At 43.0% G+C, this 288,358-nt stretch overlaps 1 protein-coding gene and 1 pseudogene across 1 annotated transcript; one reads left to right on the plus strand and one right to left on the minus strand.

The window, feature by feature from the left end:
• The first annotated feature begins 25,639 nt into the window (after positions 1-25,639).
• Positions 25,640-25,757, plus strand: LOC126089631 (5S ribosomal RNA; annotated as a pseudogene).
• A 44,445-nt stretch (positions 25,758-70,202) lies between these two features.
• Positions 70,203-187,369, minus strand: LOC126088161 (G-protein coupled receptor dmsr-1-like). Its single transcript, XM_049906284.1, has 4 exons — positions 187,281-187,369; positions 154,581-155,000; positions 83,880-84,111; positions 70,203-70,619 (listed from the first exon to the last, which is right to left on the minus strand). The coding sequence occupies exons 1-4, from the start codon at positions 187,367-187,369 to the stop codon at positions 70,203-70,205; spliced, it is 1,158 nt and encodes a 385-aa protein (XP_049762241.1).
• Positions 187,370-288,358: the final 100,989 nt, after the last annotated feature.

Genomic DNA, 288,358 nt, shown 5'->3' on the forward strand with positions numbered 1-288,358 from the left:
TTTTCTTGTTTGCTGCACAGTGCCTTATATTAGTTGTAATATTGCAATTGCTTTGCCAATGTGAATTTTTTTTTGTCATTGCTGTTTGTGTTAATTTGTTATGTGCTGCTGCATTGCCTCGTCTGCCTCATCCCTTGATATATATATCTGAGCTCAGTAGATTTAAGTTACCTTAAGAGGAGGTAGCCTATAAGAGAATGAATTGCGATGAATTTGAAGAAATGCACTGAGAGGTTATACGAGACAAGTACAGAAAGCAGGTATAGATAGGACTTTTTGGAAATAATGAAGAATGAAGGGAGATCTCCAAGAAGTAAAGAAAGTTTTGTTTGCAAAATACTGCAGTAAAACAAACCCTGTCCTTTCCTTGTGTTATCCCACTATGTGTTTGTGTACCCTTGTGTATTTATGTTCTTCCTGTCTTTATATCTTTATCTGATAAGACTTTTGTTGTAGAATTTATCTAATACTCAGCTACATGAACTATGAGGAATACTGTTATCCTCAAATATAATTTGCATTAATAATTTGTTATTTACTTTGTAAAGATGTTAGACATTATTAATTCTGTTCTGTTTTAATGCTCATGTGTGAAGTTGATGTTTCGGAAGTTATTCTTATCTTTTATGTATGTACTTATCTCATAATTCCTGTAATACTGATGTATATGTTTATTTCTATTCTTTTGTAAATCCTGTGTTACTACAAATCTTATCTGTACTGTTATGTTCTTTAATGATGTATTTTGTACCTTTGTAATTGTATTCTTATGTTATAAAATTGTAATTGACACCAGTTCATCAAATTAAGTAACTTGTAAGTTACATTTCACTGCACATGTTTCTGTTGGTCATAGTATATGGACAATATGTGAGAAGTAGGGACTGCTAGTGTTTGCACGTGTGTTGATAATTCTGCAAGGGACTGGATAACAGCATTGCTGGTTCTAAGGACAATTCCAAAATCTTAGTGAGTGCACAAGTGGTGGTTTATGGACTTGCTATATTGTCCGCAAGACACTTTGATGGTGATTGCACCTGAGCAGTCGCAGCAGATGGCTGCTGGCCATCACTACAGGGACTACAGTGGGTCTACACCTCTGGTGGCCCACCAATGCCATTAATTCTACAAGGACTGCAGTGGGTCTGCACCTCTGGTGGCCCACAAGTACCATAGTCTTTACCAGGACTACAGTGGGTCTGCGCTGTGATGACCTACCTACCAATATTCTTCAAAACTTCGACTGACTCTGCTGTGGGTTTGCTCTGTTGTGGCCCATTACCTGTCAGCATGTCCAGAGTCAGCACTGTCTTTCCGTTGGAAGGACAACACTACTTCTTCTAGACTGCATGGAAATCCACTACTTCCGTGTGCATTTTCTTTTACTGCTCAGACTTTGAGAAAAAAAAAAACACTGTAATTTTACTGTGATGAATGATCAGGACTGTCTTTATGGACTGTGAGAAAATTTTAGCCTCTGACCAACATTGTTGACCAACATTGTATCGATACCTTATCAACAAGGTAGAGGTTACGGATATGAAAGTAGCTAGGATGATTGCAGGTACTAGTAGATGGGAACAATGGCAGGAGGGTGTCCACAATGAGGAAATCAAAGAAAAATTGGGAATGAACTCTATAGATGTAGCAGTAAGGGCGAACAGGCTTAGATGGTGGGGTCATGTTACACGCATGGGAGAAGCAAGGTTACTCAAGAGACTCATGGGTTCAGCAGTAGAGGGTAGGAGGAGTCGGGGCAGACCAAGGAGAAGGTACCTGGATTTGGTTAAGAATTACTTAGAAGTAATAGGTTTAACATCAGAAGACGCACCAATGTTAGCACTGAATAGGGGATCATGGAGGAATTGTATAAGGGGGGGCTATGCTCCAGACTGAACGCTGAAAGACATAATCAGTCTTAAATGATGATGTTGATGATTTTTCTTCTTCTGCCATACGTTTTCCCACCTTCTCCGATAATATCCCGTTGCAATTTCATGTCATTCTGACCAGTGGTGCTATTTCTACAGCGTTTTGAAAGTTTGATTGTAATCACCCTGTACTTTCTGTTACAACTGTCAATTCTTTTATTCACTCTGTTTATGCACAATCATCGTCTTCAAATTATTCCTCAGTATTAGAGTTTTATATTCATTAGTATTCCGTGCCTCAATTGGTAAAAACAGAACACCTAAAATATCACTCTGTTGTCTAGCTGTCTGCCTGTCAGTCCGACTGTTAAAGACCCATTTTGTCAGATTCAAATGGCTCTGAGCACTATGGGACTTAAATTATGAGGTCGTCAGTCTCCTAGGACTTAGAACTATTTAAACCTAACTAACCTAAGGACATCACGCACATCCATGCTCGAGGCACGATTCGAACCTCCGACCGTAGCGGTCGCCGGGTCCAGACTGTAACGCCTAGAACCTCTCGGCCACCCACCCATTTTGTGAGGAATGAGTGGATGTATCCAGTCGAAATTTATGTCATATCCTGAGGCCTATGATCCCTTAGTGGTGTAAGGAATTGAAGCTTGTCAGTGACTGCAGTCAAAAAATACGGCGATTTATGTTACATAATTTAATACTCGCATACCCACTCGACAAAACCTGTAGGTTACATTCTGATGGCCTATTATCAAGAAACTTGGTAGAAAGGAACATTTCACTGCTCAACGAAAGGAAAAAGTCCTAAAACTGTAAATTTGTAATTGTATCACAAAATTTTTTTTTTTGTCATTTCTTCTCTGATACTTTGTTCGTCCGTCTGTTAAGAACCCTTTTCCTTAGGAACGGTAGACATATCAAGTTGAAATTTATGTCACATACTAAGGTCTATAGGCCCAAGACGGTGTAATAAACATAAGCTTCTAAGTCAGTGAAATCAAAAGCTACGGCCATTTGGGTCACATATTTTGATACTCGCAAACACATTAATCAGAACCTATAGGCTACGTTTCTTTGGCGTAAAATCATGAACGTTTGCAAGAGGTAAGGTCTCACAGAACAACCAAAGAAAAAATCCTAAAACTGTAAATTTGCAGGTATACCACCAAAACAAAAAAGAAAATGTTTGACATTTCTTATTTCACTGTCTGTCCGTCCTTCCGTCTGTTAAGACCCGTTTTTTAAGAACGGGTAGGAGTATCGAGTTGAAATATATGTCACATACGAAGATCTATGGTCCCATGGTGGTATAATAAACGTTAGCGCCGAAGGCAATGCAATCAAAAGGTACTTCCATTTACATTACATATTTTGACACCCGCAGCCTCAGCCATCAGAACCTATGGGGCACTTCCCGGTGATATACCATGATGAAATTTGGCAAGAAGTAAGATTTCACAGTATAAGTAAAGTAAAAAAATCCGAAAATGGTTAATTTCTAATTATATGAGGTGAAAAAAAACGTTTCTTTTGCCATTTATTATTCACATGTCCACAATGGAATTAAAGCAATCAGTAATTCTGCATTCAGGCCGTTTAAGTCGCAATGGAAAAAGTCAGCTATCAGTCAAGAAATGACTCTGTTGCTCATATGACGTGTTTCGGAATTAATCCACCATCGGACATGCAGCAGCGATTACTGCACGTAGATATGACATTTCAAGTTGTATATGAAACAAATATTCGTAGACAGAATGGAGTACACTTAAGGCCTGTCTCATGACGCCATAAATGAAGAAACGGAACTATTTATGTAAGATATAGACGACAGAGTCAGAATTTGACAGGGCTTTGGAAAACCTGATATCAAATAGGGCGGAAGTCATATATCACGTTTCCTCAGACTTTCTAAAATCATTTGGGGCAGTGGTAAGCAAACGACTACTCAAATGAATTTATAGAACGCTTGAGTCAAGAAACAAATGATTAGACTTTAGGAAAAGTATTATCCAAGTATTTCGATGACACGAGATATGTCCTAATGAAAAGAAGACCTTCGATGTAGCGGTGTTCTATGTAATCCCAGTATGTGAATCTGTTGCTGAGAGATGGCGAGGTGGTATTCCCAGTTCTACAAGCAGACGTAATAGCTTTGCAGCAGTTTTGTCACTTCTGGAGAGTTGTTTCAGCAGCTCAGGATTCCTCCCGATCAGCACGAGGTGTGGGTACCAATTCCTTGTCGCAGAAGGAGAGCACGCTTCAGAAATGTATCACAGGGTGAAGGAGGTGTGCGGAGAGCAGTGTCTCGCACTATGCACAGTAATATGGTGGTGTCAGTGCTATGAAGCGGACACACTAGATCCTAGAGCGCCTTCAAAAAAGTCGATGGGACGTCTTGCAACACGTTCCTTATAGCCCAAATGTTGTCAAAAGTATCCGGGCACACACAACAACATACGTTTTTCATATAAGGTGCATTGTGCTGTCACTTACTGCCAGGTACTCCATTTCAGCGACCTCAGTAGTCATTAAACAGTGCGAGAGAAAAGAATAGGGTGCTCCACGGAACTCACGGACTACGAACATGGGCAGGTGATTGGGTGTCACTTGTGTCACACGTCTGTACGCGAGATATCCACACACTCCCAATCATTCCTAGGTCCGCTGTTTCCGATGTGATAGTGAAATGGAAACGTGAAGAGACACGTACTGCACAAAAGCATACAGGCCGACCTCGTCTGTTGACCGACAGAGACAGCCGACAGTAGAAGAGGGACGTAACGTATAATAGGCAGACATCTATCCAGACAATCACACAGGAATTCCAAACTGCATCAGGATCCACTGCAGGAACTATGACAGTTATGCGGGAGGTGAGAAAATTAGGATCTCATGCTCGAGCGGCTGCTCATAAGCCATACATCACGCCGCTAAATGCCAAACGACGTCTCGCTTGGTGTAATGAGCGTAAACATTGGACGATTGAACAGTAGAAAAGCGTTGTGAGGATTTACGAAGGGTACACAGTATGGCCATCTGATGGCAGGGTGTGGGTATGGCGAATGCCCGGTGGACGTCATCTACCAGCGTGTGTAGCACCGACAGTAAAATTCGGAAGTGGTGGTATTATTGTGTGGTCGTGTTTTACATGGAGGGGGCTTGCAGCCCCTGTTGTTTTGCGTGACACTATCACAGCACAGGCCTGCATTGATGTTTTAACCACCTTCTTGCTTACCACTGTTGAAGAGCAATTTGGGGATGGCGATTGCATCTTTCAACACGATCGAGCACCTGTTCATGATGCACGGCCTGTGGCGAAGTGGTTACACGACAGTGACATCGCTTTAATGGACTGTCCTGCACAGAGTCCACACCTGAATCCTATAGAACACCTTTCGGATGTTTTGGAACGCCGACTCTGTGCCAGGTCTCAACGACCGATATCGAAACGTCTCCTCAGCGCAGCAATCAGTAGAGAATGAGCTGCCATTCCCCAAAAAATTCCAGCACATGGCTGAACGTAAGACTGCAAGTGGAAGCTGTCATGAAGGCTAAGGGTGGGCCATCACCATATTGAATTACAGCAAGGATGGAGGGCGCCAAGAACTTGTAAGTCATTTTCAGCCAGGTGTCAGGATATTTTTGATCACATAGTGCACATAATCTTGTGGGTGCATCGCACCCACAATTTTTTAAATTTGATATAAACAAAATCAAAAAGTAATGAACTATTAAATCAATAAAATTTCTGACCTCTATAACACATCTGCCTGTTTCAGATCTCTTAATGCAAAGGCAACCAAGCAGCACACTCCCCCTTTCCTTGCGTTCCTCTGGCCAGTCTAAGGCTCTCTCCAGAAAACCAGTCACACTATACTGTGAATGCAATCCCGTCTTTTGAGCCTGCTTTCAAGTTTCGTTTTAAGTGAGACGCTAGAATGCGCCTACTCCATTCGTCACCAATTGTTTTAAAATATCTTTTTGTCAGTATTGAGCAGTAATAAAGAAACATTCGACATACTGGGAAACCAACTGTTACAGACTACCTCAACAGTCTTCTTTTTTTGACGTAACAGTGGTGTGGGTATGCTTAAGCTCTCAGTGAAACTGAATGTGGACTGTTATCGTTTTGTTTGTTGACACAATAGCTTTGAAACACGCATGAACTTATGTTGTAGACTGAGGGGGAGTTAACACATTAATACGTATTAAAAAAAAGAGGGTGTACTGATGGGATGCGTGGAACAACAGCTCTTAGCCTGGCAAAAATTTTGGCAGCTTTCAAACGATCCGCGGTTTCTGTACGCACTTGGGAAGCTCAAACACAACACTGAGTATTGCTTCTATACATACATTCGATTCTGAACAGTTACCTAGTCACCATGGATAAATTCGTCATATGCTTGTCTTCATCATCACATGTGGATATCAGTACCACCGATGTATGATGTTTCAGATATGTCGACAAAAAGCTTCTAGTTGAAGAAGTTTTTATAGGCTTCAATGAAGTAGCTTCAACAAGTTCTAGAACTTGAAGTCACTCAGGATGTCATAAGAAGTTCATCCCTCGACATAAAATACTGTCGTGGTCAACGTTATGACGGCGAGAGCAATTTCAGTGGATATTTAGCAAGATTTCAAATGAAGATTACTCAGTTATAGCCGAGAGCTGTATTTGTTCATTGTTCGATGCATAATTTGAATTTGATAGTACAAAATGGAATGCAAGGTATTATGTTTGTGCGAGACCTTCTGGTGATTCTTCGCGAACTAATATCATTTGTAAGACATTCGCCAAAGTGGCTAACAGTGTTTCAATCTCAATAAGAAGACACCGAAAATGATGTTGTAAGAAACGTTTACAGACTGACTGAGGGACCATTTTGTCCCACGAGGTGGTGCGTCAGGGTACAATCACTAAAATCAATGGATAATAATTATGAAGTTCTCTTGAAATTACTGGAAGATCTGTCAGCAGAAAAAAGTTAAGTCGGTGGGAAAGGTAGTGCATATTTTTCAAATCTATGTCAACTTGGGTTTTTTATTGCCCTGAAAAAGTTAATTTAAGTTCTCGCCAGGATTGAGCAACTTCATTCTTCTTTTCAGAGAAATCATTGTCATACCGAGAAATCAAAACAGTTGTGGGAATATTATCTGCAAGTTCAGCTTCACAAAGGGGTGTGTTTTTTGACTCGTCGAATGAAACCATTAGAAAAGCGAAGGAACATAGCACAGATGAACCAGTTTTTCGTAGCAAAAGGAAGACGCGAAACCGCCACAACGAAGGTAGCGATTCTCATACGTATCAAATGCCGGAGGAAAAGTGCTGGAAAATATGTTATCTTACAACTTGACGCTTTTGCTATCTGTCAAATTGGTGCTGATCGAGTTTTGCAGTTCTATGGGACAGATTTTGAGAAAGACAAGCTAACATTGCATAGGCACATGTTATTAGATTTGTGCAGAGTGAGGAAAGAGAAAGGGGCCAAGTTGTCCGATATCACAATACTTTACTTAGAGGGAACAGTGGTCCCATGAGTGGAATGTTCACAGAATTTGTGAAGCTTTACCGGAAGACTGTAACTATACCTGTTACTTCTCGTACCTCAGAGCGATCGTTTGTAGCACTTAGACGACTGAAAACATTTTTAAAGTCAACAATAACACTAAAAATATTGAATGCTTTGGCTTTTTTGCATGCCCATAAAGAAATTACTGAAGATATTGGTATTACCGAAATTTCAAACAAATTCATATGTGCAAATTACCTAAGAAGGAAAGTGTATTATACTGAAAGTTAACATGTAACGATTATTTTTTTGGTACGTAAAGTGTGTTATTTTTTAGTTCTGTTCACAAATAAATCTTTGCTTATTGTTATTTATCCAATAAATTAAAACTATCTGTTTTATGATTTTTTTTTTCATTTTCTTATTCATGAATGTGTAATTTTCATTTAGTAAAGTGTTGATCACATCGTTCCCTCTTGCAATCACTGTGTATGTGAGTTGTTTAAAGTATACGGTGCCTTATACAGATTTAACTAGCATTTTGTTAGTGAATTAAACGTTGAATCAAGATAAATAATTTAATATCTAAAAAACGAATAATGTTACGATTACGCATTTTCGGGCTATTCGTTACAGTAACTCACTTTATAATACAAACCCACTAGCGTGACAGCCCTTGCGGACCAGGACCTGTCACAGAGACCTTCGTGCGGGCGGACACGTGGGCAGTGAGTCGCTTTGATTCCAGGGTTATCCCCAATACTCATTTCAGGCTGAATAGACTTCGGAAACGTACTGCCTGTGCAGGTATGCAGGTGTATAACATTAGAGCCTGCTATGCAGGCCGTCCTCCTACTTTAGAGGCCCGCAAAAAGTGAAAGATTATGTTAATTTATTAAGAATTAGAATTACAATAAAAATTAAAATATATACAGATATAAACACAGAAATATGTAGATGATAAACAGTAAAGTGAAACGCACAAAAACAGTCAGATCAACACGGTTTCGTAGAATCTGTCAGTGCTACATAGAGTTTAGCACAGAGTATGTGAATAATGCTTGTCATAGCCGCCTCTGGTACCACTTTGATTACAGAATGTACCTCGAACCCCACATACGTGTGGCACAGATTAGTTATTACAAAACAATGGCAAAAATGAAACTGTATAAGAAAATATCACAATAGCTACAACATTATCCATTCTTGATGTTTAGGTTACCAGAGACAGCATAATCATCATTTTTTCTGAATATTTAACTTTTGCCATACCTTTATTCAGCAACATTGCCAATTATCCAATAAGACGTAATGGTGCAATAATGGGCAGTCCGCTCAGTTACCACAACAGTTACAGAAGTTACAAGTGAGTGCTGTTTTGAAGTGAAAACTTATAACAGCACTTATCAAGACGAAAAAGAAAATGGTAAGAAAATCGTCATAAATATAATAAGGCCTCTTGACATCGTAGACTATATTCAAATTTTCGTGCAGATTATCAGTTGGAAATAAATGATGAAAGTAAAAGGTTGTTTGCTTGACAAAATCCTTCAGCTTGGAGGGAAGTGGTTGGAGATGGGAGGTTGCTAACCAAAATTATAGTGTGTCACGAAACTGCACGTCTGAAGGTATGCATTGGATTCAGTTCGTGGTGTAAGAAAAACACAGTTGACGCCAGTATTTATTCATAACTAAGGAAAAATGAGAACGGGTGAAAATAGGTGCTTGAATTTATTCGGAATATGACGATAACACTGCAATTCAATAATACAGCTTAAACGATAAATTTGGTTAGGCACAGAGAAACAAATACTAAGAGCAGTAGATGAAAAGTGAGTTTTTTACTAAATGTCAGGGTTATGAAGGTTGTGCCAATACGTCAGACATATACAAAGCAATCAGCACGAGAATTCAACAAAGACAAAAGACTGCAAAATTTGTGTGTTGTGAAGCGCGCATTTCAAGTCTGGCACTTAACAATGCTACATATGGAATTCAAGATGTCAGTAAAAACGTTGTGTCTTATGTCAGTCACAGAATTAAGGGGCTCCGGAACGCCCTATACTTGCAATGTTAAAATAACGCTTATACATTACAACTTTCCTCACAAAGTATTTGAGGTAGGAAGTTGAACTTTTTACAGATTATTTATTGGAATATGGGCTACAACTTAACACAGGGATTTTACAAAATGTTAGTTCAGTTATTAAAGATGATTTTTTTTTTCAATTGTAATGAAAATTCACAACATTTTTTGCAATTTTTTATTTATATATTCAAAAATATACAGTTTTTTGGAAAAATGCTGTGTTAAATTGTGCAGAATGTACTGTGTAACATTTACTGAAAGTTTGAAACAAATATGTTTGGAAGATCCTTAGAAAACATGTAATTAGTATGAGAAAATAAAAGTTTTGGGAATCGAGCGACAAAGATTGGATTAACTTTTTAGTGCATTCCAGGTCCATAGGATGGATTATCTTCATCCTCTGCAAACTCCTCCTTCAGCTTCCTCTTGTTCCTCCTCCTGTTTACTCTTGCTTGTATTTCTAGACTCTTTACAGCCCTGTCTGCGGCCCGAAGGCGTTCCTTGTCTAAAGCAAGCTCGTACCATGTTAGAAAGTTATTATTTACAGTAATAACACATACCTTTGGCTTTCCAACATTTCTCCTTTTCTTAAAAGCCTTCAGAGGATTTCTAATAACTTTACTTTTACTCATTATTATACTTCAACAAAACAAAGACTCAAGAAACAGAATTAATTACGAATATTTTCGAGATAACGACAGAGTAAATAAACATGAAACAATCGACAATCACACCAGCGATATATATTGAACCATCACAGGTTAGCCACAACATATACTTTATCTCACATCACTAAAATGTACCTGATGAACACGGACGTTAATAATAACACCATTTGACAGCAGTTTAACAGCGCCACAGTGGGTCACGCCCATGTAGAACACATTTCAAAAAAAATTTAAAAATAGTTGTAGTCTTCGGAATTGAATAAATTATATATCTATTAAAAGGTAATAGTCAGCAGATTCAGAAAACGCAAAAAAGTAAAAATTGAACTTTTCATGATTTTGAGCCTTTCCGGAGCCCCTTAAAAGATCGGAGGTTTTAGTATCTACTTGTACCTTAGAAAAGCTTGGCCCAACACGTTCGTCTTTTTTTATGGTAGGTATAAAGTACGCACCCTCCTCCCACTATTTGTCTGCAATATGCGCCAAGGAAAAATCCTTGGCATTGCTAGGCTTAACATTGCTTAATGTGCACTAATATACAATGAAGAGCCAAAGAAACTGGTACACCTGAATAACATCGTGTAGGGCCCCTGCAACCACGCAGAAGTGCCGCAACACTACGTGACATGGACGCGACTAATGTCTGAAGTAGTGCTGGAGGGAACTGACACTATGAATCCTGTGGGGTTGTCCATATATCCGTAAGAGTGCGAGAAGGTGGAGATCTCTTCTGAACAACACGCTGCAAGGCATCTCAGATGTGCTCAATAATGTCCATATGTGGGTAGTCTGGTGGCCAGCGGAAGTGTTTATACTAAAGAAGAGTGTTCCTGCAGCCATTCTGGAGCAATTCTCGACGTACGGGGTGAGGAATTGTTTTCCTGAAATTGCCCCTGTCCATCTGAATGCACATTGGACCTGAATGGATGCAGGTGATCAGAGGGGATGCTTACGTGTCACCTGTCAGAGTCGTATCTAGACGTACCAAGGGTCCCACATCACTTCAATGGCCCCACATCATTACAAAGCGTCCACCAGTTTGAACAGTCCCCTGCTGACATGCACGGTCCATGGATTCATGAGGTTATTTTCAAACCAATACACGTCCATACCCTCGATACATTTTGAAATGAGACTCGCCGGACCAGGCATGTCACCTAGGGTACACGAGTGGTCCTCCGACTCCGACAGCCAATATCGAAGATGTTTCGTTGAATGGTGTGCACGCTGACTCTTGCTGATGGTCCAGCATTGAAATCTGCAGCAGTTTTGCGGAAGGGCTGTACTTCTTTCAACTTGAACGACACTCTTCAGTCATCGTTGGTCCCGTTCTTCCAGGATCTTTCTCCGGCCGCAGCGATGTCGGACATTTGATGTTTTACCGCATTCCTGATATTCACGGTACACTGGTTAAATGGTCGTACGGGAAAATCCTCACTTGATGATAGATGCTGTGTCCCATTGCTCGTGCACCGACTATAATACCACGTTCAAACTCACTTAAATCTTAATGACCTGCCATTGTAGCAGCAGTAACCGACCTAACAACTGCGCCAGACTTTGTTGTCTTGTATAGGCATTGCCGACTGCAGCGCCGTGTTCTGCCTGTTTACATGTCTCTGTGTTTAAATACGCATGCCTATACCAGTATCTTTGGCGCTTCATTGTATGTACCCAGACCAGAGGAAAATGCTCCTACCAGAGCACATAAAAGGTGAACATGTTCATGTTTGAAAGACTGAATGTAAAGTGGGGTACCTGCTGCCTCATTCTACCTTTATCAGCAGGTTTCAAAATTTTCCGGGGAATTCTGGCATGCGAACATATTCTTGCTCACTTTAACGTGCAGCTCTCGTCTCACTGCCACAAGATTGCCTGTCTAACTCGCGTACACCCACTAATTCATCGGCGTAAGTCGCTTAGTCACGTTCACTCCCACTCATCCATTCTCACGCACTCATTCACTCCAGCTCATTGTGATCGGCTGTTTGAGTTTCTCTAATTGTCGCTGTCTACTGTCGGACAGCGACAGTTTTCTTCGTTCTGTCCCGCAACAACTGTCTCCTCCCACTGTGACCATCTCCATTCCTTCCTTCCAACTCTCGCCCTCACAACCTCTCTCTTCCTCACTGTCAGTTTCATAGATTCTGTCTCTCATTATTACTGTCTGTCATCCACATCCACTTTCTCTATCTCTTTATTCCCCTCCTACTGACAATGTCTCTTCGCTCTGTTCCTAGCGCTGCTCTGTCATTGTCCACTATGCTCTGTAGCCACTGTGTCCCTCTATTTCTCCCACACTCCCATTACCTCTGCGCCTGTGGGAACGTTTTGATATCGGCGGTTCCCGTTCTTTATTAGCCTCTCTGGCCGCTATAGCTTCTCGAGCTTCGTCGACTGCAGAGGGAAGGTCTGTGGGACAGCATTTAAGCGCCATCGTGGCTAGGAGGCGCTCTCCAGGTGATGGGAGATTGAGTGGCGTGTTTGACAGCAGCTGGAGAAAACGCCGTGACCTCGTGGCCGATGGTATTTTTGGTCCGCTGGTAGAAGTTGTGTTTTCTGTCACAGAGGGTTCGGTGACATTGAGTATTGGCTGGGGCCTTGTTGATTGCTCGTTGAAAAGGCTACCTCTGCACGATGCATGGAACCCGATTTGTTCTCGACATTTGAATTTGAGAGATTCCTGCGTCCTCTGTAGTGCCAGTTTGGGTTCCTATCCGTCAGAATCAAGAACAGAGTGCATGGGCATCTGATGAATACAGTCCGTTGGTCCCTCATTCTTAACACACTCGTCATAACACCTACTTCATGGCAGCTCTTGGTCGAGTGGTTCTCAGTTTATGCTTCGATCCCCAAGAAATTATGGTGAGCGTCTGATTACTGTGTGCATGACTACGTTGTGTTGCGCAGTGGCTGTTCTAATTCGCCATCCCGATTATTAATTGTGACTTGTAAACATCTTCATTCACGAATACTTTCCATGATCCTACTGAGGCTACATTTCTGTGAATTTGTGTGACTAAACTACTGGTGCTCGATGTGTCTGACTAAGTTTGCCCGCACCTATAATTAAAATCTGTTGTATATTTTGTAATTAGGTGTTTCATGCGCAACGTTCGCCTTTTTCAAGTGTATTCACCGTGTCTATTTGTGTTGTTGATACAAATTGTTAATTAGTGGTTCGTATGTTACGGGATAGCTTGTTGTAGCTGTTATTTATATTGTGGGTCCAGCTAAAGAGGCCTGAGTACGATGCATGCCTTTACTGAGAGTATCTGTCTCTCTAGTAGCGATCGCCATCCGTACATAAGTGAAGAAGGAGGAATTGTTTGGTTCTGAAATTTCCATATCATAGTTTGAATTTAATGTTGTCAGGTTATTCTGCTTGTTCGGAACCAGTTATCTTCTTAATAATTATCTGCAGACTGTGACGTGATAGTAGATGGCTGGTGTTAATGAGCTGCCAGCTGTTTTCAATATGTTTTTGAAACCTGTAATGTGAATTACGCAGGTGATCTGATGAGACCTCTGTGCTAAGCATTTATCACTTTTTTTTAACTTAATGTCGTTCTCAAAAAAAAAATATTTTTAATTTCATTCAGTCATTTCTGAAAGTTATGTAATATCTGCTATCAGTTGTGTAGTTGAAAATTAATTTAATGGAGTCTGGGGGTAGCTGCTCAGATTGCCTTGCATCATTTTCTGTGTTTTAATAAACTGGTTTGTGCTTTTCATAAATATGTTAATTCATTTGTGGTGTAGTATCCTTCCAGTCAACACCATCTCCCTACCACATTGCAGTTTCCCTCTGCCTCTCTATAATATAACCACTGTCTACTATCTTCCAGTATTTATGACTTTTCCTTCTCTTTCCCTTTGCCATTGTTCCCTTCTCTCTCAGTGAAAAAAGCGCGAATATGTTCGCATTCCAACTTTTTGGGAAGAATCTGTTGAAAAAGGTAGTATGAAGCAGCGGGTACCACATTTTTCAGTCTATGATGTTTCAACATATTCGAATTTTTTGTGATCCAATAGCAGCATATTTTCACTGATGCCCTCCATTCCCTACCACAGCAAGGCATGTCACTCACGTAAAAAGATCTTTATGGGTGAGTTATTTTCCTTATGTGAAACTGAAATATCGAAAAACTAATTTTACGTCTCAGGCCAGATTTTACATGCACAAAAATTCTTCGTGTGCTTCAGTACGTAGCGTTTCTTTCTCTCTCGCTCTCTCTCTCTCTCTCTCTTACTTAAAGGCTGAAAAGATTTAAATAAAAGTTGTTTCTTTAGTCACGCAAGAAGCGAGTGTCAATCCTATAATCTTTTAAGTAACTTTAACGTCGGAACTAGACAGTGACATGAACCAGATTTAAATATCTAGATAAAAAATAAATTCAGATAACATTCCTGCTAACTATACATCGGTGTATAATTTCTTTTCGCAGTCTGAATTATTTTGGGAGATATCAAGCCAATGAAGCGACTGAAGATGTTATTCTTCAGTGGGAAATGACCGAACAACCTAACAAAATTCATAAGTAAAAAATTTACATAAAAACGGAAGGAAATGATTGATAAATCGATCTCAGTTGATTTCCGCTTAGCGATGATGAGCAAAAAATGAAATAACACGTAATGTGTCCGGTCGTTATGTCACCGAAGAAACTGCCCACAAATCTTTTCTTTACGACATATGAAAAAATGAGGAGATACAAAAAAACTGCCTTTTTCAACAAGGGAATAAAACAGGTCAAGTATTCAGAAATAAGAATAATACCTTAGACACTACAATGTAGACTATTTGAGTCCGGTATCAGCGAAAAGGAACTTTCATGCTTACGGCGCAAGAAAAGTTTCGAATGAATAAATGATGTACAGTTCTACCTCTGTTGAAACAAAAAGCTATTCGGAGTTCTTTCTGCTTATAGAATCCTCGCATGGCAAAAGAGCCTTGAGCAATAAAACTATGCATGACTTAATACCTTGAATTGTTTTATACATGAAGCGAAAAAGAATTTACATAGCATACCAATAATTACAAAGTAATATAGGTATACAAAGATTTTTCCTTTATGTGTTTTTATTAAGTATTTTTCGTGATTAACACAGGTAGCGTTACAAGTATTACAAGGTAAGATTTCCGGAGCCATTCTGATGATGACGAAAACACTTTACAGCCTATTTCTCCATGCTACGTCAGATGATAAACTACGTTTGCATCTCACGCCGGACCCTACGTGCGTGTTTCACGTGTACGAGTAGTATAACGGTGAACCTCTGTATCCGGTAAACGGAAAAACACATCAAGAAAATTTTCAAGGTTGTTGGAGTTCTGGACCTTAGAAATCATCGTAAAAATTTTATATATCTACTGTAGATGGGAGTTTTGGAATCCGCGTCGTGTTGGTACGGAAAAATGGTAAATATCCGATTTTTGTGGTTTTCTAAGGAATCGCTCACGAACTAATAGTGCCTCCTTAAGCCCCTTAATGGTTGCTGGAGACAACATCAAATGTGAAAAGAACCAACCTATTTGCCTAATCAGGAGGAAGTGTGTAATATTCATACTTTGGTCCTGTACTATAGTATAATGAGACTAAGACGATCCTTCTGTTTCATATACAAATGGCCTCTAGCCCAAGGACTATCCACAACCCCTGACAACGTCTTTCTATCAACAATAGAACCTGATGTATGAGCCCAGGAAGAATCCAGTTTTTATGTACAGTGCTTTTGAACGTATTAGGCAGCACATGCAGTCACATGTGTATCGAAGCACAGCACAATTTTATACTTACCATCCTATAGTCATCAATGTCATTATCGACAGTATGTAATGATTTTCCGATGAATGTTAGGTACATTATGCACTTTATGTCTTTGTTGAGGGATATTCTCAATATACCACATACAGATTTAAATCAGGGTTAACATTAAGAGATAGTCTTTAATACAAACAGGGTTGGCCATTGATAGTGACCGGGCCAAATATCTCACGAAATAAACAACAAACGAAAAAACTACAAAGAACGAAACTTGTCTGGCTTGAAGGGGGAAACCAGATGGCGTTATGGTTGGCCCGCTAGATGGCGCTGCCATAGGTCAAACGGATATCAACTGCATTTATAAAAATAGGAACCCCCATCCTTATTACATATTCACGCATTACGCAAAGATATATGAATGTTTTAGTTGGACCACTTTTTTCGCTTTGTGATATATGGCGCTGTAATAGTCACAAACATATAAGAACGTGGTATCACGTAACATTCCGCCAGTGTGGACGGTATTTGCTTCGTGATACATTACCTGTGTTAAAATGGACCGTTCACCAATTGCGGAAAAGGTCGATATCGTGTTGATGTACGGCTATTGTCCTGGACGACATCATCCAAGTGTCCGGACCGTTCGCCGGATAGTTGCGTTATTTAAGAAAACAGGATGTGTTCAGCCACACCTGAAATGTAAACCACGACATGCAACAAATGACGATGCCCATGTAGGAGTTTTAGCTGCTGTCGCGGCTAATCCGCGCATCAGTAGCAGACAAATTTCTCGAGAATCAGGAATAGCAAAAACTTCGGTGTTGAGGAATGTCTTTACACGTATTGCCAAATGCATTGAGGTAGACGGACATCATTTTGAGCATTTATTGCTTTAATGTGGTATGCTGTAACAGCATGCGTTCTCAGAAATGGTATGTTCACAAAGGTACATGTATCACATTGGAACAACAGAAATAAAATGTTCAAACATACGTAAGTCCTGTATTTTAATTTAAAAAACCTACCTGTTACCAACTGTTCGTATAAAACTGTGAGCCTATATTTGTGATTATTACAGCGCCATCTGCCACAAAGCGAAAAAAGTGGTCCAACTAAAACATTCATATTTCTTTACGTACTACACGAGTATGTAATAAAAAATTGGGGTCCCTATTTAAAAAAACGCAGTTGATGTCCGTTTGACCTATGGCAGCGTCATCCAGCGGCCAACCATAGCGCCATCTGGTTTCCCCCTTCAAGCTAGACAAGTTTCGTTCTTTCTAGTTTTTTCGCTTGACGCTTATTTCGTGAGATATTTGGCTCGGTCACGATCAATGGACCACCCTGTATAATACTGGTCCACATGATAACTGACTTATCAGTTGATTTACAAGTGATAAATTCAACGAGCCAGTAGTGCAATTGGTGGTGGAATCTCAAAATTAATTAAATGTACCTTCAGCACCATGTTATACTCCTAACCTGACAAAAACTACATTAAATTTAACACGTAGAAGATAAGCACATGAGGATAGTCCATATTAAAATACTGTTTCTTTGAGCTTGGGGCAGACCGACAGTAGACGATTCACATATTAAGTCTGTCATTAATTAAACAGTCATCCGTTCCTAGGCTTAGAACTTTACAAAATGCACCTTCACACAATAAAACAAAAAATGTATGGTGCACAAGGGAAAACGTTCTACTTTTATTCAAATAACCAAATGTAATAATTTCCTGTATCCTACAGAAATATGTGCAAAATATCAAAGAAACACTCAAATATTTTACATGGTATGTACTATTGTCTAAGTGCCTAACAAAGATCTCCATACTCAATGTTTCTGAAAAAAACCACACGAAATTGATCATGAAATTACCACAGCTAAAACAGCAAAAAGAAATGTTGATACACACAACACACGCGTAGTACTGATTTTTTTTCGAGAACCTGTGCTGCACTCTGACTACACACTCACAGAAAACCAGATTACTATCGTGGCAACGTTGCCATGTGTAAGCTGTGTATAAAAAACTTTTCTCTGTATGCAAATAATGAATATTTGTTTCCCAAAATTTTCTCCTCATGCAATGTATGCATTAGATATCGTACTCAACTGCAGAGCGATACTGACTATTATTTGGCGCTATGGTGTACAAGTGAACAGTGTCATAAAACAAATCTTTTAACTTAATGAATTCAAGAATTAGAAATATTGACAATGAACCAAATTGACTGTTCTCAATGAAAACTATACAACTGAAACTCAACAGCGAAGTCCATTACGAAAACTGTGTAACGTGAAGTGCGATGTTTGAGTTGGAATAACAAGAAAAATAAATTACTACTCTTCTCAGAAAAAGATAGCTGTATGACATTACCAACACTGTTCACAGAAAACTAGTCTGCTTATATAGAACAACACCTGATAATTCTGGCTATGTACTGTTTCCTAAAAAGAATGCAAAGTGATATCCATATTGACATAAAAGTGACTTCCTCTCGCTCAGCAGATTCAAATTCCCAGTTGAAGTTCACTTATCTTCATACTCAGTACTATTATTTCCTTTAAGTGTGAGCTAAAATTAATTAAATCCATGCCAACTTCATTGAATTTGTGATTTTAGAATTCATTAAAAATCTGAACTGAACATGCAGTATTGTCTGTCTAAGAAAAGACCTTATTCCTAGCAAATATGTGAAATAGTACAAGAGCATTAGAAGAAATTGTAAGATGAAGCTTATGTACAAAACATGAGTATTCGTATATTTGCAGTAATGTGAACAGAAAACATCTACATACGCAAAACATTATGCAGTATTCTGTGCAAGATACAGAAGGAGAAACTGGCAAAACAACTTTATCTTGTAATGGTGACAACTACCCATGAAAATATACAAGAAAATCTAGTAGATTTAATATTACCTAATCAGTCACAAAATATCTGGTTACAGAGAACTGACAACTAACATGTAACACATGGGAAAGGTGGTAACAGAAATACATAAATGAAAAACGTACACACAACGTTAGGGGAGGAAAGTATACAAACAGATGTATCATGGTTCATGTAAAGGAAAAGAAAAGGGAATTATGCGCACTTCAGATCAAAGTCACATTCATTTGCAGTGATATTTTATCTGGTGTCATGTACTACTTTTGTGTACTGATCACCTTTCTAACTTCTGTAGCGGACACATAATATAATTTCACTGGAAACTCATACATTTCTCACACTACCTTTTATCTCAGTTTACTTGCCAAAAACATCGTATTCACATAATAATACGTTTAATGTCAGTTTACCTCCCAAAAACATAATACCAATGTATCTGCCAAATTCGTCATATTCAAATTTCCTTCAAATATTTCGTTGTCATATCATCGTAATTGAATAATATAATTATTATTCAATCTAATATATCCATAACACAATCGACATCTCTTTTCATTACTGCAAAAATCCAAGTCAATTCGACCTACCTAATCATACATTTTAATGCATCCTTCTTTTAGTGCTTATTTCTTTCTCATTTGTTGGTGCACATACTATATTGATAACTGAACGTTCTCGTACACCCAGTTATCATAATTCTGTTTTTATTAATGATATTTACCTTCTTTATAATCTCTAACAGTAAATGCTTATCCTAAGTTACCTCTCACAGAGGTACAGGTGCTGTGATGAACATAAGTTAAAAAAAATAGTCCATCAGAAACGTAATTCTACCTAACTGATGATCATATGTAGTGTGAAAAGAGCTATGCGAGAGGCGTTCAATGAATTCGAAAGTAAAGTTCTATGTACTGACTTGGCAGAAAATCCTAAGAAATTTTGGTCTTATGTCAAAGCGGTAGGTGGATCAAAACAAAATGTCCAGGCACTCTGTGACCAAAATGGTACTGAAACAGAGGATGACAGACTAAAGGCCGAAATACTAAATGTCTTTTTCCAAAGTTGTTTCACAGAGGAAGATTGCACTGTAGTTCCTTCTCTAGATTGTCGCACAGATGACAAAATGGTAGATATCGAAATAGACGACAGAGGGATAGAGAAACAATTAAAATCGCTCAAAAGAGGAATGGCCTCTGGACCTGATGGGATACCAGTTCAATTTTACACAGAGTACGCGAAGGAACTTGCCCCCCTTCTTGCAGCGGTGTACCGTAGGTCTCTAGAAGAGCGTAGCGTTCCAAAGGATTGGAAAAGGGCACAGATCATCCCCGTTTTCAAGAAGGGATGTCGAACAGATGTGCAGAACTATAGACCTATATCTCTAACGTCGATCAGTTGTAGAATTTTGGAACACGTATTGTGTTCGAGTATAATGACTTTTCTGGAGACTAGAAATCTACTCTGTAGGAATCAGCATGGATTTCGAAAAAGACGGTCATGTGAAACCCAGCTCGCGCTATTCGTCCACGAGACTCAGAGGGCCATAGACACGGGTTCACAGGTAGATGCCGTGTTTCTTGACTTCCGCAAGGCGTTCGATACAGTTCCCCACAGTCGTTTATTGAACAAAGTAAGAGCATATGGACTATCAGACCAATTGTGTGATTGGATTGAGGAGTTCCTAGATAACAGGGCGCAGCATGTTATTCTCAATGGAAAGAAGTCTTCCGAAGTAAGAGTAATTTCAGGTGTGCCGCAGGGGAGTGTCATAGGACCGTTGCTATTCACAATATACATAAATGACCTGGTGGATGACATCGGAAGTTCACTGAGGCTTTTTGCAGATGATGCTGTGGTGTATCGAGAGGTTGTAACAATGGAAAATTGTACTGAAATGCAGGAGGATCTGCAGCGAATTGACGCATGGTGCAGGGAATGGCAACTGAATCTCAATGTAGACAAGTGTAATGTGCTGCGAATACACAGAAAGATAGATCCTTTATCATTTGGCTACAAAATAGCAGGTCAGCAACTGGAAGCAGTTAATACCATAAATTATCTGGGAGTACGCATTAGGAGTGATTTAAAATGGAATGATCATATAATGTTGATTGTCGGTAAAGCAGATGCCAGACTGAGATTCATTGGAAGAATCCTAAGGAAATGCAATCCGAAAACAAAGGAAGTAGGTTACAGTACGCTTGTTCGCCCACTGCTTGAATACTGCTCAGCAGTGTGGGATCCATACCAGATAGGGTTGATACAAGACATAGAGAAGATCCAACGGAGAGCAGTGCGCTTCGTTACAGGATCATTTAGTAATCGCGAAAGCGTTACGGAGTTGATAGATAAACTCCAGTGGAAGACTCTGCAGGAGAGACGCTCAGTAGCTCGGTACGGGCTTTTGTCAAAGTTTCGAGAACATACCTTCACCGAAGAGTCAAGCAGTATATTGGTCCCTCCTACGTATATCTCGCGAAGAGACCATGAGGATAAAATCAGAGAGATTAGAGCCCAGACAGAGGCATACCGACAATCCTTCTTTCCACGAACAAATGGCTCTGAGCACTATGGGACTCAACTGCTGAGGTCATTAGTCCCCTAGAACTTAGAACTAGTTAAACCTAACTAACCTAAGGACATCACAAACATCCATGCCCGAGGCAGGATTCGAACCTGCGACCGTAGCGGTCTTGCGGTTCCAGGCTGCAGCGCCTTTAACCGCACGGCCACTTCGGCCGGCCTTTCCACGAACAATACGAGACTGGAATAGAAGGGAGAACCGATAGAGGTACTGAAGGTACCCTCCGCCACACACCGTCAGGTGGCTTGCGGAGTATGGATGTAGATGTAGATGTAGATATACATATGAACATGACAAATAATTCATTAAAAATACCAATGCAGCAAAGTATCGTATCGTAAGCAAAAGCGGCAAAATAATCACAATGGAAAACCAGTAAACAAAATGAAGCACACATTGGTCGGCTGAGACAAGCAATAAACATAAGTTTCATCATAAAGGCAATGCAGTACCTAAAGCAAAGGTTGCATCAGAAAAATGCAGTATACCAATGTCCTCATAAAATGATAATCAGACATCAGGGTCAAAAGTTTGTTGAGCACCAATAATTGTGCAGTAGATGAGTTCACAGAACGCAATAGCTATTTAAATAAAGAGTCATACTATGAACAAAATTATATACAACCCAAGCCATGGCAAGAAAATTAATTAAGAAGTTATAAAATGCAAAAAGGAGAAAAGCATTATGAAACAGTAGTACATTCTTCGATAAGATAGGCTCATTTTACCATGAAATACACTTATATTTTAATCAGTAGTCTTCTCATTAACCTTTTCCATTTCTACCTAGCGTGATCATAAAAACTAGTCATTGAACAAAATATCCTTCTAAAAGCTACATCTCATAAATGTCGAATATATGTAAAACAGACAAATTCGTTTTAGGATATGTGTATAACATCATATTTATCATAATCTGACCTGAACACAGAAGATATCTAATTACTTACAAAAGAAGAACTACATACTTCAACAGGATAATGTTCTTGTACGCCATGTGCAGAAGAAAAAGATCACAAAACATCATAAAAGACATAAGTATGTCAGAAATTCATAATAAAGCAGTTATACTTGATGACCCAAAAAACTTCACATAAAAGTAATTGTGTTGTCGTTTAACATATTGGTGTTACTTACCATTTCATCTTTCTGTCGTGCTACGAAACATATGACAGTTCATAACTTTCCATTTATTACATACAAGCTAATGAAATATATCCATTCAATGAAAAACCAACTTCAACAAAAACAGTGTTCCTAATAATGCATCATAATTCCTAATCACTGCATCTTCCTGTCACATTATTATCATTATCCTCATAATCATCGTCATCAATAATTATTAATACCTACAATATATTTCACCCTGCTCTATCACCATCATAACAACCTCATACCTCATTACATCCCCATATCTCGTAAATAATGAATAGTACACACTCTCTGCTCTGTTTCTATCCTTACTATCCTTACAAGAGAAACACTGCACAGTCACACTTCATAATAACACTACTGAGCAAACAAACCTCCATTCCTGGACATCTGTAAAGGAACCTCCACAAAATTGAGTACTACGTTGGATGCTGATAACTTCCTTCAGACGACACAATCTTACCTTTAATAACTTGTAATTATTTCTTGAATGGGTAGAAAATCCTTCGTATACTTGTAATTCATCAACACCACCAGTACTTGTAAAACCAACTTCCCATTTAGACAACACAACTATAATGTCAATAATCTTTACATGTCATAGAACAGGTATTAAAGCTTTTATTTTTATAGCTCATGAGTGCCACTGCTAGATGTAGAAAATGATGCTTTTCAATGCTGCATACTTGCTTGAGCAATGTCTGTTTCACTTCCAAGGATTTCATACTAAAAAGAAAAAACGTTTACGAACACTATACTTCCTGTTTTTGTAGGAGGTGGGCAGCTGAAGCCATGTTTAGGGCAATCAGTAAGATGTTACACATATTTCTTTAATTGAACAAAGTTTAGTGTTGTAGCATCGGTATATTCTGTGTGATGTGATTCGTTGTTTACAACCTGAATTGCAAGTCAAAGTTTTCTATTGCATTGCTCCTGTCACGTATTGTTAAGGATGTGCCGCGGTCGAACATCAGTGAAATGCTGCTTGTTTTTCTTTACGTCTTTTCCTAACAAGATCAAATATTTATATAACCCGAGTAATTTTTTATTTTAGTATTTTTCAAACGAGTCAAATTTTGTTAGACTCACGAAATGCCTGTAATCGAAGTTTTCAGTTTGCTAGTATCAGAATGTAGTGTTTAGCCAATATGACACAGGCTTAATGATAGCTCACAAGTCACTAAAATTACTTTCAACATATTTACGTTGGGACAGCAGAAGAAAATTCCTTGTACTTAAAAGATGGTAGAAGGTGGAGGCAAGTGTCCCAGAAAACTGAAATATTATTAACACCGTGCTTGAGGAGGCATCGTTCGCCAACCGCTATATCTAAAAGCGTGTAATGAATTCCCCATCTACTTTTAAACGTTACACTCGCATTTGTTGTAAATATTTAGCGGTGCGCCTTCACGCCCACTCTTGCGTGTCACCAATTCAAAATATGTCACCTATTATTTGGTTAGTATCTAAATTCCGCCTAAAATGCAGCCATTTATTTTCGCCTCGTTTTAACCATTTCTAGCTTTCAGAGAAGTATCACCAGTGGAGATTTTTGGGTAAAACCGATAGATATCCCATGTGGGCATGTTAAAATTTGCTTTCTTTGCCAAAACTCAGCAGAGTTTACACAGTCTCGTCTTACTAATATGTGTAGATGCAGCTGCGAGAAAATTCTGGAACAGAGGTTTATTACGTTTATGAAGTGAGTAGCCGAGGAAAAGCTCAGCATCTTACGAAAAAGCACCTCCTCTGTACAAAATAAACGTGTAATGGTTCAAAAATTGGTTCAAATGGCTCTGAGCACTATGGGACTTAACATCTATGGTCATCAGTCCCCTAGAACTTAGAACTACTTAAACCTAACTAACCTAAGGACATCACACAACACCCAGCCATCACGAGGCAGAAAAAATCTCTGACCCCGCCGGGAATCGAACCCGGGAACCCGGGCGTGGGAAGCGAGAACGCTACCGCACGACCACGAGATGCGGGCAAACGTGTAATGACTTCACTTATGTTGTTCCAAAACAAATAGTATTTCTCATTTCACCAGCTATCGATGACGCTTAAAAAATAAATTCTTTCATCGGAAAAGGCTGTAGTTCGTGGAATAACACGGTAGATAATGTAGTTATGCGTAATAACCATACGGAAAAATAATCTGCTCTTTGGTTATTATCATTTGCTAAATTCTCGTTTCGATATCGCAAACCATTTATGAAATATGAGGAATGTTGTGGATATTTCACTCTGGCCTTATCGCTGGCGCCGTGCCATCGCAAATGAGTGCGCTACCTCAGATCAGTTTTCTCGAGATGGAGACCGATCGAGACATCCGCACAATTGTAAAGAAAAATTCATGTTACCCAAATTTCATACGCAGCAACGTATTATGTAACATGCACCAAACGCTAAATCATAGCGACTGCTATTTTTCATTGCAAACTTTTTTGAATTTCGCGCAGTGTCTTATTTCCTCGTAATGGTCACAGTTATGACCATTAACGAAATCATGGGCACACCACAATGAACTTCACATTTAAGGCTACAAGTAAACGGGAAATGAAATTATTTTACCGAATATTTTCTGTAAAATAGTTTGAGGAAGATTGCAGGGCGTGCGCATCGATTCTGCCATAGCCGACTGACCGAAAGGTGGCAACGCTTGTCGGCCTCCCCTTCTGAACAAAAGAAATGAACTCGCCCAGCACTCTGGACGAAAGCTGGTCACTGGGCATCAGCCACCATATCCTGCGTGACAATGTTCAACTGCTATAGAGAGCTCAGTAGACTATTATAGTACATATTTGTAACTTAACAATAACAGCAGTGAAATTGATTTTCCTCTGCTTTCCTGTTACGATCGTACCTTCAATCAGAAACTATCGCAACAGCACTCAGAACAAAAACAATAAACGGCAGCACTTATATTACACCCAACTGTAAAGAGAGCCGAGCTGATTAACTAAACAAAATCACTGCGCTTAAGTATGGCCAACAACGTGCAGCAGTTGGTCTTGTAAAAGGTAGGAGAGAGATTCTAGTTCTATCGATATATTGGTAATTTAAATTTATTTATAGCCAACGGCCTTGCCGCAGTGATAACACCGGTTCCCGTCAGATTACCGAAGTTAAGCGCTGTCGGGCTGTGCTAGTACTTGGATGGGTGACCATCCGGTCTGCCGAGCGCTGTTGGCAAGCGGGGTGCACTCAGCCCTTGTGAGGCAAAGTGAGGAGCTAGTTGATTGAAAAGCAGCGGCTCCGGTCTCGAAAACTGACCTACGGCCGGGAGAGCGGTGTGCTGACCTCACGCCCCTCCATATCCGCTTCCAGTGACGGCTGTGGGCTGAGGATGACACGGCGGCCAGTCGGTACCATCGGGCCTTCATGGCCTGTGCGGGAGGAGTTTTACTTTGTTGGTTTTCTTCAGGTCGTATCCCTTTTTCGTTATATGAGTGAAAATGAAATACCTTTCAATTTCATTGTACGTCAGTTAGGTCGTGTGTAATCATGTTGGCTACATGTTGAGTGGGTGAGGGGGTGGGGGGGGGGCTGGGCTTCTGACCCTCTAGACTCCACCTCTGTCTGTGTCCTTGGCAGGAGTACTTTAAGTGGGAGTTCTCAGCCTAGAGAAACCAATTGAGGAACATCTTGAACAACAAACTTGAACTGGAGACCCAGCAACGTCCGGGAGAGCGGTATGCGGACCCTCTAGACTCCACCTCTGTCTATGTCCTTGGCAGGAGTACATTAAGTGGGAGTTCTCAGCCTAGAGAAACCAATTCAGAAACATCTTGAACAACAAACTTGAACTGGAGACCTAGCAACGTCCGGGAGAGCGGTATGCCGACTGCATTCCCCTCACCATCGCACCCAAATCACCCCATATGGCAGCGGACGGCACGCTGGCCTACGGAGGTGGTATTTTATGTTCGCGTAAGAGTGACCTACTGTACCTTATCGTAGCACGGTTTATAATTTCAACTACAAAGAGACGATAGCTCACCGGCCTGTGCGCTTATTGGCACATTCTTTAATAGGACTGTAACGAAATCTTACCGGTCGTTACCTCCGCAAAATGTTTACTTTACTTTCGACGGCAGTTCCTTGTGTATTTTCCTAATCTGATAATGCACGTCATAGTAGCGAACTGTATAATCTAAAGTCAGCGTTGTTCGGATGGTGCGATACACGATAGAACAAAGGTTTGAGCGTCACACGAAATAAATTACTGCCAACCTTAGGCACTACTTCAGTGCGCCGTGGTTCCAACAGTAGGTGGCCTCTGTGAGACTTGACGAGAACGATGGTCGCTTACCATGAGAAAACCCCTGAAAATATCTAAATGAAACTACGATGACTGGTCGCCAGCTCTAAAGCAGCAAATGGTATACAACGTTTCTAAAGGGATCATCAATATAACTAAATTTTAAACTTCATTTTATTTGAGTTGTTTGTGTTAAACAAAATCGCTTACTGAATGTTTACATCTTTTTACGTCAACTTAGAGCAAACTCAGACACAAGATGGATAAGCTGACTGTAATTGAGTTGTATCACTGTGGGTAGTAATGCAAAATTTCTAGTGTGCAATGTGACCAAAAAAAGCTGTCATAATCACGATCTCTTTAAAATAACCAGTTATGAAAATTTACTTTAACTGAAAGATATTGGCAGTAAATTTAAATTAGAAACGCGACTACTGAATTTGTTCATTGCTCTTTAGTTTGAGGCAGCGTTGAGTGTCGTATTCGTACGACGTTTGCAAGACCAAGAGTTCGTTGTGATTGTAAACTTCAAACAAAGCACATTTATTTACTCAAATTATTAAGTGAAGTCATTTGAATTGTGAAAACAGGAAATCGTTTATGTAACTACAACCATTAGTTTGTATTACTCTACTTTTCAAATTTGCATCACGTGTTTAACAGTACTGACTAAGGCGCCTACACTTATCATAATGTGAATAAATGTAAGACCTTCCTTACCTTGAACGTGTAAATGGTGATGTGCTGGTGTTGAGGTAATGTGGCAGTTGAATGATGTCTTCACTTCTGAGTACGGGTACCCACTGCTGCAACATACCATTATGCTCGTCTGTGCCATTACGCCCTTAGTAGCCGCGGTCATTGTTGCCTCTAATATAAGTTTGGAAATTCTTGCATTGCGCAACTAATACAGAGGCATTTATACAGAGGCGTTTTCCCATCACCTGATACTGCCACATCAGAATATTATCACTATCTCAGAATATCCAGCATTGCTGAAAATATGGAACACATCTTGCGTCCACACCGTAAACCTGACTGTCAGCAACAGTCTTTTCTCTCGTTCAAATGGCTCTGAGCACCATGGGACTTAATTTCTGAGGTCATCAGTCCCGTAGAACATAGAACTACTTAAACCTAACTAACCTAAGAACATCACACACATACATGCCCGAGGCAGGATTCGAACCTGCGACCGTAGTGGTCGCGCGGTTCCAGACTGTAGCACCTAGAACCGCTCGGCCACTCCGGCCGGCCGTGTTTTCTCCCGTTTTGCACATGGTCTGGCGGCGCAAGGCTACCTCGTTCGCCGAAAAGAAAACCCCGAGCGGATCCCCTCCATAACTGCATTTATTTTATTCTATTGATTGAAAACTGTTAAATCTGAGAGCCCTCCAGTCAGATGCTTTTACAAAATGAGAATTAATGATCTATTTAAAACTACTGACAATTACCGCACAGGATGTTCCTCTAAATATGTTGCATGATGTCACTTTCTCGGCATCACTGCTACCCTGATATAAACGATTCATTGAGTATGAGAAACTTCTCTCGCAAAATTATGAAAAATTAAGAGAATACGGCCCGTACATTTAAGTTACGTTATAGATTAATCGCTTACTTACCCATCCATGGTGTGTATATGTACGAAGTTACGTTGACATCCCACTGTGTCTGCTAGGTGCTTCGCTTTTTTCGTCAGGTAGTGTATTAGTTTAAAATATTCATTTATTACTTTTTAATGAAAATAAGATCATTTCGTTTTTAATTACCGGTCTTATGAAATGAATTAAAATTTATTACAAGTATGTAAAATGTATTTTTATTATATGACAAAATTACGTATATTACTAATACTGTTCAATCTCTAGTTACAGAAATGTATTTTATTTTCTGTTCGATGTTTCATACTTTTGTATCAAATTTTAATTTATTCTTAATACCTCATTTGTATTCAAATACCAATTAAAATTAAAAAGTATTTATTTTTGTTAAAAATTATGATTCTATGTTTCTTACATAACATTTGAATTTGTTAATTGATGTGAACTTCCAATTAAAGCAAAAAATTGATTTGATTCAAACAAGCAGCTCTAAGATTAAAATTTTATTACGTTACGCACTCACCAACTGGCGAAAGCTTTAATCAACAAACAAATGTGCTGTTGTATGCAAATTGAAGGTGGTGAGAGGAACAGAGGAAACGGAAGGGTCGCTGCTGTCAGCTGCATTTGGACATTACGCGGAATCGGCGCAACGAGTGAAAATATGTGCTCCAACGGCATCCGAAACCGAGATCTCCTAGTTAACATGCAGGTGCGGTAACCACTGCGCCATGCACGGTACAGTGTTACCGCAGCTGCACGAACTGCCTTTGCTCCCCTCACGACCGATCCACACTAGAGAGCCTGTATAGGGAGAGAGTGGCCAACCGGACGATACGGCGACCATTTTTCTGCAAAACTGCGGGCGGGACTTTTCAATGGCCAGTAGTGGAGTAGTGGAGTACACATTCACCGAATCAAAAGCACAAGACAATACGGCGAAATCATTCGTTAAATACCTCTGTTTATAAGAATAATGTGTTATAATAATCTTCACACAGCCAATTTACAGGTCTGTTTCAGATTTAACTATGTATATTGCAAGTTGTTTTATATGTAGTAAAAGGCAAAAACGACTTACTTCGCATAGATAAGAGTACGTAGTTGGTTTATGTCAGCCCGGTTGACTGCGACTGCCCACTGCTTTCGTCTTTCTTCATTGCGTGGAAATGCTAACTTGAGAAATCCACCTTCGCCTCTATTGGAACAATCAAGTGCAGCACAACCTGGCATCGTTTACGAACGCCTGCAGAACGAATTACAGATGTCAAAAACAATATTGTACAATTACTAACGTGTTTACTTCAAACATGTAGGCCTACCGACTTCTTCACAAAACGCTTCATTATTTCGTATTTAAGATAGCACACGCTGATTACGTACTAAAAACGATATACAACTAAATCGAACATGCATGCACAACGTATAACAAGTCCCTCAATAATTGAAATACCTTTTAATCGTTTCCAAAAGTCCTCTGAACTCCAATTCACCTCAAAAACACGGCGAACATAGGAAGCGCGAGAGACGTTTGTCGCCATTCTTCTGCCAAAGCTAATCAACCAATCACGGGCAACTTCACCTTCGGCCACGCTCTCTGCATACAGGCCCCCTAATCCACACTCCCATCGAGCGCCACCTATCCGCTTCCCATGCCCATTTCCTCCATATTCGCTCTTCCGAGATTCCCACATGAGGTCGGGCGTATTTGTACATCCGCACTGAAGAAGGTGGATTCATTGCCATGCTAGGCCTCTCAGATTATATGCATGTGTGGTACCTGTTCTTTCGGACATGTCAGAAAGAACAGACACCCCACATTCGTAGTATAAATGTGTTGTTCTTGACCGAGCTCAGGATTCTACTCTTCAAATGCAGGTTTCTTCCGGGATTTTTGAGAACTGAATGACAGTGCTGTAGGAAACCGATTTCCAGACACTGACCTTCAATTTTTATAGGTCTGAAGAAAATAGTGTATGTCCAGTCTCCAAGGTCTGATGTCAGATAATACATACTAAATCCAATGAAGGCGCTGCACGGAGTAGCCACGCGGTTGTAAGGTGTCAGGCAAATCCAACACCTTCCTTGAAAACGCTGACATGATTAGCAAATGCAGCAGTATGTCACATAGCTCCGAATAAATCGTGACATTAAACTGACCAAACTAATACGATTAACGAGTGAGCAAATGGAATACCACAGACTAACCCAAGAATCCCTAAATCCATGTCATACCTTCCCACCGTGAAACAGACGCAGTTCCGAGGGGATAAACGAGAACAGAAGCCGATAGCAGAACCGTATTAAGCTAGAAGGCCCTACGAGAAGGGACGGGCACCCACGTCGCCAGCCAACTGCCAGGACCACCCCCTAGCCCATGCTAAAAGATAGAGCCCACCAGAAGAACAGTATAGATCTTACGATAACTCTAAAAGGGCAACATCTGCTGCAAGTTTTAACGTTAGACTTTTTCGCGTCTCTGTCACGTTGCAAACGTTAAAAACATTGCCCCACCACGAAAAGTATAACGTTTCTCATTGGATGGCCAAAATTTTTGTAGGCGGAGCTTAAGGTTAACATTGAGACCCTGATTGGTCAGATGAAAACACAGCCAGATAGTTGTTTTTAAACCAACTTCGGTAAATTGTATTAAGGAGAAGTTAGGAGAGTTGCTTCCGAGACGGCGAGCTGTATGGAGCTGCGCCACCCGCCACCCCCTGACTGCCTAACCAACGACAAGGTAATGAACGCACGCGATGCCGCATAAGAGCGCATGAAGCTTCACTCAGAACTGCAGAAGTCTCATCTGTTACACCCCCTTTTTATGTAATACTAGTGTCGATCGTCAATTAAATCTCATGGTGTTCACATTTGCTACTTGAAGTAAAAATCTGAAGCCCGATGATTTTTCTGTTATATAATTGTTGAGAAGCCACATCAGCCACTGTAATTTACGACAAGTTAGATAAGTAATTAAAGATAATTGAGGGCCACTGTAGACCATTTTCATAGTATTCTCTTTTGTGAAACTTAATTTAAACCTAGATTATACATGTGATATGGCATAGGTCATCCTTCGATCCATTGTAGAACCTGGAAACCCATTCATGGAATATTCGTTCACATTTTTGTTGAACGCAGTTTGTTTTCATCATCCTGTATTAAAACATTTCCTTTTATCAATAGTGCAATTTATAAACAATGTTTTGTGAGTAGAATAAAATTTCCAGTGGTAAATTTAACTGCATTTTCGACGTTGTTTTACCAGCTAACTAAAATTAGGAAAGACTTAAACCCCTTCCACTAAATGTAGTTAGTTTAAGATTCTTTTACGGGGAGTGCAGTGGAGCTGACGCTGAAATTATTAAGTATTGGGTTATATCATCGCTAGTCTCACTGAATTCTGAACTCTGCATGTCATGTGTGGTCTGACGTCTCCTTACCAGGAACGGGTCCCAGGTTCAAACTAGTCAATTCCCTAAAAAAACATGCTCAGAGCGTCGTTGCGCGAAAGTGGTAGGGAGACACGACTTAGAACAGACAGACACCACGCAGAATGTTAGACGGTCTATGACGCCTTGTCACGGTTCGCACGACTCCTCCCGTCAGAGGTTCGAGTCCTCCCTCGGACATGGGTGTGTGTGTGTGTGTGTGTGTGTTGTCCCTATCGTGACTTAGTTTAAGTTAGATTAAGTAGTGCGTAAGCCTAGGGGCCGATGAATTCACCAGTTTGGTTCCATAGTACTTACCACAAATTTCCAATTTCCAGTGACATCTTGTAACAAAAATGAGCAATTATCTTACTTGATTGCGGACACATGCTTGGTACAACGTTTTTGCCTCTATTACCCTGTACTATAAACTGTGTTAGTTTTACTTATGAGTAATGGTAGACTCTGTAATAGTTGACATGCCAACCTGTTAGCTCCAACTCTGGCGTAACAAGCAAGCGAGTGAAGTAACGCCGGTACTAAGTTACACTGATGGACTTCGAACCTGTCAGCAGCAGCGTTCGAGACGTCGGGTCGTGAGAGGTTAAACAGGCCAACCGGACGGTAAGGCGCACCATACAGCCTCTCAAGGCCCGCGCTGACAGCAGCAGCTGCTACGCTTCAGCTACTTGGCGAGACCCCACGGACTTTCAGGCATCCTGCCGGCTCCGCCACGCCAACACCTCGCCGTCCTGCACTGAGCAATCGCAGGCTGATAGCTGATGACTCACAGACGGCATTTAGTGTTATTTCGCGGTACAGGGAAAAAATGGTTCAAGTGGCTCTGAGCACTATGGGACTTAACATCTGAGGTCTTCAGTCCGCTAGAACTTTAGAACTACTTAAACTAAGGACATCACACACATCCATGGCCGAGGCAGGATTCGAACCTGCGACCGTATCGGTCGCGCGGTTCCAGACTGAAGCGCCTAGAACCGCTCGGCCACTCCTGCCGGCCTACAGGGGAACAACGTTTGACAGTCTCTGGAATATCTGATAGAAAAAGATATAAGACAAGGAGAGGGAAATGTTAATCACAACTTGAAAAGTAGTCTGACTTCAATTAAAATAGTCGAAGTACGTGAAAGGGCGGGAGTAGTCGAGTTTGCACGCTTTTATTCGATCTGTACATTGAACAACTGTGAAGCGACCTAAGAGAAGCTTAGAAAGGAATTTAAAACGCTAGGAAAAGAAATAAATCTTTGAAATTAGCTGTTGACATTGTAATTCAGACAGAGACGGCAAAGGACTTGTAAAAAAAGCCGAACGCAATGCTCAGTGTCGTGGGAAGGTGAACGTTAAGAAATGTAAAAACAACTATAGTGGAATATGGTCGGAAAAAATCAGTTGATGCTGAAGAAATCAGATTACGAAATGAGACACTAGAAGTAGTAGACGTATTTTGCTATTTGGACAAGCAGAATATGACACACACACCTTCAGTAGCACGAAAAGTATTTTTGGAAAACATATATTGGCTAACGTCACTATAAATCTCTGAATATCATAAATTAAAGCCCCTCTCCTCGTTTTTCTATCTGTATGTGATGGTTACTCTCAGGAACTGCTGTAGGGATTTTGATCCTTTTTTCGATAACTCACAGACTTTTTCGCGACGAATGTAATTTTTTTAAAAAATCGTGCAAATCGTTTGAACCACGATGATGTATGTCAGTTCAGTTGTGCCACCTGAGAACTTGCCTACAGTGCGTTGTTGAAAACGCCATGTGTTCTACTACGAGGGGCGATCAATAACTAATGCTACACTTTCTTCTCTCGGAAAATATCTGTTGAAAAAACGCGGAATCTGTTGTGGAACATCGTGAAATATTAGAGTTTCAGTTCCTGTAATTCTGTGAAGTTTCGGTGGGTGGTGGCGTAACACGCAGCTTTCAAAATTAACGGTGGTGAGTTCAAGCAGAGAGCTGCTATTCAGTTTGTAATGGTGGAAAAACAAACCAGCTCAGATATTCGTAGGTGCTTGTAGTATATCTATGGAGGCCAGCCAGGGAACTAAAGCATGGTGAGCCATTGCGCGAGGCGTCTGTCATCATCGCATCCAGGACGCGCATACCTGTCCGAACCCTGCCTGTCGGCTGGGCGCACACAGCTGTGAGTCACCCGCAGAAGAAATTCCGAGCCGCACTCTCAGCGGGTAAAGTCATGGAGACGGTCTGCTGGAACTGTGAAGGAGTTACTCTGCTTCATCTCCTGCAACGATCAACTGTGAAGTGTGTTGTGCTATCCCCAGGAAACTCATGAAACGACTTTAGTACGACTTCTTCGTCACGACATCGCGCAAGGCCTCATGCGAGTCTTCCCATCAGATAGTAGCTCAGATCGCTTCATTGGGCTGTTCTACCTCATATACCCTACAGCCTGGATCTCACACCTTCCGAATTCCATCTGTTTGGCGCAATGAAGGACGCACTCCCGTGAAACAGTGCGTGGATGATGGTGAGGTTATAGGTGCAGCAAAACTCTGTTTCCGACGTCGACCAGCAGAGTGGTAACATGCAGTCATCAAGACTTCCCCGTAATGTGGCGGAAGGTTGTCGTACTGAAAGGAGACCGTTTTGTAGCCAGAAGAGTGGGATATACACTCCTGGAAATGGAAAAAAGAACACATTGACACCGGTGTGTCAGACCCACCATACTTGCTCCGGACACTGCGAGAGGGCTGTACAAGCAATGGTCACACGCACGGCACAGCGGACACACCAGGAACAGCGGTGTTGGCCGTCGAATGGCGCTAGCTGCGCAGCATTTGTGCACCGCCGCCGTCAGTGTCAGCCAGTTTGCCGTGGCATACGGAGCTCCATCGCAGTCTTTAACACTGGTAGCATGCCGCGACAGCGTGGACGTGAACGGTATGTGCAGTTGACGGACTTTGAGCGAGGGCGTATAGTGGGCATGCGGGAGGCCGGGTGGACGTACCGCCGAATTGCTTAACACGTGGGGCGTGAGGTCTCCACAGTACATCGATGTTGTCGCCAGTGGTCGGCGGAAGGTGCACGTGCCCGTCGACCTGGGACCGGACCGCAGCGACGCACGGATGCACGCCAAGACCGTAGGATCCTACGCAGTGCCGTAGGGGACCGCACCGCCACTTCCCAGCAAATTAGGGACACTGTTGCTCCTGGGGTATCGGCGAGGACCATTCGCAACCGTCTCCACGAAGCTGGGCTACGGTCCCGCACACCGTTAGGCCGTCTTCCGCTCACGCCCCAACATCGTGCAGCCCGCCTCCAGTGGTGTCGCGACAGGCGTGAATGGAGGGACGAATGGAGACGTGTCGTCTTCAGCGATGAGAGTCGCTTCTGCCTTGGTGCCAATGATGGTCGTATGCGTGTTTGGCGCCGTGCAGGTGAGCGCCACAATCAGGACTGCATACGACCGAGGCACACAGGGCCAACACCCGGCATCATGGTGTGGGGAGCGATCTCCTACACTGGCCGTACACCACTGGTGATCGTCGAGGGGACACTGAATAGTGCACGGTACATCCAAACCGTCATCGAACCCATCGTTCTACCATTCCTAGACCGGCAAGGGAACTTGCTGTTCCAACAGGACAATGCACGTCCGCATGTATCCCGTGCTACCCAACGTGCTCTAGAAGGTGTATGTCAACTACCCTGGCCAGCAAGATCTCCGGATCTGTCCCCCACTGAGCATGTTTGGGACTGGATGAAGCGTCGTCTGACGCGGTCTGCACGTCCAGCACGAACGCTGGTCCAACTGAGGCGCCAGGTGGAAATGGCATGGCAAGCCGTTCCACAGGACTACATCCAGCATCTCTACGATCGTCTCCATGGGAGAATAGCAGCCTGCATTGCTGCGAATGGTGGATATACACTGTACTAGTGCCGACATTGTGCATGCTCTGTTGCCTGTGTCTATGTGCCTGTGGTTCTGTCAGTGTGATCATGTGATGTATCTGACCCCAGGAATGTGTCAATAAAGCTTCCCCTTTCTGGGACAATGAATTCACGGTGTTCTTATTTCAATTTCCAGGAGTTTAGTATGATGTATTGGAATCCTGAATAGAACCAACCTGTTTTCGGAAAAACAGTGTTGCGTTACTTGTTAAACGACTCTCGTAGAATTTGTAGTTTTTGGTACGTTACCTAACGTTGCTGTCTCAGTTTTAGTCACAGCTGAACGCAGTGACCAGTAAACAAAATTATTATTACAGTAGAAAATTTGCCCGGCTGTAGATACTTAGTGCTACGAGAGCGAAAGCGAATGAGTCCCTACTTGAAAACAAATTTAAATATTAGGTACTCTTTTCTGAAGATATTTGCCTGGAGTGAAACGTCAACGATAAACTGTTCAGACAAGAACAGCATAAAAGCTTCCCTAATTTGTGCTGTGGAATGATGCTAGATATTAAATGGGTAGACCGAATAACGTCGGAGGACGTACTAATTCACATTACGGTGAAAAGAAATCTGTGGCAGAGGTTGACCAAATGAAAGTATTAGTCAATAAGATACATTCTGACAGATAAAGGAATCGTCAGTCTGGGGATAGATGACTGTGGTGTCACCGCCAGACACCACACTAGCTAGGTGGTAGCTTTAAATCGGCCGCGGTCCATTAGTACATGTCGGACCCGCGTGTCGCCACTGTCAGTGATCGCAGACCGAGCGCCACCACACGGCAGGTCTAGAGAGACGTACTAGCACTCGCCCCAGTTGTACGACGACTTTGCTAGCGACTACACTGACGAAGCCTTTCTCTCATTTGCCGAGAGATAGTTAGAATAGCCTTCAGCTAAGTCCATGGCTACGACCTAGCAAGACGCCATTAACCATTTCTAGAGAAAGTCTCACTTGTATCATCCAGAATGCTGTATACAAATGATGGATTAAAGTTAAGTATTCCAGTAGCTACGTACTTCTCTTTATAGCATTCATTACGTATCCTGTTTCAGACCTAACGCCAGCCGGCGTGTGTAAACGCGTGCCTTTCGGTTACCCGTCACTGTGGACTGGCTGTCTTGTCAGTCCACTACAATGACAGAGTGGAACGTAAAAGTTTTCTCACTAAGCGTGTTCAAACTGACGCAGTGCACTGTAGTTAAGCAGAGGAGAAGGGACTTGCACGGGTAGCTACACGAAACCACTCATCGCACGGTTGACCACAACAACTGTAACAGCAACAAAAACAGAAATAAACAAATGCGATACCGGCATCAAAGATAATGTCACTTACTTGTCCACTATGCTTCTCTGACGAGGGACTGCACATGTTAGTCAGTATTTAGCCAAATTTGTAATTATTCCTTTAGGAATGATCAGTTTCCTGAGAGATTAAAGTACTCAGTAGTAAAGCCGTTTTATAAAAAGGGAGAAAGGGAGACTGTAGATAATTTTAGACCTGTTTCTATGCCATCAGTGTTTGCTACAGCTCTTGAAAAGGCTGTGTATGTGAGGATAATTGATCAATTTATATCACACTACTTGCTCTCAAATGTACAGTTCGACTTTAGAAGTCGTTTAACAAATGAAAATGCTATATTCTCTTTCCTCTGTGAGGTACTGGATGGGTTAAATAAAAGGTTTCAAACGCTAGGCATATTTTTTGATTTAACTAAGGCATGTGATTATGTTGATCACAAAATATTGCTCCAGAAGTTGGACCATTACGGAATACGGGAGTAACTCACAATTGGTTCATCTCTTACTTTAGCAACAGACAGCAGAAGGTTATTATTCGCAATGTTCAGAATGGCTGTGATGTGGGAGTCAAATGAGGAGTGTCCCAGGAATCAGTGTTGGGGCCACTCCTGTTCCTTATTTATATGAATGATATGCCCTCTAATATTAGAAGTAACACTAAAACATTTCTGTCTGCTGATGACACTAACTTGGTAGTAAGGTTTGTTGCGTGCAACATTGGCTCCGTTTCAAATAGCGCATGATCTAAGTTCGTGTCTTGTAGAAAATAAACTAACACTACATCACAGTAAGACTCCGTTTTTACAGTTTCTAACACACAATTCCACAAAACCTGACTTTTTAATTTCACAGAATAGGCATACGATTAGCGAAACTGAACAGTTCAAATTTCTAGGTTATATGGGTAGATAGTAACCTGTCGTGGAAAGCGCACGTTTGGGATCTTGTTCAAAGACTTAATGCTGCCATTTTTACTATTCGAACGGTATCTATAATGAGCGATCATTCGACACGAAAATTAGTCTACTTTACTTATTTTCTCTCGCTTATGTCGTATCGTATTTTTATTTGGTGTAACTATTTCCGTTCTAAAAGGATATTTTTGGCCCAGAAACGGGCGGTTCGGGCAATAAGTGGTGTAAGTCGACCCCTGTTCACGATAATGGGTATTCTGATATTGGCCCCTCAATATATATTTATATATTCCTTACTGTCATTTCTTGTTAACAATATTAGCTGATTTCCAAGAATAAGTACCTTTTACTCAGTTAATACTCGGTAGAAATCGAACCTGCATTTGGTTCGGACGTCCTTAACTCTTGCGCTTTAAGGTGTGCAGTATACTGCTGCATCAGTTTTCAATAACATGCCGCTCGAATTCAAAAGTCTTAGCAGTAATCCATGCGCTTTCAAATCGAAACTCTGAAGAGCTTCCTTTTGTGTCACTCCTTCTATTCTGTTGAGGAGTTCCTTGAAAAATTGAGCTTATTCTTGTTGTATTGTTGATTGCGTTTACTTAAACTTATGGACTGACATTTTTCGTTTTCATAAAGATTTATTTTTATCTATTATTATCTTTATGGCGTAATTTCATGTACTGGCACGTTTCATGACCTTGGAGATTTGCTCCTCAATTTGGTCCTACGGCACTTGACGTGTAAATAAATAAAAAAAGTAAGAACTCCTAATCAAATTTCAGACGTCTAAAGAAGTTCAGAACAGAAGACAGTAGTATTAATCCATGAGTAAGTTTCTGCTTTCTTGAAGCACCTGTTATTTGAAAGTACTGTTATTTTTCTTTCTAAGTCTTATTGTTTCATTCAGTATCGTCAATGTAATTGACTCCTAATATGCTATACGTTCAAACGTATCCCATCACCGCTACGTAGTGCGGAATTGTCGACTACGTGTCTCAAGAGCGGGCTCCGCCTTAAGGGTGTCTATGAGTACTATGTTGTCAATAGAGGAGCAGTAATAACACAATGGGTCGCTCAGAATCACTCACTGACTTCGAACGTGTACTAGCCACTGGATATCACTTAGTTACATATCCATTAGGGACATTTCAAATCTTCTAAACCTGCCTAGTTAAGCCGGCCTGAGTGGCCGTGCGGTTCTAGGCGCTACAGTCTGGAAACGAGCGACCGCTACGGTTGCAGGTTCGAATCCTGACCGAGCGAGGTGACGCAGTGGTTAGCACACTGGACTCGCATTCGGGAGGACGACGGTTCAATACCGTCTCCGGCCATCCTGATTTAGGTTTTCCGTGGTTTCCCTAAATCGCTTCAGGCACATGCCGGGATGGTTCCTTTGAAAGGGCACGGCCGATTTCCTTCCCCTTCCTTCCCTCACCCGAGCTTGCGCTCCGTCTCTAATGACCTCGTTGTCGACGGGACGTTAAACACTAATCTCCTCCTCCTCCTCCTCCTCCCCTCCTCGAATCCTGCCTCGGGCATGGATGTGTGTGACGTCTTTAGGTTAGTTAGGTTTAATTAGTTCTAAGTTCTAGGCGACTGATGACCTCAAAAGTTAAGTCGCATAGTGCTCAGAGCCACTTTTTGAACCGGCCTAGTTCGCCGTTGGTCATGCGACTGTGAAGAGGAAATGGGAAGGAACAGTCCCACCTAAACCAACACCAAGCAGAGCTCATCGACTAAGGTACAAGGATCGTAAACTACTGTGCAGGGTGGTTGTAAAAAGTTGCATGAAATCAGCGGTAGGAATCACTCGTCAGTTCCTAAGTTCTGCCAGCAGTCCAGTCAGCTGTGCGTAGGTACAACTGTCTAGCAGATCTTCAGAAGCCACACGTTTCTATAATCAGTTCTAAGCGACGATTGAGATGGTCCAAAAAAAGTGACCTCTAGACACTGGATGAATGCGAATGACTGATTCGGAGCTAGAAATTACGCTACATCCAGCGGTAAGCTAAGGGAAGGGTTTGGGAAAGGCGATTGGCTGGATCCCATTAACTGCCATGTGTAGTACCAACATGTAGTACCGGTGCAGAGGAAGTGGTGTTGTGGTGCGGCGCTGTTTTTCGTGCTGAGTACCGTCTCATTGTTGTTCTTTAACAAAACGCTCAAGGCAGAAGGATATGAATACATTTTATAGTATTGTGCACTGCATACAGTAGAGAAACATTTCAAAGACCATCATTGTCTGTATCACCCTACCATAAAGCAGCGTCTGTGAGGCAGGGGTTTGTGCACACTCCAGCGTTCCTAAAACGGACTGACCTGTCCATAAACCCCAGAATCCCTACTCTTGCCGTAGCAGATGACATCCCACGCGTGCTATGATTGTTTATTATGAGGGTAAATATTTTTAAAGTAAGTTACGACACCTTAATACTGCCGGCCACGAGGCGTGGTCTAAGCCTCACGGAAGTAAGACAAAAATGAATATCTCTCTTGATCACAACATGCGCAAGAAGGGAACCGTAGTACAGGGTGCAGGGCTTAAATTCGGACCAATTTCAATTTGAATTGCCCGCCATGTCGTAGTCCCTCCGGAGGTCGCGATTGGCGTTCTTGAAAGCCTTGGGCATCTTGTAAACAGTCAGTACCTCAAAATGTTCGAGATGTAACTGACAAGTGCAGAGTACAACGGAAGATTTGCGATTGTCGAAAGTTTCCGCGGTGGTCGTTCGCCCACTGAAATAGTTCGATTCTTGGGATAGCCGAGATCAACTGTTTACGATATTGTGACCAAGTAAAATGCTTCGGAGAAGTCTGGGGAACGTACCGCGCCCGCCGCTGTGGCAGACCGGTTCTAGGCGCTTCAGTCCGGAATCGCGCTGCTGCTACGGTCGTAGGTTCGAATCCTGCCTCGGGCATGGATGTGTGTGATGTCCTTAGGTTAGTTATGTTTAAGTAGTTCTAAGTCTAGGGGACTGATGACCTCTGGTGTTAAGTCCCATAGTGCTCAGAACCATTTGAACCATTTGAACGTTCCGCTAACCCGGCGAGGAAACCTCATTCGAGAAATCGTCTGTTACGAACCGCCGCAGTCATCGAAAAGGGTAAGGCGCTCATTTCGGAGGACTCGGGGCAATCGCCGAGTAAACTCGCGTCAGTATTGAAATGTCAGTGAGCGAATAATTCGTCGGATACTAGTGGAGGACCTCATACGAGCCATTTAGTCCAAAACCGGCTGTCGGACAACGTTGACGTGTTCTGGTCGAAGACGTTCTGGTTCTCGAATAACCCGGATTTGAGCCCTCTCGACTACTACGTTCGGAGCGTAGCCGATAGAGTTTCCAATAAGACGAGGCACTCTAATGCCGCATCTCTTCACACCGCTCTCGAAGCAGCATTCGTGAATATCGACAGAACTGTTCTGAAGAGAGAGTGCGATCGCTTCAGAGCAATACTGGAAGCGGTCATTGCGGCTGAAGGGGACTACATCGAGTATTGTTACTCTTGAAAGATACCACTACTTACCTGAAAAACATTTTCTCTTTACTTTGTATTTTGTTTTAATAAATTTGCTTTGAAAAAAAATCTTCATTTGTCCAGATTCAAGCGCGGCACCCTGTGTTACAGATATTCTAATTGTCAGATGGGAACAAGTAAACATGGAGCCATCGGTCGACATAACAAAGATACCAAGAACCTTAACACATGAAACATCTTGGCAGATTAAAGCTGTGTACCAGACTGAGACTCGAACTCGAGACCTTTCCCTTTCGCGGGTAGTTGCTCTATTGACTGAGCTCCCCAAACACGACTCACAATCGCTCCTTACAGCTTTACTTACGACAGTAACACGTCTCCTACCTTCTAAACTTAAACAGATGCTCTCCTGCGAAACATCAGTACTTCTGGAAGAAAGGATGCTGCAGATGTGTGTCTTAGCCACAGCCTGGGGGTGTTTTTATAATTAAAAGAGCACTTTCCCGCGAAAGGCAATGATGCCAAGTTCCGAGCTCGCTCCGGCACACAGTTTTAATCTACTATGATGTTTTATACCAGATCACTCTCAACTGCAAAGAGAAAGTGTCACGGTGGGATCCTTTGTACATATAGAATCATAGTTTCTCGAGTTCAGCTACGTACAAAAGAACCGTAATCCGCGGTATATCTTAACAGTCAGGAAGGTCTGTGATTTTTTAACGAAGAACAGCAAGAAAAATCTCGTGGAGGAAATCCACCTTCAGGTACAGTGGAATGCTATCTGGGATAATTTACATAAAAAATTTCTACCATCCACTGTTAAAGCCATGTGCTACACAATCGTCAACGGAAAAAAAGCAACCAACGAAATATTGTATGACGTTCACACGTAGAACATGTCGTCTCGTTGATGGATTAACTCCGACGAAGCTCCGAAACCGCATCTGAGATCTGGTCTTACATCGGAAGGAGATTTGTAATCATAGATTTCACAACTCCAAATGACGCTGACATAATGGAAATGATAAGGCTGCAAAAAGCTGTGATACCGGAGGTCCAAAAACAACGAAACAATTAGGCTTTTTCCATCCGATCTGAGTTAAAACCCCCAGACGTTTTTGTCTTCTGTAAAATAAGTATGCGGTTCGAAATCCTCTATTGATCCACTCAGCGACCATACTGGCACCGAAATGGAACATGACAGGGAGAATACCGAAGTACTGAATTCAGTTTTCTAAAATCTTTCATAACAGAAGATCGTAACGTGACCTCTCCTTTATATCATTGTACGAACGCAGAAATGCAAGACATTAAGATAACCGATCACGGAACATAAAAGCAGCTATAACCGTTTAGTAGTGAAAAGTCACCAATACCAGATGAGATACCTAGAAGTTTCTACAAAGATCATGCGAAAGAAGTTGCTCCTCTTCTAGCAGAAGTTTATCGTAGTTCGCTGGAGTAACAGAGGGTCAAGCGACTGGAAAATAGTGCAAGTCATTGCGATTTCCAAGAAGGGACGTAGGGCAGAATCACAGAGTTATAGAGCTATATAGGTGTCACTCTGTAGCAGAATTATGTAACATGTTTTATGCTCAAGAATTACGTTTTTGAAGAATGAAAATCTCAGCTCCGGTATAAAAAACAACATGTATTCCGCAACCAGTGAAAATCAGCTCGCTCTCTTCCTCCATGGGATCCATATCGCTGTAGACAATAGCGCTCAGGTTGATGCCATGTTCCCTGACTTCAGAAAGGCATTTGATACCGTCTCGCACTGACGTTTAGTGAAAAAACTCGAGCTTATCGAGTATTGGACCAGATTTACAAGTAGCTGCAAGACTTCCTTGTAAATATAACTCAACAAGTCACTCTTAACGGAACAAAATCGGCAGATGCAAATGTACAGGGCTATTACAAATGATTGAAGCGATTTCATAAATTCACCGTAGCTCCATTCATTGACATTTGGTCACGGCACGCTACAGATACGTAGAAAAACTCATAAAGATTTGTTCGGCTGAAGCCGCACTTCCGGTTTCTGCCGTCAGAGCGCTCGAGAGCGCAGTGAGACAAAATGGCGACAGGAGCCGAGATAGCGTATGTCGTGCTTGAAATGCACTCACATCATCAGTCATAACAGTGCAACGACACTTCAGGACGAAGTTCAACAAAGATCCACCAACTGCCAACTCCATTCGGCGATGGTATGCGCAGTTTAAAGCTTCTGGATACCTCTGTAAGAGGAAATCAACGGGTCGGCCTGCAGTGAGCGAAGAAACGGTTGAACGCGTGCGGGCAAGTTTCACGCGTAGCCCGCGGAAAATTGGCTCATGCCAGAACTGGAGACCGACAGCGCCGACTTCATCTTTCAACAGGATGGTGCTCCACCGCACTTCCATCATGGTGTTCGGCATTTCTTAAACAGGAGATTGGAAAACCGATGGATCGGTCGTGGTGGAGATCATGATCAGCAATTCATGTCATGGCCTCCACGCTCTCCCAACTTAACCCCATGCGATTTCTTTCTGTGGGGTTATGTGAAAGATTCAGTGTTTAAACCTCCTCTACCAAGAAACGTGCCAGAACTGCGAGCTCGCATCAACGATGCTTTCGAACTCATTCATGGGGACATGCTGCGCCGAGTGTATTTGTGAATGCCTAAAAAAACTTTTTGAGTTTTTGTATGTGTGTGCAAAGCATTGTGAAAATATCTCAAATAATAAAGTTATTGTAGAGCTGTGAAATCGCTTCAATCATTTGTAATAACCCTGTAATTCATGACACGGCTCACTTTAAGGAAGTAATAACGCCAAAAGACAGTATGCATGTGCAGAATTACCTGCAGAGTGTTGACTAATGGGGCAGGCTCTGACGGTTGACCCTGAACGTAAATAAATGTAACACGTTGCCCTTACAGAGAAAAAGAAATCCACAAGGGGACAACTAAACTACTGACAACAAATTGCTGGAAACCGTATCTACTGTAAAATATCTTGGAGTAACTATCCAGCGCTGAAATGAAATGATCGTATGACATCGTTAGGTGGGAGGCCCCATCCAGAGAAGTTAGGCCGCTAAGCGCAATTCTTATTTCAGTCGACGACCCACTGGGCGACTTACGCGCCGGTGATGTAGTGATGATGAGAACAGAACAACACCCAGTCCTCGAGCGGAGAAAATCTCCAACCCCGCTGGGAATCGAACCCGGACCCGTGTGCATGGGAGGCGCCCATGTTACCACCCAGCTGAACAGGCGCACTATCCAGCGCTACCGTAAGAGAAATGACGACATAAAACAAATAGTAGAAAAGAGGGTGCGAGACTGAGATTCATAGGAGGAATCTTAAGGAAACGTAACTCAACCACGAAGGAAGTGATATACAAGGTGCTTGTTCGACAGATTCTTGAGCACTTTTCATTCACTTGAGATCCTAGAAGAGATACAGAATATGCAAGATACAGAAGATACGACGAAGAGTGGAACGTTTCGTTACAGGATCGTTTAGTAGGGGCAACAGCATTACATAGATGCTCAACCAACTCCAATGGCAGACGTTACAAGAGAGTCGTTGTGCATCACACAGTGTACTATTGAAATTTAGAGGCAGAACTTACATAGACGAGACGGACAACGCAGTACATCCTCCCACATACATCTCGCTAAATGACCACGACGAGAAAATGGAGGAGGGAGTGGGATATTAGTTAATCGTATCAGAAGTAGCCTCCGCCACACACCACTACAGGGCTTGCACAGTATGATGTAGACGTTGACTGGACACGCTACTATTCACTTAATTCACAACCTGTCAGCCGTTTTCAACGATTGGTGCTCATACATAAAATTAGAACGTCAAACACTAAGACTCCGTAAAATCTATGTAGAACTACACTCATGCTCATAAATTAAGGATAATGCTGATACATGGTGAAACAACGCTCTGGTGGGCGAATTGAGGGTTTAAATCACCTCGGGGTATGACAATGCGGTGCATTTTACCTGCGGTCGTCGCACGGCGGCGCAGGCAGCAGTCCACATAAGCACAGGTGTGTTGGCGCATGTCAGAGAACGGTGCAGCAAGTGTGGAGACGTTTCCAGACGTGCTAATGGCGACTGTGTGTTGAAAATGGCTCTAAGAACGCATATTGATGATATTATGAGAGAATACTAGGGCGACTGGATGCTGGTCCAACACAGCAGGTCATAGCATGGGCCCTCCTGTGCCACAGAGTGTGCTCTCAAGATTATGGCAACGATTCCAGCAAACAGGAAACGTGTCCAGGCGCTACAGTACGGGATGTCCAAAGTGTACAACACCACAAGAGGACCGATATTTCACCATCAGTGCCCGGAGAATGTCACGGAGTACAGCAGGTAGCCTTTCTCGGGACCTTACCGCAGCCACTGGAACAGTTGTCTCCAAACACACAGTCTAGAGATGACTGAACAGACATGGTTTATTCTGTTGGAGACCTGAAAGGTGCATTCCACTGACCCCTGGTCACACCAGAGCACATAAAGCCTGGTTTCAAGAACACAGTACGTGGTCATTGGAACAGTGGTCCCAGGTTATGTTCACGGACGAGTCCAGGTGTAGTCTGAACAGTGATTCTCGCCGGGTTTCCATCTGGCGTGAACCAGGAACCAGATACCAACTTTTTAATGTCCTTGAAAGGGACCTGTATGGAGGTCATGGTTTGATGGTATGGGGTGCGATTATGATTGGTGCACGTACACCCCTGCATGTCTTTGACAGAGGAACTGTTACAAGTCAGGTGTATCGCGACATCATTTTGCACTAGTATGTCCGCCGTTTCGGGGAGTGAAGTGGGACCAACCTTCCTCCTGCTGGATGCTAACGCACGGCTCCGCCGAGCTGCCATCGTGGAGGAGTACATTGAAACAGAAGATATCAGGCAAAAGGAGAGGCCTGCCTGTTCTCCGGACCTAAAACCCATCGAGCACGTCTGGGATGCTTTCAATCGACGTATCGCTGCACGCCTTCAAACCCCTAGGACGCTTCAGGAGCTCCGACAGGCACTGGTGCAAGAATGGGAGGCTATACCCCAGCAGCTGCTCGACCACTTGATCCAATGTATGCAACCGTTGTGCGGCCTGTGTACGTGTGCATGGTGATCATATCCCATATTGATGTCGGGGTACATGCGCAGGAAACAGTAGCGTTTTGTAGCACATTTGTTTGGGGTGATTTTCTCAAGTTATTACCAATACGTCGTGTGGCATAACATTCTGCAGTTAACATTAATTTAGGAGCATGAGTATATCTAGCGACTGACTAAACAGAATAACCACACCACAATAACTAAGAAAAAGAGAAAGAGAAAGAAGAAGAAGAAGAAGAAGGGTAAGTAATGGAGAAGAAGGAAAAATAAGGAGGTTGTAACATGGGTCGGTTATGAATGAAGTATTCCAAAGTGTCGAGCTTTCATTTATTTCATGAAAGAAAGCCCAAATACCTCAGAAGGCAAGATTTGTATTATTCTTCCAAATGTTAATTTTTTGTTGTAACAGCAATATGCACAATAGTTAGTAAGTTTATTGTTAGTAAATTTCGTTAGGAAAAAGATGAGTTAAAACGTCGCCTTCGCTCCAGATGCCATCGTCCGTCATACCTACCTCCTCCACTATTGGCTCTTGAAAAAAACCGTGCTGCCAGTCCTCCACAGACCGGCAGATACTTAAGTTAAGGACATCACACACATCCATGCCCGAGGCAGGATTCGAACCTGCGACCGTAGCAGTCTCGCAGTTCCGGACTGAAGCGCCTAGAACCGCTCGGTCACAACGGCCGGCCTGCAAGTGGTCTCCAAGTAGCCGAACATAACGATTTCCTGTCAATGATCGGTTCAGTTGGACGAGAGGACCCAGTCTATGCCATGTAAACGCAACCCACACCATTATGGGACTACCATCACCGTATGTGATATGTATGTTACAGTAGAATCGCAGACCAGAGAGCAGTGTTGGCTGCAGTACGAGCAGTGTCAGCTGCAACAGCAGTAGCAGCTGGCAGTCGGACGATTGTGCCGGTCGTGGACAGCGATGTAGCATAAGGTAAAAGGAGCCGCGCGCATATGTAATTTGTAGCAACTGATTTTGTATTATTGTTATATCAAGTCCCATGTAAATGTTTTAAAAAATCTTCTAATAATAATAATTCTTATAAAGATAACTTTTAACAATCATTCATTTGAGTTTAAAGATTTTACTAATTTCTCCTATCCATGGTCATCCCTGTTATCGTAAAGAAGAATAAGTTGTTTCTTTTTATTCATAACAAATCTAGTGGTCAGCATTGCACTGGGCTGTAACAGCAAAATTTCTTATAAGAGCAGATGAAGATGAAATGGGAGATACGATACTGCGTGTAGAGTTTGACAGAGCACTGAAAGCCTTGAGTCGAAACATGGCCCCCGGAGTAGACAACATTCCATTGGAACTACTGACGGCCTTGGGAGAGCCAGTCCTGACAAAACTCTACCATCTGGTGAGCAAGATGTAAGAAACAGGCGAAATACCCTCATACTTCAAGAAGAATTTAATAATTCCAATCCCAAAGAAAGCAGGTGTTGACAGATGTGAAAATTATCGAACAATCAGTTTAATAACCCACAGCTGCCAAATACTAATACGAATTCTTTACAGACGAATGGAAAAACTAGTAGAAGCCGACCTCGGGGAAGATCAGTTTGGATTCCGTAGAAATACTGGAACACGTGAGGCAATACGACTAATCTTAGAAGAAAGATTAAGGAAAGGCAAACCTGCGTTTCTAGCATTTGTAGACTTAGATAAAGCTTTTGACAATGTTGACTGGAATACTCTCTTTCAAATTCTAAAGGTGGCAGGGGTAAAATGCAGGGAGCGAAAGGCTATTTACAATTTGTACAGAAACCAGATGGCAGTTATAATAGTCGCGGGACATGAAAGGGAAACAGTGGTTGGGAAGGGAGTAAGACAGGATTGTAGCCTCTCCCCGATGTTATTCAATCTGTATATTGAGCAAGCAGTAAAGGAAACAAAAGAAAAATTCGGGGTAGGTATTAGAATCCATGGAGAAGAAATAAAACTTTGAGGTTCGCCGATGACATTGTAATTCTGTCAGAGACAGCAAAGGAATTCCAAGAGCAGTTGAACGGAATGGATGGTGTCTTGAAGGGAGGATATAAATGAACATCAACAAAAACAAAACGAGAATAATGGAATGTAGTCGAATTAAGTTGGGTGATGTTGAGGGTATTAGATTAGGAAATGAGACACTTAAAGTAGTAAAGGAGTTTTGCTATTTGGGGAGCAAAATAACTGATGATGGTCGAAGTAGAGAGGATATTAAATGTAGACTGGCAATGGCAAGGAAAGCGTTTCTGAAGAAGAGAAATTTGTTAACATCGAGTATAGATTTAAGTGTCAGGAAGTCATTTCTGAAAGTATTTGTATGGAGTGTAGCCATGTATGGAAGTGAAACATGGACGGTAAATAGTTTGGACAAGAAGAGAATAGAAGCTTTCGAAATTTGGTGCTACAGAAGAATGCTGAAGGTTAAATGGGTAGATCACATAACTAATGAGGAATTATTGAATAGGATTGGAGAGAAGAGAAGTTTGTGGCACAACTTGACCAGAAGAAGGGATCGGTTGGTAGGACATGTTCTGAGGCATCAAGGGATCACCAATTTAGTATTGGAGGGCAGCGTGGAGGGTAAAATTCGTAGGGGGAGACCAAGAGATGAATACACTAAGCAGATTGAGAAGGATGTAGGTTGCAGTAGATACTGGGAGATGAAGAAGCTTGCACAGGATAGAGTAGCATGGAGAGCTGCATCAAACCAGTCTCAGGACTGAAGACCACAACAACAACATACGCGATATCCGGCGACTTCATTGTGGTAAGAATTTTTAATTTGTTCAGAATGATTTTTCAGGGCAATGACGCAGCACTGCTGACGTCCTAAATTTACCAGTTTAAATTCGCTGTCATTTAATTATTGAAAGGTTGTATGTGAGCCAGAATTTTATTAATAGGTTAGTCACTTTTTTATTCCGAGGTTACGGAAGTAAACTGTTGGGAGGTTACACCGTTTAATACATCGTGTACGCGATACAACCGCCGTCTGTATACGTGCGTATCGCCATCACACGATTTTTGTCGCCGCAGGGTAAATGAAGGCGAGGTAAACGTACAATTACGTCATAATGCAGCGCTGATCCCACGCGGAAGGCAGTGCAGAGCTCGGAGCGCCCGACTGGCGGTGTTCGCAAGGCCTGGGATACGCAGACATTTGTCGCCGGGCCGTAAATACCTCGCTTGCCGCACCGTGCCGCTCCGGGAGCTCGCCTGACGTGACGCGGCTGTAAACGAGTTATAAACGCTGTTTGGACACACGGGCAGCCGCCCGCCTCAAAATAGTTCCCGCAGTCTAAATTATGAGTCCGTTCTCGAAGCTATCAAAATCCAAGCGCGCGTGCGTGATGCGCCTTTGGGGAAAAGTGATGCCTTTACATCCTTTCTGCAGCACTCGCGTTTATTTGGTTCACTCTTTTGTTACTTCTGATGCGGCATGAATGCCCGGAGGCCTAAGGAAATGGTTACACAGTTCGCAAGGATGTAGCTCTTCGTGAGGCGCGCAAAGTGGCCTGCACATACTCACTATCACTATTAAGCCATACTGTTGTCTCCTGCTGCGTGAGGTGTTTTGAAATGAGAGTAATGGTAATAGCACGCGCTGAAAGTTTGTATTCAATAACCTGCCTCCATAACAGACCTTGCTGATGAACACCTGTGTGATGGTGCTTGTCTTGGAGGGGTACATGGTTCGAATCTTGTGATGGCTGACGTTTTCAAGTCCATTATTTCCCCAGCAAGAGCGTGCAATTATTTGTTACGCCAATATTCTATAGCAACTCCCAATTTGGCCGGCCGCTGTGGCCGAGCGGTTCTAGGCGCTTCAGTCCGGAACCGCGCTGCTGCTGTGGTCGTAGGTTCGAATCCTGTCTCGGGCATGGATATGTGTGATATCCTCAGGTTAGTTAGGTTTAAGTTGTTGTAAGTTTAGGGGACTGATGACCTCAGACGTTAAGTCCCATACTGCTTAGAGCCATTTGAACCCAATTTGCAGTATCTTGTGCTGTCAGGTTATATGACACTGCTGATAGGCATTCAGCTGTCGAATGCAAACGGTAACCTCTTAGCTTTGCAGCTATTCGAAAGCCGTAAATATGAGAAGATACCGGCTTTCACCCTCTTCCTCCAACTTCATTGTCAACTGATACATGAAACTACTTGCACTCCTCATTGTGTGAGCTAAAATCGACAAACAAGAGTTAACGCCCACCCATCGCATACCCCAGAGGACAAGCACCACTGAACATGAGGAAACAAAACCTTCACAATTAGAGGGCTAAACACAGAACCCCCGGTCTCCAAGCCAACAACTCGATACAATGCTGTATCAGTACTGTATTACATCCACTTCAAGGTGAGTGAGCAAGAGAAGTGCATCGGACACGTTATCAATTAGTATGACAGAAGAGGGTGCTAAAGCATGACGTACGAGATGCATTACCACCGTTTAGGAGGAACCTATGCGTACTGTAACTGTGGCTGCATGGTAAAGCGTGTGTTAGACCTCAGTCTCTGTAACAACGTATGACTCAATAAATGGTCACTGTCATGGAAACCATGCATTTCCGGACATCATTAGACCTTTTTTGTTCTGTATCCTCTCATTGATCAACCCACTGAGTTTGTACATGGTGTAAAAAGAACACTCTGTATACAGTATCAGATAAAAAATATTCGGATACCCCTAATAAATCCAGAATTAATTACTGAATGTCACAAGAAGCGCTACACATAATGTAAAACGTTGTGCAGAGTACTGTGTTGTCATTAGGAAAGTCGTAATACTAGGATAGGTCGCTCAGAAGAGGTCAGTGTCTCCTAGTCTTTGAATATCGTCTCAGACAAAGATCTATCAGGGACATTTCAGTCCTTGTAAGGCCACCCAAGCCCATTGATTGTGAAATAATTGTGAAATGCAAACGCAAAGGAACAATCACAACAAAACCAAATGGCTCTGAGCATTATGGGACTTAACATCTATGGTCATCAGTCCCCTAGAACTTAGAACTACTGAAACCTAACTAACCTAAGGACAGCACACAACACCCAGTCATCACGAGGCAGAGAAAATCCCTGACCCCGCCGGGAATCGAACCCGGGAACCCGGGCGTGGGAAGCGAGAACTCTACCGCACGACCACGAGCTGCGGACACAACAAAACCAACGCCGGGCATATCTGACGTACTGAAAAACAGTGACCGCTGAACAGTGCGGACGGTGGTTGTACAAAATCGTAAGAAACCTGCTGGAGGAATCTACTCGTGAATTCCAAAGTGCTACCAGCTTTCCAGATAGCACAGAGACTGTGCGTATCGGCTTAAGAACAGCAGAGTGCAACGGTCGAGAAGCTCCTCATAAGCTGCCCATTTATTGAGTCAAGCAGCACTTGAAATGGTGTAAGGACCGACGCAGCTGGAGGGTGGATGATGGGAAACGTGTGACCTGCACTGATGAATCACGCTATACCTGGTTATAGTGCAATAGAAAGGTTAGGATCTGACGACTGTCTAGAGATAATTACCTACCATCATGTGCATTGCCAACCGAGGGGGTGATATTACGTACGGTATGGGAGTGTTTTTCATCGTTAGACTGTGATCTCCATCTTGGACTTAAGAAAACGCTAAACACGGCACAATATGAACACGTTTTACAGCAACGTGTCATCCTCACAGTATAGCAACACTTAGGAGGCGATTGTTGTTTGCGTCAGCATGATAATGCACTCTGTCACGAAGGAGCATCTGTGTGGCGATGGCTTGCGGGCAATAACATTACTGAAAAGGACTGACCCGCCCTGAGTCCCAACTACAATAGAATGGAACACCTTTGGATGAGTGAGAACGTCGATCTAGCTGCAATTCCCAGCGTCCAACATGACTACCTTCTCTGGTCTTCGGCTCTTGAGGAAGAATATGTTCCCGTTCCTCCATAGACTCTCTGACGACTTATTGGGTTTTTACGTAGCGGAATTGAAGCCGTCTAAAAAGCGAAGAGTGGACCCATCCCATATAAATGTCCACTAACAGGTGTTTTGATACTTTTGAACACTCAGCGTAACCACAATCTTAAGATGCGCTGCAGACCAACAGGGAGGAGGGAAGACCTAACGAAAGAGTCATTAGTGAGAAATTTTTTGGAGGCCTGCCCCACCCGAACTGAGTTAGGCCCTGGTAAGTGTGTCATGGCACACAGAGATATTATTCGCATACCGAAGTAGGAAAGCTTGTATAGGTACCATCGTTTCTCAAGTGCTTTTGATGACTATTTTGATTTAGGAGCACTGGATTTATCCAAATATTGTGTGATATAGTGAGCTGATACAGGATGATAATTTTTTTGTTCCTTATGATTCTGAGACTTTAACATGAGATCATAAGTGGTAATTATCTATGCAGTGAGATTCAGTAAATGACACGAGTGATGGGTAGAAATACTTGTACCAGATATGTTTATCCATACTTGGTATTTCATTTCATGATGTTTTTCTGTGAATAAATAATAGTATTTTACAACAGGGACCAGCCTTTATATAAGATATCTGCATGCCTGTCTGACAAGTTGTGGATTTTTACATTTTCTTAAATACTGTATTCTGACAGCACTCTAATTTATTTGTCTGGATGAAGTTATGCACCTGTCCTTTTATGTACACAAATGATGACGCTAGTGGTGGTCTCAGGATCTATATAACATGAGTAAATCATGTGAAAGACGCTTTCTTTGCTCTACTATTGAGCCAGATTGGATAAACAGTGAGGACAAATATGAAAATGATATGAAGTTAAGATACCATCAGGGTCATATACTGACTGTATATAATGTACATGGCGAGTACAAAGTCAGTTCGTATGTCACAATACATATTTTCCCTCCTTTTTCCTTGCTGTTTCCTACCATTGATCTATCCTATGCGTGTGTGAGTGTACGTCTTTTGCAATCAGTGTACTTGATTTTGTTCTTGAGATTAGGTTTAGTGGTTGCCAGTGTGTGAAAGAATAACACCATGCCCAGTTGGACTGACCGTTACGTTGCATAACTGCCGGTGCGTGAAGGAATAAGACCATGTCTAGAGTGATTATGTTGATGTATTTTGGTGCTGTCAGGAGCATTGCAGCTAATTTGTTGTTTGAAGTGAATTAAAGTGAGCACTGTTTGCCGATCAATGATGAAGCATCCACCTTTTTCCACCCGTGCTACAATAGGATTAATGGCACCAGCATTCAAACCTTTTTGCACAAGAGCTAATACTAACATCGTTAGGCGGCACCTTGGACCACATATTTGCTGGTATTATCATCAATTGGTAACCACATAGATTAGTGTGTTACGTGCCCGCAATTGTTTAGCAGCAGTGAAAGAGCAATAATTTGGTCGACGGCCTCCAAGTACTGAGAGTTATTGGCAAAACTTCATGTCGACTTTTCTCTGTTTCAGAATGCTGCCACCCTTAGCCATTCCAAATTTATGACACTGTATTTGCCTGGCGAAGTGGTGTTGTGTCACCTAAGTACCAAGATTAATTGTGCTTAGGGCTATATTTAAATGCATTAAGCAATATGAGGCACGATCACAAATTTTACTAAATGTTTAAATTTTCTTCTACTCGATGCGTTGTATTACAACAGCTTAAAATTAATTTCATGTTTCGTGCTACAAGCAGGTACCGCATTTGATGATGATCGTCTGTGTGATGCACATTCATCAATCCATGTTAGTTCCATGTCAAAACATACACCATAGCAGCTAATCTGTACGACTCGTGAGTGCCCATGTGTTGCCGGTACTCGAGGACAAACTAGAAAGCAATGAGCTTCTCATATCCTCTTACCCCACAATGGCTGCGCCATTTAGTCCATTTGCCTCTGTGGTTAGTGGCCACCGTTATTCAGTTTGTGGGCGAATTCACCATCATCAATTTAAATTGAGCACATCTTAAAATATTACTGTCTTTGTAAGTACTTATGTTTCTTACTAAGAAGGGCAAGTACACTCTCGAGAAATTCCTTTCTTTAGTTGACCTTTTCGGATTCTGCTGGTAGCTGCTAGATGCATGTTACTATAAAATAAGTTCGAGAACTGCGGGCTGCACCAGTGTTTGGTCTGGGCGGCAGTATAGTGATCGCTGATATAAAGCCTCTGTATCACTCTAAGTTTGGGAGGAGACTAATGGATACTTATTTTACATGGTGTGAGAGCCCACATTGCGTTTGTCACTTGTATATGTGCAAAGGAGCTGATGGAAAAAAGAAGTTTAACCACAAGAGTAATAGTAACACAAGAGTTTTACTTAGAGGCAACTGTTAGTAAAGAACTTGGACATGGATGTGAGTGTAATAATACTGTTTCTTTCTTTCTTTCTTTCTTTCTTACTCCCTGTAAGTTTGCTGGCGAACGTATCCTTTTCAAAGGTACAGAGATTGGTAATAAAAGATATGACATATTCACCTGCATAATTTGAAGATGACATTTTCAATTTTCTACACTGGTAAAATAGAAGCAAGTTGTGAAGTAACTGACGAGAAGTATCTTACATGTTTTGAGTGTTTTCTATCTGTTTCTCCTCAAAGTGATACAAGTGTGATCTGATATAAGCTATGTAATGAATAAAATTTTCAGTTCACAAATTTCTGATTTTTAGCTGTATAATGAATGTTTCCATGTACTAGAATTAACATGATGGTGCTTTGATAGTGTTTCTTCCTTTATAATAGACCTGCCCTGGTGGCTCGTATACTACTACTTCTGCATACTGTCTTTGGCCATGTATCTGTTCATTCCTTTTTGTTTGGTCTGTTCCCAAGAATATTTTGTTTTGTTTTCCTATTTTTAATTACAACTGGTCAGAGCTTGCAACATCTTTTTATGTGTTATTTTAGTTATGTGCTGAAATTATGGACAGAAACATGTTGTATCTTCTCATATTGTTTGCGTTATGTTAGTTATAGTTCCTGCAGCTGTGGGTATTTCATCTTTCACTGTATTGTCCTTGTTTATAGGTAATGAGGATGAGTATGTCCTACAAGGGTGCTTAAGATTGTGCGATTATGTTAATAACCTTATTTGTGAAATTTGTTTTGTGTGAATTCTGTACACTGAGTGTAAGCTGAACAAAACATAAGGCACACCATTTGTTACAAAGCAAATGATATTTCATATTGTCCTGACATAATTTTCATTTTTAGTTACAGTGAAGGAGAAGCACTCATTTTAAATGTAAGAGTATGGTGTGTGAGAACATAATGACAAGATTTTCAGACTTATGTTGAGTGATGGAGCTTTTCCCAATGAAGAACATATACCACTGTGTGATACTTAATTCTACACTAGATGAAGCTGATTTACTTACATATGAATTTCTATCTATGTGTATCTGGTCAGTAGGTTGAATTAAAAACAATGAGGACGAAATGGTACTGCAAAATCAAGAGACCACTTAAGACATTAAGTATGTTGTATGTACGTTAATGTAACCAAACCACATAAATTTAATTCTGCTGAAGTGTTTGTTTCGCTTTTGTAAGACATTCATCATCAAAACACACACACACACATACACACATACGAGGTGCAACAATAAAGTAATGAGAATGATTTTCTTTGCAAGATAAGGCAACCCTGCAGGCTTGCATAGGCTCAATATCTTTGACCTTGGTCTACAAGCTGCTTCTAGTCCAAGCAGCACATCAAAGCAACTGCTCAGTCGTGAGTTGTGCTGTAATAAGTTAACAAGTGTTTGTGTGTCTCGTCACGGAAATGGGACTCCATAATATTGCGCAAAGAAATGCCATGTCTTTTTGCGATAAATTGGGTGAAAAGGCGACGGCAACTTACGGTAAGCTACAGAGGTTTTGGAGAGGAGGTTATGTCAAGAGCTCGAGTTTTTCATTGGCATAAAAGTTTAGTGAAGGCAGAATGCATGTTGCAGATGAAAACCACAGTGGATGAGCATCAATTTCGTTGATGGATGTCAACTTGGACAGGGTGCGTGAACTCGTACGATCTGATCGAAGACTGTCAGTGAAGAACTGAACATCAGTCGAGATATGGTTCATCAAATAATGACTGAAGATCTTGGTATGAAGTACTGGGAGATGAGGAAGCTTGCACAGAATAGAGTATCATGGAGAGCTGCATCAAACCAGTCTCAGGACTGAAGACCACAGCAACAACATCTTGGTATGAGAAAGATTTGTGCAAAAATGGCCCCAAAAACCTCACACCACAACAGTGAGAAAAGGAAAAATATGGCAGCCGATCTGTTAGAGCAAACGGAAATCAATCCAGAATTTTGGAGCCATGTTATCACTGGTGATGAAATTTGTTTTCTTTTTTTTTTCAGTACGATCCAGAGGCAAAACGCCAGAGTTCGCAATTGGGCTCAAAGGGATCACCCAGACCAAAAAAGCTCACATGTCAAATTCAAAAGTGAAATGCATTCTTGTGTGCTTCTTTCATTCCAAGGAAATTGTTCATAAAGAGTGGTTGCCTCCTGGACAAACAGTTAACAAATATTACTACAAAGGAATTTTAGAAAGATTTCATAAAAGAGTTCTTCGTGTCCATGCCAACATACCTGATAATTGGATTCTGCATCACTATGATGCGCCATCCCATACTGCTCTGCCAGTACAGCAAGTTTTAACCTCAAAACAAATATCACTACTACCATAGCCACCTTATTCACCAGATATCGCTCCGTGCGACTTTTTTCTATTTCCAAGAGTCAAAACGGCGGTCAAGGGACACCATTTTCAAACAACACAAGATATCCTGAATGCTGCGACGGGGGTCTTGGAGGATATTACAGAAGATGAGTTTCAAAAATGTTACCATCAATGGCAGAAGCGCTGGGACAAGTGTGTGCAGTCAGAAGCAAACCACTTTGAAGGAGACAACACTAAACTTGACTAAAACGGTAAGCAACATTTTTTTCACATCAGTCTCATTACTTTAATGTCTCACCATAAGCCAGAACGACATACAGCACTATAACCATATAACCATAGCCATGACTGTTTGTGATGTTTGCCACTGAGGATCCTCATCAAGGACAATAAAGTTCTGTTCTGCATACAATACTGCCATGTGACAACCTCACATTACCACGGCCACAGATCCAGTTCTTCAAGGAACATCCTCTGAAGCCCCTTCTATTTGTCAGTGGCTGTGCAGATATGTCTGTAAATCATATGATGAACATAATGATTTCCTCTAATTCGATAACAAACTACTACCCAACAGTTAACAGATTAGATGATCATGTGTGTAAATAACACATTGAGGAAGAAAAATGCAGAAATTTCTGCTATCGGCTGGATCAGTTTCAAGGAAGAGCATTTGTTTTCTCTTCAAGAGGAGAAACTATAATTGCTGTTGTTTTTATGTACCCTTTCACAATCTCAGGACTGTAACTTGTACTGTACACGAGTTTCTTCTTTCTATATGACCATGGGATCAATGGATGTATTTCAATAACTTTACCCATATCTGTTTTGAATAAAATTTAATCCATATAAAAATCTATAGAACTTACACAATTTTTAATCATTTATAGGAGTGTGTTCAGTGTTTACCCAATAAATTATCTATGGGGAAGAGGCCATGTCATTTTACTCTGTTTAGCATATTGTTTTTAATAAATCAAGTAGCTATTCGAAATAATACTTGGAAATTCATATGAATTCATAATTGATTATTTGGATATTAGACAACCAATCCATTACTGGATACAATAGATGATACCTAAATATTCTGTCTGTTATTTGTATACATGGAAGGTTAGACAATGAGTTGGGAATGTCTTATGCTGGCCACACGTCAAGGAACGCTCCAAATCAGGTCTAACTCCAGGAGGAACGTAATGAAAGTAGTTCGTTAAAAGGTTAACTTCCAGATGAATCGTTCTTCCACAAGTTCGGATTTTCAAGAGTGTTACAGTGATATTCTATACCAGATGATCGATTACTTATGGTGTTGCAGTCGCTGAGAAGTCTCATTAAGGCATTTCCGCTAGGATATACTTCGGAGGCAGTCAATTCATACCGATTAAAGACTAGGTAATTTGTTTGTCAGACCTATTGAATGAGGAGCATTGTGGTTATGCATTCTGATTTTGTCAGGCTTTCCGTTTGCTGTTCACGTTCTGATCATACTCTTGGATTCCCAACAGTTACTGTGGACGATTGGTGTGATGACTGGCTTTAAGGTTATTTTCTGAGGTTCAGTCACAAGTAGCGAGCTGCATGAATCATGGAGAGCCTGCAACATACATTTTACAGATTGTCATAATATTTATAATATCTTACCTTCAGTTGTACTCACACTTATCTTCCACCGCTAAGACAGGTAGACAACTGTCGATGTAAGTGCAACAATATCAGTTTTTCACTTATTGTTTAATGGTTTCAGAGCTTTCTGATGTATATAGAAAATTTCTTTTTTAATGCTTTCATAAACGTTGGGCCAGTATGCTGCATGTTCACTTACCAGAAGTGTAAGCCTAATGTTTCATGTGTTACTGCTTTTGAAATCTTTAATTACCATAAATTTAATTAAAGTCTCTTAAGATTTATCTACATTACCGAATCACTTATGAATGCTATGTTCAAAATACTATTTCATACTTGCTTTTATATTCCATTTCCAACCTGAATTTAATTCTAATATGAACTTGTCACTGATTTCTGTCTCCAACAATGAACATTGCTCTATCTGAAGCAAAACTGGAATCAGCAGAAGCTTTTTCAAAACACCAAGCTACCTTTTCTTTTCTTTGTATGTTTTACAGCTCAGAATATAGGTTTTGAGATTGCTTATCAGGTTATGTTGCAGTGATTGCTATTTATATTTGTATTTTCGGTAATGTGTGGATAGGTGTTAGGCAATCGGTTGTGTCATGCTGCTCATTACACATTCACCAAATCAGATCATGAAATTTATAGAACTAAGTGAGATCTTAAATTTTACTAAATTATTCATTTAATCCCCATTTGTTTTCCTTGTGCAACACTTTTTAGTCTTGAATACGTTTTTGAAATGTGGTCAGATGGTGATCGAAAATGTTTTGGGGCCAAAAGCTGCTGTCGGAAGAGACATATTTAGTGGACATTTTTCTGACGATCTGCTTCATCAATCAGGTCACATAAAAAAGTCTAGGCCGTTTACAAGCCCAGTAGAGTTTTCGGACAACTGTCACCTACGTCTGATCTTTTTCGCAGTGCACTGCAAGTGGGAACAGAAGGCTGAAAGAGAACGATGCCATGTCATTAACTAGTAACCGAGCAATAGACAAACTTTCGCATCTTTTACTGCAAGTCAACTCGTACTAACTCTTTCAACGTAACAGCATAACCTTCAGAAGGGATTTCTGTTTTAACAAAAAAAAAAAAAAATAGAATTAAAGCTTCGGGTACAGTCGACGCGTAACGAGCAAATGCGGAACGGAATATTGGATACAAGCCAACACAACAAGAGGAGGAAAATATGAGTGCATTATTCGCACACAGGAAAATGTAAACGCAAGAAACTTTTGTCTGAAGGTGGGCGTATTCATCATATCTCACACATTGTTCGCCCCAGAAGAAAATATCAAATAAAAGGGAAACCTCTAAGCAAATCTATTGTTCTCATTTGGTTTGTGTATTTAAAAGAAAATCTAGTCATCAACAGAAATTACACTGCGCCTAATATACAGATTATGCTGTAGAGTGACTCTACACACTGTTATGTTGTACAGCCATTCGATTGGAACGCCTCGATTTCAAACAATTAGCAAAATAAGAACGTCCTGACGCCTACTCAGATAACCATAACTTCCAGCACCGCATGAGGCAGCATACTTACCTTGTAAAAGCCATACTGTTTCTGGCCTCATTAATCACCATCCAAGAAGAGAAAGAACCTCTGCACTCACTAGTCACCACGTTGTACGCAAAATCTAGAAATACGCGGCTATGAAGAGACCACTGTAACAGAGGTAACAAAGGAATATGACAAGGTCACTCCAACTAGATCCTTGGCATGTTAATTAACGAAGCATTACGTGCATTGAAATACATGATAATAAAACATTTCGAGGCAAAGCATGAAGGTAATAAACGATTGAAATATAAGTAAGTATGACTAATAGATGAAGGACTCGAGCTGGGTTCCCACGGGGCGTGAGCGCGAATGTGTGCCACGCTTTCGTGCTTGATTTCGTGCCATGACAGGAGTGAAACCATCAGTCGTGGGGCGTGGACAGTTCACACGGAGTGGAGTGTCAACGAAAGTGTGATTCAGTTGATCGCACGAAGCCGGCCGTGAACGAGCTCCTTATCGAGAGTGCTGTGGTGAGTTCGGTTTTTGCTACTGCTTTGGCGCAGAGAATGAATCGGTTGGTGGAACCTCAAGAAAAACGGAAGAAAAGACGGTGGTGAGTCAGGAAGCGTATACTTCAAAGAACATCGAGGGCACATAATTTGGTTGACATGGAACTAAAAATCCATTACAATGAAGATTTAAAAAACTTATTACGAATGTCTGAGGCGCAGTTTGACCACTTTTTGGAACGCGTTTCAACTCTGATTTCAAAATCAGATACTAATATGAGACTAGTAGTAAAGGCAGAAATTAAACTTCAAGTAACTTTACTTATTTAGCCGCAGGGGACTCTTTTAATAGTCTGGAATATTTATTTCGTGTTCCAAAGAACACAATTAGTAAATTTATACCTGAAATATGCGAAACGGTCCACAAGGCACTTATGGAATACATAGAGTATACAACTTTTTCGTTAATTATTTTATTTGAATTTTCAACATAGTTGTTGTTGTTGTGGTCTTCAGTCCTGAGACTGGTTTGATGCAGCTCTCCATGCTACTCTATCCTGTGCAAGCTTCTTCATCTCCCAGTACCTACCGCAACCTACATCCTTCTGAATCTGCTTAATGTATTCATCTCTTGGTCTCCCTCTACGATTTTTACCCTCCACGCTGCCCTCCAATACTAAATTGGTGATCCCTTGATGCCTCAGAACATGTCCTACCAACCGATCCCTTCTTCTAGTCAAGTTATGCCACAAACTACTCTTCTCCCCAACCCTATTCAATACTTCCTCATTAGTTATGTGATCTACCCATCTAATCTTCAGCATTCTTCTGTAGCACCACATTTCAAAAAGTTCTATTCTCTTCTTGTCCAAACTATTTATCGTCCATGTTTCACTTCCATACATGGCTACACTCCATACAAATACTTTCAAAAATGACTTCCTGACACTTAAATCTATGCTCGATGTTAACAAATTTCTCTTCTTCAGAAACGCTTTCCTTACCATTGCCAGTCTACATTTTATATCCTCTCTACTTCGACCATCATCAGTTGTTTTGCTCACCAAATAGCAAAACTCCTTTACTACTTTAAGTGTCTCATTTCCTAATCTAAATCCCTCAGCATCACCGGACTTAAATCGACTACATTCCATTATCCTCGTTTAGCTTTTGTTGATGTTCATCTTATTAACTCCTTTCAAGACACTATCCATTCCGTTCAACTGCTCTTCCAAGTCCTTTGCTGTCTCTGACAGAATTACAATGTCATCGGTGAACCTCAAAGTTTTTATTTCTCCTCCATGGATTCTAATACCTACTCCGAATTTTTCTTTTGTTTCCTTCACTGCTTGCTCAATATACAGATTGAATAACATTGGGGAGAGTCTACAACTCTGTCTCACTCGCTTCCCAACCACTGCTTCCCTTTCATGTCCCTAGACTCTTACAACTGCCATCTGCTTTCTGTACAAAGTGTAAGTAGCCTTTCGCTCCCTGTATTTTACCCCTGCCACCTTCAGAATTTGAAAGAGAGTATTCCAGTCAACATTGTCAAAAGCTTTCTCTAAGTCTACAAACACTAGAAACGTAGGTTTGCCCTTCCTTAATCTAGCTTCTAAGATAATTCGTAGGGTCAGTATTGCCTCACATGTTCCAACATTTCTACGGAATTCAAACTGATCTTCCCCGAGGTCGGCTTCTACTAGTTTTTCCATTCGTCTGTAAAGAATTCGCGTTAGTATTTTGCAGCTGTGACTTATTAATTTATCACATATGTCAACTCCTGCTTTCTTTGGGATTGGAATTATTATATTCTTCTTGAAGTCTGATGGTATTTCGCCTGTTTCATACATCTTGCTCCCCAGATGGTAGAGTTTTGTCAGGACTGGCTCTCCCAAGGCCGTCAGTAGTTGTAATGGAATATTGTCTGCTCCGGGGGCCTTGATTCGACTCAGGTCTTTCAGTGCTCTGTCAAACTCTTCAAGCAGTATCGTATCTCCCATTTCGTCTTCATCTACATCCTCTTCCATTTCCATAATATTGTCCTCAAGTACATCGCCCTTGTATAGACCCTCTATATACGCCTTCCACCTTTCTGCTTCCCCTTATTTAATTTCAACATAGTAATGTATGAGTATTTTAGGTCTAAGTATCTAAGGAATAGAAAGAAACAATAATACGGAAATGGTTGATCAGCATAATAATATTAATCATTAAAAATGTTACCAGCATAGAAAGAAAGTATTAGTTTGAGTAATAAAATAAGATCGACCTATAAATTTGTAAATAAATAGTCATCTGAGAAATCAGCACTCATATTTGATTCTCTCTCACTTGATAGTGTTGACTGGTTGGAGGGAGTTGGCGGTGGGCACATCGCATTTGTTATTTGTGACGTTAATTGACTCTTGAAGCCTCATGGCAATTGGAGGCCCAATACCGCGTAGCATTGACGCAACATACTTTCCTCAATTGTCGTAGGAATCCTCTTGGTTCATTACTGCAGCGCGATTTGAAATAGCTTGTAATTTTTCAATCGCACAGGAAGAAAAAAAAACGATTTGGGAGTCGTGCAGAACTTTTTCGCCGATTTTTCATGATGTAGGCTGCGATGGAGTTGAAGACACTTTTCGTTTTAGTACTGCCCTGAGTGTCTCAGTTTCTGCTGGAATCTGTGATGTGCTTGGCATGGTCTCGTTGAGATCGTCAACAGCAGTTCAGTCTACAGATAGGGATTGTGGCTTCTCCAGTTGTGATTGTTCATTTGTGTTTATTGGTGACAGCTGCAATCAAAACATTAATTTTGTTTCAGGCGCCGGCAACTTCAGATGAATGGAAAAATATAGAATATGGGTTTATAGAGCGATGGAACTTTCCAGGCTGTGCAGGAGCTCTGCACGGAAAACACTTTGTCATTCGTGCCCCTCCCGCTTCAGGATCAGATTATTACAATTACAAAAGTAGTTTCAGTATTGTGTTGCTAGCTTTAGCTGATTCCGATTATTGGTTACTGTATATTGATGTAGGAGCTAAAGGAAGACACTCTGATGGTGGTATATTTCAAAACAGCTCATTGTACAACGCTTTGGAGACAAATTCCCTTGCAATGCCAAGTGATTTTGTTATTGTAGGGGATGACGCGTTTCCGCTAAAGAGTTATCTGATGAAACCTTACAGTCGGGGTAACATCTCTCGACAGGAAAGAATCTACAACTATCGAGTTTCAAGAGCTCGAAGAGTTGTAGAAAATACCTTCGGCATACTTGTGAGTAAATTTAGAGTATTTGAAAAACCAATATCTTTAAAAATACAGTCGGTGGATGAAGTAGTGCTAGCCTGCTGCTCGTTGCACAACTGGCTGCGGGAAACGAATTTCGCCAACATCTCACGAGGTTTAATTGACTTCGAGGACGAAAACCATCGTATTTTCCCTGGATGCTGGCGTCAAGTGGAAATTACTGGCCTATAGAACCTTCCGCAAACTGCTAACAGACATCCACATCGACAGGCGCAACAAATTCGGAAGAAGTACCATGATTACTTTAATAATGGAGGTGCTGTGCCCTGGTAAAATGTACTACTCGGCGACGTTCCAAGTACAGAACCGTAGAGCACATCAGTTTCAGTATTGTGCTCAGTTATTTTGTTCATGGTTGTCTTCAATTAGTAAGTGTCACAAAGTAAATGCATTGCTAGATATATTTTATCATAAGAATGTATTGTTACAGTGCTAGATACTGTTGTATTAAAAGAACCTGATACAGTTCCTATGATATACCTACTATTCTGTATAATCATTATAAAAACTGTTGTGATAATGTAAATGCAAGGAACAATTCTGAATTGTATAAAATTTCAAATATGGAAACAAACTTTTATTTCACTTACCAGTTTTGATAGTGTGGGTCGTTGCTGAACAAATGGGCGAATGAAAGAATTCATCTTGTCAAACCAGAAGAATTTTGGTTTATAAATCTCGTCAGTGCCAGCTCCAGACCATTCGCTTTTGATTCTTTAGTTCCTGACAATACGAACTCCTCAAGTTTTTAAATTTCGCAATTACTTCTTTCGTTGACACTCCACTCCGTGTGAACTGCCCATTCCCCACGAATGATGGTTTCACTCCTGTCATGGCACGAAATCAAGCACGAAAGTGTGGCACACATACCTGCTCACGCCCCGTGTGAACCCAGCTTAACTGAGAATAAGATACCCCACGTGACCCATAGTCACAGATTGTGCTCAACTGGACAGTCGTTCGTCTTACTGCACACAGCTAAGGTGGTATCTTTGGCCGAGAACTTTAACAAACAGGAAAGCCAGACAGCGTACGAGAAATAAGTGACTAGCCCCCTCTCTCTGCTCACACATTCAAACAATACATGCGACTTGTATTAAAATAGATACAAAACCTGAAATGTCTCGTGAAATTTTGATTTTACACTGTTACGACTCAGCCTCATGTAACATGAACAATGCAATATGTTTTTTTTAAGAAGAAAGACAGTCTGGTTTCAGCTTGGGTGCATTTTGGCAGAAATAAATTAATAGACACCTGTTTATGGGATTTAAAATAGATAAATAATTTTATTGTATTTTTGGGGGTTGGGGAGAACAATATTTACATGTTATTCACCATAAGTTAAAAATTGGTAATTTCCAGAAAAGCAAGGGATTTTAGTTTGAATGACAAAATTTCACGTTCGTCAGGGTTTCAGTTAACGAATCTGGACATAACAGTTACTTATTATTATGTTTCAGATTTACATTAAACCTTGCATCATATATTTTGAATCTTTGCGAAAAAGAATTTGCGTTGATTTTTTATCTATTTCATAAAATTTCATAGAAACTACATTTACAAAAACTTGCTTATACTTCTACACATGTGTTACATAAAAAAACAGAATTTGGTTCTGACTTAAACGTGCACAACAGTATCAGATACTTCTTAATTCACCTTAAAGACAGCAATTTGCATTGAAACGTGAAAGGATGATAATGACAATATGGGTTCAATGTGGATACATTTTAGTAAATCTGTCTACACCCTGTCTTTTGTCGTCATTTACAATCCTAACCTATGGCCCATTTTGAAAACTCTCAGTTAATAATATACAAAATAAATATTTATTCTTATTGTACACGAAAATATATACATTATGTTGTACCTCTTGTATATTTACATGTAAAATAATGTTAAAACTTTCATTTCGTAATTATAAACATGTCGACATATGACCAGTACAAGTAACTAAACGGTTATGTACAACATGAGCCATTGTAGAACGGTAACACTGCTCACGCTTTCAAACTTGGGCTCTAAGCTGGAAGCGTCAGAGGTTACATACTATGGCTAGCTACAAATCTGATCAACTTATTAAAATGTTGATGCTGCACGAACCTGTCAAATATTGTTCACATTTTGATTTTGATTTTACTCTAGGCTACTGACCAGTCCTTGTTCTAACTATGAAATATTTACTGAAGTAGTTGCAGGTGAGATACAAAAAGCAAAGGCATAAGGTTGGGCGAAACCAGTAATACAGAGAACGTCGTTATCTATATTTGATTTTAGAGATGTTGTTATACATATGCTGAAGGAGGAAACAAACATGTACGCAATGCAAGCCACTTGATTATACAAAAATTTCTGTTTCCTTGAGTCAGAAAAATTTTCCTAAGCCAATGTTAAACTTATGAATGAAGTTCCACATTGATAGAGTTACAATATTCACTGAAAGTATTGAGCTTCCTGAGAAAATAGAATTTATTCTTACAGACTGCTTTACTGTTATGGGAGTTTTTTGGAAACGCTAGAATACATCTATAAAAAGATGGGAGGAATTCTGACGATGCATTGTACTCATTGTCTTTAATAGGTGTACTGTATGCCATAACATTCTTGGACATCAAACTACCATGTTTTGACAGGAAAGGAATGGGTACTGTTAAATCTACTCGGACCGCTCTAATACTGCATAGACAACACACATAGATCTGCTTATAAAGTACCATACAGAGAATGACAACATAACTACGAGAATCAGTCAACATTTTAAGAGTATGTACATGCTCTATCTGATATTGCATTGCTGTAAAATAGTTCAAAATTCTGTAGCCGCTAAGTTTTATTTATTCTACAGAAATTTCAACTGGGGGAAGAAAGTGACGCCGGCCGAGGTGGCCGAGCGGTTCTAGGCGCTACAGTCTGGAACCGCGCGACCGCTACGGTCGCAGGTTCGAATCCTGCCTCGGACATGGATGTGTGTCATGTCCTTAGGTTAGTTAGGTTTAAGTAGTTCTAACTCCTAGGGGACTGATGACCTTAGAAGTGAAGTCCCATAGTGCTCAGAACCATTTGCACCAAGAAAGTAACACTGGAAAGAAATCAGGAAAACGTTATAACTCGTGTGGTACAGAATAAGAGTCATAACAACAATGATGAAAATCTGCACACAGAAATTAAGATGCAGAATGTAAAGATGGTGAAAGTGATTGCAGAAAGCAAAATATAAATAAAAAAATGGTTTAAATGGCTCTGAGCACTATGGGAGTTAATATCGATGGTCATCAGTCCCCTAGAACTTAGAACTACTTAAGCCTAACTAACCTAAGGACATCACACAACACCCAGTCATCAGGAGATAGAGAGAATCCGTGACCCCGCCGGGAATCCGGGTGCGGGAAGCGAGAACGCTACCACACGACCACGAGCTGCGGTATATATATATATATATATAAAGGGAAAAGGTATACAATGGAAGTGAAATAATTGCAAAAGTAAAACCGAACAGTGAATAAGAAGTATGAATTACTTACACAGAATGCACTATAGTTAAATTCCAAAAAAAGAAATATATTTGTTAACAAAGATGATGATGATTGTTTGAACTATGATGGAACGTTAGAAGCCATATTGACAACACCAATAAGTAGCAGTAGTATAACAGCATACAGAGACTAATACGAGTTAAAGAGGGGAAAAAGTGAATTGGGTAGCACATATAAGTTTAGTACGGCTTCACAGTATGCTGGAGTCCTTTAATGTCCGTTTCTCATAAAAGATTTTAGGGCTGGTCTTAAGGGAAATGTGTGTCCTGTCACACACGTTGAAACAGTATAATCTAATGCCACGGCTTAGTTCCAGAACAGTGACTGGTTGTCGATATTTGGAGATTTAACATAAAATTATATTTTAACTATAGTCCAGTCTTGATCACAACACTTATGTCTCAATAACATAGGTGACCGGTTTCGGTTATTTTTACATAACCATCTTCAGACCTGTGAATTAATTTTAGAAAATACTAGAAACCAATCTTTAAATAAAATGAAAGTGTCTAATGACGACAAAATTTTTAACAAGATGAAATAAAATTAATGATACCCATGGCTTCCTTGGAGGATGGTAGACGGAGCTCTCCTCAGCTGTTACGAAGTCAATTTTCGCGAAAAATATTTTTACGACCTTTTTGACGAAATTTTATAATAAAAAGCACCTACTCTTTTGTTTTAAAATATAAGATTAGTTACACCCATGGCAAAAGGTATGTATGAAAATTATGGTATACAACATATAAAAATTTTATTAAATTGACATTGATTATTATAAAAACTATTAGTTCGATGAGTTCTAAATATTTAATCAGCGGTCTCATCAGTTATTCAGACATACATAATGCGGAACGTACTCTTGCCTGCTACCCTACTGCTATACATATTGTTGCTATGAAAACTACAGTTGAAGTAAGACGATTCTGCAACATCCGACAAAGATGCAATTGTGATGTAGCCGACGCCATATAATCGATATATACCACAACTCCAAGGACTTTCACATCTTTGATGTAACTGACACTATAATAGTATTAAGATTGCCCATAGAGGGCACAGCTATTACACATCGTAGTTTACCGTTTGTATCTAAAATATAAATAAGTTTTACACATAGTAATTATCTGTTAATCAGACATTCTAAATGAACCAATTTTATGTTACTAGTGTATTTCATATTTTTATACTTTGACGATAGCGTCATATTATGAACGCTGATTGGCAGTTGTGAAGTAGTGTGACACGAAGTAGGCGGAGCCTCTGCATATTTAAGCTCATGCTCAGCACTCATAACCATCAGTTGACTTCGTAAGAGCTGAGGAGAGCTCCGTCTACCACCCTCCAAGGAAGCCATGGGTATCATTAATTTTGTTTCATCTTGTTAAAAATTTTTGTCGTCATTAGACACTTTCATTTTAGTATTTTAAACATAGCTGCGCAACAGCAACGGTTCCACGTAATAAGACTAGAAACAGCCGACCAGTTGCAATGGATAAAGAAATCTTTACCTAGGTTTCGACAGATTTAAATCTGTCTTCTTCAGAAGGCGGCAATTTTACATTAATATGGAATGATGTATCATCGTCGTTTTTACAAATATCTGCATAGATCCATTAGTCCAAATTAAAATATAGGCCTGAAAATAGGGTTTGTCATGTAAATAAAAATTAGTACATGACAAACCCTATTTTCAGGGCTATATTTTAATTTGGACTAATGGATCTATGCAGATATTTGTAAAAACGACGATGATACATCATTCCATGTTAATGTAAAATTGCTGCCTTCTGAAGAAGACAGATTTAAATCTGTCGAAACCTAGGTAAAGATTTCTTTATCCATTGCAACTAGTCGGCTGTTTTTAGTCTTATTACTTCCATTTTATTTAAAGATTGGTTTCTAGTATTTTCTAAAACTAATTCACAGGTCTGAAGATGGTTATGTATAAATAACCGAAAACGGTCACCTATGTTATTGAGACATAAGTGTTGTGATCAAGACTGAACTTAAGTTGAAATATAATAATCTATTGGTCACTGTATTCCAAAAATCTTCACTGAGAAGTGTCAAAAGCAGTAGTGTCACTCTTACATCGAAAGCATTTGTACTTGTGCTTGAAAACTGTTAATAATTACAGTCACATAGTAACATATGTACATTATTTTTATGATAGAAAATATCAGTCTTTTGACGTTCTTATGGAAATCGCTGAACTGTCATCCACACAAACATCCCCGGCTGCGGACTGTCCCGACGAGACGCAGCGCGCGGGTGCTTCGGACGAGCGAGCCGCGTCTCGCTTCAGAGGGCGTGCTCGGCGCAGGTGGCCCTGCTGGTGGGGGCGTACTGGCTGTCGGAGGAGTCGGCGGCGGCGAGCGCGAGCGCGGCCGCGGCCGCCCCGCGCCATCATACGCACGTGGACTGCGTCAGCGAGGCGGGCGGCGCCTTGCGCTTGCTGAGCAGCAGCGCGGGGCAGAACAGCTGCGAGAAGGTGGTGCGGAACTGCCGGCTCATGGCGCAGTACAGCACGAAGTTGACGGCGCCGTTGGTGAGCGCCAGCATGTCCATCACCTCGCCGAACAGCTTGTAGCAGCCGAGGAAGAAGCACGGCCGCAGCAGCACGCTGAGCAGCCCGAGCACGCCGCTGGGCACCTCGGTGGCCAGGAACAGCAGCAGCACCGCGACCAGCATGCGCGTGGTGCGGTGCGCGCGCCGCGAGCGGCCCGTCAGCGCGGCGTGCTGCCGGCCGTTGCGCAGCAGCGTGCGCACCAGCCACGCGATCAGCAGCGACAGCGCCGCGCACGGGATCAGCCGCAGCACCACCTGCGGCAGGAGAGAGGCGCCGGCGTCAGCTGCTGAGCCCCACCACACCGCCGTGGCGGTCCACCGACACGTGTCCGGCATTCTGTACTTACAGGGCTCCGGAAAGGCTCAAAATCATGAAAAGTTCAATTTTTACTTTTTTGCGTTTTCTGAATCTGCAGACTATTACCTTTTAATAGATATATAATTTATTCAATTCCGAAGACTACTACTATTTTTAAATTTTTTTTGAAATGTGTTCTACATGGGCGTGACCCACTGTGGCGCTGTTAAACTGCTGTCAAATGGTGTTATTATTAACGTCCGTGTTCATCAGGTACATTTTAGTGATGTGAGATAAAATATGTGTTGTGGCTAACCTATTTTCAGAGACTTAGCAGCACCTGAACTGTTGAAAAAGTGTATTCACGGAAAAACTCAAAACCCCAATAAAAGTGTAAATAGTGTTATATGGTCGAGAATCCCCAAGACTGTATTTGTAGGAATAGAAACACTTCACTTTGGTGTGTATGATGCTGTTGCCACTTTCAATGATGGCAACATTGTAAGGTGCAAGGTATTTAGAAATATGGGAATGAAGATAGGTTCTAACATGATACGAGCGATGCTTGCTTTAGAGAAGGAACGCCTTCGGGCTGCAGACAGGGCTGTAAAGAGTCTAGAAATACAAGCAAGAGTAAACAGAAGGAGGAACAAGAGGAAGCTGGAGTAGGAGTTTGCAGAGGATGAAGATAATCCATCCTATGGACCTGGAATGCACTAAAAAGTTAATCCAATCTTTGTCGCTCGATTCCCGAAACTTTTATTTTCTCATACTAATTACATGTTTTCTAAGGATCTTCCAAACATATTTGTTTCAAACTTTCAGTAAATGTTACACAGTACCTTCTGCATAATTTAACACAGCCTTTTTCCAAAAAAAGGTATATTTTTGAATATATAAATAAAAAATTGCAAAAAAATGTTGTGAATTTTCATTACAATTGAAAAAAATCATCTTTAATAACTGAACTAAAATTTTGTAAAATCCCTGTGTTAAGTTGTAGCCCATATTCCAATAAATAATCTGTAAAAAGTTCAACTTCCTACCTCAAATACTCTGTGAGGAAAGATGTAATTTATAAGCGTTATTTTAACATTGCAAGTATAGGGCGTACCTGAGCCCCTTAAGTCGGCGAAAGAAGATCCCCGACAGTTACACTGTGTGATCAAAAGTATCCGGACACCACAAAAAACATACGTTTTACATATCAGGTGCATTCTGTACAGTGTGCGTACTGTAAGACCTTCAGTACACACACCATCACGTTATTTGTCTTGTCGCTCTATCGAAGTAGGCGAGTGTCAGCAATATGTCTCGTCGTCTTATCGTGGCGTGTTTGTCTTCTGCCGTTAGGTCAGACGTTAGAAACGCCACTTGCACCCCTAGAGTAGCAGATTGACGGTGACCAAATTTAAACAGAACTTGAATGAGATTTTCACTCTGCAGCGCTGATATGAAACTTACTGGCAGATTAAAACTGTGTGCCCGACCGAGACACGAACTCGGGACCTTTGCCTTTTGGGGGCAAGTGCTCTACCACCTGAGCTACCGAATCACGACTCACGCCCGATCCTCACAGCTTTACTTCTGCCAGTATCTCGTCTCCTACCTTCCAAACTTTACAGAAGCTCTCCTGCGAACCTTGCAGAACTAGCACACAGTTTTAATCTGCTAGGAAGTTTCATATCAGCGCACACTCCGCTGCAGAGTGAAAATCTCATTCTGGAAACATACACCAGGCTGTGGCTAAGTCATATCTTCGCAGTAACCTTTATTTCAGAAGTGCTAGTTCTGCAAGGTTAGCAGGACACCTTCTGTAAAGTTTGCAAGGTAGCAGACGAGATACTCGCTGAAGTAAAGCTGTGAGGACCGGACGTGAGTCGTACTTCGTTAGCTGAGATTGTAGAGCACTTGCCCGCGAAAGGCAAAGGTCCCGAGTTCGAGTTTCGGTCGTGCACACAGTTTAAATCTGCCAGGAAGTTTCAAATTTAAACAGAACTTGATTAATTCTCACACACATTTATTAAAATAATAACAAGCACAAAAATTACCTAATTTGGTTCAGGATGCTATTTACAATTGACAATCTGAAGTTCCTTTAGTACTGGTACGTCAATCTTATTCTCACATATATCTCTGATACTTGACAAAAGTGTCTCTATATTTATCTTCATGGTGATTTACAGGAATATGGTAATCTTCTTAGGCGCAGACTGAAACTTGACTATAGACTGGTACAGACAAATTTAGAACTCGTACAGACTGGTACAGACTAATGCAGACCAGTACAGATTGGTCCTGACAAATGCAGACTAACTAATCGGAGGTCTGTACACTCGTTACAATACCTCGCGCGTTCTTGTATCACTGCATGAGTGTGATCCGCGAGGAAAAAAAGGTTCTACGTAAGCAGCAATCTCATTGGCTGCGTTACATATTAATACGCGGATCGGCGGAAGCAGAATTTGGTCCGTCTCTATGGCAGCGCCATCTCGTAGTGCGGAGACGGACGAGCGCTGCGCCTACATTGTTGTGCTTAGCGACGCGCGCTCTAGTGGGACAGTTGTGTACGCGCTGACTACGCGCAACTATGTACACAACAATTCTGCTACCACCTACTGTCACGTACTCCGTATCAGCGACCTCAATAGTCATTAGACATCGTGAGACAGCAGAATGGGCTGCTGTGCTGAACTCATGGTCAGGTGATTGGGTATAACTTGTGTCAAACGTCTGTACGCGAGATTTACACATCCCTAGGTGCATTGCTTCCGATGTGATGGTGAACTGGTAACGCGAAGGGACACGTACAGCACAAAAGCGTACAGGCCTACCTCGTCTGTTGACAGAGTTCAAATCAAATAGCTCTGAGAGCTATGTGACAAAGTCCCCTAGAACTTAGAACTACTTAAACCTAACCAACCTAAGGACATCACACACATCCATGCCCGAAGCAGGATTCGATCCTGCCACCGTAGCGGTCGCGCGGTTCCAGACTGTAGCGCCTAGAACCGCTCGGCCAGACTGACAGAGTCTGCTGACAGTTAAAGAGGGCTGTAATGTGCTATAGTTAGACACTATCCAGACCATCACACAGGAATTCCAAACTGCATCAGGATCCACTGCAAGTATTATGACAGTTAGGTGGGAGTTTGCTCGCGTATCATGTCATTTCTGGAAACCCAGAATCTACTCTGTAGCAATCAACATGGATGCCGGAAACAGCGATCGTGTGAGGACTCAACGCGCTTTATTTGTTCATGAGACCCAGAAAATATTAGATACATGCTCCGAGGTACATGCCATTTTACTTGACTTCCGGAAGGCGTGCGATACAGTTCCGCACTGTCGTCTGATAAACAAAGTAAGAGCCTACGGAACATCAGACCAGCTGTGTGGCTGGATTGAAGAGATTTTAGCAAACAGAACCCAGCAAGTTGTACTCAATGAAGAGACGTCTACAGATGTCAAAGTAACCTCTGGCGTGCCACAGGGGAAGGTTATGGGACCATTGCTTTACACAATATATATAACTGACTTAGTAGATAGTGTCGGAAGTTCCATGCGGCTTTTCGCGGATGATGCTGTAGTAGAGAGGGAAGTTGCAGCATTAGAAAATTGTAGCAAAATGCAGGAAGATCTGCAGCGGATAGGCACTTGGTGCAGGGAGTGGCAACTTATCCTTAACATAGACACATGTAATGTATTGCGAATACATAGAAAGAAGGATCCTTTATTGTATGGTTATATGATAGCGGAACAAACACTGGTAGCAGTTACTTCTGTAAAATATCTGGGAGTATGCGTGCGGAACGATTTGAAGTGGAATGATCATATAAAATTAATTGTTGGTAAGGCGGGTACCAGGTTGAGATTCATTGGGGGAGTCCTTAGAAAATGTAGTGCATCAACAAAAGAGGTGGCTTACAAAACACTCGTTCAACCTATACTTGAGTATTGCTCATCAGTGTGGGATCCCTACCAGATCGGGTTGACGGAGGAGATAGAGAAGATCCGAAGAAGAGCGGCGCGTTTCGTCACAGGGTTATTTGGTAACCGTGGTAGCGTTACGGAGATGTTTAGGAAACTCAAGTGGCAGACTCTGCAAGAGAGGCGCTCTGCATCGCGGTGTAGCTTGCTGTCCAGGTTTCGAGAGGGTGCGTTTCTGGATGAGGTACCGAATACATTGCTTCCCACTACTTATACCTCAATCTCATGTAACGAATGTAAAATTAGAGAGATTGGAGCGCACGGAGGCTTTCCGGCAATCGTTCTTCCCACGAACCAAACGCGGCTGGAACAGGAAAGGGAGATAATGACAGTGGTACGTAAAGTGCCCTCCGCCCCACACCGTTGAGTGGCTTGCGGAGTATTAATGTAGATTAGACAGATGTAGAGGTGAGAAAACTTGGATTTCATGGTCGAGCGGCTGCTCATAAACCACACATGACGCCAAATGAAGCCTAGTTTGGTGTAAGAAGCGTAAACATTGGACGATTGAACAGTGGATAAACTTTGTGTGGAGCTACGAATCACTGTACACAATGTGGAGATCCGATGGCAGGGTGCGGGTAAGGCGAATGCCGGGTGAAAGTCATCTGCCAGCATGTGTAGTGCCAACAGTAAAATTCGGAGGCGATGGTGTTATGGTGGTGCTGTGATTTTCATGGAGGCGGCTTGCACCCCTTGTTGTTTTGCGTGGCACTATCACAGCACAGGCCTGCTTTGATGTTCTAAGCACTTTCTTGCTTCCCACTGTCGAAGAGCAATTCAGGGATGGCGATTGCATCTTTCAACACGATCGACCTCCTGTTGATAATCCATGGTGTGTGTCGGAGTGGGTACACAACAATAACATACCTGTACTGGACTGGCCTGCACAGAGTTCTGACCTGAACCCTATAGAACACCTTTGAGATGTTTTGGAACGTCGAATTCGTGCCAGGCCTCACCGACCAGCATCGATACCTCTCCTCAGTGCAGCACCCCGCGAAAAATGGTCTGCCATTCCTCAAGAAACTTTCCAGCACGTGATTGAACCTATGCCTGCTAAACTGGAAGCTGCGATCGAGGCTAAGTGTGGGCCAACACCTTATTGATTTCCAGCATTACTATGGAGGGCGCCTGGAACTCATGCCATTTTCAGCCAGATGTTCAGAAACTTTTGATCACATGGTGTACATACTAACAGGTGCAGTTACTTCACGGATTACGTCAACCAATCACATTACACAGTTTTGCCCATCTCTGTAGACCACTATTGTTTTCCCTGCAAAATAAGTAGAAGTTTTGCAGTTGGGAATTGGTAACAGCTGGAGAGGATCTTTCACTGACTATACTACAGGAATCGTCATCGACAGCAGCATGTACAGTATCAGTTGCATAGCAACCCACGACAGTTGTTATGTCTCAACCACTGAACTGCAGTGCAGTGACTGCAACAGCATGTGCTGTTCGGTCCACGCACAGTAATCAGCCAGAGGATTATGACCAGCATACTACTATCGATGTAAGCATGTCAAGGTGATAGCAATCTAAACATTGATATTGAACTTGGGTGCACTGGCAGAGTACTGCCTGTTCTGATGAATCCTGATACACTGTTCATCATGACAACTGGAGCGCGCCAGTGCATCGTCTTGCATGGGAACAGCTCCTTGACATGTGTATTGTGGGCTGGAGACGAACTGGCAGTGACTCCATTATGCTCTGGGGAACACACACATGGGTATCCATGAGTCCAGTGGAGCTCGTGCAAGACACCACATAGGCCAAGAAGTATCGTACACTGGTTTTAGGCCATGTAAACTCCTTTATGTCGATCATGTTCCCTGATAGCAGTGGCATTTTTCAACAAGATAATGCACCATGTCATAAGGCGAGGAATGTTATCGAGTGGTTCGAGGAGCACTGTGACAAGTTCCAATTGATGAGCTGGCCTCCCAATTCACCACATATGAACCAGATCGAACACATATGGCATGTGACTGAATGTGGCATCAGAGCTCATTGCCCACCTCCCCAGAATTTATGGGAGTTTGGTGACTTGTGTCTGAAGATGTAATGCCAACTTACGCCAGAAATCCATCAGGAATTCATTGCTTCCATGCCATGCCGTATCACCAGTGTTATCCATGCCACAGGTGTACATACAGCTATTAGTTAGGTAGCCATAATGCTCTGGCAGATCAGTGTATGAGTGTTGTGTGCTAATTCTTGTGGTTCAGTGATTTGCACAGTAGGTGTGTATTCAGCATCAACAGTAGCACACACAGTATCAACGGCAACATGATTTGCATTGACTGTGATGTCATTATCAAACACTGGTTCTGATTTTTCGAAACATTGTCCCTAACTGGCTGATCTGTAAAACAAATATCACACAAGATATTCGCGGGAGAAAAAACAGATAAACCATATTGCTGGAATTTATCCCGATCAGTTGCTCACAGCAGAGATTTCTATACAGGCGAGTCACTAACTATTGCCATTTAGAATAACCCCAAAAGTATGATAGCAGCTGAAAAATTTGAGGGACAAATGTTGTATGGGACACTGGGGGCCATAATATGACGTTGGCTTTTGTTTCTAGGTGGGGCCATGTCAGAGGTATAAAGGTCAACTTTTTTTTTTTTTTAAATGGGGTGCTATAGTTTGGTACTTAATTTCTGATAGCAGCTATCGAGACGAACCCCATGATGTGCAACAGTAAGGTCTGTGAAGGTCAACGAAGATCGCAAAGGTGGCATGAACGTCCATTTACACAATGATGAGGGATGACCATTGGTATCACTGCAGTGCTGCGATCTTATCATGGATTGAGTGGTACTCCGTATCACTTCGTCACTTATTAAAGCATATGGTCTGTCAATTCTCTCCCATATGTCGTGCAAATAGTAAATAATCGCTGAATACGGCGTATCCGTCTAACGTGACATTGACATGTAAACACAATTCGATGGTTTCGCAATACAACACTAATAAATCCATGTTGACTGCGGGAAGTTGTACACCAAAAACCGTGGTCGGTGAATGTATTGTGTGGGATTCTGGAGGACAGAATTGTAGGCCCCTATCTCATCGAAGGAAGTCTTAATGGTAGGAAGTACACCACATTGCTACAAGGAACATTAGGTCGGTTATCGGAAGAAATACCTTTAGGAACAAGGAATAGAATGTGGTATCACACGATGGGTGTCCGGCACATTTTTCGCTGATGGCTTGAAATGAGTTGCAGAGACAATTCCCAAATCGTTGGGTGGACGCGGAGGAGATGTATTGTGGCCAGCATGTTCGCCAGACTTGACGCCTCTGGATTCTTTCTTGTGGGAATTCGTAAAACACGTTGTTTATAAATATGTTCCAACTACGCCTGAAGAAATGTGAAAGACAATTGTCAGAGCATGTGCTTCGATAAATGACGAAGCGATACGGAATACCACTCAAGAAGATTGCAGCACTGCACTGATACCAATGGTCATCACTTCGAACACCTTCTGTAAATGGACGTTCATGCCACCTTTGAGATCTTCGTTGACCTTCAAAGACCTTCGGCCTTTGTGAACTGAAATTTTCTTGTTTCCACCAGTGTTCAGCATACGTCTACATGGGGTGTCTTCAATTCTTAGTGAGCATCCTGTTCGTTTAGTCATCACCATCGTCATCATCATCATCATTTAAGACTGATTATGCCTTTCAGCGTTCAGTCTAGAGCATAGCCCCCCTTATACAGTTCCTCCATGATCCCCTATTCAGTGATAACATTGGTGTCTCTTCTGATGTTAAACATATTACTTCAAAATCATTCTTAACCGAATCCAGGTATCTTCTCCTCGGTCTGCCCCGACTCCTCCTACCCTCTACTGCTGAATCCATGAGTCTCTTGGGTAACCTTGCTTCTCCCATGCGTGTAACATGACCCCACCATCTAATCCTGTTCGCCCTGACTGCTACATCTATAGAGTTCATTGCCAGTTTTTCTTTGATTTCCTCATTGTGGACACCCTCCTGCCATTGTTCCCATCTACTAGTACCTGCAATCATCCTAGCTACTTTCATATCCGTAACCTCAACCTTGTTGATAAGGTAACCTGAATCCACCCAGCTTTTGCTTCCATACAACAAAGTTGGTCGAAAGATTGAACGGTGCACAGATAACTTAGTCTTGGTACTGACTTCCTTCTTGCAGAAGAGAGTAGATCGTAGCTGAGCGCTCACTGCATGAGCTTTGCTACACCTCGCTTCCAGTTCTTTCACTATGTTGCCATCCTGTGAGAATATGCATCCTAAGTACTTGAAACCGTCCACCTCTTCTATCTTTGTTCCTCCTATTTGACACTCAATCCGTTTATATTTCTTTCCCACTGACATTACTTTCGTTTTGGAGATGCTGATCTTCATACCATAGTAATTGCATTTCTGATCTAGCTCTGAAATATTACTTTGCAAACTTTCAATCGAATTTGCCATCACAACTAAGTCATCCGCATATGCAAGACTGCTTATTTTGTGTTCACATATCTTAATCGTTTAGTTCTACTAGAAAAAGAAATAAAAGAAAAACATCGATGTTTATTGCTACTTCCATCACAGATTTTTTTATTCACCGAGATGTGTACGTTAGGGATACTTGTGTGTTATTTATGGAGCTAAAGCTCCCCTCTCAGGTCACTACGGGAAAGTGTGAATTTGGATTCGAAGCTCATATAATTTTACAAGTTCATATAAAGAAATTGCTAATCCTGAGTAGTATAAATTTTTTACCTTTTCCTTACTCTTTTTACATCAGTGTGAACAATATATTTATTTAAGTGGATGCTCAAATTCACTCAGTAGCAAAATATACAGCTGTCCCTCATTTTTATTATGTTCATGCTACGTATTTATTACGAATAAGTTTATTTTTAAATGTGCAGTATTTTAGTTTCCTGTATGTATGTAATATATATATATATATAATGATACACGAGGGGGAGAGAGCGGATAGTAAATCGTTAATCATGGAGTCGAACAGAGTGTGTGAGAAAATTTTCAAATGGGTGTGAATCCCTAAGCGACCAAACTGCTGAGATCATCGGTCACTAGACTTCCACACTACTTAAACTAACTTAAACTAATTAATTCTTAGAACAACACACACCCATGCCCGAAGAAGGACTCAATCCCATGGCGGGAAGGGCCATGCAATGCGTGACATGGCGCCTCGAACCGCGCGACCACTCTGCGCGGCAGAGTGTGAGGGAGTTCGATGCAAAGGTACTCGTGCTAGCGGAAGAGTGCAACGTCACGTCGAGACGCAAGCTAATCCAAGTACTGCCGAATACTTAAATTAAAAATACTGTGAACACATGATATTGCCATGAACACCGGAAATGTGTTTATTTGACTGTTTCAAATAATGTGACTCTCCAGAAATGCTACAGGTAAACTAACAATGCTCACCGAGGTTAGTCGGATTGTTGCTTGGTTAGAATGAATTCTCTGATGGGACGTAGAGGCAAACGTGACGCGTTCCAAATTATTTATTTGCCTGTTAATACGGTTTCGTGCGAGTTAAGACAAGAAAAGTGATTGAAATGCGTACACTGTTTTTTATTCCACGTGCTTTTACAGTATGTAGTATTTTGTGAAATGTGTGTCCTCCACCATCATGGTTGTTGCTCTGAACACTCGGAATAAAAAGGGTTATTTCTCATTTGTGCAAGGTCTAAGTAAAATGAGAATTTTAGAACTGACAGCAGTACGACGACGTTCTTGAACTCGTCATATTGTGGCTTTCCCCGAGCCTTGACTGAACTTACTTCTTTTGATGGATAATATTAGGATTGGATTGCTTATTTTACAAAACTGTAAACGTGAATTTTATATTAACATTGATACCTAAACAAGATTTTCCATCCCTCAAGGGATTAAATGTTACTTCGTTGAGGTTCATCCACTGTCAAAATACTATAATGTATTTAGCATACAGAGCCATTGTGACAGAATAGCACGAGGAGTATTGTTTATTATGCAAAATAAGAAAAAAACACTTTTCGCGAGATGGGCTCTGTGGTAACAGAGCTTCAAGTTTAACCTCTATCGAGCCAGTTTCGTTACACCAGTAACATCAGTTCAGCTTTCGTGGGTGTTCCTCTGTAGAATGACATAGATTTCACACATTTCCCTTGAACGTCTCTGAGAAGCCGCTACTCTGTTTGATTTCTGAGTCACGTGTCGCGCTGTGGCGTTGGGAAGAGTACCTCACGCATCCGTACAGTAAATAATGACGGTCGTGGCCAAGACCTCCTTCTTGAACTCGTCTTAAACAGTATTACAGTATGAAACAAATTTATTTACAACAACAACTTTGTGTAATGTAATGAAGACTGATGGTGAAAATGTGGAGCCACATATTGCCTTGAAGAGGCTGGCAGCCGGTTGACAACCAAGTGATTTGCGGAATAGTAAGGTTCCAGTATCACTGCTTAAAACATTTATTGAATATTACGACAAAAGATTTCCATTTGCAAGTACGTGTGCATACAAAGTGTGACAATTACGGTGTGCTATAGTTCTACAGGAATTTTAGACTGAATTCTTGTAAGTGAAGAATATCATGAGTTATTGAGGTATAACAGAAACTGCAGTCGTAATTTTCACTATCACGAATTATCTCAAACAACTATGTTGTAATTAACATTTATATTTCTAAATTATCTGAGTAAGAAGGACACTTGCGTCTACGTTGTGCTGGCGTATATATAACATCTGGTGTGACCTATCTGGTGACTGTTTTACTTAAATTTCACGTGAAATTCTGAAATATTGATTTTACGTAGATTTTGTACTGTGTTATACAGTGTGGCGAAATATTTTTATATAATATTTCCTGTAATTTTTGACTTTTGTATTTACATAACAACAGATTACGGTCAGAGGTGATTCTATCTTTAGGTATTGCAAGTCTGCGTCTCCTGTGTGTGGTTTTGTATTGATGTCAACATTTTTCTGACATATAAATAATATCCGGTGTGACTGTTCTTGCTACACTTCATGTGAAATTTGAGAAATTTCGGTGTCACGTTGATTTTATGGTGTTAGGTTTCATACAGCAGGGTGTGACATATTAGTGTAAGTCGCAAATAATTAGCGTAATTTATGACAGTTGACACCACAGGTGCTTTACATTTATGTGAGAACAGACTTTGGTCAGAGATGTTGATGTCCTGAGGTATCTCTGGCATGTTTATAATATCCACGGTTCCGCTTCCAACCTTTATCGATTAAGTCAGTTAAGCTATTTAAATCATTTCTTTGTCTGAAACCGGTGTGTTGATTAATAACCTCCTTCGGATAGTTGTGTGTGTATATATATCTCAAGTTGTTACAAAATATTCACGTCTAATCCTTTCGGCGTTTTATCTAAATCTGTTTCGATGTTTTGTGGTGAGGTGTTTTCGGTTTTAAGACGTAGATAGAAACTTTATTGGTTGTTTTCACTGACTCTTGCGTGTTCACGGAATCGTGTGACGAAATTACGTCCCGTCTGCCCGCCGTAGAACCTATTGCAGTTATTTTTGTAAATTCCTGGTTCAGATTAGTGGGAATTTCTGATTGTTGCGAAGTGTGGTTTCGTTCTGAAATTGTTCTTAACGCGAAAAGCTAATTTAATTAACGAAATAGCTAACGCTTTGCTAACGACTACACAGTGATCTATTGTCATGTGATGCGCGAACGGTGTTACAGCCACTGATTATGTTCTGGTCTGTTACATAAAGCACGTTGTTCAGCATTCTTCAGCAGTACATGGAAAGGCTCATATAGTAACTCACGCAACGTAAAATATGTCGTATAGATTACAACAGATGGCACCTGGCCCTATTATTCACCAGATAAGAGCACTACAAGACATACAGGGTTATTACAAATGATTGAAGCGATTTCACAGCTCTACAATAACTTTATTATTTGAGATATTTTCAAAATGCTTTGCACACACATACAAAACCTCAAAAAGTTTTTTTAGGCATTCACAAATGTTCGATATGTGCCCCTTTAGTGATTCGGTAGACATCAAGCCGATAATCAAGTTGCTCCCACACTCGGCGCAGCATGTCCCCATCAGTGAGTTCGAAAGCATCGTTGATGCGAGCTTGCTGTTCCGGCACGTTTATTGGTAGAGGAGGTTTAAACACTGAATCTTTCACATAACCCCACAGAAAGAAATCGCATGGGGTTAAGTCGGGAGAGCGTGGAGCCCATGACATGAATTGCTGATCATGATCTCCACCACGACCGATCCATCGGTTTTCCAATCTCCTGTCTAAGAAATGGCGAACATCATGATGGAAGTGCGGTGGAGCACCATCCTGTTGAAAGGTGAAGTCAGTGCTGTCGGTCTCCAGTTGTGGCATGAGCCAATTTTCCGCGGGCTACGCGTGAAACTCGCCCGCACGCGTTCAACCGTTTCTTCGCTCACTGCAGGCCGACCCGTTGATTTCCCCTTAGAGAGGCATCCAGAAGCTTTAAACTGCGCATACCATCGCCGAATGGAGTTAGCAGTTGGTGGATCTTTGTTGAACTTCGTCCTGAAGTGTCGTTGCACTGTTATTACTGACTGATGTGAGTGCATTTCAAGCACGACATACGCTTTCTCGGCTCCTGTCGCCGTTTTGTCTCACTGCGCTCTCGAGTGCTCTGACGGCAGAAACCTGAAGTGCGGCTTCAGCCGAACAAAACGTTATGAGATTTTCTACGTATCTGTAGTGTGTCGTGACCATATGTCAATGAATGGACCTACTGTGAATTTATGAAATCGCTTCAATCATTTGTAATAGCCCTGTATATCTAGAATCAACACAGTTACAACACGTAAAGAAATGGTTCGAATGGTTCTGAGCACTTTGGGACTGAGGTCATCAGTCCCCTAGAACTTAGAACAACTTGAACCTAACTAACCTAAGGACACCACACACATCAATGCCCGAGGCAAGTTTCGAACCTGCAACCGCAGTGGTCGCGCGGTTCCAGACTGGGGCGCCTACAACCGCTCGGCCCTGCAGCACGTAAAGAAAGAGCTCACAGGCTGAATCCAAATAGCGTGAAAAGCCAAAATTTTCCCTTAAAATGATGATTTTTCACTTGATAATGACCGAGACAAATCAGCCGCTTGACGGTGATGATGCAAAAGTTTACTGAAAATTTCTGGGCGGCTAGGTAGCTAGAGGCGTGCTCACCGAGTAGAGCCAGAAGCTGGCGTGGTAGAGCAGCTTGTCGTCCTTCTGGGCGGCGTCGCTGAGCCCCACGTGGTAAAGCGTGAGGTTGCCCGAGTGCTGGCGCACCCTGGTCTCGCGGATCTCGAAGACCGCGATGGGCGGGCTGCACGCCAGCACCGGCAGCGTGTAGCACAGCGCGATGGCCACGTGGCAGCGCTGCAGCGTACAAAGCTTGCGGGCCTGCTCCGGGTACCTGCGGCACACAGTGGATGTCCAACCTCAGCGTATGGTATATCTAAACGTCAGAGTGAGGGGCGTGGACTCTGCAACTGAGGGACGAATCCCGCCCTGACATCCTGTACAACAGCGAGTGGCCGCATGGCCGCACGACAGTGTGCACAGTTTGCATGCACGCTTCATGTATCTGAGGGTCAAAGCTGGTGTCAGACTTCATCATACGAGGTGTGGCTAGAAAAAAACCGGACTAGTACTGGTGAAACAATAAAACGAATTCAATAAGGCTGAAAGTCGCGTGGCCCGTCACGTGACTCTCGCTCCGCCTACTGCTCGAGTTTCATCTGCGTCCTGCACTCAGTCTGCCCGTGGCGTCTGTTTTAAGTAGTTGACGTTTTGTCTGTGCGTCGGAAAATGTTGAGTGTACAGAAAGAACAGCGTGCTAACATCAAATTTTGTTTCAAACTAGGAAAATCTGCAAGTGAATCGTTTGTAATGTTACAACAAGTGTACGGCGATGATTGTTTATCGCGAACACAAGTGTTTGAGTGGTTTAAACGATTTAAAGACGGCCGCGAAGACACCAGTGATGACACTCGCATACTTTGTTCATGTTGAAACTTTCATCAATAATCTGCCTAACACTTTCCTTGTCAACTCCTGTTAACTCAGACACTGCTCTGATTGTTAAACGGCGGTCTTGTCGAACAAGTTTACCGATTGTTTCAATGTTTGCATCAGTTTTTGCTGACAATGGTCTGCCAGTGCGAGTGTCATCACTGGTGTCTTCGCGGCCATCTTTAAATCGTTTAAACCACTCAAACACTTGTGTTCGCGATAAACAATCATCGGCGTACACTTCTTGCAACAATACAAACATTTTACTTGCAGATTTTCCTAGTTTGAAACAAAATTTGATGTTAACACGCTGTTCTTTCTGTACACTCAACATTTTCCGACCCACAGACAAAACGTCAACTACTTAAAACAGACGCTACGGGCAGACTGAGTGCAGGAGACAGATGAAACTCGAGCAGTAGGCGGAGCGAGAGTCACGTGACAGGCCACGCGACTTTCAGCCTTATTGCATTCGTTTTATTGTTTCACCAGTACTAGTCCGTTTTTTTTCTAGCCACACCTCGTATGGCAGATCTCAACCCCAGAGCAAGGGATACGTACATGAAACATGTGGCACCTGACCACCAGCATTAAGCTGAAATTGTGCCTGTGATACACAACTTCCACTCTTACAATGGGCTTTAATCCCCTCAATAGCTACTCAGTCCAGACGTTAAACATCAGTGGTCGCCTTACCTCTTTCCTGCTTTTGGCCTCTTTTATGTTTTGGTCTGTGCTGACTGCTCCCCTCCGCTTCGCTTAAAGAGAATGAATCAGATTTGTAATTCTGTCGCTGATATCCCAGTTCAATAGAATGTCAAGCAGTTACTGAATTACACATTACCAATTGACTGTTACAGGGTATGTCATATCTCTACATCTACATCGACACTCTGCAAATCACATTTAAGTGCCTGTCAGAGGGTTCATCGAACCACCTTCACAATTCTGTATTATTCCAATCTCGTACAGGGCGCGGAAAGAACGAACACCTATATTTCTCCGTACGACCACTGGTTTGCCTTATTTTATCATGGCGATCTCTTCACCCCGTGTAGGTCGGTGTCAACAAAATATTCTCTTATTCGAAGGAGAAAGTTGGTGATTGGAATTTCGTGAGAAGATTCCGCAGCAACGAAAAACGCCTTTGTTTTTATGAAATCTACCCCAAATCCTGTATCACTTCAGTGACACTCTCTCCTCTATTTCGCGGTAATACAAAACGTGCTGCCCATATTTGAACTTTTTTCGATGTACTCCGTCAGTCCTATCTGGTAGAGATCCCACAGCGCACAGCAGCATTCTAAAAGAGGACGGACAAGCCTAGTGTAGGCAGTCTCCTTAGCAGATTTGTTACGTTTTCTAAATGCACTGCCAATAAAACGCAGTCTTTGGTTAGCCGTCCCCACAACATTCTCTATGTGTCCCATCCAACTTAATTTGTCAGTAATTGTAATCTCTAGATATTTAGTTGAATTTTCGGCCTTTAGATTTGACTGATTTATCGTGTAACCGAAGTTTAGCGGATTCCTTTTAGCACTCAACGGATTCCTTTTAGCACTCAAGTGGACGACCTCACACTTATTTAGGGTAAATTGCCAGTTTTCGCACGATACAGATATCTTTTCTAAATCATTTTGAAATTTGTTTTGATCTTTCATGACTTTATTAGTCGATAAACGACAGCGTCATCTGTAACCAATCTAATAGAGCTGTTCAGACCGTCTCCCAAATCGTTTATATACGAGGGTTGGAACTTTAATAGTGACAACTATTTATTTGCAGCTCGTACAAAATAGACACGTGCTTCAAAGTCTTACTGACCGTCAGAGTAGTCACCATCGTTGTGTATAACCCGTTGCCAGCGATTTGGAAGTCGTAGGATACTCTTAGCAGTGCCAGTTGTGTTGACAGTTCGAGCGGCGCGGTGTAACGTCCGACGAATTTGTAGCAGTTGTGAAGAGAACTTTTTATTCAGTTTAAAAATCGTGTTGAACTGACGATGACTTAAGTCAGGGGTGTGCAGTTGGTGGTATAGCACTTAGCAGCCCCATCAGTCGCCGGCCGCGGTGGTCGTGCGGTTCTAGGCGCTCCAGTCCGGAGCCGCGCTGCTGCTACGGTCGCAGGTTTGAATCCTGCCTCCGGCACGGGTGTGTGTGTGTATTGTCCTTAGGTTAGTTAGGTTTAAGTAGTTCTAAGTTTAGGGGACTGATGACCTCAGCTGTTAAGTCCCATAGTGCTTAGTGTCATTTGAACCATTTTGAAGCCCCATCAGTCAAACAAATCAGTAACAGCTTGCACTGTATGTGCTTGAGTATTGTTGTGCAAAATGATGGACAGGTCCTGCAGAAAGTGTCATCACTTCTGTCTCTATGCTGTTAACTTTTGGAATACAACTTACGACCAATTCTGTCACAGATTTGCTTGTATAACTTCAGCGCAAAGGAGAAGTTGTTATATGTTAGGATAAAGACAGTGAGGTGGATGACGTGGGAGGTGGTGGGTGTGGATTTTGAAGGACACTGGGAGAGCTGGTGTTCAGTTGCTGCAAGACCATAGGCATAAGGGATATTAGTGCATAGGTAAGTGGCATCAGCAGTGACCAGTAGAGAAACCAGAGGTAAAGGTTTGGGGATGGTAGAAAGTAAGTGAAGGAAGTGGTTCATATCTCTGACATCGGAGGCTAGCTTATGGGCCATTGATTGGAGGTGTTGGTCAACTTTTTCCCCACGCATCACATCCTGATGCTGTGCCTGACAGTCTCTAGTCCCTGCACACATTAGCAGACTGCTCTCTACTCTCCCCTCACATGTATCCTACTATTCCTTCCTTCCCCATCCCACTCCAGATTGTTATTCATATGACAGTTCCATTCCAGCTGGAGCTGCCAGTGGTGGCGGCTGAGTGTGTGTGAGGTATTCTTCCTTGTGTGAATGTGTGTATGTTTTCTTTGCTAAGGAAGGCTTTGGCCATTAGCTGCATGTGTATCAGTTTTTGGTTGTGCCTGTCTGCAACTCTGTCATCTTTATGGTGAGTAGCAACCGATCCTATTCTTTATATTGCTGTACAACATGAGATTTTGATATAAGTGGAAATGTTTTGAAGGAACAAGCTATAGTTACATGACTGTATTCGTAGTTGAAAAAAGTGTCCAAAGTTCCCCGATGCAGGCCTGAACCCGGAGCTACAATATCGAAATCTTTCATTCACGTCTAGATCATTCCGAAATTCTTGACACGTACTGACAAGTCTCTGCTCCAAACTGTGTTAATAGAAGCGGCGTACACTACAACTTGAAGGTTGCCTCAAACAGAGGAATCCATGGGGTTCAGATCAGATGAAGCAAAGGCTAATTCAGAATGACACTGAAGAATTCAAATCCTTGATAAATGAGAATGATATTTTGGACATTAAAAAATGACCATATGACTTGTGAGCCGATGAGTGCAAGGGGAAGAAAAACTAAGGAAAGTGCATGATCATTTTCGTCTTTCTTCTTCAAATGTAGCAGAGGGTTTCAGAGATTTTATAGACAACAGCGAAACAAACTATTCCGAAAAACTGAAATTAGTTTTTGGTTTTGTAGATACACTGCCCACGGTCACATTGGACTGTGAAAGTGCCTTTAGCACAATGGACGTAGTAATGGCAACACTGCGGAATTCGCTTTTTGTTTCGTGTCTCGCACTTTTTAATTCTTATTTCAACTGTGTGACCTCCGGTACATACACTCCTGGAAATGGAAAAAAGAACACATTGACACCGATCTGTCAGACCCACCATACTTGCTCCGGACACTGCGAGAGGGCTGTACAAGCAATGATCACACGCACGGCACAGCGGACACACCAGGAACCGCGGTGTTGGCCGTCGAATGGCGCTAGCTGCGCAGCATTTGTGCACCGCCGCCGTCAGTTTCAGCCAGTTTGCCGTGTCATACGGAGCTCCATCGCAGTCTTTAACACTGGTAGCATGCCGCGACAGCGTGGACGTGAACCGTATGTGCAGTTGACGGACTTTGAGCGAGGGCGTATAGTGGGCATGCGGGAGGCCGGGTGGACGTACCGCCGAATTGCTCAACACGTGGGGCGTGAGGTCTCCACAGTACATCGATGTTGTCGCCAGTGGTCGGCGGAAGGTGCACGTGCCCGTCGACCTGGGACCGGACCGCAGCGACGCACGGATGCACACCAAGACCGTAGGATCCTACGCAGTGCCGTAGGGGACCGCACCGCCACTTCCCAGAAAATTAGGGACACTGCTGCTCCTGGGGTATCGGCGAGGATCATTCGCAACCGTCTCCATGAAGCTGGACTACGGTCCCGCACACCGTTAGGCCGTCTTCCGCTCACGCCCCAACATCGTGCAGCCCGCCTCCAGTGGTGTCGCGACAGGCATGAATCGAGGGACGAATGGAGACGTGTCGTCTTCAGCGATGAGAGTCGCTTCTGCCTTGGTGCCAATGATGGTCGTATGCGTGTTTGGCGCCGTGCAGGTGAACGCCACAATCAGGACTGCATACGACCGAGGCACACAGGGCCAACACCCGGCATCATGGTGTGGGGAGCGATCTCCTACACTGGCCGTACACCACTGGTGATCGTCGAGGGGACACTGAATAGTGCACGGTACATCCAAACCGTCATCGAACCCATCGTTCTACCATTCCTAGACCGGCAAGGGAAATTGCTGTTCCAACAGGACAATGCACGTCCGCATGTATCCCGTGCCACCCAACGTGCTCTAGAAGGTGTAAGTCAACTACCCTGGCCAGCAAGATGTCCGGATCTCTCCCCCATTGAGCATGTTTGGGACTGTATGAAGCGTCGTCTCACGCGGTCTGCACGTCCAGCACGAACGCTGGTCCAACTGAGGCGCCAGGTGGAAATGGCATGGCAAGCCGTTCCACAGGACTACATCCAGCATCTCTACGATCGTCTCCATGGGAGAATAGCAGCCTGCATTGCTGCGAAAGGTGGATTTACACTGTACTAGTGCCGACATTGTGCATGCTCTGTTGCCTGTGTCTATGTGCCTGTGGTTCTGTCAGTGTGATCATGTGATGTATCTGACCCCAGGAATGTGTCAATAAAGTTTCCCCTTCCTGGGACAATGAATTCACGGTGTTCTTATCTCAATTTCCAGGAGTGTATGTGGAACACCGATGATTACATCAAACTATAGATCAAAATACATAGGCGTGCCAAGGATAACCAATGAAGGCAAGCTATGCTGCCTGTCAAGCTTTAGGTCAGTCCCCTCCAGTATTTATGCTTTTAACAGTTTCCACAACGAAACTTTGTCTCGAAACCAGGCAGAAAACCCAAAGAGATTCTGGTCGTATGTGAAGTATGTTAGCGGCAAGAAACAATCAATGCCTTCTCTGCGTGACAGCAATGGAAATACTATCGAAGACAGTGCTGCCAAGCAGAGTTACTAAAACAGCCTTCCGAAATGCCTTCACAAAAGAATACGAAGTAAATAATCCAGAATTCTAATCGAGAATAGCTGCCAACATTAGCAACGTAGAAGTAAATATCCTCGGAGTAGTGAAGCAACATAAATCACTTAATAAAAGCAAATATTCTGGTCCAGACTTTATACCAATTAGATTCCTTTCGGAGTATGCTGATGCATTAACTCCGTACTTAACAATGATATACAATCGTTCGCTCGACGAGAGATCCGTACCCAAAGACTGGAAGGTAGCACAGGTCACACCAATATTCAAGAAAGGTAGTAGGAGTAGTCCACTAAATTACAGGCCCGTATCGTTAACGTCGATATGCAGCAGGATTTTTGGAACATACATTGCGCTCGAACATTTTGAATTACCTCGAAGAATACAGTCTATTGACACACAGTCAACAGGGGTTACAAAACATCGTTCCTGTGAAACACAACTAGCTCTTTATTCACATGAAGTGTTGACTGCCACTGACAAAGGATTTCAGATCGATTCCGTATTTCTGGATTTCCGGAAGGCTTTTGACACCGTACTACACAAGCGGCTCGTAGTGAAATAGTGTGATTATGGAATATCGTCTCAGTTATGTTACTGGATTTGTGATTTCCTGGCAGAGAGGTAACAGTTCGTAGTAATTGACGGAAAGACATCGAGTAAAACAGAAGTGATTTCTCGCATTCCCCTAGGAAGTGTTATAGGCTCTTTGCTGTTCCTTATCTATATAAACGATTTGGGAGACAATCTGAGCAGCCGTCTTCGGTTGTTGGCAGATGTCACTGTCGTTTATCGACTAATAAAGAAAACAGAAGATCAAAAATAAGTGATAAACGATTTAGGAAAATATATCCGAATGGTGCGAAAAGAGGCAGTTGACGCTAAATAACGAAAATTGTTAGGTCATTCACATGAGTGCTAAAAGTAACTCGTTAAACTTCGGTATCACGATAAATCAGTCTAATCTAAAAGCCGTAAATTCAACTAAATACCTATGTATTACAATTACGAACAACTTAAATTGCATCGAACATATAGAAAATGTTGCGGGGAAGGCTAAATAAAGACTGCGTTTTAATGGCAGGACACTTAGAAAATGTAACAGAGCTACTAAGGAGAGTGACTCCACTACGCTTGTCCGTCCTCTATTAGAATACTGCTGCGCAGTGTGGGATCCTTACCATATAGGGATTACGGAGCACATCGAAAAAGTTCAAAGAAAGACAGCACGTTTTGTATTATCGCAAAATATGGTAGAGAATGTGATAGAAATCATACGGGATTTGGGCTGGACTTCATTAAAAGAAAGGCGTTTTTCGTTGCGACGGAATTTTCTCACGACATTCCGATCACCAACTTTCTCGTCCGAGTGCGAAAATATTTTGTTGACACCGACCTACATAGGGAGGAACGATCACCACGATAAAATAAGGGAAATCAGAGCTCGTACGGAAAAATACAGGTTTTCATTCTTTCCGCTCGCTATACGAAATTGGAATAATAGAGAATTGTGAAGGTGGTTCGATGAACCCTCAGCCAGGCACTTAAATGTGATTTGCAGAGTATCCATGTAGATGTAGATGTACACAGCACTGAGCAGGACGCTGAGGCTCGTCGTTGCCAAGAGCTCAACAGTAATTAAAACAAAATGAGTTCGAACACCGCCTATAATGGATGAACAGTTAACTTAGAATCATAAGCTACATTTCAAGACCGACGAAAACCAGCAACGCCAGCCATTGCTGACGCATTTCCTTAGAATCCAGTCAAGAGGTAAAACGCAGCCAACACAGAGAGTTTTGAGATGAACTGATACGGAAAGGCAGCTCTCTCATCCACAAAATTGTGTACTAATCATTCTCTATGTAAAGCTAAATGTTAATTATTTTCTAATGCATCAGAAACTGAATAAGAAACGAGAAATAGAATAACTAGAGAAGAAAGACAGAAAAATTCTAAGAATTGTCCTCGGACCGCTCAAAAGAGACGATGGTAGATGGAAGAAGAGAGATCTCTGTTAACAGGTGGAGCAAATAACTGACATTATATGCATGAGAAGACTGCGGTTTTATGGTCATCTCGTCATATTGAGTGAACGCAGATTGACAAAGAAAGATTTCATCTATATTGTCAAACTACAGACAATCACAAAAGGTGTCGAGGGAATGAGAAATGGCATGTTGGAAGTTAGGATCAATTAGAAAGATCTGTGATGAAGAGATATTTCGAGTAATGGCTGATAACCTCAAGTGGTTCTAGTAAAAGCAAAGAACAGAAACCAAGTCGATAGGGACAGAGGAAAGATAGGGTTACCTCAGAGAAAGAATGGACAGATTATGGGTGCAGGAGAAAAAACTAATTAGCAAACCAATTGTTGCTCGTCGTCCAGAACAGACAGAGATCGAATTACAAAGGATCTAAAGCAATATGTATAATAATTGTTGTTTGTGCTGCTATCAGTGCCTATTTACCGGATTAAGATTCTTTGTCTGTCAGTCATTTCAACCTGCTTGCATATTTTTTTAATAATAATTTTGATTTCGGTTATTTCAACCTTGCTCATACATTTTAGTTATAATGCTCACAACTATTCTTTGTTATTTAAACCAGTTTCCAAAATAATAATTTTATAATTTTCGGCGTAGTAGTTATTTCCAAATCTGAAGTGATGAAATCTTATGTCCGCTACTAGTCAGGGCTGGAGCGATCCACTACAGTCTCTGCAATATTTCTCGCTGGCCGTCAGCTGCTGCGAGCGTGGTAAACAAACTTTACTTTTATTGTTCACATTTATGTTTTACTATTTGTTTATGCTATAATAGGGTCATGCTGACCTTTTAGGTCGTTGCTATCATTTTATCTTGTAGTAGAGGATTGAATAATCAGTGGTTAATTTAATGTAACCGAAGTATAGTCTCGTAACTATTTTTCGCAGTTAGCCAAGTGTTATGGCTTTGCGGCATGCAGAGGGTAGGTATAGGAATCGAACAGTAATATAAACCCGCTCTATTGGTGATGTTACGTTAGAAACTAAAATATTTAGATGATTTAAGTAATAACAACACATGCAAGGAAAGCTTAGGTCAACAACTATAGGGATGGTCAATTTGTACCTTTAAAAACTTTGTCGATCTATCTGTCTTGTTACACGTCAGCACCCCTGCTTATTTCTGTGTGTAATAAGAGAAAGGACTGATAGGAATGTTATATAGGAACAAAACGTAGTTGGTGTAGATTTCATTTACAGCTAACAATTTTGTGTACGTCTCAATCGTATTACCCATAAACGACGGATAAGGAAGAATATTTTCCTCACGAAAAATGAGATTCTCTGAAGGGTCTGCGTCAGTCACTTCCGTGAACAGAGTGCCCTCTTTATCTTGACCACCCCAAATAACGTTTTGTGCAGAAACCAAATAGAAAATGTATAAAGCAAATGTTGTACAGTTACCAGTGGGACATTAACCAGCATTATATCTTTCCGTGGGATCTCGATCTTTACGAAGATACGGGGAGAAGTACGTCTTATTTAACTCTGCAACGCTGCTTATTTTGCACATACGCTTAAGATATTCGGGTCAAGAAACTCACACTTTTTTGTTTCCTGTAGATATACATTTACACATTTGTGTATTGAAATCATATATAAGGTTACAGTTTAGATATGTTAATTTATTAATCGTTAAAACTGCATAATACAATAGTACAACAATAGAATAACATATTATAATTCTGAGGTTTTTGATTTTACTACACTATACTTAACTTTTAGTAAGTGTTTTTACATGTTTATGTAAGATGTTTCTTGCAAGTGAGGTTTTTCCACTTACCACATTTCACTGGACTCTTGTTGTCAGTTTTTCCATATAGATGACATAATCTTCTCTTCTTGATCATAAGATCATTATCTTCCGATGTGGAGAGTGCTGATTCAAACGAAGTTCTTCTATCTGCAGCTTCTCTCGCAGCTTTTCGTCTTGGAAGATATCCTCGTCTCTTCATATTGACTGCTGGCTAAGAGTTTCTAGGAACGGTGTTATTTGTTGTAGGTGTGTACTTTCCATTGGAGGTTATGTTGCCTTGTATACCACATAATAATTATGTGCAGATATGTCGATGATATTTGAGAACGCTATAACAGGCTATCTGTTTCTCTTCCTCTTTACCCTATAATTCTCCACTATTTTGTCTACTTTTTCCACACCTCCTTTCGTAGGTTTATAGTCTAAAATATTTTTAGGTTCTGTCTTGACTTCTGCTCCGTGGTGCAAGGTGCTTTACACGATATCGCATTTGTTTAACATCGGGATGTGTGATACAAGCGTTGTGTCCTTTCAGAAAGCAAATGTTGCTGTATAATTAGGAATCCTCAGGTCTGCAGTAGACTGGGTGGGACGGATGATTTGTTTTTGCTCGCATTTCCAACCCTTGTGATATATCTCCTTATCGGAATTTGTCCTGAAAAAGTTCTCGCAGGTAATACAAATCAGTTACAACCCTGAGACCGTGGCTCTTTTCAGGGGCACTACCTGGTCGTTTCTCACTATGTGGCTCAATAAGCCATATATAACTTTTTTCATTGTCGAAAAATACCCAAAACGTGATGTCATACTTTGCCTATTTACTTGGCATATACTAGCGGAAAGGACAGCTTTTCCTCAACGCAACAAGTTGTTGGTCTACTGTAACAGACGTATTGGGATTGTATGATATCTCTACCCATTTCTCCCACAAATCCCGTATAGGCGAAAACTTTTTTCTTTTTAGTCTGGAGTCACTGTCATCAAATAGAATAACCATTGGTTTTCTTTTTGAACGTTTCTAATGACACTGTAGCCCTGAAAACTGGGCGTTCTTCACACCAAAACCATAAAGTTTCAGTAGACTCATTATGTTAGATGTAAACTCCCGAAAATAACAAGATATTTATGTAAATAGCTATGTCATCAACATCCAATTATTTCCCACTTATCTCAATACAAATACATTCCTTCAGCGTTAGAATGGGTGAGTCCAATGTTTTCAGTTGATGGAGGAAGGAACAATTTAAAAGCTGAGCATTCAATTGTAATGTGAGAAGTGGCATACTTCGTTGGTCCTAGAGCCAGGCGATCTATATTACACGCTGCATGCCGTCCCAGTGGAGGTAGGGGTTCTGTCTTCCATAGTGTGATTATGAAATATCGTCTCAGTTATGGTACTGGATTTGTGATTTCCTGGCAGAGAGGTAACAGTTCGTAGTAACTGACGGAAAGACATCGAGTAAAACAGAAGTGATTTCTCGCATTCCCCTAGGAAGTGTTATAGGCTCTTTGCTGTTCCTTATCTATATAAACGATTTGGGAGACAATCTGAGCAGCCGTCTTCGGTTGTTTGCAGATGTCACTGTCGTTTATCGACTGAAAAGATATCAGAAGATCAAAACTAACTGCAAAACGATTTAGGAAAATATATCCGAATGGTACGAAAAGAGGCAGTTGACGCTAAATAACGAAAATTGTTAGGTGATTTAAATGAGTGCTAAAAGTAACTCGTTAAACTTCCGTATCACGATAAATCAGTCTAATCGAAAAGCCGTAAATTCAACTAAATACCTATGTATTACAATAACGAACAACTTAAATAGGAACGAACATACAGAAAATGTTGCGGGGAAGGCTAAATAAAGACTGCGTTTTATTGGCAGGACACTTAGAAAATGTAACAGAGCTACTAAGGAGAGTGCCTCCACTCCTCTTGTCCGTCCTATATTAGAATACTGCTGCGCAGTGTGGGATCCTTACCATATAGGGATTACGGAGCACATCGAAAAAGTTCAAAGAAAGACAGCACGTTTTGTATTATCGCGAAATACGGTACAGAATGTGATAGAAATGATACAGGATTTGGGTTGGACTACATTAGAAGAAAGGCGTTTTTCGTTGCGACGGAATTTTCTCACTACATTCCGATCACCAACTTTCTCGTCCGAGTGCGAAAATATTTTGTTGACACCGACCTACATAAAGAGGAACGATCACCACGATAAAATAAGGGAAATCAGAGCTCGTACGGAAAAATACAGGTTTTCATTCTTTCCGCTCGCTATACGAAATTGGAATAATAGAGAATTGTGAAGGTGGTTCGATGAACCCTCAGCCAGGCACTTAAATGTGATTTGCAGAGTATCCATGTAGATGTAGATGTACACAGCACTGAGCAGGACGCTGAGGCTCGTCGATGCCAAAAGTTCAACAGTAATTAAAACAAAATGAGTTTGAACACCGCCTATAATGGATGAACAGTTAACTTAGAATCATCAGCTACATTTCAAGACCGACGAAAACCAGCAACGCTAGCCACTGCTGCCGCATTTCCTTAGAATCCAGTCAAGAGGTAAAACGCAGCCGACACAGAGAGTTTTGAGAGGAACTGATACGGAAAGGCAGCTCTCTCATCCACAAAATTGTGTATTAATCATTCTCTATGTAAAGCTAAATGTTAATTTTTTTCTAATGCACCAGAAACTGAATAAGAAACGAGAAATAGAATAACTAGAGAAGAAAGACAGAAAAATTCTAAGAATTGTCCTCGGACCGCTCAAAAGAGACGATAGTAGATGGAAGAAGAGAGATCTCTGTTAACAGGTGAAGCAAATAACTGACATTATATGCATGAGAAGACTGCGGTTTTATGGTCATCTCTTCATATTAAGTGAACGCAGATTGGCAAAGAAAGTTTTCATCTATATTGTCAAACTACAGGCAATCACAAAAGGTGTCGAGGGAATGAGAAATGGCATTTTGGAAGTTAGGATCAATTAGAAAGATCTGTGATGAAGAGATATTTCGAATAATGGCTGATAACCTCAAGTGGTTCTAGTAAAAGCAAAGAACAGAAACCAAGTCGATAGGGACAGAGGAAAGATAGGGTTACCTCAGAGAAAGAATGGACAGATTATGGGTGCAGGAGAAACAAAGTAATTAGCAAACCAATTGTTGCTCGTCGTCCAGAACAGACAGAGATCGAATTACAAAGGATCTAAAGCAATATGTATAATAATTGTTGTTTGTGCTGCTATCAGTGCCTATTTACCGGATTAAGATTCTTTGTCTGTCAGTCATTTCAACCTGCTTGCATATTTTTTTTAATAATAATTTTGATTTCGGTTATTTCAACCTTGCTCATACATTTTTGTTATAATGCTCACAACTATTCTTTGTTATTTAAACCAGTTTTCAAAATAATAATTTTATAATTTTCGGCGTAGTAGTTATTTCCAAATCTGAAGTGATGAAATCTTACGTCCGCTACTAGTCAGGGCTGGAGCGATCCACTACAGTCTCTGCCGTATTTCTCGCTGGCCATCAGCTGCTGCGAGTGTGGTAAACAAACTTTACTTTTATTGTTCACATTTATGTTTTACTATTTGTTTATGCTATAATAGGGTCATGCTGACCTTTTAGGTCGTTGCTATCATTTTATCTTGTAGTAGAGGATTGAATAATCAGTGGTTAATTTAATGTAACCGAAGTATAGTCTCGTAACTATTTTTCGCAGTTAGCCAAGTGTTATGGCTTTGCGGCATGCAGAGGGTAGGTATAGGAATCGAACAGTAATATAAACCCGCTCTATTGGTGATGTTACGTTAGAAACTAAAATATTTAGATGATTTAAGTAATAACAACACATGCAAGGAAAGCTTAGGTCAACAACTATAGGGATGGTCAATTTGTACCTTTAAAAACTTTGTCGATCTATCTGTCTTGTTACACGTCAGCACCCCTGCTTATTTCTGTGTGTAATAAGAGAATGGACTGATAGGAATGTTATATAGGAACAAAACGTAGTTGGTGTAGATTTCATTTACAGCTAACAATTTTGTGTACGTCTCAATCGTATTACCCATAAACGACGGATAAGGAAGAATATTTTCTTCACGAAAAATGATATTCTCTGAAGGGTCTGCGTCAGTCACTTCCGTGAACAGAGTGCCCTCTTTATCTTGACCACCCCAAATAACGTTTTGTGCAGAAACCAAATAGAAAATGTATAAAGCAAATGTTGTACAGTTACCAGTGGGACATTAACCAGCATTATATCTTTCCGTGGGATCTCGATCTTTACGAAGATACGGGGAGAAGTACGTCTTATTTAACTCTGCAACGCTGCTTATTTTGCACATACGCTTAAGATATTCGGGTCAAGAAACTCACACTTTTTTGTTTCCTGTAGATGTACATTTACACATTTGTGTATTGAAATCATATATAAGGTTACAGTTTAGATATGTTAATTTATTAATCGTTAAAACTGCATAATACAATAGTACAACAATAGAATAACATATTATAATTCTGAGGTTTTTGATTTTACTACACTATACTTAACTTTTAGTAAGTGTTTTTACATGTTTATGTAAGATGTTTCTTGCAAGTGAGGTTTTTCCACTTACCACATTTCACTGGACTCTTGTTGTCAGTTTTTCCATATAGATGACATAATCTTCTCTTCTTGATCATAAGATCATTATCTTCCGATGTGGAGAGTGCTGATTCAAACGAAGTTCTTCTATCTGCAGCTTCTCTCGCAGCTTTTCGTCTTGGAAGATATCCTCGTCTCTTCATATTGACTGCTGGCTAAGAGTTTCTAGGAACGGTGTTATTTGTTGTAGGTGTGTACTTTCCATTGGAGGTTATGTTGCCTTGTATACCACATAATAATTATGTGCAGATATGTCGATGATATTTGAGAACGCTATAACAGGCTATCTGTTTCTCTTCCTCTTTACCCTATAATTCTCCACTATTTTGTCTACTTTTTCCACACCTCCTTTCGTAGGTTTATAGTCTAAAATATTTTTAGGTTCTGTCTTGACTTCTGCTCCGTGGTGCAAGGCGCTTTACACGATATCGCATTTGTTTAACATCGGGATGTGTGATACAAGCGTTGTGTCCTTTCAGAAAGCAAATGTTGCTGTATAATTAGGAATCCTCAGGTCTGCAGTAGACTGGGTGGGACGGATGATTTGTTTTTGCTCGCATTTCCAACCCTTGTGATATATCTCCTTATCGGAATTTGTCCTGAAAAAGTTCTCGCAGGTAATACAAATCAGTTACAACCCTGAGACCGTGGCTCTTTTCAGGGGCACTACCTGGTCGTTTCTCACTATGTGGCTCAATAAGCCATATATAACTTTTTTCATTGTCGAAAAATACCCAAAACGTGATGTCATACTTTGCCTATTTACTTGGCATATACTAGCGGAAAGGACAGCTTTTCCTCAACGCAACAAGTTGTTGGTCTACTGTAACAGACGTATTGGGATTGTATGATATCTCTACCCATTTCTCCCACAAATCCCGTATAGGCGAAAACTTTTTTCTTTTTAGTCTGGAGTCACTGTCATCAAATAGAATAACCATTGGTTTTCTTTTTGAACGTTTCTAATGACACTGTAGCCCTGAAAACTGGGCGTTCTTCACACCAAAACCATAAAGTTTCAGTAGACTCATTATGTTAGATGTAAACTCCCGAAAATAACAAGATATTTATGTAAATAGCTATGTCATCAACATCCAATTATTTCCCACTTATCTCAATACAAATACATTCCTTCAGCATTAGAATGGGTGAGTCCAATGTTTTCAGTTGATGGAGGAAGGAACAATTTAAAAGCTGAGCATTCAATTGTAATGTGAGAAGTGGCATACTTCGTTGGTCCTAGAGCCAGGCGATCTATATTACACGCTGCATGCCGTCCCAGTGGAGGTAGGGGTTCTGTCTTCCATTCAAATGATTTATCGTTTGACATCATAATTGCACTGGATACTATTTGCTGTTCTGGTGTATCATCTGCGCCTTTTCGTGAATATGGAAAGCTCTGTTCCTAAACTTGATCTCCAATCTCCGAAGCTACTTCATCAATATGTCTGCTATTTCATTATCTTTCAAAGAAGCCATTATCTTTAGTAAAAAAATTACAAAATATATGATTTGTAAAGATAGAAACCTAGTGACGCGAGTAGAAGTGAGAAACTTTACAAACTGATTTGGTTACAGGAAAAAAGACATGCACTCCCCCTTCCCTGCTTTCCACGGAAAACGACATTCCATTGTTCAAAACAACGGTGATATCACTTCTTTATACCCATCTCACTCCACCCTAACGCGCTCCATTGCTGGAAAACTGAATATTGTCAGAATTTGCTCTAATCGTCATCATCATCATCATCATCATCAGCCAGTTCAATCATTAAATGATGTGGCCTCTTCGAGTAGTGGTTTCAGGTAGGCTTTCAGAAGTCTTCTCCAAGTGGGACGGTCTTGGGCAGTTCTCTGCCAGGTGTTACCAGCGATCTTCTTGATGTCTTTGTCCCATCTGTCTGGTGGTCTTCCTCTAGGCCTCCGGTGCTCTCTCGGACTCCACTCCAGTACTAGCTTCGTCCATCTGTTGTCTTTTCTTCTTGCGACGTGGGCAGCCTAATGCCATTTCAAGGAACCTACTGTCTCTAAGATGTCAGTAACCTTCGCCACAGACCGGATGTCATCTGCCATTTTCCTGTCCTTTCTTGTATAGCCCAGCATTGATCTCTTCATGGCTCTCTGTGCTGTCCTAAGTTTCCCTTTTGTGAATGAGTTCAGTGTCCATGTCTCGCAGCCATACGTCATCACAGGAAGAATGCTTGATCAAATACTGCTTTCTTCAAATTTACTGGCATTTTTGATCTGAATACTTTTGAATTCTCCCCAAATGCTTGCCAGCCAAGCTTGATGCGTCGATAGATTTCTGGCCTTAAGTCTCCCTTCACATTTATAATCTGGCCAAGGTAGACATATTCACTGATCTCTTCTAGTAGACTGTCCTTGACTTTCACGTCTCCAGCTGGGACCCATTTGTTGGACATTATTTTGTTTTGGAAATGAAGCTTAAAATACATAGGATCTAAAAAAACTCGAACAGCTTGTGAAGTACTGTTACTGTGTATGCCAGACTAAAGCTCGAAAATAATTTTTTTATTAGAATATACGTCACTAAGGGACAAACAAATTCAATGAAGGAAATTTATTAAAACCACATATTTTCAAAATTATAGCCCATCAAAAAATCTGGCGAGTCAAAATAGACCCGAACATCTAACGAGAATTAATTAGCACTCTTCCTCTCCGCAAGGCTGTTTAGAAAAGTCTCACGGTATACCATTCACAAAACATGGCGTTATTAAAAACGTAACACGTAAGTGTCTCTGAATATCTAGTACTGGGGTAACGAGACTTGTCCATATGCTGTAATTGATAGTAAACAAACGGCAACAGAACGAAAATGCGCAACCGCCATCAGTGAACTGTCTTCAGTTTAATGTTTGTTGCCGCGCGGGATTCGCCGAGCGGTCTGAGGCGCTGCAGTCATGGACTGTGCGGTTGGTCCCGGCGGAGGTTCGAGTCCTCCATCCGTCATGGGTGTGTGTGTTTGTCCTTAGGACAAGTTTGGGGACTAATGACCATTGCAGTTAAGTCCCATAAGATTTCACACACATTTTAAACATTTAATGTTTCTTTGAATATAACGTACACCAACAAAGATAAGATAGACTTAATGATCACTACTATTTTTCCTTGTGTTTTCATTTGTTTACTGTCATCTCTAGCAGGTGGACGAGTTACACCACATCTGGTACCTGCTAGTTCAGGACAGTGAAAGTCGATATTTGTTTCGTTTTTAATAACCGCTCATCTACATCTACATCCAGATGGATACGCTGCAAATAACATTTACGTGCCTGGCAGAGGGTTCATCGAACACATGTGTGGTAGTCTGTGATATGTTACTGAAGAGATAACGAATTGTATTACAGAATAAAATATATCGGATGCTATTTTGAAAAGACGCACTGATGTTCACATCTTCGTACTGAACAAAGACAAAACCAGTTTGTCACACTAGGACAGCTGTTGGCTGAAAATTAATGAATTGGACGCTGATCTGTAAGTACTCTTTTGTTCATTTCAAAAATCTCACTTCACTGTTTCAAATCTGTAGCCTATATGTGCAAACAATAACCTATATGTACAGACCAAAAAATCGTGTAATATTTGAGGACACTCACTGAAGATGCCTTGTGACTAAGGCGAAACACGTCCGAGTGCGACAGTTAAAAGAAACACATAATGCATAGCAAGAAAAGAGCGTTTTCTTCTGAACTACTGCAATTAATAAAAGAAGTCTTTCTAGTTCACGTCACCAAGAAAGCTAACGAACATTTGATTAATACACTATTTTTTTGCTTCTGTGCAAAACGTTTTTCTGGGCTAATGAAGAGAAATGGGACGTGCTGAGTACACCGCAACACGCTATACTGTGTGTGACATGGTGTTGGGTTGGGTTGTTTGGGGGAAGAGACCAAACAGCGAGGTCACCGGTCTCATCAGATAAGGGAAGGATGGGGAAGGAAGTCGGCCGCGCCCTTTCAAAGGAACCATCCCAGCATTTGCCTGGAGCGATTTAGGGAAATCACGGAAAACCTAAATCAGGATGACCGGACGCGGGATTGAACCGTCGTCCTCCCGAATGCGAGTCCAGTGTGCTACCACTGCGCCACCTTGCTCGGTGTTGTGACATGGTGTACTTCGTATCAATTTTAGTGAATTTCTGAACCGTTCCATTCGCGTGTTAAACGGGAGGAAGGTATGTGTCCACCTTCCTCTGTCCAAGCCTGACCTAATCTACCTTATATTACTATCACGATCTTTATGCGAAATATATCATTTTGGTAGCAGAGTATCACACAGGCTTCCTCAAATACAGGCTCCTTAAATACAACGAATGACACGATAACGAAAGTTGCCTCTCTTCCTAATGTTCCCATTCAAGTACCCGGAACAACTCTGTTACATGTTACCATCAATTACCATCCTAGCAACACGCCCCTGATCCCTGAAGTCCTTCTATTTCTACAGCCGCTACTACTTGCCAGAGTCACAGAACACTGGACCAGTACTGGAGTAACGCACGTTAATTCCTTTATCAACGTAGCTCAGATTCCAAGAATGCTTTCAGTATATCTAAATCTTAAATTCGCCTTCCACACTATAATTCTGCACGTTCGCCTCATTACGTATCGTTTGTTTTAATTTATCCCTAAATACACTCCTGGAAATGGAAAAAAAAAACACATTGACACCGGTGTGTCAGACCCACCATACTTGCTCCGGACACTGCGAGAGGGCTGTACAAGCAATGATCACACGCACGGCACAGCGGACACACCAGGAACCGCGGTGTTGGCCGTCGAATGGCGCTAGCTGCGCAGCATTTGTGCACCGCCGCCGTCAGTGTCAGCCAGTTTGCCGTGGCATACGGAGCTCCATCGCAGTCTTTAACACTGGTAGCATGCCGCGACAGCGTGGACGTGAACCGTATGTGCAGTTGACGGACTTTGAGCGAGGGCGTATAGTGGGCATGCGGGAAGCCGGGTGGACGTACCGCCGAATTGCTCAACACGTGGGGCGTGAGGTCTCCACAGTACATCGATGTTGTCGCCAGTGGTCGGCGGAAGGTGCACGTGCCCGTCGACCTGGGACCGGACCGCAGCGACGCACGGATGCACGCCAAGACCGTAGGATCCTACGCAGTGCCGTAGGGGACCGCACCGCCACTTCCCAGCAAATTAGGGACACTGTTGCTCCTGGGGTATCGGCGAGGACCATTCGCAACCGTCTCCATGAAGCTGGGATACGGGCCCGCACACCGTTAGGCCGTCTTCCGCTCACGCCCCAACATCGTGCAGCCCGCCTCCAGTGGTGTCACGACAGGCGTGAATGGAGGGACGAATGGAGACGTGTCGTCTTCAGCGATGAGAGTCGCTTCTGCCTTGGTGCCAATGATGGTCGTATGCGTGTTTGGCGCCGTGCAGGTGAGCGCCACAATCAGGACTGCATACGACCGAGGCACACAGGGCCAACACCCGGCATCATGGTGTGGGGAGCGATCTCCTACACTGGCCGTACACCACTGGTGATCGTCGAGGGGACACTGAATAGTGCACGGTACATCCAAACCGTCATCGAACCCATCGTTCTACCATTCCTAGACCGGCAAGGGAACTTGCTGTTCCAACAGGACAATGCACGTCCGCATGTATCCCGTGCCACCCAACGTGCTCTAGAAGGTGTAAGTCAGCTACCCTGGGCAGCAAGATCTCCGGATCTGTCCCCCATTGAGCATGTTTGGGACTGGATGAAGCGTCGTCTCACGCGGTCTGCACGTCCAGCACGAACGCTGGTCCAACTGAGGCGCCAGGTGGAAATGGCATGGCAAGCCGTTCCACAGGACTACATCCAGCATCTCTACGATCGTCTCCATGGGAGAATAGCAGCCTGCATTGCTGCGAAAGGTGGATATACACTGTACTAGTGCCGACATTGTGCATGCTCTGTTGCCTGTGTCTATGTGCCTGTGGTTCTGTCAGTGTGATCATGTGATGTATCTGACCCCAGGAATGCGTCAATAAAGTTTTCCCTTCCAGGGACAATGAATTCACGGTGTTCTTATTTCAATTTCCAGGAGTGTATGAATAGTGTTGCCAAGTTTCACTGATGTTATACTCGGATACAACTGGGTTCATTCACTTTTGTAATGGGCACTTCCGTACGTCCCCACGGCCGTTCATTACATGCGAAGTCTTTCTGCACTTCCTCAGGACCGTTAAACTATACCAAGATCAGAGTAACAACGTCACTGAGAGTTGATTGTTTACACAACAATTGCCATAGGAACCACCAACCACACAACGACCTTGATCGCACCTTCTGTCTGGTTCGCCGTTGACCTATCGCTCAGCCGCCGACAAGTGCAATCTCTGTGTAACTGTTGTGAATCGTTTTAATCATAGGCTTTCTCGCCTGGAGGCCCTGAGAGGGGCCAGTCAAATTCGCGGTAGTGACAGGCATCATACGCTACCATGTGCTTAAGCCAGGATATCCGAAGACTGTCGGCAATTGCTACCTCTGTGTAACAATTGTGATTTCTTTCCATCATATGCTTTCTTGTCTGGAGGTCCCGAGAAGATGGTGGTGGTTGGTGGTTAGTGTTTAACGTCCCGTCGACAACGAGGTCATTAGAGACGGAGCGCAAGCTCGGGTTAGGGAAGGATTGGGAAGGAAATCGGCCGTGCCCTTTCAAAGGAACCATCCCGGCATTTGCCTGAAACGATTTAGGGAAATCACGGAAAACCTAAATCAGGATGGCTGGAGACGGGATTGAACCGTCGTCCTCCCGAATGCGAGTCCAGTGTGCTAACCACTGCGCCACCTCGCTCGGTTCCCGAGAAGAGGCGTGTTATCGTTGCAAGGTACCCACAGAATATATCAACTTCCCACACATTACACATCGATCAGTTCTAATCAGAATAGGAATAAGCGTCCCTCTGATCAGGTTCTGTCCTCATCGAAAATTGATTTATAAGAAGTTGGAGTGGAACAAGTTCTCCAACCATTTTCACAAATGCATAGGCTGGATTCCACCCACCATCGAAAGCTACCAATGGTTCACAAGAGCAGTGACTGTAACAGCAGAACAGGAGAGAAGACCATGCCTAGAGAATTCGGCAAGGACTAGTTACCAGGATGGAAGGTTCCGTGTGAAGAAATATTCAAGGTGTTCCACCAAAGAAGGGACGGAGAGGTAGCTGATGATCTGCTACGCACACAGGACATGTCTCGACGTGATAAACGGACATAACTTCAGAAGGTAGCAGAGAAGCCTGGTTACTTTTAAAGAAACGAGACGGAAGTCGTAGGGATGCATGGTGTGAAGCCGTATTGCACCCAGACAGGACTGCGAAGCACGTTGTGACTAGTTCAAGAATCCCATGGGACAATGAACGCATAGCCCATATCAAACAAGAATTCATGGATTTGTAGACATCTAACTTCGACCGTACCGTAATTGCCTAATCATTTAGTATCGAGGAAATAACAATGGCTCTCGAAGAAGTTAAATTGGTAAAATCATCAAAGCCTGATGGACTTTCCTCCTGAATTGTGGTAAATATACCAAAAACAATCAAAATGAGTGGCAGAGTTCTTTACTGATATCATGATGATAGGGAGAATCCCGAACGTAATGAAAACATGTAACATCGTCGCTATCCTTAAGTCATGAAAGATAAGAAACTACCCGATAAGCTACCGCTCAATAGCGTTTCTTAGTTCAATATACAAGCTTATTTGAAGAGTCATGTCCGAAAAATCTCGGTTATAATACTTTAGAAAAGTCCGAATGAACAAGCTGGTTTTGCGCCCTCAAAGAAACTATACAGACCAGATAATGTCACTCACGACCTACATAGAAACAGACTTTCGAAAGAAATTAAAAACATCAACTGCATTTACATAGTCTTTCAGCAGCTTATAATACAGTACGGAGACAAGTTAGTCTCTATAAATTCATTCAGATAATCCCATATAGAAAAACAATGCATCTTATTAATAGCGCACTTGCTGAAGTTCATTCCTGGTCATACTGGGGAACAGGAAAAGCTCTTTAAAGACGCTAAATTATGGACTATTTGAGGTGCCTGTCCTCGACTAACTTCTGTTTAATTTGTAATTCTTCGATATGCCTGAAATTAGATCTCGTAATTCTGGATACATCAATGCTTGGGTGCTGTCAGTGGGACATCGAAATTCTGAAAAAGACGGAAGTCATCTTGACATACGATCTAGCCATAATGGGAACATACATTCGGAGATGGAGACCCCACCAAGACAGATAGCTTTCATTAGTACAATACAGCGGACAATAGACAGCTCCAGGTCTATTGTGGTGACAGACTACTTGAACACCATGAGCACCCAAATTATCTAGGGGTCGAAGTGGACAGTGCACTTTCTTACGAGGAGTGTCTGGGAAGCAGTACTGCGGTGATACCACCTAGGAAAAACATCATTCATAAAGTGTGAAGAACTACCTGCGACTTTGACGCCCAAAATCTGCGCACTTAAGCAATTGGGCTATTCTACTCTGCTGCGGAATATGGTGGGCCTGTATGTGTCAGTAGCACAGCAACACAAACTCTCGACGCAGAACTGAACAGCACAATGAGAACTGTCTGTAGTAGACTAAGATCAATCCCCGTGCAACGGCTGTCCATATCGCTCCACAGTCCCTCTTGGACTTCGGAGGAAAGCAACGTTACGCCGTGAGTTTTAACGCATACACCCCGCAATCCCTGTCCAACAAGATGCGATTATACTAGAAACAAACCAGCTTCGATTAAAAAAAAACCCATGGATATAACCATGGAAAAATAAATGTCTCAGTTCAACTCAAGACTCATAAAAACTGGACAGAAGGTTGCCCTCCATACTGACTGAACATGCACTGCATTGGAACTACATTATCTACCGTGTTATTTCACTAACTACAGACTTTTCCGATGAAAGAATGTAGTATTTAAGAGCCTTCGATAGATGGTAAAACGAGAAACGCTATGGGTTTTGGAGCAACATAAGTAAAGTCATGACACGTTTATATTGTGCCGAGGATGTGTTCTTTCATAAGATGCTGAGCTTACTTTTCCTCAGATCCTCATTTAATAAACTTAATAAACCACTTTTTCAGAATTCTCTCGTAATTGCGTCTGCACAACATGTTAGCGAGGCGAGACTGCGTAAACTCCACTGAGTTATGGCAAAGGAAGCAAATTTCAACATTTCGACAAGAGAAATGTGTAGATTTTACTCAAAATTCCCCACTCGCAACACCTCGCTGTAGGCTAAAAATGATTAACGAACCAGGCGAAAATAAATCGCTGCATTTTCGGCGGAAATGTTTTTAAATACTAACCAAAGAAGAGGTGACAGATCTCTTTGAATGGTCACCATGCAAGTGTGGGCGTGGAGGGTCCCGCTTAATATTTACCAAAAATGTGAGTGTAGGCTTCAGTTTTGAACGGAATTTCCCCTATAGCGCTCTGAGCGACCCCCCACCACTATCGCTCTCTCCACACTTCCCCAGCCAATTGCATCTAGTGGCCAAGACATTTTGCGCGCATTGTACTGGCGGTGTTGTACAGCACCCACTTAGTAACCTCGGCTATCAGGACTAGGATGCAGCCACGGTATCTTGACAGCTAGTCTTCCACAACACACCGAGCGAGGTGGCGCAGTGGTTAGACACTGGACTCGCATTCGGGCGGACGACGGTTGAATCCCGCGTCCGGCCATCCTGATTTAGGTTTTCCGTTATTTCCCTAAATCGCTCCAGGCAAATGCCGGGATGGTTCCTTTGAAAGGACACGGCTGACTTCCTTCCCCGTCCTTCCATAATCCGATGAGACCTATGAACTCGCTGTCTGGTCTCCTTCCCCAAACAGCCCAACCAACCCCTCTTCCACAACAGTACAGTCAAAGAGCGCACGTCACAATGGTAATAATTCACCGGTGCGCAAACGTGAACAACTGGACTAACACGCCGAGCCTGACGAATATAATACTTCTCTTCTATGACATCAGCTTAATACAGATGCGGATCAGGACTAAATGAGTCCACGCTCTACGTACTGCAGATCATCCCATGCCTGAAGATCGTAATTTTATTCTGCACTGTATTCCTGCAGAAAAATCCTTCGATGATGGATGAGACTTTGTTACTTAATTACAAGTTTTTGTTAGAGTAATTACTGCTCGTCAGAGTAATTACTTCTCAGTTCATTATAGAAATTGCTTCTGGGATAATGAGCGGTTTCTGTCCGCGCAAAACTCGAACGGCTACAAAAATTTACTACTTGTACCGCTTGCAAACAGATTAATCATTACGGTAATGAATAATACTATCTGTACTCTTGTGAACACTGTAATGACAGCTCATGAGAGATTGAAGCAGTATTTGATAACCGGTGTTGACCCCGAAATCTTCTGTGTGGCGAACACTGGTGTTATCATAATTTATTTATTTTTTTTAAAGAAAAGAAAATCTTCTACGAACTTGATGAGCAAATATCATTCACCATCGAACTGGGAAACGACGCTCGCCAGTTAAACTTTCTTGACTAGACGCTTACAATAGAAGAAAATGAAATCTCATTCAATATTTTTCGTAAAGAAACATATACTGATCAGATGGTTCCTGCATCTTCTGTGCATGCACAGTCTCATAAAAACAACTTCTTTCACTCTGCTATTCACCGAGCTACTTCCATTCCACTTTCGAAAGAAAAGTTCAACGATGAAATCAATATACTCAAAACGATAGCAGTTAATAACGAAGATAAATCTGTCATAGTAGATGACATCCTCAGAAAGAAAACTCTTAAAAGAATTACTACCCTTGGCAACTCTATCATTGAATCCAACCCAAAAAAATATGTTTCTATTCCTTTCTTACGGCCCATCTCCTAACAGATCCGAAGTCTTCTGCGTAATAAATATCACTGCAACGTTGCCTTTTCTACCAAGAATAATTTGAAAAGAAAACTTCATTCATAATTTAAAACTGCTTCGTTCTCCTTCAGGAAGTTCTGGTGTCTATAAGATATTCTGCGATACCTGCACTTCTTACTACATAGGACAAACCGGACGTGCCTTTACAACCAGATATAAAGAACACCTTTTAAGAAAAAATGGCACTAGCCCCCAAAATTCGTCTTTTGCCGAACATCATCTGATTGCAGATCGCGCGCCTAAAGCTATTTCCGATATCAACATCCTACACACCGAGAAGAAAGGGCGTAGACCAGATATTGTTGAAGAATTAGAGATTTTTTAACACATTTCTCGAAATGATAGCCTCATTCTCAATGAGCAGCTGCAGTTGCGTAAAAAAATTTCTTCAACGGTGTAAAATCGTTGCTTGACATTTAATTTCGGGTCTCCTCGTGCAGTTCACCGAAATGTTTTTTGCCATCTAAGTCATCTTATAATTTTTCATTTATTAAAAGGTTTATTGGCTGTATTTCATGGTATATCGTTTTCTACAGGCTGTGTCATTCAGCCCTTTCTGTATTTTCTGTAATGACGTTTTTATGCTTCAACCTGTACTTCTAAGATCTGATGTGGACAAAATGTTACTTTATCTGTCACTGTTAAACAAAATATTGCCTTTTACATTATGTACTACACAATATTCATTATAATTTGGCCTGTCTACATTTAAATGTTAAGAAGCCCAGTTGTGCCTGCAGCTACTATATGGCGCTCTCGCTGCAGTGTCACGTTCACCTGCCGCACCTGTTAACGCTGGCGCCTCAGTCCGTTGCAAAATGTGGCCCTTCACACATTCCTTTTAAATATTTTGTGACTAAAGCCCTTCTGGCCTGTTATTTATTTTATACTTGACATGTAAGTACTGTCTCTGTCTTGTATCGTTAGTCAGTAATTACACTTTTCTTATATATAAAATTTTTTTCTTCCCACAAATTTGTAATTATGTTATAGACCACTTTAGATGTGTAATTTCTGATGAAGGCACTCTTAGAAGTGTTTAAACCTGGTTAATAAGACTAAAAAATTGTGTACTATAGAGTACAACTGCATACAGAGTTCCTTGATAAACAGTAAAGGGAGCTTTAGCTTGCTAAAACCCTAGTACTATACAATGGTTTGTGCCTAGGAATTTAACAAATTGTTTTACATTTCACACCAAACATGAACTCTTCTCAAAAGTATTTCACATTTTATTAGTGAGAGATTATGGTGATACGTAAATTTCATTTATGAAACTCTTCGAAATTAGAAGCAGGAAAATTATATTAGTGTAAATATGTGGCGAAACAGTACAGCTTCGCCTTTAAGGTTGTGTAAACTCTGGATACCTAGGACTAAATTGGACTAAACAGACAGGATTCGAATACACGTGTATAGCACACGTCGGTTTTACCATTTACGGTGCAAAACTTTATCTGCTGTACGAAAGTTTGCTTTTGTCCTTGATGTATTACGCAGCACGAGTTCTTCTGTTTTAAAATCCAATTGTTGTTTCAGTACACATCCTAGAGCAAATTATTCGATACATGTTTGATATTGGTTACCCGACTCTTATTCCGATGCGACAGACGCAGCGTTGCATCTCACAGCGCCGCAATTAACACATCAGGCATGTACGCTGGGGTCAGACCAACAGATCTTCTGTGGCGGAACATACTATTGACGAGAAGCACACCTTCGATATCGAGGACACAAGGAAAATATACAGTACAAACGGATTTTGGGACTCAGTAATCAAAGAGCCCGTGGAAATATGATTACACGACAACCTAATCAACCACAACAGTGGCTACCACCTCAGCACAGCCTGGGAGCCTGCAATCAGGAAAATCAGAGAAGAACGTTACGTTCCACCAAGGGCTACGGACAGAGCAGACAGAGACGGACGCCGGGACTCGAACCCCGCACACGCGTCGAGCCCACCACCGGCCGCTCCAGGCGCTACGGGCGATTCCGCGGGCGCGTGATTGGTCGGCGGCGGGAAGCGGAGCTGTCCAGCAGAGACATCAGCCGGCGACCGACGATATCGCGACACTTCGCCTGAAGATGATGGATACGTATTCCTTCGAAGCGTTGCTACGAGACAACAACGATTCACGGATGACAACCTGTGAAGACTTCGTATATGAAATTCGCCGAGAAACCTCAGGATCGTTCGTTCTGTTAGAGTTACTTTCTTCATAACGATGTATGCAGAGTTTGAACTGGCACATATGCACTCCATGTATGGCCTAGCATCTGGGACAGCGGTCGCAGCAAGTCAACGTTACGCTGCATGTTACCCTGGCAGACAGATTCCGAACAGGTGAAATGGTCCAGGCGATCCATTGAAAGGCCAGCCCATAGCCAGACTTCATTCCAATGGAATTTTAGTTATAGGGCATTTAAAATCGTTGATGTATTCAATTACAGTATGATAGAGTACAGTTATGACAGAGTACAATCAAAATGGATTCGGTCAAATACGGAACATACCAGGAGTTTTCCACATCGCACTGCAAAGTGTGGAACAAGTATGGAATGCGGATTCACAGGATACATGGAACCAGTTAGAAACCAATAAAAGCAATTTTTGTAAGTGCGAATGTGTTTGGTACATGCATCGTTTTTATGCATGGATTAATAACGGCTTTGGTACCTCCCCAACGAAGGATTTTAGGAATCGTGCTCGGATGACCTGTTCATAATGTTTTTTATATCTAGAATAAGTCAATGAAGTTCCCGACAAACGTTGTTATACTTCCTCTATTTATGTACAATGTGCCTCTAGAGATAGTACATATAGTAGGACGGCATTTTCCTTTATAAACTGGTCACATGAGAATTTCTTGACAATCTTTAGGAATTTATTTATGGTTTCAGATTTTAAGTATTTGTTGAACAGAAAGATTAAGATTATCCATATCATTAATATACTGCTGTAGAACAATGGATGAAAAACAGAAACCTGCGGTATGCTGCCCTTTACAGCAGTACAGGACAACATTTTTCCTTTCACCTGACACCGTGAGGTACCTTTTGTGGTAGATCAAGTGTCACAGCAGCTACTAGGCGTGATTTGTGACTCCGACACTAAGACATGAACTGCCAACATTGGCCCTCTTACCACACTAATAATGAGATGACGGATGTTTGTCGCTAAGGTTTGGCTACTCGTGTTGCATTTGCGTAAAAGGCGTGAAAGGTGGCTACACTGAGCCACAGCGCCAAAGATCGCGCCAGAGAGTATTGTTCCGCCGCCTCCACTGGCAGTGCTTATTGAGACGTAGCGGCAGGCAGTTCTGGCCGAGAAGTTGTGCTGTACACTGCTTGACGTGAAGTCAGAGTGAGATGTGGTAGTGGAGAGTGTTGTTCCATGTTTTATGCAGTGGTTTGATGGGAGAGATAGCAGATGTTGTTCTAATGGAGATATTGTAATGGTCAGAGTGCATTTCGTCAATATATATGGAGGTGTTCAGTCAACAAAGCATCTGGCGTGTGTTCTTGTATTAGAGTGTAATTCTGGTTTTCTTGCGCAATTATAGTATTTCTAATTTTCTTTTATCACGTCAGTATAAATGGTATTTAAAATTTCTTGTCTTGTTGAAGAAGAACCGTGCCAGATGTGTACGTTGAGTCATACTTCCACACACAGAACAGCTACACTTGTGCTATGTTGGCTTCGTAGATTTTATAGTTGCTGGGGACTTAATTAAGAAACTGTGTTAACGAAAATTTTCTTACATTCTTTGTTGTCATTCTAAGCAGTCAGATTGCGTAGTAATACTAGTCAGGGCCAGCCGTTTACGAGACAGCGTAATCGGACTAACAGCTACTAAAAAACATTTGCATTTTATTTTAAAATTAAGCCCCCATGCACGTGGCGACCCTGCCAGGATCGTCCCTTGGAATCTTCTGATTGTAAAAATAGTAGACAGTAGTATTGTTGTAGTAATTGTAGTCTATATTGCATGTGTAGGTTTGGTAATTGTCATTCTTCTGATGGTATTTTTCAAAATTTATTTTTTTGTTGTCTTGTATACGCATTTGACAATTTAGTGTAATTATTTCAATTGTTCGTTAATCGTGTTTGAGGAAAACATTTCGTGTGAGTGATATTGTTGATGATAAAGTGTCATTGTGTGTAATTTTCATATAGTGACGAGTTTTGTATATTTTGTAAATGATTACGCGATCAATGAAAAAGGCAAAAATGATGAATAGTGAGAATAACGAAATTGTTAACATGGCGAACTCGCCAACAGAGGAAAACAGTATGATGGATAATGAAGTGGAAAACAATGTAATAAGTCGGGATAATAGTCCGGAACCATTTCAAAATTTTTCTCAATCAGAAAATTCACAGAATACGAGATTAACGACAGAAGATATGGAGCAGTTGATGAGTGCAATATTAAATTTGGGATCTCAGTTTGAATCACTACTAGGAACAATTGGAACTGAGATGAAACCAATGACAACACGGTTATGCTCAAAAATAGGAACAATTGAAACAGAAATAGGAACAATTAAAACCGAGATGAAAGCAGTGGGATCGCAGTTACGATCTGAATTAGAAACTGATATGGGAACAATGGAAACACAGTTAGGCTCACGAACAGGGACATGTTTCAAATACATGAAAGATGAATCAAAGAAAGAAATTAGAGAAGAAGTACAACCGATTTTGAATGCTCACAATCATAGTTTAATTTCAACAGAAATCAGACAAGAGGAACAGGACAGAGAACGGGAAGAAAAAGATCGCGTGATAGTACAAAAATTTTCAGAGTTAAATTTACAATGTGCACACGATAAGGAAGAAATAATTGAAAGAATCGAGGAATTCGTACCAAATGACAGAATAAATAACTTAACGCAACAGTGTGAACAGTTAACTACTAAATGTTACAACACCGAAACCCGAGTCGCGACATTTACAGAAGACGTAAATAAACAGAAAGAACAATTAAGTGACTCATCGGAAAGAGCTGAGGAGATCTCAGATAAATTGACAAGTGTTAGTTTAGCAGAAGGGTTTGAAGAAAATAATTTGTTTCATTTACGGGATGCAACAAGAGAGCGCCAGGCGCGCGAACTTGACAATAATCGACATTCGGACTGGGACAGACGCGGTAGGTCTTTGTCGCCACGAGGCGAAAACTTTGACTATAAACATTTTTTGACTGTTCGGAAATATAAGATCTTCCGCAATTCTAAGAATGACATACATCCATGTTCATGGTTAGCTCAATTTCTGTACGCACTTCCGCTAAATTTGCCACTAAGTCACAAACTGAAAATTATGTGCAGCTATTAAAGTCCTCAGGGGATTCAACACTCTAAGTGAATATGTGCCGTAGCGAGCATAGGGCCCCGAGCTGTAGTGGTGCTATTTCCCTTTTCGTTTTCTGTACTGCTGCCTACTGTTTAACTATTCTTTGCATCTATCGAAACAACTCTTCGGCTATCAATCTATCTAGAGAGCGTGTAAAAAATAACCGGATATGACTATTTTACCCAAAGGTGACTTCAGAAATTACCGTTTGGACTTACTGTATATTCAGCAGCATTCATTCGTAGTTTAAACGAAATTTTACCTGTTTATCTTCGTGACAATGTTGCTTCATATGTTGACGATATTCTTATTGCTGAGCGTTCTTGGAGTGAGCACGGCAAAATTTTGGATTCATTATTACGTATTTTGCAAGAGTTGGCATTACAGAGAACTTGAAAAGGTCTGAATTTGGTCGTTCTCAGGTGAGGTTTCTCGGTCACATTATTTCTACAGAAGGTATTCTTCCTGATCCAGGGAAACTAGATACTATTCAGTTCGCAATGACATTCTTTTTAAACGAAAATCGGTCGACAACTCTGTTTGGTTAGTTTGTATTCCTGATGAGTGGGTTAATAAGCTGATTTGGTATACGCATTTCAGTTATGCACACTTTGGTCCCAGAAAATCATTTCATAAATTACGGGAAAATTTCTACTTCAATAATATGGAAAAACGTATTCGATCTGTTCTGGCCAAATGCAAATTATGTCAAACGCTAAGCCGCCAACAATATCTCATAGAGCACCGTTGTTTCCTATCATTCCAGCGAAATTAAAGGACATGGCTGCAGTTGATTTGTTCGGTCCAGTGGTTCGATCTACTAATGGTTTTGCGTACATTTTCGTAGCAGTGGAGTTGACATCAAAATATGTGTGTTTTACACCGTTACGCAAAGCAACAGCTCGTTCAGTATCTAACGCTTTCATCAAACATTTTCTTAAAGAAGTGGGTCATGTTGATAAGGTTATATCAGATAATGGATCACAGTTTCGTTCTAAAATTTGGCTTCGTACTCTACAGCGTCGTAAAATTAAACCAATTTTCATTTCACTTTTTCACCCTCAATCTAACGCTTCAGAGAGATGGATGAAGGAAATCAATAAATTGTGTCGTCTTTATTGTCATCAGAATCACAGAACTTGGGATCAGTATCTTCATATTTTTCAAAACATTCTGAATGAACTTCCTAATGACTCAACTTCTTTACCACCTATACTGATATTAAAAAACAAAGCACCGACAAATCGCATTTCTGAAATCGTTCCTTTTCAGCCTACGCGGAAACTGCGGCATTCTGAAATTGTCAACCTGGCTCTACGAAATATTACATCTGCGGCTGCTAGAAGAGAGAAATCAGCTAAACATCCTGGTCGTTTAAAAATTTTGTCAGTTGGTCAGAAAGTGTTAATTAAGTCTCATCGTTTGTCTCACAAAGGAAAAGGCTTGTGTCGGAAATTTTTTCTGCTTTATAACGGTCCATATAGAATTCGCAAAATTATTCATGATAACACTGTCGAAGTAGAAACTCTTAAATCACGACGCTCTAAGGGAATACATCATATATCTAACGTTAATATTTTTGTGGAATGATATACTTTTGAAAATTTTTTGTAGAATGACATACTTGTGAGAAACTAACAGCTAGATGTAAACATGCGGAGAGTACAAAGGATACCGCGCTGTGTTTTGGCGGCAGCATAAAGTCAAAGCAACAGTCAAGTCTGCGCGCCGCACAGGGCAGTCGTTGACCGCAAACAATTGCTTTCTACGTCACGCGCCTACAGCTGATCGAGCGCTCGGTGCGAATGCACTGACAGCGGTAAACAAATACACAGTCTTTCTCCGAATAAAATCAGTATAAAGCTATAGTGACTTGATGAATTATGTTATTAACATTCAGTATTTTTCAGGATACGGTTCTATAAAATATTTAAGAACTTCAGGTAAATTCTGTGCGTGTCCAACGTTAAGACGACTTGCTATCGAGAAGTTTTCAGGAAGAATGTAATTTCCAAGAAGAAACTAATAAACTAAAAAAAAAGGTAACTGTTAATTGAGTTCATTTTCAGGTAACATATTTCCACTTAGGTACGTACTTTAGACGTAATTTGCTGCTCGCGATTACGTGATTCATACTTTGTGCTAAATTTCATGTTCTATGAATTTACTTGTGAAGTGACGTGCTTGCGTACGTTAACTGATTTTGACAATGATTATTAATGAACTGAGTTGTAACTTGTGTATATTATGCATCGCTTGGCTGCTATGCTTTTTCACTGATGTCATATTTTTTAATTATGTGCCTGCTGTGCTTATTTATTTAAATTATAATTGTCACCTGATTAATTGTGCTGATGTGGTTAGGTATGTAAGTTATATTTTGTGATTTATCTGCTTGCGCCTTCATGTTTACTTATTAAGAACATTTATTTGCTTATGATGATATGATGCTAGTGACCTGTTTAGTACGTAAGATATATGTTTGCTGCTATGCGTATGGATTGCATATTTATACATCTCTGTTTGTCGTCACAACTACTCTTTAATTTGGTATGTAGAAATGCTGATATACTGTGAATGAACATAGAGTTTAGGTTACACTATGGTATTAGTTACAGATTGTTCGCTTGGCAGAGCCTCGTTGTAAGAATTGTGCTGCATCCACTTGTTGACATTCTGTTCACTACTGGTATATTGACTCGCTGTTGCTTGTTTTGCTTACGCTCACTGCTTTATATTTTAACATAAGAAAATGAACTGCAGTAATTCGACGAGCGACTTTAGTACAAGAAACGTCATAGAAGTCACATGAGCTGGAGGTTTTATGGAAGGTGTATAAATTTATGCTAATAGGAAGGAAGCTAACGACATTACATACCAACACAATTATTACACTGCATTTTTCGTGAGCAATTGAAATAGGAAGTGACACTTGACACAAGAAATACTCCACATGTTTGCTTCTGTTTGCCATAATTCTTGAAGTGGTGTACACACTGTGAAATAATAGGATCATTCACACTCCGTAATCGTACTTAATTACTGAGAGTTATTCGAACTAAGTCTGTTAGAGGTCATGTATGCATTCTTTGTTTATAATTCATAATGAGTGGAAGATTTGAGTCAGATGGATTACACAGAGGTTGTGTGTTGACAGTGTGTCTTCCGATTATATGGGATGTGGAGGTTTGCATTAGGATTTCATCTGTACTTGTTCGAGGAGACTGACTAGAGGAAAGAGTTGTTATGGAAGTTAAATGATACTGGCAATAAGGTTTATATGTATCGACGTATTGAAGAGGTATTATTGAGGTATTGAGATTATATGAAGTTGATTGGAGTTTTGGTGTATGAGAGGTAAAATAAGTGAGGTGCATTTTTTTTTTGGTCTATATGGAACAAGGAGGATGAAGATAGGAGACTAGAACACTAAAATGGAAGGAAGATTGTCTACACACACTTTGTTAAATCACTAAGCAGTATGTACTTCTTTTTTTTGGAGAGAGGAAGTTGCATATCTTGGCACACTGACAGTTGTTCAGCAACCGTACATTTTGATCTGGCTTGGCAAACATTGGTCTTGACATGATGACTATGATGTTGACTTAACTATTATTGACTGTTATACATTGCTGCCACTACCACTTGATGCACATGATGAACATCAAATTTTGACAGAATTGCAATTACACAGTTAACACTATTCAATTACACAGTAGTACTTAATGTGGATGAAAGATGAGTGAGTGTGTTTTGTGTGTTTTCCTTTCCTAATCCTACCCACCTATCTCCTAAATATTATTTTATTTGTTTGTAGTGGCTTGCACTGACACCCATAAATATTATAGGTTTACTGATATTTGAGTATTTGCAATAGTAATATGACAATTACCTGACATCATTTGTGTGTTTATTAGAATTTGAATGTTTAGTGTAAGAGCATTGTAAAAGCATTTGTATGTGTATTCAAACTATTGTTCATGCTTGAACTGTCTGAATAGTGATGGTGAATATTATGAACTGTTACCTGCACTTTTCAACATGATGTGTGACACTTAGAAATGTTTAATTTCTGCTGATGATCTGTGTGATCAGTGATAGTAAATATTATGGACTGTTACTTGTACTTTTTCTACATGATTGGTGCCACTAGGACATGTTTAATTTCTGCTGATGAACAGTGTGATCAGTGATAGTGAATATTATGGACTGTTACTTGTACTTTTTCTACATGATTGGTGCCACTAGGACATGTTTACTTTCTGCTAATAAACGCTGATGAACAGTGTGATCAGTGATAGTGAATATTATGGACTGCTGTCTGCACCTACTCAACATTGCTGGGTGCCACTGATGGACTGCTTCTACTGAAATGATGTCACCTGATGGAGTCTGCACCTGTTCCACAATGCTGGGTGCCACTGATGAACTGCTTCTACTGAAATGATGTCACCTGATGGTGTCTGCACCTACTCAACATTGCTGGGTGCCACTGATGGACTGCTTCTACTGAAATGATGTCACCTGTTGGAGTCTGCACCTGTTCCACAATGCTGGGTGCCACTGATGGATTGCTTCTACTGAAATGATGTCACATGTTGGAGTCTGCACTTACTCAACATTGCTGGGTGCCACTGATGGACTGCTTCTACTGAAATGATGTCACCTGTTGGAGTCTGCACCTGTTCCACAATGCTGGGTGCCACTGATGGACTGCTTCTACTGAAATGATGTCACCTGATGGTGTCTGCACCTACTCAACATTGCTGGGTGCTACTGCTGGAACTGTCAACCACTGGTTGTGAAAACATTTTATGTGAATAATTGTATAATCTGATTTTTTGTGTATTACTGTTTGTGAAAAGTTATGAGACTCTTACCTGTACATACTCGTCATTGCTGACGCTATTGATTGAACTGTTTAACCACATGATATTTGTGTAAACTATTATGTAAAGTCACATGTATGAGAGAATTTGTATTGCTTAGTGTATTTGATATATTAGGCTATTGAAAGGTCAGTGCAAAGCCAAAATTTTATCTAGTTATATGGTATTTACGTATTAATATTATCTTTTATTTTTGTCTGTATTTTTTTGACGAATTTGGTGGTATTTTCACCACCAATGCTGGCAAAAATACCATCAAATTCTAGCCCGTGGAGGAAGGGCATATGAAAGGTGGCTACACTGAGCCACAGCGCCAAAGATCGCGCCAGAGAGTATTGTTCCGCCGCCTCCACTGGCAGTGCTTATTGAGACGTAGCGGCAGGCAGTTCTGGCCGAGAAGTTGTGGTGTACACTGCTTGACGTGAAGTCAGAGTGAGATGTGGTAGTGGAGAGTGTTGTTCCATGTTTTATGCAGTGGTTTGATGGGAGAGATAGCAGATGTTGTTCTAATGGAGGTATTGTAATGGTCAGAGTGCATTTCGTCAATATATATGGAGGTATTTTCTTTTATTCTTTTATTCTTTCAGTGACCTGAATAATGTGTCATTACAGGTTCAGTCAACAAAGCATCTGGCGTGTGTTCTTATATTTGAGTGTAATTCTGGTTTTCTTGCGCAATTATAGTATTTCTAATTTTCTTTTATCACGTCAGTATAAATGGTATTTAAAATTTCTTGTCTTGTTGAAGAAGAACCGTGCCAGATGTGTACGTTGAGTCATACTTCCACACACAGAACAGCTACACTTGTGCTATGTTGGCTTCGTAGATTTTATAGTTGCTGGGGACTTAATTAAGTAACTGTGTTAACGAAAATTTTCTTACATTCTTTGTTGTCATTCTAAGCAGTCAGATTGCGTAGTAATACTAGTCAGGGCCAGCCGTTTACGAGACAGCGTAATCGGACTAACAGCTACTAAAAATATTTGCATTTTATTTTAAAATTAAGCCCCCATGCAGGCGTTTTCCTCTTGCCGTATCCCTCACACCTCTGACAGCGGATATCTCATGCCCAGCGTTGCCAGCTTGGAGGGATAAGTACTTGAAGGCGAAACGTAGGAAGCAGTATGCTTCGGAAGGAAGCTGAGTTCATCAGTCCCCTAGAACTTAGAACTACTGAAACCTAACTAACCTAAGGACATCACACACATCCATGCCCGAGGCAGGATTCGAACCTGTGACCGTAGCGGTCGCGCTGGTCCAGACTGTAGCGCCTAGAACCGCTCGGTCACTCCGGCCGGCTCTCTAGTATAAGTAATGCATATCAATTAATAGTCATTTAGTCCTAACTACCACTGAAATATTTCATTCTTCATTTTTCGGTGTCAGCCCTTCATAATAAGGAACAGTGCAGTGAAGCTTGTGAACTGAAGTCTGAAAACGTTTTGTGCGTAAGTGTGTATATGTTAAGAGAATATTGCATACAAAGGCAAGGAGTATTTCCAGAGATACATAAAAACGTAGGAATCCGATAACTTGCTGAAAGGTAGGGTTATCTCCAAATAGTTTGACTTTTACTTGCACAGCCGAACAGTGACGATGTTTACATAGCTTGTTCTGTAGCCCACATCCTTCGTTTTAAATCATGTGGAAATTAATACTTACATTTTAGTAAACACTAAACCCTACAACATTAAAAATTAGCATTTTCCTGCAGTGGGATTTTGGAACGAATGTATGAATACGTCACTTGACATGAAGAGGTTTAAATGGAAATTTTATCATTCAAAATAAATGCTAATTACCTCTTTCAGTTTGGTTAATGCAGGTTGTAGATGGATTACTATTAATTACTGTAGTTACTGACGCCTCGTCCCCGTTCCTTTTAAGTTTCGTTAGCCTCCTACCAGTCTCGTCAAGAATGTAGTGCCTTGTGTAAATATTGCCATTCTACTCTTACAGAAAGTAAAAAGGATCTCCTAGTTCACGAAAAAATTGAAAAGCACGAAGAAAAACGTAAAATGGAAGAAATAACAAAATCATGCCAAAAAAAAATGAACACCATAGAATTCAACAACCTTGTTAAAATGGCAGAATTAAAAGTTGCTATTTATATACTCCAACATAACTGATAGTATAAATCACCTAGGAGAAATGTTGCCACCGGTTCAAACATTCAGCACACAAAATGTACCATGACCATTCAGAGTGTAATCAGTGCTACTGTGAAGGAGGATTTAATCATAGAGATAGTAAATTCTCTGTATTCTTCAGTTATTTATGAGAATACAAATATTGATTCTGAAATTAACTGATTTTGATGCTCACATCACTTACATGTCCTAAATTCCCAAACTGAGAAGTAAGGGTTAAGGTTGAAAATCTGATAGGATTTTGGATGGATGGTGCATTTGTAATGGTAGGAGTCCATAGCCCTGTAACTGCATTACTGAAAGAAACAGTTACTTACTTAATTCTTGTTAGTTACGTATGTCATTCTTTCATCTCTGTGCGGAAAAAGCTGCATCACGTTTTTCACGCCCATTGGAATTCCTTATTAGACAACACACAGTTGGATTTCTTATACTCCTAAGAGACTGGGTCAATATAAACAGTTGTATAAAACCATGAATAATAACTGCAAACCTAAGAAAAATTGAAGGACTCTACAGCAAACGTTGGCTTGTAGTAGGTGGTATTTAGTATTTCAGTTGTTACTTTCTCTCGCTAAAAGCAACTATAAATGCCACATGACTGAAAAATTTTACAACGAACTGGATTGTCGAACATACAAAATCCTATTGATGCTGCTCAGGAATAAATTAAAATCTACATGACGAATTAAATTCCTTTTTCAAAGTGAGACTACCGAGCTGGAGAGGGTCTTGGAAGAAGTCTTCCTGTGTTTCAGATCTCTATCGAGAAAGGTTGTTGTTCCATTGAGTTACAAAAAGTAAAGGGTGACGAACTCTCAAATTCTGAAAATCCGCTAATGCGTACTTCGGTCTCTTACTTGGGTTATGAAATTCAAACTTTGTCACAAGTTCTTAATTCAGATCATGTCCGCGACATATGCAGGAAGTTTCTAGTAGAATTTTGTAGGAACTTTAAAAGCAATTGCCAGAAAATATAGAAGTTTTGCTAAAGATGAGTGTACTTCCACTGCAGCTTCCCAGCAGAGACAAAATATTCTTCCACTTGTCTTCAGATTTAGAATATACGAAGACAACTGATAAAATAGATGACCTCGCCAAATAAAGGGTGAAAAAGCATTTCAGACAGTGTAGCTCTGCAAGAGACGGATTCTGCTGGTAATGTCCCATTTTTGAGTGCAATATTAGCAATTTTTTAGCTGCGTTACTAACATTGCCCATATCAAATACTATATTTGAACGTGCATTTTCAATGCTTTCTTGCATAAAAAATGAACTCAAGTACAGGCTCAGTGTATTGTTTTATAGTAAAAGCTTTGCTAAACAAGGGAAACTCGTTTTGAACCATCCTACAAAAAGCAGAGGAAGTGCAACCTATCCCTGAACGACCACAAACAAACAGAATTAAGCGAAGGGGACTTACAAATACTAGAAGACCTGGGAGAGTGTTGGAGACTACCACCTTCTATTGTGAACTATGCAGAGAGAAAATGCTTCGTAAGTAGTTTGATATATTATTAAAATCCTTGTTGCATGAATAATACATGACTGGAATTTTGTGCGTACTCTTGGAATACTCGGAAATGACACCCGAAACACCGTACATCTTTCAGAAAGAATACCAACTAGCAATTCTATTGAGATGTTCACCACAGTGTAATACATTATAATTCCTTGATTGAATTAACGCATTAGTGGTGTAGTTGCTATCATAGTCTCCTTTCTCGCCGCTCCAATACGATTGTGCTCTCTGAGACAGCCACTGAGTTACAGTTTGCATATGTGTTATATCCTTGGGTATTATCACAGGTATTATTCCATATCGCCGGAGCGACCGTATGTCCTACTCTAAACCGTTAAATTGCATTACCTTGATTGAATACTGGGAACTTCAAAATTTGCGAGTGGAACCTTACTTATTCTATATGGTTCGCATCTAAAATCTAACACAAACACGGTTGAAGATGCTCGTAAACACTGTAAAATCACTTGCAAGAATATCATCCAACTGCAGAGTAATATATGTTTTTGAATGGGGTCCGCCTCTAGCAAAACACGATTTGCTTTTGGTCCCATACATATTTCACTGTAGTTGCAGTATCGTCAGTGTTTTTTTTATTGTTATGGCTGTTAAAAATAAAGAACGTTCTTTACTGTTTAAATACATACAAATATTGTTTCTAAATCGTCATTACAGATTTTTGAGAAGCACATAAAAGTGGGTATTCATACTTTCTTACCACATGGTGTGGTTTTCCTGCTGAATTACGTTTCTATAGTGTCTGTTTTTCTTTTCAGTTTTTCCTTAGTGTTTGTCACCTGCAACTACACTCCTGGAAATTGAAATAAGAACACCGTGAATTCATTGTCCCAGGAAGGGGAAACTTTATTGACACATTCCTGGGGTCAGATACATCACATGATCACACTGACAGAACCACAGGCACATAGACACAGGCAACAGAGCATGCACAATGTCGGCACTAGTACAGTGTATATCCACCTTTCGCAGCAATGCAGGCTGCTATTCTCCCATGGAGACGATCGTAGAGATGCTGGATGTAGTCCTGTGGAACGGCTTGCCATGCTATTTCCACCTGGCGCCTCAGTTGGACCAGCGTTCGTGCTGGACGTGCAGACCGCGTGAGACGACGCTTCATCCAGTCCCAAACATGCTCAATGGGGGACAGATCCGGAGATCTTGCTGGCCAGGGTAGTTGACTTACCTTCTAGAGCACGTTGGGTGGCACGGGATACATGCGGACGTGCATTGTCCTGTTGGAACAGCAAGTTCCCTTGCCGGTCTAGGAATGGTAGAACGATGGGTTCGATGACGGTTTGGATGTACCGTGCACTATTCAGTGTCCCCTCGACGATCACCAGTGGTGTACGGCCAGTGTAGGAGATCGCTCCCCACACCATGATGCCGGGTGTTGGCCCTGTGTGCCTCGGTCGTATGCAGTCCTGATTGTGGCGCTCACCTGCACGGCGCCAAACACGCATACGACCATCATTGGCACCAAGGCAGAAGCGACTCTCATCGCTGAAGACGACACGTCTCCATTCGTCCCTCCATTCACGCCTGTCGCGACACCACTGGAGGCGGGCTGCACGATGTTGGGGCGTGAGCGGAAGACGGCCTAACGGTGTGCGGGACCGTAGCCCAGCTTCATGGAGACGGTTGCGAATGGTCCTCGCCGATACCCCAGGAGCAACAGTGTCCCTAATTTGCTGGGAAGTGGCGGTGCGGTCCCCTACGGCACTGCGTAGGATCCTATGGTCTTGGCGTGCATCCGTGCGTCGCTGCGGTCCGGTCCCAGGTCGACGGGCACGTGCACCTTCCGCCTACCACTGGCGACAATATCGATGAACTGTGGAGACCTCACGCCCCACGTGTTGATCAATTCGGCGGTACGTCCACCCGGCCTCCCGCATGCCCACTATACGCCCTCGCTCAAAGTCCGTCAACTGCACATACGGTTCACGTCCACGCTGTCGCGGCATGCTACCAGCGTTAAAGACTGCGATGGAGCTCCGTATGCCACGGCAAACTGGCTGACACTGACGGCGGCGGTGCACAAATGCTGCGCAGCTAGCGCCATTCGATGGCCAACACCGCGGTTCCTGGTGTGTCCGCTGTGCCGTGCGTGTGATCATTGCTTGTACAGCCCTCTCGCAGTGTCCGGAGCAAGTATGGTGGGTCTGACACACCGGTGTCAATGTGTTCTTATTTCCATTTCCAGAGTGTATATACATCTTAATGTAGGCTAAACATTTAGGCAAAAATTTCGATTTCCAAACCATTGTGGCTGTGCCTGAGATTAATAATTTATGTGAAAGGATGTGTGTGTGTGTGTGTGTGTGTGTGTGTGTGTGTGTGTGTGTGTATCTGTTTACATTATGTTTCACCTCCCGTTTCTTTTTTCGTCATTTTCTTCATTGTCAAGTTCAGTGTTTTGAGTTGTCACTGTCACTGTCACTATCACTGTCTATCAGCTGTGATAACAAGATGTCGGACAGTGGAACAGTACAGGTGTGAAAACAAGACAGTGGAACACTTGAAGATGTCATTGGCGGTTGTTTTGCATTTCTCAAAGAGAGAGAGAGAGAGAGGACGGAAGAGAGTAGGTTTGAGGATTAATCATTATAATTATAATTGCATATATTTATTTATTTTTAGTTTTATGTGTGTGTATAGATGTATGTGTCTGTGTGTGCATGTGGCAGGGGGTGGGGGGGGTGGGGGGAAGGTCTATAGCTGTCTATAACTTGGTATAATTCTTTGAGGAACAGAGTTCCATTGCACAGAGCTGTGTATTCATTTATTACTTGCTTTTCTTCAACTGTGGCTTTTTGTATTTAATAATTTTCTTCAATTATTAGTTTTGGTGGAGGTCTGATGCTGCATTTTCAAATCAGTGTTGTTGTCTGTTGGGATCCCAACTCACAGCTGCGCCGCCTAAACTGTTAAAAGCTATTTAAATGACACCGAACACCCTCCCCATGCGGTCCCTCCTCCCCATTCCACCCCCCTCCCTCCCCTCCGCCGCACCACCACCACCAGAAAAAAGATACAAATACTGCCAGAATAGCCATTTAGTTTGGTAAACTATGTAAGGAATTTTGGCCCGCTTTAGGGAGATTTTAAATACGCTATAGAGGGAAATTTTGCTTCAGAGTTGGTCACACTGCTTGTGATGCGACCAAAGTTGCTACTCACAGAGCATTTGCTATGGGCTGAGCATCAGGATGGGCAGACAGAGAATCCTCACAGCAGAACAGCAAAATGTCCTGCAGCTCCAATCAGTGATTTTGGGGCAGCTCTTTTTAGCCCTTATTTTGAGTGTTATTACTTCCCTGATATACACGGATCACCTTCAGAACTACCGTGAAACTGTATATGTGATTTACAGACATCTTAGCAATTTGACACGACGTTAGCTGAAAGATTTCAAATTAAAGAAGTGAGGAGCAACGGTCATATGTTTTTCCGCCACAGTATCATTGCTCAGGTACCTCTTTATTAATGTTTGTTTCGGTTAAGGGAAGATGTGTCATCCAAAAATACATTTTTGCGTTTTTATAGCACATTTTCATGGTGTCAAATCTTTGTTCCTAATTAGTTACGTTACATTGACTCTGTATATGTGCTGAAGTGCACGACAAAGCAAGGCATTTGGAACTATGAAACTGTTAATGTAAATAAGCTAATCAGAGCACCAGTTTATCCACTATTATCTTCAGTTTTTGAGTCTTTCTTCATCTCTGAGGAAACTCGAATGCAAAAACCAAAGCATGTAAGGAAACTGTCTCATCCACAAGTACTTAGATGCATACAATGGTTTGAGAAGCTGCATAATTGGGAGGAAATTAATCAATTTCGTATTAATTTTATCATCATATGAACGTAGCACGACTATGTAGACGTTCATTGGCTGTTTACACAGACACACTTGCAAATTTATCTAGCACTTGTCTCCTAAGCATACGTCCAAAAAGCCGCAGAAATTATCTCTCCAATACAAGAATTTATTACGCCGTGTTTCGATATTCTTCCGACATTAAAGTGCCTTATATCAATATGACATTTACTATAATGCATTTGTTGCACATACCTATGAAAAATAAGTGGTCCTCCTATCACATAGTTCTTTTTACATCTGTAGCAACAACAAGGCACCATAGCTGTTACTAATACACCAACGTGCAGAAATGTGTATAAAACATGTGCTATTACGACAAAATGTAGCCAAGCAGCTTCAACAGCTACATTTGCATCTACATCTACATAGATACGCAGCAAATCACCATGCGGTGCGTGGCGGAGGGTACCCTGTATCGCTACTGGTCATTTCCTTTACTGTTCCACTCACAAATAGGGCGAGGGAAAAACCACTGTCTGTATGCCTCCGTATGAGACCTAATTTCTCGTTTCTTATCTTCGTGGCCCTTACGGGCAATGTATGTCAGCGGCAAAGAGTCGTCCGGCAATCAGCTTCAGATGCCGATTGTCTAAATTATCTGAATATTGTTTTTCAGTAAAGAACGTCGCCTTGTCTTCAAGGATTCCCATGTGAGTTCCCGAAGCAACTAGGAAACAGTTACGCGTTGTTCGAATCTACCAGTACCAAAGCTAACAGCCCGCCTCTGACTTGCTTCGATGTCTTCTTTTAATCCGACGTGGTACGAATCCCAAACACTCGAGCAGCAATCAAGAATAGATCGTACCATCGTCCTATATGCGGTCTCTTTTACAGATTATTCACACTTTCCTAAAATTCTCCCAATACACAGAAGTCGACCATTGGCCTTCCCTACCACAGTTCTCATATGCCCGTTCCACCTCACACGGCTTTGCAACGTTATGCCCAGATATCCACTTGACTGTGTCAAGCAAGACACTAGTAATTCTGTATCCCAACATTACAGGTTTGATCTTCCTACTGGTCCGTATTAACCTACATTTTCCCATATTTAGGGCTGGCTGCCATTCATGACACCAGCTGGAAATTTTGATAAAGTCGTCTTGTATCTTACTACAGTCAGTCAACGTCGACACCTTACGGTATACCACGGCATTATCAGCAAACTGCTGTCCGCCCTCTCCGCCAAGTCATTTATGTACATAGGGAACAACAGCGGTCCTATCATACTTCCCTGGGGCACCCCTGACGATACCCTTGTGGCCACTCAACGTCGGGAAAAGCATACTGTGTTCTATTACTTAAGAAGTCTTCGAGCCACTCACATGTCTGTAAACTTATTCCCTATGCTTGTACATCCGTTACCAAACTGCAATAGGGCACCATGTCAAATGCTTTCCGGAAATCTAGAAATATGGAAACAGCCTGTTGCCCTTCATCCACAGTTCTCAGTATATTGTGTAAGAAAAGGGCAAGCTGAGGTTCGCATGAACGATGCTTTCTAAAACCATGCTGATTTGTGCACATAAGCTTCTCAGTCTCCTGGAAGTTTATTATTCGTCAAGGATTCCGCAGCAAAAACAAGTTAGGGATATGGCTCTGCAATTTTGCAGTTCTGTTCTTTTACATTTCTTATACACTGGACTCAACTGCGCTTTCTTACAGTTGCTTGGGACTTCGCCCTGGGTGAGAGATTCAAGATAAATGCAAGCTAGGTAAGAGTCAAATGGCTCTAAGCACTATGTTACTTAACGTCTGATGTCATCAGTCCCCTAGACTTAGAACTACTTAGATCTAACTAACCTAAGGACGTCACACACATCCATGCCCGAGGCAGGATTCGAAGCTGCAACCGCAGCAGCCGCGTGGTTCCGGACTGAAGCGCCTAGAACCACTCGGTCACAGAGGCCGGCTGGATAAGGGACCAATGCCTTAGAATGCTCTTTGCAAAATCGAACTGGGATTCCACCCGGACCAGGTGATTTATTTGCTTTCAAATCCATCAGTTGTTTTTCTACACCAGGTATGCTTATTACTGTGTCGTCCGTACGAGAGTCTACCCTACGGTCAGCTGATGGTATGTATGTACGGTCCTCCTGTGTGAAAGATTTTTTTGAATGTGAAATTTAAAACTTCGGGTTCCGTTTGCTATCTTCAACTGCCGCATCAGTCTGGTCAACAGGGGACTGAATGGAAGCCTTATACCCGCTTAGTATCGTCCAGAAGCCACGTGACTTACATAGTTTTATGCTGAGAACACACGAAGTAAGCTACGCTCGCTCCATAGACATGTATACCCTATGCTGCTTCCAGAGCACTCCACATCGTGTGAGAGACTGCTATAGGACTGCGGACAGCGATTTTGCCAGTGTCGGCGTTGGTTCTAGTCAAACGTACCGCAGCTTAAAATACGTCGCCACCGTCGCCGCTGGCGTGTCAACAGCGTCGCCGCCCGAGGAGCTCAGTTTGGCCGTAGTTTATCGGCCAGATGGAAATCAGAGTACGGCTTGGTAAACACGGGCCCAGAGTGGCGGGCGGCGGGGCAGGGCAAACTGTGGGGCCTCCGCTCTGGAGTTGGCGGAAACCTCGTAGCGAGGTTAACAGGCGCTAGGTTAAGTTGCACCTGAGTTTCCGTTCCGTGGGTATTCCGTCCTTGGCTTTTTACGCGCGGCGACACGGCGCTACAGAAGAAGTTGGCCGTGCTATTTCGAGCGAGGATGTTAACAAGCAGAGGCGATCTGAATACTGCCGGGGGATACACAGGGGAGAAATTACGCCTAGAGCGACACTGCCGCCAGCATAAATGTCGTCTAGCGGCGACGTTAACGAGAGATTAGAGGTAGCGCTGCTGCTGCTAAGAATTTCACCTTGCAATAATTTCGTGTGCTAACGACCTAGTGTGGCATTCAGCAGGCGAACAACGAGAAAACAAACAGTAGCGCCGGGCCCAGATATAGCTCCCGTGGCGCAACCAGCGGCAGCTGAAGAAAGACCGCAGGAGGTGCGGCGCGAATTTCCTGCGAAAATGTGGAGGCTGTAGAATGTCAGAGTCAAGTTCCCTTATCACTGTCATTGCCACGTCCTTCTCAGAAGCGTCACGAGCAAGGAAAGTGCGTCAGCTCCAAGAGACATAACCGAAACGGAAATGATTTTAAAATTCAGACACGTGTGTGTTGTACCGCTCGGCACAGTTGTTAAAATGTTAAAATGTGTGTGAATTCTTATGGGACTTAACTGCGAAGGTAATCAGTCCCTAAGATTACACACTACGTAACCTAAATTATCCTAAGGACAAACACACACACCCTTGCCCGAGGGAGGACTCGAACCTCCATCAGGACCAGCCGCACAGTCCATGACTGCAGCCTTGGCCTACGGTCGCAGGTTCGAATCCTGCCTCGGGCATGGATGTATGTGATGTCCTTACGTTAGTTAGGTTTAAGTAGTTCTAAGTTCTAGGGGACTGATGGCCTCAGACGTTAAGTCCCATATTGCTCAGAGCCATTTGAAACTTTTTTTTTTTTTTTTTTTTTTTTTTGCAGCCTCGGCACGGTCATTTATGTTTTGAACTCTGCATATGTACAGTCTGGTGTTTGCAGGTTAACGACTCTAAAAACTGCAGAATCGTAAATAATTGAGGGAAAAACATCATGTAGCAGACAATTATGACCAGGAAATACACTGCTATCATAAGACAGATGTTATTCAACAAAAATTTCAACGTTTGTTTGAAACAATGGTACCACATGCAGTACTTACAACGCCATAATTAACACAGCAGAAGATGCTGTGTGATCGTACTTTCTTCCTTTATTCGTCACGAAAATTTAAGCGTGAAGTTTCAAGAAAGTGCCGAAAACACAGTGGATTAGTACACATTCGAAAAGGGCAATACGTGGACATGATGTATCGTGGCAATTCTATGGGGAAATATGGACAACCATGCGACACTGCCCTGTCTTCGTCTGTCCAAATTGCGCCAGTCAAACATTATGGCGGAGATCAGACTTTAATAGCTTTCCTAATGCTCGGAAAGCTACAAATCCCGTTTTAAAAGACACACTAGAAAATATATTTCTACTTATATTTATTATTGTTAAAAATGTACTGAAACGTTATTCCATGTAAGTATAAACAAAAAAAAAACATCAAAATTCAATAAAAATAAATTTTTAGTGCAACTATAAGACTGTCATTTACAAGAATTCGGCTCCTCTGCCGTTTATTTTTGTTATCATCTGCTACGCTGTATCACGGTAGGTATAAGTGTGTATGTATGTGTGTGTGGGTGTGGAGGCACTTTATCACGGGATAATTATATATTTTTATTTTTATAATTATATTTTATGATTTTGGTTGGGGTGGCTTTAAATATTGTGGGCTAGCATGAGACTTTTTTTGTTAAGTTATACCGCGATAACACTCGTACGGACATCGGCTGCCCCGAACTACGTACGATACAATATTTTTTAAACACAACGCTTGACTCACCGCCTTCTAATAAATAGTTTGCGTGAGCGCTGGTATTTGGAAAAGAAAATTTGCGTATACTTACACAAACTGTAATTATTAATATGGGTCTCAGGGGCTACTCATTATTTATGTACCAAACTACACAAAGATTAACTGAGATATTGCGGAATGTAATGATTTTCAATATTTCTTATTCATTATTTGCAAGACAAGACTCTATAGAATCTCATCTGCCGTTAGGCGGCCAAAATGAAATCTACAGAACTCATTCAGTGCTGTGAATTTTGGTAATTGAAATCTGTCACTAATGTCTTTAACTTCGAAATTAATGAAAGATCAAAATTGAGAAGTCTGTCGCATTTACATTTAATAACATGAGTCGTCAGTGTAATGGCCGACTAAATCCTGCTAGGGGAGATGAGTTCCCAGCACTACGAAGTTCTGTAAAAACTTTGTTAATAATAATTAATGGTTGCGATCATGAGAGGTGACAACTAAGTCAGTAATACACACTTTCTAATAACAATTTCTATTATATTTTTCCAAAATACAGATACAACTTACGTTAATTATTAGACAGCACTACAATGGGGGCCTACTGCTAGACGAAACAAAACAGGATAGCTTTCAATAAAGCAATCGTCTCTGGTCATGTTCATTTTCATTACACAGATAAAAAGAATATTCTTTTACTTTTATATCACATTGATGTTCATGATTTTTGGTGGTATAATTTAACTTTTTTAATCTTTCTTATACATAGCGCTACCATATACAGTTTTGAAAGTCGCACAACAAAAACTTCCTTTCCCTTTGTGACTACGTAGGCTTTCCCGGCGTAATAAGTCTTGAAAGTCTCTTCGGGTTTGCTGCCGGATCCTATAATGAACTTTACTCGATATTTCGGCGATCTAACTGTTCGCCATCTTCAGGCAATGCTGCTTCTGCTGATGAGTCCCGCTGAGAACTGACGCAAGATTGCAATTCGACGTCCTATATACGCCACCGTTCAGTACACGGCGCATGCGCCGCCCGTCACGGTTTCTGGCTTCCAAAACAGGGAGGTGGCGCCGCCCTTAGTGAAACACTGCTGGCAACGATATATCGCAATCAAGGCCGCATCGAAGAACGTTCAGTTTTGATGTGAGATAATACAGGATTCCACGTTTTGCTAAGAGGAAACCCATTGTCCCTGTTGATTAAATTATCAGCCAACCTAATTTCAATCGCCTCTTTATACACACTATTCCAAAAACCGTAAATGTTGGCAATTACAACAGTTTCCTCAAATTTCATTTTGTGTCCCTCATTTAGGCAGTGTTCTGCTACGGCCGATTTTTCCAGCTGTTGTAGCCTCGTGTGACGGCGATGTTCCACACACCTGTCATTCACTGTGCGAACAGAACGGCCAACGTAAGCTTTCCCACATTGACACGCGATTTTGTGCACCCCGGGTTTCCTAAGTCCCAAATCATCGTTCACAGAGCCGAGCAGAGCCCTAATCTTAGAGGGTGGACGGAAAACACTCTTGATTTTAAAACTCCTTAAAATTCGTCCAATCTTAAACGATAAGCCTCCAGCATAAGGAAGAAAGGCCACAGATCTATGTTCTTCTTCGAACACCTCCGGAGACGGTCCAAATTCCATAGCCCGACGAATCTGTTTCTCGGTGTATCCATTTTCCTTAAAAACAGTCATCAAATGCTCAAGTTCTTGGGTTAAGCTGTCTGCGTCGGAAATGGCATATGCTCTCCGTAGCAAGGTCCTAAGGACGCCACTACGTTGGTGTGGTGGATGACAACTCTGAGGCTGCAGGTACAAATCTGTGTGTGTCGGCTTTCGGTGAACACTGTGTCCCAAAGTTCCATCTGGTTTTTTATAAACCATTACGTCTAAAAATGGAAGCATCCCATCATTTTCAACCTCCATAGTAAATTTGATACGGGGATGAAGACAGTTGAAGTGGTCCAAAAACCTGTTAAGAGCATCACGTCCATGCGGCGATACGAAGAAGGTATCGTCCACGTATCTCCAGAAACACGTTGGTTGCAAAGCTGAAGTCCTCAGTGCCGTAGCCTCGAAGTCTTCCATAAATAAATTGGCGACTATGGGTGACAAAGGACTACCCATAGCGACTCCGTCATTCTGTTCAAAATTGTTACCGTTAAATAAAAAATACGTGGAGGTCAGCACATGACGACAAAGCTTCACCAGCTCTTCGTCCAGTTTTTCACTGATCAAACTAAGGGACTCTTCCAGAGGAACTCGTGTAAATAGGGATACCACGTCGAAACTCACTAACAGATCTCCAAATTTCCATTTATGTGACTTACCGTCACAGCTGCAGGGTTGACTGTAAAGCATCTCAACAGAGAAATCATCGGAGGCGGTATGGCCTGGCACGTCGTTATTCCCCTGATCTCCGCTACGTGCCTCAACTTCTCCTCCGTTCTGTTTCTATTATTATACGCAACGTCGGAAATGACCCTCCGGTGTATTTATCGTCCCGAAAATAAAATTCTTCGTCGTTTGACCGGTCTTCACATATCTTTCAGTAACCTGTCCATCGTCGTGTAGTTGGCCGACAATCAAGATTTTCCCCTTGAAAGAGTTAAATGACCCGGGCGTAACAGAGGAACAGAGAGCCGTTGGCTGTGTTAATTACCTCGCGCTCGCGGTGAGCACAGGCAAACGCGGGAGAGGAGCGGGGGCGGGGGGGTGGGAGGTGGGGTGGCTTGTTTGGTACACATTATTACGGGGCTCGTTATCGCCTACTGTGGGCGGTACTTAAGTGATAGTGCAAGTCGGCTCGCGAGCTGATAGCGGGTATCCGCCGCTACCGGATCAACACGCGCAAACAGTTTGTGCAACACCGCGCGCCTAAATCACCGTGCGGCGAGCTGGTTAACGCTGTACTTAGCGCCGGCAGCTTATCAACGCGTGCATAGAACGTGTGACAATGCGCAGGGCGTGGGAAACGCGGCGACCGAGGCCTATGTCAAACAGAGCAGCCAGGCCGTTAACACCTTGTGATGTAGCCAGGGCTTTGCGAGTGTGTGTGTGTGTGTGTGTGTGTGTGAAAGAGAGAGAGAGAACTTTGTTATTTAAAGGAATCTGAGCTAAGGCCTTGCGGAACAGACCGCGGAACGAAAAAAACATTCGTGCCTCACACACTGTTTCATACAATAACTGAAATTCTACCCAAACATGTAAACAACCATGCATGACCAGCAGCTACTACAGGGTGTTTCAAAAATGACCGGTATATTGGAAACGGCAATAAAAACTAAACGAGCAGCGATAGAAATACACCGTTTGTTGCAATATGCTTGGGTCAACAGTACATTTTCAGGCAGACAAACTTTCGAAATTACAGTAGTTACAATTTTCAACAACAGATGGCGCTGCGGTCTGGGAAACTCTATAGTACGATATTTTCCACATATCCACCATGCCTAGCAATAATATGGCGTAGTCTCTGAATGAAATTACCCGAAACCTTTGACAACGTGTCTGGCGGAATGGCTTCACATGCAGATGAGATGTACTGCTTCAGCTGTTCAATTGTTTCTGGATTCTGGCGGTGTACCTGGTCTTTCAAGTGTCCCCACAGAAAGAAGTCACAGGGGTTCATGTCTGGCGAATAGGGAGGCCAATCCACGCCGCCTCCTGTATGTTTCGGATAGCCCAAAGCAATCACACGGTCATAGAAATATTCATTCAGCAAATTAAAGACGTCGGCCGTGCGATGTGGCCGGGCACCATCTTGCATAAACCACGAGGTGTTCGCAGTGTCGTCTAAGGCAGTTTGTACCGCCACAAATTCACGAAGAATGTCCAGATAGCGTGATGCAGTAATCGTTTCGGATCTGAAAAATGGGCCAATGATTCCTTTGGAAGAAATGGCGGCCCAGACCAGTACTTTTTGAGGATGCAGGGACGATGGGACTGCAACATGGGGCTTTTCGATTCCCCATATGCGCCAGTTCTGTTTATTGACGAAGCCGTCCAGGTAAAAATAAGCTTCGTCAGTAAACCAAATGCTGCCCACATGCATAGCGCCGTCATCAATCCTGTGCACTATATCGTTAACGAATGTCTCTCGTGCAGCAATGGTAGCGGCGCTGAGGGGTTGCCGCGGTTGAATTTTGTATGGATAGAGGTGTAAACTCTGGCGCATGAGACGATACGTGGACGTTGGCGTCATTTGGACCGCAGCTGCAACACGGCGAACGGAAACCCGAGGCCACTGTTGGATCACCTGCTGCACTAGCTGCGCGTTGCCCTCTGTGGTTGCCGTACGCGGTCGCCCTACCTTTCCAGCTCATTCATCCGTCACGTTCCCAGTCCGTTGAAATTTTTCAAACACATCCTTTATTGTATCGCTTTTTGGTCCTTTGGGTACATTAAACCTCCGTTGAAAACTTCGTCTTGTCGTAACAATACTGTGTTCTAGGCGGTGGAATTCCAACACCAGAAAAATCCTCTGTTCTAAGGAATAAACGATGTTGTCTACAGCACACTTGCACGTTGTGAACAGCACACGCTTACAGCAGAGAGACGACGTACAGAATGGCGCACTCACAGACTGCGTTGTCTTCTATATCTTTCACATCACTTGCAGCGCCACCTGTTGTTGAAAATTGTAACTACTGTAATTTCGAAAGTTTGTCCGACTGAAAATGTACTGTTGTCCCAAGCATATTGCAACAAACGGTCTATTTCTATTGCTGCTCGTTTAGTTTTTATTGCCGTTTCAAATATACCAGTCAGTTTTGAAACACCCTGTAGAACGAGGGGGTCCGAGAACCAATCAGTTCCATTCTTTCCACCAGAAAGGAGGGACAAGGCTCGTGTTGTTTGTAGTTCAACCATGCCTAGATGGTCAGTACAACGGTTCGATCGCGTGCGCATTGCTACTTTATGCCAGGAGGGCTCTCAGCAAGGGTAGTGTCCAGACCAAAGCAATGTATTTCGGGAAATGGAGGAGATACGGAGAGACAGGAGCATTCCATTATATGCGTCGCTCAGGCCGCCCGAGGGGTACTATTGCGGTGGATGATTGCTAACTACGAATTATGCCTCGGAGAAACCCTGACAGCTACGCCACCATGTTAAATAATGCTTTTCGTGAGCCACAGGACGTCGTGTTACGACTCAAACAGTGCGCAATAGGCTTCATGATGCGCAACTTCACTCCCGACGTCAATGGTGAGGTCCATCTTTGCAGCCACGACACCATGCAGCGCGGTACAGGTTGGTCCAACAACATGCCGAATGGACCGCTCAGGATGGGCATCGCTTTCTCTTCACTGACGAGTGTCGCAAATGCCTTCAACCAGACAATCGTCGGAGACGTGTTTGGAGGCAACCCGGTCAGGCTGAACGCCTTAGACACACTGTCCAGCGATTGCAGCAAGGTGGAAGTTCCCTGCTGTTTTGGGGTGGCATTATGTGGGGCCGACGTACACCGCCAGTTGTCATGGAAGGAGCTGTAACGGCTGTACTATGCGTGAATGCCATCCTCAGACCGATAGTGCAACCATATCGGCAGCATATTGGCGAGGCACTCATCTTCATGGACGACAATTCGCGTCCCCATTGTGCACATCTTGTGAATGACTTCCTTCAGGATAACGACATCGCTCCACTAGAGTGGCCTGCATGTTCTCCAGACATGGACCATATCGAACACGCCTGGGATGGATTGAAAAGGGCTGTTTATGGACGATGTGATCCACTAACCACTCTGAGGGATCTACGCCTAATCGTCGTTGAGGAGTGGGACAATCTGGATCAAAAGTGCCTTGATGAACTTGTAAATAATGTGCCTAGACGAATACAGGCATGCATCAGTGCAAGAGGACGTGCTACTGGGTATTAGAGGTACCGGTGTATACAGCAATCTGGACCACCACCTCTGAAGGGCTCGCTGTATGGTGGTGCAATGTGCGATGTGTGGCTTTCATGAGCAATAAAAACGGTGGAAACGATGTTTATGTTGATCTGTATTCCAATGTTCTATAAGGTTCTGGAACTCTTGGAACCGAGATGATGCAAAACTTTTATTGATGTGTGTAGTTTATCATCCACACAGACCCGAAAATAGAAGACAGATAAGCCCGAGAATTATCGTACTATCAGCATCACATCTCAGGCATCTGAGTTTTTGGTCTCAATACTATAAGAAAGACTACTAAATAACGTCGAGGATCTACTAGATCACGATCCATTTGGTCGTAAGAAAATGCGAGGGCACCAGAGAGGCACTTCCCCAGTTCAGCATGATAATATCAGTAACAAATTATAAAAATGAAGATCCTTTGATACCTCTGTCGGCGTATAAAGAAAGTGTCCGTAAGCGAGAAGTTGTGTCATGAGGAAAAGAAATATTCGCTCTAGATACACACCGTGTACAGGAACAAAGGGTAAACAGCAAGATTGCTCGTAATAATATAGTCGTAAGACACGGATGCAGTAATTTCTCTCTACTGTTCGACTTATACGTTGCAGAGGTTATGAAGTAAGTGATAGACGAGGGGGGGAGTTAAAACTTACGGCAAAATGATATGAGTAAAGCAAATCTCGTATAACGTTGTTACCCCTACTTAATGTGAGGAAGATTCACAGGAACTTTTGTATGGGACGAATTGTCTATTGAAACGGATAGCTGTTGAGAGTAAACCAAAGAGAGAAAGAAGTATGGAAGAACAGCGAAAATGAAATTTTTTACTGATTAACTTAACATAAAAATAGGGGAACCGCGTAGTACAAGAAGTTAAGGAATTCAGCCATCTTAGAAAATAAAATATTACGGTGGTGACAAGAGAATATAAGACTAGGGAAAACGTAAGACTCCTCGTCAATACCACTCTACTATTATTAAACATAGGTCTTTATTATCGAAAGACGTTTCCAGGAGTCCGCAGCTCGTGGTCGTGCGGTAGCGTTCTCGCTTCCCGCGCCCGGGTTCCCGGGTTCCCGGGTTCGATTCCCGGCGGGGTCAGGGATTTTCTCTGCCTCGTGACGACTGGGTGTTGTGTCATGTCCTTAGGTTAGTTAGGTTTAAGTAGTTCTAAGTTCTAGGGAACTGATGACCATAGATATTAAGTCCCATAGTGCTCAGAGCCATTTGAGCCATTTCGTTTCCGAGAATGTTTGTCTGCAGCACAGAATTGTACGGATGTGAATCAAAAGCAGTAGAAAAACTGGAAAAGAAGAGATTGATGCGCTTGAGATACGCTGCGGAAAGGTATTGAAATTTCTGTGATTAATAACGTTAGTCGACTAGTAAGCGCGAAAGCATCACTTCGAAAAGAAGCTCATCGCATTCGGATTATCATCGCGTTGAGGTTTTCTGTTATTATTCCGAGAGCGTACGATCCAACCCCATTTAATTACCAATACACCTCCTCATAAATAAATCTCACTGACTAAACCGTGCATGTAACATGAGAGATGTTCTCCCTGCTCACAGCTCGCGGACTGTAACAGGAATCTGGGGAAGTAACAGCTGTACACGAAGAATACTGCATTAGGAAAAAGAAAAACTTATCAGCGAATGATTTAATATACTCTGAAGCGCGAAAGAAACTGGTATAGGCATGCATATTTAAATACAGAGATACGTAAACAGGCAGAATACGGCGCTGCGCTTGTTACATCGCTGCTGTTGTTAGATCGGTCACTGCTACTACAATGGCAGGTTATCCAGATTTAAGTGAGTATGAACTTGGTGTTATACTCGGCGCACGAGCGGTGGGTTACAGCATCTCCGAGGAGGCGATGGAGATTTTCCCGTACGAGCATTTCAGGAGTGTACCGTCAATATCAGGAATCTGGTGAAACGTCAGATCTCCGACATCGCTGCGGCATGTATAAGATCCTGCAAGAACGAAACCAACGATGACTGTAGAGAATCCTTCAACGTGGTAAAAGTACAACCTTTCGGCAAATCGCTGCAGATTTCAATGATGGGCCCTCAACAAGTGTCAGCGTGCGAACCATTCAACTAAACACCATCGATACAGCCTTTCGGATCCAAAGGCCCATTTGTGTACTCTTGACGACTGCACGACACACGACACAAAGATTTACGCCTGGCCTGAGCCCGCCAACACCGACATCGGACTGTTGATGACCAGAAACAGGTTACCTCTTTTGGTGAGTCTTGTTTCAAATTGTATAGAGCAGATGGATGTGTACGGATATGGAGACAACCGCACGAATCCATTCGCCCTGCATGTCAGTGGAGGCTCTGTGATGGTGTGGGGCGTGTCCAATTGGAGTGATATGGGACTCCTGATACGTCTAGATACGACTCCGACAGGTGACACGTAGGTAAGTAGTCTTTGTGATCACCTGAATCCATTCACTTCCACTGTGCATTCCGAGGGACTTGGGCAATTGCAACAGGCAATGGGACACCCCAGACGTCAACAATTACTACATAGTGGCTCCAGGAACACTCTTCTGAGTTTAAACATTTCTGCTGGGCGCCAAACTCCCCGGTTGTGAACATTATTGAGCATATTTGGGATGCCTTGCAACGTGCTGTTCAGAAGAGATCTCCACCCCTTCGTAGTCTTACGGATTTACGGACAGCCCTGAAGAATTCATGGTGTCACTTCCCTCCAGAAGCCGGCCGTTGTGGCCTAGTGGTCCTTTGCGCCTCAGTCCGGAACTGCGCTGCTGCTGCGGTCGCAGGTTCGAATCCTGCCTACAGCGTAGATGTGTGTGATGTCCTTAGGTTAGTTAAGTTTAAGTAGTTCTAAGTATAGGGGACTGATGACCTCAGAAGTTAAGTCCCGTAGTGCTCAGACCCATTTGAACCATTTTGAATCCCTCCAGTACTACTGTAAGTAGGCTGTTTATGTTTTCTTTATGTAAGTAGGCTGTTTATGTTTTCTTTATGTAAGTAGGCTGTTTATGTTTTCTTTATGTAAGTAGGCTGTTTATGTTTTATTATTGGCAACGTTACGTAGCGCTCTATATGAAAATCACTGGCTGTGCTGTGTGCAGTCTGTGGCTAGTTTGCATTGTTGTCTGACATTGTAGTGTTGGGCAGCGGCAGCTGGATGTGAACAGCGCGTAGCGTTGCGCAGTTGGAGGTGAGCCGCCAGCAGTGGTGGATGTGGGGAGACAGATGGCGGAGTTTTGTAATTTGTCGTGAACTGCTATATATATTATGACTATTAAGGTAAATACATTGTTTGTTCTCTATTAATATCTTTCATTTGCTAACTATCCCTATCAGTAGTTAGTGCCTTCCGTAGTTTGAATCTTTTATTTAGCTGGCAGTAGTGGCGCTCGCTGTATTGCAGTAGTTCCAGTAACGAAGATTTTTGTGAGGTAAGTGATTTGTGAAAGGTATAGGTTAATGTTAGTCAGGGCCATTCTTTTGTAGGGATTTTTGAAAGTCAGATTGCGTTGCGCTAAAAATATTCTGTCAGTTTAAGCACAGTCGTGTACAATTGTTCTAAGGGGACGTTACACTACTTCAGACATTAGTCGAGTCCATGCCACGTCGTGTTGCGGCATTTCTGCGTACTCATGGGGCCCCTAAACGATATTAGGCAGGTGTACCAGTTCCTTCGGATCTTAGGTGTAATTCTCCGCAGAACTCAAGTTCCTCTGATGAAACTGATCTACCAATTAATTCCAAGATAACAGCCCTACCTAATAGTAAAAAGGTTTATTTTGCAAATGTGACAAAAGAAACAGCACCTGAACACAGTCGCTTCCTAATTAATTGTACAAATATATTTATTAAGTGGCGATCATACCACATCTCTCCACTATGACACCTGTCTTACACAATGTAATCCGTACCGGCCATGTTGACCGGACGAGTGAGCCAGATGAGCCTCAACGGATGTAGTCGACTTCAGAGCGCATACAAATGAACGCTACGTGTAGCGAGGATTTGCAGCTAAGAAACTACAGTGGGTACCCGAAAACAATACACTGCATTGTGCAGACACGTGTGCTGCTGTCGCTACGTGCGACTCGCCATTTGCCGGCTGCACCTCGGCCTCCAGCTGGCCGTACTCATTAGCGCAACAGGCACCAGACAGAGCAGCTGCAACCAGGAATGGCGGGGCGTTCGCCCATTCCGGAGAGATATGTTACACCTTCCGTGCACGCCATGATTACATTCCCGGCATTCGGCACACAGAAGGTCAGTGTGGTGTTCCGGGCGCAGATGCACCGCGAATGTCAATGCCACGACCTGAGGATTGATCAAGTAAATGAGTTCCCTGTGATTTACTGCCACATAGCGTGGGACAGCACGGTGGATTACACCTACTTTCGTTTAGCTTTTCTAGTGTACGTATACTGAAAGCTAGTGAAACTGCAAGCCATCGAGGCAGCATATTGAAAGCTTCAAACTGCCTTTAAGTTTAGTAAAGGTTTGAATATGCAAATAGTCAGCATTTCAGGGCGAGTACAAAAGAGCAGGTGGGATTAAAGCCATCTAGATTATATACAGCGTGATTCAGCTGCCACTATCGATATCTGGTTTTCATAAACCACGCGCAAGGTGTTCATATTCTCTTGCTCGCTACGCGCAAACTATTCGTCCTACAGAAAAAAATGAACAGGACCTAACCGTAGGAAATTTCATGTAGTTAAATTTTGTACTGTGATACGTTTCTCTAGTGGCCACGGTTGTTTGTTTATTTACAACGTGCTCCATTACACTACTTACAACTTCCCAGGTCCGGAGTCGCAAAGCACCTACTGCACACCGACCATCCCAGAACCTCGAAACGGCATCAAGAAGGCGCTGACCAGAGCACCGAACTAAATCACGGCCAGCGCTACACCTCCAGAAAGACAGAGATCAGGGCCCCCTCTCAACGCTGACTTAACCAGCCGTCCATCGCAGGGGCGCTTAGTTCGACAGCAGAGAGCATCATTTCTGAGTTACTCAGGAAGGCGTTACTCAGCCTGCGTTCTGCGAGCAGTAATAGCCAATACATATAGGAGGCAAAGGAATTTACGTGTTGCTTAATACCTTAATGGAAAGAAGGGTTTCTCCCGATCAGCCCCCGTGGACTCCGGGTAGCGTCTTTGATTTGTAAGCAAAACATCGGTGGCGGGTTCGAAAGACGCCATCCTTCACATTTTCGATTAATAATCAGCATTTGCAGCCGAGGGCTTCCCGCATAAGAAGTCACCCTTATTCGGCCAACGCCCTTCTCAAAGAGGGCGGAGGAGCGGTCAGGGGTTCAGGACATTCTCTTGTACTTGGGATGGGAAACTGACCCTAAACGCGGAAGAATCAACAATCATCAACGGCATGAGGATGCAGAAAGCAATGGAAACCACTGCATTACAGACACATAAAGTTATCCACAGCACATGTGGCCTGGATTTGAAAATGTGTCATTAAGATTTCTACATTGGCAGAAGATTCCCGAATAGTCCCCTATTCGGATCTCCGGGAAGGAACTACCAAGGGGGAGTTGACCATGAGAAAAAAATTTAATAACTAACAGAAGGATGACGTTCTATGAGTCGGGGCGTGGAATCTCAAAACTTGAAAATGTGAAAAGGGAATTGCATAGGCTCAATGTAAATATAGTACGACTCATCGGCCTTGCCTCAATGTATACACCGGTTCCCGTCTGATCACCGAAGTTAAGCGTTGTCGTGCGTGGCCAGCGCTTGGATGGGTGACCATCCGGGCCGCCATGCGCTTTTGCCGTTTTTCAGGGTGCACTCAGCCTCGTGATGCCAACTGAGCAGCTACTCGACCGAATAGTAGCGGCTCCGGTCAAAGAAAACCATCATAACGACCGGGAGTGCGGTGTGCTGACCACACGCCCCTCCTATCCGCATCCTTTGCTGAGGATGACAAGGCGGTCGGATTGTCCCGATGGGCTACTTATGGCCTGAAGACGGAGTGCATTGAGGAGAAATGGAAAGAAGAAAAGGATTTCTCATCAGATGAGATAGGGTAATATCAACAGAAGCAGAAAATGGCGTAACAGGAATAGGATTCGTTATGAATAGGAAGGTAGGGCAGAAAGTGTGTTATTGTGAACAGTCCAGTGGTAGGGTAGGGGTAGTTTTTACCAGAATCGGCAGGAAACCATCATCGATAACGATACTTCAGGTATATATGCCGACATCCCAAACTGAAGACGAAGAATCAGAGAAAGTATATGAGGATATTGAATGGGTAACACAGTACCTAAACTGAGATGAAACTCTAATAGTCATGGAGGCTGGAATGCAGTTGTAGGAGAAAGAATAGATGACAAGGTTCAAGGAAAATATGGACTTGGGACAAGGGATGAGAGATAAGAAAGACTAATTGAATTCTGTAATAAATTTCATCTAGTAATAGCGAATACTCTGCTCAAAAATCACAAGACGAGGAATATACTTGGAAAATGTCGGGTGATACGGAAAGATGTCATCTAGATTACATCATGGTCAGACAGAGATTCCGAAATCGGATACTGGATTGTAAGGCGTACCAAGGAGCAGATATATACTTAGGTCACAATGTAATAGTGATAAAGAGTAGGATGAGGTTGACGAGATTAGTCAAGAAGAATCAATATGTAAGGAAGCGAGGTACAGAAGTACTAAGGAATGACGAGATACGCTTGAAGTTCTCTAAAACTATAGATACAGTAATAAGGATTATCTCAGTAAGCAGTACAGTTGAAGAGGGATGGGCATCTGTAAAAAGAGCAATCAAAGAAGTTGGAAAGAAAAACATTGGTACAAAGAAGGTAAACTGCAAAGAAACCGTGGGTAACACAAGAAATACTTCAGCTGATCGATGAAAGAAGGAAGTACAAAAAAGTTCACGGAAATTCTGGAATACAGAAATACAAGCCGATGAGGAATGAAATGATTAGGAAGTGCAGGGAAGCTAAGACGAAATGGCTGCGTGAAAAATATGAAGAGATCGAAAAAGAAATGATTATCGGAAGGACTGAGTCAGCATGTATAAAAGTCAAAACAACTTTCGGTGAAATTAAAAGCAAGTCTGGTAACATTAAAAGAGCAACGGGAATTCAACTGTTAAATGCAGAGGACAGAGCAGATATTTGTAAAGAGTACATTGAAGGGCTCTTTGAGGGGAAGATTAGACTCATGTGACAGAAGAAGAAACATGTCTCTATTTAGAAAAGATGGGGGATGCAGTACTACAACCATAATTTAAGAGAGCTTTGGAGGACTTAGTATCAAGTAAGACAGAAGAGATAGATAATATTCCATCAAAATATCTGAGGTCATGGGGGGAAGTGGCAACAAAAAGACTATTGACGATGATGTGTAGAATGTATGAATCTGCCGACATACCATCTGACTTTCGGAAAAATACCAGCCACACAATTCCGAAAATTGCAAAAGCTAACAGGTGCGAGAATTATCGCACAATCAGCTTAACAGCTCAAGCATCCAAGTTGCTGAGAAGAATAAGATACAGAGGAATGGAAAAGAGAGGATGTGTTAGCGCCCTGAAAATTGCTGCAGATTTAAATGTTGGGGCATAAACAAGTGTCAGCGTGAGGACCATTCAACGAAACATCATCGATATAGGCTTTGGGATCCAAGGTCCATTTGTGTACCCTTGATAACTGCACGACACAAAGCTTTACACCTCGCCTGGACCCGTCAACACCGACATTGGACTGCTGATGACTGGAAACATGCTGGCTGGTCAGACGTGTCTCGTTTCTAATTGTATTGAGCGAATGGAGACAACCACATGAACCCCTATGACCTGCATGTCAGCAGGGGCCTGTTTAAGCTGGTGGAGGCTCTGTAATGATGTGGGGTGTGTGCAATTGGAGTGATATGGGACCCCTGATACATCCAGATACGACTCTGACAGGTGACACTTAGGTAAGTATCCTGTCTGATCTCCTGGATCCATTAATGTCCATTGTGCATTCCGAGGCACTTGGACAATTCCAACAGGACACTGCGACACCCCTAACGTACAGGATAGCTACAGAGCGGCTCCAGGAACACCCGTTTGAGATTAAACACCTCCGCTGGCCACCAAACTCCCAAGACATGAAAATTATTGTGCATATTTGCGATGCCTTGCAACGTGCTGTTCAGAAGAGGTGTGTGTGTGTGTATGTGTGTACGTTTGTGTGTGTGTGTGTGTGTGTGTGTGTGTGTGTGTTGGGGCTTATAGGCACTCAACGTCGAGGTCATCAGCACCCTGACACATATTAAAAGAAACGAAAGTGGACAGACCTAGCAAAATCTAAGCATACACGCGAAGAAAACATTAAAAGAATGAAAATGCTGTATACGAAAGTAAGATGTAAGGGAAACTAAAACGGAGCATCAAGAATGCCGCAGAAAATTGTCACTTTCTGGCCACTTACATAAGTTATGGGAGAGCTTGTCACCCTGTGAACAAAATAAAACCCCCTCCCTAAAATCTTGGGAAAAACTTTGGACACGTCACCGAACTTTAAAACTTTAACCACAGTATTTCCTAAAAGAGAAGGCAGATCCGCCGGCAAGTCAGCCGTGGCTCGCTGGTTAGAACATAAAACGCAATCCAACAAAACGTGGCGCACAGTGACCTGGATGCCACAAGCACCACACATTGGAGGGTCCTGTTGCCGGAGCTTGAAGCCGTCAGAGGACTGTGGCCTATCCGAAGGAGACTGAGAAGAACCTCGTCCCGTCGACAGGGCTGGAAGAAAATACACCACACACGCGTTGTGTGCTTCACTAAACGGAGCTTATTGTCAGTCTTTTCCAGCCACTCATCCTTCCACCAACGCATGTCTCGGGAGCTCAACAGCGAGGTAAGTGGGTGCAGAGGGATGGCACACTGAAATACTTGCGGATCGAGACACGCCTCCTTGGCTGCCCTTTCGTTCCCAGCAATGCCGACGTGCCCTGGAACCCAGCAGGAAGCCACCACCTTCCCCAGTCGTTGTAGTTGGAGAAGGATATCCTGGGTGGTCTAGACTACCTTATCTCCTGGATGCAAACATTGCAATGAGTGAAGGGCACTTAGTAATAGAAACAGACAAGAAATTTAGGACGAGAAGAAAGTCTCATCTGCTCCAGTGCCCGCAAGATCGCAGACAATTCCGCATTAAAGGCAGTAAATGCCAGAGGCAGTCGGACCTTGATGACACGATCCGGAAAAACAACAGAGCAACCAACGGAATCCCCCTGTTTTGACTCATCCGATGAAACAGCGACATAGTCGTGGTGCTCAGATAAAATGGCAGAAAACGTTGCATTAAAAATGGTGGCAAGGGTGCAATCTCTCTTGTACCAAACCAAATCTAAAATCACTCTGGGCCTATCCATTAACCAGGGTGGCAGGCGATTAAAACCCTGGATTTGGGGTCAGACAGACTCCACACCGAGGGACTGCAGCACACGGTTCCCAAACGGCCTCGTGGCCCAGTGACGATGCGTAAAAAGACGGTCCAGAGGCGGATGAGCAACAATATGATGAGCAGGTGAGATTGGAGCTGCAAGAAACTGAATCCATTCATGTTTCACTGTGAGATGGGAGCCATCTATCACGGGGGTAATACTTTCATCTGGACCTTCTGACGGGGAGAGGAGCCCACAATGGGTGGAGGTTCTGTTGTGGAACGAGATGGTTGCTCCAATCCGGTATCAAGCTCCATAACCTCTACAGAAGAATCGACAGAGACATCAGAGAGGTCGATGTCGACATCATCAGGATGTTTTCTGCCCGATTCCACCAGTGGTTGAGGTTTAGCCTTCGATTTTTCTCTGGGTAAACTTTGCAGCCACAATTCTGGTTGCGGGTGTGGCAACATTGGACGCTGTACCAGACAGCACCTTTGGAGGGGCAGGGAGCTCTACAATGTCAGCAACCACAGCTTTTTCTGAAGCTGTTGGGGGAGAGACAGGCTTAGAAACGACTGCAGCAGCACAAGTGCATGGACGTACGCAGGTATTAGTGCCAGCACTAGCACCCTCCGTTTGTGTAGCAGCATCAGCTTTCCGTGTAGGCTGTTAAACAATTGAAGTGAAGGAGGTAGCAAAGCACAGGTTTAGCATGGCCTTAAAGAGCTTTTTTGCCTCAGTGTCTCTTCCATTCTTCCTGACTCCAGATGGGGTGAGGCCCAGAGCAATTCACACACTTCATTGGAGACAAACAATGGACAACTTCATGGTCTACCTTACCACACTTGCCACAAGTAGCTTCTCCACGATACCCGAGAGTAGTATGGCCAAAGCGTTGGCATTTGAAACATCGCTTTGGGGTGGGTACATAAGGCCGTACACTTACGCGAAGGAAACCTGCCATAATATGCTCAGGGAGTTTTGTGCTATTAAATGTCAGGATAAAGGAGTCGGACTTCACAAGAACCCCATCCACCCTCTTCATGATATTTTGCACGTCAACTACTCCTGCTGGAATCCACTCATCTTTCAGTTCCTCTTGGGGAATGTCCACCAGATCCCTGCACGTCACAACACCATTGCTGTAATTCAAGGTGGTGTGCAGCTCAGTTTCAATGGCATATTCCCCAAGGGAGTGTGCGTTCTGGAGATTCTTAGCTTGCTGGGAACTAGTGGTTTCCACCAACAGCGTCCCATTGCGCAATCGCTTCATGATTTCAAACAGCTAGCAATACCCTCGAGCCCTTTTTGAATATACACTCCTGGAAATTGAAATAAGAACACCGTGAATTCATTGTCCCAGGAAGGGGAAAATTTATTGACACATTCCTGGGGACAGATACATCACATGATCACACTGACAGAACCACAGGCACATAGACACAGGCAACAGAGCATGCACAATGTCGGCACTAGTACAGTGTATATCCACCTTTCGCAGCAATGCAGGCTGCTATTCTCCCATGGAGACGATCGTAGAGATACTGGATGTAGTCCTGTGGAACGGCTTGCCATGCCATTTCCACCTGGCGCCTCAGTTGGACCAGCGTTCGTGCTGGACGTGCAGACCGCGTGAGACGACGCTTCATCCAGTCCCAAACATGCTCAATGGGGGACAGATCCGGAGATCTTGCTGGCCAGGGTAGTTGACTTACACCTTCTAGAGCACGTTGGGTGGCACGGGATACATGCGGACGTGCATTGTCCTGTTGGAACAGCAAGTTCCCTTGCCGGTCTAGGAATGGTAGAACGATGGGTTCGATGACGGTTTGGATGTACCGTGCACTATTCAGTGTCCCCTCGACGATCACCAGTGGTGTACGGCCAGTGTAGGAGATCGCTCCCCACACCATGATGCCGGGTGTTGTCCCTGTGTGCCTCGGTCGTATGCTGTCCTGATTGTGGCGCTCACCTGCACGGCGCCAAACACGCATACGACCATCATTGGCACCAAGGCAGAAGCGACTCTCATCGCTGAAGACGACACGTCTCCATTCGTGCCTCCATTCACGCCTTTCGCGACACCACTGGAGGCGGGCTGCACGATGTTGGGGCTTGGCGTCTTGGCGTCTTGGCGTGCATCCGTGCGTCGCTGCGGTCCGGTCCCAGGTCGACGGGCACGTGCACCTTCCGCCAACCACTGGCGACAACATCGATGTACTGTGGAGACCTCACGCCCCATGTGTTGAGCAATTCGGCGGTACGTCCACCCGGCCTCCCGCATGCCCACTATACGCCCTCGCTCAAAGTCCGTCAACTGCACATACGGTTCACGTCCACGCTGTCGCGGCATGCTACCAGTGTTAAAGACTGCGATGGAGCTCCGTATTCCACCGCAAACTGGGTGACACTGACGGCGGCGGTGCACAAATGCTGCGCAGCTAGCGCCATTCGACGGCCAACACCGCGGTTCCTGGTGTGTCCGCTGTGCCGTGCGTGTGATCATTGCTTGTACAGCCCTCTCGCAGTGTCCGGAGCAAGTATGGTGGGTCTGAGACACCGGTGTCAATGTGTTCTTTTTTCCATTTCCAGGAGTGTAGAAAGGGAAAACCTTCTCGAAGCTGCCCTCTTTCATTTAACCATTAAAAACACATTCTGACCGTCGGCATGTGTTCTGTTACTTGTCATGATACTCTTCGCTCCAGAGTCAAGACGACTGGTTACACGTGCCTTCTTGCTGGGTTGGCTGTTGGAACCTATCAGCGGCCCATCCTTTCCGCTAGGAGGAGGCAAAGAAGATATCCATCGCGGACCCACGAGCAGTTAGAGAACTAGAAGTCCACGTAGACAGAGCCCCGCATGCCTAGGTAAGCCTTATACAACTGAGGCGCGGCAGGTTGCCCATAGATTGCCCGCTAAGGACTGTTCCACCTCAACAGCCATGCATGTGATCAGCGGGCAGCACAAGTTGAGATAGAGTTTTTTTTTTATTTTTTATTTTATAGAAGTTTATTCCATCTTCGCGATCCGGGCGGTCAAGCCAAGATCCCTTTTCCCTGAGACACGTCCCACCGCCGCGCCGCACGGTGGTCGCTGAAGCATGCCCAGAGCTCACAGTGACTGGGGACTGGCGGCGCTTACCAGTCCTCGGCTCAGGAAACCAGGGTTCGCCAAACCCGTACCCATCACATGAATGCTTGGCTCCTGGGGGCGCTCTTCAGATCTCCACCCCCGCATACTTTTACTGATTTGCCAACAGCACTGCAGGATTCATAGTGTCAGTTCCCTCCAGCACTGCTGTAGGCATTATTCGAGTCCATGAAACGATGTATTGCGGCACTTCTGCGTGCTCGTAGGCACCGCACGCGATATTAGGCAATTGCACCAGTTTCTTTGCCACGTCAGTGCAGTTTTTTCTATGCTGGCTACTGTTACCAGTAATGACCAAATTCAGAATGTGCCTTCACCCCGCGGAGGTGTTGTACACCGACAGTCCGTCAAACTTTTTGTTAACTTAGTGATTGCTGGACGGTGTGTGCCACTTCAGTTACACACTGGCGCTTCCGTATGTACTGATGGATTCACCACAGTTGACAAAACTGATCTTGCTGCGTGTAACAGTCAGAACATGCCAGTGCTTGTTACATGTAGTTTGCCTGCCACATTCCAGTCTCACAGCAGAACAGTGACATTTACAATTTTGCGCTCGCGAGATCGTGAAAATATTTTTGGGTTAAATTCTTTTGATTTGTTTGGTCTTCGTATTCAGGACAGCGTGTTTTCCGTTTATGCTTTCAATCCAAAAGTCAGCGTTACCCAGTTGAACGTGGAGTTTCCTGATTTATTGTCTAACAGATTTCGAGAGCACATAACGTTGTAGCGTGCGTTACAAAGAAGGACAATGTGCAACATTAGTTTTTTCGGGTGTCTCCCGTCCCTCATGCGTTTAGAGACGATGTTGCAAGTGAACTTAAGGAACGACAAGACAGTGGAGTTGTTACTCCCATCCGGGGTAGTCAGTGGGTTTCTCTCTTACTCATCTTACCAGAGACTTCTGGTCAGTTTCGTCTTTGCGATGACTTTAAATCCAGTGTGAATCTACAAACCATAAGCGATACATATCCGTAGCCTCACCGTGAGTAAATAATGGACTGACTTGGTGCAGGCCGCTTTTTTTCCAACAACTGACTGAAGAGATGCGTATCTGCAATTCTGCTAGATGAGGAGTGTCTAAATTTGTTTATGGTCAACTTACATTTAAGGTTGTTCACATTTTTGCGCTCACCCTTCGGCAGCGTTGCCGCGTCTGCCATTTTTCAACGCTACATAGAACAACTTACTGCGAAAGTTCTCTTCTGTTCAAATTAGTTGGACGATTTTGTGGAGTGAGAACGTACACCGAAGAAACATATTACTAACCTTCGTACGCTTTTTCAAGGGTTCTGAGGTGCAGAATTCTAGTTTCGCCTGCACAAATATGCCTTTTTTCAGACTGAAATTGGGTACATGTTCTTAATAGTGAAGGTGTTCATCCTCTTCAGTCATATTTTCTGGCCATCGGGGACCTCTCTGCCCTCGAAACGTGACGTAATTGCAGTCGATTCTCGGGAAATTAACATATTATATCCAGTTTATACTCAAGGCAGCCCAGATCGAGGCTCTGTAACATCGTTTGCGCCGGAAGAATGTGTTTTTTGGGTCTAAAGAGTGTCAATATCGATTCTAGAAACATATAAATACCTTGTTGAGTGAAACTTTCTGGCAGATTAAAACTGTGTGCCGGACCGAGACTCGAACTCGGGACCTTTGCCTTTCGCGGGCAAGTGCTCTACCATCTGAGCTACCCAAGCACGGCTCACGCCCCGTCCTCTCAGCTTTACTTCTGCCAGTACCTCGCCTCCTACCTTCCAAACTTTACAGAAGCTCTCCTGGTAGCTTAGTTGGTAGAGCACTTGCCCTCGAAAAGCAAAGGTCCCGAGTTCGAGTCTCGGTCCGGCACACAGTTTTAATCTGCCAGGAAGTTTCATATCAGCGCACACTCCGCTGCAGAGTGAAAATCTCATTCTGGAATCATACCCCAGGCTGTGGCTAAGCCATGTCTCCGCAATATCCTTTCTTTCAGGAGTGTTAGTTCTGCAAAGTTCGCAGGAGAGCTTCTGTAAAGTTTGGAAGGTAGGAGACGAGGTACTGGCAGAAGTGTGTTAAGCGAAAAATTTGAATTTGGCGTAGTTCCAAAAATTTCTTCTCCAACCCACTGCACTAGTAACTTTTTGTATCTACAGATGCCAGTATTGCAGTCACCTGCAAATGGGTGACATCGATGTGTGCGTACTACTAGATAGTCTTCTGCGATATAATTCTGGAAAGCACAAAGTGAACGCCCTTTTCCATTCATGAAAGACTGGTAAACGCGCACGTTGATGCTGCAGTGGGTATCAGCACGGTTAGATGTATTGATCGCTGTAACGAAGCTGAAGGTCAAATACACAATAAAACATGTTTAGTACGTCAGAAACATCAAACAGCGTAAAGCACGCCTTCAACGAGTTCGTCGGGGGGAAAAAAGACCACATAATAGACGTCACACCAATGAACAGATAGTGAAAATTGAAGATATTGCCTCATCCCCCATATAACGCTGACCTGGCCCCATTAGACTTCCATCTGCTAAAAGAATCTCATCGTGGAATTTACTTTGAGGAGTCCACGAAAACATCCGTGTGTCAACGGCTTTGGAAGTAGGACTATGTGTTCTACAACTAAGAAATCCATGCCCTTGTTAAGAAATTGACCTACAATTTGGAAATGTATGGAGATTATACTGAAAAGTCATAAATTAACCATGATTGTTGTAGCTTACAAACTAAATAGTTACATTTTAAATTCTTTAAAAATAAAAATACAATAATGAGAGTCATAACTTTTTGAATGATCCTCACAGGTTGTCGTGACCAGTGATCTGCAGTGTAGCTCCAGGTATAGGTCAGATTGTTTTATACTGAGTTGTTGAAAGCAACGAATGTGAGTGCGTAATGTTAGATGTTTGTACTCTTGTCTGAAGTCTAATTACACTGATGAGCCAAAAGAGTATGACCACCAGCTTAATAGCTTGTTTGTCTATCTCTATGGAGATGTGTGGCATTAGGTGTCCACGTGCAGGTCACGTAATTCGCCTAAATAACGAGTAGCGACTCAGATGACTGTAGCACACGTCCAGCTCTGAGACACGGACAATTACACTGGTGAAAGAGGAGATCGCCTTCAGGCTAGGCATCAAGCGTGAAGGGATGTAGGTGGTTCGCAGCTGCCAGTGTGTCTTTGATTATTGCCGCAGGTCCCATGCAAGCACAGCAGGATATCTCCCATAGCATAAGACTGCTCCCCCCAGCCTGCTTCCATCGTGCGCTGCACATCTCGGGCCTCTGTCCACCTCGATGACGGCGTTTGACGCGGCGACCACTGACTTAGCGTAGCAATAATGTGATTCACCAAAAGGGCCGATACGTGTCCATTCATCGACGGTCCAATCCCGATGGTCCAGAGCACACTGCAGTTGTAATTGTCGTTGGCGTTGGGTCAACATGTGAACACTTAGAGATGGTCTGCTGGTTAGCTCCATATTCAACAATGTACAACGAACGATGTGCTCTGGAACACTTGGGTGTGGACCAGCGCTGTGCTCGTTTGGCAGGGATGCCAGAAATCACTGTCCGTACTACTTCAGACAAACCTCTGAACCTCGTGATCTGTAAAGATTCGTGGACGTTCAAGCATATAGCGCCTGGTCGTAGTTTCACTGTCCTTCTACCAAACGCTCAAGACTGAAGTGTGTGAACATTCAACCAGTTTCACCGTTTTCGAGGTACTCGTTCACAGGCTCTGCATAACAATAATAATCTGTCGTTTGACAAAGTGGCTTAGTGGATTTCCCCATTTGCAGCCCATGTCTTCACTACGGTAGGCCCCAGACATGGCCAAAGAAAATCTGGCAACAAAACCCATCCATCTGTGCGCTCCTTGAAATATACTCGCGGGCGGCTACTAGTTTTAACTTGAAGCCGCCCGCTGAGAATCAAGTTTGCTGACGTCATAGGGGCGTGGCGGGGTATAAATAGCTTGCGAGCGCCTTATGACTGTCTCCACTTGCATACTTTTCTTACAGCATCACGTGCCCACAATGCCACCGGGCAAAGTCTCGGTGGGCAGTGGTCGTGATGCTTTGGCTAAGCAGTGTATGTTGAAAACTAATAGTATCGTTATGGTTAAGCACAGTGACACTGGACACTTCTTTTAAGCACACTATCTCTGGGCTGATCTCTAAGAAGCGTGAGCTGTGGCGGACAGAGGTGTGCTCACCTGATGGAGATGTACCTCCAGACAGCGAGGGTGAGCGTGAGGCAGACGTTGACGGAGTGCAGCATGAGCGAGAGGTGGGCGTGCACCAGCAGCATGGCCGCCCAGCCGTACGGGTAGTCGCCCTGCTCCGGCAGCACGACGTACAGGTAGGCGGCGACGGGCACGTACTCGAGCATGAGCAGCATGTCGGCGACGGCGAGCGCCGTCAGCAGGCGGTTGATGGGCGCGGCGGCCAGCTCGCGCCGCGTCAGCACCGCCACGTTGAGCGCGTTGGCCGCCGTGCCGAGCGCGCACACCAGCAGCGCGCAGTAGCCGTGCGCGCGCCGGTACGCCAGCAGCGCCTCGCGCAGCGCGCCGCCGCACTCGCTGCACTCGCTGCCGTCGCCGCGCGCGGGCCCGCCGCCGGCCAGCGCCACCGTCCTGCGGGCCGTCGACAAATATCCGTAAGTTGGGTTGGGTTGATTTGGGGGAAGAGACCAAACTGCGAGGTCATCGGACTCATCGGTTTAGGGAAGGACGGGGAAGGAAGTTGGCCGTGCCCTTTCAAAGGAACCATCCTGCCTGGAGCGATTTAGGGAAATCACGGAAAACCTAAATCAGGATGGCCGGACGCGACTGAACTATCCTATGCCTGGAAGCCCAACGATACAGACTGGGTGCTGTGAGCAGTGGAGCAACAAGGACGTCGCCCCAAAGTAGTTCATCCCAGGGCCGGCGTCGCCCCAAGGCCGACGTCACCACAAATGCAAGATGGCGGCCGTGACACAGGTACGTGACGTCACGTGACGTCAGCTGATGATGCGATTGACGTCAGCTGATGATGCGAGTACCATTATTCAAAAATGGCGGGAAGATTGGTCAATCGGGGTACCTCCACTAACCTAACTCACCCTATCCTACAAACTCGCGACAACTTTGAATTTTGTGGCGGGAAGATAAGTGAATTGGGCTGCCTATGCTAACCTAAGAAAGTGGCGGAAAAGAAAGGGCTACCTCTACTAACCTCTTCCTAGGAAATGGACATAAGTCACGTGACGTCACGTAGTCGCGTCACGGCCGCCATCTTGGATTTGGGGTGACGCCAGCCTTGGGGCGACGCTGGCCCTGGGGTGACCTACTTGGTTGCGATGTCCTTGTTGCTCCATCACTGCCATGTTATCACAGGCCACAGGCCTAACTGGGTGCAGATATGGAGGGGCATGCGGTCGGCACATAGGTCTCCCAGCTGTAAGTTTACGAGTGCGGAGCCGCTACTTCTCGACCAAGTAGCACCGCAGTGTCCCTCACAAAGGGATGAGGGCACCAAATTTCCGGACAGCGCTTCGCAGATAGGATGGTCACACATCCAAGTGCTAGTGCAGCCCGACAGCTCATAACTTCGGTGATCTGACGGGAATCGGTTTCACCAATGCGGCAACCTGTTGGCTCCATAGGTAGAAAGCTGGCAGAATTCACTGTGTTCCACTCCACACGCATGTGTTATTTTGCTTACAAAACATAGCAACCATTTTAGAACATCGTTGAATTGTTTGGATACCATATCACATAAGATGTTAGGAATTTTGGACATTTATGAAGAAGGGAAATGCGTATCGTCACATGTCTGAATCGCCCATCCCCCTGCGTAGCCGAGTGGTAACATGTTTGCCTACCGTGCAGTGGGCTTGGGTCCGATTCCCGGTTGAGTTGCAGATTTTCTCTGGTAACTGGACAGGGTGTAGTGTTGTCCTCATCATCATCACTGACACGCAAGTCGTCTAGTGTGACATCGCCTGAAGTAAGACTTGCAACCCTGCGGCCGAACTTCCCCGTAAAGGTCGTCCTGCCAGCAGTCACACACGATCATTTTCTTTCTGATTCGCCCACTGAAGTTCGTCAAGATAATTCTTAATACCTCAAACGGTATACTATAGACCAGCGGTTTCCAACCTTTCTTAGACCATTACCTCTGAGAATAGTCAGACAATAGCTAGTATTTCGCCCTCTTCCCCTTCCCTGTCGTCTTTTGCATCCCCTTTTGTCGTCCACATGATCACCAACTATAGCACCTAACTAGCATTTGGTTTGTGTGTGTATGTGTGTGTGTGTGTGTGGGTTTGTGTGTGTGTGTGTGTGTGTGTGTGTGTGTCTGTGTCTGTGTGACGGGAGATTGGTATTAGAATTAATGACGAAGGAATCGCAAATGCTACCCACAATTCCTCAGGTAAGAAGGCTAACTATCCACAGTGAGGGTAGACACCTGCTACGAAACGTACTTCCCCTGCATTACTCATCTTGGCACTTGCTTGACCTACACACTGCAACCCCTTTTAAAACCAACCTATTTAAAATGTGTGTACTATACTTACTGTTCGTAAATCACTTGATTTCTGCACTCCTTACTTCTGAAATGGCAGAAATTGGAAGACATCAGGCTGTTAATAGTTTGTGTCTGACCACACCTACTAATAGTAATACCAATAATAATAATACTGTGTACAGCACTCTTGTATCCCTTATGTAGTCACTGCTGTGTCGTGCTGTTACTTAATTTATTTATCGGTTTCGAAGCGAGTAAGGAAACAATTTCTGGACTACTAGAGGTACTATTTGCAACTTGGAAAAGACATTTTCTTGAAATATTTAGCATTTGTTACGCATCAGGTGATCAGGAAGTAACTATGCAGTTCCATGTTGCGATGTGCTAAGTAATGAACGATATCATTGTCAATTACTAATACGTTTTCTATTTTCTAACATATTTGAACCATATCTGACCAGATATTTGTATTGGTTCGCAGGTCCAGTTTGATTGAAGACCAGTGTCTTGTGTAACATCATTGTGATCCAGGTCATTATGCTGACGATTGAACAAAGAGTGTTTCCTCCGGGGCATGAGTCCCGCAATGGTGACAAGTCTATCTCATAACTAGAAGCTAAATTTGCAACAAGGTTCACTGGAGTGAAGATACCTAACCGCAATCCTGTGCGGAACCTCATCACCAAGTTTAGAAAGACCGGGAGCGTTCAAAATGCTCTAGAATCAGGCAGGCCGTCCACATCGACATCCAGAGAGAAGGTGGCAGAGCTTCAAGACATGATGCTGCCAGGTCCAAAGAAATCGGTTACACGACTAGCTCAACAAGTCCACGTGTCCGTGGGTTCCGCTCGCAGGATTCTCCGGAGTTCTCCTTCCATGTATCAGTACAAAATGTCGGTCGTGCGTGAACTGACACACACCTATCGCCCGGCGCGTGTGAACTTTTGCTACTGGTTTCTGTCCTTCCTGCAGGACAATGGTGACAGAATTCCTGAGACAACGTTTTTCATGGATGAGACATATTTCATTTCTCCGCTTACGTGAATAGCCAGAATATTCGTGTGTGAACTAAGAGAATCCGCATGAATTTAAGGTGTCCCCATAGATTGATCAAAAGGTTGAGTCCGGTGCGCCGTGCCTCTTAAACGCATAATTGATGCGTTCTTCTTTCCGGACATCATTAATGCAGAACGGTACTGCACCTGTATTCTGGAGCTCTCCCTACGTGACGTGAATGAGGATTAAATTGAGAATGCCTGGTTCCAACAGAATGGAGCGACTGTACATACCGCTCACAAGACGATGAACTTTTTAAAGGACATTTTCGGTGACCGCATCATCTCTCGAAGACTTTGGCCTCTTCGTTCACCTGACTTGGCTCCACCGGACTACTTTCTATGGGATACGCTACAGGGAAAGGCCTATGAAGGCAATCCGCACACCATAGAAGAACTCCAAGCTGCACTGACAAGTCACATTTGGAACATCATTCCCGATGTTCTGCACAACGTCTTGAAGAACATGCACAAACATGTGAAACTATGTATCCAAGTTCAAGGGGTTCACTTCCAGCATCTTATGACTTCCATGACTTTAATATAGCAAGTTATGATCAGCATTGTTACTTACTGAACACCCGTACGGGACGAAGCACCAAATATGTGTGTAGTGGGTGGACTATATGAGGAATCTTTAGCCTCCACCGCATTAATGCTACTAATTGAGGAAAAGTACTTACAGATAACTTATACAATCAATATCAGAGTCTTACAAACTTGTGAAATTATGATAACAGTAATGTTCTTTGGAAAACAGTTTAGTTTCGTGACTGAAACAGAATCGAATCATTTAGCTTTCACCCCTCAGAAAATTTCATTTTACCCCTCAGGAGGTAATTACCCCAGGTTCGGAACCACTGCTCTAGGTGGTGGATTCCAGCTACACCGAGACACACATAGGTCATACATTGACACTTTCTAACACACATTTCATTTGCAAATTGTCACGTTGGAAAGTTGTGCCGAGTAGTCACAGTTCGTGCACAGTTCACCAAGAGGCAGCACTAGTCACTATCGTGCATGAGCGTCGCCACCACTTTAAGTTATTAAAATGGCGTAAAAAGGTCGGTTGACACTAGAACAGAAAGTGAAGACTTTGTGGTTTTGCAGGGAATGTGGAAGTTAATAGGAACATAAAAAAAGGGAGGAAGGTTTATCTGTTTAGCAAGAGTAATAGAAGGCAGATTTCAGACTACCTAACAGACCAAAACGAAAATTTCTGTTCCGACACTGACAATGTTGAGTGTTTATGGAAAAAGTTCAAGGCAATCGTAAAATGCGTTTTAGACAGGTACGTGCCGAGTAAAACTGTGAGGGACGGGAAAAACCCACCGTGGTACAACAACAAAGTTAGGAAACTACTGCGAAAGCAAAGAGAGCTTCACTCCAAGTTTAAACGCAGCCAAAACCTCTCAGACAAACAGAAGCTAAACGATGTCAAAGTCAGCGTAAGGAGGGCTATGCGTGAAGCGTTCAGTGAATTCGAAAGTAAAATACTAGGTACCGACTTGACAGAAAATCCTAGGAAGTTCTGGTCTTACGTTAAATCAGTAAGTGGCTCGAAACATCATGTCCAGACACTCCGGGATGATGATGGCATTGAAACAGAGGATGACAAGCGTAAAGCTGAAATACTAAACACCTTTTTCCAAAGCTGTTTCACAGAGGAAGACCGCACTGCAGTTCCTTCTCTAAATCCTCGCACAAACGAAAAAATGGCTGACATCGAAATAAGTGTCCAAGGAATAGAAAAGCAACTGGAATCACTCAACAGAGGAAAGTCCACTGGACCTGACGGGATACCAATTCGATTCTACACAGAGTACGCGAAAGAACTTGCCCCCCTTCTAACAGCCGTGTACCGCAAGTCTCTAGAGGAACAGAAGGTTCCAAATGATTGGAAAAGAGCACAGGTAGTCCCAGTCTTCAAGAAGGGTCGTCGAGCAGATGCGCAAAACTATAGACCTATATCTCTGACGTCGATCTGTTGTAGAATTTTAGAACATGTGTTTTGCTCGAGTATCATGTCGTTTTTGGAAACTCAGAATCTACTATGTAGGAATCAACATGGATACCGGAAACAGCGATCGTGTGAGACCCAACTCGCTTTATTTGTTCATGAGACCCAGAAAATATTAGATACAGGCTCCCAGGTAGATGCTGTTTTTCTTGACTTCCGGAAGGCGTTCGATACAGTTACGCACTGTCGCCTGATAAACAAAGTAAGAGCCTACGGAATATCAGACCAGCTGTGTGGCTGGATTGAAGAGTTTTTAGCAAACAGAACACAGCATGTTGTTATCAACGGAGAGACGTCTGCAGACATTAAAGTAGCGTCTGGCGTGCCACAGGGGAGTGTTATGGGACCATTGATTTTCACAATATATATAAATGACCTAGTAGATAGTGTCGGAAGTTCCATGCGGCTTTTCGCGGATGATGCTGTAGTATACAGAGAAGTTGCAGCATTAGAAAATTGTAGCGAAATGCAGGAAGATCTGCAGCGGATAGGCACTTGGTGCAGGGAGTGGCAACTGACCCTTAACATAGACAAATGTAATGTATCGGGTTGACGGAGGAGATAGAGAAGATCCAAAGAAGAGCGGCGCGTTTCGTCACAGGGTTATTTGGTAACCGTGATAGCGTTACGGAGATGTTTAGCAAACTCAAGTGGCAGACTCTGCAAGAGAGGCGCTCTGCATCGCGGTGTAGCTTGCTCGCCAGGTTTCGAGAGGGTGCGTTTCTGGATGAGGTATCGAATATATTGCTTCCCCCTACTTATACCTCCCGAGGAGATCACGAATGTAAAGTTAGAGAGATTAGAGCGCGCACAGAGGCTTTCAGACAGTCGTTCTTCCCGCGAACCATACGCGACTGGAACAGTAAAGGGAGGTAATGACAGTGGCACGTAAAGTGCCCTCCGCCACACACCATTGGGTGGCTTGCGGAGTATAAATGTAGATGTAGAATGTAGATGTAGAAATGATGAGTGTCGCAGATACTCAGCGACATTTTTGTGTTCATTTTCGTGTGAAGTGGGCCCCCGTAGACAGGCTACAGACTGATGGCAGTATCTAGCAGCAAGAAGAACCACGTGCCAACGAAGTCCATGCTGGACAGAATGGCGGGGGCTGAAAGTGTAGCTTTGACACGAAGTCGTAGGAAATCCACGAGGTGAGTTTCAGCTGAATTGGACATCCCACATGTTTCTCTTTAGAGAATATTTCATGCTGACGTGAAATTATTCTCATACAAAGTGACAGTGTTGCACAAACTGACGGAAAATGACAAGGAACAGTGATTACAGTTTTCAGCTTCGGTTTTTGCTATTAATATTGCCGTCATTCATAACACATTGTTCTCTAATGAGGTAGCATCGCTAGGCAAAATATGAGATTTTGGACACGAGAAGCTGCTGACATTGTTTATGAGACTGAAAATTATGCATAACAGGTGAGTGTATATGGCGCCATTTCTGCCATGGAATCATTAGGGCAATATTTTTCAATATCACTAGTAACAGAACATGCTATATGGACATGGTGCGTAACTGCTTTCTTCCACAGCTTTAAGCCGTAGGTTTACCATGGTGACACAATGGCTCATGCAAGATGGAGCTCGTCCTCACGGAGCACGCTCGCCGGCCGGAGTGGCCGAGCGGTTACAGGCGCTACACTCTGGAGCCGCACGACAGCTACGGTCGCAGGTTCGAATCCTGTCTCGGGCATGGATGTGTGTCATGTCCTTAGGTTAGTTAGGTTTAAGTAGTTCTAAGTTCTAGGGGACTTATGACCACAGCAGTTGAGTCCCATAGTGCTCAGAGCCATTTGAACCATTTGAGCACGCTCGAAAAAAAAAATTATGTGTTTTGCGTATTAAATGCTACATAATTTCAGCTTGAGACATTTTACGCACCATCCTGTATCACTTGAACTCCGTTTGTAAACTACTAGTAGGAACCAATTTTCAGAAAAATTTTGCTTTGAGATTGGCAGAGGTTTAAATCTGAATTTTCCGACCTTTCACCAAGAAAGAAGAACCAACCCACGTATCTTTCTGAACGCATTTCGTGGAACCTTACCTGTGGCTTGGGGCTACAGAAGAACAATGCATTTTGTGATTGTAGTGAAGTGGTTCGTTGAGGAGACTGTTGAATGTAGGCAGTCCTATGAGAGGTTTGAAAGAGATTTTAGCTCAAAATTTTGGCCAGAGACTATACACAAAAGACAAAAGTTGTTGTTTCTGGGTTCAGATGTATACAGGTAGACATGAGACAGTTGTAGGAATTTCATTTCATTCAGGCAAACTATTTAGAGGACGGTCTTTATGAACGGCATCTGACTTAAGTAGTGATCAGTAGATTACCTACAGCCGTGAGGGAAAAATTGATTGTAACAGCTTGAAATAGCGCGCAGCAGCTACCAAAATTTCTAGACCAACTTAAGTTTTGCAATATGTACAAAATATTGGGAATACTAAAGGAGAACAGTCTGGTCAGCAAATGAATCCCTGGTGAAGAAGGGAGGGCAGTGCCTACCAAGCTATTTATGGATGGGTAATAATACACAACCAACAGTCTGCTAACAAGAATCGGCTTGGAAAGGTGTTGCCGTAACAGAAATGAGGGGCACAAAAACCAGAGTACCAATGATAACAGCAGTAACGGGAGGGGATATAAATCGACCCATTTCTGAGCACTCAAGGGATGTGGCAAAAACCAAGAGACACTAATAGATCTTGGAAGGAACCAGTTGTTGCAGAAAGAGTGAGAACTAGCGACGATGATGTATCAAGTGAAGTAGTACCGGAAGGTTGATCTCAGTACAATGTCCTAGAAATCTCCACATCCTATATCATTTAGTGATAGATAGCAGTGAGGAAGGCTTATAGTGAGCTTTGGCTTGTGCTAGATACTAGAGCACTAAACCAAATTATTGAAGTAGAGACAGAGCGACCATTAAATACTGAGTAGCTATTCGCAAAATTTTGGGGGGTTTAGACACCTTTCTATTATGGATGCCACTGAGTTACTGCCAAGTGCCCTTAATAGATGAATCAAGCATACACACTGCCTATTTATTTGACGGAAAAATTATAACTTTAAGATTCTACCCTACTACTTAAAGGAACTCAGACTTCATACTAGATCTAGGCAAAGCACTTGGGACAGACTATAGAAAGAATAATGTTACATGTGAATAACTTATAGGCTGCAACTAACACATGGGAAGAGCACATCAGTAGTCTGGATTTTGTGCTTAAGTGACCTGTAGAAAAGAAAACCTCTGTTGAGTAGTCATAAGCTAGTTCAGATTATGTAAGATTAAATTTCTTGGGATATTTTCCAAATAGTATGGTGTTCAACCAAACTAAGCAGAATGTGTGGCAGATGTGAAGTGCCCATTCCTGAAAATGATAAATCAACTGAGAGCTTTTCTGGACGAGTAGGCTTTTGCTGAGGTTTTCTTCAGATCAAAATAGGAACATATGGCAAAACTATTGAAGACGGTAGTACTTAGTGGACCGGAGGTGGTTCCCCAATGGATGACGACGGCCCTCGATTCAGGAAGCCATGGGCGGAGCTAGATCAACAGTGTGGCCAGGAGAGGGTTCACAAACGGTTGAGCCTGGGGGGTGGGGTGGGGGGGGAGGGACACGAGAATAATGTAGCCAAAGTGTCTGCCGGCCCGCGAGAGGACGAAGCACGATATAGCATGTAGCTGTTAGTTGTGGCTCGCGGAACTGGTCAATGACTGCGGTGGGAGCAATTGGGATGATGACCATTATATTACTCTGCAAGGTTATCCCTGTAATAATGTCCTATCCTCGATCATTTTTAACTGAGAATGCATAATAACTGATAGTGCAGCCCTTGAAGCCATGCTCGAAAAAGCAAGTGCAGTTTGACCTGAGGAATTATTTTTTCGGACTTCATGTATTCCAGCGCTCCCCATTCTGGTTGCTAGGGCGCTGTTCTTGTATACAAGTGAACTGTACCAAGTGATTATCCGTTTTTTAAATCATTATTCATTAATGAGGCTTTGTTCTCAGTTTTTTTCTTTGAAATTTTTAATTTTATATAATTTCTCTGTTTTAGAGCTCAAACTGGTTGCTTAAGTAATGCGTAGTTGGCAGTTAAATACACTCCTGGAAATGGAAAAAAGAACACATTGACACCGGTGTGTCAGACCCACCATACTTGCTCCGGACACTGAGAGAGGGCTGTACAAGCAATGATCACACGCACGGCACAGCGGACACACCAGGAACCGCGGTGTTGGCAGTCGAATGGCGCTAGCTGCGCAGCATTTGTGCACCGCCGCCGTCAGTGTCAGCCAGTTTGCCGTGGCATACGGAGCTCCATCGCAGTCTTTAACACTGGTAGCATGCCGCGACAGCGTCGACGTGAACCGTATGTGCTGTTGACGGACTTTGAGCGAAGGCATATAGTGGGCATGCGGGAGGCCGGGTGGACGTACCGCCGAATTGCTCAACACGTGGGGCGTGAGGTCTCCACAGTACATCGATGTTGTCGCCAGTGGTCGGCGGAAGGTGCACGTGCCCGTCGACCTGGGACCGGACCGCAGCGACGCGCGGATGCACGCCAAGACCGTAGGATCCTACGCAGTGCCGTAGGGGACCGCACCGCCACTTCCCAGCAAATTAGGGACACTGTTGCTCCTGGGGTATCGGCGAGGACCATTCGCAACCGTCTCCATGAAGCTGGGCTACGGTCCCGCACACCGTTAGGCCGTCTTCCGCTCACGCCCCAACATCGTGCAGCCCGCCTCCAGTGGTGTCGCGACAGGCGTGAATGGAGGGACGAATGGAGACGTGTCGTCTTCAGCGATGAGATTCGCTTCTGCCTTGGTGCCAATGATGGTCGTATGCGTGTTTGGCGCCGTGCAGGTGAGCGCCACAATCAGGACTGCATACGACCGAGGCACACAGGGCCAACACCCGGCATCATGGTGTGGGGAGCGATCTCCTACACTGGCCGTACACCACTGGTGATCGTCGAGGGGACACTGAATAGTGCACGGTACATCCAAACCGTCATCGAACCCATCGTTGTACCATTCCTAGACCGGCAAGGGAACTTGCTGTTCCAACAGGACAATGCACGTCCGCATGTATCCCGTGACACCCAACGTGCTCTAGAAGGTGTAAGTCAACTACCCTGGCCAGCAAGATCTCCGGATCTGTCCCTCATTGAGCATGTTTGGGACTGGATGAAGCGTCGTCTCACGCGGTCTGCACGTCCAGCACGAACGCTGGTCCAACTGAGGCGCCAGGTGGAAATGGCATGGCAAGCCGTTCCACAGGACTACATCAAGCATCTCTACGATCGTCTCCATGGGAGAATAGCAGCCTGCATTGCTGCGAAAGGTGGATATACACTGTACTAGTGCCGACATTGTGCATGCTCTGTTGCCTGTGTCTATGTGCCTGTGGTTCTGTCAGTGTGATCATGTGATGTATCTGACCCCAGGAATGTGTCAATAAAGTTTCCCCTTACTGGGACAATGAATTCACGGTGTTCTTATTTCAATTTCCAGGAGTGTATGTGGCAAGCTGTACCTGTGTGGTATTTTGCCGCAGGTAGTAGTGACCATTCCAATGTCGGGCACGGACCCATTGTTTTGGACGACTGTTAACTAGCTTGATAATTTCAATGTTGCACTTGTGGCAGCCACAAACTGACTGGAGGTTTTGTTGAGTACAATCCACCAAAGGTGTTAGTAAGGTGTAACTGATGTAGATTTCAGACGGCCTTGTGGACCGTTAATTACGACTGATAGTATAGACACCAAGTAATTGTTCTAAAATCATGTGTGATCAATTTGTGGCTAGCGTACATCTTATCTTTCCTATATTCGAATTCGTTTAATATTTGAAGGGGCTAGTGACCGACATCAGTTTGCTTATTTTTCTGCATTAGTATTTTTTATAGTTGAAGAGGCTTATGCTCACTTTACCTTACACATGTTGGTGAAGGGCTAGTGGCCAGCAACTACTTGCTGATTTCTCTGTATTAATTGTTTTGGTCACTAATCACTGAAAGGGGCTAGTGCCTACTTTATCTTTTCACATTTAGCTTTGTATAATATCTATATTTACATATCCTTTGACATCTACAGAACCTAATGCTCCTATATTCAAATAATTTTTTACACTAAGCGATTAGCTCTTGACATTTATTCATTATATTTCATGTCTTGCGTTTCAGTGTAAGGATAGGCTAATGGTCGTAATTAGTCTTTGGTAATCTCGGAGTTATCGTCTGGGCCCATTATGTAAATGATTTGCAAGAAACTTTGAGCATAAATTGCCTACATTTTAAAGAGCTTAAGTGGTAAGAGATGTTTACTAATCGTTGAAATTGTATATGTAGGTTGTTGTTGCATAGTAAATGTGACTATATGTTAAAATTAGTTCATTGCCTGATCTCTTACCACACGAGGATACCTCTATCCTCGCTATCATGCTCCACAAAAGGCGCAAGTTAATGTATCACCTTGGATATGTGTTGATGAAAAATGTGAAGGGGAGGTTGAAAAATAAAAGAAGTTTTGTAGATCTCGAAAATTTTCTAAGTTACTTTGACCTTTCAAAAGAACAACATACGAATACTGATGCTTCAGTTTATGGAATATCATCAGAAACCTATCAGACTGAGGACAGAGATAGCCAAATATTACAAAGAACTATAGCTTCCCTCAGTGGACTACTCACTCTTTGCACTATTTGTGCACACGGGCAGAAACGTTAGCAATAATACGGATTTGTAATAAAAGTGGTCATTCGTACCAATCAGCAAGCCATTGTCATGTTTGTGCAAGAGTTTAATCTGAAAATTCGATTGTAAGAGGGGATAAGAATCATGTTATACATGCACTAACTTGTCTTCCAGTCAGAATGCGGGATAATACCATGTTATTAGATATAGATAATTAGATACAAGCATATTTTTGAAAAGCATTTTGAGTGCAATAGAGAAATAAATTAGTTAATTAGAAAAATCAAAGATAAATGAGAGGAAGACCTCTTTATTTGGAAAGTATAAAGAAACAAGCCAGAAGTACATGAAGACTAATTTACGAAGGATAAATTCCAATTACATGAACGAGTGTTGTTCAGGAGTTAAGGCTATAGGATCTATCAGTGGGAGCTATGCAGCCCAGTCTTAATCAATCATGTACACTCTGAGTATGTCTATATCGGTACACACAAATGTTTCAACCATTTGAAGATACATTATTACTTTATAGTGATGAATGGTAGTGTGCAAACAATTATTCAGACATATAAGCTTTCGGCAGAGTGATGTGAAAGACTCACAAAATGAGTATCTCTGTTATTCAGTTGTACCAAGCAGTTGTTGTGTAGGGACCATTACCATGGAGAGGAGGAAGAGTATAGTTTGGTTTGATAGCATTAAACATCTGGTCATAGCTTACTAGACTAGAAGGTCTGTACATTCCTCGCAATATGTGGCCGGGTATCGTCCTGTTGAAATGTGGCCTGTGGAGATGCCTCAGGCTCCAAAACCTCCCTTAGTTACCGGTTGCTGTTCAAAGTGCCCGCAATACGTACGAGGCAAGATCGGTTGTCGTAACCAATGGGCGCCCCAAACTATCACACCTGGTGTTTGTCCGCTATGCCGCTGCACAGTGCAGCCCTCCAGGTTGCGCTCACCACGGTACTGCCGGACAAGTATGCAGCCATCACTGTAGGACACGTCGAAGCGGGACTCATCCTCGAAGATTACATTTTGCCATTCAGCACCCCAGTGACGCTGTTCACGTGCCCATTGCAGTTGGACACTGGCAGCAGATGTAATGGCATGCGTGCAACCAGTCCAGCCTTCAGTAAACGGCGACGAACCGTCAACGCAGACAAGGTCGCACCTGTTTTTATTTATTTATTTTTTTATTGTTCCGTGGGACCAAATTAAGGACAAGTCTCCATGGTCATGGAACGAGTCAATACATGAAATTATAACACGATATTAGAAACAGATAAAATGAAATATAAAAAAAAAAAAATATTCAGGTGACAAGTCGTAAGTTTAAATGAAGACAATCAACAATGTAACACTGGAATTTGCTTAATTTTTTAGCTCTTCCAGGAGCTCCTCGACAGAATAGAAGGAGTTAGCCGTGGGGAAACTCTTCAGTTTAGACTTAAAAGAATTTGGGCTATTGCTAAGATTTTTGAGTTCTTGTGGTAGCTTATTGAAAATGGATGCAGCAGAATACTGCACTCCTTTCTGCACAAGAGTCAAGGAAGTGCATTCTACATGCAGATTTGATTTCTGCCTAGTATTAGCTGAGTGAAAGCTGCTAACTCTTGGGAATAGGCTAATATTCCTAACAACAAACGACATTAAAGAAAATATATACTGTGAGGGCAATGTCAGAATTCCCAGATTTTTGAATAGGAGTCGACAAGAGGTTCTCGAACTTACACCACATATAGCTCGAACAGCCCGTTTTTGAGCCAAAAATACCCTTTTTGAATCAGAAGAATTACCCCAAGAAATAATATCATACGACATAAGCGTATGAAAATATGCGAAGTAGACTACTTTTCGTGTTGAAGTGTCACTTATTTCAGATACTGTTCTAATGGTAAATAAAGCAGCATTTAGTTTCTGAACAAGATCCTGGACATGAGCTTTCCACAACAGCTTACTATCTATCCGAACTCCTAGGAATCTGAACTGTTTCGTCTCGCTTATAATATGCCCATTCTGTCTGATCAAAATATCGGTTCTTGTTGAATTGTGAGTTAGAAACTGTAAGAACTGAGTCTTACTGTGATTTAGCATGAAATTATTTTCCACAAGCCACGAACTTATTTCATGAACTACATTATTTGTTACTGTTTCAATATTACACACAAGATCCTTCACTATCAAGCTGGTGTCATTAGCAAACAGAAATATTTTTGAATCAACTGTAATACTAGAAGGCATGTCATTTATATAAATAAGAAACAGCAGTGGCCCCAGCACCGACCCTTGGGGAACGCCCCACTTAACAGTGCCCCATTGGGACTGAACATCACTACCACTCTCAATATTGAGGAGAATTACCCTCTGCTTTCTTTTCTTAAAGTAAGAGGCGAACCAATTGTAAGCTACTCCCCTTACTCCATAATGGTCCAACTTCGGCAGTAATATTTTGTGGTAAACACAGTCAAAAGCCTTCGTTAAATCAAAGAAAACACCTAGCGTTCGCAACCTTTTATTTAATCCGTCCAAAACCTCACAGAGAAAAGAGAATATAGCATTTTCAGTTGTTAAACCATTTCTAAAACCAAACTTAACATTTGACAGCAAATTATGTGAATTTAAATGCTCTAGTAACCTTGTATATACAACCTTCTCGATAACTTTAGCAAACACCGATGGCATATAAATAGGTCTAAAATTGTCAACATTATCAATGTCTCCCTTTTTATAAAGTGGCTTCACTACCGAGTACTTTAATCGGTCAGGAAACCGACCACTCCTAAAGGAAAAGTTACAGATATGGCTGAGAACTGGGCTAACACACATAGAACAATACTTCAGTATTCTGCTAGATACCCCGTCATATCCATGAGAGTTCTTGGTCTTTAGTGATTTAATTATTAACTCAATCTCCCTCTTGTCAGTATCATGGAGGAGCATTTCAGGTAACAGTCTCGGAACACATTTTTCTAAGAGCGCTATATGATTCCCTGTTGGTACTAGGTTTCTATTTAGTTCACCTGCTATATTCAGAAAGTGATTATTAAATACTGTACATATATGCGACTTATCAGTAACACGGACATTCCCACTACGCACTGATTCTATATCCTCGACCTGTCTCTGCAGACCAGCAACTTCCTTTACGACTGACCATATGGTTTTAATTTTATCCTGAGACTTAGCTATTCTATCTGCATACCACATACTTTTTGTATGCTGCATTTACGAGTCAACACTGTGGGTGGCGCTTTACGGTCCGTAATGGCCATGCGGGCAAGATGGCGGTCGTCCCGTCCTATGGTCTTGTTCCGTGATCCAGTTCCCGCACGTCGTTGCGTACGACCTTCCTCAATCCATATACGCATCACTGTCGTAGCAGTATACCCAGTGTGAGTCGAAATGTCACGGTATGAGAACCCCGTTTCCGAGAGACCGATCACTCTTTCCCGTTCGAACTCGCTCACGTGCCGATACGGCTGCCTTTGACGTCGACGACACATACTGCCACTCACTGTATTGTTACCACCTTGAGTGACAGCTCTGGGCACCAACGACCCTACCGGACTGACATGAGAGGGCTCTACTCGGCCTACATGTATCCCATGTCGCTGCAAAACGTATCACGTATTGCTTGCACACCCGCCGACACTTCCACCAAGTGTGCGGCTATTCGGGTAATTCCTTCTCAGTGTTGCACTTTTCACAAACGGCAGTGTATGTATAATAGTTAGAGAAACGGTAAAAACAACAGAGTATATATTAATAGATGAATATTTGCCAAAGTGGGCAAGTCAGGGAATCTATTGTTAGACAAGGGTGCACAATTTATGGATGAAATATATTCGGAATTCTTGTGGGATAAGGAAATAAAGTGAATCGTGATTTTATAATTCCACCCACAGGGAAATCCATCTGAACAAGTAATGCGACGGTTTATTTGATTGTTTTGAACCTAGAGTGGTAAGAGGTACAAACTATGATCAGGGAATTTAAAGAATTATAAAGCAGCGACATTGTAATACGATTTTTTAGACTTTCCCTGCTATTCGTTATCTTCTTGTAGAATTAGGTGTACTAGCAGTGCTCTGCACCTACCCAACACGATATTTCGCTATCTTATGCCTTCATCAGGTGTGTCCTGAGACTCCGGAAAACTTGTCGTAGACGCTAAGTTACGATGTTGAAATACCATCCAGGGAAGGTGCGGAACACAAGCAATACACCCAATTCTACGAGATATGTCATGGCAGATCAAGAATAGCACCTAAAGAAGCCAATGGAGAAGACAAGGACATAAGTTAATTGTCTGTGTGAGGAGAAAGTAGACATGACTACAATCACCATATTTGTTAACAACAATATAAAATGTAGAGCAGAGAGATACCAACGTAAGCAAGACTAGGCATTTGGTATACTGAGTTTTTAAGTAGGTGATAGAATTTATACAGGGTGTTACAAAAAGTTACGCCCAAACTTACAGGAAACATTCCTCACACACAAGGAAAGAAAATATGTTATGTGGACATGAGTCCGGAAACGCTTACTTCCCATGCTAGAGCTCATTTTATTACTTCTCTTCAAATCACATTAATCATGGAATGGAAACACACAGCAACAGAACGTACCAGTGTAACTTCAAACACTTTGTTACAGGAAATGTTCCAAATGTCCTCCGTTAGCGAGGATACATGCATCCACCCTCCGTCGCATGGAATCCCTGATGCGCTGATGTAGCCCTGGAGAATGGCGTATTGTATCACAGCCGTCCACAATACGAGCACGAAGAGTTTCTACACTTGGTACCGGGGTTGTGTAGACAAGAGCTTTCAAAATGCCCCATAAATGAAAGTCAAGAGGGTTGAGGTCAGGAGAGCGCGGAGGCCATGGAATTGGTCCGCCTCTACCAATCCATCGGCCACCGAATCTGTTGTTGAGAAGCGTACGAACACTTCGACTGAAATGTTCAGGAGCTCCATCGTGCATGAACCACATGTTGTGTCGTACTTGTAAAGGCACATATTCTAGCAGCACAGGTAGAGTATCCCGTATGAAATCATGATAATGTGCTCCGTTTAGCGTAGGTGGAAGAACATGGGGCCCAATCAAGACATCACCAACTATGCCTGCCAAAACGTTCACAGAAAATCTGTGTTGATAACGTAATTGCACAATTGCGTGCGGATTCTCGTCAGCCCACACATGTCGATTGTGAAAATTTACAATTTGGTCACGTTGGAATGAAGCCTCATCCGTAAAGAGAACATTTGCACTAAAATGAGGATTGACACATTGTTGGATGAACCATTCGCAGAAGTGTACCCTTGGAGGCCAATCAGCTGCTGATAGTGCCTGCACACGCTGTACATGGTACGGAAACAACTGGTTCTCCCGTAGCACTCTCCATACAGTGACGTGGTCAACGTTACCTTGTGCAGCAGCAGCTTCTCTGACGCTGACATTAGGGTTATCGTCAACTACACGAAGAATTGCCTCATCCAGTGCAGGTGTCCTCGTTGTTCTAGGTCTTCCCCAGTCGCGAGTCGTAGGCTGGAATGTTCCGTGCTCCCTAAGACGCCGATAAATTGCTTTGAACGTCTTCCTGTCGGGATACCTTCGTTCCGGAAATCTGTCTCGATACAAACGTACCGCGCCACGGCTATTGCCCCATGCTAATCTATTCATCAAATGGGCATCTGCCAACTCCGTATTTGTAAACATTGCACTGACTGCAAAACCACGTTCGTGATGAACAGTAACCTGTTGATGCTACGTACTGATGTGCTTGATGCTAGTACTGTAGAGCAATGAGTCGCATGTCAACACAAGCAACGAAGTCGACATTACCTTCCTTCAATTGGGCCAACTGGCGGTAAATCGAGGAAGGACAGTACATACTGACGAAACTAAAATGAGCTCTAACGTGGAAATTAAGCGTTTCCGGACACATGTCCACATAACATATTTTCTTTATTAGTGTGTGAGGAATGTTACCTGAAAGTTTGGCCCTACCTTTTTGTAACACCCTGTATGAGAACACACAGACGAAGTAATGTAACCGGCAAATGAAATAAAACGTTTTTCCAATTGAATTTAGCGCCTTCTCTAGTTTCACAAGTGTAGCACTGAAGTACATCTGTACTAAAAGATCCAATTTCTTGAAAAATATTAAGTCCGCACAACATACAGGATTTGTGTAAAGGAGATCAAATGGTTCAAATGGCTCTGAGCACTATGGAACTTAACATCTGAGGTCATCTGTCCCCTAGAACTTAGAACTACGTAAACCGAACTAACCTAAGGACATCACACACATCCGTGCCCGAGGCAGGAGTCGATCCTGCGACCGTAGCGGTCACGCGGTTCCAGGCTGAAGCAACTATAACCGCTCGTCCACAGCTGCCAGCTGTAAAGGAGTACTGGCATAAGAAATTGCAACACCTTAACTTAATCAATAAGCGAATGATAAGAGAATTTCTGCAGTTAAGGTGGCTTGTGAGAGACATTTTCCGACGCACAGACAAAACGTCAACTACTTACAACAGACGCCACGGGCAGACTGAATGCAGGAGGCAGATGAAACTCGAGCAGTAGGCGGAGCGAGAGTCACGTGACAGGCCACGCGACTTTCAGCCTTATTGCATTCGTTTTATTGTTTCACCAGTACTAGTCCGGTTTTTTTTCTGGCCACACCTCGTATGTTGAAGGATAATAGTGGAAGGAATGAAGTTAAGATAAGGAAGAAGGTATGTGTTCCAGAGTAACGTCAAGCGCCGACATGACGATCAAGAACGGAGGAGCAGGGAGGGCTGTGAGACGCCGTTAGCCAATAGTACACTGACAGACCCCTCTCTAGAACGACAACGAGACAGGAGTGGCATCTAGGCCAAGAGAATATAAGCGCCGCTCCACTTGGCCACGGTCCGTATTGAAGTCGAGCCGACCTACGAACGATACAGCATTGACTTAGAAACTGTATTGGGCCACTTGTATTATGAATTGTGTATACTGAAGAGCTTGCTTATGTTTCTCTGCTGCCCCTCACTTGCGACACGTCTATATCTGACAAAGTTAAATACTGTAATCATTTCTTTTTTTAATAAACTACATTAATACGATTTGCTTGAATTATTATCTAGCGATCCGAGAAATCAGCTTTCCTTCGCACCCTATATTGGACTGGTGGGCAGAACACAACAATATGAGAAGAATGTTCTATTACGACTACGTTGCTCTTAAGAGAGTATTGGTTATTTCCATATTGAATGTGAAAGTTATTTTTGGAATAGATTGGGTAACAGAAAACAGAGTAGATTTACGTACTGCTGAATTGTAGGTTAGAAATGTGTACAAGGAGAGAAGAGAGAGAGAGAGTTGTCTTTCCAGAAAATAGGAAGAGACATGCCACTGATAAGTTGAAGAATCAACTTACATGTAAAATATGCATATCATCTATGTGTGTGTTTGTGTGCGAACATTCATTTCACGATAGGGGAAAGTGTTGCATTTTCCTTTCCAACCAGCACTGTAATAGAAGTTCAATATATTTTCTCATTCCATTGCGAAATGATAGCATCCACTCTATGAGTGCTCAGTCTTTTTATGAAATTGCAAAAATTATCTATAAAAGTAAGTTTTTTCAAATGTAAAGGACTGTTGCAAAGTACGACATGGTCATATGCTAATGAAAATCTGAAGGATGCAAGTCTAGATCTGGAGATATTATAGGGTGAGCCATCAATGAATGCCTCTAGTACTATTCAATCCCACATCAATGGACGACGTCACTTATAACTTATCTGTAGAAGGAAAAGGACAGGGAAGGGTACCGAAACTCCTATAGAGAAATGGCTCTGAAGATCATTACCTTTAAACTCTTCTCTAAACTGCTATTAGAGCCCACTGAACAAAGACTAAGGGCTAATATCCCAGCTAATCGACACAGCTTCACTCGAGACAGATCAACACTATACGCTGCTCGCTAAGTCATTCAAGAAATAACTACTATTCTACAGTAGAAGATCTTCATAGACTGCTGTAAAGCTTTCGACTGCACCATGCACCGTAAAGTTCAACTGTTAGAGTGGGTTGCCTACAACCAGGAGCAGGGGCAATGACGTTGTCAGTGGCATCACCATCCTTATGAGTCTCTTCTCCCCCTATCTCCAACCAAAGTCTGTTTGTAATAATGATAATTAATACTCTTATCTAGAAGTTTATTCGCTCCGGTCTGGGGCGCCATGCCATGGTTCGTGAAGCTCCCCCCATCGGCGGTTCGAGTCCTCCGTCGGGCACGGGTGTCTGTATTGTCCCTAGCGTAAGTCAGTTTAAGTCAGCTGAAGTAGTGTGTAAGCCTATGGACCAGTGACTCTGCGGCAGACTATCTCCCAGGGTTGGTAGAGAAAATTTGCACACTGTTTTATGACCTCCGATCTAGTAGCTGTCACAAAAGACCATCAATCGTCGAGTGAGAGGGTGTACCATCACAGCATAAATGTTTCGTACCTGGCGATTCTTTTGTGGGTACTGTTCCTAAAAATTTAAGCACCAAGCACATCTCTCCCCACCACCCTTTCTTTCTGAACCAACCAGAAACATACTCTCTCCTACTGTCACGCCTCTGAAACTAGCGTAGGCGACTCCATTCTCAGGTTGGCGGCCTCTCAGGGGGAATGAAGACCCGTAGTAAAATTATCCCTGCACGTATATGCGATATTACTATACGCCGCCTATGATATGTATTTAGACTGATCCATAGAGTTCCGAAGACAGATGCTGGCCAGCTAATACATTGGTGTAGTTGCTACGAAAAATTTTCTGTGCATTAATAATGAGGATCCCTCGAACGTGAGCAGGACTGGTGCAACAGACATAGTGCCCCCTACCCCCCCCCCCTCCTTCACTGCACTCATCCATACCAGGTACGTTGAGGAAAAAAAATTATTAACCAAATTCAGTCCTTGGGCCAGGTCGACGGTTGGCTAGTTTTGCCAGACATGTAAATCTTGCGCAATATTATATTACTAGAAGCTACGTAAATGGGTGGACAAATAATCATGAACGACTTTGCCACACGGAAACGAGACAAAGAAATGTCACAACACTCAAAAATGCCACGTTAGAGACCGAGCACCATGCACCGAAAAAAAAAAAAATTCCAATGACCAATTACCAAAGTGATTCAAAAACACGAACAGCGCACACACAATGGTAGAAAATAAAAACGAGCCCAACGAAGATGATAACAGTTCAATTAGCACCGTGTTTCTGACTAGAAGATGTGTATCTCTGTCGACACAGGACCGTGGCTCTTACACAAGCCACAATGATCCTGCAGACAACCCTGCGAATCATGGTCAAACTTTGGTCGTTCAACACCTCTCTCGCATGTCCCAGAGGAAGAGCCATCTCATTGGTTCCAAGTAAAGTAGGGAAGAAACGTATGCAAACTGAGAGAAGCGAGGAAACAAAGAAGTAATGGTCCAGGATACTGCAGTTGACACATTAGCCAAGGACCGCCGACATGCCTCCGGTATCAGTGGAAGCCACCGACTGATAACTCGTGACAGTGTGCAGCACTTGGCAGAGACGCATGACAGACATAGGAACAAAACTATACTAAAATTTATTTATGTTACCCACCTGTGAGCTACCACATACAGATTTATTAACAGAAAAGGTGTCATTTACTAGCAAAATCACTCTGTACTTCTAGTCGTTACAGTAATATATGCAGATGCTACTCTGAGGGTGAGTATAGTGTACCCAAAATACTGTGGCCAGTAGATGTGGAGACTGCAGGGCACACATGGGGAGAGTGGCCGTGGTGGGGGACTGCAGGCAGCGCTGTAGGGGAAATGCTGAGCGCTGGAGGGGAAGTGCCGTTCTGAACTGAAGCCAACACTGACATTCTTTGTAAATGTTAAGGGGGCCCTTCATGCCCACACTCGCATGGTGACCATGATCTGTTTCCTCTTCTTTGGTTAGTATATAAAAATAATTCCGCCGGAAATGCTGCGATTTATTTTCGCCTTATTTGTTAACCATTTGTGACTTTCAGAGACGTGTCACAAGTGGGGAAAATTGCGTAAAACCTACACATTTCTCTTGCTGCCAAGGTAAAATTTGCTTCTTTTGCCAAAGCACAGGTGAGTTTACACATTCTCACCTCACTAACATGATGTGCCAACGAAATTCCGAGAGAAGTCTGAAACAGTGGTTTGTTAAATTTCTTAAGTGAGGATCTGAGAACAGTAAGATCAGTATCCTACGAAAAAGCACATTCTCGGTATAAAATAAACGTATAATGACTTCACTTTGTTGTTCCAAAATGCACAGCATTTCTTGTTTCACAAGCTATAGAAGGCCCTTAAAGATTACATTCTTTCATCAGAGAGGGCTGTAGTCAGTGGAATAACCCGCTAGATAACGAAATTTTGGACAGATACTCTTCTCTTTGTGTGCTATCACTTGCCAAAAACTCATTTCGAAATCTCAAATCGTTTATGAAATGTGAGGAATGTTATGGATATTTTGCTCTGGCTTTATTGCAGGTGTGATGTGATTGTAAATGAGTACGCTACATCAAATCCATTATCTTCACATTGTTGACAGAGACGTCCACCCAAGTCTAAATCAAAATTCAATATGTTAGCAACATATTGTGTAATATGCACCAAACGCAAAATCAAAGCGACCCCTATTTTTCATTGCGAACTTTTTCAAATTTCGGACAGTGTCTTACTTCCACGTAAGTATCAAAATAACTATGACCATTAACGAAATGATGGGCACATCGTAATGATCCTGACATATAAAGCTAAAAGTAAATCAAAAATGATTTTTTTTACGGAATAGTTTCTGTAAAATCGTTTGAGAAGGACTGGATGCCGCGCACGTCGATTCTGTCATCGCTGACCGGCCGAAAGGTGGAAAAAGCTTGTCGGCCATTTCTTTTGAACAAACGAACGAACTCCCCAGCGCTTTGGGCGTAAATGGTCACTGCGCAGCAGTCACTGTGTCCTGTGCGAACTATAATGCTAGCTGCGATGAAATATATCATGACGAATTTTCTGATTATGACACCTAAAAATCGAATACTTGTTATGTTTTCAACTATATGTGTATGTTGTGAAAGACTGTAGTTGTAATGGATTATTCGGTAATGACAGAATGCAATACCTTGATACTTCGTATGTGAGTCTGTCTTGTGATATGTCGATCGTAAATTTATACTATATACGTTGTCAGAACGCTTCTTTTTATTGAATTCTATGGCGATGGCAAACATGACCCAAGTTTCTGCATATTTGCGCCAGAACGTTTTTCTCCTAGTATTGTCGACATTATGAAAGATCGCTGTGCAGATAGATTAAGCAACCGTTACTCACAGAAGTATTAGACTCTTAATTTGTGATTCTTCATCGACAACGTTGTGTTGTGGGAGCTCTAGTGATATGTGGTACGATCCTAACGTCCAACATCTCCTGATATTATTGTAATGAGTACAAGTGTGGAGTGTTTTTGCTACTAAAATAATGTCTTTTCTGTTATGCAGTACCTCACAGGCGAGTAATACAAATTACTTTCGGCACGTTTTTATGTCTCTGGCTGTTACGGGTTTTCGCCAGGTGGCGCACACTGCCGTCGTTATCAGTCGCTGGCTTCCGCTGATACCTGCGGCGCGTGGGAGATCCTGGGCTGCTGTGTCAACTGCAGTATTGCAGCAGAGGCTGTGCTGGTTACAAGACGAGAGCCGTTGGAAAACAATTCTGGACCGTTACTCCTCGGTGTTTCCCCACTTCTCTAAGTTTGCATTTAATTTTTTCCGCCTTTTCTTGGAGCTGTTACTCTGCGACAGGCGAAGGAGGTCTTGCACGGCCGAAGTTTGATCATTATTTCCAGGGCTGTCTGAAGGCTCACAGTGGCTAGGAGTCGTGGACTTAGGACGACAGAGATACACATCTCCTAGTCATAAATACTGTGCCTATTGCACTGTTATCATATTCGTACGACCCGTTTTTATTTTCGACCACTGTGCGTGTGCTGCTCGTATTTTTGAATCACGATGGTAAGTGATCTTTGGTGAATTATTCTTAGGTACGTGGGGCTCAGTCTCTATGTTCACATTTTATAGTGTTGTGAACTCTTCGAGTCCATTTAGGAATTTGTATTCATTTCTCTGTTTCGTTTCCGTGTGGCAAAGTCTATTATGATTGTTTCTGCACCAATTACTTGTCTTCTAGTGACATAATATAGCTAGAGTCACATGTCAGGCACTTCTAGCCTACCGTCGAAATCGTTCTAAAACTGTTTTTTCCTCGACGCACCTGGTATGGATGACGTGTAGTGGAGCAGGACGGGTGGAGGGGAGGGGGGCGGCCAGTGTGGCCGAGAGGTTCTAGGCGCTACAGTCTGGAACCGCGTGACCGCTACGATCGCAGGTTCGAATCCTGTCTCGGCATGGATGTGTGTGATGTCCTTCGGTTAGTTAGGTTTAAGTAGTTCTAAGTTCTAAGGGACTGATGACCTCAGAAGTAGAGTCCCATAGTGCTCAGAGCTATTTTGAGGGGGGGAGGGCGGGAGGGTGGTTACTTTTGTTACATCAATCTTCCTCAGTTTGGAGAGATCCTCATTATTAATACAGAGAGAATATTTCGTAGCAAGTACAGCAATTTGTTAGCATGCCAGTGTCTGTCTTTCGAGATATCATACGAGGATCATAGTAATGTCGTATATACTTGCAGGGTTTATTCTATTACTTCTCTCCACCTGGGAGGCAGTACTCCTACAAATGGACTACGCTAGTTTCAAAAGCATGACGGTGGTAGGAAGTATGTTTCTGGTTGGTCCAGAAAGATATGGTTGTGGCGAGAGATGTGCTTGGCGTACAGGCAAGGAGTTCTCCGTAATCAATGTGTGTAGCTTTGTTTAATATTCCCACCTATGTCTTGGGATCTGTTTGCCGCTACTACCATTGGCGGGAGATCTCTCGGCCGTCAGTGTTAAGCACCAGCCGTGAATTTCTCGGTAATCCCTGTTCTCTGTGTCCATCATGTCTTAGTCTGATTGGGGGCTGGGGGTTGTCTACCCTCCAGTGGATGACTTGATTTTCTGTCTCTAGACGTGTGTCGCAGATACAGTATCTTTCGTTGGAGGCATCAGAATTTTGCTATGATGTCACATATCCTAGTAATCTAGTGCCATATTTCTCATGTAATATCTTTGCCTTATAGGATTCTCTATGACGTGACTATTTCCACCAATGTGTTCGTTTCTAACACTATGTAATTACGCATGTATCGCGACCTAATAATTACACATACAGTGTAGTACTAATTACACATATATCGGGGCCAAAACTGACAGCATCATGACGTCGACGCAGCTGGAGAGTATGGGCTGTAGGAAACAGCAGAGATGGAAAGAGGATTCTATAGGTGTGCCATAGCTATATCTAGAGATCCCTCCCCCCTCCTACGTCACAAAACAAGACGGGAAAATTAGGCAGGGTCAGAACATACATCGATATATTAACGAAGCAGAATTATGGTTGGATTATGAAATACGACACAAATAAGAATAGCATAGTATACCCATGTAATGTCATAGAGGGGTACCGTAACGTAATAGTGATGAAAGAATGGATGAAGACATAAGGTGAACAATGAAATGGAATACTGAAAACTTAGAACAGAATGAGACATACTGCTGAGGCTGTCACCAGTGGTCTAAGTAATATAGTGGGACTTAGTTGACAGGGGCAGCAGGCAGCGGAAGGGTTTCCGATTTTAGCTCACCATTCGAATGTCTATAGTGCGTACGTAAATAGAAACGCTGGTGCCATACGACGCAATTCTCAAAGCACTTTAAGGAATCCACGTTCAAAGTTTTAACCTGCTGAATATCACACGATAGGGCCAGCAAAACTGTAGAGGCAACTGTCCTAGGCAGCAGCTCAGAAGTGTAGCATTACTGCGATCCAGCACGTCACTGTTCTGTATTTTCCAATTAAAATGGTATCGTTGCTACAAATCATGTTTCTTAGGAACGGAATAATAACAATAATAATGAATTATAGTATTGTGATAGTAATAGAATAAATGATATACTACAAATATGAATTATTTTGAAAATTTTTGGTGGTCGAAAAACTGTGGAAGGTTGGAAATTTGACAGTAATGATGAAATGTATTGAAACATAGATAACGTATGAGAAGTAATGACAAAAGTAAGACTGGTACTTATGGGTCATTTAGATCGAATGCAAGGCAGCAGATTAACTGAAAAGTTCTTGAAATATTAGTGGGGTACCTAGTCAACAACAGTTTGGATGCATGAAGTAAAACAGAATTTAAAAAAAAAAGTAATGCAAAAGCTCAAGAAACAACTGACTGAGAAGTGTTTCGGGAAAAAGTATTCCGTATGAGAGGGTTCCAATGCATAAGAGTGAAAGAACTGGTGTAAAGTGGTCAGAATACAGGAAGAAATAACATAGCGAACAAATGAAAAAGTACTGGAAGAAAGGCACAATGACTGGCGCCTGTCTTACTCTACAAAAGATAGAAGAATAATGGTGATACTCGAATCAGTTCATTGAGACTACACATGGTACCTATAGGTGAAGATTTGCCTTATTTTGTGCCCATATCTGTTTCGATCTCTCCCTGCAGCTTGGTTTATATCTTCTGACTCGACTGGTTCAACATGGTCTTTCATTCTCTTCCTGCGAGCTTCCTTTCTTTCTTCTCACCAGACAGTAACAACATGATCTGAAGAGAGAAAAGATGTCCATACGAAGAGAATGAAAGACACATGAGCACAGAGGAACGCCCACCTCTAAGTACCTTGTGCTGTCCATGGTGAATATGTCCACTGTCGTTGAGCGTCGGAAAATCTGCCGTATTAAATCTAGGCAAATCTCAATAGGATGATAAACGCAATGAAGATAATAGAAGTACCATTACAAATAATCGAGTTTTAATTATAGTTATGAGACAAAAACAGTGCACGTGCGTCTACATGGTCAAAATAAGTCAAAGAAGCCCCATAGAGAATGGAGCATAAGGGTGGAGATGCAGAAGTACCGAATCCCAGTTCGTGGGAAGCTCCCAGTTCAGGTGGTCTGCCTTAGCCTTCTTCCAACCTGCTTTGAGATTTCGAGTGTGTATCCCTGCCTTGTGGAGGAATGTGATGAGTGTTCATAGGCAGAGGGTGAAACCCGGTGCTGGCGCGCAGCATATGCCTGTTGAACGACACCAAGGGGGCCGTCTGGCTTAATGTTCCCATCCGACGACGGATCGTACTCAACAACATCACATGTTCGTCACATGCAGCCGAGAGGTTCAGTATTTAAACCAGGACATTGGTGCAAAGAGTGGTGATGAGGAACCTTACACCACCATTCCTCCTCCTCCCGTTGCCACCTCCAGTATTTGAATCGACTTACTTCCCACACGAGAGCCACCGCACAGCCCTCTATCACAGTGACCTGGTCTACGAAGGCCGGTCAGGTACATGACAGATTGCTAAAATTAACGATTACATTATTAATGAACTCATAGTGTTTGAAATTATTTGTTGGCCACATTATTATATGAGGGCATTCAATAAGTAATGTAATATCTTTGTTTTTTGAAAGCTTGGTGGTTTTGTTCACTATCCTAGTACACCATATTTTTACCCACTCTTCTGTTTAGAAAGCCCCTTTTTCAACGTAATCTCCGTTCAGTGCGATGACCTTATGCTATCTTATTGCAGATGCTCTATGGCCGCATTCTACTTGTCGACTCGGAGCCAGCAACTTGCTGCGTCAGTAACCTCTCCATCATCCACGTCCTTCATCCCGCAGAGTGCGTCCTTCATTGGGCCACACACATGGGAGTCAGAGAGTGCGAGATCTGTCCCGTAGGGGAGATGAGGAAGGACAGTCCAATGAAATCTCGTGAGCTCCTCTCGGATGCGCAGATATCTGTGAGCCCTTGCATTGTTATAGAAAAGGAGAAATTAGCTTTTATTTTTCTGGCGTCGAACAAGATGTAGTCGTTTCTTCAGTTTCCAGTGGGTATCATAATACACTTTAGTGGGGTTGATCGTAGCACCGTGAGGGAGGACATCAAACAGAATAATCCCTTCAGAGTCCCAGAAGACCTTCGCCATGACTTTACTGGCTGAGTGTGCGGCTTTGGACTTGTTATTCAGAGGAGAATGCTGTTTTGATTCCGGTTCGAAATGATGAAGCTATGTTGTATCGCCTGTGACGATGTTCGACAAGCAATTTTCGCAACCAGCCTCGAAACGCACAAACAATTCCGCACAGATTGTCCTTCGAAACTCTTTGCGATCTGCTGTTAGGCGGCGAGGAACCCTGCAGGTACACACGTTTGAGTACCACGACTGCTGAACAAATGTGTCAGCACTACCAGTTGTGCAGCGAGCTGTTTGATTGTGATCCGTCGATCACTTCGAATGAGAGTGTTGGTACGTTCCAAAACTGCAGGGGTCACACCAGGGTGCGGCCGGCCAGCAGGCGGAATATCGGACGAGTTTGCGCGCCCTGGATGCGATTGATGGCAGATACCTCGCCCGACTATTCACCGTGCTTTTGGTCATTGCCAGCTTTCCGTAGACGTTCAGCAGGCGCCTATGAATATCAGCGATGCTCTAGATTTCCCCAAAACAAACTCACCTCCGTTACAGGCGCTGCACTGAAGACTGCGTATAGAGCAGCTACCAGTAGGAACTTCATGAAACAATAGGGACTGAAGCGGGAATATTCCACGATATGGCACAACAAATTCTGCATGTTTTCACCTGAATTTGGTGGCGAAAAAACATATGTTGCATTAACTGCTGAAAGCCTCTCGTACAGGTATTTTCGATAAGTTATTTGCATTGAGATCTGTATATATGACATGTCGTATGCGTAATTTGTTTGCAAACATGATATCAAAACATGTAATGTATCGTCAACCAATTAGCAGTCGAAAATCAGATGTAGCTATACACACAGTGCAAGTAACCATTCTGTTGAAAATGGAACTTAACGAACAATAATAGGCACCCTATTATTCTTCCTTCCTTTATTATGGGGATAAAATATTTCTATTAAAGAGCGAATGTTATTTTCCCGCAACAAACCCAGTAAACAAATATATTTTCCATAATTTTCCACCTGCCTGGAAGACCTTTTGTCTCGCAAAAAATTGCTTTGAACAAGTCATTTTCCATTACCTAGCCGAGTGTCAACAGGACAACGCCATTTTGTTGAAGATAAAATACTGACCAATCAGCTTATACAGGTAATTGAAGTATAAAGCATAGATAAGGTAAAAAATCAGTGGCAATGAGGATAGTAACACGCCATGGTACAGCTTTCATTCGCAACCGCTAACGGTAAATTCTCATATATTTCAGGTTTTGGTAAGATGGTAGTCCAGAGACGATGGTACAGCTATGGTGACCGACTTTTAGGAAAGAGTGCTGGCGTAAGAAAAAGTTGTGTTCTTCAAAAGGAGGCTAAACACAGACCTACTGGTTGCTGAAAATTCATTTATGAATTAGAAATAGGTCGTTACTTTCTTGACCCACGGCGTTAATTTAGTGTGGCTCATAACGACGTTCTTCTCTTGGTCACTCTCAGAACATTGCAAGGGGTGAAGAAACTTCAATTGAATGAAGGTAGTATATTAAGTTTTAACGCATATTATACTCTTTAAAAATAGCTTTTTATGTGGAATAAATATCGAATACGGATTTTACTGGGGGAAATAAACTGATCTCAGCGAATATTGTAGTGAGGAATATGTTGTAAAGGAAACGTATTACCGTCTCTATTTCTCTGTTGCTCACGAAAATCATAAAACTACTTGTGACACATTATAGTTTTTTTCACACAGAGAGAAATGTATTCCTCTTATTCAATAACATTCATCAGGTTGTTTAATTACGTTACAGCGTTATCCTAATGAAAATAGCCGAATGGGCTATCGGTTTTACATGATGATCCACTCATGTACCCGGAAGGATGTTCCTGGGTCACTTTCTTCCTCCAAAAAATTAGACCCATTGGAAGTTGAAAGAAATTCGAATCTCAATGGCCAAATGCGATTAAGGACATCTGCTGGGAGGGACTTCGATCTGCTCTAGAACACCTGCGATGCCTAAAGGTCATACGTAACAAGAAGCTGTGTATCATAGGCAGTTCTGCACGATACACATCCACCGAGGGCCTTCACAACGAATACCGCCTCGGGACTCTCTCGGAGGCACTGAAAAAAAAAAAAAAAAAAAAACTCGCCACACAAGCGTACAGGACACTCGAACGACCCCTTCGTTCTTGACCTGGGTAACTACGACCACAACCACAGGTGGAAGCGTAATGGTCCAAAGACGCTCTTTGTTAGGGACATGCAGTCACCTATGACAAGCTAAGGGACACATAGAACACAAGTATCGGTAAACACATGCATCTCAGGCGAGCTGAGTGGCACATGCACCTGAAACACAGCCGACCAATAGGCTACAGCAGGGAAGCCAATTTGCACACTAAAGACAAACAAAACCCACCTAACCTAACACGCTCTGCGATCGAATTTCTGACCAATGTACCACTAACGTGACGACTCTAGCATGTTACAGCTGGCCCAGGAGACCTGTTCCCAGCATCAACAGTAACTCAAGACGGTACAGACTGATGCTCTTTACGACGAACCTAAGCTATGACACTGGTATCAAGCACTGCAACAATACCCAATAACTAACCGTAACCTAACCCTTGTATGCTCTGTCACATCAAACAAGAAAACCGACCACTGCTCTTATCACCCTCACGATCCCTTGGCGCTTGCCCTGGCACTCTTTTACCTTTGCCCTTCTACCCTTTACCTTCAGTCGCCTTTCGTCCACCTTCTACGACCTCGATGGGCCCCGTGTTAGTAGATAATCTTATCTAGACGCACGGACAACATCATAGACCCGCATCCTCTAAGCTCCTCGACAAATACTAACAAACGCAAAGTGACAGTCAAACTTTTGTGATGTTCACCGTGCCGGTTTGAGCTTAGAGCATTTTGATGCTTCGAACCAACTGAACTGAACTAGCTGCTGTATCAGTCGACAGTAATGAGAGTAGCAACTTGGCTTGGCGTTCCTCTTACTTCCAAATTACGAAAAAGGCAAAAAACACATATATGGTTGATGCAAATGTAAAGCACATTTGATGTACGTGCGGATATTGTTTATTACTAATTCACACACGTACGGCTCATAACGAAATAATTGATAATCCCCCACTATCAGGCTGATGTAATGATCGATATATGGAACATGTGCGATACGTGTAACAATTAAATCGGCTAACTTTCCTGGTACTGGGAAAAGAAGTATTGTAAATTAACAATAGGAACCTTGAGGACATCATCCACAAATATTTGGGAGAGAGGGAATATCTGTCCCCAGTGTGTACCACACTGACTGATGAGCACATGCCTCTACAGATGTGAACAGCTCGGTATTTAATCAACGCGTCTGACTGACTTTCATCTTTCCTGTAGATATTCACCACACTGGATGAAACGTAAGCACATTTGATGTACGTGCGGATATTGTTTATTACTAATTCACACACGTACGGCTCATAACGAAATAATTGATAATCCCCCACTATCAGGCTGATGTAATGATCGATATATGGAACATGTGCGATACGTGTAACAATTAAATCGGCTAACTTTCCTGGTACTGGGAAAAGAAGTATTGTAAATTAACAATAGGAACCTTGAGGACATCATCCACAAATATTTGGGAGAGAGGGAATATCTGTCCCCAGTGTGTACCACACTGACTGATGAGCACATGCCTCTACAGATGTGAACAGCTCGGTATTTAATCAACGCGTCTGACTGACTTTCATCTTTCCTGTAGATATTCACCACACTGGATGAAACGTAAGCACATTTGATGTACGTGCGGATATTGTTTATTACTAATTCACACACGTACGGCTCATAACGAAATAATTGATAATCCCCCACTATCAGGCTGATGTAATAATCGATGTATGGAACATGTGCGATACGTGTAACAATTAAATCGGCTAACTTTCCTGGTACTGGGAAAAGAAGTATTGTAAATTAACAATAGGAACCTTGAGGACATCATCCACAAATATTTGGGAGAGAGGGAATATCTGTCCCCAATGTGTACCACACTGACTGATGAGCACATGCCTCTACAGATGTGAACAGCTCGGTATTTAATCAACGCGTCTGACTGACTTTCATCTTTCCTGTAGATATTCACCACACTGGATGAAACGTAACGGTATATTGTAGATCAAGGAGAGGAGGCAACATTCACGGTCACTTTAGCACTTTATACAGAAGTCTATTAAACATTGAGTGACACTTATAAGGCATTTGCTGACAATGGTTTAACTGCTATTAATAGATTTATCTAGCAGTTTATAAGAGGTTTGCAGGCTTACTCTTGAGACCATCGTGGCATTTGACTGTACTTTATTTAATTTAACCAAATAGTTCCTTAAATAATTTATTCCCATGTTGTACATTAATATTAGTGAACAGCTGTACCGTAATACTCACTCCCGCTTGAGGTCGACCAGCATGGCGAGCTCCTCCATGGAGAGGTTGAACCTCTGGAGGAGCTGCGTCACCTGTGGCGGTACGGCCATCATCACCTGTAACATCGTCAAGCAAAGAACAGGCTGTAAGAAAACGGGTTGTTAACGACACGAAATTCTGCACTGTTTAAGTCTTCTGGAGCTGCGTCGCTTCTTGTGGCGTGGCTATTATCCTCTTAAACATCAATAAATAAACATCAAATCATAGGGAAATTGATTATCAACGACACAGTCTCGTAAAAGGTTAAACTGATTGTTAAAGTGATCCTGTTCCGGAACTGCATCAACTGTGGTGGCGTGGACATCATCCAATACAACATCATCAAATTAATCACCAGCCACAACAATCACCATGTGAACAACAAATAATAAGAAAACTGGCTGTTAAGAACACAGTCTCCTGCATGATTAATGGAAATGTCTTCTGGAATGGTTCCGCATCCAAAACCTTTTTAGTATTGAAGCTTCACCGTGGAACCTTCTTTTTGAATTTATACACTTATCAACCATAATATTCTGAGAGCGACATACTATCGAGATAAACCGTCCAAGAGTAGTAGCGTCATCTGGCGAGGGAAGACTGCTCGTCAGACACACGCACGGTACATGTGGTATCAGTGAGAGTGCTGTCCGTGTATGGAATGGGAAAGGTGCGCCATCTATGTGAGTTTGACCGAGGGTAGATTGTAATGGCCCGGAAGCTCGGCACCAGCATTTCGGAAACTGAGCGATTTGTCTAGTGTTCGAAGGGTGCTGTGGTAAATGTCATCAACATGTTCCCAAACCAAGGTGAAGCCCCGTCCAGAGGTCGTGGTGTCGGGCGTCGTAGACTGAGCGTAATGGTAAAACAGGACACGTGGTGAACTGTGGCGGAACTAACATCAATCTTTAATGGTGGACAGAGGGCATTTATGTCTGAACATACTTTGCACCGAAAATTCCTAACGATGGGCTTCCGCAGCCAACGACACGTGACCTTCGGCACTCGACGCTGGCCCAGTGACCGAGTGTTGCATGGTGTGATGAATCCCTATACCTTTTTCATCACGCCCAAGGGAGGGCGTGAATCTTTGATCTTCCAGTTAAAAAATAAATAAATAAATAAATAAATAAAAAGGTTCAAATGGCTCTAAGCACTATGGGACTTCACTTCTGAGGTCATCAGTTCCCTAAAACTTAGAACTACTTAAACCTAACTAACCTAAGGACATCACACACATCCATGTCCGAGGCAGGATTCGAACCTGCGACCATAGCGGTCGCGCGGTTCCAGACTGTAGCGCCCAGAACCGCACGGCCACCCTAGCCGGCCCATTGAAACGTGCCCCTTAGAACAATTTATACAAGACTGTGCTTAAACTGACACACAATATTTTTTTAGCGCAACGCAATCTGACTTTCAGAAATCCCTACAAAGGAATGGCCCTGACAAACATTAAACTATACCTTTCACAAATCACTTACCTCACAAAAATCTTCGTTACTCGAACTACTGCAATACAGCGAGCGCCACTATTGCCAGCTAAGTAAAAGATTTAAACTACAGAAGGCACTAACTACTGATAGGCATAGTTAGCAATTGAAAGATGATAACAGAGAACAAACAATGTATTTACCTTAACAGTCATAATATATATAGTAGTCCATAATATCATGTATTACAAATTATCAAAACTCCTCCATCTCTCTCCTCACATCCACCACTGCTGGCGGCTCACCTCCAACTGCGGAACGCTACGCGCTGTTCACATCCAGCTGCCGCTGCCCAACACTACAAAGGCAGACAACAGTGCAAACTAGCCACAGACTGCACACAGCACAGCCAGTGATTTTCATACAGAGCGCTACGTAACGTTGCCAATAAGAAAACATAAACAGCCTACTTACACCATCTTCCAGTGGAACAGCTCCTTGATACCTGTACTACGGGACAGAGGGAACCTGGTGGCTGCTCCATTGTGCTCTGGAAACATTCCCGCGGGCATCCATCGGTCCAGTGAAGCTTGTGCAAGGCACCACAACGGCCAAGAGGTATCATACACTGGTGGCAGATCACTTAGAACAGATCATGAATATCATGTCTCTCGATGGCAGTGGGATTTTCTCCACAAGGTAATGCGCCATGTCACAAAGCCAGGAGTGTAATGGAGTGGTTCAAGGAACACTGTGGCGGTGATGCCTCTCCTCCACCTAACTCTTCAGATCTGAACTTGATTGAGCGCATCTGGGATCTGTTTCTAAGTGGTGTCAGAGATCATCGACCCGCTCCCTGGGATTTATGGGAATTCGGATGACGTGTGTGCAGATGTCGTGTCAGTGGCTTCCAGCGACCTACCAAGGCCTCATTGCTTTCATGCCACCATGCATCGCCACTATTATCCGTGTCAAAGGAGGACACACTGCCTAATACGAAGGTCTTCATAGGGTTGTGGCTGATCAGTGCATGTAATCAACACTTACATCTGCATCTACATTTACATCTTCATCTACATAGATAGTCCTCAGGCCACATACGGTCTATGGCGGAGGGTACCCCGTACAACTACTAGTCATCAGCTTTCCTATTTCAGTCAGAAACAGAGCGAGGGAAAAATGACTCTTTATATCCCTCCGAATGAGCCCTAATTTCTCGTATCTCATCTTCGTGGTCCTTGCGCGCAATGTATGTTGGCGGTAGTAGAATCATTTAACAGTTAGTTTCAAATGTCGGTTCTTTAAATTTTCTCAGTAGTGTTGTTCGAAAACACCGTAGCCTTCCTTCCAGGGATTCCCATTTGAGTCCTTGAAGCATCTCCGTAACACTTTAACGTTATTCAGACCCAGTGGTAACAAATCTAGCAGACAGCCTCAGAACTGCTTCAATGTCCTCCTTCAATCATACCTGGTACGGATACCAAACACTCGAGCAGTATTGAAGAATAGGTAGCACCAGCATCCTATGTGTGGTCTCCTTTACAGATGAACCACACTTTCGAACAGTTCTCCTAATAAACCGAAGTCGACCATTCGCCTTTCCTACCACAGTCCTCACGTGCTCGTTCCATTTCATATCACTTTGCAATGTTGCACCCACATGTTTAAGCAATGTGACTATGTCAAGCAGTACACTACTAATGGTGTATCCAAACATTAAAGGTTTATTTTTCCGACTCATCCTCATTTACTTACATTATACCACATTTAGAATTAGCTGCCATTCATCGCACAAACTAGACATTTTGTCTAAGTCATCTTGTATCTCACTACAGTCAATCAACTTCTACGCCTTACCATACACCACATCATCAGTAGCAAATCAGACGCACAAAAAATTTATCCAACTGTAATATGTGTTGTTCAGTCTTTCCTACACTATACAAATTTATTTTTCCTACAAGATTTCATCGAAATGAATTTTTGTTTTTCGACAATTAGGTTCCTTGTGTAACTCTGTCAACTGAATTAAATTATGGTTGCTCTATAAACCAAATCGAGAAGGTGCTACGTGAAATTGGAATTACTGATGAAAAATGAGCACCTTACGTTTAAGGAAATACAGCCATCAGCACATAATTTGTTTTAATTTAATCTAAACTTTCTAATTTTCTTTCATATGACCAACACAGTTACAAAAAAGGTGGAGTGCTACTCACGGTAAAGATGCCACACTGAATTGCAGACACAACAAAAGCAATGTTACACACAATGTTTTCGGCCAAAGCCTTCTTCAGAAAAAATCGAAAACACACATTTCAAAAGCAGGCACACCACTATGTCCAGACATTCTTGCCAGACTGAAACACCTGGATTGGACGAAAACAGCAATCTGCAGTAAAAGGGCAGGGAAGGGTTAGGGACAGCTGCGTAGAGGTGGGGGTGGAGTGGGGCGGGGAGAAAATAGTGCTGACTGACAGAGTGTGCTGGGATGAGAAAGCAGCAGGACAACACTGTCAAGTGCAGGGTTCAGGGGCGCTGGAAGAGGAGAGGGCGAGGGGTTCATGGGAAGTGGAAAAGAAGTGGAGAAGAGAGGGGAAAAGGCTTAGAGGACGTTGGCTGAGAGTGGGGCACACTATTCCATCAGTGTTTGCGAAAGTTACTGAAAAGGCTGTGTATGTAAGGATAATTAATCATTTTGTATCACACAATTTGCTATCAAATGTACAGTTCGGCTTTAGAAGTCGTTTAATAACTGAAAATGCTATATTCTCTTAACTCTGGGAGGTACCGGATGGGTTAAAGAAAAGGTTTCGAACGCTAGGCATATTTTTCTTATTTAACTAAGGCGTTTGATTGTATCGATCACGAAATATTGCTCCAGAAGTTGGACCATTACAGAATACGGGGAGTATCTCACAAATGGTCCACCTCTTACTTTAGGAACGGACAGCAAAAGGTCATTAGTCACAATGTCAAGAATGGCTTTGATGTGGGGTCTCATTGGAGTAAGGTCAAGTGGGCGGTGGGGGGGGGGGGGGAGGAGGAGGGAATCAGGTGATCAGTGTTGGGGCTCGCATGTTCCTTATTATTACAGATAACTCTAAAATATATCTGTTTGGTGATGATACTACCCTCGTAATAAAGGATGTTACGTGTAACATTTGTTCGGTTTCAAATAATGCAGTTCATGACCTAAGTTCGTGGCTTGTAGAAAATATACTAACGGTAAATCACAGTAAGACCCAGTTTTTACAGTTTCTTACACACAATACAACAAAACCTGACTTTAATTTTACAGATTGGTATACGATTAGTGAAACTGACCAGTTCAAATTTCTGGGTGTTCAGATAGATAGTAAAATGTCGCGTAAAGCCCACGTTCAGGATATTGTTCAGAGACGTAATGCTGCCATTTTTACTGTTCGAACGGCATCTGAAGTGAGTGAGGATTCGACACGAAGATTAGTCTACTTTGCTTATTTTCATTCACTTATGTCCTATGGTATTATATTTTGGGGTAACTGATCCCATTCTGAAAGAATATTTATGGCTCAGAAACGGGCGATTCGGGCAATAATTGGTGTAACTTCACAACCTCTTGTCGAGCCCTGTTCACTTGTCTGCGTATTTCGACATTGGTCTCTCAGTATACATATTCTTTACTGTCGTTTCTTGTTAATAATATCAGCTTATTCCCAAGAATAAGGAGCTTTCACTTAGTTAATACGTGGCAGAAATCAAACCTAGATCGGACTTCTTTAACTCTTGTGCAGAAAGGTGTGCAGTATACTCCTGCATCCATTTTCAATAAGCTACCTCTCGAATTCAAAAATCTTAACAGTAATCCACGCGCTTTCGAATTGAAGAGTTTCCTCATTGGTCACTCCTTCTATTCTGACGAGGAATTCCTTGAAAACTAAAGCTCATTCTTGTTGAATTGTTAATTGCGTTTACGTAAACTTACGGATTGACTTTTTCGGGTTCATAAACGTTTCATTTTTATCTGTTATTATTTTTATGTCGTAATTTCATGTACTAACACATCTCATGACCTTGCAGATTTGCTGCTCAATTTGGTCGTACGGAGCTTGACGTGTAAAAAAATAGATAAAGTAAATGATGATGAGGGGTCGTGAACCGGGGGGGGGGGGGGGAGATGATAGGACAGAAGCAGCAGAAAGCGTTGGGCGAAGGTTTTGGGGACATTAGGTGCTGTAGCTTGGATTCAGGTAGCGGTGAATGTATTTCCAATACTAACCCCTTGTCCCAGGGATCATAACCCTGTGGAAGACCCAGGCGCAATACATGCCCAAGTCACACACCCAGCGCATTCTGTTCTAGTCATATCACAGATGTATCCTACCCCATCAGAGGGGTGTACTGTGAGAGTAACCATGCCATGTAACAGCTCTGCAGAGACATAGCTTTTTATATTGGTATGGCTACCAGTCAGCAGTCCACTAGGACGAATGGCCGAGGCAGAACTGTAGTCAAGAGCAAATGTGCCAGAAGATGCAGCTGATCACAACATGCTTTATTTCTATGGCTGCTTCACAAACTGTGCCACACGTATTCTCCTCACCACCACCAGCCTTTCTGAAATGCGCAGATGGGATTTATCCTTATAACACATTCTCCACTCCTAATATTACCCTGGCCTCAACCTACTAAAGTCTACAGTCCTCCCAATAGTCCTCCCAATTCATGTCCCCTCACCGTGTGCCACTCTCTGCCAACGCCTCCACAATCTTTTCGCGTCTCTGCTTCTCTTCTTTCCCATTCGCCATTTCCCCCTTCACCTGCTGTACTGTATCAACTTTCTCCTCTCTCCACAGCACCCTGCTACAAAACCATATGGGCTGTTGCTGCAGCTTCTCATGCCCAAAATTCTTCACGCTGATGGCTAAACTATTCCCGCTGATCCCATTTCCTTCCTCATCCTCATGTATTTTCACACATTGTTCCTGTGCCACACTAACTTGTCAGTCTTTATCTACCCAGTCATTCCTTCCCCCTCTTTCTTCCCCTCTCCAAACACGCGAATATCTCATACCTAATTTGTTCCTTTCTTTTTTCCACATTTTTGTACATTTTTACGTATTTGATCGCGTGTACTTTTACGTATTTATGCATGTTTTTACGTATTCCTAAGTATTTTTGCGTATCTGTACTACCGAGCTTGCCTGCACAACCACCTAATGCCCTCATTTACTCATTTCCCAAGCCATTTCCCCCGTCATCCCTGCCGCAATGGAGCCCTTCTCCCTCCTTCATAAAAGTATCCCTTTTCTTGGCAACGACCCAGTCCCACATCCCTTAAATGCGGCGTAAACCAAGGAATAGCCCCCACCCCGAAACAAATCGGTCTAACCATAAAAATTCGCTGCGCGGAGTGGACGCGCGGTTTGAGGCGCCATGTCACACACTGCCTGGTCCCTTCGGCTGGAGGTTCGAGTCTTCCCTCGGGAATGGGAGTTTGTGTTGTTCTTAGTATAAGTTAGTTTACTTAGTGAGTAAGTCTAGGGACCGATGACCTCAACAGTTTGGTCTCTTAGGAATTCACACACATAAAAATTCCGTTCCCTGGTTCCCACATTTCCTTTCACAATGACAGTGGTATTGCAAAAACATATCTCCTTGGGACAGGCATTCAAGAAACACCGCCGTTCCCTACGAAAGATACTGCGACTGTACAATTTCTGCTATATTCATCACATTAATTGAGTCACTGGCTCTCCATCCCCTGGAAGAGCATTCCTGTCACCACCTCAATAAGTCACCCAACCTGCTGATCCCTACTGCCACCTTGGGGCACAACTATCCAACGCCCATCTTGTCCACAGTGTTCCTTCTCGTCAATTCTTCTTATCACCAAGGCTCTACCTAGTTGAAAAACAGTCCTAGAACACTGTTGTTAACCTTTCCACTAAAATCTTTACACCCCCCCCCCCCAATTATTTCCAGTTCTATCCAAAGACCACACCTTAAGCCCTACATGCAAGTGCAACAATGCTGAACCTGTCAAAGGCCTGCTCTCCTTCTCCCGATCCCTGCAAAGGAAACACCTATTAGCCACTAATCTCTCTAGCCAAAGCTCTGAGCACTATGGGACTTAACATGTGATGTCCTCAGTCCCCTAGAACTTAGAACTACTTGAACCTAAGTAACCTAAGGACATCACACACATCCATGCCCGAGGCAGGATTCGAACCTGCGACCGTAGTGATCGCGCGGTTCCAGACTGAAGCGCCTAGAACCGCTCGGCCGCAGCGGCCGGCGATGTGTTAAGTAATACAATCGATCCAAACATTTGGTAACCGCAGAAAATGTGGAAAACTAAAACAGGTTTGCATGAGTAATGATGTATTTTTAACTCCTTATTTTGTTTCGATAACTTGCACATACATACCCAGGGAGTTTCGTAAGTCCACAAAAAATCATATGCGTTTCGGAGGAGATTTTTTTATATTTTTGAAATCAGTCACTACGGTTGATGCCAACATTGCAGATGTGCCACGGAAGGAAGCCGTCTGTAGACCTACAACTTGGTATCTCTGGCGGTGTAGTAGGGGAAGCGGAATGCTTAAGTTTCTTCAAATATCTGTCGCCATTACCCGTGAATTTACTGCTCAGAACTGAGTATTTAATTAAATATAAGATCCTTGCTCAAGTAATAATTGCTTACACGTTTCATGCTAGGAATTTTCTCATTAGAGATCAATGAAGCATACCAGAGTACATGTATAATGAGTCTTCTATCACCGTTTGACATATAAACTCATGTGAAAAACATAATATAGCATTTCATTTAAGTTTTTTAGACATGAAAGTAGTTTCGAAAAATTTCTGAAGTATAGAATCCTAAGCTGCAAAAGTTTAATCCGCTGTAATTGAATACCTGCCAGTAAAATTCTTTTAATAGCCATGTTTTCTGAACGTCAATACAATATACCTTTTCATCATTATGCGCTTTACTTTGAGGACGAGGCTCTAAAAACTGTCCCGAGTTCACTGGAAACGCAATTACGGGAGATTTGAACAGGCGCAACAACGCAGAAGTAATTAAAATTTCTGATTTTAATTTTAATTTTAATATTAGCTTCAGTAATGAAAGGCGATATTATGAGGCTCTACTCAGCCAAAGCGAAGGTATTTTGTGAAATCAGCGGATAAACTTATATTCACACCAGAACCTGATAACAATGTGTGTCCGACATCTTTGCCAAATAGTAATACCTAGAGGTAATTAACATTAGCCCTGTGACATTTTATGTGGGGGTCAGAGAACAAGTCTTTGAAGTGTGCATACTTCTCGTTGCTTGTCAGCTATTATTCTCAATATATTCTATAATTAATACCTACGTCACATGTAATCTGTTATAGGAAAATTTCTAGAGGAGTAAATTTTTCATACGAATGTTCTTTGTGCCATACTACGGAGCCCATAAATTCAAGTAGTCCTGACATAATTGACAATTGTTACAACAAGTTTTCACTGAATTTTCCACTTTACCTAAGTGTAAGTAAGTGTGGGCCATTTTATTTTCGTACTATCGAAGTTTAAATCGTCTCGCGGTGACTCATGGAGAGCGAAACGTAATATGAACTCAAAAACATATTGCCAATCCTCATGAATCCACACAGACGTAAAGTTATTTCTTTCTCACAGTTGTCAGTAGTCTTGAGCCTTTAATAACGTGTCACCATTTGATAGACATTAGTTACAGCACTGTTGTACTGGAAACCTGGCACGTGTCGACTTCAAAACTGCTTTAGTATGAAACCAGGAGAAAAGGCACGAGTTAAAGTCCACAGTGCCTGGACATGAACTAATGAATGTACCTCAGAGTAAGACGTATAGGATGTGGGGGAATTACCGGAGTCATTCACTTTAGGACGTTACAGGCGACTTTGCTTCGCGCTAGAACAGAGTCCGACAGACTGAATTTAATTGGAGAAAGCAGTAAGGAAACGGGTGGAGGAAGAGCATGGTAATCAGTTTTCATACGAAAAACACGTGCATGCCAGAAAAGAGGCTCCATCGTGCCACACAAACAATGTGTAGAGATTACCTGACGTATAGTTCACAGACGTTAACAGAGGAAAGTATGTATCTGTAAAAGAGAGTCGTATGTTTTATTTCCCTTCACCATCATTCTATCGTCGTAGAAAATTTTGGCTTTCAGCACTGAACAAGATACACTTTCATTTGAAAAGATATACTTCGCGATTAACCATACAAATTTTTTAGCACTCAGCGGAACACGTCTGTCTGCATGAATATGAATCAATTTTGCATCCATTTTTGTTTAGGTGGAAACCTTTCGTAAACAAGGATACATCCGCTATAATATTCATTTCTACAGTTACATATTTTCTATAAGTGTTCAATATAGAGCAGAAATGGTCCCGTGGTCTATTGGTCCTAGGCTCTCAGAGAGCTCCAACAATTTATGATCCATGCTGGATTCGTAGACTGATACGTAAATAATTATTAGGCAGAATGAGGTGCTAGGGGAAGTGTGTGATACATACACAGGTACGCCTTTGTTGAGTGATACTAAGTACTCGTATTCATGTCGTTGGAATCGGCTGATATAGATCTGCCTGCCAGATTCCTCTCTTGGGTACTTTCCCACAACCCGTCTCCGAGTTGAGTACTAACACACTTCGATGTGTCACAACAGTCGGCCTCAGTGGTTGGTATCCTTAGGTGTTCCTTTAAAACCTGCAAAATGTATTCCAAGAATAACTGATAAGGCTAACCGACGCGTGTGGTTCCAGTAGGTATAGGTGTTTCAGTACTTGAGCAATCTACTTTGAAAGGCATTAGGTTACACTCCAAAAAATCAGTTCTTCGCTAAATTGCATACATTTTGCAACTCGTCATTTATGTATTGTGCTGTTCATTGGTGCACCTTAGACATGGCGCACTAACCAGAGCTCGAGGACCAATACCAACTACTAAGAGTTCGCTCTGGCATCGCTAACACAAGCCACATTAATCTGCAGTACAGGTTTGTATAATCTAAAGGAATTTCCCTTGTCTCACGACTATTTCTTATTTCTCATGTTGAAGAAAACAATTTAAATACTTGAGGCAGCTGTAAGTATCAATATGAACTCTCGTCTCAAATACACTCCTGGAAATGGAAAAAAGAACACATTGACACCGGTGTGTCAGACCCACCTTACTTGCTCCGGACACTGCGAGAGGGCTGTACAAGCAATGATCACACGCACGGCACAGCGGACACACCAGGAACCGCGGTGTTGGCCGTCGAATGGCGCTAGTTGCGCTGCATTTGTGCACCGCCGCCGTCAGTGTCAGCCAGTTTGCCGTGGCATACGGAGCTCCATCGCAGTCTTTAACACTGGTAGCATGCCGCGACAGCGTGGACGTGAACCGTATGTGCAGTTGACGGACTTTGAGCGAGGGCGTATAGTGGGCATGCGGGAGGCCGGGTGGACGTACCGCCGAATTGCTCAACACGTGGGGCGTGAGGTCTCCACAGTACATCGATGTTGTCGCCAGTGGTCGGCGGAAGGTGCACGTGCCCGTCGACCTGGGACCGGACCGCAGCGACGCAAGGATGCACGCCAAGACCGTAGGATCCTACGCAGTGCCGTAGGGGACCGCACCGCCACTTCCCAGCAAATTAGGGACACTGTTGCTCCTGGGGTATCGGCGAGGACCGTTCGCAACCGTCTCCATGAAGCTGGGCTACGGTCCCGCACACCGTTAGGCCGTCTTCCGCTCACGCCCCAACATCGTGCAGCCCGCCTCCAGTGGTGTCGCGACAGGCGTGAATGGAGGGACGAATGGAGACGTGTCGTCTTCAGCGATGAGAGTCCCTTCTGCCTTGGTGCCAATGATGGTCGTATGCGTGTTTGGCGCCGTGCAGGTGAGCGCCACAATCAGGACTGCATACGACCGAGGCACACAGGGCCAACACCCGGCATCATGGTGTGGGGAGCGATCTCCTACACTGGCCGTACACCACTGGTGATCGTCGAGGGGACACTGAATAGTGCACGGTACATCCAAACCGTCATCGAACCCATCGTTCTACCATTCCTAGACCGGGAAGGGAACTTGCTGTTCCAACAGGACAATGCACGTCCGCATGTATCCCGTGCCACCCAACGTGCTCTAGAAGGTGTAAGTCAACTACCCTGGCCAGCAAGATCTCCGGATCTGTTCCCCATTGAGCATGTTTGGGACTGGATGAAGCGTCGTCTCACGCGGTCTGCACGTCCAGCACGAACGCTGGTCCAGCTGAGGCGCCAGGTGGAAATGGCATGGCAAGCCGTTCCACAGGACTACATGCAGCATCTCTACGATCGTCTCCATGGGAGAATAGCAGCCTGCATTGCTGCGAAAGGTGGATATACACTGTACTAGTGCCGACATTGTGCATGCTCTGTTGCCTGTGTCTATGTGCCTGTGGTTCTGTCAGTGTGATCATGTGATGTATCTGACCCCAGGAATGTGTCAAAAAGTTTCCCCTTCCTGGGACAATGAATTCACGGTGTTCTTATTTCAATTTCCAGGAGTGTATATGATCGTCTCATAAAACTGTTTCACGATTCTCTCTGCTTCTCAAATAGTTAATCTGTAATCTGTTCTATTGACGTGCTCTGTGCAGCGGCTACTTGAGAAACGGCACGCAGTACCTGAAATAGAGAAACCAGTCAATTCTTCTATGTAACTGAAGAGCCAAAGAGACTACACGCAGATGTGCCGCAACACGACGTGGCATGAACGCGATTAATGTACGAAGCAGTACTGGAGGGAATTGACACCATGAATCCTGCAGTACTGTCCATAAATCAGTAAGAGCACGAGGAGGTGGACATCTCTTCTGAACCGCACGATGCCGGGCATCCCATGTATGCTCAGTAATGTTCATGTCTGGGGAGTCTGGTGGCCAGCGGAAGTGCTTAAACAGGAGAGTGTTCCTGGAGCCACTCTGTAGCAATTCTGTACTTGTGGGGTGTCGCACTATCCTGCTGGAATTGTCCAAGTCCGCCAGAATACACAATGGACATGAATGAACGCAGGTGATCAGACAGGATGCGTACGTAGGTGTCACCAGTCACAGTCGCATATAGACGTGTCAGGCGTCCCATATCAGTCCAACAGCACACGCCCCACACAAGTACAGAACCTCCACCAGATTGAACAGTATCCTGGTGACTTGCACGGCCATGGATTCATGAGTTTGTCTCCATACCCGTACACGTCCATCTATTGGATACAATTAGAAATGAGACTCGTCCGACCAGGCAACTTGTTTCCAGTCATCAACTGTCCATTGTCGGTGTTGACGGCCCAGGGGAGGCCGAAAGCTTTGTGTCGTCCAGTCACCAGGTGTACACGAGTGGGCCTACGGCTTCGAGAGATCCCGATGATGTTTCGTTGAATTTTTCGAACACTTCCACTTGATAGCCCAGCACTGAAATCTGCAGCAATTTGGTGAAGGGTTGTGCTCCTGCCACGTTCAACAACTATCTTCAGTCGTCGTTGGTCCCGTTCTCACAGGATCTCTTTCCGACGGCAGCGATGTCGGACATTTGATGTTTTACCAGATTCCTGACATTCACGGTAAACTCCTGAAATGGTCGTACGGGAAAATCACCACTTCATCGCTATCTCGCAGATGCTGTGTTCCATCGCTTGCGCGTCGATTATAACACCACGTTCAAACTCACTTAAATCTTGCATTGTAGCAGCAGTAACCGATCTAACAACTGATTTAGACACTTGTTGTCTTACACAGGGAGATTCATGAAGAAATGCAAATATTGTAATGTGTTATTCTACAAATAAAAAAATGTTCAGTTAAACATAGGTCCACAAATGTTTAATTTCTGAGTTTAGGCTAATAAAATATTTTTCCTGAAATTTAGCAATTTCGCTAATATCAAGCCATCGAAAAACTGTACGAGGTTAAAGTAAAATAGGATATCCATTTATTTTGTTGTTATTGATCTAGTGAATCTAATAAACATGTTCCTGACGTGTATCTGCAGTTCTTATCCTGAGAAGCAAAGAAGTAATTTCGTAAAATTTATTAATTACTTGGCCCAATTTGTTTTTTTTTTTAATTCCAGACAATTGCACAAAGTTTTCAACAGAAGTTGTAGAGAAGTTAATTTTGGGAAAATGATGGTAATAACTTGAACTGAAACTGTATGAATGTGTCAGATAATATGCCTGTACTAATACCACAGTAGAGGTGAATTCATATTAAACAGGAAAAAACAAAGCTGAGTGTTAAGGAAGTTGTACAGTGTACATTCAATTTCACAATACATTCACAATAAATGTTCAAAAATGTGTCCACCGTGTTCAATGCATTTAGCTGCACGTGTATGAACAGATTTTGTTTCTCGTTTCAGTTCACAGGCTTGTTCTTAATTTAGTCTTTTGCATTCACAATAACTAACTCGTTTCAGTTTAGGAAACGATTGAAACAACTCACTAACGCTTGCCAACAATGACATAAACGTTTCTACATCCTTAATGGAAAGTAAACTAATTTGCTAATGTAATATTCTTTTCTTCTCTGTGTGTTCTGGAAAACTTCTGCAGATACGCGCCTGGGACATGTTTTATTAGATTCACCTGACCAGTACAAATCAAAATAAATGGAAATCGTGTTTTACTTTAACCTCATAGAGTTTTGCGATGGCTTAATATTACGGAAGTTGCTGAATTTCAGGCAAAATGTTTTATTAGCCGTAACGCCGTAACTAAACTTTTTCGGATCTACGTTTATATGAACTTTTTTCTTTCATTTTACTAGTAAAATAACACATTAAAATATTTCCGTATTTTCGTGAATTACCCTGTAGACGTCGCCGACCGCAGCGCAGTATTCTGCCTATGTACGTATCACTGTATTTAAATACGCAAGCCTGTACAGGTTCTTTGGCGCTTCCGTCTATTATAGCAGGGACTGTTAACGAAAACCTTAATTTAGAGAGAGAGAATGAGACAGTATTTCATTATCAAACCAGCGGTCAAACCCAGCTCCAGGCTAGCCGGGTGGCCTGCATTGCCAGTCCGACGTGAGTCACATTTTCTTTTTGACCTTCTCCCGCATTTCCCTTCATACCGCTTAAACATTAACTCCATGCCAAAGAGTCTGTTCCCACCCCCTCAATATCTGACTTGCCTTGCATCACGGGTTGTTTAGGGCATCAGTGACGTTTAGGGCGCCAGTGATAACTCCCGACTCTGGCCATTCAGCACTATAAGGCAACTAGATCATTTTCGCTGCTCCCCCCGTCTTCCGCCCCCTCCCTCCCCTTGTAGTGGGACGCGAAATTGAAGCGTCACCCATCCACCAGTGTCAGCCCAGTTTGCAGGTGAATATAAATTTAATTTAGTTTTGTTTATGTATCTTTTTTAATATTTGTAATAGCTGTGAATTATCTAAAAGTTTTTGTATTTTTTTTATGTTTCATGTACGGAGAGGGCGGCGCAACGAACGGAGACAGCATCTTCGCTGCCGCGACCAGAGAGAAAATTGCTGGCCACTATGCGTCGCGGGTCGACAGCCAAAGAGCAACAGAAGATCCTGGAACCGAGTTGTTGCATCGTGTTTCTAAAAATTTGAAAATGAATTTTTTTTGTAATGTTTTGTACAACAATGACGTCATAGAGAGCTTAATCTTATTGAAAATGTCAGTCCTAGTTTGTCAAGGCTCAGGTTCACGTCTGTATGTAGGAAGATAATAAATTAGTGGATGCTACTAAAGTTGAAACACGTGTTCTGAGGATTTATTTATGAAGAATTATGTGAATGGATTAATAATATATTTGACAAGATTATTGAATTTTGACAGCGTTCATCGCGACTTTGAATCTCAAAGTTTATTTAACGTGGTTCTAATATCGATTAAATCAAGATAAAGTGTATCAATATAATTTCTGAGGAGAAACAAACGACGTCAAAATTTGAAAAAGGTTTACTCAAACCAATTGACCCGAATGACGTAATTCTGCGCATACGACTCTAATGATGTTTTACAGTTTCGTTCAAGAACCATTCTGAGACAATTTAAAAACAATATAAATAATTTTGAAGTGGGTCGTAACTGACGTAGGTGACGAAGTCTGCACATGGTCATATATCAAAAGAAAGTCATTTATAAGAAACTTACGTCGTTACACTACACCCTGTGCTCCCCTTCGGTATCTCTGCACTCTCTCCTGCCTTGTCTTCTCTCTTCATCTCCCGGCCTGCCCGTCTCCTGCCTATTGGTGAGACCCCTGTCAACATTTTCCTCTTCCTCCCGCCCCCCATCGACCCTCCCCACCTTTTTCCTCCTCTCCGACCTCTAGTCCTTCGGAAGCTCCCTACCAGCGCTTTTTATTCTTTCTGAGCGTTCCCTCGTTTCCAGTGGTTTTGTTTTTTAAGTGTCTCGCTCTGTGAGATTTTTATACCATGGCTGACTTTTAACTTGTGTTTGACCCCAGTTATTTTAAGTGCCCATGTGGGGCAGGGGAATGATATTACAATAAAGGAACAGAAAAAAATCGCTACTGTAGCAATTTTAAGCCATCATAGTAAGGTAATATGCATGAAATGTTAATAAACTATATACACAAGCATCACTTGTGAATCACTGTATGTAAACGAAAACAGTTTAAAAAAACTTTTCACTATTTGCTGAGATTAGTCCGAACGTACAGACAGAAACCATGGTAAGGATTTTAATTTATATACAGCGTTGTTATTCACAACTCTACAATAACTTTATTATTTGAAATATTTTCACAATGCTTTGCACACACATACAAAAACTCAAAAAGTTTTTTTAGGCATTCACAAATATTCGATATGTGCCCCTTTAGTGATTCGGCAGACATCAAGCCGACAATCAAGTTCCTCCCACACTCGGCGCAGCATGTCCCCATCAATGAGTTCGAAAGCATCGTTAAAGCGAGCTCGCAGTTCTGGCACGTTTCTTGGTAGAGGAGGCTTAAACACTGAATCTTTCACATAACCCCACAGAAAGAAATCGCATGGGGTTAAGTCGGGAGAGCGTGGAGGCCATGACATGAATTGCTGATCATGATCTCCACCACGACCGATCCATCGGTTTTCCAATCTCCTGTTTAAGAAATGCCGTGCATCATGATGGAAGTGCGGTGGAGCACCATCCTGTTGAAAGATGAAGTCGGCGCTGTCGGTCTCCAGTTGTGGCATGAGCCAATTTTCCAGCATGTCCAGATACACGTGTCCTGTAACGTTTTTTTCGCAGGAGAAAAAGGGGCCGTAAACTTTAAACCGTGAGATTGCACAAAACACGTTAACTTTTGGTGAATTGCGAATTTGCTGCACGAATGCGTGAGGACTCTCTACCGCCCAGATTCGCACATTGTGTCTGTTCACTTCTCCATTAAGAAAAAATGTTGCTTCATCACTGAAAACAAGTTTCGCACTGAACGCATCCTCTTCCATGAGCTGTTGCAACCGCGCCGAAAATTCAAAGCGTTTGACTTTGTCATCGGGTGTCAGGGCTTGTAGCAATTGTAAACGGTAAGGCTTCTGCTTTAGCCTTTTCCGTAAGATTTTCCAAACCGTCGGCTGTGGTACGTTTAGCTCCCTGCTTGCTTTATTCGTCGACTTCCGCTGGCTACGCGTGATACTTGCCCGCACGCGTTCAACCGTTTCTTTGCTCACTGCAGGCCGACCCGTTGATTTCCCCTTACAGAGGCATCCAGAAACATTAAACTGCGTATACCATCGCCGAATGGAGTTAGCAGTTGGTGGATCTTTGTTGAACTTCATCCTGAAGTGTCGTTACACTGTTATGACTGACTGATGTGAGTGCATTTCAAGCACGACATACGCTTTCTCGGCTCCTGTCGCCATTTTGTCTCACTGCGCTCTCGAGCGCTCTGGCGGCAGAAACCTAAAGTGCGGCTTCAGCCGAACATAACTGTATGAGTTTTTCTACGTATCTGTAGTGTTTCGTGACCATATATCAACGAATGGAGCTACAGTGAATTTATGAAATCGCTTCAATCATTTGTAATAGCCCTGTATGTACAGAAAGAGCCGACAGAAGATGATCATCTCTAAAACCGAAATCGAAATAATAGTTTTTGAAGCGTGTCATTAGAAAAACATGGATAGTAAAGCACTGTGGAACACCAGGATATACTTTCCTTTAAGGAGAGCATTGTGTACTGCACAACGAACCTCAATATGAAATCTGCGTATCATCTCTTTACGTCATAAATTACGGGGTTTAATGTCTCGAAGTAAGTGTAACTTCTTGCCAAAGGTTACTGGAACTCATGTTATCTTTATGATAGAGGGAAATAATATTTGCAAGAACTAACACTTTGGATTGTAAAAAATCCAAATAAACAATTGGTTCGCCGGCCGGAGTGGCCGTGCGGTTCTAGGCGCTACAGTCTTGAGCCGAGCGACCGCTACGGTCGCAGGTTCGAATCCTGACTCGGGCTTGGATGTGTGTGATGTCCTTAGGTTAGTTAGTTTTAATGAGTTCTAAGTTCTAGGCGACTGATGACCTCAGAAGTTAAGTCGCATAGTGCTAAGAGCCATTTGAACCAAACAATTGGTCCAAAATAAACAACCAACCCCACTGGTGGCATCAGAATAATATGACTACTTTCTGTGGCCATTTCTACAGAACAGACCCCATTGTCTGCCAATTTCTAAGTAGCCAATAACGGTAAAGCCACTGCATACTTATAGATCGATCAAACAGAGAAAGACCTTGCATGGTGTATTACACTGGACATAATAACTAAGATGGCTGACTACAATTTAGCTATTGGAACCAGACTTTACCTTACTTCCTTTACAGACGTTAAACGCTGTTAGACCAGGATCTGGTTCAAGGAAAACAAAATAGCGTTCATCAGGAAAATGAAAGAATGAAATTACAATGGAATGAATACCCCTAGCTGTATACAGACGTTGATATAAGTCAACAGGGACAGTTGAAAATATGTGCCTCGACTGGGACTCAAACCCGGGATCTCCTGCTTCATGGCAGACGCTCTATCCATCTGAGTCACCGAGGACACAGAGGATAGTGCGACTGCAGGGACTTGTCTCTGCCATGCTTCCCGTGAGACCCACATTCCCAACCGTGAGACCCACATTCTTAACTTACTGTCCCGCACTATATTAGTGCCCCTGCCCTTTAAACTCATTACTCTCGGCTTTTTGCCGCTTCCCCTAAGAGTTCGGACACTGTTTGTGCATCCACACAGATGAAGAAGATGGTAAATGGCCAGTGAGACCTTATATATATGAATGAAAGAGTACCGGGATATCATGATGACAGCCTCAGTCAAGAACACCAAAAGTGACAGACGCCAACAGAACAGAAAATACACTAGCACTGTGGTTCACAGCAGCAAACTGGGCTCACGGAAAAACCAGCGTACAAAGGGGAAATGTGCAGAGAGAAGAAAGAAACGTAAGCAATAAAAAAACACGTTGAGTAACTGTACGAAACTATTCACTCATGGAAGACCAAATGATTTGGAAGTACGAGCTAACGAGCAGAAACCTAAACAACTGAGTGGCTTCAAATGGCTCTGAGCACTATGGGACACAACTTCTGAGGTCATTAGTCCCCTAGAACTTAGAACTAGTTAAACCTAACTAACCTAAGGACATCACAAACATCCATGCCCGAGGCAGGATTCGAACCTGCGACCGTAGCGGTCTTGCGGTTCCAGACTGCAGCGCCTTTAACCGCACGGCCACTTCGGCCGGCAAACAACTGAGTAGTTGGTTAGAATAGCGAAAGTGCATAGTTGATTCATGAAGTAAATGAACAAAATATTATCAGAAGAATTTGCCCAAACAGCAACAGATTTCCTTTAATAACAGTATATATGGTACGTAAATTAAAACAGCAGAGATTTGAACCATAAAACCATATTCAAATCAAAGAAAACATTTAAATATACACTCCTGGAAATGGAAAAAAGAACACATTGACACCGGTGTGTCAGACCCACCATACTTGCTCCGGACACTGCGAGAGGGCTGTACAAGCAATGATCACACGCACGGCACAGCGGACACACCAGGAACCGCGGTGTTGGCCGTCGAATGGCGCTAGCTGCGCAGCATTTGTGCACCGCCGCCGTCAGTGTCAGCCAGTTTGCCGTGGCATACGGAGCTCCATCGCAGTCTTTAACACTGGTAGCATGCCGCGACAGCGTGGACGTGAACCGTATGGGCAGTTGACGGACTTTGAGCGAGGGCGTTAGTGGGCATGCGGGAGGCCGGGTGGACGTACCGCCGAATTGCTCAACACGTGGGGCGTGAGGTCTCCACAGTACATCGATGTTGTCGCCAGTGGTCGGCGGAAGATGCACGTGCCCGTCGACCTGGGACCGGACCGCAGCGACGCACGGATGCACGCCAAGACCGTAGGATCCTACGCAGTGCCGTAGGGGACCGCACCGTCACTTCCCAGCAAATTAGGGACACTGTTGCTCCTGGGGTATCGGCAAGGACCATTCGCAACCGTCTCCATGAAGCTGAGCTACGGTCCCGCACACCGTTAGGCCGTCTTCCGCTCACGCCCCAACATCGTGCAGCCCGCCTCCAGTGGTGTCGCGACAGGCGTGAATGGAGGGACGAATGGAGACGTGTCGTCTTCAGCGATGAGAGTCGCTTATGCCTTGGTGCCAATGATGGTCGTATGCGTGTTTGGCGCCGTGCAGGTGAGCGCCACAATCAGGACTGCATACGACCGAGGCACACAGGGCCAACACCCGGCATCATGGTGTGGGGAGCGATCTCCTACACTGGGCAAGTTCCCCGGCAAGGGAACTTGCTGTTCGAACAGGACAATGCACGTCCGCATGTATCCCGTGCCACCCAACGTGCTCTAGAAGGTGTAAGTCAACTACCCTGGCCAGCAAGAGCTCCGGATCTGTCCCCCATTGAGCATGTTTGGGACTGGATGAAGCGTCGTCTCACGCGGTCTGCACGTCCAGCACAAGCGCTGGTCCAACTGAGGCGCCAGATGGAAATGGCATGGCAAGCCGTTCCACAGGACTACATCCAGCATCTCTACGATCGTCTCCATGGGAGAATAGCAGCCTGCATTGCTGCGAAAAGTGGATATACACTGTACTAGTGCCGGCATTGTGCATGCTCTGTTGCCTGTGTCTATGTGCCTGTGGTTCTGTCAGTGTGATCATGTGATGTATCTGACCCCAGGAATGTGTCAATAAAGTTTCCCCTTCCTGGGACAATGAATTCACGGTGTTCTTATTTCAATTTCCAGGAGTGTACAAATATACAACATGCATGAGATCTATCCGTTATCAGATTTGTGAGCATTACAAAGGTTTCCGCTGCAGTTGAGCTGAGGCTAACGTTCATTAACTGTCAACATACGTTATATTAAACTTTAGATGCATAGTGGTTGGAGGGGAAAGTGGAGGAGGAGGAAGAAGAAGTGAGTGCAAAACCTAACTGTAAACGAGCGGAGCTGTTGGACTGGGGTTGCAAAGAAGCTTAAGGGACAAGCGCAGCATAAGTGTTTCACTAGCACACTTCATTCTCACTTTGGCAGTACATTAATACAAAATCAAATACTTCAAAATAACCTAAAAAGCCAGTATATATATAACAAAAAAGGAAAAACCTTATGTATGTAAGAGAACTTTTAAACGGATAGTTAAACGGTAAGTTTCATCATTCGAAATGTTTAATGTCTTACACAGCATAGACCGTCAATTGTTTACTAAAATTATTCATTTCGCTTATTATTTCTTATTTTAAGGAATTTACTGCGTTACCCCATCTAGGTTCTCGTTCTTTTTCTCGTTTTCATTTCAATAAGTGGCAACCTTGCTGGGTCTACTGTGTACACATCTTAATGACCACTAGTTGACTGTGTTGTTGTAAAATCCATTTGCCCTTAAATGAGAAAAATTCAGCTGTTCCAGTGAGTCTGTTGCTTAAAATTCCACTGTACTGTTTCTTAGATGCGTTTAGTAGGCTTATTACTTGGCAGTTATTTAAAAATCTTCTTTTCTTATTCTTTTACTTTTCTCTGTCCAGCTGGAAGGATTTTCTCCTGCTTCCAACTAAAAGGGATTCCGAATATATAATAGAACATTGGATCTCAAAGCTTAATTCACGCTGCTTTTATTTTTACAGAATATTTTTATAGCTTCGATAGGTGGCATCGAGTTGAGAAACTCCACGTCTATCTATATTTGCATTACCTTCAAGCCCTTGCATATCCTTGTCATAACATAAAATTTCATAGTATTTTTCTCGTGATATTTTATGACACTGACTCATCACTATCGGACACTAAAGCCAACACCTTGTTGTTACAACTATCCTTCTCTTTCCCTCTCCATCGCTACCATTTTGATGCAGTTGCTGCAGTTCATTTAGCTGACAACACTTTTTGATGTGGGTGTTCTGATCCTGCCCCTTGTTTTATTCTCAAGGGTTTTCCTTCAAAGATTTTCTCTATGAAACTGTCATCGTGAATTAGATGTTCAGTTATGTAGTTCAAACCTCTGTAACAAGTTACTTGGAGAACTTTTCTCTTTAATTTCATTTAACAGTTGTCATTTACGTTTTCTTTCAGTGTTGGATGTTTTTGTGGCTCTTCTCCATACCTACATCTCTATTGCTTTTAATTTTTTTCTCTCCTTGTTTGCGCAGAGCCCACCCTTCATTTCACAGCTTAAAATGTTACGAATAGATGTCTTTATCGATTACTTTCTTCTTTCAATATTAATCCGGTTGTTTCTCTGTAATATCCTCTTATTTCTGAGGGCTTATGGAATCATTGTAATCCTTTTTTTAATAACTATTATACTTCATTTCTGTTATTGTACTTCATAGGTAGAAAAACTTGTTTTCTTGCTACAATGTTTTATTTTATACGTAAACGTTTCGTCCGAGTTGTGCGTTCGATTTATCTGTCATAAATATTTTAGGCTTGTTTGTGTATTTTTCAGTTTGTAGTTGTCCAAGACCACAAATAAATTTTTAACTTGTATTTAATCCCCTTTTTAGAATCCGCTAAGACTATTATACCATCTATAACTCGAATACAGTTTCCTTACCATTATTTTTGATTCCCATGGTGCAACTTTTGCTGTGTTGCAATTTCTACAGACAAATTAGATAAATATGGACGAAAAAGGGGGTCTTGTAGCATTCCTCTCTTTCAGTGCTATTTTGACTAACTTAATATTTTTATTTCTCACTTGGTCAACACTATCCTTCGGTATCCGGGAACATCATTTGATATGTTATTAATACGAGGGTGTGTCAAATGAAACCCTTAAATATTTTATTAAATATTATTTACTGTGCAGAAGTTGTATGAAGCTGTATCACTTTTCAACATAACCTCCCCCACGCTCAATGCAAGTCCTCCAGCGCTTACAAAATGCATAAATTCCTTTAGAAAAAAATTCCTTTGGTAGTCGGCGCAACCACGTATGCACCGCGTGGCGTACCTCTTCATCAGGACAGTACATCTTTCCTCCCATCGCGTCTCTGAGTGGTCCAAACATATGGAAATCACTTGTGGCAAGGTCTGATGAGTATGGTGGATGAGGAAGACGCTCAAAATGAAGGACTGTGATTGTTGCAACTGTTTTACGAGCAGTATGTGGCCTTGCACTGTCATGTTGCAAAAGGACACCTGCTGACAGCATTCCACGTCACTCTGATTTGATTGCAGGCCGCAGATGAATTTTAGGAGAACTGTGTATGATGCGCTTGTGACAGTGGTCCCTCTAGGCGTGTAATGCTCCAAAATGACGCGTTTTCCGTCCCAAAAGAGAGTCAGCATAACCTTCCCTGCTGATGTCTCTGTTCGAAACTTCTTCGGTTTTGGCGATGATGAATAGCGCCATTCCTTGCTAGCTCTCTTCGTTTCCGGTTGGTGGAAGTGAACCCAGGTTTCGTCCCCAGTAACGATTCTTGCAAGGGAGCCATCACTTTCTCGCTCAAAGCGCCAAAGAAGTTCTTCACAAGCATCAACAGATCGTTCTCTCATTTCAGGAGCCAGCTGCCGTGGGACCCACCTTGCAGACACTTTGTAAAACTGGAGCACATCATGCACAATGTGGTGTGCTGACCCATGACTAATCTGTAAACACGCTGCATTGTCATTCATTGTCACTCGGCGGTTTTCCTTCACTATGGCTTCAACTGCTGCAGTGTTCCGTGGAGTCACAACTCGTTGTGCCTGACCTGGACGAGGAGCATCTTCCACTGAAGTCACACCATTTGCGAAATTCTTACTCCATTCGTAGACTTGCTGCTGTGACAAACATTCATCAGCGTACTGAACCTTCATTCGACGGTGAATTTCAATAGGTTTCACACCTTCACTACGCAAAAACCGAATAACAGAGCGCGGTTCTTCCCTGGTGCAAGTCGCAAGTGGGGCGGCCCTCTTTATACTGATACTGCGACGGTATGTGTCCATCTGCACTATGCTGCCACCTACAAGCCATTCTGCACGCTGTTTGTAGCACGCTTACCAACTTACAGGATAACGGAGCGAAATTTCGATTTGTTATTACAAATTTGTTTTCATTTGACTCACCCTCGTACTCGTACATCGCTCTAAGGCATCTCGATGGGCTCTTTTAGCTAATAATTTTGGAAGGTTTCTTTTTCCTTAATACAGTTGCCCTATTTTAGAAGTATGTATGAATGTACTTGCAATACAACGAACTATTTACTGGCATCTCAGGACGAAGAGACATTATTGGCGACTGACTGCAGTCCGAAATTACTTCCAAATAAATTCGCTAAATGCGAATACTTGGCTTCGGCTATGTTGGGTCACCTATTGGTGACGTATGGAAATTTGTGCCTGACCGGGACCCGAACCGGCGTTTCCCGTTTATCGCGAGCGGTCGCCTTAAGCATTAGGCTATCCGTGCGAGGCTCCCGGACCGACCGAAAGTGCCATCCAATGTATGCTGTTTTCTGTTGTGTTTAATAAAGGCGATGTAGTAGCAAACTTTCATTTTAGTTGGGCGTAATTAATTTCCTGAGCTAATATGCTGAGCTAATTATGCGTGAGAGGAGAGAGAGCAGACGCGAAAGTACTGGAAGCTAACATGGCCGACTATACGGCGTGTTCTTTCCGTAGTGAGATACATGGCCGTCGGGCTGCTTTTAGACACGGTGGGGTAGAAATACGGCTGCCAGTCTCCAAAGTGAACGCGTGGAATACCTGTGAAGAAACCCTCTTTCTGCAAGAATGGTTCTGTCTATTTTTCCGGGCGAGGGAGAGACGCAGAAGCAGTGAGAAGCTTTTTTAGACATAACAAGAGCTCTTTTTTCAGTTGGAGTGTATAATCTGAGGCAAGGTGCAGGAATCAGCTTTATAGAACACCATACGTGTTGATAGGAAAAGATATTGTGAAAATAGTAGTTACTGCCCACTCAACCGAGGTTACATGAAATGGCGGCTTCTGGTTTTTGGTTAGAAGGCAGTTTGACCGAGCCCTCGAAGGAAGCCTGTGTGAGTGCTCGACGAAAACAACGCCGTAGTTGAACAGGTATATTGATGTTACTCACGACAAGAGGTACAGAGAGGCTACCTGACGCTCATTCGTGCTGTTTGTACTACGCCGAGGGCAACGTCATCGGCGACGTTTCATGCCAGCAGCAACTGTAACCATGCCGCTCCCCCTACCCCTCCGTGCCACCCTCCGTTGTTTCCGTGTTAGCACCATGCAAAAAATGTGTGTGAAATCTTATAGGACTTAACTGCTAAGGTCATCAGTCCTTAAGCTTACACACTACTTAACCTAAATTATCCTTAGGACGAACACACACACCCATGCCCGAGGGAGGGCTCCTACCTCCGCCGCGACCAGCCGCACAGTCCATGACTGCAGCGCCTAAGACCGCTCGGCTAAGCCCGCGTGGCAGCACCATGCAGCTTGCCTCATATCACAAGTAAGTCTCGGAGGGGCTCGCGCCTCGTCTCCGCGTCTTCGACAGAGAAACTGAAATCGCTGAGCGTGATGGCGTTACAGAGATGTTTAGCAAACTCAAATGGCACACTCTACAAGAGAGGCGCTCTGCATAGCGGTGTAGCTTGCTGTCCAGGTTTCGAGAGGGTGCGTTTCTGGATGAGGCATCGAATATATTGCTTCCCCCTACTTATACCTCCAGATGAGATCACGAATGTAAAATTAGAGGGATTCGAGCGCGCACGGAGGCTTTCCGGCAATCGTTCTTTCCGCGAACCATACGCGACTGGAACAGGAAAGGGAGATAATGACAGTGGCACGTAAAGCGCCCTCCGTTGGGTGGCCCCCGTTGGGTGGCTTGCGGAGCATAAATGTAGATGTAGATGTAGATCACGATAAATAACGTAAAGAGCTCCAACATTGGTGAGTCGTACATAACGTGTAAAACCCGCATGGGTGTACGAAGATTCGGGCACAGTAGTACTTGGGGAAGTTATTTCTATAGTGTATGATTGTAAAAAAAAAAAAAGTCACTGCGCTTCAGAGTCATTGGTTTCCTATCACAAACGTTACATTTTTTCTGATTGTCCCATCGATTGAAACATTTCCTTTACCAGAACATCTGTTTGTACCATCTTTAACTATGTAATGGAGACAGCGCAGCGCGTCATGCGGGTACGTCCTTATGTCCTGACACGGGATAGAGGGAAGACAGGGATTTAAGATCAGTCTACAATTTCCGAGCGCTGAGAAGCAAATGCAAAAAGACAAATTCTTAACGAAGGCAGAATGATCACTCGGATCAGCGCCAAAGTCAGAGGGGATCTACGAGAGATGCGATTTTTGGGAACTCCACAGGATACCTTCAGCGGAAGACTTATGGAATTAAAGGGCCTGATTAACACTATTTATTTGCGATCAGACTGACTAATCCACTGAAGGCCAATTCTAAACATTAGAAAAAAAGCAAAGGAGACAATTGGTTGCACAACAGAAGTCAGTGTCTAAAGCCATGGGGGCAGGTGCTAAAAGAAGTAGCGAACATTAGCAGCACATTAAGTACAAATTTGCGAGCAGCAGGAAAACTTACAGAGGACTTTCAGGGACTTTTGCTAATATGCCAGCTGTCTCAGCTATACCCATGTCTTGCAGGCCAAAACGTTAGCATCTGGAAATGCTTCAAGGCCACCATAGTCTGCGTGGTCGCCCCTTACAACACCCAGTGTCAGCCATGTACTGCCTCCAAACACTGCTTGCACATCACAAGGGAAATTAAGACGCAGTTAACGAAAAGCAATTGTTCCTCCAATTAATTGCTGTTTTGAAAACTGTCCAGCCAAGTCAATATCAATTATTTTTAAGCCCCAAAAATATTAGTTTTTAAAGAATCGTGACGGTGTACCATTTCACTCTTCCTACAGTCGACCCACCAATCCACCGGCGCTAAACCTTTCGCCAATCTGGTGAGTCGTTCTTCATCTCCAGGGCTCCTCTCACCAATCACATTTAGATTCCTCCCTTACTCCTACTCGGTAGGTAGGGATGCTTCTGGACTTTAGATTAACAACGTTAGTTTGGTATTAACAGCATTCAGCTGTAAGGTCACTGCCACTCCAGTTATGGGCAGCAACAACAGTGTTTTACGTGACTTGGTCCCGCCCTCCGCCTTCTGTGGGTGGCGACTGCTGTAGTTGCACTCTAACCTGTGTAAATCCACCGACGTTGCAGTTCTCAGGAGCAGGTATCAGGCTTACTGCCTCTGCTAAGATGTGCCTTTTTTGGTCATCTTCTACAGTCGCGCCTTTCGACAGCGTCTAGCCTCTGGATGGAGTTTACAGTTAAATCTATGAAGTGGAAGTCCTCCCCGGAGCAGCTGCCCAGAGCGTCAGCAATTTGCAGAGCTTTAGTGTTAGTATTTATCTCCGGTAATCTATACACTACTGCTTTTGCCTGGTCTCTGTAATACGTCTCTAATTCCCTAACTTGGAGTGCTCTTGACGGCTCCAAATAGCCTTAAGCTTAACAAGGTACAAGTGTTCATGTTGTCAATATATGACATCTTGCTGGAACGCAGCCCTCTGGCCAGCAGGCTATCCGCAATGCCAAGATAAGCGCGTGTAACTGGAGTTCCATCAGTATGCTATCAGCACGACGTCATATCAGTGTAGTTAGTTGTTTTGCTCAATCAGTCTACTGCTAAGGATGAAACACTCTATGATGCACATAAAAGGACCATTAACTATAATACACTAAATGTATTGACAGATGCGAATATGGACCACTATGAGCTGTATAATGGAGTTAAGACAATCAAAACTTGTTCAAAATGGTTCAAATGGCTCTGAGCACTATGCGTCTTAACTGCTGAGGTCATCAGTCGCCTAGAACTTAGAACTAATCAAACCTAACTAACCTAAGGACATCACATACATCCATGCCCGAGTCAGGATTCGAACCTGCGACTGCAGCTGTCGCCCGGCTCCAGACTGTAGCGCCCAGAATAGCGCACAGAACCGCACGGTCAAAACTTTTGCCGGACGAGGACTTGGACAAAATTTTCCCGCTTCTCGCGAGCGGTCACCTCACTTTACCATTAGGCTGTCAGACCGCGCCCCACAGTGAGACCCAGATTTCAACTATCATATATACACTCCTGGAAATTGAAATAAGAACACCGTGAATTCATTGTCCCAGGAAGGGGATACTTTATTGACACATTCCTGGGGTCAGATACATCACATGATCACACTGACAGAACCACAGGCACATAGACACAGGCAACAGAGCATGCACAATGTCGGCACTAGTACAGTGTATATCCACCTTTCGCTGCAATGCAGGCTGCTATTCTCCCATGGAGACGATCGTAGAGATGCTGGATGTAGCCCTGTGGAACGGCTTGCCATGCCATTTCCACCTGGCGCCTCAGTTGGACCAGCGTTCGTGCTGGACGTGCAGACCGCGTGGGACGACGCTTCATCCAGTCCCAAACATGCTCAATGGGGGACAGATCCGGAGATCTTGCTGGCCAGGGTAGTTGACTTACACCTTCTAGAGCACGTTGGGTGGCACGGGATACATGCGGACGTGCATTGTCCTGTTGGAACAGCAAGTTCCCTTGTCGGTCTAGGAATGGTAGAACGATGGGTTCGATGACGGTTTGGATGTACCGTGCACTATTCAGTGTCCCCTCGACGATCACCAGTGGTGTACGGCCAGTGTAGGAGATCGCTCCCCACACCATGATGCCGGGTGTTGGCCCTGTGTGCCTCGGTCGTATGCAGTCCTGATTGTGGCGCTCACCCGCACGGCGCCAAACACGCATACGACCATCATTGGCACCAAGGCAGAAGCGACTCTCATCGCTGAAGACGACACGTCTCCATTCGTCCCTCCATTCACTCCTGTCGCGACACCACTGGAGGCGGGCTGCACGATGTTGGGGCGTGAGCGGAAGACGGCCTAACGGTGCCCAGCTTCATGGAGACGGTTGCGAATGGTCCTCGCCGATACCCCAGGAGCAACAGTGTCCCTAATTTGCTGGGAAGTGGCGGTGTGGTCCCCTACGGCACTGCGTAGGATCCTACGGTCTTGGCGTGCATCCGTGCGTCGCTGCGGTCCGGTTCCAGGTCGACGGGCACGTGCACCTTCCGCCGACCACTGGCGACAACATCGATGTACTGTGGAGACCTCACGCCCCACGTGTTGAGCAATTCGGCGGTACGTCCACCAGGCCTCCCACATGCCCACTATACGCCCTCGCTCAAAGTCCGTCAACTGCACATACGGTTCACGTCCACGCTGTCGCGGCATGCTACCAGTGTTAAAAGACTGCGATGGAGCTCCGTATGCCACGGCAAACTGGCTGACACTGACGGCGGCGGTGCACAAATGCTGCGCAGCTAGTGCCATTCGACGGCCAACACCGCCGTTCCTGGTGTGTCCGCTGTGCCGTGCGTGTGATCATTGCTTGTACAGCCCTCTCGCAGTGTCCGGAGCAAGTATGGTGGGTCTGACACACTGGTGTCAATGTGTTTTTTTTTCCATTTCCAGGAGTGTATTATAATGTCCTAATTTTTAATGAGGATCGAAGGTCACCTGCGACAGAATTACGTCTCATCAGCGATCTTATTGTGTTATGCGAACAAACAGCACCGATTGCTGTACGGCAAGAGAACTGAGACTTAAAAAATAAAACGACTATTGCGGTTTGAACCCTTCTGGATGTTTTCAACATTTGGTAACGGAGGAGGAAGGTTGGCTCGTAGTCCATCTAAGAACGAATTAAAAATTTCTCGAAAACATGCCCATCAAATGACAGACACTAAATACACAATTGCGAATCTAGTCTCTGATACACAACGGAAACAGAGTGATATTTGGCGCTGCCAGTTCCAGTCCAAAGGTTCACGCGGAGGGTAAACAGCATTTAGAAGATTTTTAAAGAAAGGAGAAATTTTTTATATTGCACACATACTTCTAGGAATGCAAAAGTTCCTATATTGCTAGATAATCTCGGAATATCCTCCTATCACAGAAAGATGAAAGCCAAAAAGGGCGTTACTGGTTGACAAAGTGCAGGGGTAAGGCAGGGTGGAGTAGCTCTAGATAATTTTGCTCCGCACTGTTTCAAACTTAACTTCGTAAGACACAATTACAAAGAGCAAGAGGAAGAGAAACTATGATAACTCAGTGATGCGAGTCGTAGTCGCATATGTAGTGAAGCACACAGGATGTTTCATTACGTTTCAACATTTCACCGTGTTTTTTTCTTTCACAAGATAAGAAACGCAACAGCACAACGTTAATTACATTTGTCATATTCGTACATTTAACGTTTACACAGTAATCGAAGCAGCGACAGATGTGAATTCAAAGAACTTGTATATTAATGTGAATTAGGGGAAAATTTTGCTAAGCAGCGTACTTCTTTAGATAACATTTTTATCTCAGGAAAGCTGAACCCAAAGTACTTTGCTGGTGGATAACTGAATACAAATATAAACGTAGGTACACTGAACGAACATATGGTTGCTCTCAGGAGGCATCACGCTAGTACCACTTGACGCAGCCTCTGGCCTTGATAGTGACATCAATTCGGCGATGAAGAGGGTCCATAAGTTTGCTCAGGTATGCCATATCTAGTTGTAGCCTCTTCTTGTACATTATATTGTTTAATACTGCCGAACCATAGGTACGGTGGTGGTGAGGGGAGTCAGCGCGAGCCTGGACTAGGTCTGATGAGAAAGTATTGGTATACTGGTATGTACAGTATATCGACGATATATTTTCCCCCGATATATCGCTGTCGAATTGACAATATCGAGAGCTGATAGTTTTATTCTATATACTTTCTTCGCAAATTTCAGTAAATTTTTGAAAATATTCTTTTGAAATAGAAGTGGAACATAAGTTTACTTTCACTGTGTGAGAGAGACTTAATACTTTGTGAACATTCATCACGTATAGTCTTTCTCTTCCTCTGTGTGAAGCAAGTATAGGTGCACAAAAAAGAAGTCCGATTGCAATGGGGACTGCGGTGTGAATGGAATATCAAGATTTCCGATGGGAAGAAGTAGCACACCAGTTGCCTTACACAACAATTTTAACACTTCTTGTGTAGTAGTTGTTCACATCAGCATTCTTCAAAAATAATTGTTGAAAACGATGAACAAAAATGTAAATCACAATATTTGCGGTGGTCAGAGACGTATGAGGGAAAATGCGGACGGTGGTGGCGGGGGGAGTCAGCGTGAGCCTGGACTAGGTCTGATGAGAAAGTATTGGTATACTGGTATGTATATGGACGATATATTTTCCCCCGATATATCGCTGTCGAATTGACAATATAGAGAGCCGATAGTTTTATTCTACACTCCTGGAAATGGAAAAAAGAACACATTGACACCGGTGTGTCAGACCCACCATACTTGCTCCGGACACTGCGAGAGGGCTGTACAAGCAATGAACACACGCACGGCACAGCGGACACACCAGGAACCGCGGTGTTGGCCGTCGAATGGCGCTACCTGCGCAGCATTTGTGCACCGCCGCCGTCAGTGTCAGCCAGTTTGCCGTGGCATACGGAGCTCCATCGCAGTCTTTAACACTGGTAGCATGCCGCGACAGCGTGGACGTGAACCGTATGTGCAGTTGACGGACTTTGAGCGAGGGCGTATAGTGGGCATGCGGGAGGCCGGGTGGACGTACCGCCGAATTTCTCAACACGTGGGGCGTGAGGTCTCCACAGTACATCGATGTTGTCGCCAGTTGTCGGCGGAAGGTGCACGTGCCCGTCGACCTGGGGCCGGACCGCAGCGACGCACGGATGCACGCCAAGACCGTAGGACCCTACGCAGTGCCGTAGGGGACCGCACCGCCACTTCCCAGCAAATTAGGGACACTGTTGCTCCTGGGGTATCGGCGAGGACCATTCGCAACCGTCTCCATGAAGCTGGGCTACGGTCCCGCACACCGTTAGGCCGTCTTCCGCTCACGCCCCAACATCGTGCAGCCCGCCTCCAGTGGTGTCGCGACAGGCGTGAATGGAGGGACGAATGGAGACGTGTCGTCTTCAGCGATGAGAGTCGCTTCTGCCTTGGTGCCAATGATGGTCGTATGCGTGTTTGGCGCCGTGCAGGTGAGCGCCACAATCAGGACTGCATACGACCGAGGCACACAGGGCCAACACCCGGCATCATGGTGTGGGGAGCGATCTCCTACACTGGCCGTACACCACTGGTGATCGTCGAGGGGACACTGAATAGTGCACGGTACATCCAAACCGTCATAGAACCCATCGTTCTACCATTCCTAGACCGGCAAGGGAACTTGCTGTTCCAACAGGACAATGCACGTCCGCGTGTATCCCGTGCCACCCAACGTGCTCTAGAAGGTGTAAGTCAACTACCCTGGCCAGCAAGATCTCCGGATCTGTCCCCCATTGAGCATGTTTGGGACTGGATGAAGCGTCGTCTCACGCGGTCTGCACGTCCAGCACGAACGCTGGTCCAACTGAGGCGCCAGGTGGAAATGGCATGGCAAGCCGTTCCACAGGACTACATCCAGCATCTCTACGATCGTCTGCATGGGAGAATAGCAGCCTGCATTGCTGCGAAAGGTGGATATACACTGTACTAGTGCCGACATTGTGCATGCTCTGTTGCCTGTGTCTATGTGCCTGTGGTTCTGTCAGTGTGATCATGTGATGTATCTGACCCCAGGAATGTGTCAATAAAGTTTCCCCTTCCTGGGACAATGAATTCACGGTGTTCTTATTTCAATTTCCAGGAGTGTATATTCTTTCTTCGCAATTTTCGGTAAATTGCACTCGGCGCTACTAACAGAAACTGCAGCGTTTAACTTCACTACGTAATTTTGACGCTGCAACTGCTAGTTCGCTAGCGTTTGCAGAAATGAGAAAAAAAAACAGCGAACTAGACGTGAAGCGTTCCAGACAAACCCGGGAAGTGACGAAACCGAATGACGGACCCATCGGACAACTTTTATTGTGCCACTTACATGCATTGTTGGCAAAGAGGTTGTCTACAAGTGTGAACGTGTATCGTTTTCCTTTCAGTCCTTTTTCTAAGGGTGATAATCAGGGTGCTAGCTTGTTGGCATACAGAATGTCTAATAATAAATCAATGCTTAAATATTGAGCTCTGAAGAAGGTAGTGTATTTACAATGTATAGCCAATATTTCTATAGGCCAGCGTCGATACTGTTTTCGTCGATAAATTGATATATCGATACTTTCCTGAAATTTTGAGGCTCTTTAATGTTATTTTTTTAAAAATATTGAGGTATCGGATTCCGAACATTTTTAAAGATATCAACTGTCTAAGCCTGGACTGCCTCCTCCCAGTTTTAGTTCACTTCTCCACGTTGATAAGCTAATGTGGAAACTAACTGGATCGTGACTGTGCTGTTAAACTGATCTGTAGGGATCAATGAGTGTGTGGTGTCACCGCCAGACACCACACTTGCTATGTGGTAGCTTTTAAATCGGCCGCGGTCCGCTAGTATACGACGGACCCGCGAGTCGCCACTGTCAGTAATTGCAGACCGAGCGCCACCACACGGCAGGTCTAGAGAGACGTACTAGCACTCGCCCCAGTTGTACAGCCGACGTTGCTAGCCATGGTTCACTGAGAATTACGCTCTCATTTGCCGAGACGATAGTTAGCATAGCCTTCAGCTACATTTGCTACGACCTAGCAAGGCGCCATTACCAGTATAGATATTGAGATTCTATTAATGTATCAAGAGCGATGTTCTACAAATGTGGATTAAAGTTAAGTATTCCAGAAGCTACGTACTTTTCTTTATGGCAATCATTACGTATCCTGTTTCAAGACCTCACGCCAGCCTGCGTGAGTTTAGGCGCGTGCCTTTCGGCTTCCTCTCATTGTGTCTAGGCTGTCTTGTCTAGACACAACAGAGTGGTTCTGTGATCCATCCACAGATTCACTTAGTCTCTTCCTCATAATTTCACTTAGATTCAAGTTTGCATAGCGCATGTTTTCTAGCAATGCCAGCTGCTTGCTACTTTCGTGGTTCTGTGAGAGCTGTAGCAACAAGTGGAAGAGGAGGAATGTTGGCCGCGGTCTTTTTGGCGGCCGTCCCGAAGGGAAGATTTCTTGCACACCAGGGGACCGCTGGCTGGAGTCAACACCTGCGGTCGAGCGCTGTATTTTCGGGCGCCGAGGTGATGCTGCCAGCGGGACGCTGTAGTTGTACAACAGATGGATTTGGGGCCTATGAAGACACGTAGAGGCTGATAGTATCTGCGTTTCGCCCAGACCAAATAAAGCTGATGAGAGGACGAATTCTGGCTGCAGAAAACACGTAAGCAGTTTTTCGGTAAAAGGACGCCTCCCTGGTGTGCTGGCTGAAAACGTTATAATAGAGGTATCATCTTACTAAGTTGCGAGAGAGGCAGATGCCTTTTTAGCGCTACGCTTTGTTTTCTGTTTTGTGGAGCCACAGGGAGCCCTTCTGTCAGTGAGCGTGGGAAATGATTTGAGTACTTGTTTCTCTGTACACCGGTACGCAGCCCGTTGGCTCACTCAGAAAATTTCCATAGGTGGGAGATGTAACTATCTTATTAGATTTAGTTGAGCGATTCTTTGGAGCTTGCCTCCTACTGGCGGAGGAAAGTGTAGGAAATTATAATAGGAAATTCTAGACTCGAAGAAGCGGCAGAGCCTCACGGTGTGGATCACGAGGTAGGCACACTCGGAGTGAAGTTCTTTGGCGCTGATGAGCTGCAAAGGCAGACTGCGGAAATGAAGGACACCTAGTAATCCTACAGTTGACGTTTGCGACCCATCCGGTATCTCGCAACGCACGACTTTCTTCGGCAGTTTGCGGCACACAGTTCGTAAGATGTATCTGCGATGAGGGTTTCCGAGACTTAGATGATGTTTTGTCACGATCTCACAGAGTGTTGTGTGCAATCGGTAACTGTCGTACCATACACGTAAATGTTCACGTGACTTGCCAGTCATTTGTTGGGGGAAAATATGTTTTCTTCGACTATGTATGGTCTGATTCACGTAAACAACTCACGCAACTAGCTAATGCCGTTGTCTTTCAAATCCAATATGATATTATCCATTTGCTCAGCCATTACCATTACGGTCTTGTCAAACGTACACTGTGCAGATTAACTGATCATTGTTATAGAATTGTGTGTCTAGTAAGTGGATAAAGGATGGAGAAGACCCACCATGTTTTAATAACGAAATTCGGCAGATGCTGACGAAGCAGAGGTTGTTGCACCATCGATTCATAAGGGAGCGCGTAAATAACGACAAGTGAAGGTTTGTAGAGATTCGTGCGTCTGTGAAAAGATGTATGCGCGAAGCATACAGCAACTGCGACCGTCGCAACTTAGCAATAGATATGGCAGACAATCCGAGGAAATTCTGGCCTTACGAAAAACGCTCCCGTTCAGTCCCGTGTTGACGAACTGGTGGGGAAGTTGAAGATATACTGAGAACCATGGATGATGGGCTTTCCGGAAAGCATTTCACACAGTGCCCCACTGCAGGCTGTTACCGAATGAACGAGCATATGGAATAAGTAAACAGATATGTGTGTGGCTCCAAGACTTCATAAATACACTCCTGGTAATTGAAATAAGAACACCGTGAATTCATTGTCCTAGGAAGGGGAAACTTTATTGACACATTCGTGGGGTCAGATACATCACATGATCACACTGACAGAACCACAGGTACATAGACACAGGCAACAGAGCATGCACAATGTCGGCACTAGTACAGTGTATATCCACCTTTCGCAGCAATGCCGGCTGCTACTCTCCCATGGAGACGATCGTAGAGATGCTGGATGTAGTCATATGGAACGGCTTGCCATGCCATTTCCACCTGGCGCCTCAGTTGGACCAGCGTTCGTGCTGGACGTGCAGACCGCGTGAGACGACGCTTCATCCAGTCCCAAACATGCTCAATGGGGGACAGATCCGGAGATCTTGCTGGCCAGGGTAGTTGACTTACACTTTCTAGAGCACGTTGGGTGGCACGGGATACATGCGGACGTGCATTGTCCTGTTGGAACAGCAAGTTCCCTTGCCGGTCTAGGAATGGTAGAACGATGGGTTCGATGACGGTTTGGATGTACCGTGCACTATTCAGTGTCCCCTCGACGATCACCAGTGGTGTACGGCCAGTGTAGGAGATCGCTCCCCACACCATGATGCCGGGTGTTGGCCCTGTGTGCCTCGGTCGTATGCAGTCCTGATTGTGGCGCTCACATGCACGGCACCAAACACGCATACGACCAGCATTGGTACCAAGGCAGAAGCGACTCTCATCGCTGAAGACGACACGTCTCCATTCGTCCCTCCATTCACGCCTGTCGTGACACCACTGGAGGCGGGCTGCACGATGTTGGGGCGTGAGCGGAAGACGGCCTAACGGTGTGCGGGACAGTAGCCCAGCTTCATGGAGACGGTTGCGAATGGTCCTCGCCGATACCCCAGGAGCAACAGTGTCCCTAATTTGCTGGGAAGTGGCGGTGCGGTCCCCTACGGCACTGCGTAGGATCCTACGGTCTTGGCGTGCATCCGTGCGTCGCTGCGGTCCGGTCCCAGGTCGACGGGCACGTGCACCTTCCGCCGACCACTGGCGACAACATCGATGACTGTGGAGACCTCACGCCCCACGTGTTGAGCAATTCGGCGGTACGTCCACCCGGCCTCCCGCATGCCCACTATACGCCCTCGCTCAAAGTCCGTCAACTGCACATACGGTTCACGTCCACGCTGTCGCGGCATGCTACCAGTGTTAAAGACTGCGATGGAGCTCCGTATGCCACGGCAAACTGGCTGACACTGACGGCGGCGGTGCACAAATGCTGCGCAGCTAGCGCCATTCGACGGCCAACACCGCGGTTCCTGGTGTGTCCGCTGTGCCGTGCGTGTGATCATTGCTTGTACAGCCCTCTCGCAGTGTCCGGAGCAAGTATGGTGGGTCTGACACACCGGTGTCAATGTGTTCTTTTTTCCATTTCCAGGAGTGTATTAGAACCCAGTATTTTGTCCTCGACGGTAAGTGTTCATCGTAGACAAGGGTATCGTCAGGAGTGCCTCAGGGAAGTGTGATGGAACCGCTTTTGTTCTCTTTACACATAAATGATTTGGGGGACAGGAACGACAGCAATCTGCGGTTGTTTGCTGATGATGCTGTGGTGTACCGTAAGGAGTCGAAGTCGAATGACCGTAGGAACATACAAGACAGACAATATTTATAGTTGGTGTGTTGAATGACAGCTAGTCCTCATCATTATCATCATCTGGACAGTTTCGAGCCTCTGGCCTGGAAATCTAATCTACGAGGGGGAGTAGGAGACTGTGGTCAGAGTTGTGACTGAAAGGAAAAAAAAGTGAATGAGACATTAAAGATAAGACATATCTTTATTTTCCTACATAGCTTCCAGGTATATTGAGACATTTGTCATACCGCTTTATAAGCTTCAAAAAGCCTTCAAGGAAGAAGCGTTGAACGGCTTGTTTGACATCAGCACTGCTGCCAAAGTGCCTTCCACCGAGAGTCTTCTTCAAAGCAGGAAACAGAGGGAAGTCACTTGGTGCAAGATCCGGTCTGTAGGGCAGACGGTGCAGGCGCTCCCAACCAAGAGTTTCAATACGGTGTTGCGTTGCCGTCGCCCTGTGTGGTCTCGCATTGTCATCCAACAGCATAACGCCAGATCTGAGAAGGCCACGCCCTTTTCTCCGAATCACCTCTTTCACAGTATCGCGCAGCATAGATGGTTGCATCCTCCAGAAAGTCCAGCAGCAAAACTCCTTTGGCGTCCCAGAAAACGACGAGTAGCACTTTACCTGCAGACGGAGTGCTTTTGAACTTCTTTCGGGCGGGTGATGACGGATGTTTCCACTCCATGGATGCTGATTTCGATTTGGGCGTGTAATTGTGGACCCACGTTTCATCCCCCGTCACAATCCGAAAGAGAAGGTCATTGCCAGATTCATGGTAACGCACGAGCTGTTCCAGGCTGAACACCATGCGTTGTTCCATGTGTGCCTGGGTCAGTTGGCGGGGCACCTATCGTGCTGACACCTTCCTGTATGGAAGAATGTCGTAGATGATCTTGTGAGCTCATGTCCGATTCCAAGTTCTGCCACCACTCCATCGATAGTGATACGCCGGTTCTCTTTAATCATGTCATACACATTCCTGACAATTTCATCTGTAGTGGCGGTGCGCATCCGTCCAGGTTTCGGTATGTCCTGCACTTGCTGACGTCCATCACTGAATTGCTGGCACCATTTGCCTCGACATCACACCTGACCCATACACCTCAACAAGACGGTTATGAATGTCTGTGCCTGATACTCCACGTGCCCATTCATAGCGGATAACAGCTCTCACTTCCGCCTATGACCGCGTCTCCAAAACGCGCCTTCCCTCCGTAGCTCCGGGAAAAGACTGAGCGACTGGCCTCCGCTTTGCACAGGCACTGCGACAGCGCCATCTGCTTGATCGCGGTCGACCTCTGCCCAATGGTGTATCGGTGTCTTGCACGTCCGCGTTCACCTGCCGTGTCGTCTTTCGCCCATATCACACGACTCTGACCACAGTCGACCGGGGAAACTTATATTCCAACTCCCCTTCGTAGATTTTGGACTATACTACTGGCCAGTCTGTCACAACCCACGTTTCCGTGCGGAAAGGACGGACGGATTTGTATCGCACTCTAGCAAGTCTTTAACAATAAATGCACAGCAGAAATTTTTTGAGAGAGGAATGACTTGAACAAGTTGTGAATGGAATTTTCATTATTCATGCATAGTGTAGTTCACATTTACTTATCATCCCTTTCAAATCACATAATGACGTCAATGACACACTGTACCAGTACTCATTTTACACACTTATACTATCAATTATGGCTCTTTTATGCAGCGAGTTCTTCAAGACGATGATCTCTTCGTGACTTGGAGAGGTACATAGAGCAGCCAGCAATCGAAATGGAAACTGTGTATGGAGGATTATTAAAGCTTTATACTTCTACTAATTACAAGCAATACAATTCACATTGTACAGCTGTTAATATTTCTGGTAATGAAAGCAGCTGCGTGGAGGGAGGTTTCACACTTTGCATAAGCGATTTCACTACGTTCATTCACAAACTTAGAAATTAACCATACTTCTGACGAAGGCTGGTGCGAATGGCTGCTAGTGAGATACACCCACGGCGCCTGTAGAATCAGAGAGCGTTCTATCTGTGTAGAATGGGGAAGACGCGCTATCTATCTGTGATTGACCAAGGGCAGATTGTGGAGGTCCGGGAACTCAGCACAAGCATTTCGGGAACCACACGACTTGACACGTGTTCGAAGATTGCTGTGCTAAGAGCCATCAACATACGGCGAAACCAAGGTTAAACCACTTCCAGACGCCGTGGGTTTGGGCAGCCACCCCTCGTTACAGATGTCCGACGTTGTAGGATGGGTAGACTGGTAAAAGGAGACACTAACATGAGGCTTCAATGCTGGGCCGAGTAGAAGTGTGTCTGAACACACAGTGCACCGAACACTTTGTGACAATATTGACACCACGACATCGGCTACTGATATTGAATTGATCACGTTACCATGCACACAGGACATTGACACTATGGCAGACCGTTTCCCGGTCTGATGAATCCCGGTAAGTTCTTCTTCATGCCTATGGAAGGGTGTGAGTCCGTTGTCTCCCAGGGGTTCCCGGCTTGACACGTGTACCGTGGGACTGAGACAAGCTGACAGTGGCTCCACTAAGCACTGGGGAAGATTCACGTGGGAATCCATGGGTCCACTGGAGCTCGTGCCAAGGAGTATTGTACATTGGTTGCAGACTGCGTACAACCCTTCATGGAGATCATGTTTCGCGACGGCAGTGCCATTTTTCCTCAAGGTAATGCGCCATGTCACAACGCCAGGTGTGTGATAGAGTCGTTCGAGATAACCGTGGCAGGTTCCATCCCATATGTTGGTTCCTCGTCAGATCTGAACCTGATCGAACACGTCTGGGACGTGATTCAACGTGGCATCATAGATCATCGCCCCCATCCCCGGAATTAACGGGAACATGGTTGCCTGTGTGTGCAGATGCCACCTCCCTCCAGCAACCTACCAATTCCTCATTACTTCCATGCCATGACGCGTGGACATGTCGGCTATTACGTAGGTGTTCATAATGTCCTGACTGATGTAGGGTATGTAGCAAAATTTCAAAATTAAGTGCAGAAATATTGGGATATATAATCCTGTGGACGATAAGGTGGATACAGACAAAGTTCAAGCTGGACTGGGAAAAGGAACCAGCAGCACTCATTCAAAGGAACCCCAGAACATTCTCTATAATCGATTTGTTACAATGATGGAGAACCTAAATCTGTTTGGCCGGATAATGATTCGAACGGTCATCCAACAGGACATTACTCCAGTGATCTGGCACCTCGATCGGTAACTGTATATCCGGAAAATTTTCATCGCGCTACTTTTCTGTCAGTTCCACGAAGACCTGCCACTTCCCATTTCACTGTTTCATGCTTTCTGAGAAACTTTCAGAGATTATGAATTTAATGTGCAAATTACATTATGCCCTCGAATGTAAAAACGAAATGATTTACTGGAGCTTTGTAAACAGAAAGCTGAATATTGCACAAAGATAATTACCCATAAGAGAGGTCCGTCAGGTGTGATGCACACGGCAACGCTCGGCTCTGTGTTCGCTCTGGCGTGCCACTCCTCTGGAGCGACAGTGTTAAAGCACAGAGCACTAAACTAATTAATTCACTACCAGTTGTTTGTGTGGCACCAGCAATGACGTTAACTCCTGCATTACGTCAGGTGGGACTTTGTAGCCACAGCCAGAGAGCACAGTGGGTGCTCCCGTAGCAGCAGCAGTTGCAGCTTCTGTCTGTACAGCGCTTCTATGAAAAAGTGAATTGTATGTGTCTGTTTTACTGTATTGACTAAAGTATTGTAACTTATTCTGAGATTTTGCGAAAATTTTAGTGCACCTGTATTTTGTGAGCTGAATCTGGATAATACTGTGAAGTAGAAGTAGTGTATCAGGAGAACTTAGATTGCACACGGCGACTCCTTGAGTGAGTGTTACATTACGTGTAGTGTAGAGGAAAATTCAACGTACGTGGTTAGGGACTACGGCTTTTGTGTAAGAAAGGTTGGTGCCCGTAAACAACTGGAAGTCGTGTTGGTTTATTTCCTCGTGCTGGTCGGTCGACCCTTGCTTGACGTTAAAGGTGAATCGTGGTGAGGTCTCGAATTCTTGCGTTCAAGGTGAGAGTGGATATTAGGAGAACAGCTGTCCCTGAACACCTCAAAAATAGATGAGGTAATGCCCACTCCTGATAGTGCATCAGAGCCAGCCTTGAATGTTGGGCTTGGAGTGATCTTTCTCAATGGTCTGGAAAAGTGCAGAGAGTGTTAGTGCTTGTCATTGGGGGCTCCAAAGCTAGGTGGATTCTGGAGTCTCTCATGAAAACAGCAAGCAGGTAGCGAAAAGAGGTCGGTGTCCACTCGACTTGGCTTCCGGTGGGTTATGTCTGAGATGTGGAAGAGGCCCTGTTAACAGTAATTGAGCACAGTGCTTGCACCCAGTTGCAAATAGTTGAGCAGGTTGGCATCAATGACGTCTGCTGCTTGGGTTCAGAGGGCGTCCTCAGTTCTTACAGGTGGCTGGCCGATTTGGTAATGACTGCTAGCATCGTTCGCAGGGCGGAAGCAAAGCTATCGTTCTGTGGCGTCACGCCCAGAACTGATCAAGGTCCTCTGGATTGGAGACGAGTGGAAGGACTGGAATCAATGGTTCAGACGATTATGTGACGATCTTCTCTGTATCGAGTGGAGAACTGTGTGAACCCCATTAACAAGATCAGGCGTGCACTACAAGTGGGAAGCAGTAACTAGGGTAGAAGAGTGCATGTGGCATGCACTTGTGGGCCTTTTAGCATAGAGAAATCACTCCACATGGTCGATAACATGTGTTCTCGGGTCAGACAGAGTTGCATTCGTTGTAGGATATCGGCGAAAGAAACTGTTAATATGGTAACTGCAGGGGTTTCTACGGAAAAATCTCAGAGCTAGTCTCGTTTATAAATGGTTACGATGAGCATGCAGTATTAGGAACAAAAACATGAACGAACGATACGTTAATAGCAATGTATTTCTAAATTCCGAGTGGAGTATTTATCGCAAAGGCGGTGGTGGTGGTGACACATTTACGGCCGTGTAATATCTAGTCAGTTTTGTACAGACTCCGAAAAGAGTTAAAGGTGGATTAAACGAAATTATCAGGTGATTTTTAGGACCTATGCCTCGGGAGTGGTTGAGATAAAACTTTAAAAAAAAAATTCGAATGAATTTCCTCTTCGTGTTATGGTAATACACTCCTGGAAATTGAAATAAGAACACCGTGAATTCATTGTCCCAGGAAGGGGAAACTTTATTGACACATTCCTGGGGTCAGATACATCACATGATCACACTGACAGAACCACAGGCACGTAGACACAGGCAACAGAGCATGCACAATGTCGGCACTAGTACAGTGTATATCCACCTTTCGCAGCAATGCAGGCTGCTATTCTCCCATGGAGACGATCGTAGAGATGCTGGATGTAGTCCTGTGGAACGGCTTGCCATGCCATTTCCACCTGACGCCTCAGTTGGACCAGCGTTCATGCTGGACGTGCAGACCGCGTGAGACGACGCTTCATCCAGTCCCAAACATGCTCAATGGGGGACAGATCCGGAGATCTTGCTGGCCAGGGTAGTTGACTTACACCTTCTAGAGCACGTTGGGTGGCACGGATACATGCGGACGTGCATTGTCCTGTTGGAACAGCAAGTTCCCTTGCCGGTCTAGGAATGGTAGAACGATGGGTTCTATGACGGTTTGGATGTACCGTGCACTATTCAGTGTCCCCTCGACGATCACCAGTGGTGTACGGCCAGTGTAGGAGATCGCTCCCCACACCATGATGCCGGGTGTTGGCCCTGTGTGCCTCGGTCGTATGCAGTCCTGATTGTGGCGCTCACCTGCACGGCGCCAAACACGCATACGACCATCATTGGCACCAAGGCAGAAGCGACTCTCATCGCTGAAGACGACACGTCTCCATTCGTCCCTCCATTCACGCCTGTCGTGACACCACTGGAGGCGGGCTGCACGATGTTGGGGCGTGAGCGGAAGACGGCCTAACGGTGTGCGGGACCGTAGCCCAGCTTCATGGAGACGGTTGCGAATGGTCCTCGCCGATACCCCAGGAGCAACAGTGTCCCTAATTTGCTGGGAAGTGGTGGTGCGGTCCCCTACGGCACTGCGTAGGATCCTACGGTCTAGGCGTGCATCCGTGCGTCGCTGCGGTCCGGTCCCAGGTCGACGGGCACGTGCACCTTCCGCCGACCACTGGCGACAACATCGATGTACTGTGGAGACCTCACGCCCCACGTGTTGAGCAATTCGGCGGTACGTCCGCCCGGCCTCCCGCATGCCCACTATACGCCCTCGCTCAAAGTCCGTCAACTGCACATACGGTTCACGTCCACGCTGTCGCGGCATGCTACCAGTGTTAAAGACTGCGATGGAGCTCCGTATGCCACGGCAAACTGGCTGACACTGACGGCGGCGGTGCACAAATGCTGCGCAGATAGCGCCATTTGACGGCCAACACCGCGGTTCCTGGTGTGTCCGCTGTGCCGTGCGTGTGATCATTGCTTGTACAGCCCTCTCGCAGTGTCCGGACGAAGTATGGTGGATCTGACACACCGGTGTCAATGTGTTCTTTTTTCCATTTCCAGGAGTGTAGATGGAGATATCAACTTAGCGGCTGGAGACTGGAAGACTCAGGAGTTTAAGGTGGGTAGTTGCGCCAGGGAAGCGTGTGAAATTGTTATAAATGCCTTATCTAAAAAGTACCATTACCAGTTAATCAGAGAATCGCCTCGTGAAAATAACACATTAGAGCTCCTGATCACCAGTCTAAATTGTCTCAATTACTCGTAGCTTACGTTTTGTCTCATTTTGCTTAGAAAAGGGAGCAATGATCTTACGGCCATTACAGCATCACTGACTATACCCGTAAACAGGTATGTACAGGAAGGTAGGAGGTGAATATGCTTAACAAGAGACATATATCACATTGCCTGAGTTATCACAGTTGAAATTTCATCTCGAATACTGAGTATATTGAGAATGAGTGTGCAAATTTCAAGAGCATTGCACGAAGGTTGAATGAAAAGTAATGTCTCCACCTTCGTTAATTGGGTTTAGATGGGAATATTTTAGTAAATCATACGCAGAAGTAATCCTTCGAATGTGATCTTTAATGACCAATATTCACTTTTCCACATAATCACCAGGCAAATGGAACATTTCTGCCAACGATGAACAAGTTATCTCAAGCCGTCACGGAAGAAATCGACACTCTGTTTCCGCAACCACAGTCTCACAGTGACCTACGTTTCGTCTGCGGGTCATAATGGTGTACCCACGTTTCGTCTCATGTCACAGTTGAATGGAGAAAGGCGTCAGCTTCATTCTCGTAACGCGAGAGGCACTTCCTCCCAAATTACGAGTCTGTGCGCTTTCATTTCAGGAATCAGCATCCAGGGCACCAATCGTGCACGGATCTTCCAGTAGCGAAGCAAAGCAATAATGTGTCACACACTTTCTTGTGAAATGTCGATTGTCCTTGAAATTTCCCTCTGAGTGATACGACGATCGCCAGGAATCAATCTGTCAACATTTTCCTTGTGAACTCGGTGGTTGGTGTCACAGGACGTCCAACTCTTTGCATGTCACGCAGATCAGATGTTCCCCCCTCAACATCTTTAAACTTACTCGCCCAATGACCCACAATCCTCACAACAACACAATAATCATAAACTGCTTTGATTCTCTAATGAATCTCCTATGGGGTGACACCTTCTGCTGTCAAGAATTCAGTGACTGCGAATTGCTTAAATCGCATTGACCGACCGTCTGCGCAGGGTTCCATACTTTACACTGTAACAACACAACCGCTCAATGCTAAGGCTTCTCGCCAAATGGAGCCGTAGAGAAGAGGCTACGGAACAACCCAGTACCTGACGCATACCAATGCTGCCAACTGTTGAGGAGTTACGAAGGTGGAGGCATTACTTTTCATTCAACCCTCGTACAATACGCCTTAGAGATGTATGTACTGAACTAAGTTGTCAGGGGTGGGAATGACCCTCTGTGTTTCGACATCGGTGTCTGACAGCTGCTGTGAAAGCAAAGACTGCATAGCCAAAACCTCAAAGACAAACGAAAACTGAAAGAATAAAATTAGCGTAACGAGAGCCGTGCGTGGTGCCTTCATCGATTTCGGAAGCAGGTTTCTGTGCAATGACTGTTCTAAGAAGAGTAGGCTTACGTTAAGTCAAGAAATGCAACGAAGAAATCCCTTCAGACACCCTGTGACCAAAATTTCATCGAAACATCTTTCTCCACAGATTTTTCACACAGGTGCTCATCATTTAAATCGTCACCCGAACGACGAAACGACAGATTTCGAAACAAGTCACCAAGGAATGGAAAAATCAGCTAAAATGGCGCAAGAGAAGAAAGGCCACTGGAGGTGATTGAATACCACATGGTTCTACACAGAGCAAGCGGAAGTACTGGTCCCTCTTCTAGAGTATCATAGGTCGCTGGAGAAGCAAAGGGTTGTAATGATTGGAAAATGGCTCTGTTCATATGCGTTATGAAGAAAATCCATCGAACAGAGGTACAAACTGTACTATGTACCTTACGTCGGTTTGTCGTAGAGTTTTGGAACATGTTTTATAGTGGCTTATTAATATATCTCTAGAGAAGAAGGGTGGCACTGATAGGTGCACTGTACCTGTTTGCCCTGATGAACATTAATAAATTACTAAGTAGTGACGTGGACAATCGACAACTGGAATGAGACAATGATTCAGAATTACGTACGTTTATTGATTACGAACTTCCGGTAATAATGAAAGCAAACTCTGAAACAATTAAGTGGCTTGGCGAAAATAAGTGCACCTAATTATCTCAAAATTTTAATAATAGTGGATCACTGAGAAAAGAATGAGCGGAAGTGTTGAAACAGAATAAAACTGAAGTGGTGAACAGCGTTGGCGTTTTGTCTGACTGAAGATAAATGCAGAATTAGGCCAATGGTGATGACTGCATTTGTAGCTTACAAGGGGAGGCCGCCAATTGTGAAATTCAGATTCGATTCATACTACGCATAATAAAATCTCATGGCCAGACGTGTTATGTGGCAAAGCATGAAGATGCACTTCTCAGCCGTTGTCGAGAAAATCGACAGTTAGAAGAAACCGTTGCAGTGAAATATTATCTACGATTAATAGTTTTATACAGCGTCGTGGCGCAGCGGTAAGCGCTCGGGTTCGTAATCAGAAGGTCGCCGGATCGAATCTCGCACCATGCAACTTCTTTTATTATTTGTTTTTTTGCAATTCAAATACATAATTCCCGGCAATCAGTTGCAACGATTATGCATATAATAAGTTGTTGAAAGTCTTTTGTCGTGGAAAAATAAAACTTTGAAATAAAACACAATATCACAAATAATATTCAAGTGGATACAATTTATTGATAAGTTCGGTATACACTCGCACATAATTAACAATTAGTGACCAGAAGAAGCTGGAGTATCGCACGAACCAGAGTGATAGTTATCATAGGAACATGGAAAGCAGAAAACAGCACGACATCCAGCATATCTGATAAACGATGCGTTTTTACAAGAACAATTACTTTTTAAATTATCTGTTGGGAAACACACCTGATTGACATTCTGAAAAATTGTTCCATCCTTCGTCAGGCTTGATGCATACCACGCGTATCGTATCATATCGGCAAAAATCGGAGAAGACAATTGGTGGTGGACAGTGGATTGGATTTATTTCAAGTATATATATATATATATATATATATATATATATATATATATATATATATATGTGTGTGTGTGTGTGTGTACATTTGAATTACAAAAAAACAAATAATAAAAAAAGTTGCATGGCGAGAGAGTCGATCCGGCGACCTTCGGATTACGAACCCGAGCACTTAACGCTGCGCCACGACGCTGTAGAAAACTAATAAGCGCACAGAGTATTTCACCGCAACGGTTTCTTTTAACTCGATTTTCTCGACAACGGCTGAGAAGTGCATCTTGGTGCTTTGCCACATTACACCTCTGGCCATGAGCTTTTATTATGCACAGTACGAATCGAATCTGAATTTCACAATTGGCGACCTCCCCTTGTTAGTGAATAAGAACCCCAAAGATGAAACTCGTGGCCAAGTAGTCACCTCGAAAGAGAGTGATTAATTAAACTTCAAAAATGAGCCCATCGACATGTACGAGTTCCGAACACACCATATCACTGCCACACTTACACAAAATGTGAGAGGCGAGGTGAACCGGGCGTGCAGCAGGTGTTAGACTCTGGCATGCGAGGTCCCGTCTGCTGTCCTGCCTGCGTCAGCAGGTCACGAGGCGCCTCTGCCCAGAATGCAAAAGATCGCACTGTGAAGTAGAGATGGGGGATCCGCTCTTGAACTAATTCATAGAGTTGAATCTTTCAAAGGAGTGAACAATCAGTGATTCAGAAAAAAAGAACGGTAGCTCCAAACGTTTCCCACGGCAGAGAAAGAGAGAGAGAGAGAGAGAGAGAGAGAGAGAGAGAGAGAGAGTGAGAGAGACGGAGCATATCAGCAGCGCCTCTGCTGGTCAGAGCACAGTGCACGCCACACAACACAGCCAGCGCCGGCCTCTGCCCTGCTTCTACCTTGGCTGCCTGCATTGTGCAGTGCCCCATTGGATTTTGTGTTTCACATATGCCGTGCCGTCTCTGTGCGTCGTCTGCCGTGTGCATTGTCTGGCGCAGCTTAACTTCACATCGCACTCTGCCGGCGATCGTTTCAGTCGCACGTCCTGCCCTCTGGGCAGTTGATGCGAGCAACAGGACAGAGAGCCACCTAGCAGATAACATAGGAACTACTTGCAAAAACCTGCTCGCAAGGGAACGGACGATTTGTCTCGGAGCGGGTGAGTTCACCGCTTCCCCCACCCTCGGAACTCGCCCGCTCAACGCTCACCCCACCATCTCGACTCTAACCAGAGCGTTGAGCAAAGCGACTCAGGTGTCTCTGTGGTCTCAGCTCATGCAGTAAGTAATACAGCTCGCTGCTCGACCTGCTCGACTCAGCGCCTCTGCATCGGAGTTCGTCCCCACTGGATATTGTTCTTCGTAGTAATACCGCTATGTATATTACATTATTATGTTATGTATACATCAATTGTTTTTATTTTATTTTTATTTGTTTAAACTGATTAGATTAGGTTCCTGATGACTCCTCTTACTATAGGATTTTTATTATGGACACTCGAATTTACGCTTTAATTACGAGCGAACCGATAAACGTATCGCAAAATGTGATACACCAATATTTTCCTTGTTTTATTCTGCGTAAGGCTATATGCAGCACTTTCGTTTTACAGTCAAATTTATATATTCTTTTCTTATTCTGGTACGGATTTTGCGATTTTAGGCGTCTTTGGAAGGAAACGTTCACTTTAAAAATATATGGCTTGCGATGTATTTGTATGAGGTTAATGAAATTTTAATACATTATAGCCAAATATATTGTTAAGGTAAATCTCAAGTTACAACATTTTCCGATCACCCAAAAAACCACGATGGTGCAAAATAAATCAATAATCAAAAACTTTGTCATATCGTGGAAATTTCAATAAACAATGCAAAATTCTTACTCATTATCTGTGTTACTTCAAAATAGGATCAAATAAGATCAAAATACAGGAGTAGTACTGGAATAAACCAAGTTTAAAGGGCAATGTGCCTTCCATTTATTTTCTAATGTAAATGAGTGGAGAGTCATGAAAAAGAGCTAATTCATTTCAGAGAGTGAACAGGTCTGATCCAATCTCTGAAAAGAACAGTTTTGCCCATCTCTACTGTGAAGGACTCAGCCTGAAAGCGTTGATATTTTTAAAAATATAAGTCCGATATATTGATATTTAGGAATTCATCGATATATGCTTCCAACTATCGGGAGAAGTACAGTTATATCGACCTATAGATGGAAAATGTATGTACTTACCGACCCATAAAAAAAGGAAAAAAATCGGCTGCACGGTGTAAACAAACTACCGGTCTTGGAGCTGTATAGGCCGGCCGAAGTGGCCATGCGGTTCTAGGCGCTACAGTCTGGAACCGCGCGACCGCTACGGTCGCAGGTTCGAATCCGACATCGGGCGTGGATGTGTGTGATATCCTTAGGTTAGTTACGTTTAGTTCTAGGGGACTGATGACCTCAGCAGTTTAGCCCCATAGTGCTAAGATTTTTAGAGCTGTATATTTAAGTAGTGATTTATTATTAGATATTCAGCATATCAGCGAGCTAGCAGTCTGCTGAGAACAGAAGTTGAAAGGAAAACGACGCACGTTCACTCTTGGTGATAACCACTTTGCTAACAAAGATACTGCATCTAAGTCATACAATAAAAGGTGCCCGAAGGGCCTCTCGTTTGGTTTCGTCACATGTGGGATTTGTCCAGAACGCTTCATGTCGACTTCCATGGTTTTTCATTTCAGCAATCGCAAGCGACCTAGCAATTGTAGTGTGAAAACTGTGTGGTGAACTTAAGCGTTGCAGTTTGTTTTAGCAGTGCAGAGCGCAGATTACGTCAGTATTTCCCCTCACACGTCTCTACCCACCGCAAAGACCAATCTCGTCATTTAGATTTTTCTTCACCATTGTCAGCAACTGCTGTTGAAGAACGGCGGTGTGAAGAAATGCACTACTGGCCATTAAAATTGCTACACCACGAAGATGACGTACAACAGACGCGAAATTTATCCGACAGCAAGAAGATGCTGTGATATGCAAATGATTAGCTATTCAGAGCATTCACAAAAGGTTGGCGCCGGTGGCTACACCTACAAATTGCTGACATGAGGAAAGTTTTCAACCGATTTCTCATACACAAACAGCAGTTGACCGGCATTACCTGGTGAAACGTTGTTGTGATGCCTCGTGTAAGGAGGAGAAATGCGTACCATCACTTTTCCGAATTTGATAAAGGTCGGATTGTAGCCTATCGCGATTGCGGTTTATCGTATCGTATCGCGACATTGCTGCTCGCGTTGGTCGACATCCAATGACTGCAAGCACAATATGGAATCGGTGGGTTATGGAGGGTAATACGGAACGCCGTGCTGGATCCCAACGGCCTCGTATCACTAGCAGTCGAGATGACAGGCATCTTATCCGCATGGCTGTAACGGATCGTGCAGCCACGTCTCGATCCCTGAGTCAACAGATGGGGACGTTAGCAAGACAACAACCATCTGCACTAACAGTTCGACGACGTTTGCAGCAACATGGACTCTCAGCTCGGAGACTACGGCTGCGGTTACCCTTGACGCTGCATCACAGACAGGAGCGCCTGCGATGGTGTACTCAACGACGAATCTGCGTGCACGAATGGCAAAACGTCATTATTTCGGATGAATCCAGGTTCTGGTTACAGCATCATGACGGTCGCATGTGTTTGGCGACATCGCGGTGAACACACATTGGAAGCGTGTATTCGCCCTCGCCATACTGGCGTATCACCCAGCGTGATGGTATGGGGTGCCATTGGTTACACGTCTTGGTCACCTCTTGTTCGCATTGACGGCACTTTGAACGGTGGATGTTACATTTCAGATGTGTTACGATCCGTGGTTCTACCCTTCATTCGATCCCTGCGAAACACTACACTGCAGGGTAATGCACGACCGCATGTTGCAGGTGCTGTACGGGACTTTCTGGATACAGAAAATGTTCTACTGCTGCCCTGGCCAACACATTCTCCAAATCTCTCACCAACTGAAAACGTCTGGTGAATGGTGGCCGAGCAACTGGCTCGTCACCTGTCACTACTCTTGAATAACTGTTGTATCGTGCTGGAGCTGCATGGGCAGCTGTATCTGTACACGCCATCCAAGCTCTGTTTGACTCAATGAGCAGGCGAATCAAGGCCATTATTACGGCCTGAGGTGGTTGTTGTAGGTACTGATTTCTCAGGATCTATGCACCCAAATTGCGTGAAAATGGAATCACTTGTCAGTTCTAGTATAAGATATTTGTCCAATGAATACCCGTTTATCATCTGCATTTCTTCTTGGTGTAGCAATTTTTATGGCCAGTAGTGTAGCACACTAGTTGCGTTAAATTGCTTTTTTCTTTCTTTTTTTAATGCAAGTAGTGTGCTGTTGCTTCATATCGAAAATCGTGTTATTCTATTCACACCGCATCCTTAGTTCTTCACTGTGCCACCTACACATGCTTCACACAGTCAAAGAGAAAGACTGGACGAGAAGAAAGCTCAAGAACTAGTAAGACTGTTTCACCCAGACAAAATAAAATTATGTTCAACAACAATTTCAGAAGAACAGCTTCAAATATTAACCGAAAATAGCGAAAAATTATAGTATAAAATAAAAACATCGGCACTCGATAATGCCACATGGTAATCGATATATATGGAATAAATATGTTCGTTATATATATATATATATATATATATATATATATATATATATATATATATATATTTCACGTAAATGGTCTTGATATATCGATACTTTATCAACAGCACTAGTTCATAGACCTCTGTCCGAATTCTCTAGAAGCTTGTACTCTCCGCTCATGGCTTGAGCCCTTAAAAACTGTAGCTTAAGCCAGTCCGTGACTGCGTCTCTAATCCTTCCAATCCACAATCCACCAACCACGTTCCCGAGGTCATAATCTACAAAGTTCGGCGCAACTTCATGGAAACTGCAAACGCCGATCAATAGTAAATCATCGTTCCCAAAAGTCGCGAATAGCGACCACCAACCAAAACAGGTCCCATCTAAACTTTCTGTAAATTTCCCCTAAGCAGTGTCTATGACTGGGGCGCGACATAAAATCTCGTCTACGGAGGAATTCCGTCCCCCCCCCCCCTCTCCACCCGCTGCAATGACATGTTATCTTTGGTAGACACTCGGAACTGCGCGGGTGCCGAAAGTCCTGTCGGAGAAACTGTATTTACATTCACCGCGACGGCGTGACCTAAGGGCGGTCAATCAACTCGTGGACCCTCAGGCGCCCTCCACTAACAGCGTTGCTAATCCATCAAGCCCACGCCGCCGTCACCCGCAGTGAAGGGGTGTAACACCATGGCTCTAATGCTGTGCGGATTTATTTTGCCTTTTGCTTTGTTTTATTTAATGTTACATCCTTGAGCTGCTGTAAATGTTGTTTGATTGAATCGATAACACAAAATTATCTACTCTTTTCTTTGTTTAAATCTTTGATGTAGTGGTTTGATTCTATGCAATGTAGTACATCTGTCATTTAAATTCTTTGTCCCATTTGGAGGCAAAAAAACTTACTGTACATAATTGTAATTTCTATGTGAATAATTTTTTGAAGAAATGTCAATATGTGCAGATGTTCTGTTTTATTTGATGTATTTGGTTACTGTTATGATACTGCTGATCCTCGCTTAGGGCTCTTAGTTATTCTGTGTATAAGAGGTAGTGTGGCTCCCCTCGGGAACGGAACTGTGTAGCGCGCGAAAATTGTGGTAGGGCTGGGTAGAAAACGTGGAATTGAGAGTCAGTCGGCGACGAGCTACCAAACTGTGCTCTGCCATGTAAAAGTTGCGTATTGTCCTGGTTCCGAGAGAGGCTTTTTCTGCTCCTTTCCAATGCCTCGGATGGATGGATAAATAGCTTGAACGATTCTGGAATTGGTATTCATCATCGTCACCAAGAAGGGCCAGAGTCCAGCAATTCTGTCTGCAAATCCACCTACCAACATGCAGTAGCCACCACATTGCGCAATCACTGTAAAGGAGTACTATTGTAAGTAGGCTGTTTAGATTTTTATATGGGTAATGCCACGTAGCTCTCTGTATGAAAATCACTGGCTGTGCTGTGTGCAGTATGTGGCTAGTTTGCATTGTTGCCTGCCATTGTTGTCATGAACTGCTATAGCTGGATGCGAACAGCGCGTAGCGCTGGGCAGTTGGAGGGGAGCCGCCAGCAGTGGTGGATGTGAGGACAGAGATGGCGGAGTTTGAAATTTGTAAAAATTGATGTCATGAGCTGCTGTATATATTATGACTATTGATGACTATTAAGGTAAATACAGTGTTTGTTCTCTATTAATATCTTTCATTTGCTAACTATCCCTATCAGTAGTTAGTGCCTTCAGTAGTTTGAATCTTTTATTTAGCTGGCAGTAGTGGCGCTCGCTGTTTTGCAGTAGCTTGAGTAGCGAAGATTTTTGTGAGGTAAGTGATTTGTGAAAGGTATAGTTTAATGTTTGTCAGGGCCATTCTTTTGCAGGGATTTTTGATAGTCAGATCGCGTTGCGCTAAAATTATTGTGTGCCAGGTTAAGCACAGTCAGTATAAATCGTTCTAAAGGGGACGTTTCATATGGCGACCCTGCCAGGATACCTCACTGGAATCTTCTGATTTTTTCTTGTAGTTTGTGTAATTAGTGTAGATTTTGTTTATTGCTAGTGCGTAATTGTAGAGGGAATCTCCTTTGTAGTTGCAGCCTTTCATTGTTGTACTGTAAAACAGTTGTGGCATGCATGTAGATTTGCACCAAGTATTTCGCAGCTGCGCTTGTAATTAACTACATATTATTTTCAGTGCTATGTTAATGTGTTCTCTTATTTTTGCTATTCAAATTGTGCTTTTCTGTGTTATCGTGTGAAATATTGTCACAATAATGGCGTGTGAAAAACGTAACACTCGGCTCCAAAGTAAACTGAGAAACGACAGTGAAGACGAAAGCAATGTGTTAGCGCCACTGTGTAATGAGTTAACTAATGTTCAAAGTAGTAATTTGGTAACTGTGCATAGGGAAATGGAGCGGGCGTCAAACAATGGCGTAGACACTCAAACAGGTAATGAACAGGGAAGCATTATCGGTCGATCGGTCGGCAACAGCTCGCCTCAGGAATCCGAAATGATAGGACACAATTTTGCAAATACTGTAGATTCAGGTTTTGCGTCCTCACCGTTTTCTCAAATGAGTCAAGACACATTTTCTGCTTGTCAAAATGTGAATGTTGCCGGTGAAAATCCACTGCCAAAAAGCATAGAGAAACAGATTCCAGACACTAATACATTATTATTGCAATTAATGCAACAAATGGGACAAAATCTTCAAAAGTTAGACACAATGGAACAAAATCTTCAAAAGTTAGACACAATGGAACAACACCAGAGACAAACACAGCAAAAGTTAGACACAATGGAACAAAATCTTCGGAAGTTAGACACCACACTTGAACAAACACGTGAAGATTTAACTACTGAGTTACATAACATTGAATCGAAATGTCAAAAAGTCTGTAATGACGTAAAAATACAAATTTGTGAGCATTTTCAGCCTATTTTTTCGCGGCATGAAAATGCATTACAGAATCACGAAGCAGCCATAAAAGAGCTGCAAACCATTGTTCATGAAAATCATGAGACCTTGTGGGCTAAAATTGACTCAGTTGCATCTACCGATTCGGTTACGCAACTGGCAAAAACTCAGGACAACTTAAAGTACACAGTAGATTCGATTTCAACACAAATGGACACTCTGAAACTTGGTTCAGAAAAACACACTGAGGAAATGCGTTCACTATCGGAGAAAGTAGCTGAACTTTCGGATCAGGTCACTAACTTATCTACAAAGGTAGATGATGATCTGAATGACACAAGACCCGTAGCCTTCACTGACACAGAAGAGTATGAACAAATTAGAAAATTCAAACAAAATCAAAATCAAATCAACACACAGTACAAAAGAGAAATGCGGGAAGTACAAGATCAGCTGACACAGGTAATACAAGAATTACGTATTTCAGAGGACACTCGCGCTCCAACACGGGAAGAGGAACTTAGAAATACGCAAAAGCCACAAAATAATAACACAGGGCATTTCGGTAATTATGAAAGAAATTGGCAAGGTACACCGAATTTTGAGATGGAACCGCCGACACGATATGCTACTCGCCGACACGATGATTTTGACTATAAGCTGTTCATTACTACACGTAAATTCAAAACATTCAAGAATTCTGCCAACGACATTCATCCACAAGCGTGGCTCCATCAATTCTCACATTGCTTTCCTCCCAACTGGTCATTAGAACACAGATTAGAATTTATGTGTGGCTACTTGGAGAATGAACCAGCTGTAAGAATGCGATCGGTCATTCACGATTGTCACAGTGAAGGAGAATTTTTACCATGCGTTCCTCTCAGCATATTGGTCACAAGCTACACAAGATCGCGTAAAACATAGCATCATGATGATGAAACACTTTGAACAATCTGAATTTTCCAGTCTTGTGAAATATTTTGAAGACATGTTGCACAAGAATCAATACCTGTCAAACCCATACAGCCCCTCAGAACTCATCCGCATTTGCTTAATCAAACTGCCTGAACATTTGAGACATATTATTTTAGCAGGACGTTGCAAAGACGACATTGAAGCTTTTCAGGGACTGTTACAAGAACTGGAAATTGACACAGACAGTCGCGGGATGCGAAAACAGGAAAACAATCATTACAGGTCACATCCGTCACAATTCCGTGACGACAGAAACAATAAATGGCCACGACAAACCTATTCTTACAACGTAAATCGTGACCAAAACAGACACCACCCATATGATAACCACTGGCAGAGTAATAGTTACAGGGAAAGATCACCTTTGCGCGGTAATGACTATCACAGAGACAATCAGAGAAACAGACAATATGGGAACCAAAATAACTATTATCAAGGGAGACAGAATAACTTTAGACGCCACAGTCCAGCGCGTAGTTACGATTCAAGGAGAAATTCTCCACCATGTGACCGACAAGAAAGAAACTATGGAAACTACCGACATGACGACAGACGATATGATCGTAACGACAGACCTGAATTGCATCAGAACTGGCGAGATTTAAACAGAGCAGAGCACTCTCGTCACGATGAATTTGTAGAAGTTAGGTCTCCAAATCCCAATAACGACGCGCGCCAACAAAGAGACAATAGGCGATGACTCACACCACTGGCAGCCACAAGACGTACTTATGAAACTGATGACGCAGCTGCCGTAGCTAGTAATTACGTAAAAATGGAAGACATTAGGGACATCTTACTCCAGGAACACGACGTAACACGTAACACCATTGCATATCCTGTGATTCACATTACTGTAAATGACGTAAAATTTACGGCAGTACTTGACTCTGGCAGTCCCATTTCAGTAATTAGCGAAACAGCTTTTAGCAAATGCAACAAAGCGAACGATTGCCCCACACTTCCGTTACGTAAGATTAAATTACAAGGTGCAATCTTTGGAAAAAGTGTAGATGTACGCCAACAAACCAACTTAGAATTCTTTTGTCAAAGCCATAGCTTCTCTATGAACTTCCTTATTGTTCCATTATTGTCGACGGAAATTATACTGGGAGTAGACTTTTTGAATGAATATAAAGCAATCTTAAGCTTTCACGATGCTGAAATAAGTTTAGAGAAAGAAGGTAAGTCAATAGCTTTGAAATTTGAAGACTGGCTCTCAAACCATGATGAGGAAATTAATCGGCTTTATGTTCTGTTAGACAACAGTTCGGAATTTTCTACGGAAGTAGACACCAACAATCACTCTGCAAGTACTGAAAGGGATGATATCGACGGCATATTTGAAATTAATGAGTTAATTCAGAATAAAATTCAAACAATTGAGAATTGTAATGACACTGATAGGCAGGACCTTTTTGAGATTTTACAAGCACATTCCACAGTTTTTACTCACAAAACAGGAACAATCAAGGGATTTCAATACCAATTTCGTGTTCGTGAGCATACTAAATTTTGTGTTAGACCATACGTAATTCCAGCACATTATAGGGACCGTGTTAGAACAGAAATACAATCTATGCTTGACGAGGGCATTATTGAGCCTGCAGCAAGCTCATACAACAATCCGTTACATGTTGTTGAGAAGAAAAATGGATCGATCAGACTTGTCTTAGATTCGAGACAAATCAATACTATCATTATTCCTGAAACAGACAGGCCGCAGACGATGGAAGAACTTCTTCAAAATTTTAATGGTGTAAAAGTGTTGTCTTCCATTGATCTCAGATCCAGCTTTTATCAGATCGAACTTCATCCAGAATGCAGAAAATACACAGCTTTCCTTTGTTTCGGCGTTTGTTATCAGTTTCGGAAACTTCCTTTTGGTTTGAACATTTCTTCGGCAGCATTCATTCGTGGGTTAAATTCCATATTACCTGAGTTCTTAAAACGTCACATCACTTTATATGTGGACGATATTCTAATAGCAGAAGCTTCATGGGAACAACATAACCGCATCCTCAACAGTTTGTTACGTATTTTTGCAGAATCTGGAATTACAGTTAACTTGGAAAAGTCTGAATTCGGTAGGTCAAAGGTGAAGTTTTTGGGACATATTATTTCTTCTGAAGGCATTCAGCCGGATCCAGAAAAGTTAGAAGCAATCAGAGCCATTCCTGTTCCATCCACAAAAAGACAAGTCCGCAGTTTTCTAGGTCTCGTAAATTTTTACCGTCGTTTTCTGAATATGCAAATTCTAGTTACACCTAAACTTTGTTCTCTCACTGGAAAAAATACTATTTGGAACTGGGACGAACAAGCACAGTTGGAATTCAATTCTTTGAAAGAAGCGTTACTTCACGCGCCAATACTAGCTCATCCAGATCTGTCACGAGATTTCTGCCTTAGCACTGATTCTTCCAAAGTTGGTCTTGGTGCCCATTTATTTCAAGAAGCCATAGAAGATGACATTACTGTTCAGAAAACCATTGCTTTTGCTAGCCGAGTGCTAACAAAATCTGAAAAAAATTATTCCGTTACTGAATTAGAAGCTTTAGCTATCGTTTGGGCATTTAACAAATTCCGTTTCTTTCTTTCTGGTAAGCACGTAAAAGTATACAGTGATCATCGTGCATTACAATTTCTTATGTCTTCAAAATTAAATCATGACAGGCTAAAACGTTGGGCATTGTTTCTGCAAGAATTCCGCTTCACAATAGTCTACATTCCCGGCAGGGAGAACATTGTTGCGGACGCGCTGTCACGCGCACCGGCTGGGCTTGAGAAAAGTAACACAGAAGGCAACCTCGAGAAAAATTTCAGTATTCTTTACATTCAGAAAGTCGCCTTTGAAAACTTCATCACCACATCTTTAAAGGACATTGCTCATGAACAAGATAAAGATCCGATTTGGAAAGACATCAAAGGTAAATGGCATGAAAAGACACACACTCAGATTCGGCATTATTACCTAGTTAGAAACAACATACTCTTCAAACGCTGCACTGTTGATGACAAGCTATGGGTACTTTGCATTCCAGACGATTTTGTTAATAAGCTCATTTGGTACATTCATTTCAGCTACGCACATTTTGGTCCACGAAAATGTTACCATATTCTTCGAACGACTTGTTATTTTAACAATATGGAAAAGAGAATTCGAAGAGTCTTGTCTATTTGTAAACTTTGTCAAAAGGCGAAACCATCTACTGTCTCGCATCGTGCTCCGCTGTTTCCTATCATTCCTTCTAAATTAAAAGAATTTGCTGCTGTTGATCTCCTGGGACCCCTTGTCAGAACATCGAATGGATTTTCGTACGTTCTAGTCGCTGTTGAACTTACTTCAAAATTTGTTTCTTTCACTCCGTTACGTAAAGCCACTGGACGGTCTGTATCCAACGCCTTTGTTAAAAATTTCTTACGTGAAGTTGGACACGTTAGTAAAGTCATTTCAGATAATGGACCGCAATTCAGATCTGCTGTTTGGTCACGCATGCTTCGGAATCATAGAGTCAAACCTGTTTTTATTTCATTGTATTCACCACATTGTAACCCGTCTGAACGGATTATGAAAGAAATCAATAAGCTTTGCAGACTTTATTGTCACAGAAAGCATCAGCATTGGGACAGATATTTACACTTATTTCAAAATGTGCTGAATGAAATGCCTCATGATTCCACTGCTTTACCACCTACTCTTGTACTGAAGAATGTAGAACCACCGAACAGAATCAGAGAGCTTGTACCTTTCCCGAATACACGTAAACTTCGACACAAAGACATAATTGATTTGGCTCTTAAAAATATAAAATCTGCAGCAGACAAAAGGAGAAAACTACACGGTAAAGCAAATGCAAAGAAATTATATATTGGTCAGAAAGTTCTCATTAAAGCTCATTCATTGTCACATAAGAAGAAACACTTGAGTCACAAATTCTTTCTAGTTTACAATGGACCTTACAGAATCCGACGTATACCACATGATAATTGCGTTGAAGTTGAAACTCTGCGTACTAGGAAGAGTAAAGGTTTACACCACATTTCTCATGTAAAACCATTTATTGACAGATAATCTGCTTTTTAACTTAGTCTTTGCAATTTTCACTTCACACCACTTGTACAATTTGTCACACTGAGAAACTGTTAACATGCAACTATGTTTTAAAGCTAACTAACCATCCAGTCAAGAACATAGGTAACTTAGACAAGTAATTGCGAATGCATTATTATTGCGAACAGACGACACATTCCTCCTTGTTAGTTGCACGATTACATAACGAATATACGGCTTACATACTTAGAACATATACCAGCACTGCTAATGAAATTTTCATGCAACATTTTGGTTTGCTTGAGAGTGGATTCAGGATTTGAAGTACTTTCTGTGAGATTCAAGATGACTTAGTATTTGGTTTCTTTGACAGCTACACGATTATATCACAATGTTACTAATGAGTGACAATTTACAATGTGCTTTTGCGGTGTATCTGTTTTATATCTGCACAGTTTTTCTGAATTCTTCTATAAAGTGAGACATGTTTTAGTAGTAACTTTTGTGCTATTGCTACAAGAGGACAGCCTTTTCTGTAGCACAACAATACGTTACAGCACAGTACTTTTCTCATCACGGCAATAAGCGTAATAAGTATGATATCTATACGCAAAGCATTCCACTTTTGTGTATCATGAGGTAAGTACATTGACTTCTGCAGAACTTAGCTTTCGGAGGACAATAACTATGACACTTCCCAGAGATTATCTTACAGCAAGACGCATATTTAGCGCTACAGGACACGTATTTGAGTGATTAATTTTGTACTTAAAACATTTATTTTTAAAGAGATTTTTGAATTACAAAGAAAGTTTTTCGTGACACATTTCATTTCATTGCTGTAAGCTGTAATACCTGAGGATACAATTACAATAATCCTCAGGGGGGTACACGCTTACTTTGTGTATCATGTTTTTGGCAAGCACAAGGAGCCCTAGCTAATATGGTATTTGCTTATACAACTTTACACATCGGTACCATATTTCTCTAACACATAAATTACACAGCTATCTGATCATTTAACTGAGAGAGACAAACCTTTTTACTACGTCAGTGACACATGTTTACGCAATTACAGAGTTGGATTACTTCACACTTAAGAAATTGTACTTTGTCTGCACTTTGTGAACTGTTCATAATTTTTTTGAAACCATTGTGATACTATGAGAACTTTGAATGATGTATTTGGTAAGGGAGTATGATTTTAAAGTACGTTGGAGGCAGGTGACACTTTTGACATGAGCAGAGAATTTTCTTTAGGTTTTGAAATCATTGGAGGAAGCTATGACGTTTTTGACATTTGACTGAGGTGTTATGATGTTATTTTTACGACGACGATGTGTATTATGCTGTTGAGGTATGTTTATGTCAATAAAATTCTTGACCTGTGAAATGTTTTTATATGAGACTGTCACTGTAGTGGAAACTGCTGTCGTAAATATTTCCATAAGAATATTAAGTGACCACCTGCATGTGCGTCGTGGGCACACAGCTGTGTCAGACACCTGGAGAACAAGCCATTAGTTTGAGTGCCTCGTTAGAAGCACAGGTAGAAAAAAACAGAAAGGGAAGGCCATTGTACGCGCTACTGAAAGCATACTGTGGAGCTCGTAATTTATGATATTTATTGAAATGCCTAATGAAACGATGCGAAACATTTCACAGCTATTGTCTTGCTAGTTGAGAAAAATGCCATATGGCTTGCTTTATGTATTTATTTACATATTTTGTTTAATATCAAGTTTCTAGCTGCACTGCAGCATTGGTTAAAATAAAATTTAATATATGTACTAATATAAATATTTTATGCCTACAGATCCAGTAAATAATTTTATGATCTATCCAAAAAATGAGGGAGCACAAAAAGACATTTCCCTTCACAGGAATTGCATAAATTATTTTTTATGATTTGGTAACTTATCTACTAGCGTAAGTTTTTGTGATGCATCACTCTAATGTTAAGATGTGACATAGGTATTAGACATGGCCATTTTAGTGTAATATTTTTTCTGCTTGCGCTATGTCATGTTTAGGTATAAGTTGCTGCTGTTTGCCAGGCATAGTGTTATTGAATTTGACTTTTGCTAATTTCTTAATGCTGCTTGCTTTGCAAATCTGCGTTTTTTTTTCATTGCTGTTTATATTAACTGTGTTTTGTGATGCTGCATTGCCTCGTCCCTTGGTATATATCTGAGCTCAGTAGATTTAAGTTAGCTTAAGAGGGGGTAGACTATATAAGAAACTGACTATGGAGAATAGGTAAAGTATGCATTGCAAGGTTACATGAAAAAGATTTGGGCCCAAATGAGTGTTGTACAATCAGAAATAATCATTTTGAAAGAAATATGAATAGAATACAGGAAGGAGGTATAGGTAGGATTTTCTTGGAAATAAATGATGAGGTAAGCAATGTGTGAACATATAAATACAGAAAGCATGCTTAGATAGGATTTTTTTGGTGGAAACAAATGTTGAAATAAGACGAAAGATCTATCGAATGAAGTTGTGGGGTGGACTGCAGTACCAAATGTTACACTGAAAACAAACCCTGTCCTTTCCTTTTGTGTTATCCCACTATGTGTTTGGGTACCTGTGTGTATTTGTGTTTTTCCTGTCTTTATGTGTTTAGCTGATGAAAGCTATGCTGTAGAATTTTTCTAATACTCTGTTATTTTCTTTGTAAAGATGCTTAGACATTATTTATTCTGTGTTGTTTTAATGCTCATGTGTGAAGTTGATGTTTCAAAAGTTATTCTGATCGTTTATGTATGTACTCATGTCATCATTCCTGTAACACTGATGTATATGTTTATTTCTATTGTTTTGTAAAGCCTGCACTACAAATATTATCTGTATTGTTATGTTTTTAATGATGTATTTTGTATCTTTGTAATTGTATTCTTATGTTATATAATTGTAATTGACACCAGTTCATCATGTTATTAACTTGTAAGCATTCATTTCACTGCACACTTTTCTGTTGGTCATACTATATGGTCACTATGTGAGAAGTAGGGACTGATAGTGTTTGCACGTGTGTTCATAATTCAGCAAGGGACTGGATAACAGCATTGCTGGTTCTAAGGACAATTCCAAAAACTTTGTGAGTGCACAAGTGGTGGTTATGGACTTGCTCTATTATCCGCAAGACTCTTCGATGGTGATTGTGCACCTGCACAGTCGCAACAGATGGCTGCTGGCCATCTCTACAAGGACTACAGTGGGCCTGTCCACAATTTCTACAAGGACTACAGTGGGTCTGCATCTCTGGTGGCCCACCAATACTCTCTACCAGGACTGCAGTGGGTCTGCTCTGTGATGACCTACCTACCAATATTCGTCAGAACTTCGAATGACTCTGCTGTGGGTTTGCTCTGTTGTGGCCCATTACCTGTCAGCATGTCAAGAGTCAGCACTGTCTTTCCGTTGGAAGGACAACACTACTTCTTCAAGACTGCATGGAAATCCACTACTTCTGTGTGCAATTTCTTTTACTAATGAGACTTTGTGAAAAAAACTGTAATTACTCTTATGATGAATGATCAGGACTGTCTTTATTGACTGTAAAAAAAAATTTTAGCTGTTGACCAACATTGTATAAATCAGTGTGTGCATTTGATTTCTTTGTTATTGTAATTGTGAAAATACAAAATTTAACAAATATGTATTGGCCACTGCCCAAAAATATTATGTAAAATTTTTTTGTGGGGAGCATGGGGGCTATGTAAGTAGGCTGTTTAGATTTTTATATGGGTAATGCCACGTAGCTCTCTGTATGAAAATCACTGGCTGTGCTGTGTGCAGTATGTGGCTAGTTTGCATTGTTGCCTGCCATTGTTGTCATGAACTGCTATAGCTGGATGCGAACAGCGCGTAGCGCTGGGCAGTTGGAGGGGAGCCGCCAGCAGTGGTGGATGTGAGGACAGAGATGGCGGAGTTTGAAATTTGTAAAAATTGATGTCATGAGCTGCTGTATATATTATGACTATTGATGACTATTAAGGTAAATACAGTGTTTGTTCTCTATTAATATCTTTCATTTGCTAACTATCCCTATCAGTAGTTAGTGCCTTCAGTAGTTTGAATCTTTTATTTAGCTGGCAGTAGTGGCGCTCGCTGTTTTGCAGTAGCTTGAGTAGCGAAGATTTTTGTGAGGTAAGTGATTTGTGAAAGGTATAGTTTAATGTTTGTCAGGGCCATTCTTTTGCAGGGATTTTTGATAGTCAGATCGCGTTGCGCTAAAATTATTGTGTGCCAGGTTAAGCACAGTCAGTATAAATCGTTCTAAAGGGGACGTTTCACTATAATAATGTACAGTGAAGGATCAGCTTATTGAGCGATTTAGTGTGCACAAATGTAAGGTAACTTATAACTGAATTTATGTACCTACCTTGATTTTTTCCCTATCACAACACCTCTCAGGTTCCTCTCCATTTGAACTGTGATTACGAGTGTCCTACTTTGTGGAAAAAGTGAAAGCCTCAAAGTCAGACAGTTAATTACATAATGTTGTTTGATCTTTGATGAGAAGAGAATATTCAGATTTACTGTGGATTTAGTGAAATTGTGGGAGGCAGTAAATGTAGTTTTGTGAAGTTTCAAAGTCACCTATTTAATCATTTACTTGAAAGTAGAAGACTGTGGTAATAAAGACAATTTGCTGTTTCTTTTATAAATTAGAGTTCTTAAAACTGAGGCTTATATAGTTTTGCTTAGTTAATGATCATAGTGCTACCTGTTGTAAATTTTAAAAAGTGAGTCAGTTTCTTGCAAATTTGTCAACATTGTGTTTCACTGTAGTAAAATTGGAAAACTGCAATAGTAGAAAATTATATGTTCATCATTGCTAAGTGTTTGTATCTATTGTGTATTGGAAGTGCATACTAATAGTATAACAGGATCCACCGTTTGTCGATTGTGCTAATGCTAGGTAACAAGTAATGGGAAGACCACTGTTTATGAAAACCATAATTTCTTTATTCAAAATATAGTGAGAAGTTACCTGTTAGTGAATTCCATTTAACTTTCATTCTAAACAGAATAGTATTTAGTCGAGAGATACTTAACCTGTGACCAGTTCATAAATTTGCAGTAAACTGCATTTATTATTTCATACCAGCTAGGAAATGTTTGAACAATGATACTGAACATATGTCCAATTAATGATTCTGCAGTGAACGTTAATAGTAATGTTATAAAGACCATTCAGTTTGAACAAGCCCTGAAAGTAATAGTGTGTTTCAGTATCTGTTATATTTTTGCAAATAGTTTGTGCTGCTCTAGCTGTTAGCTTCAATCTTACCGTAAACATATGTATGTGTCAGAGTTCATTGCACTCGCGAGTGGCCAAGTCTAGGTTGTGTTTGTCCGTTAAGGTTACTCATACCTACTTTCTTAAACGAGAACGTTAATCTTTCTCTTGTCTAATTAGGCTGGCGACCGTTTTCCTTATTCTTTAAACAGTATAGCTAGGCAAAAATATTGTTTGTTACTGTTCAAATATTTACGTAACTCTGACTTTCACTTCCGATAAGCCACCTCCGTTAGGTACAACACGGTGAACATAACAAAATTCCTCTCAGAGGATAACACTGCTCTGTTGCTTTATGCCATAATTGTTTTAACTAGATAGTTATATTTCACTACCTGCCTGTAGCTTTAGGGTTATGGTAAAGCAGTAGCAGACGGTAGGTAGTGTTATAGGGGCTGAGGGCCATCTTTCCACACTCTCTGGAGTCTTAGAATGGAGGGCTGTTCCCTCAGTGCCAGTCTGGTGGGTGAAGTGTCTTGCGCATTCCTGCAGTTAACGGGAACCTCGAGGCCACAACACGGCAATCCCAGACAAGTACTAGACAAATGGACTAGCCATTCAAATTAGAATGAAGAAGAAAGAAGCCTAACCTCGGCAATAATCACGCACTCTTACGGACAATGACACTTTCTTTTGTATATACATTTGCTGTTACGAAAGAAACTGTCATGTCATATATCATAAATCCAATTTGTTCGATCGTACAAAAATGAAACATGAGACTGGCAACAGCCTGACTCGTTCCAGTGTCTTTCCCAGTCTTCAGAGGTGAAATTAATTTGGGGAAATGTCCTCAAGGAGTGTTATAAAGACACTGTTGTTCACAACACTCATAGACGACCTAATGGACAACCTCGGAAGTTCCATGAGGGTCTTCACAGATGGTGGTGCTGTGTACAAAGAGGTCACGACTTTAGAAAATTGTAGGAAAATGGAGGAAGACGTGCAGAGGATCGACATTTGGTGCAGAGAGAGGCAACTGACGCTTAACAGTAGCAGATGTAACATACTGCGAATACATGACCTCATGCCTGGGGAACAATCGCTGAAAGCAGTCATATCCGTAAAACACAATGAATATTTGTGCAGAGTAATTTAACGTGGAACGACCATGTAAAATTAAGTAAAGACAGATACCAGACTAAGACTCTTGGCTAGAAATCTCAACAAAGAGGCAGCTTACAAAATACTCCTTCGACCAACACTTGAAAATTACTTGTCAATCTGGGATTCATACGAGACAGGAGTGATAGAGGAAATAGAGAAGATCCAAAGAAGAGCAGCACGTTTCATTAGAGGTTCAGTTCGTGAGAGCGAGAGCGCCACAAAGATACTCACTCACGTCCAGCGGCAGACCCTGCAAGAATGGTGTTCTGCATCACTTCGTGGTTTACACATAAAGGTGTGAGGAAGGTCAACCAATGACCTGCTTCGTTCTACGTATTTCTCACGAAATTGACAGCGAAGATATAATTAGAGAGATTCGACTCACAAGGAGACTTACCAGCAATCGATCTTCCCACGAACCCTTCGTGATTGGAACAGCAAAATGGGAAAGTTATAATACCCAAAATACCCACCGCCCCACATCATACCGTGGCTTGCAGATATAGATGTAAATACACTCCTGGAAATGGAAAAAAGAACACATTGACACCGGTGTGTCAGACCCACCATACTTGCTCCGGACACTGCGAGAGGGCTGTACAAGCAATGATCACACGCACGGCACAGCGAACACACCAGGAACCGCGGTGTTGGCCGTCGAATGACGCTAGCTGCGCAGCATTTGTGCACCGCCGCCGTCAGTGTCAGCCAGTTTGCCGTGGCATACGGAACTCCATCGCAGTCTTTAACACTGGTAGCATGCCGCGACAGCGTGGACGTGAACCGTATGTGCAGTTGACGGACTTTGAGCGAGGGCGTATAGTGGGCATGCGGGAGGCCGGGTGGACGTACCGCCGAATTGCTCAACACGTGGGGCGTGAGGTGTCCACAGTACATCGATGTTGTCGCCAGTGGTCGGCGGAAGGTGCACGTGCCCGTCGACCTGGGACCGGACCGCAGTGACGCACGGATGCACGCCAAGACAGTAGGATCCTACGCAGTGCCGTAGGGGACCGCACCGCCACTTCCCAGCAAATTAGGGACACTGTTGCTCCTGGGGTATAGGCGAGGACCATTCGCAACCGTCTCCATGAAGCTGGGCTACGGTCCCGCACACCGTTAGGCCGTCTTCCGCTCACGCCCCAACATCGTGCAGCCCGCATCCAGTGGTGTCGCGACAGGCGTGAATGGAGGGACGAATGGAGACGTGTCGTCTTCAGCGATGAGAGTCGCTTCTGCCTTGGTGCCAATGATGGTCGTATGCGTGTTTGGCGCCGTGCAGGTGAGCGCCACAATCAGGACTGCATACGACCGAGGCACACAGGGCCAACACCCGGCATCATGGTGTGGGGAGCGATCTCCTACACTGGCCGTACACCACTGCTGATCGTCGAGGGGACACTGAATAGTGCACGGTACATCCAAACCGTCATCGAACCCATCGTTCTACCATTCCTAGACCGGCAAGGGAACTTGCTGTTCCAACAGGACAATGCACGTCCGCATGTATCTCGTGCCACCCAACGTGGTCTAGAAGGTGTAAGTCAACTACCCTGGCCAATAAGATCTCCGGATCTGTCCCGCATTGAGCATGTTTGGGACTGGATGAAGCGTCGTCTCACGCGGTCTGCACGTCCAGCACGAACGCTGGTCCAACTGAGGCGCCAGGTGGAAATGGCATGGCAAGCCGTTCCACAGGACTACATCCAGCATCTCTACGATCGTCTCCATGGGAGAATAGCAGCCTGCATTGCTGCGAAAGGTGGATATACACTGTACTAGTGCCGACATTGTGCATGCTCTGTTGCCTGTGTCTATGTGCCTGTGGTTCTGTGAGTGTGATCATGTGATGTATCTGACCCCAGGAATGTGTCAATAAAGTTTCCCCTTCCTGGGACAATGAATTCACGGTGTTCTTATTTCAATTTCCAGGAGTGTAAATATGTAGATGTATGTAGACAATTCTTTGATTTAAATTCTGATGAAGACACTTTTAGCAGTGTTGAAACACGGTTATTTCGATAAAAATAGTGACCGAGGGCTGTTTTATTTCAATTTTATGTAGATTTATTGAGTACTGCTGAAGTCTGTCAACGGATATCATAAAAATCCTTTAGCTCCCTAACTTAATACTTTGTGACGCGTATCTCACCTGTTAGCTTTCCACACCTTTCGCAAACTTTGAATCCCCCACAGTCTTCATTCATTTTCGCAAGCAATGTGGGTACACTAGACGCTTGACTCGTACTCTTACTTGCATAGCTACTTTTACTTCTAAGTCTAGATAACGATAATCTCCTCTAGCAAAAAGCATCGTGGATTTCTCAAACATAGAGCCTGCGCAAGTCAGCTCCATCTGTTGGTCCACGTGTGCCAGAGTACAGTAGGCAACTGCACCCACGTTAATACCGTGTTCCTTGATTCTGGAAGGCTTTCGATACAGTTTTGCACAGTAAGTTTTGCCCTGTCGTTTACTAACAAAACGGGAGCTTACCGTTTATCGGTGAAGATATCTAAACGAACACAGTGTAACGCCGGAAATGCATCTCCTCCTATTTCCATCTGCCGTACTATAAACATTTTCCTTATTTTGTCACCTGAAGATATAACATTTCTGTGTCTTTATATATTGTAATTGTTTTACTATATATATATATATATATATATATATATATATATATATATATATATATATATATATGCATTTATGTCGAAGGTCGAAGTATAATTGGTTTGCTTTGTAAATATTATTTGTATTTTTACGCTGGGTCTGGCCTAGGGAAAACTATGCTATCGAACGATTACATCGATAGGTCGTGTGGAGAACGAAAGTGTTTAGGATCTTTGGTAGCGTTAACTGTGCCGCATGGAGCGCGGGCAGTCGGAGTCTGGCTGGAGTAGTGCGGTTGAGCAGGTGTGTCATGTGACGCTCCCGCGAGTTTCCCTGCTTTCGGGGTGTGGCAGCACGTAATTGCGCTCGACTTGCTATAATACACTCCTGGAAATGGAAAAAAGAACACATTGACACCGGTGTGTCAGACCCACCATACTTGCTCCGGACACTGCGAGAGGGCTGTACAAGCAATGATCACACGCACGGCACAGCGGACACACCAGGAACCGCGGTGTTGGCCGTCGAATGCCGCTAGCTGCGCAGCATTTGTGCACCGCCGCCGTCAGTGTCAGCCAGTTTGCCGTGGCATACGGAGCTCCATCGCAGTCTTTAACACTGGTAGCATGCCGCGACAGCGTGGACGTGAACCGTATGTGCAGTTGACGGACTTTGAACGAGGGCGTATAGTGGGCATGCGGGAGGCCGGGTGGACGTACCGCCGAATTGCTCAACACGTGGAGCGTGAGGTGTCCACAGTACATCGATGTTGTCGCCAGTGGTCGGCGGAAGGTGCACGTGCCCGTCGACCTGGGACCGGACCGCAGTGACGCACGGATGCACGCCAAGACAGTAGGATCCTACGCAGTGCCGTAGGGGACCGCACCGCCACTTCCCAGCAAATTAGGGACACTGTTGCTCCTGGGGTATAGGCGAGGACCATTCGCAACCGTCTCCATGAAGCTGGGCTACGGTCCCGCACACCGTTAGGCCGTCTTCCGCTCACGCCCCAACATCGTGCAGCCCGCCTCCAGTGGTGTCGCGACAGGCGTGAATGGAGGGACGAATGGAGACGTGTCGTCTTCAGCGATGAGAGTCGCTTCTGCCTTGGTGCCAATGATGGTCGTATGCGTGTTTGGCGCCGTGCAGGTGAGCGCCACAATCAGGACTGCATACGACCGAGGCACACAGGGCCAACACCCGGCATCATGGTGTGGGGAGCGATCTCCTACACTGGCCGTACACCACTGCTGATCGTCGAGGGGACACTGAATAGTGCACGGTACATCCAAACCGTCATCGAACCCATCGTTCTACCATTCCTAGACCGGCAAGGGAACTTGCTGTTCCAACAGGACAATGCACGTCCGCATGTATCTCGTGCCACCCAACGTGGTCTAGAAGGTGTAAGTCAACTACCCTGGCCAATAAGATCTCCGGATCTGTCCCGCATTGAGCATGTTTGGGACTGGATGAAGCGTCGTCTCACGCGGTCTGCACGTCCAGCACGAACGCTGGTCCAACTGAGGCGCCAGGTGGAAATGGCATGGCAAGCCGTTCCACAGGACTACATCCAGCATCTCTACGATCGTCTCCATGGGAGAATAGCAGCCTGCATTGCTGCGAAAGGTGGATATACACTGTACTAGTGCCGACATTGTGCATGCTCTGTTGCCTGTGTCTATGTGCCTGTGGTTCTGTGAGTGTGATCATGTGATGTATCTGACCCCAGGAATGTGTCAATAAAGTTTCCCCTTCCTGGGACAATGAATTCACGGTGTTCTTATTTCAATTTCCAGGAGTGTAAATATGTAGATGTATGTAGACAATTCTTTGATTTAAATTCTGATGAAGACACTTTTAGCAGTGTTGAAACACGGTTATTTCGATAAAAATAGTGACCGAGGGCTGTTTTATTTCAATTTTATGTAGATTTATTGAGTACTGCTGAAGTCTGTCAACGGATATCATAAAAATCCTTTAGCTCCCTAACTTAATACTTTGTGACGCGTATCTCACCTGTTAGCTTTCCACACCTTTCGCAAACTTTGAATCCCCCACAGTCTTCATTCATTTTCGCAAGCAATGTGGGTACACTAGACGCTTGACTCGTACTCTTACTTGCATAGCTACTTTTACTTCTAAGTCTAGATAACGATAATCTCCTCTAGCAAAAAGCATCGTGGATTTCTCAAACATAGAGCCTGCGCAAGTCAGCTCCATCTGTTGGTCCACGTGTGCCAGAGTACAGTAGGCAACTGCACCCACGTTAATACCGTGTTCCTTGATTCTGGAAGGCTTTCGATACAGTTTTGCACAGTAAGTTTTGCCCTGTCGTTTACTAACAAAACGGGAGCTTACCGTTTATCGGTGAAGATATCTAAACGAACACAGTGTAACGCCGGAAATGCATCTCCTCCTATTTCCATCTGCCGTACTATAAACATTTTCCTTATTTTGTCACCTGAAGATATAACATTTCTGTGTCTTTATATATTGTAATTGTTTTACTATATATATATATATATATATATGTATATATATATATATATATATATATATATATATATATATATATATATATATATATATATATATATATATGCATTTATGTCGAAGGTCGAAGTATAATTGGTTTGCTTTGTAAATATTATTTGTATTTTTACGCTGGGTCTGGCCTAGGGAAAACTATGCTATCGAACGATTACATCGATAGGTCGTGTGGAGAACGAAAGTGTTTAGGATCTTTGGTAGCGTTAACTCTGCCGCATGGAGCGCGGGCAGTCGGAGTCTGGCTGGAGTAGTGCGGTTGAGCAGGTGTGTCATGTGACGCTCCCGCGAGTTTCCCTGCTTTCGGGGTGTGGCAGCACGTAATTGCGCTCGACTTGCTATAATACACTCCTGGAAATGGAAAAAAGAACACATTGACACCGGTGTGTCAGACCCATCATACTTGCTCCGGACACTGCGAGAGGGCTGTACAAGCAATGATCACACGCACGGCACAGCGGACACACCAGGAACCGCGGTGTTGGCCGTCGAATGCCGCTAGCTGCGCAGCATTTGTGCACCGCCGCCGTCAGTGTCAGCCAGTTTGCCGTGGCATACGGAGCTCCATCGCAGTCTTTAACACTGGTAGCATGCCGCGACAGCGTGGACGTGAACCGTATGTGCAGTTGACGGACTTTGAACGAGGGCGTATAGTGGGCATGCGGGAGGCCGGGTGGACGTACCGCCGAATTGCTCAACACGTGGAGCGTGAGGTCTCCACAGTACATCGATGTTGTCGCCAGTGTTCGGCGGAAGGTGCACGTACCCGTCGACCTGGGATCGGACCGCAGCGACGCACGGATGCACGCCAAGACCGTAGGATCCTACGCAGTGCCGTAGGGGACCGCACCGCCACTTCCCAGCTAATTAGGGACACTGTGGCTCCTGGGGTATCGGCGAGGACCATTCGCAACCGTCTCCATGAAGCTGGGCTACGGTCCCGCACACCGTTAGGCCGTCTTCCGCTCATGCCCCAACATCGTGCAGCCCGCCTCCAGTGGTGTCGCGACAGGCGTGAATGGAGGGACGAATGGAGACGTGTCGTCTTCAGCGATGAGAGTCGCTTCTGCCTTGGTGCCAATGATGGTCGTATGCGTGTTTGGCGCCGTGTAGCTGAGCGCCACAATCAGGACTGCATACGACCGAGGCACACAGGGCCAACACCCGGCATCATGGTGTGCGGAGCGATCTCCTACACTGAATAGTGCACGGTACATCCAAACCGTCATCGAACCCATCGTTCTACCATTCGTAGACCGGCAAGGGAACTTGCTGTTCCAACAGGACAATGCACGTCCGCATGTATCCCGTGCCACCCAACGTGCTCTAGAAGGTGTAAGTCAACTACCCTGGCCAGCAAGATCTCCGGATCTGTCCCCCCATTGAGCAAGTTTGGGACTGGATGAAGCGTCGTCTCACGCGGTCTGCACGTCCAGCACGAACGCTGGTCCAACTGAGGCGCCAGGTGGAAATGGCATGGCAAGCCGTTCCACAGGACTACATCCAGCATCTCTACGATCGTCTCCATGGGAGAATAGCAGCCTGCATTGCTGCGAAAGGTGGATATACACTGTACTAGTGCCGACATTGTGCATGCTCTGTTGCCTGTGTCTACGTGCCTGTGGTTCTGTCAGTGTGATCATGTGATGTATCTGACCCCAGGAATGTGTCAATAAAGTTTCCCCTTGCTGGGACAATGAATTCACGGTGTTCTTATTTCAATTTCCAGGAGTGTAGTTTCTGACACGGTGTCGCGGACGCGAAGCATTAGCCGGCGCACATCAAGAGCCCGTTTCGCCTGGTGGCCGTGACGAGAAGAAGGTCCGCCAACATCCAGCTTCTGCAACAGCGACGGCCGACAGTGAGTGACTGTCGCCATCTCCTCGATCGACGATTTCAAACCTTCAATCAACCAACAAGGAAGACTGAAGCACGTAAAGTTTTAGAACTGTATGGCAGAACTCAGCTTTTCAAACTGTTAAATTTTTCTCACTAAATTACAACAACAAAGCATGAACCTTTGTTGCTCATTGTCCCAATTGCATTACCAAACAGGGTCCCTTCCCTTTCATGAATAAACCCGAGTGTCGTTCAAATTCAAACGCCAGCATTAAAGTAATATCATTCCATTTCACTGCTTTAATTTCAAAGTTCGGTTAAAGTATTCATAACTGGCTACAATATTTAGATTACACGAGCACAAATTAAGAGTGCAAGTTTTGTTACCGTATTTTAGCTTACCTGTGACTGCGGCTCAGCTTGGTATGTACTAAATTTTACTATTGTTAAATGTTCAGAATCATTTAATTCAAGTTCAAAGTTAAATCTCTTATTTCTAAATTGCGCAGATTCAAGTAGCTTTTGAAATTGTTGTTGAGGTAGCCAAAGACTAACCTTATTTTATTGAATTTCGTAGTGCTTCAGAAACAAAGTTCACTATTAATTTCGGTCCCTTAAGTAACATTCAAATTTCCGGTTTTATTAAATCTTTTGCTAAATTAAGTCAGAGCATAGTGAAATTTATTACTTCTGACAAACTTTCAGTTTTCACACAACACGTGTCAAGCTTCAGTTTCCACGCTTTTAGTGCTAATAATATGTGCAATAACCTTTCTTTTTTAGTTATTATAGTAGTTGTCCATAGGACTGGCGACCGTAATTTTCCCCAAATCTCAAATATCCAATTAATTGTTAACGTAACGACCGCAGATTTAGTTTCTTTATAAATTTTACCCTTTTTTCAAAATTAATTTCCACCAATTTCGTTTGCATTTTTCCTTTCATTTAGATGTAACCCTTTCCTCCCTACTTACCGACAGATTAACTTCGGTGACGATTGCTTTTCCCAAATTTCCATTAGGTAAATGCGGTTTAATTTTTCACTGTCATTAAGGTCGATAAGTGAGGGGGAGGTTACACGTGGCGACCTGGTGGCACGGGAATCTTCAGATTTGTGGTTGTTCTGGACACGAATTTTGTATTGCGCAAATCTCGTAACAAAGTACTGGTTGCGAACATGCCGTTACGTCAGCGAGAATAAGTAGTGGGAGTAATCCTAATTATATTTGAGATTTGGCATTTATATTGAAAATTATTAAAGTGAGTGAAGGCAACAATACCAAAATTTGGTAGACTTGGATAGGTAACAATCGGTCGAACAGTGGGAAACGCGCACCTCGGAACCCATTGTTCAGAGGCAGGCGGCTGGTATGAAAGACGCGACCGCCGAAACGCAACAAAGGGCAGAAATGGAATTCCAAACTTTAGAAAATGTTTGGGGGTCGAAGTGATAATCAAATCTGAATCCCTTGATGACGAATACGGAGGGACAATTAAAGAGGCACCCGCTAAGGAAGTAAAACCGCTGGTTTCCAGAAATTTAGCTGATTTATTGAATGTTTTGATTAACGAAATCAAGGCTCAGAAATTAAAGCTCAGGCTGCCAAGCAAGAAGCTCAGTCTGCCAAGCAAGAAGCTCAGCCTGAAAAAATTGAACGGAAGCTAGACAATCAGAACAAAGCTATTAATGGTGTTAACAACATTGTTGGAGTTGTTAACACAAAAGTTGATAAAATCAAAGAAGATATTGTTGTGATTAATACCGAAATCGGTAATCTTAAACAGAAAATGATAGGCGTTCTGGCGGAAATTGCGAGCATAAATACTCGTTTTTATTCCGAAATTATCAGAATCGAGAAAAGTGTAGGAGAAGCAGTTGCTCCGATCATCGAGAGTAAGGTGACGGAACAAATTGAACTAGTGAAAAAGAGCATTAAAAGAAGGTGGAAACTTTAAAGGCTTTAGTATCCGAGGTAGATACCAAAGTGAGGACGGAGGCTAATACCTGCGAAGAGAAAAAGAGGGAAGTGGAAACGCTTGCGACAACCACTTGCCAAATAATTACGAGAGTTTCGGAATTAGAAAGGAAACTTGACGAAAAACAGAGCTATGTTCCCATCAGTGCACATAGTTCGGAATTGTTGACGAAAGAGGAGCGGTTCAACCCCTTAAAAAAAGGCGGTATACACGCGACGGATTTCATTAAAAATTGTGAAAGAGTTTTACCCAGATCATGGAAATGAGAGAAAAATTAATGCGGTTATTGACGTGTTGGCTGGTGATGCCAAGCGTTGGGGCTTAAACCTCAACATCACGAACGTGACTTTCGACGAGTTTAAAAATTTGTTTCTGGCTGAATACTGGTCAGAGCAAAAACAACAACGTGTCTGGCGCGAATTTGTAGTATCGAGGCCTTTCGATGCGAATTCGCGCCGCTCGATGAAGGAGTTTTGTGAGGGCTGGATCCGCAAGTTGGAATATTTGCGTGATCGCCGCACGGAGTCCGAAATAGTCTGGGAACTCTATAAGAAGCTTCCAGATGATACGAAACGCTACGTAGGAAGCAATTGCAAGACAATCAATGATTTCCTGGAAAGAGTTGAGGACGAGGACAATTGGCAATAATCGCGACAGTGGTAGAGGCCGTGGTAACAACAACGGGTACCACAACAACAATAACCATGGGAATAATCCATACCGCAACCATGGCAGCAATAACAATAATGGTTCGGAACGTAATAACAATCGGTACAATGCAAATAATAACAGGAATGACGGAAACCAGTATCATACTAACATGATACGGGCTTCACAGAATAGTATTAACGCCAGAGGGTGTGATAAGCCGCCTCAGCAGCATCCGGGGAGCGTATCTGCTGGGACGAGACGGGGAGACCATTAGCTGCGCCGGTGAGGGACCGACCGGGCGTGGAGAAATTTTGCCGGCCCAATAACAGTAGAAAACCGAGGTGTCGTCGTTATGAAAATTCCGTATCGAATAATCAACGGCGGGAGAGTGTGCAGTGTTAGGAGAAAGGAGTGCGCCCACAAGTAGTAGATCAACTGTAGACACGGCAATTGAAATTACATTCACTGTCAGTGAGAAATTTTAAGTAGTGTTCCGGAAATCTATTATAAAGTGGCAGCTGTAACACCCACAGCGGAACTGGAGATTGAGTTTAAGAATGATTCGCAAGTGTTGAGAGAAGATCAGATGTCGGATAACACGTCCGTCATCGAGCGAGGGGATGCAGAGAGGGTTGAGGTCTGGTTAACGCAGTTCGGTCGCTTATACGACGAACTAAGAGATTATAGGGGCCTGTACGGGAAAAGAGTTTATGGGGAGCGCGGGCAGGATTTGCCGCGTCTCGTCCGACCGAAAGATAGTATTTGTGAAGTGATAGAAAGTTCTGGCCCTAACCGGCAGACTTTACCAGAAATAGTTGATGTTAATGGGGAGCACGAGCAAGATTCGTCGTGTTTCGTCCCGCAGGAGTTGGATGTTGAAGTAGTAACGGGAAGTTCTGGCCCTAACCGGCAGACCTTACCGAAAGTTATAGTGGTAGAAGTAGCCGATCCATCCGACGCAAACCTCCAGTTTAAACATTCCGAGAGTATTAAGGAGAAAGATTACGAAAATTTTAGTGATAGCCGGACACGACTGGTAGAAAAGCACGTAGATTGCAGCGTGTATGAGGTTAGAGCTGACGTTATACGGTCAGACGGTAGCAGTGTGGGTTGCGCAGATCCGGAGGAAGAAATTGCAGATACTACTGCGCACATTTCTCCGGGTAGATTGGCAGAAGAGATCAATCTGACCAAAGAGGAATCAACGAGGGTGACAATTAGTGAATTGATAGCAAAGCAACACTCACTAGTTAACGAGTTACAGGAAAAGGTTTCGGTTTTTGAGGCGAAGCTACAGACTAAGCCTCAGGACAATCGTGTAGAAATTAAAACTGTATGTGAACAAAGGCTGAAATAGCCGCCAGATAAGCCGAATTTAGGATCAAAGCCGGATGGTTTTTTCTGGAATGACCTGGATATAGACGAGGATTTATTGTGGGAAAATAAAGAAACAGTCGAGGATAAGCGTAGACAGATAGTAGTGTCTGTTAATACGCATGGCCTACAACTAAACGTGTTGATTGACACCGGTGCAGAATTGAGTGCTGTATCTGGGAAAATATTTGAGTTACTGAAAGGCAGGCCTGGCATCGTAGTTATGCCAGTAACAGGAGTGAAAATTATCGGTGCTACTGGGAAGGCCAGTAAACCCGTCACAAAACAGAATTTTGTCAACTTCGAGATATGTGGGGCACGATTTGAACAAGAGTTTGTCGTCGTGCCAGACTTAACTACGGAAGTAATTATCGGGTTAGATTGGCTATTAAAGTACCGTGCAGTGATTAATTGCGAAAGCAAAACTTTGACATGTACATCACAAGATAAAACAATAGTAGTTAGTTTTGACGAGGCAGGAGATGGTGTGCATAGGCAATACCAGCCTGTACACATTGTTAACTGGCCGGATGCCATTGACGTAGGTATGAATTTGAAGTACTGTAACGTGAGGAATTTAGGCATTGACAATAGTGTAGAAAGTGAATTGTAAAGTATTGTAGACGGTGTGTCAAACGTAACCCACGAACAAAGACGAGGCCTGCGGGAGCTAGGCCGACTTTGCTGTACTTGTTGCCATCACAACCATAGGGCATGGGGCAAATATGTAGCAGAATTTGAGACAATTATGGACACCTTGAGACATGAATGTATGGGTTTTTCTCCAGAAGAAATCCTGTTGGATGACAGAAGTAAAAGTTTAGTGGAAGAGATAATCAAATTCCCTCCACGGATTGACATTAATATTGGTGTGAAAAAAGATCTTTTGCGAGAAATAATGAAGCTAATAGCCGATGCTCGCAAACGTCGTCATGCCGCTAAAGCGCGTTTTGCTAAGTTTGCCATCGGAGACTTAGTACTTGTAAAAGCTCATGAGAAATCGAGCAAGATAGTCATTGGTATACCTCACACAAATACTTATTGCTTAGAGTATCCAAGCTCTGGAAAACTATTAGGTTTACAGAATTCTGTAAACTTGAAATTGTACCAATCAAGGATTGATTAATGCCACAGAATGGGTAATTTGTATAGTACGTAAATATAGAGTGTAAGATTTAAGGATTTGCTATGTTGCCATGCTTTTGCCAGACCAAGAGGTCATTAAAGAAGTTGTAATTAATAATTAATTAATTTTGATTAAATGATTTAAGAGTAACTGATTATTAATCAATTGAAAAGTCCAAGCTGCTAGTTTAAGTTTTCAGCTGAGTCACAGTAGATTAAGGAATGTAGATATGATTTTGTAACTAGCTGTCAGGTTTCATGAATGTGTGTTTCACTAGTCATTGCTGATGTACTTAGACGCTGTTTTAAGTTTGAAGCTAGTACGTGTGTGTGATGATGGACAGTGTGGAGTTATCCACTGTGATAATATTAATTGCTAGGGAGTGAGTTTTTCCGAAAGAATTCAGTGAAACGGACGTTCTGGAAATTCCGTTACACAGGCGAGTGAGATCAAGCGTGCCGCACAGGCGGGCGCAACAATATTGGCGAGGCGGAGCCGCTGTCGGCTCTTGTGCCGCTGTCGGCTCTTGTGCCGGTTGGCATTCTTTGTACTTGCGGGTAAGGAAGGCGGAGTTGTTTTTCTTCCCGGACAGCTGATGTGAAAGAATTCTGTTGTCAATATGTATGTTTTTTTTCGATCTGCTGTGTATTATTTTCTTCTTTACCGTTAAGTGGACTCTCATGGCGAGAATATTAATTATGAAAAGGTTATATAAAATGTGTATTCTATGGAATTAATTATTAATTTGCTTACTTTGATCTACCTGATTTTATGACCATGCACTCTGATTAATTTAGTAAATAGCATTCAATTTCTTGATACTGTTAGAAATTTTAATGATTTTGGAATAGCTAAATCATTGTCTATGTTTTCTATGAATTTTAATATGTTGTCAACCTGTTTTATTTTGTGCAGGTTGACAGAGTGAAATAAGATTAGGTGAGTCTCCACTCAATTCTTATGGTCTAAAAATTGGTATATGGTTAATTAGACGAAAGCTAAATTTTGTTGATGTTTTGAGCATATGCATTTCCGCTGTTTCTTTTTTGGGATATTTTCTGAGTCTGTTTAGGTTACACGAACATCCTCAGACAATGTGGGGCACATGTAACACCGGAAATGCAGTTCCTCCTACTTTCATCTGTCGTACTATAAATTTTTTCCTTATTTTGTCACCTGAAGATATGACATTTCTGTGTCTTTATATATTGAAATTGTTTTACTATTTGTATATACACACACACACACACACACACACACACACACACACACACACACACACACACACACACACATATATATATATATATATATATATATATATATATATATATATATATGCATTTATATCGAAGTATAATTGGTTTGTTTTGTAAATATTATTTGTATTTTTACGCTGGGTCTGGCCTAGGGAAAACTATGCTATCGAACGATTACATCGATAGGTCGTGTGGAGAACAAAAGTGTTTAGGATCTTTGAGAGTGTTAACTCTGCCGCATGGAGCGCGGGCAGTCGGAGTCTGGCTGGAGTAGTGCGGTTGAGCAGGTGTGTCGTGTGACGCGCCCGCGAGTTTCCGTGCTTTCGGGGTTTGGCAGCACGTAACTGCGCTCGGCTTTCTATAATAGTTTCTGACACGGTGTCGCGGACGGGAAGCATTAGCTGGCGCACATCAAGAGCCCGTTTCGCCTGGTGTCCGTGTCGAGAAGAAGGCGCGCCAACATCCAGCTTCTGCAACAGCGACGGCCGACAATGAGTGACTGTCGCCATCTCCTCGATCGACGATTTCAAACCTTCAATCAACCAACAAGGGAGACTGAAAGCACGTAAAGTTTTAGAACTGTATGGCAGAACTCAGCTTTTCAAACTGTTCAATTATTCTCACTAAATTACAGCAACGAAGCATGAACCTTTGTTGCTCACTGTCCCAATTGCATTACCAAGCAGGGTCCCTTCCCTTTCCGGAATGAACCTGAGTGTCGTTCAAATTCAAACGCCAGCATTAAAGTAATATCATTCCATTTCACTGCTTTAATTTCAAAGTTCAGTTAAAGTATTCATAGCTGGCTACAATATTTAGATTACACGAGCACAAATTAAGAGTGCAAGTTTTGTTACCGTATTTTAGCTTATCTATGACTGCGGCTCAGCTTGGTATGTACTAAATTTTACTATTGTTAATTGTTCAGAATCATTTAATTCAAGTTCAAAGTTAAATCTCTTATTTCTAAATTGTGTAGATTCAAGTAGCTTTTGAAATTGTTGTTGAGGTAGTCCAAGACTAACCTTATTTTATTGAATTTCATAGTGCTTCAGAAACAAAGTTCACTATTAATTTCAGTCCCTTAAGTAACATTCAATTTTCCGGTTTTATTAATTCTTTTGCTAAATTAAGTCAGAGTTAAGCGAAATTAATTACTTCTGACAAACTTTCAGTTTTCACACAACACGTGTCAACCTTCAGTTGCCACGCTTTTAGTGCTAATTATATGTGCAATAACCTTTCTTTTTCAGTTATTGTAGTAGTTGTCCATAGGACTGGCGACCGTAATTTTCCCCAAATCTCAAATATCCAATTAATTGTTAATGTAACGACCACAGATTTAGTTTCTTTAATAATTTTACTTTTTTCTGAAAATTAATATCCACCAATTTCATTTGGATTTTTCCTTTCATTTAGATTTAATCCTTTCCTTCCTCCTTACCGACACATTAACTTCGGTGATGATTGCTTTTCCCAAATTTCCATTAGGTAAATGCGGTTTAATTTTTCACTGTCATTAAGGTCGGTAAGTGACGGGAAGGCTACAACAGGACATTCTAGCAGTTAGAAAGCAACTTTTTATTCTCAACAGGACAAAACCTAAGAGATAAGTTTTTATACTATTGTAGAGATGTGAGGGAAGATTTGTCAAGTAGTTTCACTCTGAACGTATATCAAACTAATGTATTATGCATTAATAGTCGAACAGATCTATTATTGTTCGAGTTCACTATTGTGATTTTCAACTGGAACCAGTATAGTCTGTCTGTAAACTGAAGAGCCAGCAAGCGAGTCCCCACTCTGCCTACCCTGCTACGTCACAGGGCGCTTCTACAGGCTGTTTCACAACGTAGTACCGGCCCTGCGGCGGTGCGCGCTTCATATCTGTGGCGACGCCGCGTACAGATACGTCCCGGCTGTGTTTATTTTTAGACAAATGCATTAAGAGTATAAGGAAAACAAAAGACGATAGCTTCTTCGAAACAAAACATTATAGAGTAAATAATATTAACATAAGAACGGAAGTCAGTATTCTACTACAAACATAGAACCGAATGCCTCTTCATGTGAATGTATGTTCCTCTATTCGTAAGACGAACCAGATATAGTGCAATCAATCTGTAGAATTTAAGGCTTGTTCTTACTTTGTGTTTCTACTAAAATGTAGAAGTTTTCTTTAAAGGGTCTGCATTGGAACTTAACAATTCTTGCAACACGAAGAGTGTTTAAAAAGTAAGCAGAAATTTATAATTCCGTGTTTTGTATTAGTTCGGTTTGCACTGCTTTTTTTGCCACTCTCTTCGTAAACATGTCTGAAAAGTATCTGTGCAATGTTTTGCATATTGGGTATTTACCCAGTTCTCAGTTGTCAAATGGTTCAAATGGCTCTGAGCACTATGGGACTCAACATCTTAGGTCATAAGTCCCCTAGAACTTAGAACCACTTAAACCTAACTAACCTAAGGACATCACACACACCCATGCCCGAGGCAGGATTCGAACCTGCGACCGTAGCAGTCCCGCGGTTCCGAACTGCAGCGCCAGAACCGCTAGACCACCGCGGCCGGCTCTCAGTTGTCAAAAAAGTTATATGTGTTTTGGTAGCATCAACTATTATTTGTTTTGTATAAAAATAGATTAGAGAATCTGTACTAAATTTTGTTATAAGAATGGAATAAAGTGTATCAAATTTTTAGGAATGTTAAATATTGCTTTTGGTGAGTCTCTTATGAGTAAACCCAGAACACACAAGTGGTATAAACATTTCAAAGCAGGCCTTAAAGGACAGCAGTTTTACAAGAATGGGTGAGATTAAAAATGCAGTCAAAAGGCCTATGAACTATCCCGAGGAAATAATTCCTAAAGTGTTTTGGGAATTGGAAAAAGCACTGGCATAAGTGTATAGCATGTACTGGGGAATATTTTGAATAGGATAACATTGTTGTAGATTAACAAGTAAAGTTCTTACCAAAAAATAAAAATTAATATGTGAACGCACCTTGTATGTCAAGCTTTTTACATAGAAGTCCAGAATCGGTATACGTGTCTCGAAAGAAATTTCAGTAGTGTTTAGATTAGCTATTGCACACATGTTTTAAGCAATATTCCTTAGAATCATGTGAATATTAACCGAGATAGAGTTTTAGTGACAGAGTATATTCAAATGCTGCTGTTCTCTAGGCATTAAATGTATTACGTGATTGAATCACGTTCTGCTAGCGAAACGTTAATTGATTTTACCATGAAGCTCTCAAGTTATTCCTGGTTTTGTACAACAAGTGATAATGGTATTTATTGCTTTGGACAACATTTGACTGTATTTATCTTGGAAAATCTTTTACTACCATGTACTACATTTCTACCAAAAGAAATTTCATAGTGTATGAGCAGAGTCAGGCTTGAAAGAACACACAACATATTTTTCAAAAAAATATTCATTGCCTGTTTACATGCATCGTATTTTAGAGGTCATCATCAACATTGTCACTATCATTACTGTCGTCGTCGTCGTCGTCCTCGTCGTCATCACTTTCTAAATTAATAACTATAGCGTCTATTATGTCTTCCATAACCCCATCCTTAACCCAATATTCTCTTTCAAGTTTCTCCACATGGAGGCAGTATGCACTCCAGTCATCTTGACTTATCGTTTCAAAACCTGTAACAATTGGGACAAGTTTTTGTATACGCTCTCTTTCGGTTACGGCAAAATTTAGTTCGGAATAAAACATGGAAGCTCAGAAAATGTCTACATACCTTCTTTCACCAACTGCAGCAACTTCGTCATGCAAATATCTCCAAGAATATTTCTTCCTCTGACGAAATTCTTGAGCTTTGCCCACGCCATTTCAATTGGATTTAAGTCACAGTTGTATGGTGGAAGTCGCAGCACAGTGTGTCCATGGGCTTCAAGTATTTTATTAATTTCAAATACTTTGTCTTCCGGCTTATGTTGTTTAATTAAATGAATAATTTTGTTTTTCTCATTGTCAACTCAGCTTCCACCTTATTTTTTAATAACCATTCAATCATTTCGCTTTTATTCGAGGACCTAGTTGGAGCTTTGTTGTGTTACTTGTTGTGATATGAAGCGTTGTCCATAACAATAACACAGTTCGGTGGCAGATTCGGAATCACTTTATTCGATATCCAATTAGAAAAATTTTCGTAGTTCATTTGCCCATGGTAGTCTCCTGTTGCACAACCCGCTTTATAAACCAACTGTGCGTTGGGTAAGAACCCATCTTTTGATCCAATATTCACCACTATAATCCTATTGCTTCCGCTAACATTGTCCATAATGCCCTCAACGCCAGGGCCCTGCCAACATTTTCTGTAAGTAATGTTATTGTCCACCCAAGTTTCATCAATATAAAAGAATTTTCTGCCTAGCTCCCTTAATTTCCTCACTTGGATCAGATACTTACATCGCCAGTCAATTATATCCGTTCTTTCTACGAGAATCTTTCGTTTACTTACAGATCTTTTCCAGGTAAATCCCATTTCACGAAATGTCTTGTGTAAAACATCTTTCTGCCAAGGAAAATGTATTTTTTGTTTCACGGCATTAAGCAATTTCCGTAATGTCGGCACTATTTTTTGGTTTATGTAAAAGTCCTCCATCGTTTGTCGAATGACTGATTTTGTGAAACTGTCTATGACGATGGGTTTCCTCCCTAAATTATCAGTTTTCCTTCGCGGCGACTCCAGTAAACCATGCGGCTTGTTTTCACGTTCCTTCCTTATGCGTCCTATAGTGGCGAGGCTGACGTTTGCATAAACTGCAGCCCTTTGATTGGGGCTGTTAATGTTAACCAACAGTTATTTTTGTGTTGCCTCCTTAACACACGCTGTAATAACGTTAGAGACGATCGAACGCTCGTTACTCCGCAAATACCTCCTCTTCTTCGTATTCCGCACATTTTCTTGCAATGCAGGGCGATTATCCATCACTTCGGGATACTGAAGTATATCAGTGAGTACACAAAGTCAACTGACTGACTCTGGCAACAAAGATTCCACAAACAGAAACGACGTATATCAGTATATCACTGCACGCTGAACTACACCGCTAGACGGGTAACAGGGCAACTGATTTTGGGTGGCCCTGTAGGCCAGTGGCAGCGTTCTTCCGGGAAAGGCCACTTCCCCCACTAAAAGCGCTGCTCGCTCTTCAGTTTACAGACAGACTATAACAAGCATAAAACCCATAGGAGCAACTATCTTGAGGGAACTTAACATACAGTTACTTGTAAGAGAAGAAGATGTCCGTCAGATATTCAGTGGAAGAACTCAACTCAACTACGGAAGGAGCTTTTCAGGAAACCCTTTTCCTACCGGTTTTTGAGTATTGTTTATTTGTCTTGTATCCTCACTAAGCTGGTTTAATAGAAAAGGCACAGGCGATCCAGAGAAGAACGGAGCGGTTCGTCACGGAATCGGTTAGTAGGATCGGGAACTTTACAGAGATGTGTAACGAAATACAATGGGACGCAGCAAATCTTATGCCTTTTTCAACACGCAGGTGTTTACTGTTGAAGTACCGAGAGAACACGTTCCGACAGTAGCTGGACACAGTACGAGGGCATACTGAAAAATAATGCCTCCCAATTTTTTATGTGATAACTGTTAAAGTTTTAGAAAGCAGGCATTATTAACATTTTACATCTTTATTCTTCATGCCGACATATTTATATCTCAACATAGTCGCCCTGGTGACAATCACATGTTTCCCAACGAGAAATCAGTTTGTAGATACCATCACTGTATAATATTTGACTTTTTCCACGGAGCTACAACCTCACCTCTGCTTGCACTTCTTCATCACTGTCAAAATGAAGTCATCGAAGGTGCTCTTTAAGTATAGGAAACTGGTGAAACTCGTATGGGTCCAAGTTGGTACTGTATGGAAGATGAACGATGACGCTGAACCCAAGGCGTTGGGTTGTTGAAGATGTCGCAGCGCTCATGTGTGGTTTGGCATTGTCATGGTGAAGGGAAAAAAGGGGTTCAAATGGCTCTGAGCACTATGGGACTTAATTTCTGAGGTCATCAGTCCCCTAGAACTGAGAACTACTTAAACCTAACTAAGGACGTCACACACATCCGTGCCCGAGGCAGGATTCGAACCTGCGACAGTAGCTCCAGACAATAGCGCCTAGAACCGTTCGGCTACTCCGGCCGGCGCTGAAGGAAAGGATGATCCATGCGCGTACTTTGAAATCTACACTCGATAACAGTATGCTGCTTCTCCGGCTTAGTTACACACTGCCATGCACCACGCAAGAACCGGAGCCCTCGAGCGGAAGGGGGCTCCAAATATGTAGATATTAATAAAGAAGATGAAGAGTATCAATAACATTTGTGTTTCCAGAATGAGATTTTCACTCTGCAGCGGTGTGTGCGCTGATATGAAACTTCCTGGCAGATTAAAACTGTGTGTCCGACCGAGACTCGAACTCGGGACCTTTGCCTTTCGCGGGCAAGTGCTCTACCAACTGAGCTACCGAAGCACGACTTACGCCCGGTACTCACAGCTTTACTTCTGCCAGTACCTCGTCTCCTACCTTCCAAACTTTACAGAAGCTCTCCTGCGAAACTTACAGAACTAGCACTCCTGAAAGAAAGGATATTGCGGAGACATGGCTTAGCCACAGCCTGGGGGATGTTTCCAGAATGAGATTTTCACTCTGCAGCGGAGTGTTGGTAGAGCACTTGCACGCGAAAGGCAAAGGTCCCGAGTTCGAGTCTCGGTCGGACAAACAGTTTTAATCTGCCAGGAAGTTTCATATCAGCGCACACTCCGCTGCAGAGTGAAAATCTCATTCTGGAAACATCCCCCAGGCTGTGGCTAAGCCATGTCTCCGCAATATCCTTTCTTTCAGGAGTGCTAGTTCTGCAAGTTTCGGAGGAGAGCTGTAAAGTTTGGAAGGTAGGAGACGAGGTACTGGCAGAAGTAAAGCTGTGAGTACCGGGCGTGAGTCGTTTTTCGGTAGCTCAGTTGGTAGAGCACTTGCCCGCGAAAGGCAAAGGTCCCGAGTTCGAGTCTTGGTCGGGCACACAGTTTTAATCAGCTAGGAAGTTTCAACATTTGTGTTATTTAAACATCATTAAGAGATTTCACACAAATAATTCGGAGGAACTATTTTCATCACATCCTCGTAGTATTGCCTCTCACAGATATCTCGTGAAATGGCTACGACGAGCAGAGAAATTTGATGTCATGTGAATGTTTACTGTCATTCTATCCAAGTACCAAATTGGGAATTTGTGGTCTTATGGGACCAAACTGCCGAGGTCATCGGTCCTAGGCTTACATACTACTTAATGTAACTTAAACTAACTTACGATAAGGACAACACACACACCCATGCCCGAGGGAGGACTCGAACCTCCGACGAGGGAGCCGCACAAACCGTGACTAGGCGCCCTGGACCGCACGGCTCCCCGCGCTGTTCCAAGTACCATTCAAATGGTGCAGATGGCTCTGAGCACTATGCGACTTAACTTCGGAGGTCATCAGTCGCCTAGAACTTATAACTAATTAAACCTAACTAACCTAAGGACATCACTCACATCCATGCCCGAGGCAGGATTCGAACCTGCGACCGTAGCGGTCACGCGGTTCCAGACTGAAGCGCCTTTAACCGCACGGCCACGCCGGCCGGCAAGTACCATTCACGTAGGGGGCAGTAATGATAAAAGATATCATTCGCCATGCTACTTACGGTGCCTTGGTGAGCAGCTGTGTAGATGAAGTGCCAGAAATACCCGTAAGTTGGTCTGAGCAGTGTGGATGCGGACATGGACCTGTTTGTTCGTTACTTGTTATTCGCTTTCGGTGGTTGTCAGTAAATAATGCGGTTTAGAGAGTGAAAGAAGTGTCGCATTTCGGTAGTCAGTGACAGAGTTAATGGCTGCAGCATACACAGGAGAGTTGTCCAAATCGTGCAGCGGACCGAGTGTGGATAGGGCTGTCGGTTATACGCGGGCTCCGCTTTACGAAACGTATCGGCTGAGTACGATGCAGTGCATTACACGCGAACCTCTGCGTCACAGCTTCTCTATTCGCAACTGCAAACGCTGTCGGCTCTCTGCAAAGACTTCCCCACAACAGCCCATAACGAGGCCTTCCACGTCGTGTTTCAATTTAGACGTAGTTTCTATCTGCGGCTGATTTAATTCCACGACAGAACCGAATCAGTTTGCTGTGAAGTTTCACAGAGCAAGAGCGTGAGTGTGGTCTCGTGTAATGGCCGCAGATTTCCCATCTAGCAATCACCGAGTGCGCACTGCAAAGGACTGTACTTGTGAAGCGTGCTGCTTTCGTTCATAAGACGGAGCAAGTACTAAATAGTAGCACACGCGTATCACTTCTATTACGGAGGTCAATCAGCCCACTGCCGCACTGTCGCCTAATGAAGTATGAGCCTACAGATCAATGAAACAGCCGTAAAACTGAATTCAAGACTTATTAGCAGGTTGAACTCAGCACATTGTTCTTAACGGGTTGCCATCGCCAGAACACTGGACGCCGCTAAAGCTACTGTTATGGAGCAGTGTAGGGCCAGTATGCATGTGTAAGTTATTTGGTAACGAACTTTGGAAACAGCGATAAAAACTGTTCCTGGATAACATTGTTTTATACAACAATGGCGTAACGCCAGAAGACGTATACCTCCCACTTCGTGCAGGGACAGACAGTAGAACCACAGGATAAATGAACGTAATGCAGTTTGCATATACAGGCGCAAAATTCCATTATTCAGCGGCCAATCAATGGCTAGAAACAGCTGCAATCCTAAACAACGTACGAATCTCCGTTCAGGGTGAGCTAACACGGGGCGTCAACATGGAACTGCTTGGGGTGATTTGTTGGGAGAACACTAAATAACTAAACTTGGTTTGGTATTCGTCAGATCTCTGAAAAATGAATGCAGTACATCAGAAGTTATGGCTTAGGAGAATGCGATCGATCCTCTACTTTGTGATGCACACCGCAGTTCTGTTTCCAAATCATGAATAGGATCTTGGTTTCAATGATGTGGATCTTCAGATGTTCAGCGCAGGGTTTTCTGCGGTATTATGTATCCGATACATGCAGCCGTGTCTTATTAGAAAATAATCACCAATACTGTGCTGACATCGTGTAACAGAACGAGACTAAGTACTCGTTGCACTGCCGTGCCGTTATCTTGTAATGTTTCACTTTCAGTTCGTGAACAACCTGTTGGGCAGTCGCTGTTGACGTACCAGACCGCAGTGTTAAAACAGCGCGACGATCTTCTCGGCGCATCGAACCGATACACCACCTGCCGTAGTTCGAGGTACGAGCAACGGCGCATGCGCTGCTGATTGTAGTCCGCCTGCCCAGCATATACCGCGTCCGACAGAGCAGCTGCGTCGTACGTGATATGCCCTGTGTATGTAGGAGGTACAACGTCAGAAATTAAAGCCCTAGAATTTCTACATATGCACTCACTCCTACCTCAAAGACTGTTCATTATTTGTTGGCAAAAAACAAAACTTATGTGATTCTTGAGTTTCTCCCGACGTATTTGATAATCAAAATATCCACGGGTGTGCTGCCGGTCTATAGTGTCCAACGGGCACAATATTTCGGCGATCATACATGTCGCCATCATCAGGTGAACTGACGGACTGAGCTCCTGTGAACGTGCCGGCACGGAGATCCGTACGCTATGGCTGCTCAGAGGGAACTGGGTTCGGTCGCGGCGGCGGCAGATTTAAATACCCTCCGCCCGCGGCGCGCTCCCTCCGCCGTCCGCGCCCCGCGCCACGGTCGCGCGTTGGAACAGTTTGCGACGGTGTCTGAGATGACGTCGGTGTGATGGCTCTGTCCGCCGTGGTCGGCACAACTATACGTTTGCTCGATTTACTCTTGATTAACCCAATCGCTGGTTCCCAAGCCTTGCTAAGATTATAGCCACAGTCACGGTTTATGAGGTCGTCATTGGTGCGAATTTCGATGGCCTCTCTAACAGCGCTGTCCCAGTATCTCGACGTCTGTACCAGAATCCTCGTGCGGTCATACTCCATGGTGTGATTTTCCGACAAACAATGTTCAGCGACCGCCGACTTGCTCGGATACATCAGTCGAGTGTGCCTCTGGTGTTCACCGCATCGATCCTCGACGGTACGCATCGTCTGACCAATATACGACTTGCAACAGTGACACGGAATCTGGTACACGCCGGCCTTCCTCAAACCGAGGTCATCTTTGGCGCTCCCCACCAGTGCACGAGTTTTATTTGGAGGACAAAACACAGTTCCGACCTGGTGATTCTTCAGAATGCGGGCGATTTTCCCCGAGAGTGCGCCTGTGTATGGAATAAATGCAGTGCCTACCACCTCCCTCGTGACTTCATCCATCTCAACCGGTTGTGCTGCGGTGGTTGGGCGGAGAGCACGTTGAATCTGCCACTCAGAATCAGTGACACGTGGGAAACCCAGGCCTATTTCTTCGTGGAACATCCACCCTGAGGGTCTAGACTTTACTAACACTAAAATGGAGCTTATATAAAAAAGGAAATGTGAACTGGTCTTTTACTCTAAAATGCAATGAAAGAGGGAACTTAGTGATTAATGACAGTAAATATCGACATTGCAAATCATTTGTGTGTCAGATAAAATTCGTGTTAGCATGTACGTGGGTTGTCCACAAAGTAGTGCACCGTCTTGTTTTCCGCAACAGTTCTCTATTGAACATAATGAGAATTACACACTCGAAAGAATGGTATCGAAACGCCCTCTTTTTCTACGTAATCTCCATCCCATTTAATGGCCTTCCTCCAGCGCAAAACAAAGGCGTGAACGCCCGGTCGGCACCAATCCTTGTCCTGGTGGTGGGGCCAGTGCTTCACTGTGTGAATCACCTCCTCATCGTCGTCAAAACGTCTTCCACGAATAGCATCCTTTAATGCCCCAACTAGTGGAAGTCCGAGGGCGCTAGGTTAGGTGTGTTGGGAGTAACAGTCGCGAATGGTCTCCCCGACCGCTGCAAATCGTGAAGCTCCGCTGAACCGCACTCTGCTGACCCCATCCTCCGTGTCCAGCGACTAACTGTGCTTCCGACGACAGCAGATGCTCCATAAACTTTGCACAAACGTTTGTGAATATTCCCCACAGTTTCTTTCTCTGCAGTGAGAATTTCAAAGACCGCACGTTGCTTGTAACGTACATCACTTATAGACGCCAATTTGAATCTGTCCAGCAGCTGCGCCATCTGTCGGAAGTGTCGGAGACATGGCGAGCTTCCTCAGGAGACTTCAAATAAAAAATACGTAAAGTTTCTCAATCGTAGCTTTGTTTTCGGCTGGGGAAAAAAGTGCTGTGCATTACTTTCTGGGCAACCTCTGTAGATCAAGATATCAACGTGCCGGGCAGTCTTACAGTCTGCTCCACATCATTTGAGGATCGCTCTGTGTGTGCGAAGTGATATATTCTGGCACTGCCAGCATAAATTGTGGACATCAGAAGAACGGTTATACGTGGATTCCTGAAAGAACATCCCTACCAAGTAATTTAATTTAATGAGAAAAAGTAGCATACTTTTAGGACATACAACCCATTCCCTTTACTATTGTTCTGTTTTTATTATAATGTTGTTTGCAAAATAATTTAGTTTAAAAGTGAGTTATTGATAATTTAAGAAAAGGACACATGAATCTTGATACAAGTATCACATAGTTATAGATTACTACGCTTTGCTACCCGATAAGTTAAAACACAGAAGTAAGAACATGAGTAAACTCTGCAGAAATGGATTCTGCAATATGCTATGCTTAAATAATGTTAATTAAGAAAGATGGACAACTGCTCCTAACTGATGATCAACATTACGATCTTGTTTGATGAACACAACATGAAGGTGGGTTTAGTATACTGCTCCAAACTAAATACCGTACTCGACGAAGAGATACTGTTGTGACAACATCACACGCAACACGCTCCCTGCGCAATTGCAGTGCGTCATTTACCTTTGCTACACAGTGTGTCTACACATTGCGTATAACGAACTACCTCTCCCCTCTCCGATAAGAAATTTGCCTCCCTCCAAAATTGAAGTCTGCAAATCAAAGTGCTGTGTACAGTAATTGTTTCTCCCACTCTCCAAACATTACTTGCATTCGTTCTATCAACTAACTCCACCTCTCTAAGGAAATGACGTCAATGAAACAGCATTGTACGAGAGCCTTGGCCTTTACTAGCTTTCATATACAGGGTGTTTCAAAAATGACCGGTATATTTGAAACGGCAATAAAAACTAAACGAGCAGCGATAGAAATACACCGTTTGTTGCAATATGCTTGGGACAACAGTACATTTTCAGGCAGACAAACTTTCGAAATTACAGTAGTTACAATTTTCAACAACAGATGGCGCTGCGGTCTGTGTCTTTTCCACATATCCACCATGCGTAGCAATAATATGGCGTAGTCTCTGAATGAAATTACCCGAAACCTTTGACAACGTGTCTGGCGGAATGGCTTCACATGCAGATGAGATGTACTGCTTCAGCTGTTCAATTGTTTCTGGATTCTGGCGGTACACCTGGTCTTTCAAGTGTCCCCACAGAAAGAAGTCACAGGGGTTCATGTCTGGCGAATAGGGAGGCCAATCCACGCCGCCTCCTGTATGTTTCGGACAGCCCAAAGCAATCACACGATCATCGAAATATTCATTCAGGAAATTAAAGACGTCGGCCGTGCGATGTGGCCGGACACCATCTTGCATAAACCACGAGGTGTTCGCAGTGTCGTCTAAGGCAGTTTGTACCGCCACAAATTCACGAAGAATGTCCAGATAGCGTGATGCAGTAATCGTTTCGGATCTGAAAAATGGGCCAATGATTCCTTTGGAAGAAATGGCGGCCCAGACCAGTACTTTTTGAGGATGCAGGGACGATGGGACTGCAACATGGGGCTTTTCGGTTCCCCATATGCGCCAGTTCTGTTTATTGACGAAGCCGTCCAGGTAAAAATAAGCTTCGTCAGTAAACCAAATGCTGCCCACATGCATATCGCCGTCATCAATCCTGTGCACTATATCGTTAGCGAATGTCTCTCGTGCAGCAATGGTAGCGGCGCTGAGGGGTTGCTGCGTTTGAATTTTGTATGGATAGAGGTGTAAACTCTGGCGCATGAGACGATACGTGGACGTTGGCGTCATTTGGACCGCAGCTGCAACACGGCGAACGGAAACCCGAGGCCGCTGTTGGATCACCTGCTGCACTAGCAGCGCGTTGCCCTCTGTGGTTGCCGTACGCGGTCGCCCTACCTTTCCAGCACGTTCATCTGTCACGTTCCTAGTCCGTTGAAAATTTTCAAACAGATCCTTTAGTGCATCGCTTTTCGGTCCTTTGGTTACATTAAACCTCCGTTGAAAACTTCGTCTTGTTGCAACAACACTGTGTTCTAGGCGGTGGAATTCCAACACCAGAAAAATCCTCTGTTCTAAGGAATAAACCATGTTGTCTACAGCACACTTGCACGTTGTGAACAGCACAATCTTACAGCAGAAAGACGACGTACAGAATGGCACACCCACAGACTGCGTTGTCTTCTATATCTTTCACATCACTTGCAGCGCCATCTGTTGTTGAAAATTGTAACTACTGTAATTTCGAAAGTTTGTCTGCCTGAAAATGTACTGTTGTCCCAAGCATATTGTAACAAACGGTGTTTTTCTATCGCTGCTCATTTAGTTTTTATTGCCGTTTCAAAGATACCGGTCATTTTTGAAACACCCTGTATATGAGAGAGAGAGAGAGACAGACAGACAGACATCATGCTCCCATCACATTAGTGCCGCAGCCGGCCTGAGTGGCCGAGCGATTAAAGGCGCTACAGTCTGGAACCGCACGACCGCTACGGTCGCAGGTTCGAATCCTGCCTCGGGCATGGATGTGTGTGATGTCCTTAGGTTAGTTAGGTTTAAGTAGTTCTAAGTTCTAGGGGACTTATGACCACAGTAGTTGAGTCCCATAGTGCTCAGAGCCATTTGAACCATTAGTGCCGCATGCTGTTTTATCGACGTATTTCCTTCTCCATCTCAGAATATTGGACACCCAATTAGTATGAACTATGCCTTCGCCTCCCTCTTGGGACACCTGAGGCAGTAAACGCGCCTTTGGCTGCCTGTGGCGAAACAGGCTACGATGATCCATCCCTATCCTTCGATGCAGGTCTGGAAAGAGGGCTTTTAAAGTAGGAAGTTGTATCGTAGCTCGTTGCCTCCTCTCCGCTTCAGGTCTGCGTTGCTATTAAAATGTATGTACAAGCAAATGGGAAAAGGAATTACGTAGTATCTGATTCCTATCAGTCAAGTACGCTTTCATTATCATCCGATAGAAATATTAAGTCTGTTACACCCAAAGTATGTCGTGCGACATGCCACTTGAACTATCTTGTCGTGGAGATGCTCATGGAAGGCGGTAAAATGGACTGCCACCTTACAACATGAATAATTTCTTGGCGAATTCTGTTTACACAAATCTTTCATAAACATTCACGAACTTTCACATTATATGCAATTTGCATTTGTATTTCTCTTTATATAACTATTGAATTATAATTTTTCGTAAATTTGAATGACAGAAGAAGGCAGGAATGTGGACACTAGGTAAAATTCCATCAACGGCCATCAAATCTGGATCTGTGACTGAGATATTATAAAGAACAAGAGCGTATTATCTTAAATATTGTTTCAAGCACCTTCTCGTTGTCATTGTTTTGCTGCATTACGATAATCTAACCATGTTGCTGTGAAGTTTAAGTCAGCTCTGCCGTGATTGTTACATATATTTACATTCATATATGAAAGAATAGACAGTGTTGACGATCCACAGCTGTACAAAACAACTCGAAATTGAGGAATCAAGACCAATGTTGTCCTCGTGTGCCCCGCGACGCTTGTAGTACTGACATGCAGGTCTGAAATAAGCTGCATACTCTCGTCAGCTGCATGATTAGTGTATCAGTTCAAAGATATCAGATATGCGACTTAGATTTTCAGCATACAACAACAGACAAATAACGTATGTGAGTAAGTTATGTGTACCACTGGAAACAAACACAGATTGTTGTTTATGTGCTTAATGGGAGACACTTGCTATGTGATGCACGGACTGAAGTTCAAGATGGTGCACGTTCACAAACGTTAGAAGCCTGGTGATAGCGATGCGCGAATTTACCCTGGAAATTGTCAGCAGATGCATTCCACAACAGATCCCAAATTCCTCGTGAGCAGTATACAACTAGGTGCAGCACTTTGTAAACTGAAATGCAACTTCACAGAACGGTACTGGACAATACTATAATAGCGTGCAAAGGAATTCTTTATAAGCAATATGCCAGATGGTTTCCTTGTCACGGTGTACACTTACGCATACTTGAAGCGACTGGGATGTCAGAGGCATTTCCCATCGACTTTCCGCCTTCCAATAGACCCTGCACCGGTGCAGCTCATGAGGAGAACACAGCAAGTCCCAAAACTCGATTTCTCAGAAACTTCCCTCAGTCGAAGTGGAGTCAAAATATACGTAGACATTCAACCATTTCCAGGAAAACAAAGGTCAAAGTTTTCTATGTAATTTAAATGTCTTTTAGAACACCATGATCTCCAATAAAATGGTGGCAGAGTAGCTAGCATCATGGCCCCTCACTTTTGTGCTCCATGTTCTAAAACAGATTACTGTTTTTTTATATACCCATGTCCGTAGACGGTTACTACAAGAATGTTTCTTGTCAAGTTAGGGGATAAAAGGGTGTTGCATTAATCATAAAACTACAACTGGATTTCACAGCGTCATACATTTATTATACCATATATATATATATATATATATATATATATATATATATATATATATATGTGTGTGTGTGTGTGTGTATATATATATATATGTGTGTGTGTGTGTGTGTGTGTGTTTGTGTGTATGGAAAATTCTGGGTTTAAAACCTTTTTTAAATTGTAATATGCTTAATCAGTATTTTATTTTATTTTTATGTTTATTAATCAGGAAGATTTGGTGCGTTCTCTTGGATGATGCCGATCGTAGAAACAATCTAAACATGGAAATTTCGGACAGCACGAGCATCAAGCAAAGGCAGGTTTGCGACATTGGCGTTTCTTCAGATGAATGTCACTTGGCAAAGAAACGTCGTTAACATTAATGAAGATTTCACGCATTGGCAATAATTTCAAGGTATATCATACACAACACATCACGTTTACGAATATTGGCGCTTGTAACTACTTATGAATCAAGATGACACTACAGGAATTTCAGCAACAATTTAAAATTTCATTCATCATGCATAAAGTTATCAGACAAGTAAGGACAACGTTATTTAAATGTACATAGGAAAACACACATATAGTAGTATTCTAAGGACATGGGTAGATAAATGAACATCAGAAATTAAACTTATAATTAGGTTTTGAACACAGGCCTAAATTGTGAAGTCACGGTGCTGGGCACAGTGTGGCACTGTTGCTTTGGTTGTGCTAATTAGTCGCTACAAGACACGTGAAGTACCTTAATAACTTTGACCGTCTTTTTCTCTGAAGCAGTAGAGCATCTACAAATAAGGCAAGACACGTGCTTGTTTATTTTTACCCGTCTTCCACTGAGCAAAGTTTCTGGGACATCAGTTGATGAGACTTCCCGTGTTCTCGTCGTTATTGTCCATGTCTGACCCCGTCAGGATGTGGCTAATCGATTCCACGTCCTAGTTAGTGCTCGCTGGCAGAATATCCTCATTGCTACTTGTCAGACATTCGATAGCATGCCCGCTAAGAATTCATCAAGCATGTCCAAAGTGAAAAGAATTTACCAGGTAAGCCTACATGTCATTCTTTTAAACTCTTTATGTCTTCTCCATGCCTTCTTGTGACGTTCTTGCTTTGACTGACAAGTCTCTGTTAGCCTTTCCCGCAACTGAAGACCTCGCTATATGTCCTCTAGTTTATCCAGTTCCTTTTTACATGTGGTCTCCAGTTGTCATCACTTTCTACAGATTTCTGAATGTTTTTCTACATTTAGGATGGGTCACAGGACGGTTGCAACATTCCCAGGTCTCACGGTTTCAAAATTTTCGCTCGAAACTGCTAGTTTTCCGTTGGTCTGAGAAGCTGTTACTCTAGTTAAACCCAATGGAGAGACATTATCCTTGCTCTGAGTCTCACTACAGAACTCAGACCTTAAGGTGATTTTGCATGTCGCCTCTACAGTTATTGATTAGGTTAGTGGGGAAATTCTATTCTACCAACAATAAGTTACTTCAGCACATATGCTTATTTCGATCTTAATGTCGAAAAACAAAACAATTATTCACCCATACAATTGGAAATGCTAATAGGCCGTCATGCTCACTTGTTCAAGAGTCCAATGAATAAACCAACACGTCACAAAATGCACTCCTCTTCTTTGGACCTTCCCTATCTCCTCAGTTAATCCTTCCTGATGTGGGCGCTAAACTGATCAACGTTACTCAGGAAGCGGCATATGAGCATTTTGTAAGCCACTTACGTTATGGTTAACTACATTTTCTTAACATTATTTTCTGAATCCCCAACTGATATTGGTTTTCCTCACAAGTAGTTTTATATAATTATTACAACAGTTGCAACAACTCTACATGAATAGGCTTGTCTGTTTTACAGTTTTTCCATTCGAAGTAGTTCATTCCACCTATTTACCCATATTTCATTTCTTTATGCTGCATGTACACTGTCACTTCCTGGACCAAGTATCTGCAGATTTTTTGTTACAGATTTCTGGAGTTGCAATATCCATACACTATCTTACCAAAACTATGTAATGTGGAATTGACTTCTAGCTGTCATGAGGAGGGACGCGAGAGTATAAAAGGAGGCAGAAAGCACTGCATTGTCAGTAGAGAAGCATTACCAGCCAAATGTGATATTTAGGAGTGCACAGTAGCTTTGAACGTGGACTAGTCATTGTATGACATCTGAGTAACAAATATATCATGGACATTTCAACAATTCTAAAGTTGCTCTACCCCACTGTTGATGGTGTGATTTCTAATCGGAAATGCGGACGCGCTGCCACTGCAGTAGTTTGGATGTGTGGATTCTGGCACACTTTGTTTCTGTTTATGACGTGGGATTTAGATCATTGACCTTAGGATGATATCTTTTGATGATGTCATCAAGACATAAAAATAATAACTAAAATGAATAATAACAATAATACTAATAGTAAAGGACACTTAGAACGATATAGAATAGCCTAGCACTCGATGCGAAGCGGAAGCGGAAAGGATAAAGAAATTCGAGAAGATTGAAATTATTATTTCCTATTAGGAAAGAAGAGAATATAAATAGGAAAACCTGCTGAGAAGGGGTAGGGAAACGTTGTGGGAAAAGGGGACTGAGAAGATTTCCTGTTTCCATATAGTGCTGCACCACGTTCATTGCCATGTTCATTACCATGTTTTGGAGTTGGATTTCTGAAGTATTTCAGTGATAGGGGGATATTGACTATGTTTTCGACGATGAGGCCATCAACTCGTATTGTGGAAACAAATGGACCGTATTGTTACATGGAATTCCACTCTAGTATTCTCACGTGTCAGTATTTAGAATTTTTATTGACTACCTATTTAGGACTTTAAGTTTGATCTCTCCTGTTGAGAGACCACGCAGGGTGATTAACGTGGTCACTGTGTACTGCAGTATCAGGAAATTAAGTTTCAGGGGAATAGCTGCAGCCCATACACAGCATTTTAATCAATGTGGATGCCAGCTGTTACAGCAGCTGTTTCGTACTAAATGGTGTCCTTGTACGTGTTTTGATGACGGGTCACTGGAACAGTTTTGGCAAGTGGAGTGGTACAAGGACCCACAACTTGAAGGGAAAGCATGCCGTCAGTGACTTCTTCTGGAGAACAGGTACGCAGTGAAACTACGTCTTCCTTCTGTGTGATGAATGCTTCCTGTTTTTCTGAACCAAACCTCCACAAGTCAGACAGTCAGTTTTGTACCAGACGTTGTAAATCGACATATTACCAAGCAAAACTCCGATATAATTTTTCCTATATGCTGTCATCGAGAAGAATATGCGTAAACGGTATGAAGTAAGTATAAATCCTGACCTGCAGAACAAAGGGAACCCATAACTATGAGCGTTTATCATGCAGAACTACGATGGGAAATACCAGTTATTGTATCGTAGTATATGTAAACTTTTACATGGGACAACATGTTCCTGACATTTAAAGAGCTGTTTGAAACTAATAGCAATTTTCTGTTACCAGTCAGCTTTTGCTTCATCTATCTGAATCTAGCGACCCAATACAACACATTTGTATATGTATATGTGGCGTCTGTCTTTCAGATATGTTCGAAAGAAGACACACCAATTTTGACCCACCAGCCATTATGAATTGGCAAACTACACAAAGGAATTACAGACATTGGCTGCGAGGAAAATTGAGAATTTGTGCCTGACTGGGATTCAAACCCAATTATCCTGCTTATAGGCAGAAGCTGTGACCACTGCGCCGTTCGAACACGGCGATCATTGCCACTGCACTGACTGTGCTAGAATGCATCCTATTAGACTCACATTCTCATTTATGCACACACTGAAAATGTAGTGCTCTCTGCTCATTATCGTCATATGTTTGAAAGAACAGACACTATTTTTGATCCAGCAGCCACTATGGATTAATGTGCAAAAGAACTGCAGACCTTGGCTGCGAGTGGGCATTGACTGAAATCAACAGGAAAAGTTGGAATAAGCGAGGATAATGGACAAGGGTGAGTGGGTAAGCTGAGAATTAGGATCTGACGAGGAACGTGGTAGGGTAGTCAGAGCAATTACGATGACCACTGTGTCCGGATGGATCAGTGGTCAGAGCATCTGCCCACTAAGTAGGGAACAAGGTTTCGAATCACAATTCAAGTTTTTTCGTTGATTTCAATCGATGCTGATTGACAATTTTAGTGTCACAGAAATAAAGAATTGCAACAGAAGAATAAAGAAGTAACTGCACCACACTTGTGGAGATATTAATAGTAATAATAATAATAATAATAATAATAATAATAATAAACCCCTTGGAGGCCCGGGAATAGAATAGGCCTCTGGTATGTTCTGCCAGTCGTAAAAGGCGACGAAGAGAACAAACCACTAATAGGGCTAACCCCCCTTTTAGTGTGATTAGTTGGTTCAGGGCAGAACTAAAGAAGCCTCAGACAAGCGCCGTCATGGTCGGGAACGACGTTTGAACCCTATGCCCGCCCACAATGGTAACCACACTGCTAGCCAACTGGAAAATGATTTAAATCCACATAGAGGTGTTTTGCAGGATATGCTTCCTGCAAGCACCCTAGAAGGTAAACAGAGGATGAGATGGTCAGATGAAGTTAATCGACACCTCATGTTCTGTTATTACCAAGCAACAAACCTAGGAACCAACACATCTGGATACAGATCACAAGTATACACAACATTTATTATCAGATACCCAGAATTAAAATTTTTAACAGAACAACGACTAGCTGATCAGGTCTGTGTAATAATCAAAAATAACAGGATACCCCAGTCAGAATTAGAAAATATCAAACAACAAGTACAACAAATACTGGAACAAAATAATGTGCAATCAGAAGAAGAAGAAAGTACAGTAATGGACTCAAACACCCCAGAGCAAACAAACAAAGAACAACACGCATCAATTAAACAATCAGAGGAAACGAAATCTTAAGACAGCGACCAGAACAAGAACAAATAGAACTCAAAGTAACACACATGTTAGATATAGAAGAAAATATTCAGCTGACATATATAGAATACAAAGACACAAATACAGACATTAGACCATTCTTGCATAGACCGCCAAATAACCCACAAGTCGAAACAACAATAAAAACTATCAACACAATCATACACAACAAAATAAATGAAAACACAACTATGGAAGAGTTACAACTACTGGTTTATATACGAGCACTCACTACACTTAATATACACAGTAGGCAGAGATCAGAACCAACCAACACACTGAAGAAACCCACAAAACCAGCATGGCAACACAGGCTACTGATCAGAATAGGAAAACTGAGAAAAGACATCAGACAGCTAACACAATTTGTAAGAAATGAAATGTCAGAAAAAAAAAACGAAAACGGTTGGGTAAAATCTCACAACAAGAAGCGATAGAGCAATTAGATGAAAAGAAGCAGAAATTACAAGCATTGGCCAAACGACTTAGAAGATACAAAAAATGTGAAAATAGCAGGAAACAAAACCAAACATTCAACACAAACCAAAAGAAATTTTACCAGACAATAGATAACACACACATTAAAATAGACAATCCACCAAACATAACAGACATGGAACACTTCTGGAGCAACATATGGTCAAACCCGGTACAACATAACAGGCATCCACGGTGGATACAAGCAGAAACAGACGCATACAAGATGATACCACAAATGCCCGAAGAGATAATTTTGCAACATGAAGTCACCCAAGCAATTAATTCTACTCACAATTGGAAAGCACATGGAAAAAATAAAACAGCAAATTTCTGGCTAAAGAAGTTCACCTCTACACATTCACATCTAACTAAATTATTTAACAGTTACATTGCAGACCCATACACATTCCCTGATACACTTACACGTGGAATAACTTATCTGAAACCTAAAGATCAACCACACACAGCAAACCCAGCTAAATAGC

Source organism: Schistocerca cancellata, chromosome 6 (genome assembly GCF_023864275.1).
Source record: "Schistocerca cancellata isolate TAMUIC-IGC-003103 chromosome 6, iqSchCanc2.1, whole genome shotgun sequence".
NCBI lineage: Eukaryota > Metazoa > Arthropoda > Insecta > Orthoptera > Acrididae > Schistocerca > Schistocerca cancellata.

Coding starts and splice junctions, on each gene's coding strand:
- LOC126088161 (XM_049906284.1), bottom strand. CDS start 187,369: ATGGCCGTACCGCCACAGGTGACGCAGCTCCTCCAGAGGTTCAACCTC. Junction 155,001..187,280: donor CTGGTCGACCTCAAGCGGGA/GTGAGTATTACG, acceptor GACGGCCCGCAG/GACGGTGGCGCTGGCCGGCG. Junction 84,112..154,580: donor TGGAGGTACATCTCCATCAG/GTGAGCACACCT, acceptor TGTGTGCCGCAG/GTACCCGGAGCAGGCCCGCA.